This window comes from Pristiophorus japonicus, chromosome 24 (genome assembly GCF_044704955.1).
Source record: "Pristiophorus japonicus isolate sPriJap1 chromosome 24, sPriJap1.hap1, whole genome shotgun sequence".
In the NCBI taxonomy this organism is placed as follows: domain Eukaryota; kingdom Metazoa; phylum Chordata; class Chondrichthyes; family Pristiophoridae; genus Pristiophorus; species Pristiophorus japonicus.
Genome location: NC_092000.1, coordinates 1 through 259896, shown reverse-complemented (window position 1 = coordinate 259896; position 259896 = coordinate 1). Strand labels below are relative to the sequence as shown.

The following is a 259896-nucleotide window of genomic DNA, read 5'->3' as shown; positions in this document are numbered from 1 at the left end:
GGAGGGGGAGGGAAGTGGAGGGAGGGGGGGAAGTGGAGGGAGGAGGGGGGGAAGTGGAGGGGGGGGGGGAAGTGGAGGGAGGGGGGGGGAAGTGGAGGGAGGGGGGGGAAGTGGAGGGAGGGGGGGGAAGTGGAGGGAGGGGGGGGAAGTGGAGGGAGGGGGAAGTGGAGGGAGGGGGAAGTGGGGGAAGTGGAGGGGAGGGAGTGGAGTGGAGGGGAGGGGAAGTGGAGGGGAGGGGGAGTGGAGTGGAGGGGGAGTGGAGTGGAGTGGGAGTGGAGGGGGAGGGGGAGTGGAGGGGAGGGGGAGTGGAGGGGAGGGGGAGTGGAGGGGAGGGGGAGTGGAGGGAGGGGAAGTGGAGGGGAGGGGGAGTGGAGGGGAGGGGGAGTGGAGTGGAGGGGGAGTGGAGTGGAGTGGGAGTGGAGGGGGAGGGGGAGTGGAGGGGAGGGGGAGGGGGAGTGGAGGGGCGGGGAGTGGAGGGGCGGGGGAGTGGAGAGTGGAGGGGAGGGGGAGTGGAGGGGAGGGGGAGTGGAGGGAGGGGGTGGAGGGGGGGGGTGGAGGGGGGGGGAAGTGGAGGGAGGGAGGGGGGGAAGTGGAGGGAGGGGGGGGGAGTGGAGGGAGGGGGGGGAAATGGAGGGGGGGGGAAATGGAGGGGGATGGAGGGGAGTGGAGGGGGGGGAAGTGGAGGGGGGGGGAAGTGGAGGGGGGGGGAGTGGAGGGGGGGGAAGTGGAGGGAGGGGGAAGTGGAGGGAGGGGGGGAGGAAGTGGAGGGAGGGGGGAGTGGAGGGAGGGGGGAGTGGAGGGAGGGGGGAGTGGAGGGAGGGAGGGGGTGGGTGGAGGAGGGAGGGGGGGGTGGAGGGAGGGGGGGGGAAGTGGAGGGGGGGGGGGGAAGTGGAGGGAGGGGGGGGGAAGTGGAGGGAGGGGGGAAGTGGAGGGAGGGGGAGGGAAGTGGAGGGAGGGGGAGGGAAGTGGAGGGAGGGGGAGTGGAGGGGAGGGGAGGGGAAGTGGAGGGGAGGGGGAGTGGAGTGGAGGGGGAGTGGAGTGGAGGGGGAGGGGAGGGGGAGGGGGAGGGGAGGGGGAGGGGGAGTGGAGGGGAGGGGGAGTGGAGGGGCGGGGGAGTGGAGGGGCGGGGGAGTGGAGAGTGGAGGGGCGGTGGAGTGGAGGGGGAGTGGAGGGGAGGGGAGGGGGAGTGGAGGGGAGGGGGAGTGGAGGGGAGGGGGAGTGGAGTGGAGGGGAGGGGGAGTGGAGTGGAGGGGAGGGGGAGTGGAGTGGAGTGGAGGGGGAGTGGAGTGGAGGGGAAGGGGAGGGGAGGGGAAGAGGAGGGGAGGGGAAGGGGAGGGGAGGGGAAGGGGGAGGGGGGGGGGAAGGAGAGGGGAAGGGATGGGAGGGGGAGGGGAGGGGAGGGGCGGGAAGGGAGGGGAGGGGAGGGGGTAGGGGGGGAAGAGGGGGGTTGGGGGGGAAGGGAGGGGGTAGGGGGGGGAAAGAGGGGGGTTGGGGGGGGAAGGGAGAGGGTAGGGGGTTGGGGGGGGAGGGAGGGGGTAGGGGGGAAGGGAAGTAAGGGGGGAGGGAGGAAGGGAGGGGGAGGGCAGGGAGGAGGGAAGGAAGGGAGAGGGAGGGGAGGAAGGGAGGGAAGGAGGGAGAGGGAGGTGGGGTGGGGGGAGGAAGGGGGGAAGGGAGGGGGGAGGGAAAGGGAGGGGGGAGGGAGGGGAGGAAGGGAGAGGGGAGGGGAGGGAGGACAATATTGGACCGGTCTGCTCTGTTCCATTTGAGGAGATTTGTGAAATTGAATAATGGCGCTGTGAGCTCATTTGTTGGAATTTATTTGCTGGCAGAAGCTAAACTAAAGTTGAGGGGAACCCGAGTCTGAACTCTCTCTCCGGCTGAGGGTTTATTTCCCCACTCGGTCACACTAGCTCCCCAACGCTGGTGCTTGCTGAAGCAGTGAGGGGGGTTATATAGTGGGGGGGAAAGAATGGTAGGACAGAGCGAGGGAGGGGTCGAGGGATGGTGTGATGGGGTGGGAGACGGAGGGAGGGGGCGAGGGATGGGTCAGTGTTGTAAGGACGTCAGGTTCTTACCAGATACGGTCTCTGTTGACGGGGTCATCGAACCAGAGGATGTACAAAGCCAGTCCTCCCACCACAAGAGCATGGACCGTGGACACACATCTGAGGACACACAGTAAGGAATAAGTAAAAGGGAATGATCACAAGTGTACAGCAAGCCTGTATGTTATGTCAACGTAAAGCTTGTTTTGACTGATCCAAGGGGATGATGGTTAGATAGGCACACAGACAGAACTTGTGTGTGTGCTGAGGGTATCAGTTCTCCATAAGCCTTATTCCTGCCCGGTTTCTCAGTGACTGGGTGGCAATGCCTCTGTATCAAGCCTTTGGCATGAACTACTATTGACTTTTCCATATGGACATTGGAGCTGATCTGAAGCATCTGGCAGTGTTTGCTCTACACGGAGCTTCGACACGGCAAGCGAGCCCCAGGAGGGCAGAGGAAATGCTTCAAGGATACCCTCAAAGCCTCCTTGACATCCCCACTGACTCCTGGGAATCCCTGGTCCATGACCGCCCAAAGTGGAGGAAGAGCATCCAGGAGGCTGCTGAGCACCTCGAGTCTCATCGCCGAGAACCAGCATAGACAGCGGAAAGAGCGTGCGGCAAACGAGGCTTCTCGACCATCCCCTTCCCTCAACCACTGTCTGTCCCACCAGGGACAGAGACTGTAATTCTCACATTGGACCGTACAGTCACCTGAGAACTCGACTCCAAGGGACAGCCGATAATGATGATGATATAACCCGTGCTGTACCTGCCCTGGGAGTGTTTGATGGGACAGTGTAGAGGGAGCTTTACTCTGTATCTAACCCCGTGCTGTACCTGCCCTGGGAGTGTTTGATGGGACAGTGTAGAGAGAGCTTTATTCTGTATCTAACCCCCTGTACCTGCTTTGGGAGTGTTTGATGGGACAGTGTAGAGGGAGCTTTACTCTGTATCTAACCCCGTGCTGTACCTGCCCTGGGAGTGTTTGATGGGACAGTGTAGAGGGAGCTTTACTCTGTATCTAACCCCATGCTGTACCTGCCCCGGGAGTGTTTGATGGGACAGTGTAGAGGGAGCTTTACTCTGTATCTAACCCCGTGCTGTACCTGCCCTGGGAGTGTTTGATGGGACAGTGTAGAGGGAGCTTTACTCTGTATCTAACCCCCTGTACCTGCCCTGGGAGTGTTTGATGGGACAGTGTAGAGGGAGCTTTACTCTGTATCTAACCCGTGCTGTACCTGCCCTGGGAGTGTTTGATGGGACAGTGTAAAAGGCAGGGTGGGGCCAATTAGGGATCAAAAGGAGATCTTCTTGTCGAGGCAGAGGGTATGACTGAGCTACTAAGTGAGTACTTTGCATCTGTCTTAACTAAAGAAGAGGAAATTGCCAATGTTACAGTAAGGGAGGAGGCAGTAGAGAAATTGGAGAGGCTAAAAATATAGAAAGAGAAGGCACTTAACAGGTTGTCAGTCCTCAAAGTAGAAAAGTCGGATGGGACGCCGAGTTTTGGATCACCTCTAGTTTATGTCGGGTAGAACGTGGAAGGCCAGCCAGGAGTGCACTGGAATAGTCACGTCTTGAGGTAACAAAGGCATGGATAAGGGCTTCAGCAGCAGATGAGCTGAGACGGGTGATGTTATGGAGGTGGAAATAGGCGGTCTTAGCTATATTGCGGATATGTGGTCAAAAGCTCATTTCAGGGTCAAATATGACACCAAGGTTGCGAACAGTCTGGTTCAGCCTCAGACAGATGCTAGGGAGAGGGATGGAGTCAGTGGCTAGGGAACGGAGTTTGTGGCGGTTACTGAAAATGGCTTTGGTCCGCCCAATATTCAATTAGAAAAAATTTCTGCTCATCCAGAACTGGATGTCGGACAAGCAGTCTGACAATTTAGAGGCCGTGGAGGGGTCGAGAGAAGTGGTAGTGAGGTAGGGCTGGGTGTCATCAGTGTACATTCAGTGCAAGTACGCTGTGAACACGCCCCATTCACACCTAGACACATGTGGGGAACGCCGCCAGACACGCGTGGCGAACACACCATGTGCATTTATATTTGCGCAGCCAGCCCACAGTGAGAGGCAGCCCGGTAGCACCTGCTGCCTCAGACTGTGGTAAACAGCTCCTCTGTGGGTAGAGATCGACACGTACACAGGTCAGCACGATCAGCCAGGCAGCAGGTGCACCCTGAGAAACTCAGATAACATATTTGGACCTTGGCACTGCTGGTCAGAGTCCAGAGATCAAGTACCTCGAATCCCATTCCGTTTTCTGTGCCTGCGATAAGTTCCTGTATCCCCAGCTGAGCAGAGTGGAGAGACGGGGAGTGACTATATGAAACAGGACCTGGAAAACGAAGAAACTGCCAACAACGATCATGTAACACACGTCCATTCCAGCTGGGCCCCTGAGGAGAAAGCACAGCTCGGTCAGAGTGAGCAGTGAATCAGACAGCGGCATCGACACACACAGACACACTCACTCCCATACTCACACCGTAGATCACTCATGTCTGATACTGTGTGACCCTCAGGCAACACATTTATAGCGCTGTTAAGTCTGAGACTGGCTAACACTAACACCTGATCAGTGCAATAAACAGAATCTCCTTGTTCCCACAATTTTCAAATTAATCCGATCGGACTCATGATTTAACAGTGAACCAGAGCAGTTTCCAGTCTGACCTGTTTAACTCCTGGCCTCAGCAGTAAACAGAGCCACAAGTGTGTAATAAAGAGTCAGACAACTGCTAAAAAGACATTGTCCCTTAAATTCCGGTCGAAATCTTCCCGCGGGCAAACGACAGAAAAAGAGAAAAAAGATGCGCTCTTACCTGTTGCCGCTGCGCCCGTTGGAAGTTGTGAGCCGGAGGCCTCCCGTGACTGCGCGTTGCAGCGCGTGCACGTGGGGACGTGCGCAAGTGGGGACGTGCGCAGGCCGGGAGCTGGAGACAGCAGCCAATCGGGTGAAGTATAGATTCTCATTCACAGTAACAGGAGTTCCGTAAGTCCGTAACTCCTATTACTATGAATGAGAAACTCCCCCAAACACCCAAAACACAATAAAAAATAGAAAATAAACAACATATTTAACATTCATTTAAACTAAAGTTGTTATAAAAAAATATTATTTTCCCGACTTTTTAAAAGTTTTTTTTAATTAAGCTTTAAAATAAACTTACCATAGTGGGGAGGGTTTTAACAATAAAATGTGTTTTTATAACTTTATTTTAAAATGTCTTTGTGTATTTTTAAACACTTGTGCCTGTAAAAGTAGGCTATGTGCCGACTTGCAGGGCAAGATATTCATAAATATCGAAAATCTTGCCCTGTAAGTGTCCTCGCTCACGAGATACGGAGGATCTGTCAAGCCAGAAACTTGAAAGATCGGAAAAGCCGGTTTACAGTGCATGCGTATTGCACGCTGAAAACCAGCTTTTCCGATGCCTTCCGGGTCCGTAGAAACTTCGTACAGACCTGGGCGTTGGAATTTCAGGGCCAGTATTGTTTCTGGATCCTAGGGGAGTAGACCATCACTATATCAAGCCTGATATATCAACTCCATTAAATGCCAATTCCTCAAAGTAGATTTGTTAGGCTAAGGTGACCATAATTTCTAAACTGAATCCAGGGACAACCGGTGGGAGCACAGCCAGGACGTGTTTGGAGAAAACCGGCATCACGCCTTTGCTGCTTCAGTGGGTGGGATATACCAAATCTCAAATCTTGCGTCTTTCCTGGTTATCGCACTGTATCAACAATACTTATCCCCGAATACACTAACTTTTAGTTTCTCAATTTTAAATCTGTTCAAACAGACAGAGATATTCCATCTCAGGTGGTTTCAGAAACCTCTCCCAGACGGGAGAATTTAGAGCTTCCCTTATTTAGTAAAGTAAATACACTCGCCCTCGCCCACACCTTCTGCCCTCGCACCCTCAGCTAATCCAGCGTATTTTAAAGGTTTCTGCCGACCGACTTGCCCGGTTGGCCGAGACATGGGGTCAGCAGACTCGGTGCCTATTGGCTGAGACACGGGGTCAGCCGACTCGTCCCTGTTGGCCAAGACATGGGGTCAGCTGACTGCCTATTGGACAAGACACGGGGTCAGCTGACTCAGTGCCTATTGGCTGAGACACGGGGTCAGCACTCAGTGCTTATTGGTCGAGACATGGGGTCAGCAGACTCAGTGCCTATTGGCTGAGACATGGGGTCAGCTGACTGCCTATTGGCCGAGACACGGGGTCAGCTGACTCAGTGCCTATTGGCTGAGACACGGGGTCAGCCGACTCATCCCTGTTGGCAAAGGCATGAGGTCAGCTGACTGCCTATTGGCCGAGACACGGGGTCAGCTGCCTCAGTGCCTATTGGCCGAGACACGGGGTCAGCACTCATGCTTATTGGTCTAGACACGGGGTCAGCAGACTCAGTGCCTATTGGCTGAGACACGGGGTCAGCTGACTCAGTGACTATTGGCCGAGACACGGGGTCAGCCGACTCACCCGTTGGCCGAGACACGGGGTCAGCTGACTATGCCTGTTGACCGAGACACAGGGTCAGCTGACTCAGTGACTATTGGCCGAGACACGGGGTCAGCTGACTCAGTACCTATTAGCTGAGACACGGGGTCAGCCGACTCGCCCGTTGGCCGAGACACGGGGTCAGCTGACTATGCCTGTTGACCGAGACACAGGGTGAGCTGACTCAGTGCCTATTGGCTGAGACACGGGGTCAGCTGACTCAGTGCCTATTGGCTGAGACACGGGGTCAGCCGACTCGCCCGTTGGCCGAGACACGGGGTCAGCCGACTATGCCTATTGGTCGAGACACAGGGTCAGCTGACTCGGTGCCTTTGGCCGAGACACGGGGTCAGCTGACTCAGTGCCTATTGGCTGAGACACGGGGTCAGCCGACTCACCCGTTGGCCGAGACACGGGGTCAGCCGACTATGCCTATTGGTCGAGACACAGAGTCAGCTGACTCGGTGCCTATTGGCCGAGACACGGGGTCAGCTGACTCGGTGCCTATTGGCGGAGACACGGGGTCAGCTGACTCGGTGCTTATTGGCTGAGACACGGGGTCAGCTGACTCGGTGTCCATTGGCCGAGACACGGGGTCAGCTGACTCAGTGTCTATTGGCCGATAGGGTCTTTTCTCTACTGCACTGCAGCGTGGGATGGCAGGGCCGCCATCGCTGTTGAACCGGCTCCTGGGATCCGTTCCTGAGCTCAAACCGGGCGGGATGGCCGAGAATTTCCTCCAGGGTTTCTGTACAGTCGCGATTAATAAACAAAGACGCTGTACGGGACGAGGTTTCTGAACCGAGGACTTTTCTGGGGACATTGTTCGCCCGGGGTCACAGTCCCTAATCCGGGGGCACGGGGACGATCGGTCGGCCTGTGTCAGGCTTTCCTTCAAAGAACGAGGGAAACTTCCACTTCCTGCACCGGGCCCAGCCCAGCCCAATACTCCCTCTCTCAGTCTGGCACTCTCGCCTCAGAGCCAGTGTCTGTCCCCAAACTCCCCCTCCCCCAAACTCCCCCTCCCCCAAACTCCCTCTCTCAGTCTGGCACTCTCGCCTCAGAGCCAGTGTCTGTCCCCAAACTCCCCCTCCCCCAAACTCCCCCTCCCCCAAACTCCCCCTCTCCCAAACTCACCCTCCCCCAAACTCACCCTCCCCCAAACTCACCCTCCCCCTCCCCCAAACTCACCTTCCCCCTCCCCCAAACTCACCTTCCCCCTCTCCCAAACTCCCCCTCCCCCAAACTCACCTTCCCCCTCCCCCAAACTCCCCCTCTCCCAAACTCCCCCTCCCCCAAACTCCCCCTCCCCCTCCCCCAAACTCCCCCTCCCCCAAACTCACCTTCCCCCTCCCCCAAACTCCCCCTCCCCCAAACTCCCCCTCCCCCAAACTCACCTTCCCCCTCTCCCAAACTCCCCCTCCCCCAAACTCCCCCTCCCCCTCCCCCAAACTCACCTTCCCCCTCCCCCAAACTCCCCCTCTCCCAAACTCACCCTCCCCCAAACTCCCCCTCCCCCTCCCCCAAACTCCCCCTCCCCTCCCCCAAACTCACCCTCCCCTCCCCCAAACTCACCTTCCCCCTCCCCCAAACTCCCCCTCCCCCAAACTCACCCTCCCCCAAACTCACACTCACTATTATTTACACACTTATCTCTAACACTTACACTGATTTGCAGCAGGGACCCACGCATGCTCAATGCCGCCTCACCTCCGATGTCGACAGTTTACCCGGAAGTGCTCGACCACACGTACACTTCCGGTCCCTGAACCATACCGCGGGTCACCAGCAGGGGGAGTGCAATAACCCCAGGTCACCACCAGGATGTGTGCAATAACCCAAGGTCACCAGCAGGGGCAGTGCAATACCCCCAGGTCACCAGCAGGGGCAGTGTAATAACCCCAGGTCACCAGCAGAGGGATGTAATAACCCCAGGTCACCAGCAGAGGGATGTAATAACCCCAGGTCACCAGCGGGGGCAGTACAATAACCCCAGGTCACCAGCAGGGGCTGTGTAATAACCCCAGGTCACAAGCAGGGGCAGTGCAATAACCCCAGGTCACCAACAAGGGGATGTAATAACCCCAGGTCACCAGCAGGGGCAGTGTAATAACCCCAGGTCACAAGCAGGGGCAGTGTAATAACCCCAGGTCACCAGCAGGGGCAGTGTAATAACCCCAGGTCACCAGCAGGCGCAGTGCAATAACCCCAGGTCACCAACAAGGGGATGTAATAACCCCAGGTCACCAGCAGGGGCAGTGTAATAACCCCAGGTCACAAGCAGGGGCAGTGTAATAACCCCAGGTCACCAGCAGGGGCAGTGTAATAACCCCAGGTCACCAGCAGGCGCAGTGCAATAATCCCAGGTCACCAACAGGGGGATGTAATAACCCCAGGTCACCAGCAGGGGCAGTGTAATAACCCCAGGTCACCAACAGGGGGATGTAATAACCCCAGGTCACCAGCAGGGGCAGTGCAATAACCCCAGGTCACCAACAGGGGGATGTAATAACCCCAGGTCACCAGCAGGGGCAGTAGACTAACTTACCAGCAAGTCCCACGCCAGAGACTTGAATACATTATCTAGACTGTCACTCCAGTGCAGTACCAAGGGAGTGCTGCACTGGTAGAGGTGCCATCTTTCAGATGAGACGTTAAGTTGAGTAATTATCTGTCCCTCTCAGGTGGACGTAAAAGATCCCATAGCACTTTATCAAAGAAGAGCAGGGGAGCTATCACTGTGTCCTGGCCAATATTTTTCCCTCAATCACCTTCAGTAAAACAGGTTTCTGGTCATTATCACATTGCTGTTTGTGGGATCTTCCAGTGCTCTGTTTCCTACATTACAACAGTAACTACACTTCAAGAAAAGTACATAATTGGCTGTAAACCACTTTGGGATGTCTTTGGGTTGTGAAAAGAGTTATATAAATGCAAGTCTTTCTTTCATTTACCCAGTGAATAGGGAATTCTCACAGTTAAACTGTAACTCCCTAGTAACACTTATTTACATAATAACATAGTTAGACACACCCATCATACAAAGCAATGTCTATTTGTGAGCTTAACATTCTGATTCTAATCTGCTACTTGATCTCAGAGCCCTGCAGCTGTGATGCCACAAAATGACTCCTGTACAGGTACTGAAATTTGCAAAACAAATTGCAAGATAGAAAACAGAAATGAATGCAGTAATAGAACAGAAAACACCTTGGTATTTCCAGTCAATAACCCACACAAGTGAGCTGTGAAGGAAGTGACTATTGTATAAAACATAGTTTATAATGACTAGTTTGCATCAGGTTATAATGAGCTTCTTATTCCTTAAGCAAAATACTACGGATGCTGGAAATCTGAAATAAAACAGAAAGTGCTGGAAATACTCAGGAGCTCAGGCAGCATCTGTGCAGAGAGAGACTGGAGCAGTGCTGGAGGACTAAAGGATTGCTAATGTTATAGCATTATTCAAGAAAGGGGAGAGGGATAAACCAGCAAACTACAGGCCAGTCAGCCTAATGTCGGTGTTGGGGAAGTTATTGAAAACCATTATCAGGGACAAGATAAACTTTAATTTGGAAAGTCATGGGTTAATCAAAGAGAGCCCGCATGGACTTGTTAAAGACAAATGGTGTCTGACTAACTTGATTGAATTCTTTGATGAGGTAACAGAGAAAGTTGATCAAGGTAGTGCAGTAGTTGTATATATGGACTTTCGTAAGGCATTCAACAAAGTGCCCTCAGGAGGCTTGTTAAGAAGATGGAAGCCCATGAAATTAAGAGAAAGTGGCAGTATATGACTTGGCTGAGTGACAGGGAGCAGAGGGAGGTGGTGGATGGGTATTTATCAGACTGGGATGTGGTTGCAGTGGGGTTCCTCAAGGGTCAGTTTTGGATCCATTACTCTTTTCAATTTTTATAAATTACTTAGACTCAGGTGGTGGGATCATTCTAAAATTTGCAGATGATACAAAATTTGGCAAAGTAGTAGATAGTGATAACGATAGTTACAGACTTCAAGGTGACATAGACAGGATTGTGAAGTGGGCAGAAGCCAGGTAGATTGAGTTCAATGCGGTGAAATGTGAAGTAATGCACTTTGAGTGGACTAATATGGACCAGCAGCATACTACTAAGGCACGATTTTGAAAAGTGTAGATGAACAGAGAGATCTTGATGCCCATATACACAAATCCTTAAAGTGGCCAGGCAAGTTTATAAGGTGGTTAAAAAAGCACCTTAGTTTTATAAATAGGGGACTAGAATATAGAATATAAAAGCATGTTATAAAATATAAAAGAGCATGCTAGCACTTTATAAATCACTGGTTAGACCACAGCTGGTGCATTGTGGACAGCCTGGGGAACTACACTTCAGGAATGATGTAAACACCGTAGAAAGGGTACAGAGGAGGTTTACCAGGATGTAAGAGATGAGGAACTTCAGTTATAAGGCGTTGGAAAAGTTTGGACTATTCTCCTTGGAACGGAGAAGGTTAAGAGCTGACCTAGTAGAGGTTTTCAAGATGTTGAGAGGTTTTGAGAGTAAATGGAGAAAATCTATTCCCTGTGGCGAGTGGGTCAATAACCAGTTATCGATTTAAAATCATTGGCAAAAGATTTAGGGGAGAGATGAAGAGAACTTTTTACACTCGGAGAGTTGTCGGGATCTGGAATGCTCTACTTGAAAAGGTTTAGTATTAGGAGCATTGCTCTTTTTAATATATATTAATGACCAGGACATCATCCACATGGTTTTGGGAGAGAGTTCCAGATTTCCACTACCCTTTGTATGAAAAATTGTTTCCTGATTTCACTTCTAAACTGCCCAGCTCTAATTTGAAGATTGTGTGCCTTTGTTCTGGATTGCCCTACCAGAGGAAATAGTCTCTCTGTATCTACCCTAGCTCCTTTCACCATTTTAAATGCTTCGATCAGATCACCCCTCAATCTTCTATACTCAAGTTCATTTTATGCAACCTGTCCTTATAAGTTAACCCTTTAAGCCCCAGTATCATTCTGGTGAATTTGTATTCCCTCTGTGATGAGGAGAGCAAGTGTGCACCAGAGTGATGGCTGAGTTGGACAGGGCGAGGCAGGATACATCATAGACTAATGAATAAGTTTATTCATAGTTGGTAGCATGTGGAGAGGGAAGTAGCAGAATGGATCGCTAGCTGGATGCAAGGCAGAAAGCAGAGAGTAGAGGTACAGGTAGCTATTCACAGTGGCAAAAGGTATTAACTATTTAGACTTTGGAATAAAAAAATAATTTCTAAATTTTCAGACAACTACAACAACTTATATTTATATAGCGCCTTTAACATAGTAAAACATACCAAGGCACTTCACAAGAGCGTTATCAGGCAAAGGTTGACACCAAGCCACATGAGCAGCTATTAAGGCAGATAACCAAAAGCTTGCTCAAAGAGGTAGGTTTTAAGGAGCGTTTTAAAGGAGGTGAGAGAGAGGCAGAGAGAGTTAAGGAGGGAATTGCAGAACTTAGGGCCTTGGAAGCTGATGACATGGCTGCCAATCGTGGAGCCATTAAAATCAGGGATGCTCAAGAGGCCAGAATTAGAGGAGTGTCAATATCTTGGGGGTTGGGTGGGAGGAGATTACAGAGATAGAGAGGGGCAAAGCCATGGAGGGATTTGAAAACAAGGATGAGAATTTTAAAATTGAGATATTGCCTAACCAGGAGCCAATATAGATCAACGAGCGCAAGGTTGATGGGTGAGCGGGACTTGGTGCGAGTTAGGACATGGGCAGCGAGCGCAGGGTTGATGGGTGAGCGGGACTTGGTGCGAGCTAGAACACGGGCAGCCAAGTTTTGGATCACCTCTAGTTTACGTAGGGTACATAAGAACATAAGAATCAGGAACAGGAGTTGGCCATCTAGCCCCTCGAGCCTGCTCCGCCATTCAATAAGATCATGGCTGATCTGGCCGTGGACTCAGCTCCACTTCCCCGCCCTCTCCCCGTAACCCTTAATTCCCTTATTGGTTAAAAATCTCCCCTTCCCCCTCTCTCTCACTCCTTCCCCTCTCTTCCCTTCCCCTTCACTTCTCTCCCCTCCCCCTGTCTCACTCCCCTTCTGCTCTCTCCTCTTCTTCACTCTTTCTCACTCCTTCCCCCTCTCTTCTCTTAACCTCTCTTTCCCCTTCCCTCTCTCTCTCACTCCTTCACCACTCTCTCCTGTTCCTCCCCCTCTCTCTCCCCTTCCCCTCTCTCTCACTCCTTCCACTCTCGCTCTCCCCTTCCCCTCTTTCTTCTCCCTGTCTCACTTCCCCTCTCTTTCCTGCTCCTTCTTCTGTCTTCCTTATAGCAGGTGGCTCCATAGCTCAGGGGTTAGAGCACTGATCTTGTAAACCAGGGGTCGTGAGTTCAAATCTTACTGGGGCCTACTCAAAATTAGTTTAGTATTTAAATATGCATCTCTCATTTCTGGCACTCTCTTCTGCCTCTGCCTTTTCACTTTCCCTCTCCCCTCCTCACTCTCACTTTTCCCTTTCCTTTCAGACTTCCCCCTTATCCCTCTCTCTCCCCTCCCTTCTTTTTCCCTCTCCTTGCCCTCTCCCCGCCGCCCCCTCCACTCTCTCTCCCGCCATCATAAAAGGTAGAATGTGGAAGGCCAGCCAGGAGTGCGTTGGAACGCAGTTTGTGGTGGGGACGGAAGACAATGGCTTCGGTCTTCCCAATAATTAATTGGAGAAAATTTCTGCTTATCCAGTACTGGATGTCAGACGGTCTGAAATTTTAGAGAATGGAGGGGTTGAGAGAAGTGGTAGTGAGGTAGAGCTGGGTGTCATATGCGTACTTGTGGAAACTGACTCTGTGTTTTCAGATGTTGTCGCCAAGGGGCAACATGTAGATGAGAAATAGGAGGAGACCAAGGATAGGGGGAACACCAGAGGTAACGATGCAGGGGCGGGAAGAGAGGCCGTTGCAGGTGATTCTCTGGCTATGATTAGATCGATAAGAATGGAACCAGGTGAGTGCAGTCCCACCCAGCTGGACGGCAGTGGAGAGACATTGGAGAAGGATAGAGTGGTCAACCGTGTCAAAGGCTGCAGACATGTCAAGAAGGACGAGGGGAAATAGTTTACCTTTGTCACAGTCACAAAGATGTCATTTGTGATTTTGATGAGAGCCTGTGGCATTGGTGGAAACCTGAGGGATTCAAAATTGGAATTGCGGGAAGGATGGGCACGGATTTGTGAGGCGACAACACGTTCAAAGACTTTGGAGAGGAAAGGAAGATTGGAGATGGGGCTGTAATTGGCAAAGACGGAGGGGTCAAGGGTGGTTTTTTTGAGAGGGGTGTTGACGGCAGGTTTGAAGGAAAGGGGGACAGTACCTGAGGAGAGAGAACTGTTAATAATATCAGCTAACATGGGAGCCAGAAAAGGAAGTTTGGTGGCCAACAGTTTAGTGGGAATAGGGTCGAGTGAGCAGGGACAAGATGAGCGCGGAGAGGTCATGAGGGGAGATCAGAGAGAAAATGGAGAAAGATACGAGTTCAGGGCTAGGGCAGGGAGGAAACCTTAGCGGAAATTTGGCCCAGTGGAAAAGGGGAAGGAAGTGATCGAGGCACCAAACTGAGGGTGGGAGAGATAGTCAACACTGAGAAGGACTGCAACAAATTACAAGAGGACATTAATAAAATGCAGGATGGGTATATAATTTTGGTAAGATAAATAAGGAGGTCACATATTACTTGGAAAATAAGATTCTAAATGGGGTAGAGGAGCAAAGGGATCTTGGGGTACAAATACACAATTACCAAAAGTGGCGACGCAGGTTAAAAAAAGCCATAAAAAAGCAAACCAAGCACAAAGAAGATAGTCACCAAGAGATCCAATAGGGAATTCAGAATTTCGTTACCCAGAGAATGGTAAAAATGTGGAACTCACTCCCACAGGGAATGGTTGAGCCGAATATGGATGCATTTAAGGGGAAACTAGATAAGCGTATGAAGAAGAGAATAGTGGATTATGTGATGAGTGATGAGGAAAGACAGGAGGAGGCCCATGTGGAACATAAATACCAACATGGACTAGTTGGGCCGAATGGCCTGTTTCTGTGCTGGATATCCTGTGTAATCCTATGCAATACATGCAGCTGAACTTTGGATGATTTGGAGCTGTGGAGGGTGAGATATGAGTGTGTTGGAGTCGTCAACCCTACGTAACCTTGAAATCATCCAAAACTCCACTGCCCATGTCCTAACTTGCACCAAGTCCTGTTCACCCATCACCCTGTGCTCACTGCCCCGTGTCCTAACTCGCACCCAGTCCTCTTCACCCATCACCCCCTGTGCCCCATGTCCTAACTCGCACCGAGTTCCGCTCACCCATCACCCCCTGTGCTCACGGCCCCGTGTCCTAACTTGCACCCAGTCCTCTTCACCCATCACCCCCTGTGCCCCATGTCCTAACTCACACCCAGTCCCGCTCACCCATCACCCCCTGTGCCCCATGTCCTAACTCACACCCAGTCCCGCTCACCCATCACCCCCTGTGCTCATTGCCCCATGTCCTAACTCGCACCAAGTCCTCTTCACCCATCACCCCCGTGCCCCATATCCTAACTCGCACCGAGTCCCGCTCACCCATCACCCGCTGTGCTCACGGCCCCGTGTCCTAACTCGCACCGAGTCCTGCTCACCCATCACCCCTGTGTTCACTGCCCCGTGTCCTAACTTGCACCAAGTCCTGCTCACCCATCACCCCCTGTGCTCACTGACCTATATTGGCTCCCAGTTAAGCAATGCCTCGATTTCAAAGTTTTCATCCTGGTTTTCAAATCCCTCCATGGCCTCGCCCCTCCCTATCTCTTTGACCAAGCTTTTGGTCATCTGCCTTAATTTCTTATGTGGCTTGATGTCAATTTTTTGTCTTACAATAGTCCTGGGAAGCGTTGTGGGGCGTTTTACTACATTAAAGGCGCTATATAAAAACAAGTTGTTGTTGTTGTCAAATCTGATAACAAAGGCTGAAAGCCTTGAACTCGCACATACTCCAGGCACTCACTAAAAGGCATTGCCACATACTTTGTACACTCAGTCTTAATACTCCCATTCATATCTCACACTTCCATAATCATATTCACTTCTTACAGCCACTGTTACATACTAATTCATATGTGCCCACACTCGTCACTCGCTCTCTATTCACTCATGTGCTCAAATTCACATTCTTTCACACATTCCATGTCTGTCAGGCCTCTGAGTCAGAAGGTTATGGGTCAAGTCCCACTCCAAAGATTTGAGTGTAAAATCCAAACCTTGAGGTGAGACGTTAGATTGAGGTCCTGTCCGCTCTCTCAGGTCCCGCAGCACTATTCAAAAAAGAGCAGGGGAGTTCTCCCCAGTGTCCCGGTCAACATTTATCCCTCCACCAAAACCAAAAAGAGATCACCTGCTCATTATCACATTGCTGTTTGTGGGAGCTTGCTGTGCACAAATTAACTGCCACGTTTCCCACATTGCGACAATGACTGCACTCCAAGAGTATCCCATTGGCTGTAAAGCGCTTTCGATGTCCGGTGTTCGTGAAAGGCATTATTTAATTTTTTTTTAAATTCTCACAAACGATGTTGAAAATTTGCTCCTCACACTTACACATTTACTCAAACTTAGGATATACAGGATATATAGAGCCAGCACAGGCACGTTGGGCCGAATCACCTCCTTCTGTGCTGTACTTTCTATGATTCTAAACAGAGTTAACAGTTCAGGTCATTAACCTTTCGTCACTGGCAAAAGGAGATACAACAGGTTGTATGATTCTGTATATACACATATTCCCCATTTCACACCCACACTCACACATGCTTCCTTACACTCAATCACCAACTCACATATACTGTTGATCACACACATACTGCCACATACACACTCTATCTCACACACACATATTCTGTCTCTCACGCACACTCGGCTTAGCTCACATGCACTCATTTTGTGTACCTCTGGTTTGGGTGCAACTATTAAAACGATTGTGCTTGATGAAGATGAATTTCATTGTAATAATGTTATTAAATTTAATCCAATCATACACCAAGATGTGTTTCTTTTCACCTGCAAAGGTATTCTAACATTTAATGAAACATTATATTTTGAACAGGACAGACAACTGTCAGTCATTGACTGGATTAAATCATTCCTGAGAAATACTTCAGAATGATGCTTCCCTCAATATGTTTCCAGGATCACCACCCTGTTCAGTGTCTTGTGTGTTGGACAGTTCAGCTAATAATGGAATAAATAACCTAGAATGGCAGTAAGGACACTCATTATCACATCCTGTTATTCACAAACTCTGCCCAATCTGCTCATCGAACAGGGAAATTACGCTGTCCTTTTACAACTAAAAGATTTGAGCAAAATTCCTTTCTTTATTTTCGCAAATGTTTCTCCTAAAACAAAACAGGACATAAGTCATTCTGGTTATTGAGTGTATTCCTTCTGGTGAGGCTGTGAATATTCTGCACCACATCAGACTCTCCCCAAATTATTTAGACTTCTGAAAGAGGCAAAGTATGTGCAGTAACTGCCCGAGACCCTGATGGCAGCAGGCCAAGGTTCTGGGCTTTGGGGTTAATATCACAATCTCCATTTTGCACCCTCAATAATTGGCACTTGCGACATCACCCCCATGACCTCGTACTGCCTTGCAGATCTATCCTTGGCATCTATGTCAGGTTGGAACATGGTCCTCTTTCGCCTCAATCCTCCGGTTCCTGCTACATTGATGGCCAACCCTTTCCCACTGGTGCCCAGCTCTTCCCCACTGGTGCCTAGCCCTTCCCCACTGGTGCCCAGCCCGTCCCCACTGGTGCCCAGCTGTTCCCCACTGGTGCCCAACCCTTTCCCAATGGTGCCCAGCCCTTCCCCACTGGTGCCCAGATGTTCCCCACCGGTGCCCAGATGTTCCCCTCTGGTGCCCAGCCCTTCCCCACTGGTGCCCAGCCCTTCCCCACTGGTGCCCAGCTGTTCCCCACTGGTGCCCAGCCCTTCCCCACTGGTGCCCAGCTGTTCCCCACTGGTGCCCAGCTGTTCCCCACTGGTACCCAGCTGTTCCCTAGTGGTGCCCAGCCCTTCCCCACTGGTGCCCAGCTGTTCCCCAGTGGTTCTCAGCCCAGCCCAGCTGTTCCATAATTGATGCTTTGCTTTTTGCCTGCGTTTACTCACCTCAGTCAGAAGATGTAATGAATTGCAGAGTCCCCAATGATGCAGATTATGCAGTGTTTGATGGAAGGAGTGGAATGGGAAGGTGCAGAAAACTGCCCCTGAATCCAATAAAACAATCCTTGCAGCACAAACTGTTCCAGCTATTCGTTTCAAGTCTGTAATGAGCCTCAATAAGAAGCTTGAATTTTTCATTGAACCCAGTGTAGGTCTGGGGGCATCGACACTGAGCTACCAGCAGAATGATTGGGGTGTGGAGCTTCCTACACAGAGTATTGGTGATATACCCAAAGGGCTGAGGAGGGGACTCAAAACACAAGTGATGTTACAGGAAAATGTTCGACAATCACAAGACTCAGTTCTAAGGGAGTGAGACGGACCATGCAAAGTTCACACACACTCGGCTGCTCCATCTGCAACTCAGACTTCACTCATCACTGATCGGGTGGCGATCAGCACATCGGGCGTCGAAGGGAAGAAGCAGGGATGCCGTTCATGTACCTTCTGAGAATTCAGCTGGACGATTCTGAAAAGAGAAGAGTTCAGACTGAAACTGTGCCTGAGACAGTCGAGGTGTCACAGCCAAAGTATAACACAGCAAATACACACAGGGGCCATCAGGACTAAGTCCAGCTCACGTACTCCTGGACTGTGTACATATCTATTTTTGTATTTATTTATTGGTATCTTCATGTCTGACTGGATCCAGGAGTTAACCTCACCTGACGTTTGACCTGCAAGACATGAACAGCTGTTGCCATGAAGGACAAGTGCATTAGGCAGGGGCTGGGAAGTTCCTGGGCTCAGTAGGAAAGTTCATATATGGGATAAAAGTCTTTATAGTGATGGCCACACAAAGCAGGCCTGACCAGCTCAGCACCAAACACAGGTCTTGTCGCTGAGCTCACAGGCGTCTGTACTTCTTCAGAGCCTCAGTGTCGAGACTTCAGTGAGAAAAATATATTTTAATGGAAAAAGTAATTTTAAAAAACTTCCGCTTTTGAAGTTGCTAATGTTTCAGGAACTGGAGGATGAATGAGATCATTACTTCATTGGAGATAAATTATATTTAATTCTTTCAGCCTGGTTTGCTGCCATGTTTATTCTCACTTCCTGAGGAACTGAAGGATCATCGAGCTGAATTGTCTGCAATTCCACCACATGTTTCTTTCCACAGCCCAGTGCGTGGACGGAAGGCAGATAGCTGCTTTTGGCCATCACTCTGCAGTTTTTTGGGGGTCACGACCTCTTACCTGAACAACACTTAACTTTTCTAGTGGACTTTCCACACACGGGAGGGCAAGCATCACACAGACCGGCTTTGGCACGCTCCGCACTTTCTTACACACGGGATTCGGGCCTTTAAAATTATGAACAACACAGCACACCTGCAAAATGTTATTGGAGAGTCTTAGAACTTGTTTCTAGTGAAAAAATTGTTCTTCTCAAGTACGGTGTATGCAAAAGACGGCCGTTTTGAACTCTTCTGGTGAATTATCAGAGCAGTTCAACAGGGAATAATCCTTACTCTGCTGAGTAAAACTCTATTGTTACACTGGGAATAATCCTTACCCTGCTCAATGGACAGAAACTTATCACAATTGCACCACAAGTTACAAATCTCTGAGCTACATGGTAGACGTACTTTGGAGATGTCTGTGGAACTATGAATTGTCATTAATGTCTGCTGAGCCCTGTAGTCTCGACTGTGTCTCCATTTCACCAGAGCCTTTTCTCTTCCACGTCATTTACTGATTTGGGGGGATTTCCAGGTCTATTCATCACACCAGCAAAAAGAAGTCAGAATCTCCTCTGAGTGTGTCTGTAATCTCTGGACCCAGAGACTTCCGACTGAAGGCTGTGATTTTCACTGAATCCTCGGCAAAACCAGTTGAATGAAGTTATGTCCATTATGGGATTACTACTCTTCAGGCCCTAGTACCCAGTCAATGTGGGTTGCATCTCTACTTGTCAAGCCCTATTGCATTCTCTACAAGGTTCCTGCCTGCTGCCACTCACCAGAAACACGGCGACTGCTCCACCGGTGAGGAACCCCACCAGGACATCGGACCAATGGTTGCGATACTCAGAAACTCGCACCACTCCCGTTAGAAAGGTCAAGCACAGAAGCGTCAAGCACAGCACGGGCTTGGTGAGCCGTGTCCCCTTGGCTCGGAACATGATTGTAACATACATCTGGGAATAAAAACAAGCTGGACTCATCAGGGTTTACAAAACCAATCAGACAGAGAGAACAAGCAACAAAATCATTTCCTCTAAATTTTTAACAGTTTTCTGCAAGTTACTTCTGAGTTGTTCAAAACTACAAACAAACTGTGAGGCATTACATGCTGATCGAATCGAAATAAGTGATAATGTATTGATCGTATCAGTCCGACTGTATCTCACATACACTGAGTCCCACAGTCATAGACCGACTGTATCACACGCTCGCTACCACAGTGAATATTTTCAATCTCTGGTCCTGGGTCTCGTCTCCTTAGCTTGTGTCAATTTTTGATCAGTTATTAGCGTTTGACAGCTACTTACTGCCTCAGGGATCAGCTTGTGACTTTTATTTTCTAATTTTCTCCCTTTTTCATAGTCAGTTCAGCCAGCTGATTGGTAACCCTCAGTTGCCACTCTCTAGAAACATGTCTAATTGTCTCTTGAACCCATTCCCACCGCCATCTTCACTTTCCTTCCTCAGTAATTTATTTCCCACTTGATTGGTGGCAGCCCATTTCACTGTTCACTACAAGTCTGCTAGTGCACAAGCTGAACTCACTGGGGGAGGATGGCACTGCACCCTGTGCTGTTTTTCATCTATTGACCTAAACCATGAGTGTCAACAGGGTAATTAACACAGGGGCATCACAGTCGAGCTTCACCAGTCATTCACACACACCACCTCAAACCTTCACACGCTCATACACACACCATCTCACACCTTCACACACTCATACACACACACCTTCACACGCTCATACACACACACCGTCTCACACACACACCTTCACACGCTCATACACACACACTATCTCACACACACACTGCCTCACACACACTATCTCACACACACACTATCTCATACACACCATCTCACACACACACCATCTCACACACACACCATCTCACACACACACCTTCACATGCTCATACACACACACTATCTCACACACACACCGCCTCATACACACTATCTCACACACACACCATCTCACACTTTTGTACGCTCATACACACGCACCACCTCATACCGTGTTACATGCTCATACATACACACACCATCTCACACACACACAGTCACACTCCAGTGATCAGGAGTAGGAATTCTGGCTGACCTTTGCTCTCCCTATCCCAAGGACACTGAATGTAGTGCCACACTGGATGAGATGAGCACGGAGCACGGACCGCTAATCAAACTCGGCACATTTAGCTATCTGGAGCAACTGGTCCATTTTGGATCTGTGTCTCTGATATCTGCTGTCATGCTGTGTCTGCAGTGGTGTTCAGAGCCCTGTACACATATCAGTGGATGCCCCCTTCCAGCATTTCTCATTGCTCAAATATTCTTCAGCTTGTGCCTGTTCATTTCCTGTGCACACACATTCCTTGGGTGCTCTGAGGGATTGCTTCGACTCTTGCTGGGTGTCTTACCGCCATTTCCAGCACATCCCTGAACCTCGCTTCTCCGCCTCCTGGCTCTCCTCTTTCTCCCGACAGAACTTTGTCGTGTGGCGTGTTATCCACAATCAGGCCTTCAGCTCAGGCGCTGCTTGGCGTCTGGACCTGAATATCATTGTGCTGTGGGACTGGACCGATCAGATTCTGCTGCTCTTGCTAATGGACATAACATTGGATCACACTGAGCACAATGGAGTCTCTGACACCCATCAGTGACACACTCATACCCTTCATGTAGCAGGTGAGGTCAATGCTGCTGAATGAGACACGCAGTACACTCTTGACATTCATGGTTACTGCTGTTCCGAGAATGACTAAAATGCATCAAAGTTTATTACATTGCGAGGAGTGTATTTGCAACATATGCTGGACTTACCACAGTGTACATGGCAGCGTACATACTGAGCGCAGCATCCTTGGATGGAAAAGCTCGTCTTGCACTGGACACAAGGTTGGGGCTCCCCGTGCAGGCATCCTGTGAGCTGATGAACTGGGAGGACAGCCTGCAACCCAGAGCTGTATAGTTTGGTCGACAGACCGTTAGGAAATGTGGCGTCGGACTCCCCATCACCACTTGTCCCGCATTTACAAATATGTCAGTTGCAAAAAGACCAAATGTATAAACCCCTAGAAAAGAAAAGACAGCTTAGAATCGGAAGGAAAATGCAAATGGGATTAGCAGCTGGTCTCGCTCAATATCCAATCTCTGCTTTTACTCAAATCTTCTCTCAGTATCAAATCTGAGATCAGGGTTCCCCCAGGCTCAGGCCCCTCCCCCGAGCCCAGGCCCTTCCCCCGGGCCCAGGCCCCTCCTCTATGTAGAAAGTGTTTTCTGACAATGTCTTTAGCCTCCATTTTGTGTTTTTAATCAGAAGCAAAACACAGGAACAGGAGGAGGCCTTTCAGCCCCTCGAGCCTGTTACACAGGAACAGGAGGAGACCATTCAGCCCCTCGAGCCTGTTACACAGGAACAGGAGGAGGCCATTCAGCCCCTCGAGCCTGTTACACAGGAACAGGAGGAGGCCTTTCAGCCCCTCGAGCCTGTTACACAGGAACAGGAGGAGGCCTTTCAGCCCCTCGAGCCTGTTACACAGGAACAGGAGGAGGCCCATTCAGCCCCTCGAGCCTGTTACACAGGAACAGGAGGAGGCCATTCAGTCCCTCGAGCCTGTTACACAGGAACAGGAGGAGGCCATTCAGCCCCTCGAGCCTGTTACACAGGAACAGGAGGAGGCCATTCAGCCCCTCGAGCCTGTTACACAGGAACAGGAGGAGGCCATTCAGCCCCTCGAGCCTGTTACACAGGAACAGGAGGAGGCCCATTCAGCCCCTCGAGCCTGTTACACAGGAACAGGAGGCCATTCAGCCCCTCGAGCCTGTTACACAGGAACAGGAGGAGGCCATTCAGCCCCTCGAGCCTGTTACACAGGAACAAGAGGAGGCCGTTCAGCCTCTCGAGCCTGTTACACAGGAACAGGAGGAGGTCGTTCAGCCCCTTGAGCCTGTTACACAGGAACAGGAGGAGGTCGTTCAGCCCCTTGAGCCTGTTACACAGGAACAGGAGGAGGCCACCTAGACTGGGACTTATATTGGACGTTCCTTCATTGATGCCGGATCAGTATCATGGAATTGCCAACCTAAGACTATCGTGGTCTAATCACTGAGTCAGGGTACGGATTATCGTCAATAAATCGACCCCGAGCAGCAATTAAAAAATGCTGAAAACTAAACTGCCTAATAGTGAACGATAACGCTAAACTAAAACAACTAAAACCTGGTTATAAAGTGATTAACATGGTTTATAATACGGCTTGGCATCGCAGATTAATGCTCCCCCTCACTCCAAATGAGAACAAACTTAAAATAACATAAAAAAGCAAACAATTAAGGTCAATTTAAGTTGTAGTTTCTCTTTCCCTTCTTCAGCCCCGGGCTCATATTTCTGGGGCTTCACTTCGACCTGTACTCTCAGAAAACGTGAGTCTTGCTCACAACATTGATATTGAGACAGATGTCGATGTGTCTGTGTACAGAGGGGTCGCTGTCTGTGTGTACCGAGGGGTCACTGTCAGTGTGTACCGAGGGATCACTGTCTGTGTACCAAGAGGGGTCACTGTCTGTATACCGAGGGGTCGCTGTGTGTGTACAGAGGGGGGTCACTATCTGTGTGTACCGAGGGGTCACTGTCAGTGTGTACCGAGGGATCACTGTCTGTGTACCAAGGGGGGTCACTGTCTGTGTACCGAGGGGTCGCTGTGTATGTACAGAGGGGGGTCACTATCTGTGTGTACCAAGGGGTCACTGTCTGTGTACCGAGGGATCACTGTCTGTGTACCGAGGGGATCACTGTCTGTGTACCGAGGGATCACTGTCTGTGTACCGAGGGGATCACTGTCTGTGTACCGAGGGATCACTATCTGTGTGTACAGATGTTGAATGAGGGAAAAGCAACAAAATCAGGAGACGTGTCCAAGACTTCCCTCTAGTGTTGCTAATGGTCTATAACCATTGAGTTACACGCTCAATCAAAACGGGGCAGGAGCTGAAATCAGACAGACCCAAAAACCTGATGATTCTGCGAACCAGCGGATTCAGAGAGCAGCAATCTGCAGTCACAATCGTTCTCTCCTGACGCACAAACTCTGCTTGAAAGACAAATGCCGCCAGCTCACCCACAACAATCTGTAAAACAAAAGATGAAAGGCATTTGCTCCAAATCAGAAAATGTACTTTACTACACGAGATTTCCTAATCTCATCTTCTTTCTCCCAGCTCAGTTCTAAACCAGATATTGTTCAGGCAGGAGCTGGGCAGCCAGAGTGCAGTATCTGAAATCAGACACATCAAAACCTGCACACACCAAGGGCAGAAGGGACAGTCCACGTACACCTGGTGCTATACAGCTCAGGTAAGCCTCAGAATAGCTAGACACATCAGGCAACAGGGAACCATTCACTCCTGCTCTTCACTAGAAGCACACACCGTATCAGTGACGAGACAAAGTAATTTCCCACAGCAGCACTGGAGCAGTCTTTTGAGAAGAACAAGTTGTCAGTGTCAGTATAACTGTGGTCCCCACACTGTCAGTATAACTGTGGTCCTCACGCCGTCAGTATAACTGTGGTCCTACACACTGTCAGTGTAACTGTGGTCCCCACACTGTCAGTATAACTGTGGTCCTACACACTGTCAGTATAACTGTGGTCCCCACACTGTCAGTATAACTGTGTTTCTCAAACCGTCCGTATAACTGTGGTCCTCACACCGTCAGTATAACTGTGGTCCCCACACCGTCAGTGTAACTGTGGTCCCCACACTGTCAGTGTAACTGTGGTCCCCACACTGTCAGTATAACTGTGGTCCTCACACTGTCAGTATAACTGTGGTCCTCACACTGTCAGTATAACTGTGGTCCTCACACCGTCAGTGTAACTGTGGTCCCCACACCGTCAGTATAACTGTGGTCCCCACACTGTCAGTATAACTGTGTTTCTCAAACCGTCAGTATAACTGTGGTCCTACACACTGTCAGTATAACTGTGGTCCCCACACTGTCAGTATAACTGTGTTTCTCAAACCGTCCGTATAACTGTGGTCCTACACTGTCAGTATAACTGTGGTCCCCACACTGTCAGTATAACTGTGTTTCTCAAACCGTCCGTATAACTGTGGTCCTCACGCCGTCAGTATAACTGTGGTCCCCACACCGTCAGTATAACTGTGGTCCCCACACTGTCAGTGTAACTGTGTTTCTCAAACCGTCCGTATAACTGTGGTCCTCACGCCGTCAGTATAACTGTGGTCCCCACACCGTCAGTATAACTGTGGTCCCCACACTGTCAGTGTAACTGTGGTCCCCACACTGTCAGTATAACTGTGGTCCCCACACTGTCAGTATAACTGTGGTCCTCACACCGTCAGTATAACTGTGGTCCTCACACCGTCAGTATAACTGTGGTCCTACACACTGTCAGTATAACTGTGGTCCTACACACTGTCAGTATAACTGTGGTCCCCACACTGTCAGTATAACTGTGTTTCTCAAACCGTCAGTATAACTGTGGTCCTACACACTGTCAGTATAACTGTGGTCCCCACACTGTCAGTATAACTGTGTTTCTCAAACCGTCCGTATAACTGTGGTCCTAACGCCGTCAGTATAACTGTGGTCCTACACACTGTCAGTGTAACTGTGGTCCCCACACTGTCAGTATAACTGTGGTCCCCACACTGTCAGTATAACTGTGGTCCTCACGCCGTCAGTATAACTGTGGTCCTACACACTGTCAGTGTAACTGTGGTCCCCACACTGTCAGTATAACTGTGGTCCCCACACTGTCAGTATAACTGTGGTCCTACACACTGTCAGTATAACTGTGGTCCCCACACTGTCAGTATAACTGTGTTTCTCAAACCGTCCGTATAACTGTGGTCCTCACGCAGTCAGTATAACTGTGGTCCTCACACCGTCAGTATAACTGTGGTCCCCACACCGTCAGTATAACTGTGGTCCCCACACTGCCAGTGTAACTGTGGTCCCCACACTGTCAGTATAACTGTGGTCCCCACACTGTCAGTATAACTGTGGTCCTCACACTGTCAGTATAACTGTGGTCCTCACACTGTCAGTATAACTGTGGTCCTCACACCGTCAGTGTAACTGTGGTCCCCACACCGTCAGTATAACTGTGGTCCCCACACTGTCACTATAACTGTGGTCCTCACACTGTCAGTATAACTGTGGTCCCCACACTGTCAGTATAATTGTGGTCCTCACACCGTCAGTATAACTGTGGTCCTACACACTGTCAGTATAACTGTGGTCCCCACACTGTCAGTATAACTGTGTTTCTCAAACCGTCAGTATAACTGTGGTCCTACACACTGTCAGTATAACTGTGGTCCCCACACTGTCAGTATAACTGTGTTTCTCAAACCGTCCGTATAACTGTGGTCCTCACGCCGTCAGTATAACTGTGGTCCCCACACCGTCAGTATAACTGTGGTCCCCACACTGTCAGTGTAACTGTGTTTCTCAAACCGTCCGTATAACTGTGGTCCTCACGCCGTCAGTATAACTGTGGTCCCCACACCGTCAGTATAACTGTGGTCCCCACACTGTCAGTGTAACTGTGGTCCCCACACTGTCAGTATAACTGTGGTCCCCACACTGTCAGTATAACTGTGGTCCTCACACCGTCAGTATAACTGTGGTCCTCACACCGTCAGTATAACTGTGGTCCTACACACTGTCAGTATAACTGTGGTCCTACACACTGTCAGTATAACTGTGGTCCCCACACTGTCAGTATAACTGTGTTTCTCAAACCGTCCGTATAACTGTGGTCCTCACGCCGTCAGTAAAACTGTGGTCCTCACGCCGTCAGTATAACTGTGGTCCCACACCGTCAGTATAACTGTGGTCCCCACACTGTCAGTGTAACTGTGGTCCCCACACTGTCAGTATAACTGTGGTCCCCACACTGTCAGTATAACTGTGGTCCTCACACTGTCAGTGTAACTGTGGTCCTCACACTGTCAGTATAACTGTGGTCCTCACACTGTCAGTATAACTGTGGTCCCCACACTGTCAGTATAATTGTGGTCCTCACACCGTCAGTATAACTGTGGTCCTCACACCGTCAGTATAACTGTGTTTCTCAAACCGTCAGTATAACTGTGGTCCCCACACCGTCAGTATAACTGTGGTCCTCACACCGTCAGTATAACTGTGGTCCTCACACCGTCAGGATAACTGTGTTTCTCAAACCGTCAGTATAACTGCGGTCCTCACACCGTCAGTATAACTGTGGTCCTCACACCGTCAGTATAACTGTGTTTCTCAAACCGTCAGTATAACTGTGGTCCCCACACCGTCAGTATAACTGTGGTCCCCACACCGTCAGTATAACTGCGGTCCTCACACCGTCAGTATAACTGTGGTCCTCACACCGTCAGTATAACTGTGTTTCTCAAACCGTCAGTATAACTGTGGTCCCCACACCGTCAGTATAACTGTGATCCCCACACTGTCACTATAACTGTGGTCCTCACACTGTCAGTATAACTGTGGTCCCCACACTGTCAGTATAATTGTGGTCCTCACACCGTCAGTATAACTGTGGTCCTACACACTGTCAGTATAACTGTGGTCCTCACACTGTCAGTATAACTGTGGTCCTCACACCGTCAGTATAACTGTGGTCCCCACACCGTCAGTATAACTGTGGTCCCCACACCGTCAGTATAACTGTGGTCCCCACACTGTCAGTGTAACTGTGGTCCCCACACTGTCAGTATAACTGTGGTCCTCACGCCGTCAGTATAACTGTGTTTCTCAAACCGTCAGTATAACTGTGGTCCTCACACCGTCAGTATAACTGTGGTCCTCACGCCGTCAGTATAACTGTGTTTCTCAAACCGTCAGTATAACTGTGGTCCTCACACCGTCAGTATAACTGTGGTCCTCACACCGTCAGTATAACTGTGGTCCCCACACCGTCAGTATAACTGTGTTTCTCAAACCGTCAGTATAACTGTGGTCCCCACACTGTCAGTATAACTGTGGTCCTCACACCGTCAGTATAACTGTGGTCCCCACACCGTCAGTATAACTGTGTTTCTCAAACCGTCAGTATAACTGTGGTCCCCACACCGTCAGTATAACTGTGTTTCTCAAACCGTCAGTATAACTGTGGTCCCCACACCGTCAGTATAACTGTGATCCCCACACTGTCACTATAACTGTGGTCCTCACACTGTCAGTATAACTGTGGTCCCCACACTGTCAGTATAATTGTGGTCCTCACACCGTCAGTATAACTGTGGTCCTACACACTGTCAGTGTAACTGTGGTCCCCACACTGTCAGTATAACTGTGGTCCCCACACTGTCAGTATAACTGTGGTCCCCACACTGTCAGTATAACTGTGGTCCTCACACCGTCAGTATAACTGTGGTCCTCACACCGTCAGTATAACTGTGGTCCTACACACTGTCAGTATAACTGTGGTCCTACACACTGTCAGTATAACTGTGGTCCCCACACTGTCAGTATAACTGTGTTTCTCAAACCGTCCGTATAACTGTGGTCCTCACGCCGTCAGTAAAACTGTGGTCCTCACGCCGTCAGTATAACTGTGGTCCCACACCGTCAGTATAACTGTGGTCCCCACACTGTCAGTGTAACTGTGGTCCCCACACTGTCAGTATAACTGTGGTCCCCACACTGTCAGTATAACTGTGGTCCTCACACTGTCAGTGTAACTGTGGTCCTCACACTGTCAGTATAACTGTGGTCCTCACACTGTCAGTATAACTGTGGTCCCCACACTGTCAGTATAATTGTGGTCCTCACACCGTCAGTATAACTGTGGTCCTCACACCGTCAGTATAACTGTGTTTCTCAAACCGTCAGTATAACTGTGGTCCCCACACCGTCAGTATAACTGTGGTCCTCACACCGTCAGTATAACTGTGGTCCTCACACCGTCAGGATAACTGTGTTTCTCAAACCGTCAGTATAACTGCGGTCCTCACACCGTCAGTATAACTGTGGTCCTCACACCGTCAGTATAACTGTGTTTCTCAAACCGTCAGTATAACTGTGGTCCCCACACCGTCAGTATAACTGTGGTCCCCACACCGTCAGTATAACTGCGGTCCTCACACCGTCAGTATAACTGTGGTCCTCACACCGTCAGTATAACTGTGTTTCTCAAACCGTCAGTATAACTGTGGTCCCCACACCGTCAGTATAACTGTGATCCCCACACTGTCACTATAACTGTGGTCCTCACACTGTCAGTATAACTGTGGTCCCCACACTGTCAGTATAATTGTGGTCCTCACACCGTCAGTATAACTGTGGTCCTACACACTGTCAGTATAACTGTGGTCCTCACACTGTCAGTATAACTGTGGTCCTCACACCGTCAGTATAACTGTGGTCCCCACACCGTCAGTATAACTGTGGTCCCCACACCGTCAGTATAACTGTGGTCCCCACACTGTCAGTGTAACTGTGGTCCCCACACTGTCAGTATAACTGTGGTCCTCACGCCGTCAGTATAACTGTGTTTCTCAAACCGTCAGTATAACTGTGGTCCTCACACCGTCAGTATAACTGTGGTCCTCACGCCGTCAGTATAACTGTGTTTCTCAAACCGTCAGTATAACTGTGGTCCTCACACCGTCAGTATAACTGTGGTCCTCACACCGTCAGTATAACTGTGGTCCCCACACCGTCAGTATAACTGTGTTTCTCAAACCGTCAGTATAACTGTGGTCCCCACACTGTCAGTATAACTGTGGTCCTCACACCGTCAGTATAACTGTGGTCCCCACACCGTCAGTATAACTGTGTTTCTCAAACCGTCAGTATAACTGTGGTCCCCACACTGTCAGTATAACTGTGGTCCCCACACCGTCAGAATAACTGTGTTTCTCAAACCGTCAGTATAACTGTGGTCCCCACACCGTCAGTATAACTGTGTTTCTCAAACCGTCAGTATAACTGTGGTCCTCACACCGTCAGTATAACTGTGGTCCTCACGCCGTCAGTATAACTGTGGTCCCCACACCGTCAGTATAACTGTGTTTCTCAAACCGTCAGTATAACTGTGGTCCCCACACCGTCAGTATAACTGTGGTCCCCACACCGTCAGTATAACTGTGGTCCTACACACTGTCAGTATAACTGTGGTCCCCACACTGTCAGTATAACTGTGGTCCTCACACCGTCAGTATAACAGTGTTTCTCAAACCGTCAGTATAACTGTGGTCCCCACACTGTCACTATAACTGTGGTCCTCACACTGTCAGTATAACTGTGGTCCCCACACCGTCAGTATAACTGTGGTCCTACACACTGTCAGTATAACTGTGGTCCCCACACTGTCAGTATAACTGTGTTTCTCAAACCGTCAGTATAACTGTGGTCCTACACACTGTCAGTATAACTGTGGTCCCCACACTGTCAGTATAACTGTGTTTCTCAAACCGTCCGTATAACTGTGGTCCTCACGCCGTCAGTATAACTGTGGTCCCCACACCGTCAGTATAACTGTGGTCCCTACACTGTCAGTGTAACTGTGGTCCCCACACTGTCAGTATAACTGTGGTCCCCACACTGTCAGTATAACTGTGGTCCTCACACTGTCAATATAACTGTGGTCCTCACACTGTCAGTATAACTGTGGTCCTCACACCGTCAGTGTAACTGTGGTCCCCACACGGTCAGTATAACTGTGGTCCCCACACTGTCAGTGTAACTGTGGTCCCCACACCGTCAGTATAACTGTGGTCCCCACACTGTCAGTGTAACTGTGGTCCCCACACTGTCAGTATAACTGTGGTCCCCACACCGTCAGTATAACTGTGGTCCCCACACTGTCAGTGTAACTGTGGTCCCCACACTGTCAGTATAACTGTGGTCCCCACACTGTCAGTATAACTGTGGTCCTCACACTGTCAATATAACTGTGGTCCTCACACTGTCAGTATAACTGTGGTCCTCACACCGTCAGTGTAACTGTGGTCCCCACACCGTCAGTATAACTGTGGTCCCCACACTGTCACTATAACTGTGGTCCTCACACTGTCAGTATAACTGTGGTCCCCACACTGTCAGTATAATTGTGGTCCTCACACCGTCAGTATAACTGTGGTCCTACACACTGTCAGTATAAATGTGGTCCCCACACTGTCAGTATAACTGTGTTTCTCAAACCGTCCGTATAACTGTGGTCCTACACACTGTCAGTATAACTGTGGTCCCCACACCGTCAGTATAACTGTGGTCCCCACACTGTCAGTATAACTGTGTTTCTCAAACCGTCAGTATAACTGTGGTCCTACACACTGTCAGTATAACTGTGGTCCCCACACTGTCAGTATAACTGTGTTTCTCAAACCGTCAGTATAACTGTGGTCCTACACACTGTCAGTATAACTGTGGTCCCCACACTGTCAGTATAACTGTGTTTCTCAAACCGTCCGTATAACTGTGGTCCTCACGCCGTCAGTATAACTGTGGTCCCCACACCGTCAGTATAACTGTGGTCCCCACACTGTCAGTGTAACTGTGGTCCCCACACTGTCAGTATAACTGTGGTCTCCACACTGTCAGTATAATTGTGGTCCTCACACTGTCAGTATAACTGTGGTCCTCACACTGTCAGTATAACTGTGGTCCTCACACTGTCAGTATAACTGTGGTCCTTACACTGTGAGTATAACTGTGGTCCTCACACCGTCAGTGTAACTGTGGTCCCCACACCGTCAGTATAACTGTGGTCCCCACACTGTCAGTATAACTGTGGTCCTCACACTGTCAGTATAACTGTGGTCCCCACACTGTCAGTATAACTGTGGTCCCCACACTGTCAGTATAACTGTGGTCCTCACACCGTCAGTATAACTGTGGTCCTACACACTGTCAGTATAACTGTGGTCCCCACACTGTCAGTATAACTGTGTTTCTCAAACCGTCAGTATAACTGTGGTCCTCACGCCGTCAGTATAACTGTGGTCCTCACACCGTCAGTATAACTGTGTTTCTCAAACCGTCAGTATAACTGTGGTCCCCACACCGTCAGTATAACTGTGGTCCTCACACCGTCAGTATAACTGTGGTCCTCACACCGTCAGTATAACTGTGGTCCTCACACCGTCAGTATAACTGTGGTCCTCACACCGTCAGTATAACTGTGGTCCCCACACCGTCAGTATAACTGTGGTCCCCACACCGTCAGTATAACTGTGGTCCTCACGCCGTCAGTATAACTGTGGTCCTCACACCGTCAGTATAACTGTGGTCCTCACACCGTCAGTATAACTGTGTTTCTCAAACCGTCAGTATAACTGTGGTCCCCACACCGTCAGTATAACTGTGGTCCTCACACCGTCAGTATAACTGTGGTCCCCACACCGTCAGTATAACTGTGGTCCCCACACTGTCAGTATAATTGTGGTCCTCACACCGTCAGTATAACTGTGGTCCTACACACTGTCAGTATAACTGTGGTCCTCACACTGTCAGTATAACTGTGTTTCTCAAACCGTCAGTATAACTGTGGTCCTACACACTGTCAGTATAACTGTGGTCCCCACACTGTCAGTATAACTGTGGTCCCCACACTGTCAGTATAACTGTGGTCCCCACACTGTCAGTATAACTGTGGTCCTACACACTGTCAGTATAACTGTGGTCCCCACACTGTCAGTATAACTGTGTTTCTCAAACCGTCAGTATAACTGTGGTCCTACACACTGTCAGTGTAACTGTGGTCCCCACACCGTCAGTATAACTGTGGTCCCCACACTGTCAGTGTAACTGTGGTCCCCACACTGTCAGTATAACTGTGGTCCCCACACTGTCAGTATAACTGTGGTCCTCACACTGTCAGTATAACTGTGGTCCTCACACCGTCAGTGTAACTGTGTCCCCACACCGTCAGTATAACTGTGGTCCCCACACTGTCAGTGTAACTGTGGTCCCCACACTGTCAGTATAACTGTGGTCCCCACACTGTCAGTATAACTGTGGTCCTCACACTGTCAGTATAACTGTGGTCCTCACACCGTCAGTGTAACTGTGGTCCCCACACCGTCAGTATAACTGTGGTCCCCACACTGTCAGTATAACTGTGGTCCTCACACTGTCAGTATAACTGTGGTCCCCACACTGTCAGTATAACTGTGGTCCTCACACCGTCAGTATAACTGTGGTCCTACACACTGTCAGTATAACTGTGGTCCCCACACTGTCAGTATAACTGTGTTTCTCAAACCGTCAGTATAACTGTGGTCCTACACACTGTCAGTGTAACTGTGGTCCCCACACTGTCAGTATAACTGTGGTCCCCACACTGTCAGTATAACTGTGTTTCTCAAACCGTCCGTATAACTGTGGTCCTCACACCGTCAGTATAACTGTGGTCCCCACACCGTCAGTATAACTGTGGTCCCCACACTGTCAGTGTAACTGTGGTCCCCACACTGTCAGTATAACTGTGGTCCCCACACTGTCAGTATAACTGTGGTCCTCACACTGTCAGTATAACTGTGGTCCTCACACCGTCAGTGTAACTGTGGTCCCCACACCGTCAGTATAACTGTGGTCCCCACACTGTCACTATAACTGTGGTCCTCACACTGTCAGTATAACTGTGGTCCCCACACTGTCAGTATAATTGTGCTCCTCACACCGTCAATATAACTGTGGTCCTACACACTGTCAGTATAACTGTGGTCCCCACACTGTCAGTATAACTGTGTTTCTCAAACCGTCAGTATAACTGTGGTCCTACACACTGTCAGTATAACTGTGGTCCCCACACTGTCAGTATAACTGTGTTTCTCAAACCGTCCGTATAACTGTGGTCCTAACGCCGTCAGTATAACTGTGGTCCTACACACTGTCAGTGTAACTGTGGTCCCCACACTGTCAGTATAACTGTGGTCCCCACACTGTCAGTATAACTGTGGTCCTCACGCCGTCAGTATAACTGTGGTCCTACACACTGTCAGTGTAACTGTGGTCCCCACACTGTCAGTATAACTGTGGTCCCCACACTGTCAGTATAACTGTGGTCCTACACACTGTCAGTATAACTGTGGTCCCCACACTGTCAGTATAACTGTGTTTCTCAAACCGTCCGTATAACTGTGGTCCTCACGCCGTCAGTATAACTGTGGTCCTCACACCGTCAGTATAACTGTGGTCCCCACACCGTCAGTATAACTGTGGTCCCCACACTGCCAGTGTAACTGTGGTCCCCACACTGTCAGTATAACTGTGGTCCCCACACTGTCAGTATAACTGTGGTCCTCACACTGTCAGTATAACTGTGGTCCTCACACTGTCAGTATAACTGTGGTCCTCACACCGTCAGTGTAACTGTGGTCCCCACACCGTCAGTATAACTGTGGTCCCCACACTGTCACTATAACTGTGGTCCTCACACTGTCAGTATAACTGTGGTCCCCACACTGTCAGTATAATTGTGGTCCTCACACCGTCAGTATAACTGTGGTCCTACACACTGTCAGTATAACTGTGGTCCCCACACTGTCAGTATAACTGTGTTTCTCAAACCGTCAGTATAACTGTGGTCCTACACACTGTCAGTATAACTGTGGTCCCCACACTGTCAGTATAACTGTGTTTCTCAAACCGTCCGTATAACTGTGGTCCTCACGCCGTCAGTATAACTGTGGTCCCCACACCGTCAGTATAACTGTGGTCCCCACACTGTCAGTGTAACTGTGGTCCCCACACTGTCAGTATAACTGTGGTCCCCACACTGTCAGTATAACTGTGGTCCTCACACCGTCAGTATAACTGTGGTCCTCACACCGTCAGTATAACTGTGGTCCTACACACTGTCAGTATAACTGTGGTCCTACACACTGTCAGTATAACTGTGGTCCCCACACCGTCAGTATAACTGTGTTTCTCAAACCGTCCGTATAACTGTGGTCCTCACGCCGTCAGTATAACTGTGGTCCTCACGCCGTCAGTATAACTGTGGTCCCACACCGTCAGTATAACTGTGGTCCCCACACTGTCAGTGTAACTGTGGTCCTCACACTGTCAGTATAACTGTGGTCCCCACACTGTCAGTGTAACTGTGGTCCCCACACTGTCAGTATAACTGTGGTCCCCACACTGTCAGTATAACTGTGGTCCTCACGCCGTCAGTATAACTGTGGTCCCACACCGTCAGTATAACTGTGGTCCCCACACTGTCAGTGTAACTGTGGTCCCCACACTGTCAGTATAACTGTGGTCCCCACACTGTCAGTATAACTGTGGTCCTCACACTGTCAGTGTAACTGTGGTCCTCACACCGTCAGTATAACTGTGGTCCCCACACTGTCACTATAACTGTGGTCCTCACACTGTCAGTATAACTGTGGTCCTCACACCGTCAGTGTAACTGTGTTTCTCAAACCGTCAGTATAACTGTGTTTCTCAAACCGTCAGTATAACTGTGGTCCCCACACCGTCAGTATAACTGTGGTCCTCACACCGTCAGGATAACTGTGTTTCTCAAACCGTCAGTATAACTGTGGTCCCCACACCGTCAGTATAACTGCGGTCCTCACACCGTCAGTATAACTGTGGTCCTCACACCGTCAGTATAACTGTGGTCCCCACACTGTCAGTATAACTGTGGTCCTCACGCCGTCATTATAACTGTGGTCCTCACACTGTCAGTGTAACTGTGGTCCTCACACCGTCAGTATAACTGTGGTCCCCACACTGTCAGTATAACTGTGTTTCTCAAACCGTCAGTATAACTGTGGTCCTCACGCCGTCAGTATAACTGTGTTTCTCAAACCGTCAGTATAACTGTGGTCCTCACACTGTCAGTATAACTGTGGTCCTCACACCGTCAGTATAACTGTGGTCCTACACACTGTCAGTATAACTGTGATCCCCACACTGTCACTATAACTGTGGTCCTCACACTGTCAGTATAACTGTGGTCCCCACACTGTCAGTATAATTGTGGTCCTCACACCGTCAGTATAACTGTGGTCCTACACACTGTCAGTATAACTGTGGTCCCCACACTGTCAGTATAACTGTGTTTCTCAAACCGTCAGTATAACTGTGGTCCTCACGCCGTCAGTATAACTGTGTTTCTCAAACCGTCAGTATAACTGTGGTCCCCACACCGTCAGTATAACTGTGGTCCCCACACCGTCAGTATAACTGTGGTCCTCACACCGTCAGTATAACTGTGGTCCTCACACCGTCAGTATAACTGTGTTTCTCAAACCGTCAGTATAACTGTGGTCCCCACACTGTCAGTATAACTGTGGTCCTCACGCCGTCAGTATAACTGTGGTCCTCACACCGTCAGTATAACAGTGTTTCTCAAACCGTCAGTATAACTGTGGTCCCCACACTGTCAGTATAACTGTGGTCCTACACACTGTCAGTATGATTGTGGTCCTCACACCGTCAGTATAACTGTGGTCCTACACACTGTCAGTATAACTGTGGTCCCCACACTGTCAGTATAACTGTGTTTCTCAAACCGTCAGTATAACTGTGGTCCTACACACTGTCAGTATAACTGTGGTCCCCACACTGTCAGTATAACTGTGGTCCTCACGCCGTCAGTATAACTGTGGTCCTCACACCGTCAGTATAACTGTGGTCCCCACACCGTCAGTATAACTGTGGTCCCCACACTGTCAGTGTAACTGTGGTCCCCACACTGTCAGTATAACTGTGGTCCCCACACTGTCAGTATAACTGTGGTCCTCACACTGTCAATATAACTGTGGTCCTCACACTGTCAGTATAACTGTGGTCCTCACACCGTCAGTGTAACTGTGGTCCCCACACCGTCAGTATAACTGTGGTCCCCACACTGTCACTATAACTGTGGTCCTCACACTGTCAGTATAACTGTGGTCCCCACACTGTCAGTATAATTGTGGTCCTCACACCGTCAGTATAACTGTGGTCCTACACACTGTCAGTATAAATGTGGTCCCCACACTGTCAGTATAACTGTGTTTCTCAAACCGTCAGTATAACTGTGGTCCTACACACTGTCAGTATAACTGTGGTCCCCACACTGTCAGTATAACTGTGTTTCTCAAACCGTCAGTATAACTGTGGTCCTACACACTGTCAGTATAACTGTGGTCCCCACACTGTCAGTATAACTGTGTTTCTCAAACCGTCCGTATAACTGTGGTCCTCACGCCGTCAGTATAACTGTGGTCCCCACACCGTCAGTATAACTGTGGTCCCCACACTGTCAGTGTAACTGTGGTCCCCACACTGTCAGTATAACTGTGGTCTCCACACTGTCAGTATAATTGTGGTCCTCACACTGTCAGTATAACTGTGGTCCTCACACTGTCAGTATAACTGTGGTCCTCACACTGTCAGTATAACTGTGGTCCTTACACTGTGAGTATAACTGTGGTCCTCACACCGTCAGTGTAACTGTGGTCCCCACACCGTCAGTATAACTGTGGTCCCCACACTGTCAGTATAACTGTGGTCCTCACACTGTCAGTATAACTGTGGTCCCCACACTGTCAGTATAACTGTGGTCCTCACACCGTCAGTATAACTGTGGTCCTACACACTGTCAGTATAACTGTGGTCCCCACACTGTCAGTATAACTGTGTTTCTCAAACCGTCAGTATAACTGTGGTCCTCACGCCGTCAGTATAACTGTGGTCCTCACACCGTCAGTATAACTGTGTTTCTCAAACCGTCAGTATAACTGTGGTCCCCACACCGTCAGTATAACTGTGGTCCTCACACCGTCAGTATAACTGTGGTCCTCACACCGTCAGTATAACTGTGTTTCTCAAACCGTCAGTATAACTGTGGTCCTCACACCGTCAGTATAACTGTGGTCCTCACACCGTCAGTATAACTGTGGTCCTCACACCGTCAGTATAACTGTGGTCCCCACACTGTCAGTATAACTGTGGTCCTCACACCGTCAGTATAACTGTGGTCCCCACACTGTCAGTATAACTGTGGTCCCCACACCGTCAGTATAACTGTGGTCCTCACACCGTCAGCATAACTGTGGTCCTCACACCGTCAGTATAACTGTGTTTCTCAAACCGTCAGTATAACTGTGGTCCTCACACCGTCAGTATAACTGTGGTCCCCACACCGTCAGTATAACTGTGGTCCCCACACCGTCAGTATAACTGTGGTCCTCACGCCGTCAGTATAACTGTGGTCCTCACACCGTCAGTATAACTGTGGTCCTCACACCGTCAGTATAACTGTGGTCCTCACACCGTCAGTATAACTGTGGTCCTCACACCGTCAGTATAACTGTGTTTCTCAAACCGTCAGTATAACTGTGGTCCTCACACCGTCAGTATAACTGTGGTCCCCACACTGTCAGTATAACTGTGGTCCCCACACCGTCAGTATAACTGTGGTCCTCACACCGTCAGTATAACTGTGGTCCCCACACTGTCAGTATAACTGTGGTCCCCACACCGTCAGTATAACTGTGTTTCTCAAACCGTCAGTATAACTGTGGTCCTCACACCGTCAGTATAACTGTGGTCCCCACACCGTCAGTATAACTGTGGTCCCCACACCGTCAGTATAACTGTGGTCCTCACGCCGTCAGTATAACTGTGGTCCTCACACCGTCAGTATAACTGTGGTCCTCACACCGTCAGTATAACTGTGGTCCTCACACCGTCAGTATAACTGTGGTCCCCACACCGTCAGTATAACTGTGGTCCCCACACTGTCAGTATAACTGTGGTCCCCACACTGTCAGTATAACTGTGGTCCTCACGCCGTCAGTATAACTGTGGTCCTCACACCGTCAGTATAACTGTGGTCCCCACACCGTCAGTATAACTGTGGTCCCCACACTGTCAGTGTAACTGTGGTCCCCACACTGTCAGTATAACTGTGGTCCCCACACTGTCAGTATAACTGTGGTCCTCACACTGTCAATATAACTGTGGTCCTCACACTGTCAGTATAACTGTGGTCCTCACACCGTCAGTGTAACTGTGGTCCCCACACCGTCAGTATAACTGTGGTCCCCACACTGTCACTATAACTGTGGTCCTCACACTGTCAGTATAACTGTGGTCCCCACACTGTCAGTATAATTGTGGTCCTCACACCGTCAGTATAACTGTGGTCCTACACACTGTCAGTATAAATGTGGTCCCCACACTGTCAGTATAACTGTGTTTCTCAAACCGTCAGTATAACTGTGGTCCTACACACTGTCAGTATAACTGTGGTCCCCACACTGTCAGTATAACTGTGTTTCTCAAACCGTCAGTATAACTGTGGTCCTACACACTGTCAGTATAACTGTGGTCCCCACACTGTCAGTATAACTGTGTTTCTCAAACCGTCCGTATAACTGTGGTCCTCACGCCGTCAGTATAACTGTGGTCCCCACACCGTCAGTATAACTGTGGTCCCCACACTGTCAGTGTAACTGTGGTCCCCACACTGTCAGTATAACTGTGGTCTCCACACTGTCAGTATAATTGTGGTCCTCACACTGTCAGTATAACTGTGGTCCTCACACTGTCAGTATAACTGTGGTCCTCACACTGTCAGTATAACTGTGGTCCTTACACTGTGAGTATAACTGTGGTCCTCACACCGTCAGTGTAACTGTGGTCCCCACACCGTCAGTATAACTGTGGTCCCCACACTGTCAGTATAACTGTGGTCCTCACACTGTCAGTATAACTGTGGTCCCCACACTGTCAGTATAACTGTGGTCCTCACACCGTCAGTATAACTGTGGTCCTACACACTGTCAGTATAACTGTGGTCCCCACACTGTCAGTATAACTGTGTTTCTCAAACCGTCAGTATAACTGTGGTCCTCACGCCGTCAGTATAACTGTGGTCCTCACACCGTCAGTATAACTGTGTTTCTCAAACCGTCAGTATAACTGTGGTCCCCACACCGTCAGTATAACTGTGGTCCTCACACCGTCAGTATAACTGTGGTCCTCACACCGTCAGTATAACTGTGTTTCTCAAACCGTCAGTATAACTGTGGTCCTCACACCGTCAGTATAACTGTGGTCCTCACACCGTCAGTATAACTGTGGTCCTCACACCGTCAGTATAACTGTGGTCCCCACACTGTCAGTATAACTGTGGTCCTCACACCGTCAGTATAACTGTGGTCCCCACACTGTCAGTATAACTGTGGTCCCCACACCGTCAGTATAACTGTGGTCCTCACACCGTCAGTATAACTGTGGTCCTCACACCGTCAGTATAACTGTGTTTCTCAAACCGTCAGTATAACTGTGGTCCTCACACCGTCAGTATAACTGTGGTCCCCACACCGTCAGTATAACTGTGGTCCCCACACCGTCAGTATAACTGTGGTCCTCACGCCGTCAGTATAACTGTGGTCCTCACACCGTCAGTATAACTGTGGTCCTCACACCGTCAGTATAACTGTGGTCCTCACACCGTCAGTATAACTGTGGTCCTCACACCGTCAGTATAACTGTGTTTCTCAAACCGTCAGTATAACTGTGGTCCTCACACCGTCAGTATAACTGTGGTCCCCACACTGTCAGTATAACTGTGGTCCCCACACCGTCAGTATAACTGTGGTCCTCACACCGTCAGTATAACTGTGGTCCCCACACTGTCAGTATAACTGTGGTCCCCACACTGTCAGTATAACTGTGGTCCTCACACCGTCAGTATAACTGTGGTCCTACACACTGTCAGTATAACTGTGGTCCCCACACTGTCAGTATAACTGTGTTTCTCAAACCGTCAGTATAACTGTGGTCCTCACGCCGTCAGTATAACTGTGGTCCTCACACCGTCAGTATAACTGTGTTTCTCAAACCGTCAGTATAACTGTGGTCCCCACACCGTCAGTATAACTGTGGTCCTCACACCGTCAGTATAACTGTGGTCCTCACACCGTCAGTATAACTGTGGTCCTCACACCGTCAGTATAACTGTGGTCCTCACACCGTCAGTATAACTGTGGTCCCCACACCGTCAGTATAACTGTGGTCCCCACACCGTCAGTATAACTGTGGTCCTCACGCCGTCAGTATAACTGTGGTCCTCACACCGTCAGTATAACTGTGGTCCTCACACCGTCAGTATAACTGTGTTTCTCAAACCGTCAGTATAACTGTGGTCCCCACACCGTCAGTATAACTGTGGTCCTCACACCGTCAGTATAACTGTGGTCCCCACACCGTCAGTATAACTGTGGTCCCCACACTGTCAGTATAATTGTGGTCCTCACACCGTCAGTATAACTGTGGTCCTACACACTGTCAGTATAACTGTGGTCCTCACACTGTCAGTATAACTGTGTTTCTCAAACCGTCAGTATAACTGTGGTCCTACACACTGTCAGTATAACTGTGGTCCCCACACTGTCAGTATAACTGTGGTCCCCACACTGTCAGTATAACTGTGGTCCCCACACTGTCAGTATAACTGTGGTCCTACACACTGTCAGTATAACTGTGGTCCCCACACTGTCAGTATAACTGTGTTTCTCAAACCGTCAGTATAACTGTGGTCCTACACACTGTCAGTGTAACTGTGGTCCCCACACCGTCAGTATAACTGTGGTCCCCACACTGTCAGTGTAACTGTGGTCCCCACACTGTCAGTATAACTGTGGTCCCCACACTGTCAGTATAACTGTGGTCCTCACACTGTCAGTATAACTGTGGTCCTCACACCGTCAGTGTAACTGTGTCCCCACACCGTCAGTATAACTGTGGTCCCCACACTGTCAGTGTAACTGTGGTCCCCACACTGTCAGTATAACTGTGGTCCCCACACTGTCAGTATAACTGTGGTCCTCACACTGTCAGTATAACTGTGGTCCTCACACCGTCAGTGTAACTGTGGTCCCCACACCGTCAGTATAACTGTGGTCCCCACACTGTCAGTATAACTGTGGTCCTCACACTGTCAGTATAACTGTGGTCCCCACACTGTCAGTATAACTGTGGTCCTCACACCGTCAGTATAACTGTGGTCCTACACACTGTCAGTATAACTGTGGTCCCCACACTGTCAGTATAACTGTGTTTCTCAAACCGTCAGTATAACTGTGGTCCTACACACTGTCAGTGTAACTGTGGTCCCCACACTGTCAGTATAACTGTGGTCCCCACACTGTCAGTATAACTGTGTTTCTCAAACCGTCCGTATAACTGTGGTCCTCACACCGTCAGTATAACTGTGGTCCCCACACCGTCAGTATAACTGTGGTCCCCACACTGTCAGTGTAACTGTGGTCCCCACACTGTCAGTATAACTGTGGTCCCCACACTGTCAGTATAACTGTGGTCCTCACACTGTCAGTATAACTGTGGTCCTCACACCGTCAGTGTAACTGTGGTCCCCACACCGTCAGTATAACTGTGGTCCCCACACTGTCACTATAACTGTGGTCCTCACACTGTCAGTATAACTGTGGTCCCCACACTGTCAGTATAATTGTGCTCCTCACACCGTCAATATAACTGTGGTCCTACACACTGTCAGTATAACTGTGGTCCCCACACTGTCAGTATAACTGTGTTTCTCAAACCGTCAGTATAACTGTGGTCCTACACACTGTCAGTATAACTGTGGTCCCCACACTGTCAGTATAACTGTGTTTCTCAAACCGTCCGTATAACTGTGGTCCTAACGCCGTCAGTATAACTGTGGTCCTACACACTGTCAGTGTAACTGTGGTCCCCACACTGTCAGTATAACTGTGGTCCCCACACTGTCAGTATAACTGTGGTCCTCACGCCGTCAGTATAACTGTGGTCCTACACACTGTCAGTGTAACTGTGGTCCCCACACTGTCAGTATAACTGTGGTCCCCACACTGTCAGTATAACTGTGGTCCTACACACTGTCAGTATAACTGTGGTCCCCACACTGTCAGTATAACTGTGTTTCTCAAACCGTCCGTATAACTGTGGTCCTCACGCCGTCAGTATAACTGTGGTCCTCACACCGTCAGTATAACTGTGGTCCCCACACCGTCAGTATAACTGTGGTCCCCACACTGCCAGTGTAACTGTGGTCCCCACACTGTCAGTATAACTGTGGTCCCCACACTGTCAGTATAACTGTGGTCCTCACACTGTCAGTATAACTGTGGTCCTCACACTGTCAGTATAACTGTGGTCCTCACACCGTCAGTGTAACTGTGGTCCCCACACCGTCAGTATAACTGTGGTCCCCACACTGTCACTATAACTGTGGTCCTCACACTGTCAGTATAACTGTGGTCCCCACACTGTCAGTATAATTGTGGTCCTCACACCGTCAGTATAACTGTGGTCCTACACACTGTCAGTATAACTGTGGTCCCCACACTGTCAGTATAACTGTGTTTCTCAAACCGTCAGTATAACTGTGGTCCTACACACTGTCAGTATAACTGTGGTCCCCACACTGTCAGTATAACTGTGTTTCTCAAACCGTCCGTATAACTGTGGTCCTCACGCCGTCAGTATAACTGTGGTCCCCACACCGTCAGTATAACTGTGGTCCCCACACTGTCAGTGTAACTGTGGTCCCCACACTGTCAGTATAACTGTGGTCCCCACACTGTCAGTATAACTGTGGTCCTCACACCGTCAGTATAACTGTGGTCCTCACACCGTCAGTATAACTGTGGTCCTACACACTGTCAGTATAACTGTGGTCCTACACACTGTCAGTATAACTGTGGTCCCCACACCGTCAGTATAACTGTGTTTCTCAAACCGTCCGTATAACTGTGGTCCTCACGCCGTCAGTATAACTGTGGTCCTCACGCCGTCAGTATAACTGTGGTCCCACACCGTCAGTATAACTGTGGTCCCCACACTGTCAGTGTAACTGTGGTCCTCACACTGTCAGTATAACTGTGGTCCCCACACTGTCAGTGTAACTGTGGTCCCCACACTGTCAGTATAACTGTGGTCCCCACACTGTCAGTATAACTGTGGTCCTCACGCCGTCAGTATAACTGTGGTCCCACACCGTCAGTATAACTGTGGTCCCCACACTGTCAGTGTAACTGTGGTCCCCACACTGTCAGTATAACTGTGGTCCCCACACTGTCAGTATAACTGTGGTCCTCACACTGTCAGTGTAACTGTGGTCCTCACACCGTCAGTATAACTGTGGTCCCCACACTGTCACTATAACTGTGGTCCTCACACTGTCAGTATAACTGTGGTCCTCACACCGTCAGTGTAACTGTGTTTCTCAAACCGTCAGTATAACTGTGTTTCTCAAACCGTCAGTATAACTGTGGTCCCCACACCGTCAGTATAACTGTGGTCCTCACACCGTCAGGATAACTGTGTTTCTCAAACCGTCAGTATAACTGTGGTCCCCACACCGTCAGTATAACTGCGGTCCTCACACCGTCAGTATAACTGTGGTCCTCACACCGTCAGTATAACTGTGGTCCCCACACTGTCAGTATAACTGTGGTCCTCACGCCGTCAGTATAACTGTGGTCCTCACACTGTCAGTGTAACTGTGGTCCTCACACCGTCAGTATAACTGTGGTCCCCACACTGTCAGTATAACTGTGTTTCTCAAACCGTCAGTATAACTGTGGTCCTCACGCCGTCAGTATAACTGTGTTTCTCAAACCGTCAGTATAACTGTGGTCCTCACACTGTCAGTATAACTGTGGTCCTCACACCGTCAGTATAACTGTGGTCCTACACACTGTCAGTATAACTGTGATCCCCACACTGTCACTATAACTGTGGTCCTCACACTGTCAGTATAACTGTGGTCCCCACACTGTCAGTATAATTGTGGTCCTCACACCGTCAGTATAACTGTGGTCCTACACACTGTCAGTATAACTGTGGTCCCCACACTGTCAGTATAACTGTGTTTCTCAAACCGTCAGTATAACTGTGGTCCTCACGCCGTCAGTATAACTGTGTTTCTCAAACCGTCAGTATAACTGTGGTCCCCACACCGTCAGTATAACTGTGGTCCCCACACCGTCAGTATAACTGTGGTCCTCACACCGTCAGTATAACTGTGGTCCTCACACCGTCAGTATAACTGTGTTTCTCAAACCGTCAGTATAACTGTGGTCCCCACACTGTCAGTATAACTGTGGTCCTCACGCCGTCAGTATAACTGTGGTCCTCACACCGTCAGTATAACAGTGTTTCTCAAACCGTCAGTATAACTGTGGTCCCCACACTGTCAGTATAACTGTGGTCCTACACACTGTCAGTATAATTGTGGTCCTCACACCGTCAGTATAACTGTGGTCCTACACACTGTCAGTATAACTGTGGTCCCCACACTGTCAGTATAACTGTGTTTCTCAAACCGTCAGTATAACTGTGGTCCTACACACTGTCAGTATAACTGTGGTCCCCACACTGTCAGTATAACTGTGGTCCTCACGCCGTCAGTATAACTGTGGTCCTCACACCGTCAGTATAACTGTGGTCCCCACACCGTCAGTATAACTGTGGTCCCCACACTGTCAGTGTAACTGTGGTCCCCACACTGTCAGTATAACTGTGGTCCCCACACTGTCAGTATAACTGTGGTCCTCACACTGTCAATATAACTGTGGTCCTCACACTGTCAGTATAACTGTGGTCCTCACACCGTCAGTGTAACTGTGGTCCCCACACCGTCAGTATAACTGTGGTCCCCACACTGTCACTATAACTGTGGTCCTCACACTGTCAGTATAACTGTGGTCCCCACACTGTCAGTATAATTGTGGTCCTCACACCGTCAGTATAACTGTGGTCCTACACACTGTCAGTATAAATGTGGTCCCCACACTGTCAGTATAACTGTGTTTCTCAAACCGTCAGTATAACTGTGGTCCTACACACTGTCAGTATAACTGTGGTCCCCACACTGTCAGTATAACTGTGTTTCTCAAACCGTCAGTATAACTGTGGTCCTACACACTGTCAGTATAACTGTGGTCCCCACACTGTCAGTATAACTGTGTTTCTCAAACCGTCCGTATAACTGTGGTCCTCACGCCGTCAGTATAACTGTGGTCCCCACACCGTCAGTATAACTGTGGTCCCCACACTGTCAGTGTAACTGTGGTCCCCACACTGTCAGTATAACTGTGGTCTCCACACTGTCAGTATAATTGTGGTCCTCACACTGTCAGTATAACTGTGGTCCTCACACTGTCAGTATAACTGTGGTCCTCACACTGTCAGTATAACTGTGGTCCTTACACTGTGAGTATAACTGTGGTCCTCACACCGTCAGTGTAACTGTGGTCCCCACACCGTCAGTATAACTGTGGTCCCCACACTGTCAGTATAACTGTGGTCCTCACACTGTCAGTATAACTGTGGTCCCCACACTGTCAGTATAACTGTGGTCCTCACACCGTCAGTATAACTGTGGTCCTACACACTGTCAGTATAACTGTGGTCCCCACACTGTCAGTATAACTGTGTTTCTCAAACCGTCAGTATAACTGTGGTCCTCACGCCGTCAGTATAACTGTGGTCCTCACACCGTCAGTATAACTGTGTTTCTCAAACCGTCAGTATAACTGTGGTCCCCACACCGTCAGTATAACTGTGGTCCTCACACCGTCAGTATAACTGTGGTCCTCACACCGTCAGTATAACTGTGTTTCTCAAACCGTCAGTATAACTGTGGTCCTCACACCGTCAGTATAACTGTGGTCCTCACACCGTCAGTATAACTGTGGTCCTCACACCGTCAGTATAACTGTGGTCCCCACACTGTCAGTATAACTGTGGTCCTCACACCGTCAGTATAACTGTGGTCCCCACACTGTCAGTATAACTGTGGTCCCCACACCGTCAGTATAACTGTGGTCCTCACACCGTCAGCATAACTGTGGTCCTCACACCGTCAGTATAACTGTGTTTCTCAAACCGTCAGTATAACTGTGGTCCTCACACCGTCAGTATAACTGTGGTCCCCACACCGTCAGTATAACTGTGGTCCCCACACCGTCAGTATAACTGTGGTCCTCACGCCGTCAGTATAACTGTGGTCCTCACACCGTCAGTATAACTGTGGTCCTCACACCGTCAGTATAACTGTGGTCCTCACACCGTCAGTATAACTGTGGTCCTCACACCGTCAGTATAACTGTGTTTCTCAAACCGTCAGTATAACTGTGGTCCTCACACCGTCAGTATAACTGTGGTCCCCACACTGTCAGTATAACTGTGGTCCCCACACCGTCAGTATAACTGTGGTCCTCACACCGTCAGTATAACTGTGGTCCCCACACTGTCAGTATAACTGTGGTCCCCACACCGTCAGTATAACTGTGTTTCTCAAACCGTCAGTATAACTGTGGTCCTCACACCGTCAGTATAACTGTGGTCCCCACACCGTCAGTATAACTGTGGTCCCCACACCGTCAGTATAACTGTGGTCCTCACGCCGTCAGTATAACTGTGGTCCTCACACCGTCAGTATAACTGTGGTCCTCACACCGTCAGTATAACTGTGGTCCTCACACCGTCAGTATAACTGTGGTCCCCACACCGTCAGTATAACTGTGGTCCCCACACTGTCAGTATAACTGTGGTCCCCACACTGTCAGTATAACTGTGGTCCTCACGCCGTCAGTATAACTGTGGTCCTCACACCGTCAGTATAACTGTGGTCCCCACACCGTCAGTATAACTGTGGTCCCCACACTGTCAGTGTAACTGTGGTCCCCACACTGTCAGTATAACTGTGGTCCCCACACTGTCAGTATAACTGTGGTCCTCACACTGTCAATATAACTGTGGTCCTCACACTGTCAGTATAACTGTGGTCCTCACACCGTCAGTGTAACTGTGGTCCCCACACCGTCAGTATAACTGTGGTCCCCACACTGTCACTATAACTGTGGTCCTCACACTGTCAGTATAACTGTGGTCCCCACACTGTCAGTATAATTGTGGTCCTCACACCGTCAGTATAACTGTGGTCCTACACACTGTCAGTATAAATGTGGTCCCCACACTGTCAGTATAACTGTGTTTCTCAAACCGTCAGTATAACTGTGGTCCTACACACTGTCAGTATAACTGTGGTCCCCACACTGTCAGTATAACTGTGTTTCTCAAACCGTCAGTATAACTGTGGTCCTACACACTGTCAGTATAACTGTGGTCCCCACACTGTCAGTATAACTGTGTTTCTCAAACCGTCCGTATAACTGTGGTCCTCACGCCGTCAGTATAACTGTGGTCCCCACACCGTCAGTATAACTGTGGTCCCCACACTGTCAGTGTAACTGTGGTCCCCACACTGTCAGTATAACTGTGGTCTCCACACTGTCAGTATAATTGTGGTCCTCACACTGTCAGTATAACTGTGGTCCTCACACTGTCAGTATAACTGTGGTCCTCACACTGTCAGTATAACTGTGGTCCTTACACTGTGAGTATAACTGTGGTCCTCACACCGTCAGTGTAACTGTGGTCCCCACACCGTCAGTATAACTGTGGTCCCCACACTGTCAGTATAACTGTGGTCCTCACACTGTCAGTATAACTGTGGTCCCCACACTGTCAGTATAACTGTGGTCCTCACACCGTCAGTATAACTGTGGTCCTACACACTGTCAGTATAACTGTGGTCCCCACACTGTCAGTATAACTGTGTTTCTCAAACCGTCAGTATAACTGTGGTCCTCACGCCGTCAGTATAACTGTGGTCCTCACACCGTCAGTATAACTGTGTTTCTCAAACCGTCAGTATAACTGTGGTCCCCACACCGTCAGTATAACTGTGGTCCTCACACCGTCAGTATAACTGTGGTCCTCACACCGTCAGTATAACTGTGTTTCTCAAACCGTCAGTATAACTGTGGTCCTCACACCGTCAGTATAACTGTGGTCCTCACACCGTCAGTATAACTGTGGTCCTCACACCGTCAGTATAACTGTGGTCCCCACACTGTCAGTATAACTGTGGTCCTCACACCGTCAGTATAACTGTGGTCCCCACACTGTCAGTATAACTGTGGTCCCCACACCGTCAGTATAACTGTGGTCCTCACACCGTCAGTATAACTGTGGTCCTCACACCGTCAGTATAACTGTGTTTCTCAAACCGTCAGTATAACTGTGGTCCTCACACCGTCAGTATAACTGTGGTCCCCACACCGTCAGTATAACTGTGGTCCCCACACCGTCAGTATAACTGTGGTCCTCACGCCGTCAGTATAACTGTGGTCCTCACACCGTCAGTATAACTGTGGTCCTCACACCGTCAGTATAACTGTGGTCCTCACACCGTCAGTATAACTGTGGTCCTCACACCGTCAGTATAACTGTGTTTCTCAAACCGTCAGTATAACTGTGGTCCTCACACCGTCAGTATAACTGTGGTCCCCACACTGTCAGTATAACTGTGGTCCCCACACCGTCAGTATAACTGTGGTCCTCACACCGTCAGTATAACTGTGGTCCCCACACTGTCAGTATAACTGTGGTCCCCACACCGTCAGTATAACTGTGTTTCTCAAACCGTCAGTATAACTGTGGTCCTCACACCGTCAGTATAACTGTGGTCCCCACACCGTCAGTATAACTGTGGTCCCCACACCGTCAGTATAACTGTGGTCCTCACGCCGTCAGTATAACTGTGGTCCTCACACCGTCAGTATAACTGTGGTCCTCACACCGTCAGTATAACTGTGGTCCTCACACCGTCAGTATAACTGTGGTCCCCACACCGTCAGTATAACTGTGGTCCTCACGCCGTCAGTATAACTGTGGTCCTCACACCGTCAGTATAACTGTGGTCCTCACACTGTCAGTATAACTGTGGTCCCCACACTGTCAGTATAACTGTGTTTCTCAAACCGTCAGTATAACTGTGGTCCTACACACTGTCAGTATAACTGTGGTCCCCACACTGTCAGTATAACTGTGTTTCTCAAACCGTCCTTATAACTGTGGTCCCCACACCGTCAGTATAACTGTGATCCCCACACTGTCAGTATAACTGTGTTTCTCAAACCGTAGTATAACTGTGGTCCTACACACTGTCAGTATAACTGTGGTCCCCACACTGTCAGTATAACTGTGTTGCTCAAACCGTCAGTATAACTGTGGTCCTACACACTGTCAGTGTAACTGTGGTCCCCACACCGTCAGTATAACTGTGGTCCCCACACTGTCAGTGTAACTGTGGTCCCCACACTGTCAGTATAACTGTGGTCCCCACACTGTCAGTATAACTGTGGTCCTCACACTGTCAGTATAACTGTGGTCCTCACACTGTCAGTGTAACTGTGGTCCCCACACCGTCAGTATAACTGTGGTCCCCACACTGTCAGTATAACTGTGGTCCTCACACTGTCAGTATAACTGTGGTCCCCACACTGTCAGTATAACTGTGGTCCTCACACCGTCAGTATAACTGTGGTCCTACACACTGTCAGTATAACTGTGGTCCCCACACTGTCAGTATAACTGTGTTTCTCAAACCGTCAGTATAACTGTGGTCCTACACACTGTCAGTATAACTGTGGTCCCCACACTGTCAGTATAACTGTGTTTCTCAAACCGTCCGTATAACTGTTGTCCTCACACCGTCAGTATAACTGTGGTCCCCACACCGTCAGTATAACTGTGGTTCTCACACTGTCAGTATAACTGTGGTCCCCACACTGTCAGTATAACTGTGGTCCTCACACTGTCAGTATAACTGTGGTCCTCACACCGTCAGTGTAACTGTGGTCCCCACACTGTCAGTATAACTGTGGTCCTCACACTGTCAGTATAACTGTGGTCCCCACACTGTCAGTATAACTGTGGTCCTCACACTGTCAGTATAACTGTGGTCCTCACACTGTCAGTATAACTGTGGTCCCCACACTGTCAGTATAACTGTGGTCCTCACACCGTCAGTATAACTGTGGTCCTCACACTGTCAGTATAACTGTGGTCCTCACGCCGTCAGTATAACTGTGGTCCTCACACTGTCAGTATAACTGTGGTCCTCACACCGTCAGTATAACTGTGGTCCTCACACTGTCAGTATAACTGTGGTCCTCACGCTGTCAGTATAACTGTGGTCCTCACACCATCAGTATAACTGTGGTCCTCACACTGTCAGTATAACTGTGGTCCTCACACTGTCAGTATAACTGTGGTCCCCACACTGTCAGTATAACTGTGGTCCTCACACCGTCAGTATAACTGTGGTCCTCACACTGTCAGTATAACTGTGGTCCTCACGCTGTCAGTATAACTGTGGTCCTCACACCATCAGTATAACTGTGGTCCTCACACCGTCAGTATAACTGTGGTCCTCACGCCGTCAGTATAACTGTGGTCCTCACACCGTCCGTATAACTGTGGTCCCCACACCGTCAGTATAACTGTGGTCCCCACACCGTCAGTATAACTGTGGTCCTCACACCGTCAGTATAACTGTGGTCCCCACACCGTCAGTATAACTGTGGTCCCCACACCGTCAGTATAACTGTGGTCCCCACACCGTCAGTATAACTGTGGTCCCCACACCGTCAGTATAACTGTGGTCCTCACACCGTCAGTAAAACTGTGGTCCTCACACCGTCAGTATAACTGTGGTCCTCACACTGTCAGTATAACTGTGGTCCTCACGCCGTCAGTATAACTGTGGTCCTCACACTGTCAATATAACTGTGGTCCTCACACCATCAGTATAACTGTGGTCCTCACACCGTCAGTGTAACTGTGGTCCTCACACCGTCAGTATAACTGTGGTCCCCACACCGTCAGTATAACTGTGGTCTCCACACCGTCAGTATAACTGTGGTCCCCACACCGTCAGTATAACTGTGGTCCCCACACCGTCAGTATAACTGTGGTCTCCACACCGTCAGTATAACTGTGGTCGTCACGCCGTCAGTATAACTGTGGTCCTCACGCCGTCAGTATCAGTATAACTGTGGTCCTCACACCGTCAGTATAACTGTGGTCCCCACACCGTCAGTATAACTGTGGTCCTCACACTATCAGTATAACTGTGGTCCTCACACTGTTAGTGCCAATGTGTGCTCCGCTTTGAAACCGAGAGCGTTATTGCAATAAAACCCAGTCAGAGCTGATGTTCTGTCTCAGAAGCAGAATTCCCTGAATAATGCAAAAAATAATCTGGGTGTTGGCAGCAAATATGTTTAGCAAAATGATTCTTACTGTTGCCATGGGAACAGCAGATGCCAAGGACTGCAGCAGGACAGGGGGCAGCACACTGCTCTCCTCTGGGCCCGGGTACGGTTTCATGTAAGCACTGTCGAAGCAGAAAAAGCCTTGTGTGTGCACGGTGAAGGTATCCGTGTATTCGAAGTAATAGGCCAGCAGCACCGTCCCAACCATAATCATCAGCTGCAAATATAACACAGGCTGAGATTGCAAGGGGTGAGAGAGAGAAACAGAGCAGGTAGAACGAGACAGATCAAACATAGAGAGACTGAAGGAGAAATAAAGAGGAAACCAAAAATAGAAAACTGAGAGACAGAAGGAGAGAAAGAAACAGAGACAAGAGAAGCAGTAAGATAGAGACAGGGAGAGTAAAAGAGACAAAATCAATTAGAGAATGGGAGAGAAAAAAGAGGCTACGAGGAAGGAAGACCAATAAAGAAAGAAAACAGAGTGAGTGAAACATTGGGTATATATAGAGAGAAATAACCGGGGAGACAAATAGTCAAATAACACCAAAGGAGAACGAGAAGAAAGCAACAGAGAGGGATAGGGCAACTGAGAGGGGAGAGAGAGAGGGGGGGAAGGGAGAGAGGGAGAGAGGGGAAGAAAGAGAGAGATGAGAGGGAGAGAAAGGAAGGGGGAGAAGAGGGGAAGAGGGAAGAAGGGGAGAGGGAGCGAGGAGGAGAGAGAGTGAAGAAAGGGAGTGAGGGGAAGGGGGTGAGAGAGGGAGAGAGAGAGAGGGGAGGAGTGAGGGGAGAGAGGAAAGGGAGGGAGGGAGGAAGGAGAGGGGATACAGAGGGAAGGGAATGGGGAGGGAAGAAAGGGGGGAAGGGGAGAGGGTGAGAGAGGAGGGAAGAGGGAGAGAGAGAGAAAGAGGGGGAGAAGAGAAAAGAGGAATGGGAGAAGGGAATGGGGCGAGGGGGAATGAGAGGAGAGGAGAGAGAGGGAGGGAGATGGAGGAGGGAGAGGGGAGAGAGGTTAAAGGGGAGAGAGCGAGAAAGAGGGAGAGAGAGGGAGGGAAGAGAATAGGAGTGAGGGAGAGGGGTGAGGAGGAGAGGGACAGAGAGAGGATGGAGAGGGGAGAGAAAGGGAGAGTGAGGAGGGAGAGGATGAAAGGGTGAGATGGGGTAAGGGGGAGAGGGGTAGAGAGAGAGAGATGCTCTGAATTTGATGTGAAAAGCACTTCTGAGAATTTAAATGCTTTTATTATATGAAACACACCTCAATACACACAAAACAGGGGATGATGGAATCACTCCGACGCACTTCATTCTCCTCTCGGGTCATCTTCGACATCACAGGTTCCTCTTCACCTGAAAGAGATTGACCGCATATCCGTGAGCCACCGTAACAATGAAAACTGAAGAAGTCACTGACAGGTCCATCAGACAGGATAGACAAGAGAGCAGCCAGAGTGACTGAGGGGATGGAGGGATTGTGTAAATTGGGCAGGTTCTCACTGGAGAAGAGAAGGTTAAGAGGTGATCTGATTGCTGTGTTTAGGGTTCTAAAGGGACTGGATAATGTCGACCATGTTCACCGTGTCCAGAGCTGTAGAACCAGAGGGTACGGCCTACATCTGAATTCAAAATTAATCTGCGAAACAATGGCCCTGATTTTAACCCCCTGCATTGTGGAAGCTGGATGTGGGGGAACAGTTAAATGAGGGCAGCAACTTCCCCTCTGATCAGTCTCCCTTCCATCCTGCCCCTTCCCCCTCCCCTCTGCCTCCTACTCTCCCCCTCCGTCTCCCCTCTCTCTCGCCTCCCTCCCTCTTCCCATCCCTCCCCCTCCCTTCTCTGCCCTCCCTCTCCCATTCCCCTCCCCTCTTCCCTCTCCATCCCTTTCTCCCTCCCTTTCCCCTCTCCCCTACCTTTCCCTCTCCCCTCCCCATCCCTCTCCCCCTCCCCTTTCTGCCCTCCCTCTCCCCTCCCCCTTTCCCCGCTCCTCTTCCCTCTCTCCCTCTCCCCCTCCTCTCTCCCTTTAAAATCAGGGCCATTATCCCAGTGAGTGAGTGGTCAATCTATGGAACAGGCTCCATAGGGAGATGGTGGAAGCAGTTAGTGTTGATTCATTCCAATACATATTCGATAGATTTCTTTCAGAAAATACTATTTTGGGCACCAGAATCTGAGTAATTTAAGACATGACGTGTGGTGAGTGCAGCGTACTCGGGAGGAACGGGGACTTTGGCCCCTGGTTCCCAGAGCTCTCCACCACTGGGGGGGGGGGGGGGGGGGGGGGATTTCCTTGCCTCGTGTCTGGGTCTGTCGTACAATCATTGGTGGAGATCGAATGCTGGGATTGGTCAACATCGCCATTATCATTGGACCATGGGACTTCCAGGATGGTAGAAGGGGAACTCAATGGACCCAGCCTTTGTTTCTCCAGAGACAGAAAACATGGATTTGTCCATTTCTTAAATTTCTACAGTGGGTTCACTTAGAAAAACTTCAGAGAGACACGGGGCCTCAATATTAACCCTTGAGGGGTTAAAATTTGAAACTGAAGAATGCAACCCAAACCGCCTGTTCCATTTTAACAGTGGGTTCTGTGCCCTCGATATGTAGGTCATCATTAACATATTCAAACCCACAATGCAACAGCTGCTGGCCAGCTTTCCCGGGGCCCGGGAATTCCGGCAGTGAAAGGGAAGTGGGAGCTTCCAGAAAGCGCGTGTATTTCCAGCACACTCTGTGGGCCAGAAGGATCAGACGCCCAGCCCCGCCCCTCCACACCTCGAGAAAGTAATTGGTCTCACCATGTCCATAGTCAGCTTGGAACCCACAACTGCTGGCTCAGAGGACAAGGCAGCAGGACCAAGTCTCCAGCACATGGCCCTGGTTCCAGAGGTGGATGGATAGTGCGTTTGGAAGCCGGTGTGAAAGTGTCTCTGCCCATCTGCTGCTGAAACCCTCACCCATGCTTTTGTTACCACCAGATTCGACTATTCCAATGCTCTCCTGGCCTAAAGCTAAACTTGAGCTCATCCAAAACTCTGCTGCCCGTGTCCTCACTCGCACCCTGTCACCCATCACCCTGTGCTCACTGACCTACCTTGGCTCCTGGTCCAGCAATGCCTAGATTTTAAAATACTCATTCCTGTTTTGAAATCCCTCCATGGCCTCGCCCCTCTCTATCTCTGTAACCTCCTCCAGCTCTGCAACCCTCCGAGATATCGCCACTCCTCCAATTCTGGCCTCTTATCCATCCTTGATTTTCTTTGCTCCATCATTGGTGGCTGTGCCTTCAGCTGCCTGGGCCCTAAGCTCTGAAACTCCCTCCCTAAACCTCTCCGTCATTCTTTCTTCCTTTCAGACGCTTCTTAAAACCGACCTCTTCGACTGAGCTTTTGGTCATCTGCCCTAATATTTCCTTATGTGGCTCGGTGTTTGATAATCGCTCATGTGAAAATGCCATGGGATGTTTTACTGAGCTAAAGGCGCTATATAAATGCAGGTTGGTGATTTGTATCCAGTATCTGTTTGGCATGAATTGTCAGTACAAAATGTAAATAAAAATCTCTCCCCCACCCGCAGTTATAGCCATGATGAAGAATGCATCTTTCATTTTCAATGTTTGCTCATTTATTGAGCACAGACCCCAGACCCTCCCTGTTGGACCCATCAGCTGTCAGAGCAAGAATGCGTCTTCCACCCCTTCACATTTCACATCACCTGCTGGATAGAAGCTCTTTGTTAGAATATCTCTGCCATCCTGAACAATCAGCTTACCTTCAATCCTCAGCCATTTTCTGTCTTCTCCCAGTAGCCGCTCCCACTGTTTAAAAACCTCCTGAGTGGCCGGAACAACAGAGCATCTAAAGCCCGAGCACAGAATTCATCTCAACCGCAAACCCCCAAGCAGAGAGAGACAGCCGGAGCATCAACAACCCACTCACGTCTCAGACAAAGGACACCGTGGCATCGGCACCAAACAGCAATAATTCTAATACTACAAAGGAATACTCACACAGCAATAATATGACGTAAATAATACTAGCTAAAACAGCTGAGGAATAATACAAGAAAATACCAACACAGCAATAATAGCACTAAATATAAGATTAACACAAAACCAAAGAACAATTCTACACACCACAGGAAAATACTAAAACAGAATAATACTATCACTGCACATGGCTAATGTAACACAAGACAGGGATAATATAACAGGAGTAATATTAACAGCACAGGAACAATACACCACAAATCAATAATGCCAACAGAGCAATGGGCGGTCTTTAAAGAGAAGATGGTTTGAGTACAGTCTAGGGACATTCCTCCAAGGGGGAAAGGAACGCCAACTAAAGGCAGAGCTCCCTGGACAAGGAAGGAGTTAGAGAGTAGGCTGAAGCAGTGGGGGAGCACTTGGGTACCAGTGACCATAATTCAGTCAGATTCAACTTGGTTATGGATAAGGACAAGGATATGCCTGGAATAAAAGTCCAAAATTGGGGAAAAGCTAATTTTGCTAAGTTGGAGTGATTTGGTCATAGTGGACTGGAAACAGCTACTTGTGGGTAAATCAGTGTCGGAACAGTGGGAGGCATTCAAGGAGGAGATCCGGAAGGCTCAGGCCAAACATGTGCCCTTAAAGAAAAATAATTCTAGAGCCCCCTGGATGTCTAGGGACTTACATGGGAGAAATAAGGAAAAAAAGGGACGTTAATGTCATATACCAATGGCTAAATACTATAGAATCTCTGGAGGAATATAGAAAGTTTAGAGTTAAAATTAAAAAGGATATTAGGAATGCTAAGAGAGAGCATGAAAAATTCTTGGCCAGTAAAATCAAGGAAAACCCAAAGATGTTCTATAAATACATTAAGAGTAAGAAGGTAACTAAAGAAAGGGTAGGGCCTATTAGAGACCATGAGGGTAATCTTTGTGTGGAAGCAGAAGATGTTGGGAGGGTTTTTAATGAATACTTTGCATCTGTTTTCACAAAGGAAAGGGACAATGCAGATACTGCTATAAAGGAGGAGTGTGATATTCTGGATGAAATAAATATAGCGAGATGGGTAAGTATTAAGGGATTTAGCAGCTTTGAAAGTATATAAGTCCCCAGGCCTGGCTGAAATGCATCCCAGGCTGTTGAGCGAAGCAAAAGAGGAAATAGCAGAGGCCTTGACCATCATTTTACAGTCCTCTTTGGATCTGGGTATGGTGCTGGGGGATTGGAGGACTGCTAATGTAGTATCCTTGTTTAAGAAGGGAAAAAGGGATAGGCCGAGTAATTGCAGGCCTGTCAGCCTAATCTCAGTGGTGGGAAAATTATTGGAAAAAATCCTGAAGGACATTTGGAAAGGCATGGATTAATCAAGACAGTCAGCACGGATTTGTTAAGGGAAGATCCTGTTTGACTAACCTAATGGAATTTTTCGAGGAGGCAACCAGGAGGGTCGATGAGGATAGTGCATACGATGTAGTATATATGGACTTTAGCAAAGCTTTTGATAAGGTCCCACATGGCAGACTGGACACGAAGGTTAAAGCCCATAGGATTCAGGGCAAAGTGGCAAGTTGGATCCAAAATTGGCTCGGAGGTAGGAAGCAAAATGCAATGATTGATGGATGTTTTTGTTTCCAGGGGGGTTCCGCAGGGCTCAGTACTGGGTCCCTTGCTTTTTGTCATGTACATCAATAATCTAGACTTAAATATAGGTGGTATGATTAAGAAGTTTGCAGATTACACTAAAATTGACTGTGTGGTTGATAATGAAGAGGAAAGTCATGGGCTGCAGGAGGATATCAATCTATTAGAAACATAGAAACATAGAAAATAGGTGCAGGAGTAGGCCATTCGGCCCTTCTAGCCTGCACCGCCATTCAATGAGTTCATGGCTGAACATTCAACTTCAGTACCCCATTCCTGCTTTCTCGCCATACCCCTTGATCCCCCTAGCAGTAAGGACCTCATCTAACTCCTTTTTGAATATATTTAGTGAATTGGCCTCAACAACTTTCTGTGGTAGAGAATTCCACAGGTTCACCACTCTCTGGGTGAAGAAGTTCCTCCGCATCTCGGTCCTAAATGGCTTACCCCTTATCCTTAGACTGTGACCCCTGGTTCTGGACTTCCCCAACATTGGGAACATTCTTCCTGCATCTAACCTGTCTAACCCCGTCAGAATTTTATATGTTTCTATGAGGTCCCCTCTCATTCTTCTGAACTCCAGTGAATACAAGCCCAGTTGATCCAGTCTTTCTTGATAGGTCAGTCCCGCCATCCCGGGAATCAGTCTGGTGAACCTTCGCTGCACTCCCTCAATAGCAAGAATGTCCTTCCTCAGGTTAGGAGACCAAAACTGTACACAATACTCCAGGTGTGGCCTCACCAATGCCCTGTACAACTGTAGCAATACCTCCCTGCCCCTGTACTCAAATCCCCTTGCTATGAAGGCCAACATGCCATTTGCTTTCTTAACCGCCTGCTGCACCTGCATGCCAACCTTTAATGACTGATGTACCATGACACCCAGGTCTCTTTGCACCTCCCCTTTTCCTAATCTGTCACCATTCAGATAATAGTCTGTCTCTCTGTTTTTACCACCAAAGTGGATAACCTCACATTTATCCACATTATACTTCATCTGCCATGCATTTGCCCACTCACCTAACCTATCCAAGTCGCTCTGCAGCCTCACAGCATCCTCCTCGCAGCTCACACTGCCACCCAACTTAGTGTCATCCGCAAATTTGGAGATACTACATTTAATCCCCTCATCTAAATCATTAATGTACAGTGTAAACAGCTGGGGCCCCAGCACAGAACCTTGCGGTACCCCACTAGTCACTGCCTGCCATTCTGAAAAGTACCCATTTACTCCTACTCTTTGCTTCCTGTCTGACAACCAGTTCTCAATCCATGTCAGTACACTACCCCCAATCCCATGTGCTCTAACTTTGCACATCAATCTCTTGTGTGGGACCTTGTCGAACGCCTTCTGAAAGTCCAAATATACCACATCAACTGGTTCTCCCTTATCCACTCTACTGGAAACATCCTCAAAAAATTCCAGAAGATTTGTCAAGCATGATTTCCCTTTCACAAATCCATGCTGACTTGTACCTATCATGTCACCTCTTTCCAAATGCACTGCTATGACATCCTTAATAATTGATTCCATCATTTTACCCACTACTGATCAAGTGGGCAGAATAGTGGCAAATGGAATTTAATTTGGAGAAGTGTGAGATGATGCACTTGGGGAGAGCTAAAAAGGAAAGGGTATACACAGTAAATGGTAAGCTACTTAGAAGTGCAGATGAACAAAGGGACCTTGGAGTGCTTGTCCACAGATCCCTGAAAGTAGCAGGCCAGATGGATAAGGTGGTTAAGAAGGCATACGGAATGTTTGCCTTTATTGGCCGAGGGATAGAATACAAGAGAGGGAGGTTATGCTTAAATTGTATAATACACTGGTTCGGCCACAGTTGGAATACTGTGTGCAGTTCTGGTCGCCGTATTATAGGAAGGACGTGACTGCACTGGAGATGGTGCAGAGGAGATTTATGAGGATGCTGCCTGGAATGGAGAATCTTAGCTATGAGGACAGATTGGATAGGCTGGGTTTGTTCTCCTTGGAACAGAGGAGGCTGAGAGGAGACCTCATTGAGGTGTATAACATTTTGAGGGGCCTGGATATATTGGATAGCAAGGGCTTATTCCCTTGGTGGAGGAGTCAATTACGAGGGGGCATAGTTTTAAGGTGGTTGGTGGAAGGTTCAAAGGGGATTTGAGGGGGGGCTTCTTCACGCAGAGGGTGGGGAGGGGGGGGGGTCTGGAACTCACTGCCTGGAAGGGTGGTAGAGGCAGAAACCCTCACCACATTTAAAAGGTGGATGGGCACTTGAAGTGCTGTAACCTGTAGGGTTATGGACCTAGAGCTGGTAAGTGGGATTAGACTAGATAACCTCTTGTTGGCCGGCGCAGATACGATGGTAACTATTGCAGCGAATCGAATATGGCCAGGGTGATCTCCTGGACTAGTTTCGATCGCCTGGATGGGTCGGAGAGGAATTTTCCAGATTTTTTTCCCCCAGTTGGTCTGGGTTTTTATCTGTTTTTTTGTCTGTCCCAGGAGATCACATGGCTCCGGTTGGGGTGGAGTGTAAAATGTTGCGATGCAGGGAGTATCGCAGTTTTGTGGGGCGGGCTGGTTGGGTCGGATGCTCTTTGCCTTTACGCCATTGTTCATTGTTTATATGTAACCTTCAGGGCTGCTGACCGAGGGCCGTGTGGCTCGTTGTAGGCCGGCGCGGACACGATGGGCCGAAATGGCCTCCTTCTGCGCTGTAAATTTCTAAATTTCTAAAAAGGGAGCGTATGATAGATGATAATACAAGGGAGAATCAGACTGAATATAAAAGGCACAGAGGAATCGGTACAGTAGGAGGCCATCCAGCCGTCGAGCCCATGCCGGCTCTCTGGAAGAACACTTCAGCTAATCCCACTCCGGCCCTTTCCCTGTAGCCCTGCAATCTTTTTCCTTTAGCTACTTATCTAATTCCCTTTTGAAAGCCATGATTGAATCTGCCTCTACCACCTTGTCAGGCAGTGCATTCTAGATCCTAACCACTCGCTGCGGATAAAATGTTATTCCATGTCGCCTTTGGTTCTTTTGCCCATCACCTTAAATCTGTGCCCTCTGGTTCTTGACCCTTCCACCAATAGGAACAGTTTCTCTCTGTCCCGACCCCTCATGATTTTGAACACCTCGATCAAATCTTCTCTCAACCTTCTCTGCTCCAAGGAGAACAACCCCAGCTTCTCCAGTCTCTCCCCTTAACTGAAGTCCCTCATCCCTGGAACCATTCTCGTAAGTCTTTTCTGCTCCCTCTCAGAGTGTCAGCTGTGGCTCAGTGGGTAGCACACTCGTCAAAAGGTTGTGGATTCAAGTTCCACTCCAGGCACTCAAGCACAAAAAAATCTGGTTTGATACTCCAGTGCAGTACTGAGAGAGCGCCGCACTGTCGGAGGGACAGTACTGAGGGAGCGCCGCACTGTCAGAGGGGCAGTACTGAGGGAGCGCCGCACTGTCAGAGGGGCAGTACTGAGGGAGCGCCGCACTGTCAGAGGGGCAGTACTGAGGGAGCACCGCACTGTCAGAGGGGCAGTATTGAGGGAGCGCCGCACTTTTGGAGGGGCAGTACTGTGGGAGTGCCACACTGTTGGAGGGGCAGTACTGAGGGAGTGTCGTACTGTCTGAGGTGCCACCTTTTGGATGAGACATTAAACCGAGGCCCCGTCTGTTATGTATGGAGAAAGAGTCAGACTGAACACTGTGAGCTCAAAGTACAGTGTGACCTTAGTCTTTTATTGCAGGTCTCCAGAGTGCCTCTCCAGCCTGTGAGGCCTCCTTAAATACCTGTGCTCCCAAGGGATTATGGGATCTCTTAGGACTCCAGCGGATGAGCCCTCTGGTGGCTGTACAGAGTAAATACAAGTTTACATATATAACAACATTCCCCCCCCCAAAGTCAATAGTGTATTTACAATACGAGTCGATCTGGGACCCTTCTTGCCCTGGTTGATCGTCTCGGTGTGAAAGCTGGTGTTGTTGAATCATTTGCTGGGCCCTCGCTGGGCTGCTGTGCAGCTGGCCTTGCTGGGCTGCCTGGTGTGTTGGGCCCTGCAGGGCTGCTGTGGGTGATGGTTCTGCTTCCTGGTCAACCATGGTGCTGATTGCCACTGGTGTGTATGTTGGGGGAATCAAAAAAGGTAGGGTCCAAGGTGGGTTGCTCAGGATAGTTCGTGAATCTGAGTTTGATTTGGTCCAAGTGTTTCCGGTGAATGAGTCCATTTGAAAGTTTGACCCGAAACACCCTGCTCCCCTCTTTGGCCACGACAGTGCCGGGAAGTCACTTGGGACCTTGTCTATAGTTCAATACAAATACAGGATCATTGATTTCAATCTCGCGTGACACATTTGCGCTATCATGGTATGCACTTTGTTGAAGCCGCCTGCTGTCTACCTGTTCATGTAGATCAGGGTGAACTAACGAGAGCCTTGTCTTAAGTGCTCTTTTCATGAGCAGTTCAGCAGGTGGGATCCCAGTGAGCGAGTGTGATCTCGTGCGGTGGCTAAGCAGGACTTGGGATAGGGGAGTCTGCAGTGAGCCTTCAGTTACTCTCTTCAAGCCTTGCTTGATGGTTTGCACTGCTCTCTCTGCCTGAGCATTGGACACTGGTTTGAACGGGGCAGATGTGACATGTTTGATCCCGTTACGGGTCATGAATTCTTTGAACTCAGCACTGATAAAACATGGCCCGTTATTGCTCACCAGGACATCGGGTAGGCTGTGTGTGGCAAACATGGCCCGCAGGCTTTCAGTAGTGGCGGCGGACGTGCTAGCCGACATTATCTCACATTCAATCCACTTGGAGTACGCGTCTACAACCACAAGGAACATTTTACCCAAGAACGAGCCTGCATAGTCGACATCAGTAGTGGGGAAAATGTTGGAATCAATTATTAAAGATGAAATAGCAGCACATTTGGAAAACAGTGACTGAATCGGTCCAAGTCAGCATGGATTTATGAAAGGGAAATCCTGCTTGACAAATTTTCTCGAATTTTTTGAGGATGTAACTAGTAGAGTGGACAAGGGAGAACCAGTGGATGTGGTGTATTTGGACTTTCAAAAGGCCTTTGACAAGGTCCCACATAATAGATTGGTGTGCAAAATCAAAGCACATGGCATTGGGAGTAATGTACTGGCGTGGCTACGGAATTGGTTGGCAGACAGGAAGCAGAGAGTCGGGATAAACGGATCCTTTTCAGAATGGGAGGCAGTGACTAGTGGAGTGCCGCAGGGCTCAGTGCTGGGACCCCAGCTCTTTACAATATACATCAATGATTTGGTGAAGGAATTGAGTGTAATATCTTCAAGTTTGCAGATGACACTAAACTGGGTGGCAGTGTGAGCTGTGAGGAGGATGCTAAGAGGCTGCAGGGTGACTTGGACAGGTCAGTTGAGTGGGCAAATGCATGGCTGATGCAGTATAATGTGGATAAATGTCAGAACCAGGGGAAACAGTTTTAGGATAAGGGGTAGGCCATTTAGGACTGAGATGAGGAGAAACTTCTTCACTCAGAGAGTTGTTAACCGGTGGAATTCCCTGCCGCAGAGAGTTGTTGATGCCAGTTCATTGGATGTATTCAAGAGGGAGTTAGATATGGCCCTTACGGCTAAAGGGATCAAGGGGTATGGAGAGAAAGCGGGAAAGGGGTATTTGGACTTTCAAAAGGCTTTTGACAAGGTCCCACACAAGAGATTGGTGTGCAAAATTAAAGCACATGGTATTGGGGGTAGTGTACTGATGTGGATAGAGAACTGGTTGGCAGACAGGAAGCAGAGTCGAGATAAACGGGTCCTTTTTAGAATGGCAGGCAATGACTAGTGGGGTGCCGCAGGGCTCAGTGCTGGGACCCCAGCTATTTAAAATATACATTAATGATTTGGATGAGGTAATTGAGTGTAATATCTCCAAGTTTGCAGATGACACTAAGCTGGGTGGCGGTGTGAGCTATGAGGAGGATGCTAAAAGGCTGCAGGGTGACTTGGACAGATTAGGTGAGTGGGCAAACGCATGGCAGATGCAGTATAATGTGGATAAATGTGAGGTTATCCACTTTGGTGGCAAAAACACGAAGGCAGAATATTATCTGAATGATGGCAGATTAGGAAAAGGGGAGGTGCAACGAGACTTGGATGTCATGGTACATCAGTCATTGAAAGTTGGCATGCAGGTACAGCAGACGGTGAAGAAGGCAAATGTATGTTGCCTTCATAGCGAGGGGATTTGAGTATAGGAGCAGGGAGGTCTTACTGCAGTTGTACAGGGCCTTAGTGAGGCCTCACCTGGAATATTGTGTTCAGTTTTGGTCTCCTAATCTGAGGAAGGACGGACGTTCTTGCTATTGAGGGAGTGCAGCGAAGGTTCACCAGACTGATCCCTGGGATGGCAGGATTGACTGATATATGAGGAGAGACTGGATCGACTGGGCCTGTATTCACTGGAGTTTAGAAGGATGAGACGGGATCTCCTAGAAACATATAAAATTCTGACGGGACTGGACAGGTTAGATGCAGGAAGAATGTTCCCAATGTTGGGGAAGTCCAGAACCAGGGGACATAGTCTTAGGATAAGGGGTAGGCCATTTAGGACGGAGATGAGGAGAAACTTCTTCACTCAGAGAGTTGTTAACCTGTGGAATTCCCTGCCGCAGAGAGTTGTTGATGCCAGTTCATTGGATATATTCAAGAGGGAGTTAGATATGGCCCTTACGGCTAAAGGGATCAAGGGATATGGAGAGAAAGCAGGAAAGGGGTACTGAGGTGAATGATCAGCCATGATCTTATTGAATGGTGGTGCAGTCTCGTAGGGCCGAATGGCCTACTCCTGCACCTATTTTCTATGTTTCTATGTTTCTATATGTACCCTAGACCATGGTTTGGAGGGCCAAAACCATAAACTTAGCGGCACCGACCTGGGTACATTGCTTAACTGCGAGCATGTATTACATCTGTGAATGCAGGACTCTAAGTCCGCATCGATACCGGACCACCACACATGGGATCTGGCTATCACTTTCATCTTAAGATGCCTGGGTGGGTACTGTGAAATCATTAATGAAGGTGTCCGTGCCCTTCTTCGGAACCAGTACTCGATTGTCTCACAGAAGGCAGTCTGCCTGTATAGACATTTCATCTTTGTGCCGCTGGAACAGCTTTATCTCTTCCTGCATTTCCACTGGGACACTGGACCAGCTCCCGTGAAGGACACAGCTTTTGACTAGAGATAATAAGGGGTCCTGGCTTGTCCAGGTTTTGATCTGCCGGGCAGTGACGGGTGATTGCTCTCTCTCAAATGCTTCCATAACCATGGCTAAATCTGCGGGCTGCGCCATTTCCACCCCCGTGGTGGGCAATGGCAGCCTACTGAGAGCATCGGCGCAGTTTTCTGTGCCTGGCCTGTGGCGGATGGCGTAGTTGTATGCGGACAACGTGAGCGCTCATCTCTGGATGCGGGCCGATGCGTTGGTATTTATCCCTTTACTCTCGGAAAACAGGGATATAAGTGATTATGGTCAGTTTCCAATTCGAATTTTATCCCAAACAAGTATTGATGCACTTTCCTTACCCCATAGACACACGCTAACGCTTCTTTTTCAATTATGCTGTAGACCCTCTCAGCCTCAGACAGACTCCTGGATGCATAATCAACCGGTTGCAGTTTCACGAAATCATTAGCTTGTTGCAATACATTCCCGATGCCATATGCCAACGCATCACATGCTAGTACCAAACGCTTACATGGATCATACAACACAAGCAATTTATTTGAGCATAACAATTTTCTCGCTTTTACAAAGGCATTTTCTTGGCTTTTGCCCCAAACCCATTCGCCCCCTTTTCATAGTAAGACATGTAGTGGTTCTAGCAGTGTGCTGAGACCCGGTAAGAAGTTACCAAAGTAGTTCAAGAGTCCCAGAAACGACCGCAGCTCTGTCACGTTCTGTGGCCTTGGTGCATTCTCGATTGCCTCCGTCTTCACGTTGGTAGGTCTGATGCTGTCCGCCGCAGTCCTCCTTCCCAAGAACTCTACTTCAGGCACCAGGAAAATGCACTTCGAGAATTTTAACCTGAGCCCCACGTGGTTGAGTTGACTAAGAACCTCCTTCAGATTCTGCAGACTGTGTTCCGATCTGTGACCAAGATGTTGTCCTGGAAGACCACAGTGTGCATGTTGATGCAGGTGAGGCCCTTCGATGATTCCTCCAGTTCCTGTGTCATGTAGGCTGAAGTCAGGTCCAGCTTTGTGAACGTCTTTCCTCCCACCAGCATTGCAAAGAGGTCATCGGCCTTTGGTAGTGGGTATTGGTCCTGCAGCGAGAAACGATTGATAGTTACTTTGTAATCGCCACAGATTCTGACGGTGCTGCCTCCCTTGAGGATTGGGACAATAAGACTGGCCCACTCGTGGAACTCGATCGGTGAAATGATGCCCTCTCTTTGCAGCCGGTCTAGCTCGATCTCTACCCTTTCTCTCATCATGTACGGTACTGCTCTCGCCTTGTGATGGATGGGTCGTGCCCCCGGAATTCGGTGGATCTGCACTTTTTCTCCTTGGAATTTCCCGATGCCTGGTTCGAACAGCGAAGGAAATTTGTTCAAGACCTGGGCACAAAAGTGTCGTCAGCGGGCGATAGCGCTCGGACATCATCCCAGTTCCAGCGTATCTTTCCCAGCCTGCTCCTGCCGAGCAGCGTGGGACCATCGCCCGGAACCACCCAGAGTGGTAGCTTGTGCACCGCTCCATCGTAGGAGACCTTTACGGTAGCACTGCCGATTACAGGAATCAGTTCTTTAGTGTAAGTTCTTAGTTTCGTGCAAGCTGGAGTTAAGACTGGCCTTGAGGCCTTATTGCACCACAATGTTTCAAAAGTCTTTTTGCCCATAATGGACTGGTTCATGCCCGTGTCCAGCTCCATTGACACCGGGAGTCCATTTAGTTCAACATTCAGCATTATCGGAGGACAATTCGTGGTGAATGTGTGCACCCCATGAACCTCTGCCTCCTCTATCTGAGGCTCTGTTTCGTCGCGATCCTCTGTGGATCTGTCCTCCTCTGCAACATGGTGGTTTTCAGGTTTAACAGGATTTGTAGCTCGCCTGCACACTCGGAGGTGTCCCATTGTTCTGCAGCCCTTGCAAACGTACCCTTTGAATCGGCATGAATGGAAATGATGATCACCCGCGCAGCGCCAACAAGGTGTAAATGGCCTTGCATTCATCACCCTTGATGGTGGACTCTGAGACATCTGTGGACGTGTAGCTGCAGGTATGTGTGACCTGCCCTGTACGTTGCGATTTGAAAACAACATCACTTTGTTCACAGTACTTGTAGCAGCACTTGTGTGCTGAGAGATTTGCATCATATTGTCACTGGTGGCAATGAACGCCTGGGCTGTCGCTAGGGCCTTACTCAAGGTTGGGGTCTCTACAGTCAAAAGTTTGCGAAGTATGGTTTCGTGGCCAATGCCAAGTACGAAAAAGTCTCTGAGCATGTGCTCCAAATGTCCTTTAAATTCACAATGTCCTGCAAGGTGTCTCAGCTCGGCGACATAACTCGCCACTTCCTGGCCTTCAGACCTTTTGTAGGTGTAGAACTGGTACCTCACCATCAGAACGCTTTCCTTCAGGTTCAAATGCTCTCGGACCAGTGTGCACAAATCATTGTATGATTTTTCCGTGGGTTTCACTGGAGTGAGCAGATTCTTCATGAGGCCATACATTGGTGCCCCACAGACGGTGAGGAGGATCGCTCTACGTTTGGCAGTGCTCTCTTCCCCATCTAGCTCGTTGGCCACGAAGTATTGGTCGAGTCGCTCCACAAAAGTTTCCCAATCATCTCCCTCCGAGAATTTCTCCAGGATGCCCACTGTTCTCTGCATCTTTGGGTTCGCTATCTGTATCTCGTCGCCAGTTCTTATGTATGGAGAAAGAGTCAGACTGAACACTGTGAGCTCAAAGTAAAGTGTGACCTTAGTCTTTTATTGCAGGTCTCCAGAGTGCCTCGCCAGCCTGTGAGGCCTCCTTAAATACCTGTGCTCCTAAGGGATTATGAGATCCCTTGGGACTCCAGGGGATGAGCCCTTTGGTGGCTGTACAGAGTAAATACAAATTTACATATATAACGCCGTTTGCTCTCTCAGGTGGATCTAAAAGGTCCCATGGCACTATTTCGAAGAAAAGCAAGGAGTTATCCCCGGTGTCCTGGGCCAATACTTATCCCTCAATCAAAATAACAAAAACAGATTATCTGGTCATTATAACATTGCTGTGTGTGGGAGCTTGCTGTGCGCAAATTGTCTGTTGCGTTTCCCGCATTACAACAGTGACTACACTCCAAAATTACTTCATTGGCTGTCGTGAAAGCCGCTATATAAATCTTTCTAACACCTTCACATCCTTCCTAGGAGAAGTGGAAACAAAAACAAGAAGGGCAAAGAGACAGTACGAGAATAGATTGGCAGCTAACATAAAGGGGAAGTCAAAAGTCTTCTATAGGTATATTAACAATAAAAGGGTTGTCAGAAGAATTTTAATCTGAGATCGATAGATTTTTGTTAGCCGAGGGTATTAAGGTATACGGAGCCAAGGCAGGTAAAAGGGGTTAGGATACAGAGCAGCCATGATCTCATTGAATGGAGTAACCAGCTCGAGGGGCTGATTGGCCTCCTGCTCTCCCTGCTCTTTCCCCATAGCCCTGTAAATTTCTCCTTTTCAACTATTTATCCAGTTCCCTTTTGAAAGTTACTGAATCTGCTCCCACCGCCCTTTCAGGCATCGCGTTCCAGATCACAACTCACTGCGTAGCAAAATTCTACTCATCTCCCCCTGGTTCTTTTGACAATTATTTTAAATCTGTGTCCTCTGGTTACAGACCCTTCTTCTAGGAAACAGCTTAGTCTGCTCAATCTGTGTTTCCATGATACAGGGGATTGACCCAATTATTCCTAAAGTGTTTTCAGGCTCAAAGAGTCATCAGAAACAGCAGAGAGAGAAGGAGATGGAGAGAGGAGAGAAGCAGGGAGGAGAGAGGAGAGTGAAGGAATGAGAAGGAGAGAGGAAAGTGAGCAGTTGGTCAGACTGGCTTACTGTGTGTTTCTGCGAGGCTGAGTGTAAATTGAGGCCACAAGTGTTGGTAAATTATTTATCTGAAGCTGATCTTGTATCAGTCAGCAGGTCAGCATTCCATCAAACTGTTTTCCTGCTGAACCAGTTGGATCTGCGTAAGTCCATGCTTCAGGTATGTGTCGGGCTGCAGAAATTCACTGTTCAGAAACAATCAGGACTTTAACCTGGAATTGAAACAAGATACAAGTAATAATTCATCTGTCCAGACTTGTGAGGAGTGGCCTGTCTAATTCACCGTGAACTAACTGCTCACAGGAACTCTTTACCAGTGTCCTTCAGGCTGCTGATCACTCCCATCGCTGAAGGTATGTTTGGAATATTTGACAAGTCTGTACACGTTAGGGTTCAATTCTGCAACAGACAGGGAGAGAAGGAGGCCAAGGTAGAAATATAAAGGGTGTGTATGCGTGTCCTACACAGTGTAATTACTCCTCTGGCTGTGTATCTGTGTCCCATTCGCAGAGTTTGATTTGTCTGAAATACTGCTACAGATGCAATATTTTTCTGCTAGGAATGTCAACTGGGATTTTATTAATTATTACACAAGGTCACAGTGAGTTGTCTGCGTCTTCTTTCTCGCAGGTAACATTTAAATTGGAATGAATTGTTGCCCTATTATCTAAAGTTTATCTCGAGTATGTCACTCTCTGATCATGACTTAGCCACAAAATATTCATGAGGGCAAGTACAGAAAACTCAGTATTGCAACCGTGTAAGGAGGCTGCTGCCAAGAGACAGGATATCTGATATTTAACAGTTCTGTTGGTGTAAATATGAGAACACCATTTCTGTATGTCTGACAAACCTCTACAGGACCAATTTCTGCCACAATACACCAATCCCATCCCTAATATTACCTCTTACCTGTCGTTAAAGGATCTCACCATAACTATTGTGTATTATTCCACCCTCAAACTAACACTCAGAAGTACTCCAAGCTTACATTAATAATGTAGTATTTTTCAACCCTCTTACTCCAAACCTATAATAACACTGCAATATTATTGGAAATCCAGTTGACATCCAGCCCTATATACATACAAAGACCGTACTTCACATACTTCACATTTGTGTGATGAGAATCCACATAGTTTGCTCAGAAGAGGGAGGGTTGCTAATGCAACAACTCTGTTCAAAAAGGAAGAAAGATACAAACCGGTTAACTATAGTTTTGGGACATCTTGAGGTTGGAAAAGGCACTGTTAAATGCAAGTCTTTTATTCTCATTTAATAGCAGTGAGCCTCATGAGACCATATTACTATGGGATAAAATTAATACTCAAGTAGAAAGACATGGGGTAATTAAGGACAGCCAATATAGACTTATAAAAGGACACAACAAATTTTAGAGTTTTTTCTGGAAATAAAGGAGTGTACTGATAAAAGGCTCCGCTTGTTCTGTATATGACTTTTAAAAGGTGCCACAAAGGAAGGTTGTTGATAAAGTTAAGACACACTTAGAAACATAGAAACATAGAAATCTACAGCCCATTCCGGCCCATCGTGTCCCGCCGGCCGACAAAGAGCCGCACGGCCCTCGGTCAGCAGCCCTGAAGGTTACATATAAACCCATGAACAATGAACAATGGCGGAAAGGTAAAGAGCACCCAGCCCAACCAGTCCGCCTCACACAACTGCGACACCCCATGTATCGCAACATTTTACACTCCACCCCAACCGGAGCCATGTGATCTCCTGGGAGAGGCAAAAACACAGATAAAAACCCAGGCCAATTGGGGGAAAAAAATCTGGGAAAATTCCTCTCCGATCCATCCAGGCAATCGAAACTAGTCCAGGTGATCACCCTGGCCGTATCAGATTCCCTGAAGTACTTACCATCATATCTGGGCCAGCCAACAAGAGGTTATCCAGTCTAATCCCACTTACCAGCTCTAGGTCCATAACCCTGTAGGTTACGGCACTTCAAGTGCCCATCCAAGCACCTTTTAAATGTGGTGAGGGTTTCTGCCTCTACCACCCTTCCAGGCAGTGAGTTCCAGACCCCCCACCCCCCCACCCTCTGCGTGAAGGATATCTTCCTGCAGCCCATGTCTTTATTCTTCATTATCAACCACACAGCCAACTTTAATGTCATCTGCAAACTTCTTAATTATACCCATTATATTCAAATCTAGATGTGTACCACAAAAAGCAAGGGACCCAGTACTGAGCCCTGCGGAACCCCACTGGAAACATCCTTCCAGTACAAAAACATCCATCAATCATTACCCTTTGCTTCCTACCTCCGAGCCAATTTTGGATCCAACTTGCCACTTTGCCCTGGCTCCCATGGGCTTTAAACTTCGTGACTAGTCTACCATGTGGGACCTTATTAAAAGCTTTGCTAAAGTCCATATACACTACATCGTTCACACTACCCTCATCGACCCTCCTGGTTACCTCCTCAAAAAATTCAATCAGTTTCGTCAAACACGATCTTCCCTTAACAAATCCATGCTGACTGTCCCTAATTAATCCTTGACTATCTAAATGTAGATTTATCCTGTCCTTCAGGATTTTTTTCAATACTTTTCCCACCACTAAGGTTAGTCTGACAGGCCTGTAATTACTCGGCCTTGTGGTACAGTTTCAACGTGTGGACTGGGCATTAAACAGCCGATGTAGATTGCTGGCCTGTTCCACTGATCTTATAAAGAGTGATCACTCCACAACCCAGGTCCACACTGTTGTGTATGGAGAAAGAGTCAGACTGAACACTATGAGCTCAAAGTAAAGTGTGACCTTGGTCTTTTATTGCAGGTCTCCAGAGTGCCTCTCCAACCTGTGAGGCCTCCTTAAATACCTGTGCTCCCAAAGGATTATGGGATCCCTTGGGACTCCGGGGAATGAGCCCTCTGGTGACTGTACAGAGTAAATACAAGTTTACATATATAGCAACACTCCCCCGACCCCCAAGTCAATAGTGTAACTATTTACAATGTGAGTCGATCTGGGGCCCTTCTTGCCCTGGTTGATTGTCTCGGTGTGAAAGCTGATGTTGTTGAATCATTTGTTGGGCCCTCGCTGGGCTGCTGTGCAGCTGGCCTTGCTGGGCTGCCTGGTGTGTTGGGCCCCGCAGGGCTGCTGTGGATGATGGGTTCTGCTTCGTGGTGAACCGTGGTGCCGGTTGCCACTGGTGTGTATGTTGGTGGATCAAAAAAGGTAGGGTCCAAGGTGGGTTGCTCGGGATAGTCCGTGAATCTGAGTTTGAATTGGTCCAAGTGTTTCCGGTGAATGAGTCCATTTGAAAGTTTGACCCGAAATGCCCTGCTCCCCTCTTTGGCTACGACAGTGCCAGGAAGCCACTTGGGATCTTGTCCATAATTTAATACAAATACAGGATCATTGATTTCAATCTTGCGTTACACATTTGCACTATCATGAAATGAACTTTGTTGAAGCCTCCTGATCTCTACCTGTTCATGTAGATCAGGGTGAACTAACAAGAGCCTTGTCTTAAGTGCTCTTTTCATGAGCAGTTCAGCAGGTGGGATCCCAGTGAGTGAGTGTGGTCTCGTGCGGTGGCTAAGCAGGACTCAGGATAGGTGAGCCTTCAGTTACCCTCTTCAAGCCTTGCTTGATGGTTTGCACTGCTCTCTCTGCCTGACCATTGGGGCAGATGTGACATGTTTGATTCCGTTGTGGGTCATGAATTCTTTGAATTCAGCACTGGTAAAACATGGCCCGTTGTCGCTCACCAGGACATCGAGTAGGCTGTGTGTGGCAAACATGGCCCGCAGGCTTTCAGTAGTGGCAGCGGACGTGCTAGCCGACATTATCTCACATTCAATCTGTAGTGTATGTAGGCACCTTTAGTAATGACTCCACGAGGCAGGGTATGATAGTTAAACTGTGTAGACCTGTAGTCCTTTATTTGCAACTCCTGAGTGCAGACAACAAGCTGTGTGTTCCTTTTTATACTGGGTTACCTGCACTGTGCAGGTAACCCGTAGGTCTCCAGCAGCAGCACCCTCTGGTATACAGGCAAGGTGTGTACAGTGTAAGGGTACATTCAGTGTTGCATAACAGTGTTACAGACACCACACAGTAAACAGGCATGCATACACAGCACTTTCCCCCCTAAGCATTTTTCATATCCTTATTGTCCTGCCCAGGGGAGGTGATCGGTGGTGGGCTATGGGAGGTTGTGGTGAGGGTTGTGTGGTTGCCAGGTGTGACCCCTGTGCTTGACGTTTCCCCTCCCTCACACACAAACCATGTGGGTGTTATTGTTGTGGGACCCCTTGGGTGGGTAGCCACGGCAGCAGTGGGTGGTGTGTATACACTGTGATGTGGGTAGTTGTGGGCAGGGCCACAAGACTTGGTGGGCTCCTTGTCCACAAGACTGGGTGGGCTCCTTGTCCACAAGACTGGGTGGGCTCCTTGTCCACAAGACTGGGTGGGCTCCTTGTCCACCAATTGGGATGAGGGTCAGGTCATCCCAGGGTTTGCCAGGGAAGCTGGAAGGTATTGACCTCATGCTCCTTGTGGCCAGGGGCTGTAGGGCTGGTCTGGTGCAGGTTGCCATTGGTGGTGGCTGGGCTGCCCATTGACCACTGTCCCTGTAATGGGTCTGCTCCCACTGGCTGTGTGTGTCCTGCAAGGGGCATCAAATTCTCTATCATTATTGTCAAGCATAATAAACCTGTTCTTAATCTTACTGACACCTGCATTCATCTCATTAGTCACATCAGTTGAACCAGCATCACAATTCATGGTTACATTGCATATATTTGCATTATGGGATCCCTTGGGACTCTGGGGAATGAGCCCTCTGGTGGCTGCACAGAGTAAACACAAGTCCACATATATAACACACACTCGGACAGAAAGTTCAACATCTACTCCAGAGTGTTAAAGGGGAAAGCTGGTTAAAGAACACAAACAGAGACCGGGACTTTTACAGGTAGGGTGCACATCACAGGAGAATTATACACATCTCACATCATTGGATGAGTATACACGCTGCATTCTCTGACCTGGAATATCCTCCTGCTGGAGGTTAGTGTCGGGCAGAGTGGGAATAGTGTCACCAACACGAATCGACAGTAATGTTCTACACTTTCCTCCTGGGGTCCACTTTTGATTTGCAAGGTTTACTGCTACTTGGAGGAAGGGAAATTCAGTTTTGCTGCAGCCTGTTAAAGGGAAGCATCATTTTGTGAGTAGCAGGAAGGAAAACAGCATCATCCTGGTGAGAGGACCCTCAGAGTCTCTGATGCATGTTTAGAGGTGTTGCTGGCTGAAGTCATGGCCAGCAGAAGTAGGACTGCTGGGCACGGAAGGCAGGAAACCCATAAGGAGATGGTGCAGGCTTGCCGAGAGGGTGGTCGCTGAGGCAGTGCCACACAGGGCAGAACGATGTGCAATGATTTGGGGTTTTGCTGAGATGGTGGCGGATAGCATGCTACGGGATAGAATCCAGGACACTCTTTTCGAAGGCAGAGTCTCGGTCAAGGAGATCTTCGAAGTGCTCCTTCCAGCGGGCCCTGACTGCCTTGGTGTCCTTAAGGAGTGCTTCTCCATTCTTGGCCAGCTGTGGAGTAGGGCCTTGGGAGTTTGGGCCGTAGGTGGATTTAATTGCGGTGAAAAATCCTCGCATGTCATGGCCGTCGGCCAGCTGCTGGATCTCCTGTGCTTTCTCTACCCACTATTTATTGTTTAGGTCACGGGTTTTTTGTTGGACCTCGGCCTTCAGCTGCCTGTAGAGCTGCTTTGCTGCTCCCGAGTTGGGTTGCTGCTTTAAGTTCAGAAATGCAGCTTATTAACTCCGGGTGTTTTCGCTCAGGCCAACATCCCCAGCATCGAAGCACTGACCACACTCAACCAGCTCCGCTGGGCGGGCCACATTGTTCGCATGCCCGACATGAGACTCCCAAGCAAGCGCTCTACTCGGAACTCCTACACAGCAAGTGAGCCCCAGGTGGGCAGAGGAAACGTTTCAAGGTCACCCTCAAAGCCTCCTTGATTAAGTGCAACCTCCCCACTGACACCTGGGAGTCCCTGGCTCTAAGTGAAGGGAGAGCATCCGGGAGGGCGCTGAGCACCTCGAGTCTCGTCGCCGAGAGCATGCAGAAAACAAGCGCAGGCAGCAGAAGGAGCGTGCGGCAAACCAGACTCCCCACCCACCCTTTCCTTCAACCACTGTCTGTCCCACCTGTGACAGAGACTGTAATTCCCGTATTGGACCGTACAGACAACTGAGAACTCACTTTTAGAGTGGAAGCAAGTCTTCCTCGATTTCGAGGGACTGCCTCTGATGACGATGATGATGATGATCTGACAAGGGTGGCCAATTGTTGAGGTGCTGATGCCAATCCACATCTGCCATCGCTGCTAAAGCCATCACTCACTTCTTTGTCCACCGTACACTTTCTTTGTCGGCATCTAGATGTCAGCGAAACTGATTTCTGCAAGGGAAATCGTGTCAAAGACTCAAACACTTTCCTTATTGAAAACACACTGGGCTGGGGATTTGTTCGTGCCTCAATTGGGGCACTGTCCCGGGCGAAGCGGTAAATTTTACACCAGTAAATGGTTTGTGTCTGCCGCTTCAAAATTCAGCAGCTGGACCCGGAGTTTAGAGCGGGTCGCTAAGGGAGGCGTTGCTAAGGGAGGCGTTGCTAAGGGAGATGTTGCTAAGGGAGGCATTGCTAAGGGAGATGTTGCTAAGGGAGGTGTTGCTAAGGGAGATGTTTCTAAGGGAGGCGTTGCTTAGGGAGGCGTTGCTAAGGGAGGCGTTGCTAAGGAAGGCGTTGCATGCCTCTTTGAGGGCGCTAGGCCGGCTGAGCAAGGGAAAATCCCGAGCTAAACAGCCGACCTCGGAGCGCCATAACAGAGGCCTGGGGGGAAAAGATGCCTGAAAAACCCCCCCCGCACCAAAAACATACCCAATACATAGCTCACGCCACCACAACATAAATCACAAAACAATAAAATAAAAAAACAATCACACTTACTTGAGGTCGACATTACTTACCTCAGTGCTACAACTTGGAACAGCTCCTTTCCCACCACCGAGCGCCAAATGTCGGGCAGCAACTAAAAACCGAAGCAGTGTCACAACCAGGGGTGATGCACAACCAGCTCGTGTCTCCTGGGCACTGAATGCCCCGGCGTGGCACTGGAAGCTGGCTGTCTGGTGCAAGTGGTTTCCACTGCCATTACTACCAATCCAGGGCGCTAAGAGGGGCAGCAGAAGACCAAATTTCCACCCCAATTTCTGTCACAAAGGTTACTAATAATATTCAAGCACACTTCACTTAAAGAGCCAGTGGATAACCACAACTCACCATCATGGCAGAGGAACATAGGAACAGGAGTAGACCATTTAGTCGCTTGAGCCAGTTCGGTTAGTCAATTAGATCATGGCTGATCTGCGCCCTAACTCCACATTAACAAAAAGCTATCAATCTTAGATTTAAAATTAACAATTGATCGAGCATCAATTACCATTTGTGGAAGAGAGTTCCAAACTTCTACCGCCCTTTGTGTGTAAAGCTGTTTCCTCATTTCACTCCTGAAAGGTCTGGCGTTAATTTTTAAACAATGGCGCCTAGTCCTGGACTCCCCAACCAGCGGGAATAGTTTCTGTCATCTACTCTCTCTGTTCCCATTAATATCTGGAAAACTTTGATAAAATCACCCCTTAACCTTCTAAATTCTAGTGAATACAACCCTAGTATGTATAATCACTCCTCATAATTTAACTCTTGAAATCCGGGCATCATTCTAGTAAACCTACGCTGCACGCCCTCCAAGGCCAATATATCCTTCCTAAGGTGTGGGGCCCAGAACGGCTCACAGTACTCCAGGTGTGGGCCCAGAACTGCTCACAGTGTTCCAGGTGTGGGCCCAGAACTGCTCACAGTGCTCCAGGTGTAGGCCCAGAACTGCTCACAGTGCTCCAGGTGTGGACCCAGAACTGCTCACAGTGTTCCAGGTGTGGGCCCAGAACTGCTCATAGTGCTCCAGGTGTGGACCCAGAACTGTTCACAGTGCTCCAGGTGTGGGCCCAGAACTGCTCACAGTGCTCCAGGTGTGGACCCAGAACTGTTCACAGTGCTCCAGGTGTGGGCCCAGAACTGTTCACAGTGCTCCAGGTGTGGGCCCAGAACTGCTCACAGTGCTCCAGGTGTGGGCCCAGAACTGCTCACAGTGCTCCAGGTGTGGGGCCGGGAACTGCTCACAGTGTTCCAGGTGTGGGCCCAGAACTGTTCACAGTGCTCCAGGTGTGGGCCCAGAACTGCTCACAGTGCTCCAGGTGTGGGCCCAGAACTGTTCACAGTGCTCCAGGTGTGGGCACAGAACTGCTCACAGTGCTCCAGGTGTGGGCCAAGAACTGCTCACAGTGCTCCAGGTGTGGGCCCAGAACTGCTCACAGTACTCCAGGTGTGGGCCCAGAACTGTTCACAGTACTCCAGGTGTGGGCCCAGAACTGCTCACAGTGCTCCAGGTGTGGGCCCAGAACTGCTCACAATGCTCCAGGTGTGGGCCCAGAACTGTTCACAGTGCTCCAGGTGTGGGGCCGGGAACTGCTCACAGTGTTCCAGGTGTGGGCCCAGAACTGTTCACAGTACACCAGGTGTGGGCCCAGAACTGCTCACAGTGCTCCAGGTGTGGGCCCAGAACTGCTCACAGTACTCCAGGTGTGGGCCCAGAACTGCTCACAGTACTCCAGGTGTGGGCCCAGAACTGCTCACAGTGTTCCAGGTGTGGGCCCAGAACTGTTCACAGTGCTCCAGGTGTGGGGCCGGGAACTGCTCACAGTGCTCCAGGTGTGGGCCCAGAACTGTTCACAGTACTCCAGGTGTGGGCCCAGAACTGCTCACAGTGTTCCAGGTGTGGGGCCGGGAACTGCTCACAGTGCTCCAGTTGTGGGCCCAGAACTGCTCACAGTCCTCCAGGTGTGGGCCCAGAACTGCTCACAGTGTTCCAGGTGTGGGGCCGGGAACTGCTCACAGTGCTCCAGGTGTGGGGCTGGGAACTGCTCACAGTGCTCCAGGTGTGGGGCCGGGAACTGCTCACAGTGTTCCAGGTGTGGGGCCGGGAACTGCTCACAGTGCTCCTGGTGTGGGCTCAGAACTGCTCACAGTCCTCCAGGTGTGGGCCCAGAACTGCTCCCAGTGCTCCAGGTGTGGGGCCGGGAACTGCTCACAGTGTTCCAGGTGTGGGGCCGGGAACTGCTTACAGTGCTCCAGGTGTGGGGCCGGGAACTGCCCACAGTGCTCCAGGTGTGGGGCCGGGAACTGCTCACAGTGTTTCAGGTGTGGGGCCGGGAACTGCTCACAGTGCTCCAGGTGTGGGCCCAGAACTGCTCCTCGTGCTCCAGGTGTGGGGCCGGGAACTGCCCACAGTGCTCCAGGTGTGGGGCCGGGAACTGCTCACAGTGTTTCAGGTGTGGGGCCGGGAACTGCTCACAGTGCTCCAGGTGTGGGCCCAGAACTGCTCACAGTGTTCCAGGTGTGGGCCCAGAACTGCTCACAGTACTCCAGGTGCCTTCAGGTTCTCATGTCGAGTTATCCAGGAGTTAAAGTTCTCGTTTGGCTATTAAAATGCCATTGAGGTCCTCTGCATGTATTATGGCACCAATTTACATAAATGTATGAAGTTCCCACCCAATTCAGGGCTGTCCAAAAAACAACAACGCTGAAATCAGTGCTGGGCGGGGTGGATAGAAATCGCCCTGTCGTGTTTCCCAGATCTATGATCAATATGAAGTACCATTAAATAAAAGAGGAATTGATGGATCATTAGGTGACGGAACTTAGTAACTTTCCACAAACATTCACCTTCAACCTGTCCCTTCCAAATTTGTTTCAGGTTCAGAATGGCAGACACAGAACAACTGAAACAACGAATTCAAGCAATAACAGTGAGTAAGAAGAATGAATATATTGCCTTAAAATAAGACTTGAAAATAACTGCAAGAGGTGGGCAGTAAAGAATTTTAATCAGTAATTGAGAAAACAGTAGGCAAACAGTTGTTCTATTAGATCATTTATGAATCAGGCCATTGTGTCTACACTGAGGTCACGGTGTCCGCACAGAGATCACTGTGTCTGCACTGGGGTCACTGTGTCCGCACTGGGGGTCACTGTGTCTGCATTGGGGGTCACTGTGTCTGCACTGGGGTCATTGATTGTCTACGTTGTAGATGTTTTGCCATATATCCCTTATCCTTTTTGCTTTTCCAGTTTTAAGTTGAAATGCAGAAAATAACAAAATGTAAACGCTTGATATGATTGTAACGTGGCTGCAAGTGCAGTTTGATTAATGCACTGATTTTAATGAAAAAAGCAGCATAATTATTGTAATGATCTTTGTGAGTGGCCGGCCAGTACAACCATCCCTGGAATAAATACTGGCAGGAATCACCGCCCAGTGTCACTGTCTATTGTTGAGGTGTTATAGTGAGTACATTGTACACCGGCACCCGGGATGTTCTCCACGGCTGTTTCCCATTCCTGTCTTTCTTCAGTCAGTCCGAGAAAGTGGCTCTTGTTTAATTGTTTCAGTTCTAAAGAAGGGACTCCGTTAACCTCTATTGACTTGTCTTTTCTCCTTCAACTATTAATGAACTGCTATGTACGTCCAACATTTTCTCTTCATTTAGCGGTTTTATTTTTGCTGATTATATTTCTGCTTGACATAGAGAAATTAAAATAAACAATCACGGACTGATGAAAATTCTTAATTAAAAGTTTGCCTCACAAACCTAACTTATTTTCTTCAGCAACAGAGAAAAATTCAGGAAAAGATTGAAACAAAGAAGCGGGAATTGGAAGACGCAAAGCTTCAGCTCCAGCAGCTCAAGGTAGGACCAGACAATTCAGCAAATCGGTTCAGCTACAGGAAGGAATTTGTTCCGATTATGTAATCTATATTTCAGAGGCGATCGTTGCGGGAGAAATGGCTTTTGGAAGGATCCATCAGTTCTCCAACGGAGTTGGAGGTCCCTACAAGATTTCCCGATTGTGGCAACTTATCACAGGCTCAGAAACTGCAGGAAAACATCAACAGGTCAGAAGCAATTGTTAGGATGCAAATAAGTCGTTTCACAAAGAACAGATGCTGCACCCACCCCAACACCCAGTCACCCACCCCAGCACCCAGTCACCCAGCCCAGCACCCAGTCACCCACCCCAACACCCAGTCACCCACCCCAGCACCCAGTCACCCACCCCAGCACCCAGTCACCCACCCCAGCACCCAGTCACCCAGTCCAGCACCCAGTCACCCGCCCCAACACCCAGTCACCCACCCCAGCACCCAGTCACCCACCCCAGCACCCAGTCACCCAGCCCAACATCCAGTCACCCACCCCAGCAGCACCCAGTCACCCACCCCAACACCCAGTCACCCACCCCAACACCCAGTCACCCACTCCAGCACCCATTCACCCACCCCAGCACCCAGTCACCCACCCCAGCACCCAGCTCCTGAACCTGTTTGCACCAGACTTAAAATTTCCCAGTGTCATTGATGTGCAGTTGGTGGGCAATTAGCTCAACGTCTCACCATCAATGAGGATTTGAAAGTCACAGCGGATCATCTTTCTATTTGGAACTTGACAGATCGCAAGTTCGGAATTTAGCGCATGCACTTGAACCTACGATCAATTTCAAAGGTGGTATGACGTCGTATCCTGAGAGTACACTGTCATACCGACCGAAAATTCTAACCCATTTTTGTCATACTTCTCTATCAATTTGTGGAAAACAATGGTCTGAGAGGAGGGGCCAATAGGTGGGCCAATGGGAGGGGCTAATGGGAGGGGCCCATGGTTGGGGGCAATGGGAGGGCTCATGGGAGGGGCTAATGGGAGGGTCCATGGGAGGGGCCAATTCATTTCAGGCATTGTGTAGGATTTGTCCTGGATGACAGGACCTTTGGAATTCAACAAAGAATTATTTAGATTTATGAAGTGCTGGTCAGCATTCGGAAAATATTTTTCAGGCATTCTTTTTCAAATAAAATCTATCTGGAGATTTCAAAGAGAATATGCTAGAAGTTCAAAATAGAGCTTGATAAAGGACATAACTTGTGAAAAGAAAAAAATCAGCATGTGTAAGAATATTACTTAATCCATAATTTAGCAAACTGGTTACAAACTATTGTTTCTAATACTCAAGAGCTAACAAAACTTAGCAACGACTGTAAAAATATGTCGTGGTCCTGATACTATTTGCTCTATTCCCGTTGAATATGTTTGTTTGGCAGTTTAAGTGCGGTTATTTTGTGACGACAGGTGAAGGGAGACCTGTGAAGGTATGGGGGAGCATCAGCAACCTGTAAAAGGCATGTTCCCTGCATACTGTTTACCCAACAATCTGGCCAAAGGATGGCAATAGGCCCATTAAGAGATGGACACGATAACACCACAGGTAACAATAGAGAGATGGCAGAAATATTAAATAATTATTTTGCTTCAGTATTTACCAGGGAGACAGAACAAGCGGACATGACATCGGATGATAACATTAGTAATGAGATAAGTGCATTTAAACTTAAAAAGGATAAAACCCCTGATCCAGATTTGTAAAGAATCCAAGGAAGAGGTAGCAGAGGCATTACTACACATAGTTAATAATTTGTTAGAAAAGGGTGTGGTGCCAGTGGACCGGCGGGTAGCTAACGTAATACCTATATTCAAGAAGAGGGATAGAACATGTCCAGGGAATTATAGACCAGTCAGCTTAACATCGGTGGTAGGAAAAATAATGGAATCCCTACTAAAGGAAAGAATAGAAGAATATTTAGAAACCACAAATATAATAATGAATAGTCAGCATCGATTTCAAAAGGGAAAGTCTGGCTTGACCAATCTCATCAAATTTTTTGAAGAGGTAACAGAGAGTAGACAATGGTAATGCAGCAGATGTATTTATCTAGATTTTCAAAAGGCCTTCGATAATACACTTAAAATGCACATAAAATGCACTTAATACAATGCAAGCCATGATCCTGACCAATGGATCCACCACAGACCCAATCCACATCCGGACCGGGGACAAGCAGGGCTGCGTCATCGCGCCAACCCTCTTCTCGATCTTCCTCTCTGCAATGCTCCACCTCACGCTCAACAAGCTCCCCGCTGGAGTGGAATTAAACTATAGAACCAATGGGAACCTGTTCAACCTTCATCGCCTCCAGGCTAGATCCAAGACCACCCCATCTCTGTCGTCAAGCTACAGTACGCATATGACGCTTGCGTCTGCGCACATTCAAAGGCCGAACTCCAAGCCATTGTCAACATCTTCACCGAGGCTTACGAAAGCATGGGCCTTACACTAAACATCCGTCAGACAAAGGTCCTCCACCAATCTGACTCTGCCACACAGCACTGTCACCAAGATCCACGGCTTGGCCTTGGACAACGTGGACCATTTTCCATATCTCGGGAGCCTACTATCAGCAAGGGCAGACATGGACGACCAAGTTCAATACCGCCTTCAGTGTGCCAGCGCAGCCTTCGGTCGCCTAAGGAAGAGAATGTTCGAAGATCAGGCCCTCAAATCTGGTACCAAGGTCATGGTCTACAGGGCTGGAGTGATACCCGGCCTCCTGTCTGTCTCAAAGACATGGACCATGTACAGTAGACACCTCAAATCACTGGAGAAATACCACCAATTATGTCTCTGCAAGATCCTGCAAATCCTCTGGGAGGACAGACACACCAACGTTAGCGTCCTCGATCAGGCCAACATCCCCAGCATCGAAGCACTGACCACACTTGACCAGCTCCGTTGGGCGGTCCACATTGTTCACATGCCTGACACAAGACTCCCAAAGCAAGCGCTCTACTCGGAACTCCTTCACGGCAAGTGAGCCCCAGGTGGGCAGAGGAAACGTTACAAGGACACCCTCAAAGCCTCTTTGATAAAATGCAACATCCCCACCGACACCAGGGAGTCCCTGGCCAAAGACCGCCCTAAGTGGAGGAAGAGCCATCCGGGAGGGTGCTGAGCTCCTCGAATCTTGTCGCTGAGGGCATGCAGAGGCAGCAGAAACAGCGTGCGGCAAACCAGACTCCCCACCCACCTTTTCTTCCAACCACTGTCTGTCCCACCTGGGACAGAGACTGTAATTCCCGTATTGGACTGTTCAGTCACCTGAGAACTCACTGTTGGAGTGGAAGCAAGTCTTCCTTGATTTCAGGGACTGCCGATGATGATGATGACATAATAAACTGATGAACAAGGTCAGAGAATGCAGAGTCAGGGGACAAGTAGCAGAATGGATCGCTAGCTGGCCTCAGACAGAAAGCAGAGAGTAGGGGTAAAGGGTAACTATTCACAGTGGCAGAAGGTGGGTAGTGATGTTCCACAAGGATCAGAGCTGGGACCACTGCTGTTCACAATTTATATTAACGATTTAGACTTTGGTATCAAAAACACAAATTCTAAATTTGCGGATGACACCAAATTGCGGGGAGATAGTCAATACTGAGGAGTGTAACATATTACAGGAGGACATGAATAAACTTGCAGAATGGGCATTTAATTGGCAAGTTAAGTTTAACACAGATAAATGAGGTATTACATTTTGGGAGGAAGAATAGGGAGGTCACTTATTACTGGGAGGGTGCGAGTCTGGGTGGGGTAGAGGAACAAAGGGATCTCGGATACAAATACACAAATTACTAAACATTGTGACACAGGTTAACAAGGCCATAAAAAAGCAAACCCAGCACTAGGGTTTATTTCTCGAGGGATAAATAAACATAAGAATTAGGAACAGGAGTAAGCCATCTAGCCCCTCGAGCCTGCTCCGCCATTCAATAAGATTATGGCTGATCTGGCCGTGGACTCAGCTCCACTTACCCGCCCGCTCCCCGTAACCCTTAATTCCCTTATTGGTTAAAAATCTATCTATCTGTGACTTGAATACATTCAATGAGCTAGCCTCAACTGCTTCCTTGGGCAGAGAATTCCACAGATTCACAACCCTCTGGGAGAAGAAATTCCTCTCAACTCGGTTTTAAATTGGCTCCCCTGTATTTTGAGGCTGTGCCCCCTAGTTCTAGTCTCCCCTACCAGTGGAAACAACCTCTCTGCCTCTACCTTGTCTATCCCTTTCATTATTTTAAATGTTTCTATAAGATCACCCCTCATCCTTCTGAACTCCAACGAGTAAAGACCCAGTCTACTCAATCTATCATCATAAGGTAACCCCCTCATCTCCAGAATCAGCCTAGTGAATCGTCTCTGTACCCCCTCCAAAGCCAGTATATCCTTCCTTAAGTAAGGTGACCAAAACTGCACGCAGTACTCCAGGTGCGGCCTTACCAATACCCTATACAGTTGCAGCAGGACCTCCCTGCTTTTGTACTCCATCCCTCTCGCAATGAAGGCCAACATTCCATTCGCCTTCCTGATTACCTGCTGCACCTGCAAACTAACCTTTTGGGATTCATGCACAAGGACCCCCAGGTCCCTCTGCACCTCAGCATGTTGTAATTTCTCCCCATTCAAATAATATTCCCTTTTACTGTTTTTTTCCCCAAGGTGGATGACCTCACACTTTCCGACATTGTATTCCATCTGCCAAACCTTAGCCCATTCGCTTAACCTATCTAAATCTCTTTGCAGCCTCTCTGTGTCCTCTACACAACCCGCTTTCCCACAAATCTTTGTGTCATCTGCAAATTTTGTTACACTACACTCTGTCCCCTCTTCCAGGTCATTTATGTATATTGTAAACAGTTGTAGTCCCAGCACCGATCCCTGTGGCACACCACTAACCACTGATTTCCAACCCGAAAAGGACCCATTTATCCCAACTCTCTGCTTTCTGTTCGCCAGACAATTCTCTATCCATGCTAATACATTTCCTCTGACTCCGCCTACCTTTATCTTCTGCAGTAACCTTTTGTGTGGCACCTTATCGAATGCCTTTTGGAAATCTAAATACACCACATCCATCGGTACACCTCTATCCACCATGCTCGTTATATCCTCAAAGAATTCTAGTAAATTAATTAAACATGATTTCCCCTTCATGAATCCATGCTGCGTCTGCTTGATTGCACTATTCCTATCTAGATGTCCCGCTATTTCTTCCTTAATGATAGTTTCAAGCATTTTCCCCACTACAGATGTTAAACTAACCGACCTATAGTTATCTGCCTTTTGTCTGCCCCCTTTTTTAAACAGAGGCGTTACATTAGCTGCTTTCCAATCCGCTGGTACCTCCCCAGAGTCCAGAGAATTTTGGTAGATTATAACGAATGCATCTGCTATAACTTCCGCCATCTCCGCCAATACCCTGGGATGCATTTCATCAGGACCAGGGGACTTGTCTACCTTGAGTCCCATTAGCCTGTCCAGCACTACCCCCGTAGTGATAGTGATTGTCTCAAGGTCCTCCCTTCCCACATTCCTGTGACCAGCAATTTTTGGCATGGTTTTTGTGTCTTCCACTGTGAAGACCGAAGCAAAATAATTGTTTAAGGTCTCAGCCATTTCCACATTTCCCATTATTAAATCCCCCTTCTCATCTTCTAAGGGACCAACATTTACTTTAGTCACTCTTTTCCGTTTTATATATCTGTAAAAGCTTTTACTATCTGTTTTTATGTTTTGCGCAAGTTTACCTTCGAAATCTATCTTTCCTTTCTTTATTGCTTTCTTAGTCATTCTTTGCTGTGACCCACACACAATGTTTGTACCTTTATTGCATGCATAACATTTGGCGACAGGAATACAAGAACCTTTGTTTGCAAAATGAGCACGATTGGATTTTTAGAGTGATTTGTGGAGGGAGAAGATTGGGCAGGCTTTCTGAGCCGTTTGAACCAGTACTTCATGGCCAACAAAATGAAGGGGGTCGACGATGCAGATTTGTGCTGGGCCATGTTCCTCACTATGTGCGGTTCAAAGATCTACGGTCTGATAAAGAATCTACTCATGCCTAGTGATCCAACAGAGAAAACATATGAGGAGTTGTGTACATTGGTACAGGTTTTCTACACACGTTCGATCGGAGGGCCAGAGTGCGGCGGAATTCATTGCCGACCTGAGACATCTAACGGGACCGTGCAAGTTCGGAATGGTGTTGGCAGACATGCTGCGGGACGTCTTTGTTATCGGTATCAACCACGAGGTGATCCTGTGCAAACTTCTGGTGGTGGAGGAGTTGGAGTTGGATTTAAAAAGGCCCATCCTGATCGCTCAATCATGTATGACGATGGGCAGGAGTTTAAAGCAAATATCAGTGAAGAACCGAACCTTGGCAAGTACTGTAAATGTGATTGATTCGGCGTTCGGCAGAGCACAACATGACAGGGCCTATCCGGCTGCGTTTGCGAAACCTGTGGCTGCCCAAAGTCTGCCAGCGAGAATGTATCCGACTTCTCCATGTTGGCGTTGTGGGGAAAATCACCGGCACCAGCAGTGCCGATTTAAGCAATATAGTTGCAAAGGCTGTCTGAGAGTGAGGCATCTCCAGCACGAGTGTCCGCAGATGAGCAAGCGTGCTGCGACACACCACGTGGAGGATGAGAGTCAGACTAGCACGGATCAGGATACGCAATCCGAGATGCCAGAGGAGGAAGTGTATGGACTGTACTCTTTCATAACCAAGAGTAAACCAATTTTGATTAATGTGAAGTTTAACGGAATACCGGTATCGATGGAACTAGACACAGGGGCGAATCAATCGATCATGAACGCGAGGGCATTTAATAAGCTGTGGGATATTAAGACTGTGAGGCCCAGGCTGAGCCCTGTAAATGCCAAGCTGCGCACGTACACCAAAGAACTGATAAAGGTGATTGGCAGTGCACAAATTAATGTGTCGTATAATGGTGCGGTTCACAAGTTACCGCTGTGGATTGTTCCAGGCAACGGCCCAATGCTGCTCGGCAGGAGCTGGTTGGAAAAAATCAGATGTGACTGCAATGACATAAAGGCATTGTCGTCGGAAGAGGATACATGTGCCCAAGTATTGAGCAAGTTCCCCTCGCTGTTCGAACCGGGTATCGGCAACTTCATGGGAGCCAAGGTGCAGATCCACGTGGACTCCGATGCAAGACCCGTCCATCATAAAGCTCGGGCAGTGCCGTATATGATGAGGGAGAAGGTCGAAATTGAACTGGACAGACTCCAGCGTGAAGGGATCATATCACCGGTTGAATTTAATGAATGGGCCAGCCCCATTGTTCCTGTGCTGAAAAGTGATGGCACAGTCAGAATCTGTGGAGACTACAAGGCTACAATCAACAGGGTTTCAAAACAAGATCAGTACCTGTTACCGAAGGCTGATGACTTGTTTGCGACGCTAGCCGGAGGGAAATCGTTCACAAAACTGGACTTGACGTCGGTCTATATGACGCAGGAGTTGGTTGAGATGTCAAAGAGACATACATGCATTAACACGCACAAAGGACTGCTTAATTACCATAGGTGCCCGTTTGGAATTGGCTCGGCTGCAGCAATATTCCAGAGGAATATGGAAAGTCTACTGAAGTCCGTTCCCAGAACCGTCGTGTTCCAAGATGACATCCTGATCACCGGTCGTGACTCCAAGGAACATCTGAACAACCTGGAAGAGGTTCTACAGCATTTGGACAGAGTGGGACTCAGACTTAAATGCTTAAAGTGCGTCGTCATGGCACCGGAGGTCGAATTCCTCGGGAGGAAAATCACCGCTGATGGCATCAGATCTACTGACATGAAAACCAAAACCATCAAGAATGCACTCAAGCTGTAGAACGTGATGGAGCTGTGTTCGTTCCTGGGTCCACTCAACTACTTCGGTAACTTCCTACCTAAATTGAGCACCTTACTAGAACCACTGCACATGATATTGAGAAAAGGCAACAACTGGGTGTGGGGCACATTGCAAGATAGAGCTTTCGAGAAAGCCACCAATCTGCTTTGCTCGAACAAGCTGCTGGTACATTATGACCCATATAAATGTTTAGTTTTGGTCTGTGACGCATCGTCATATGGAATTGGTTCCGTGTTACAACAAGCCATTGAGTCGGGGAAACTTCAACCTGTTGCGTATGCATCCAAAAGTTTGTCTAAAGCAGAAAGAGCCTATAGTATGGTAGAAAAAGCAGCTTTAGCATGTGTGTACAGTGTTAAAAAGATGCATCAATACCTGTTCGGTCTGAGGTTCGAATTGAAGATCGATCACAAGCCGCTCATTTTGTTGTTTTCCGAGAGCAAAAGGTTTCAATACCAACACTTCATCCCGCATCCAAAGGTGGGCACTGACATTATCTGCCTATGATTATGTCATTCGCCACAGACCTGGCACAGAGAATTGTGCCGATGTTTGAGCCAGTTGTCGTTGCCCACACCGGAGGTGGAAATGCCACAACCAGATTTAATGTTAATCACAGATGCTTTTGAGAGTGAAGGTACCCCTGTCACGGCTCAACAAGTTAAGACCTGGACCAGCCAAAACCCGATATTATCGGTGGTAAAGGGTTGCATCCTCAAAGGGGAATGGTCTGCCATACCTAAGCAAATGTGTGAGGAGGCCAAACCGTACATTTGTCGCAAGGACGAACTGTCTATTCCAGCAGATTGCATATTGTGGGGCAATCGTGTTGTAATGCCTAAGAAAGGGAGAGAGAAGTCTGTGCATGAGTTACACAGCACACACCCTGGTAGAGTGATGTTGAAGGCCATCGCCAGGTCCCACGTATGGTGGCCAGGAATTGATTCTGAGCTGGAAGCATGCGTGCATCAGTGCAACACCTGCATGCAGCTCAGCAAAGCACCAACGGAATCACCGCTGAGTCTGTGGTCATGGTCATCCAAACCTTGGTCCAGGATCCATGTAGATTTTGCAGGTCCCTTCCTGGGTAAGATGTTTTTAGTGGTGGTGGATGCTTATTCGAAGTGAATAGAATGCATAATCATGTCATCCAGTACGTCCATGGCAACCATAGAGAATCTCAATGTTATGTTCACGACACATAGTCTGCCTGACATAGTGGTGAGCGACAATGGGTCGTGCTTCACCAGTCAGGAGTTTCAGGAGTTTGTAAAACTTAATGGCATAAAACATGTAAGGTCAGCACTGTTCAAGCCTGTGTCCAATGGGCGTCTCAAAGGGCTTCACAGCCAATGAAGTACTTTTGGAGTGTAGTCACTGTTGTAATGTGGGAAGCACGGCAGCCAGTTTGTGCACAGCAAGCTCCCACACACAGCAATGTGATAATGACCCAGATAAACTGTTTTTGTTATGTTGATCGGCCCCAGGACACCAGGGATAACTCCCCTGCTTGTCAAAATAGTGCATTGGGATCTTTTATGACCATGTGAGAGGGCAGACAGGGCCCCAGTTTAATGTCTCATCCAAACGACAGCACATCTGACAGTGCAGCACTCCCTCAACACTGCAATGTCATCCTAGATTTATATGCCTAAGTCTCGGGAGTGGGGTTTGAACCCAGAACCTTTGACTGAGAGGCTGGTGTGCTACCCACTGCCGCCACAGCTGATACAATGTAAGTTTAAGGGGAGGTTAGATAAGCATATGAGGGAGAAGGGGTTAGAGGGTTACGCTGATAGATTTAGATGAGGAAAGCTGGGAAGAGGCTGGAGTGGAGCATGGACTGGTTGGGCCGAATGGACTGTTTCTGGGGAGTATAACCGATGTAAAGGTGCATACTCGAGGACACAAGGATCAAGATCTCATCTGTAAGAATAACCTGTATCATGGAAGACACAAATATCTCAGAGTAAAACTGTGAGAGCAGGTACTGAGGATCTCGTTCTGCTGATCCTATGTACTCGCTGGGAATTACAGCAGGATTCAGAAAGATGCGTAAAAGGGGTTTCCATCGATCTTCTATCAAATTTACGGCAGTCAATCGGGGACCCGTGAAGGCATTCTTGGTGATAATAATCCTATAATAAGATGAAGTTTGTATATTTGTCGTCCTGACTCTCTGTAATTTCACAGGCTACAGTCAAAACTTGGGCAGTTGGAGACTGACAAACAATTAACAACACTAACAACGAAAGCGCCTCCTCCAAAAGATGCTATTCAGGTAAAGCATTCAGCTTTTTTAGAGCTTTAGGAAAATAAAGTTAGGTATTCACATTAAATAAATAGCTGTCTCAGCTCTTGCTATAAAATAACATTTCTCCAAGTCAGTAATGTAGCCAGTGTATCTGTGAACTGGCAGAGTATATCAGAGAATGTTAAGGTGCAGTGTGGCCTTCAACTAAAATACCAGGGCCGAGAACTTTGACTGCAATGAACCTGAATATCAGAAGCTGTGTATAATGGGTGGACGATCTGATAACACCGGTTTGTGCCACCGACTGTGACGAATTTCTAGGCCCAAGTATTATGGTGAGGTGCAGAGTGTTAGTGATTATCCGTCTTAGCAATTCACGTTACTGAAGAGTGCAGGGCATATCAGAGAGTTGCAGCACAGGCTGTGGGGTATATCAGTGTTACAGTGACGGGTATGGGGTATATCAGTGTTACAGTGAGGGGTGTGGGGCATATCAGAGTGTTACAGTGAGAGGTGTGGGGTATATCAGTGTTACAGTGAGGTGTGTGGAGTATATCAGTGTTACAGTGAGGTGTGTGGGGTATATCAGTGTTACAGTGAAGGGTGTGGGGTGTATCAGTGTTACAGTGAGGGGTGTGGGGTATATCAGTGTTACAGTGAGGTGTGTGGGGTATATCAGTGTTACAGTGAGGGGTGTGGGGTATATCAGTGTTACAGTGAGCTGTGTGGGGTACATCAGTGTTACAGTGAGGGGTGTGGGGTATATCAGTGTTACAGTGAGGGGTCTGGGGTATATCAGTGTTACAGTGCGGGGTGTGGGGTATATCAGTGTTACAGTGATGGGTATGGGGTTATCAGTGTTACAGTGAGGGGTGTGGGGTATATCAGTGTTACAGTGAGGGGTGTGGGGTATATCAGTGTTACAGTGAGGGTTGTGGGGTATATCAGTGTTACAGTGAGGCGTGTGGGGTATATCAGTGTTACAGTGAGGTGTGTGGGGTATATCAGTGTTACAGTGAGGGGTGTGGGGTATATCAGTGTTACAGTGAGCTGTGTGGGGTACATCAGTGTTACAGTGAGGGGTGTGGGGTATATCAGTGTTACAGTGAGGGGTCTGGGGTATATCAGTGTTACAGTGAGGGGTGTGGGGTATATCAGTGTTACAGTGAGGGGTGTGGGGTATATTAGTGTTACAGTGAGGGGAGTGGAGTATTTCAGTGTTACAGTGAGGGGTGTGGGGTATATCAGTGTTACAGTGAGGGGTGTGGGTATATCAGTGTTACAGTGAGGGGTGTGGGGTATATCAGTGTTACAGTGAGGGGTGTGGGGTATATCAGTGTTACATTGAGGGGTGTGGGGTATATCAGTGTTACAGTGAGGGGTGTGGGGTATATCAGTGTTACAGTGAGACGTGTGGGGTATATCAGTGTTACAGTGAGAGGTGTGGGGTATATCAGTGTTACAGTGAGGGATGTGGGGTATATCAGTGTTACAGTGAGAGGCATGGGGTATATCAGTGTTACAGTGAGAGGCATGGGGCATATCAGAGTGTTACAGTGAGGGGTGTGGTGTATATCTGTGTGTTACAGTGAGGGTGTGGGGTATATCTGTGTGTTACAGTGAGGGTGTGGCGTATATCAGTGTTACAGTGAGGGGCGTGGGATACATCAGTGTTACAGTGAGGGGTGCGGAGTATATCAGTGTTACAGTGAGAGGTGTGGGGTATATCCTTGTGTTACAGTGAGGGGTGTGGGGTATATCAGTGTTACAGTGAGGGATGTGGAGTATATCAGCATGTTACAATGAGGGGTGTGGAGTATATCAGTGTTACAGTGAGGGGTGTGGGGTATATCAGTGTTACAGTGAGGGGTGTGGGGTATATCAGTGTTACAGTGAGGGGTGTGGGGTATATCAGTGATACAGTAAGGGGTGTGGGGTATATCAGTGTTACAGTGAGGGGTACGGGGTATATCAGTGTTACAGTGAGAGGTGTGGGCTATATCAGTGTTACAGTGAGGTGTGCAGGGTATATCAGTGTTACAGTGAGGGGTGTGGGGTATATCAGTGTTACAGTGAGACGTGTGGAGTATATCAGTATTACAGTGAGGGGGTGGGGTATATCAGTGTTACAGTGAGGGGTGTGGGGTATATCAGTGTTACAGTGAGGGGTGTGGTGTATATCAGAGTGTTACAGTGAGGTGTGTGGGGTATATCCGTGTTACAGTGAGGGGTGTGGGGTATATCAGTATTACAGTGATGGTTGTGGGGTATATCAGTGTTACAGTGAGGGGTACGGGGTATATCAGTGTTACAGTGAGAGGTGTGGGCTATATCAGTGTTACAGTGAGGTGTGCAGGGTATATCAGTGTTACAGTGAGGGGTGTGGGGTATATCAGTGTTACAGTGAGACGTGTGGAGTATATCAGTATTACAGTGAGGGGGTGGGGTATATCAGTGTTACAGTGAGGGGTGTGGGGTATATCCGTGTTACAGTGAGGGGTGTGGGGTATATCAGTGTTACAGTGAGGGTGTGGGGTATATCAGTGTTATAGTGAGCGGTGTGGGGTATATCAGTGTTGCAGTGAGGGGTGCGGGGTATATCAGTGTTCCAGTGAGAGGTGTGGAGTCTTTCAGTGTTACAGTGTGAGGCGTGGGGTATATCAGTGTTAAAGTGAGGGGTGTGGGGTATATCAGTGTTACAGTGAGTGGTGTGGGGTATATCAGTTTTACAGTGAGGGGTGTGGGGTATATCAGTGTTACAGTGAGGGGTGTGGGATATATTAGTATTACAGTGATGGTTGTGGGGTATATCAGTGTTACAGTGAGGGGTGTGGGGTATATCAGTGTTACAGTGAGGGGTGTGGAGTATATCAGTGTTCCAGTGAGGGGTATGGGGTATATCAGTGTTACAGTGAGGTGTGTGGGGTATATCCGTGTTACAGTGAGGGGTGTGGGGTATATCAGTGTTACCGTGAGGTGTGTGGAGTATATCAGTGTTATATTGAGAGGCATGGTGTATATCAGTGTTACAGTGAGGGGTGTGGGGTATATCAGTGTTACAGTAAGGGGTCTGGGGCATATCAGTGTTACAGTGAGGCGTGTGGGGTATATCATGTTACAGTAAGAGGTGTGGAGTATATCAGTGTTACAGTGAGAGGCGTGGGGTATATCAGTGTTACAGTGAGGGGTGCGGGGTATATCAGTGTTACAGTGAGGGGTATGGGTTATATCAGTGTTACAGTGAGGTGTGTGGGGTATATCAGTGTTACAGTGAGGGTGTGGGGTATATCAGTGTTACAGTGAGGTGTGTGGAGTATATCAGTGTTACAGTGAGGGGTGTGGGGTATATCAGTTTTACAGTGAGTGTTATGTGGCATATCAGAGTTTTACAGTGAGAGGTGTGGGGCATATCAGTGTTACAGTGAGAGGTGTAAGGGGTATATAATGTTACAGTGAGGGGTGTGGAGTATATCAGTGTTACAGTGAGGGGTGTGGGGTAGATCTGTGTGTTACAGTTAGGGTGTGGGGTATATTAGTGTTACAGTGAGGGGTGCGGAATATATCAGTGTTACAGTGAGAGGTGTGAGGTATATCATTGTGTTACAGTGAGGGGTGAGGGGTATATCATTGTGTTACAGTGAGGGGTGTGGGGTATATCAGTGTGTAACAGTGAGGGTTGTGAAATTTATCAGTGCTACAGTGAGGGGTGTGGGGTATATCAGTATTACAGTGAGGGGTGTGGGATATATCAGAGGGTTACAGTGAGAGGTGTGGAGTATATCAGTGTTACAGTGAGCGGTATGGGGTATATCAGTGTTACAGCGAGAGGTGTGGGCTATATCAGAGTGTTACCATGAGGGGTGAGGAGTATATCAGTGTTACAGTGAGAGGTGTGGGCTATATCAGAGTGTTACCATGAGGGGTGAGGAGTATATCAGTGTTACAGTGAGGTGTGTGGGGTATATCAGTGTTACAGTGAGGTGTGTGGGGTATATCAGTGTTACAGTGAGGGGTGTGGGATATATCAGTGTTACAGTGAGGGGTGTGGGGTATATCAGTGTTACAGTGAGGGGTGTGGGTATATCAGTGTTACAGTGAGGGGTGTGGGGTATATCAGTGTTACAGTGAGGGGTGTGGGGTATATCAGTGTTACATTGAGGGGTGTGGGGTATATCAGTGTTACAGTGAGGGGTGTGGGGTATATCAGTGTTGCAGTGAGATGTGTGGGGTATATCAGTGTTACAGTGAGAGGTGTGGGGTATATCAGTGTTACAGTGAGGGATGTGGGGTATATCAGTGTTACAGTGAGAGGCATGGGGTATATCAGTGTTACAGTGAGAGGCGTGGGGCATATCAGAGTGTTACAGTGAGGGGTGTGGTGTATATCTGTGTGTTACAGTGAGGGTGTGGGGTATATCTGTGTTACATTGAGGGTGTGGCGTATATCAGTGTTACAGTGAGGGGCGTGGGATACATCAGTGTTACAGTGAGGGATGTGGAGTATATCAGCATGTTACAATGAGGGGTGTGGAGTATATCAGTGCTACAGTGAGGGGTGTGGGGTATATCAGTGTTACAGTGAGGGGTGTGGGGTATATCAGTGTTACAGTGAGGGGTGTGGGGTATATCAGTGTTACAGTGAGGGGTGTGGGGTAAATCAGTGATACAGTAAGGGGTGTGGGGTATATCAGTGTTACAGTGAGGGGTACGGGGTATATCAGTGTTACAGTGAGAGGTGTGGGCTATATCAGTGTTACAGTGAGGTGTGCAGGGTATATCAGTGTTACAGTGAGGGGTGTGGGGTATATCAGTGTTACAGTGAGACGTGTGGAGTATATCAGTGTTACAGTGAGGGGGTGGGGTATATCAGTGTTACAGTGAGGGGTGTGGGGTATATCAGTGTTACAGTGAGGGGTGTGGTGTATATCAGAGTGTTACAGTGAGGTGTGTGGGGTATATCCGTGTTACAGTGAGGGGTGTGGGGTATATCAGTATTACAGTGATGGTTGTGGGGTATATCAGTGTTACAGTGAGGGGTGTGGGGTATATCAGTGTTACAGTGAGGGGCATGGGGTATATCAGTGTTACAGTGAGGGGTGTGGTGTATATCAGAGTGTTACAGTGAGGTGTGTGGGGTATATCCGTGTTACAGTGAGGGGTGTGGGGTATATCAGTGTTACAGTGAGGGTGTGGGGTATATCAGTGTTATAGTGAGCGGTGTGGGGTATATCAGTGTTGCAGTGAGGGGTGCGGGGTATATCAGTGTTCCAGTGAGAGGTGTGGAGTATTTCAGTGTTACAGTGTGAGGCGTGGGGTATATCAGTGTTAAAGTGAGGGGTGTGGGGTATATCAGTGTTACAGTGAGGGGTGTGGGGTATATCAGTTTTACAGTGAGGGGTGTGGGGTATATCAGTGTTACAGTGAGGGGTGTGGGATATATTAGTATTACAGTGATGGTTGTGGGGTATATCAGTGTTACAGTGAGGGGTGTGGGGTATATCAGTGTTACAGTGAGGGGTGTGGAGTATATCAGTGTTCCAGTGAGGGGTATGGGGTATATCAGTGTTACAGTGAGGTGTGTGGGGTATATCCGTGTTACAGTGAGGGGTGTGGGGTATATCAGTGTTACCGTGAGGTGTGTGGAGTATATCAGTGTTATATTGAGAGGCATGGGGTATATCAGTGTTACAGTGAGGGGTGTGGGGTATATCAGTGTTACAGTAAGGGGTGTGGGGCATATCAGTGTTACAGTGAGGCGTGTGGGGTATATCATATTACAGTAAGAGGTGTGGAGTATATCAGTGTTACAGTGAGAGGCGTGGGGTATATCAGTGTTACAGTGAGGGGTGCGGGGTATATCAGTGCTACAGTGAGGGGTATGGGTTATATCAGTGTTACAGTGAGGGTGTGGGGTATATCAGTGTTACAGTGAGGTGTGTGGAGTATATCAGTGTTACAGTGAGGGGTGTGGGGTATATCAGTTTTACAGTGAGGGTTATGTGGCATATCAGAGTTTTACAGTGAGAGGTGTGGGGCATATCAGTGTTACAGTGAGCGGTGTAAGGGGTATATAATGTTACAGTGAGGGGTGTGGAGTATATCAGTGTTACAGTGAGGGGTGTGGGGTAGATCAGTGATACAGTAAGGGGTGTGGGGTATATCAGTGTTACAGTGAGGGGTACGGGGTATATCAGTGTTACAGTGAGAGGTGTGGGCTATATCAGTGTTACAGTGAGGTGTGCAGGGTATATCAGTGTTACAGTGAGGGGTGTGGGGTATATCAGTGTTACAGTGAGACGTGTGGAGTATATCAGTGTTACAGTGAGGGGGTGGGGTATATCAGTGTTACAGTGAGGGGTGTGGGGTATATCAGTGTTACAGTGAGGGGTGTGGTGTATATCAGAGTGTTACAGTGAGGTGTGTGGGGTATATCCGTGTTACAGTGAGGGGTGTGGGGTATATCAGTATTACAGTGATGGTTGTGGGGTATATCAGTGTTACAGTGAGGGGTGTGGGGTATATCAGTGTTACAGTGAGGGGCATGGGGTATATCAGTGTTACAGTGAGGGGTGTGGTGTATATCAGAGTGTTACAGTGAGGTGTGTGGGGTATATCCGTGTTACAGTGAGCGGTGTGGGGTATATCAGTGTTGCAGTGAGGGGTGCGGGGTATATCAGTGTTCCAGTGAGAGGTGTGGAGTCTTTCAGTGTTACAGTGTGAGGCGTGGGGTATATCAGTGTTAAAGTGAGGGGTGTGGGGTATATCAGTGTTACAGTGAGGGGTGTGGGGTATATCAGTTTTACAGTGAGGGGTGTGGGGTATATCAGTGTTACAGTGAGGGGTGTGGGATATATTAGTATTACAGTGATGGTTGTGGGGTATATCAGTGTTACAGTGAGGGGTGTGGGGTATATCAGTGTTACAGTGAGGGGTGTGGAGTATATCAGTGTTCCAGTGAGGGGTATGGGGTATATCAGTGTTACAGTGAGGTGTGTGGGGTATATCCGTGTTACAGTGAGGGGTGTGGGGTATATCAGTGTTACCGTGAGGTGTGTGTAGTATATCAGTGTTATATTGAGAGGCATGGGGTATATCAGTGTTACAGTGAGGGGTGTGGGGTATATCAGTGTTACAGTAAGGGGTGTGGGGCATATCAGTGTTACAGTGAGGCGTGTGGGGTATATCATATTACAGTAAGAGGTGTGGAGTATATCAGTGTTACAGTGAGAGGCGTGGGGTATATCAGTGTTACAGTGAGGGGTGCGGGGTATATCAGTGTTACAGTGAGGGGTATGGGTTATATCAGTGTTACAGTGAGGTGTGTGGGGTATATCAGTGTTACAGTGAGGGTGTGGGGTATATCAGTGTTACAGTGAGGTGTGTGGAGTATATCAGTGTTACAGTGAGGGGTGTGGGGTATATCAGTTTTACAGTGAGGGTTATGTGGCATATCAGAGTTTTACAGTGAGAGGTGTGGGGCATATCAGTGTTACAGTGAGCGGTGTAAGGGGTATATAATGTTACAGTGAGGGGTGTGGAGTATATCAGTGTTACAGTGAGGGGTGTGGGGTAGATCTGTGTGTTACAGTTAGGGTGTGGGGTATATTAGTGTTACAGTGAGGGGTGCGGAATATATCAGTGTTACCGTGAGAGGTGTGAGGTATATCATTGTGTTACAGTGAGGGGTGTGGGGTATATCAGTGTGTAACAGTGAGGGTTGTGAAATTTATCAGTGCTACAGTGAGGGGTGTGGGGTATATCAGTATTACAGTGAGGGGTGTGGGATATATCAGAGGGTTACAGTGAGAGGTGTGGAGTATATCAGTGTTACAGTGAGAGGTGTGGGCTATATCAGAGTGTTACCATGAGGGGTGAGGAGTATATCAGTGTTACAGTGAGGTGTGTGGGGTATATCAGTGTTACAGTGAGGTGTGTGGGGTATATCAGTGTTACAGTGAGGGGTGTGGGATATATCAGTGTTACAGTGAGGGGTGTGGAGTATATCAGTGTTACAGTGAGGGGTATGGGGTATATCAGTGTTAAATGAGGGGTGTGGGGTATATCAGTGTTATAGTGAGGGGTGTGGGGTATATCAGTGTTTAAGTATGGGATGTGGGGTATATCAGTGTTACAGTGAGGGGTGTGGGGGTATATCAGTGTTACAGTGAGAGGTGTGGTGTATATCAGTGTTACAGTGAGGGATGTGGGGTATATCAGTGTTACACTGAGAGGTGTGGGATATATCAGTGTTATAGTGAGGGGTGTGGAGTATATCAGAGTGTTACCATGAGGGGTGTGGAGTATATCAGTGTTACAGTGAGGTGTGTGTGGTAAATCCGTGTTACAGTGACGGGTGTGGGGTATATCAGTGTTACAGTGAGGTGTGTGGAATATATCAGTGTTATAGTGAGGGGTGTGGGGCATATCAGTGTTACTGTGAGGGGTGTGGGATATATCAGAGTGTTACAGTGAGAGGCGTGGGGTATATCAGTGTTACAGTGAGGGGTGCGGGGTATATCAGTGTTACAGTGAGGGGTATGGGTATATCAGTGTTACAGTGAGGGGTGTTGGGGATATCATGTTACAGTGAAGGGTGTAGGGTATATCATGTTACAGTGAGGGGTGTGGAGTATATCAGTGTTACAGTGAGGGGTGTGGGGTATATCTGTGTGTTACAGTTAGGGTGTGGGGTATATCAGTGTTAGAGTGAGAGGTGCGGAGTATATCAGTGTTACAGTGAGAGGTGTGGGGTGTATCATTGTGTTACAGTGAGGGGTGTGGGGTATATCAGTGTGTAAATGTGAGGGTTGTGAAATTTATCAGTGTTACAGTGAGGGGTGTGGGCTATATCAGTGTTACAGTGAGGGGTGTGGGATATATCAGAGGGTTACAGTGAGGGGTGTGGAGTATATCAGTGTTACAGTGAGGGGTATGGGGTATATCAGTGTTACAGTGAGGTGTGGGGTATATCAGTGTTACAGTGAGGGGTGTGTAGTATATCAGAGTGTTACCATGAGGGGTGTGGAGTATATCAGTGCTATAGTGAGGTGTGTGGGGTATATCCGTGTTACAGTGACGGGTGTGGGGTATATCAGTGTTATAGTGAGGGTGTGGAGTATATCAGTTTTACAGTGAGGGTTATGTGGCATATCAGAGTTTTACAGTGAGAGGTGTGGGGCATATCAGTGTTACAGTGAGGGGTGTGGGGTATATAATGTTACAGTGAGGGTTGTGGAGTATATCAGTGTTACAGTGAGGGGTGTGGGGTAGATCTGTGTGTTACAGTTAGGGTGTGGGGTATATTAGTGTTACAGTGAGGGGTGCGGAATATATCAGTGTTACAGTGAGAGGTGTGAGGTATATCATTGTGTTACAGTGAGGGGTGAGGGGTATATCATTGTGTTACAGTGAGGGGTGTGGGGTACATCAGTGTGTAACAGTGAGGGTTGTGAAATTTATCAGTGCTACAGTGAGGGGTGTGGGGTATATCAGAGGGTTACAGTGAGAGGTGTGGAGTATATCAGTGTTACAGTGAGCGGTATGGGGTATATCAGTGTTACAGTGAGAGGTGTGGGCTATATCAGAGTGTTACCATGAGGGGTGAGGAGTATATCAGTGTTACAGTGAGAGGTGTGGGCTATATCAGAGTGTTACCATGAGGGGTGAGGAGTATATCAGTGTTACAGTGAGGTGTGTGGGGTATATCAGTGTTACAGTGAGGGGTGTGGAGTATATCAGTGTTATAGTGAGGGGTGTGGGGTATATCAGTGTTTAAGTGAGGGGTGTGGGGTATATCAGTGTTACAGTGAGGGGCATGGGGTATATCAGTGTTACAGTGAGGGGTGTGGTGTATATCAGAGTGTTACAGTGAGGTGTGTGGGGTATATCCGTGTTACAGTGAGCGGTGTGGGGTATATCAGTGTTGCAGTGAGGGGTGCGGGGTATATCAGTGTTCCAGTGAGAGGTGTGGAGTCTTTCAGTGTTACAGTGTGAGGCGTGGGGTATATCAGTGTTAAAGTGAGGGGTGTGGGGTATATCAGTGTTACAGTGAGGGGTGTGGGGTATATCAGTTTTACAGTGAGGGGTGTGGGGTATATCAGTGTTACAGTGAGGGGTGTGGGATATATTAGTATTACAGTGATGGTTGTGGGGTATATCAGTGTTACAGTGAGGGGTGTGGGGTATATCAGTGTTACAGTGAGGGGTGTGGAGTATATCAGTGTTCCAGTGAGGGGTATGGGGTATATCAGTGTTACAGTGAGGTGTGTGGGGTATATCCGTGTTACAGTGAGGGGTGTGGGGTATATCAGTGTTACCGTGAGGTGTGTGTAGTATATCAGTGTTATATTGAGAGGCATGGGGTATATCAGTGTTACAGTGAGGGGTGTGGGGTATATCAGTGTTACAGTAAGGGGTGTGGGGCATATCAGTGTTACAGTGAGGCGTGTGGGGTATATCATATTACAGTAAGAGGTGTGGAGTATATCAGTGTTACAGTGAGAGGCGTGGGGTATATCAGTGTTACAGTGAGGGGTGCGGGGTATATCAGTGTTACAGTGAGGGGTATGGGTTATATCAGTGTTACAGTGAGGTGTGTGGGGTATATCAGTGTTACAGTGAGGGTGTGGGGTATATCAGTGTTACAGTGAGGTGTGTGGAGTATATCAGTGTTACAGTGAGGGGTGTGGGGTATATCAGTTTTACAGTGAGGGTTATGTGGCATATCAGAGTTTTACAGTGAGAGGTGTGGGGCATATCAGTGTTACAGTGAGCGGTGTAAGGGGTATATAATGTTACAGTGAGGGGTGTGGAGTATATCAGTGTTACAGTGAGGGGTGTGGGGTAGATCTGTGTGTTACAGTTAGGGTGTGGGGTATATTAGTGTTACAGTGAGGGGTGCGGAATATATCAGTGTTACCGTGAGAGGTGTGAGGTATATCATTGTGTTACAGTGAGGGGTGTGGGGTATATCAGTGTGTAACAGTGAGGGTTGTGAAATTTATCAGTGCTACAGTGAGGGGTGTGGGGTATATCAGTATTACAGTGAGGGGTGTGGGATATATCAGAGGGTTACAGTGAGAGGTGTGGAGTATATCAGTGTTACAGTGAGAGGTGTGGGCTATATCAGAGTGTTACCATGAGGGGTGAGGAGTATATCAGTGTTACAGTGAGGGGTGTGGGATATATCAGTGTTACAGTGAGGGGTGTGGAGTATATCAGTGTTACAGTGAGGGGTATGGGGTATATCAGTGTTAAATGAGGGGTGTGGGGTATATCAGTGTTATAGTGAGGGGTGTGGGGTATATCAGTGTTTAAGTATGGGATGTGGGGTATATCAGTGTTACAGTGAGGGGTGTGGGGGTATATCAGTGTTACAGTGAGAGGTGTGGTGTATATCAGTGTTACAGTGAGGGATGTGGGGTATATCAGTGTTACACTGAGAGGTGTGGGATATATCAGTGTTATAGTGAGGGGTGTGGAGTATATCAGAGTGTTACCATGAGGGGTGTGGAGTATATCAGTGTTACAGTGAGGTGTGTGTGGTAAATCCGTGTTACAGTGACGGGTGTGGGGTATATCAGTGTTACAGTGAGGTGTGTGGAATATATCAGTGTTATAGTGAGGGGTGTGGGGCATATCAGTGTTACTGTGAGGGGTGTGGGATATATCAGAGTGTTACAGTGAGAGGCGTGGGGTATATCAGTGTTACAGTGAGGGGTGCGGGGTATATCAGTGTTACAGTGAGGGGTATGGGTATATCAGTGTTACAGTGAGGGGTGTTGGGGATATCATGTTACAGTGAAGGGTGTAGGGTATATCATGTTACAGTGAGGGGTGTGGAGTATATCAGTGTTACAGTGAGGGGTGTGGGGTATATCTGTGTGTTACAGTTAGGGTGTGGGGTATATCAGTGTTAGAGTGAGAGGTGCGGAGTATATCAGTGTTACAGTGAGAGGTGTGGGGTGTATCATTGTGTTACAGTGAGGGGTGTGGGGTATATCAGTGTGTAAATGTGAGGGTTGTGAAATTTATCAGTGTTACAGTGAGGGGTGTGGGCTATATCAGTGTTACAGTGAGGGGTGTGGGATATATCAGAGGGTTACAGTGAGGGGTGTGGAGTATATCAGTGTTACAGTGAGGGGTATGGGGTATATCAGTGTTACAGTGAGGTGTGGGGTATATCAGTGTTACAGTGAGGGGTGTGGAGTATATCAGAGTGTTACCATGAGGGGTGTGGAGTATATCAGTGCTATAGTGAGGTGTGTGGGGTATATCCGTGTTACAGTGACGGGTGTGGGGTATATCAGTGTTATAGTGAGGGTGTGGAGTATATCAGTTTTACAGTGAGGGTTATGTGGCATATCAGAGTTTTACAGTGAGAGGTGTGGGGCATATCAGTGTTACAGTGAGGGGTGTGGGGTATATAATGTTACAGTGAGGGTTGTGGAGTATATCAGTGTTACAGTGAGGGGTGTGGGGTAGATCTGTGTGTTACAGTTAGGGTGTGGGGTATATTAGTGTTACAGTGAGGGGTGCGGAATATATCAGTGTTACAGTGAGAGGTGTGAGGTATATCATTGTGTTACAGTGAGGGGTGAGGGGTATATCATTGTGTTACAGTGAGGGGTGTGGGGTACATCAGTGTGTAACAGTGAGGGTTGTGAAATTTATCAGTGCTACAGTGAGGGGTGTGGGGTATATCAGAGGGTTACAGTGAGAGGTGTGGAGTATATCAGTGTTACAGTGAGCGGTATGGGGTATATCAGTGTTACAGTGAGAGGTGTGGGCTATATCAGAGTGTTACCATGAGGGGTGAGGAGTATATCAGTGTTACAGTGAGAGGTGTGGGCTATATCAGAGTGTTACCATGAGGGGTGAGGAGTATATCAGTGTTACAGTGAGGTGTGTGGGGTATATCAGTGTTACAGTGAGGGGTGTGGAGTATATCAGTGTTATAGTGAGGGGTGTGGGGTATATCAGTGTTTAAGTGTGGGATGTGGGGTATATCAGTGTTACAGTGAGGGGTGTGGGGTATATCAGTGTTACAGTGAGAGGTGTGGTGTATATCAGTGTTACAGTGAGGGGTGTGGAGTATATCAGTGTTACAGTGAGGTGTGTGGGGTAAATCCGTGTTACAGTGACGGGTGTGGGGTATATCAGTGTTACAGTGAGGTGTGTGGAATATATCAGTGTTACAGTGAGGGGTGTGGGGCATATCAGTGTTACTGTGAGGGGTGTGGGATATATCAGAGTGTTACAGTGAGAGGCGTGGGGTATATCAGTGTTACAGTGAGGGGTGCGGGGTATATCAGTGTTACAGTGAGGGGTATGGGTTATATCAGTATTACCGTGAGGTGTGTGGGGTATATCAGTGTTATAGTGAGAGGCATGGGGCATATCAGTGTTACAGTGAGGGGTATGGGGCATATCAGAGTTTTACAGTGAGAGGTGTGGTGTATATCAGTGTTACAGTGAGGGGTATGGGTATATCAGTGTTACAGTGAGGGGTGTTGGGGATATCATGTTACAGTGAGGGGTGTAGGGTATATCATGTTACAGTGAGGGGTGAGGAGTATATCAGTGTTACAGTGAGAGGTGTGGAGTATATCAGAGTGTTACCAGGAGGTGTGTGGGGTATATCCGTGTTGCAGTGATGGGTGTGGGGTATATCATTGTGTTACAGTGAGGGGTGTGGGGTATATCAGTGTGTAAATGTGAGGGTTGTGAAATTTATCAGTGTTACAGTGAGGGGTGTGGGCTATATCAGTGTTACAGTGAGGGGTGTGGGGTATATCAGAGGGTTACAGTGAGGGGTGTGGAGTATATCAGTGTTACAGTGAGGGGTGTGGAGTATATCAGTGCTATAGTGAGGTGTGTGGGGTATATCCGTGTTACAGTGACGGGTGTGGGGTATATCAGAGTGTTACAGTGAGGGGTATGGGGTATATCAGTGTTAAAGTGAGGGGTGTGGGGTATATCAGTGTTACAGTGAGGGGTGTGGGGTATATCAGAGGGTTACAGTGAGGGGTGTGGAGTATATCAGTGTTACAGTGAGGGGTATGGGGTATATCAGTGTTACAGTGAGGTGTGGGGTATATCAGTGTTACAGTGAGGGGTGTGGAGTATATCAGAGTGTAACAGTGAGGGGTATGGGGTATATCAGTGTTAAAGTGAGGGGTGTGGGGTATATCAGTGTTATAGTGAGGGGTGTGGGGTATATCAGTGTTTAAGTGTGGATGTGGGGTATATCAGTGTTACAGTGAGGGGTGTGGGGTATATCAGTGTTACAGTGAGAGGTGTGGAGTATATCAGTGTTACAGTGAGGGGTGTGGGATATATCAATGTTACACTGAGAGGTGTGGGGTATATCAGTGTTATAGTGAGGGGTGTGGCTTATATCAGTGTTATAGTGAGGGGTGTGGAGTATATCAGAGTGTTACCATGAGGGGTGTGGAGTATATCAGTGTTACAGTGAGGTGTGTGGGATAAATCCGTGTTACAGTGACGGGTGTGGGGCATATCAGTGTTACTGTGAGGGGTGTGGGATATATCAGAGTGTTACAGTGAGAGGTGTGGTGTATATCAGTGTTACAGTGAGGGATGTGGGGCATATCAGTGTTACAGTGAGGGATGTGGGGTATATCATGTTGCAGTGAGAGGTGTGGAGTATATCAGTGTTACAGTGAGAGGCGTGGGGTATATCAGTGTTACAGTGAGGGGTGCGGGGTATATCAGTGTTACAGTGAGGGGTATGGGTTATATCAGTGTTACCGTGAGGTGTATGGGGTATATCAGTGTTACAGTGAGAGGCATGGGGCATATCAGTGTTACAGTGAGGGGTATGGGTATATCAGTGTTACAATGTGGGGTGTTGGGGATATCATGTTACAGTGAGGGGTGTGGACTATATCAGTGTTACAGTGAGGGGTGTGGGGTATATCTGTGTGTTACAGTTAGGGTGTGGGGTATATCAGTGTTAGAGTGAGAGGTGCGGAGTATATCAGTGTTACAGTGAGAGGTGTGGGGTATATCATTGTGTTACAGTGAGGGGTGTGGGGTATATCAGTGTGTAAATGTGAGGGTTGTGAAATTTATCAGTGTTACAGTAAGGGGTGTGGGCTATATCAGTGTTACAGTGAGGGGTGTGGGGTATGTCAGAGGGTTACAGTGAGGGGTGTGGAGTATATCAGTGTTACAGTGAGAGGTGTGGGGTATATCAGTGTTACAGTGAGGGTTATGGGGTATATCAGTGTTACAGTGAGCGGTGTGGAGTATATCAGAGTGTTACCAGGAGGGGTGTGGAGTATATCAGTGTTACAGTGAGGTGTGTGGGGTATATCCGTGTTGCAGTGATGGGTGTGGGGTATATCAGTGTTACAGTGAGGGTGTGGGGTTTATCAGTGTTACAGTGAGGTGTGTGGAGTATATCAGTGTTACAGTGAGAGGCATGGGGTATATCACTGTTACAGTGAGGGGTGTGGGGCATATCAGTGTTACAGTGAGGGGTGTGGGGTATATCAGTGTTACAGTGAGGAGTGTGGGGCATATCAGAGTGTTACAGTGAGGTGTGTGGGGTATATCAGTGTTACAGTGAGGGGTGTGGGGTATATCAGTGTTACAGTGAGGAGTGTGGGGCATATCAGTGTTACAGTGAGGGGTGTGGGGTATATCAGAGTGTTACAGTGAAGGGTGTGGTGTATATCAGTGTTATAGTGAGGGGTGTGGCTTATATCAGAGTTAAAGTGAGGGGTGTGCGGTATATCAGTGTTACAATGAGGGTTGTGGGGTGCATCAGTGTTACAGTGAGGGGTGGGGGATATCAGTGTTACAGTGAGGGGTGTGGGGTATATCAGTGTTATAGTGAGGGGTGTGGTTTATATCAGTTAAAGTGAGGAGTGTGGGGTATATCAGTGTTACAGTGAGGGGTGTGGAGTATATCAGAGTGTTACCAGGAGGGGTGTGGAGTATATCAGTGTTACAGTGAGGTGTGTGGGGTATATCCGTGTTACAGTGATGGGTGTGGGGTATATCAGTGTTACAGTGAGGGGTGTGGAGTATATCAGTGTTACAGTGAGGGGTGCGGGGTATATCAGTGTTACAGTGAGGGGTGTGGGGTATATCAGTGTTACAGTGAGGAGTGTAGGGTATATCAGTGTTACAGTGAGGAGTGTGGGGTATATCAGTGTTACAGTGAGGGGTGTGGGGAATATCATGTTACAGTGAGAGGTGTGTAGTATATCAGTGTTACAGTGAGGTGTGGGGTATATCAGAGTGTTACAGTGAGGGATGTGGAGTATATCAGTGTTACAGTGAGGTGTGTGAGGTATATCCGTGTTACAGTGAGGGGTGTGGGTTATATCCGTGTTATAGTGAGGGGTGTGGCTTAAATCAGTGTTAAAGTGAGGGGTGTGCGATATATCAGTGTTACAATGAGGGTTGTGGGGTGTATCAGTGTGACAGTGAGGGGTGGGGTATATCAGTGTTACAGTGAGGGGTGTGGGGTATATCAGTGTTATTGTGAGGGGTGTGGGTTATATCAGTGTTAAAGTGAGGGGTGTGGGGTATATCAGTGTTACAGTGAGGGGAGTGGGGTATATCCGTGTTACAGTGAGAGGTGTGGGGTATATCAGTGTTACAGTGAGAGGTGTGGAGTATATCAGAGTGTTACCAGGAGGTGTGTGGGGTATATCCGTGTTGCAGTGATGGGTGTGGGGTATATCATTGTGTTACAGTGAGGGGTGTGGGGTATATCAGTGTGTAAATGTGAGGGTTGTGAAATTTATCAGTGTTACAGTGAGGGGTGTGGGCTATATCAGTGTTACAGTGAGGGGTGTGGGGTATGTCAGAGGGTTACAGTGAGGGGTGTGGAGTATATCAGTGTTACAGTGAGATGTGTGGGGTATATCAGTGTTGCAGTGAGGGGTATGTGGTGTATCAGTGTTACAGTGAGGGGTGTGGAGTATATCAGAGTGTTACCATGAGGGGTGTGGAGTATATCAGTGTTATAGTGAGGTGTGTGGGGTATATCCGTGTTACAGTGTCGGGTGTGGGGTATATCAGTGTTAACGTGAGGGTGTGGGGTATATCAGTGTTACAGTGAGGGGTGTGGGGCATATCAGTGTTACAGTGAGGGGTGTGGGATATATCAGTGTTACAGTGAGGGGTGTGGAGTATATCAGAGTGTTACAGTGAGGGGTGTGGGGTATATCAGTGTTATAGTGAGGGGTGTGGCTTATATCAGTGTTAAAGTGAGGGGTGTGCGATATATCAGTGTTACAATGAGGGTTGTGGGGTGTATCAGTGTGACAGTGAGGGGAGTGGGGTATATCCGTGTTACAGTGAGAGGTGTGGGGTATATCAGTGTTGCAGTGAGAGGTGTGGAGTATATCAGTGTTACAATGAGTGTTGTGGGGTATATCAGTGTTACAGTGAGAGGTGTGGGGTATATCAGTGTTACAGTGAGCGGTGTGGAGTATATCAGAGTGTTACCAGGAGGGGTGTGGAGTATATCAGTGTTACAGTGAGGTGTGTGGGGTATATCCGTGTTGCAGTGATGGGTGTGGGGTATATCAGTGTTACAGTGAGGGTGTGGGGTTTATCAGTGTTACAGTGAGGTGTGTGGAGTATATCAGTGTTACAGTGAGAGGCATGGGGTATATCACTGTTACAGTGAGGGGTGTGGGGCATATCAGTGTTACAGTGAGGGGTGTGGGGTATATCAGTGTTACAGTGAGGAGTGTGGGGCATATCAGTGTTACAGTGAGGGGTGTGGGGTATATCAGAGTGTTACAGTTAGAGGTGTGTGGTATATCTGTGTTACAGTGAGGGGTGTGGGGTATATCAGTGTTACAGTGAGGTGTGTGGGTATATCAGTGTTACAGTGAGAGGTGTGGAGTATATCAGTGTTACAATGAGTGTTGTGGGGTATATCAGTGTTACAGTGAGAGGTGTGGGGTATATCTGTGTTACAGTGAGGGGTGTGGGGTATATCAGTGTTACAGTGAGGAGTGTGGGGCATATCAGTGTTACAGTGATGGGTGTGGGGTATATCAGAGTGTTACAGTGAAGGGTGTGGGGTATATCAGTGTTATAGTGAGGGGTGTGGCTTATATCAGAGTTAAAGTGAGGGGTGTGCGGTATATCAGTGTTACAATGAGGGTTGTGGGGTGCATCAGTGTTACAGTGAGGGGTGGGGCATATCAGTGTTAAAGTGAGGAGTGTGGGGTATATCAGTGTTACAGTGAGGGGAGTGGGGTATATCCGTGTTACAGTGAGAGGTGTGGGGTATATCAGTGTTACAGTGAGAGGTGTGGAGTATATCAGTGTTACAATGAGTGTTGTGGGGTATATCAGTGTTACAGTGAGAGGTGTGGGGTATATCAGTGTTACAGTGAGGGGTGTGGAGTATATCAGAGTGTTACCAGGAGGGGTGTGGAGTATATCAGTGTTACAGTGAGGTGTGTGGGGTATATCCGTGTTACAGTGATGGGTGTGGGGTATATCAGTGTTACAGTGAGGTGTGTGGGGTATATCAGTGTTACAGTGAGGAGTGTGGGGTATATCAGTGTTACAGTGAGGGGTGTGGGGAATATCATATTACAGTGAGAGGTGTGTAGTATATCAGTGTTACAGTGAGGTGTGGGGTATATCAGAGTGTTACAGTGAGGGATGTGGAGTATATCAGTGTTACAGTGAGGTGTGTGAGGTATATCCGTGTTACAGTGAGGGGTGTGGGTTATATCCATGTTACAGTGAGGGGTGTGGTGTATGTCAGTGTTACAGTGAGGGGTGTGGGGTATATCAGTGTTATAGTGACGGTTGTGGGGTGTATCAGAGTGTTACAGTGGGAGTTGTGGGGTATATCAGTGTTACAGTGAGGGTTGTGGGGCATATCAGTGTTACAGTGAGGGGTGTGGGGTATATCATGTTACAGTGAGAGGTGTGGAGTATATCCGTGTTACAGTGAGGGGTGTGGGGCATATCAGTGTTACAGTGAGGGGTGTGGGGTATATCAGTGTTACAGTGAGGAGTGTAGGGTATATCATGTTACAGTGAGGGGTGTGGAGTATATCAGTGTTACAGTGAGGGGTGTGGGGTATAACTGTGTGTTACAGTTAGTGTGTGGGGTATATCAGTGTTCGAGTGAGAGGTGCGGAGTATATCAGTGTTACAGTGAGAGGTGTGGGGTATATCATTGTGTTACAGTGAGGGGTGTGGGGTATATCAGTGTGTAACAGTGAGGGTTGTGAAATTTATCAGTGTTACAGTGAGGGGTGTGGGGTATATCAGTGTTACAGTGAGGGGTGTGGGGTATATCAGAGGGTTACAGTGAGGGGTGTGGAGTATATCAGTGTTACAGTGAGAGGCATGAGGTATATCCGTGTTACAGTGAGAGGTGTGGAGTATATCAGAGTGTTACCAGGAGGTGTGTGGGGTATATCCGTGTTGCAGTGATGGGTGTGGGGTATATCATTGTGTTACAGTGAGGGGTGTGGGGTATATCAGTGTGTAAATGTGAGGGTTGTGAAATTTATCAGTGTTACAGTGAGGGGTGTGGGCTATATCAGTGTTACAGTGAGGGGTGTGGGGTATGTCAGAGGGTTACAGTGAGGGGTGTGGAGTATATCAGTGTTACAGTGAGATGTGTGGGGTATATCAGTGTTGCAGTGAGGGGTATGTGGTGTATCAGTGTTACAGTGAGGGGTGTGGAGTATATCAGAGTGTTACCATGAGGGGTGTGGAGTATATCAGTGTTATAGTGAGGTGTGTGGGGTATATCCGTGTTACAGTGTCGGGTGTGGGGTATATCAGTGTTAACGTGAGGGTGTGGGGTATATCAGTGTTACAGTGAGGGGTGTGGGGCATATCAGTGTTACAGTGAGGGGTGTGGGATATATCAGTGTTACAGTGAGGGGTGTGGAGTATATCAGAGTGTTACAGTGAGGGGTGTGGGGTATATCAGTGTTATAGTGAGGGGTGTGGCTTATATCAGTGTTAAAGTGAGGGGTGTGCGATATATCAGTGTTACAATGAGGGTTGTGGGGTGTATCAGTGTGACAGTGAGGGGAGTGGGGTATATCCGTGTTACAGTGAGAGGTGTGGGGTATATCAGTGTTGCAGTGAGAGGTGTGGAGTATATCAGTGTTACAATGAGTGTTGTGGGGTATATCAGTGTTACAGTGAGAGGTGTGGGGTATATCAGTGTTACAGTGAGCGGTGTGGAGTATATCAGAGTGTTACCAGGAGGGGTGTGGAGTATATCAGTGTTACAGTGAGGTGTGTGGGGTATATCCGTGTTGCAGTGATGGGTGTGGGGTATATCAGTGTTACAGTGAGGGTGTGGGGTTTATCAGTGTTACAGTGAGGTGTGTGGAGTATATCAGTGTTACAGTGAGAGGCATGGGGTATATCACTGTTACAGTGAGGGGTGTGGGGCATATCAGTGTTACAGTGAGGGGTGTGGGGTATATCAGTGTTACAGTGAGGAGTGTGGGGCATATCAGTGTTACAGTGAGGGGTGTGGGGTATATCAGAGTGTTACAGTTAGAGGTGTGTGGTATATCTGTGTTACAGTGAGGGGTGTGGGGTATATCAGTGTTACAGTGAGGTGTGTGGGTATATCAGTGTTACAGTGAGAGGTGTGGAGTATATCAGTGTTACAATGAGTGTTGTGGGGTATATCAGTGTTACAGTGAGAGGTGTGGGGTATATCTGTGTTACAGTGAGGGGTGTGGGGTATATCAGTGTTACAGTGAGGAGTGTGGGGCATATCAGTGTTACAGTGATGGGTGTGGGGTATATCAGAGTGTTACAGTGAAGGGTGTGGGGTATATCAGTGTTATAGTGAGGGGTGTGGCTTATATCAGAGTTAAAGTGAGGGGTGTGCGGTATATCAGTGTTACAATGAGGGTTGTGGGGTGCATCAGTGTTACAGTGAGGGGTGGGGCATATCAGTGTTAAAGTGAGGAGTGTGGGGTATATCAGTGTTACAGTGAGGGGAGTGGGGTATATCCGTGTTACAGTGAGAGGTGTGGGGTATATCAGTGTTACAGTGAGAGGTGTGGAGTATATCAGTGTTACAATGAGTGTTGTGGGGTATATCAGTGTTACAGTGAGAGGTGTGGGGTATATCAGTGTTACAGTGAGGGGTGTGGAGTATATCAGAGTGTTACCAGGAGGGGTGTGGAGTATATCAGTGTTACAGTGAGGTGTGTGGGGTATATCCGTGTTACAGTGATGGGTGTGGGGTATATCAGTGTTACAGTGAGGTGTGTGGGGTATATCAGTGTTACAGTGAGGAGTGTGGGGTATATCAGTGTTACAGTGAGGGGTGTGGGGAATATCATATTACAGTGAGAGGTGTGTAGTATATCAGTGTTACAGTGAGGTGTGGGGTATATCAGAGTGTTACAGTGAGGGATGTGGAGTATATCAGTGTTACAGTGAGGTGTGTGAGGTATATCCGTGTTACAGTGAGGGGTGTGGGTTATATCCATGTTACAGTGAGGGGTGTGGTGTATGTCAGTGTTACAGTGAGGGGTGTGGGGTATATCAGTGTTATAGTGACGGTTGTGGGGTATATCAGAGTGTTACAGTGGGAGTTGTGGGGTATATCAGTGTTACAGTGAGGGTTGTGGGGCATATCAGTGTTACAGTGAGGGGTGTGGGGTATATCATGTTACAGTGAGAGGTGTGGAGTATATCCGTGTTACAGTGAGGGGTGTGGGGCATATCAGTGTTACAGTGAGGGGTGTGGGGTATATCAGTGTTACAGTGAGGAGTGTAGGGTATATCATGTTACAGTGAGGGGTGTGGAGTATATCAGTGTTACAGTGAGGGGTGTGGGGTATAACTGTGTGTTACAGTTAGTGTGTGGGGTATATCAGTGTTCGAGTGAGAGGTGCGGAGTATATCAGTGTTACAGTGAGAGGTGTGGGGTATATCATTGTGTTACAGTGAGGGGTGTGGGGTATATCAGTGTGTAACAGTGAGGGTTGTGAAATTTATCAGTGTTACAGTGAGGGGTGTGGGGTATATCAGTGTTACAGTGAGGGGTGTGGGGTATATCAGAGGGTTACAGTGAGGGGTGTGGAGTATATCAGTGTTACAGTGAGAGGCATGAGGTATATCCGTGTTACAGTGAGGGGTGTGGGTTATATCCATGTTACAGTGAGGGGTGTGGTGTATGTCAGTGTTACAGTGAGGGGTGTGGGATATATCCGTGTTACAGTGACGGGTGTGGGTTATATCAGTGTTACAGTGAGGTGTGGAGTATATCAGTGTTACAATGAGGGTTGTGGGGTATATCAGTGTTACAGTGAGAGGTGTGGAGTATATCAGTGTTACAGTGAGTGGTGCGGGGTATATCAGTGTTACAGTGAGGGATGTGGAGTATATCAGTGTTACAGTGAGGGGTGCGGTGTATATCAGTGTTACAGTGAGGGGTGTGGGGCATATCAGTGTTACAGTGAGGGTTGTGGGGTATATCAGTGTTACAGTGAGGGGTGTGGACTATATCTCAGTGTTACCATGAGGGGTGTGGAGTATATCAGTGTTACAGTGAGGTGTGTCGGGTATATCCGTGTTACAGTGACGGGTGTGGGGTATATCCGTGTTACAGTGAGGGGTGTAGGGTATATCTGTGTGTTACAGTGAGGGTGTGGTGTATATCAGTGTTACAGTGAGGTGTGTGGGGTATATCAGTGTTACAGTGAGAGGTGTGGGGTATATCAGTGTTACAGTGAGTGGTGTGGGGTATATCACTGTTACAGTGAGGGGTGTGGGATATATCAGTGTTATTCTGAGGTGTGGGGTATATCAGTGTTACAGTGAAGTGTGGGGTATATCAGTGTTACAGTGCGGGTTGTGGGGTATATCAGAGTGTTACAGTGAGGCATGTGCGGTATATCAGTGTTACAGTGAGGTGTGGGGTATATCAGTGTTACAGTGAGGGGTGTAGGGCATATCAGTGTTACAGTGAGGGGTGTGGGGTATATCATGTTACAGTGAGAGGTATGGAGTATATCCGTGTTACAGTGAGGGGTGTTGGGCATATCAGTGTTACAGTGAGGGGTGTGGGGTATATCATGTTACATTGAGAGGTGTGGAGTATATCAGTGTTACAGTGAGGTGTGTGGGGTATATCAGTGTTACAGTGAGGGGTGTGGGGTATATCCGTGTTACAGTGAGGGGTGTGGGTTATATCCGTGTTACAGTGAGGGGTGTGGTGTATATCAGTATTACAGTGAGAGGCATGGGTTATATCAGTATTACAGTGTGGGGTGTGGGGCATATCAGAGTGTTACAGTGGGAGTTGTGGCGTATATCAGTGTTACAGTAGGGGTGTGGGGCATATCAGTGTTACAGTGAGGGGTGTGGGGTATATCATGTTACAGTGAGAGGTGTGGAGTATATCCGTGTTACAGTGAGGGGTGTGGGGCATATCAGTGTTACAGTGAGGGGTGTGGGGTATATCATGTTACAGTGAGAGGTGTGGAGTATATCAGTGTTACAGTGAGGGGTGTGGGGCATATCAGTGTTACAGTGAGAGGTGTGGGGTATATCATGTTGCAGTGAGAGGTGTGGAGTATATCAGTGTTACAGTGAGGTGTGTGGGATATATCAGTGTTACAGTGAGGCGTGTGGAGTATATCTGTGTTACAGTGAGGGGTGTGGGGTATATCACTGTTACAGTGAGGGGTATGTGGTATATCAGTGTTACAGTGAGGTGTGTGGAGTATATCAGTGTTACAGTGAGGGGTGTGGGGTATATCCGTGTTACAGTGAGAGGCATGGGGTATACCAGTTTTACAGTGAGGGGTATGTGGCATATCAGAGTTTTACAGTGAGGGGTGTGGGGCATATCAGTGTTACAGTGAGGGGTGTGGGGCATATCATGTTACAGTGAGGGGTGTGGTGTATATCAGTGTTACAGTGAGGGGTGTGGGGTATATCCGTGTTACAGTGAGGGGTGTGGGGTAGATCCGTGTTACAGTGAGGGTGTGGGGTATATCAATGTTACAGTGAGGTGTGTGGAGTATATCAGTGTTACAGTGAGAACCATGGGGTATATCAGTGTTACTGTGAGGGAAGTCGGGTATATCAGTGTTACAGTGAGGGGTGTGGAGTATATCAGTGTTACAGTGAGGGGTGCGGGGTATATCAGTGTTACAGTGAGGGGTGTGGGGTATATCAGTGTTACAGTGAGGGGTGCGGAGTATATCAATGTTACAGTGAGAGGTGTGGGCTATATCATTGTGTTACAGTGAGGGGTATGGTGTATATCCGTGTTACATTGACGGGTGTGGGGTATATCAGTGTTACAGTGAGGTGTGTGGGGCATATCAGTGTTACAATGAGGGGTGTGGGGTATATCAGAGGGTTACAGTGAGGGGTGTGGAGTATATCAGTGTTACAGTGAGGGATATGGGGTATATCAGTGTAACAGTGAGGTGTATGGGGTATATCCGTGTTAAAGTGAGGGGTGTGGGGCATATCAGAGTGTTGCACTGAGAGGTGTGGGGTATAGCAGTGTTACAGTGAGGGGTTTGGAGTATATCAGAGTGTTTTCATGAGGGGTGTGGAGTATATCAGTGTAACAGTGAGGTGTGTGGGGTATATCCGTGTTACAGTGACGGGTGTGGGGTATATCAGTGTTACAGTGAGGGGTGTGGGGTATATCAGTGTTACAGTGAGGGTGTGTGGTATATCAGTGTTACAGTGAGGGGTGTTGGATGTATCAGTGTTACAGTGAGGGGTGTGGAGTATATCAGAGTGTTACAGTGAGGGGTGTGGGGTATATCAGTGTTACAGTGAGGGGTGTGGGTTATATCAGTGTTAAAGTGTGGGGTGTGGGGTATATCAGTGTTACAGTGAGTGGAGTGGAGTATATCAGTGTGACAATGAGGGTTGTGGGGTATATCAGTGTTACAGTGAGAGGTGTGGACTATATCAGTGTTACAGTGAGGGTGTGGGGTATATCAGTGTTACATAGAGAGGTGTGGAGTATATCAGTGTTACAGTGAGGGTGTGGGGTATATCAGTGTTACAGTGAGGGGTGTGGGTTATATCAGTGTTACAGTGAGGGTGTGGGGTATATCAGTGTTACAGTGAGGGGTGTGGGGTATATCAGTGTTACAGTGAGGTGTGTGAGATACATCAGTGTTATAGTGAGGGGTGCGGGGTATATCAGTGTTACAGTGAGGGGTGTGGGGTATATCAGTGTTACAGTGAGGTGTGTGAGATACTTCAGTGTTATAGTGAGGGGTGCGGGGTATATCAATGTTACAGTGAGGGGTGTGGGGTATATCCGTGTTATAGTGAGGGGTGTGGCTTAAATCAGTGTTAAAGTGAGGGGTGTGCGATATATCAGTGTTACAATGAGGGTTGTGGGGTGTGTCAGTGTTATTGTGAGGGGTGTGGGTTATATCAGTGTTATAGTGAGGGGTGTGGGGTATATCAGTGTTACAGTGAGGGGAGTGGGGTATATCCGTGTTACAGTGAGAGGTGTGGGGTATATCAGTGTTACAGTGAGAGGTGTGGAGTATATCAGAGTGTTACCAGGAGGTGTGTGGGGTATATCCGTGTTGCAGTGATGGGTGTGGGGTATATCATTGTGTTACAGTGAGGGGTGTGGGGTATATCAGTGTGTAAATGTGAGGGTTGTGAAATTTATCAGTGTTACAGTGAGGGGTGTGGGCTATATCAGTGTTACAGTGAGGGGTGTGGGGTATGTCAGAGGGTTACAGTGAGGGGTGTGGAGTATATCAGTGTTACAGTGAGATGTGTGGGGTATATCAGTGTTGCAGTGAGGGGTATGTGGTGTATCAGTGTTACAGTGAGGGGTGTGGAGTATATCAGAGTGTTACCATGAGGGGTGTGGAGTATATCAGTGTTATAGTGAGGTGTGTGGGGTATATCCGTGTTACAGTGTCGGGTGTGGGGTATATCAGTGTTAACGTGAGGGTGTGGGGTATATCAGTGTTACAGTGAGGGGTGTGGGGCATATCTGTGTTACAGTGAGGGGTGTGGGATATATCAGTGTTACAGTGAGGGGTGTGGAGTATATCAGAGTGTTACAGTGAGGGGTGTGGGGTATATCAGTGTTATAGTGAGGGGTGTGGCTTATATCAGTGTTAAAGTGAGGGGTGTGCGATATATCAGTGTTACAATGAGGGTTGTGGGGTGTATCAGTGTGACAGTGAGGGGAGTGGGGTATATCCGTGTTACAGTGAGAGGTGTGGGGTATATCAGTGTTGCAGTGAGAGGTGTGGAGTATATCAGTGTTACAATGAGTGTTGTGGGGTATATCAGTGTTACAGTGAGAGGTGTGGGGTATATCAGTGTTACAGTGAGCGGTGTGGAGTATATCAGAGTGTTACCAGGAGGGGTGTGGAGTATATCAGTGTTACAGTGAGGTGTGTGGGGTATATCCGTGTTGCAGTGATGGGTGTGGGGTATATCAGTGTTACAGTGAGGGTGTGGGGTTTATCAGTGTTACAGTGAGGTGTGTGGAGTATATCAGTGTTACAGTGAGAGGCATGGGGTATATCACTGTTACAGTGAGGGGTGTGGGGCATATCAGTGTTACAGTGAGGGGTGTGGGGTATATCAGTGTTACAGTGAGGAGTGTGGGGCATATCAGAGTGTTACAGTGAGAGGTGTGTGGTATATCTGTGTTACAGTGAGGGGTGTGGGGTATATCAGTGTTACAGTGAGGTGTGTGGGGTATATCAGTGTTACAGTGAGAGGTGTGGAGTATATCAGTGTTACAATGAGTGTTGTGGGGTATATCAGTGTTACAGTGAGAGGTGTGGGGTATATCTGTGTTACAGTGAGGGGTGTGGGGTATATCAGTGTTACAGTGAGGAGTGTGGGGCATATCAGTGTTACAGTGAGGGGTGTGGGGTATATCAGAGTGTTACAGTGAAGGGTGTGGGGTATATCAGTGTTATAGTGAGGGGTGTGGCTTATATCAGAGTTAAAGTGAGGGGTGTGCGGTATATCAGTGTTACAATGAGGGTTGTGGGGTGCATCAGTGTTACAGTGAGGGGTGGGGCATATCAGTGTTAAAGTGAGGAGTGTGGGGTATATCAGTGTTACAGTGAGGGGAGTGGGGTATATCCGTGTTACAGTGAGAGGTGTGGGGTATATCAGTGTTACAGTGAGAGGTGTGGAGTATATCAGTGTTACAATGAGTGTTGTGGGGTATATCAGTGTTACAGTGAGAGGTGTGGGGTATATCAGTGTTACAGTGAGGGGTGTGGAGTATATCAGAGTGTTACCAGGAGGGGTGTGGAGTATATCAGTGTTACAGTGAGGTGTGTGGGGTATATCCGTGTTACAGTGATGGGTGTGGGGTATATCAGTGTTACAGTGAGGTGTGTGGGGTATATCAGTGTTACAGTGAGGAGTGTGGGGTATATCAGTGTTACAGTGAGGGGTGTGGGGAATATCATATTACAGTGAGAGGTGTGTAGTATATCAGTGTTACAGTGAGGTGTGGGGTATATCAGAGTGTTACAGTGAGGGATGTGGAGTATATCAGTGTTACAGTGAGGTGTGTGAGGTATATCCGTGTTACAGTGAGGGGTGTGGGTTATATCCATGTTACAGTGAGGGGTGTGGTGTATGTCAGTGTTACAGTGAGGGGTGTGGGGTATATCAGTGTTATAGTGACGGTTGTGGGGTATATCAGAGTGTTACAGTGGGAGTTGTGGGGTATATCAGTGTTACAGTGAGGGTTGTGGGGCATATCAGTGTTACAGTGAGGGGTGTGGGGTATATCATGTTACAGTGAGAGGTGTGGAGTATATCCGTGTTACAGTGAGGGGTGTGGGGCATATCAGTGTTACAGTGAGGGGTGTGGGGTATATCAGTGTTACAGTGAGGAGTGTAGGGTATATCATGTTACAGTGAGGGGTGTGGGGTATATCAGTGTTACAGTGAGGGGTGCGGAGTATATCAATGTTACAGTGAGAGGTGTGGGCTATATCATTGTGTTACAGTGAGGGGTATGGTGTATATCCGTGTTACATTGACGGGTGTGGGGTATATCAGTGTTACAGTGAGGTGTGTGGGGCATATCAGTGTTACAATGAGGGGTGTGGGGTATATCAGAGGGTTACAGTGAGGGGTGTGGAGTATATCAGTGTTACAGTGAGGGATATGGGGTATATCAGTGTAACAGTGAGGTGTATGGGGTATATCCGTGTTAAAGTGAGGGGTGTGGGGCATATCAGAGTGTTGCACTGAGAGGTGTGGGGTATAGCAGTGTTACAGTGAGGGGTTTGGAGTATATCAGAGTGTTTTCATGAGGGGTGTGGAGTATATCAGTGTAACAGTGAGGTGTGTGGGGTATATCCGTGTTACAGTGACGGGTGTGGGGTATATCAGTGTTACAGTGAGGGGTGTGGGGTATATCAGTGTTACAGTGAGGGTGTGTGGTATATCAGTGTTACAGTGAGGGGTGTTGGATGTATCAGTGTTACAGTGAGGGGTGTGGAGTATATCAGAGTGTTACAGTGAGGGGTGTGGGGTATATCAGTGTTACAGTGAGGGGTGTGGGTTATATCAGTGTTAAAGTGTGGGGTGTGGGGTATATCAGTGTTACAGTGAGTGGAGTGGAGTATATCAGTGTGACAATGAGGGTTGTGGGGTATATCAGTGTTACAGTGAGAGGTGTGGACTATATCAGTGTTACAGTGAGGGTGTGGGGTATATCAGTGTTACATAGAGAGGTGTGGAGTATATCAGTGTTACAGTGAGGGTGTGGGGTATATCAGTGTTACAGTGAGGGGTGTGGGTTATATCAGTGTTACAGTGAGGGTGTGGGGTATATCAGTGTTACAGTGAGGGGTGTGGGGTATATCAGTGTTACAGTGAGGTGTGTGAGATACATCAGTGTTATAGTGAGGGGTGCGGGGTATATCAGTGTTACAGTGAGGGGTGTGGGGTATATCAGTGTTACAGTGAGGTGTGTGAGATACTTCAGTGTTATAGTGAGGGGTGCGGGGTATATCAATGTTACAGTGAGGGGTGTGGGGTATATCCGTGTTATAGTGAGGGGTGTGGCTTAAATCAGTGTTAAAGTGAGGGGTGTGCGATATATCAGTGTTACAATGAGGGTTGTGGGGTGTGTCAGTGTTATTGTGAGGGGTGTGGGTTATATCAGTGTTATAGTGAGGGGTGTGGGGTATATCAGTGTTACAGTGAGGGGAGTGGGGTATATCCGTGTTACAGTGAGAGGTGTGGGGTATATCAGTGTTACAGTGAGAGGTGTGGAGTATATCAGAGTGTTACCAGGAGGTGTGTGGGGTATATCCGTGTTGCAGTGATGGGTGTGGGGTATATCATTGTGTTACAGTGAGGGGTGTGGGGTATATCAGTGTGTAAATGTGAGGGTTGTGAAATTTATCAGTGTTACAGTGAGGGGTGTGGGCTATATCAGTGTTACAGTGAGGGGTGTGGGGTATGTCAGAGGGTTACAGTGAGGGGTGTGGAGTATATCAGTGTTACAGTGAGATGTGTGGGGTATATCAGTGTTGCAGTGAGGGGTATGTGGTGTATCAGTGTTACAGTGAGGGGTGTGGAGTATATCAGAGTGTTACCATGAGGGGTGTGGAGTATATCAGTGTTATAGTGAGGTGTGTGGGGTATATCCGTGTTACAGTGTCGGGTGTGGGGTATATCAGTGTTAACGTGAGGGTGTGGGGTATATCAGTGTTACAGTGAGGGGTGTGGGGCATATCTGTGTTACAGTGAGGGGTGTGGGATATATCAGTGTTACAGTGAGGGGTGTGGAGTATATCAGAGTGTTACAGTGAGGGGTGTGGGGTATATCAGTGTTATAGTGAGGGGTGTGGCTTATATCAGTGTTAAAGTGAGGGGTGTGCGATATATCAGTGTTACAATGAGGGTTGTGGGGTGTATCAGTGTGACAGTGAGGGGAGTGGGGTATATCCGTGTTACAGTGAGAGGTGTGGGGTATATCAGTGTTGCAGTGAGAGGTGTGGAGTATATCAGTGTTACAATGAGTGTTGTGGGGTATATCAGTGTTACAGTGAGAGGTGTGGGGTATATCAGTGTTACAGTGAGCGGTGTGGAGTATATCAGAGTGTTACCAGGAGGGGTGTGGAGTATATCAGTGTTACAGTGAGGTGTGTGGGGTATATCCGTGTTGCAGTGATGGGTGTGGGGTATATCAGTGTTACAGTGAGGGTGTGGGGTTTATCAGTGTTACAGTGAGGTGTGTGGAGTATATCAGTGTTACAGTGAGAGGCATGGGGTATATCACTGTTACAGTGAGGGGTGTGGGGCATATCAGTGTTACAGTGAGGGGTGTGGGGTATATCAGTGTTACAGTGAGGAGTGTGGGGCATATCAGAGTGTTACAGTGAGAGGTGTGTGGTATATCTGTGTTACAGTGAGGGGTGTGGGGTATATCAGTGTTACAGTGAGGTGTGTGGGGTATATCAGTGTTACAGTGAGAGGTGTGGAGTATATCAGTGTTACAATGAGTGTTGTGGGGTATATCAGTGTTACAGTGAGAGGTGTGGGGTATATCTGTGTTACAGTGAGGGGTGTGGGGTATATCAGTGTTACAGTGAGGAGTGTGGGGCATATCAGTGTTACAGTGAGGGGTGTGGGGTATATCAGAGTGTTACAGTGAAGGGTGTGGGGTATATCAGTGTTATAGTGAGGGGTGTGGCTTATATCAGAGTTAAAGTGAGGGGTGTGCGGTATATCAGTGTTACAATGAGGGTTGTGGGGTGCATCAGTGTTACAGTGAGGGGTGGGGCATATCAGTGTTAAAGTGAGGAGTGTGGGGTATATCAGTGTTACAGTGAGGGGAGTGGGGTATATCCGTGTTACAGTGAGAGGTGTGGGGTATATCAGTGTTACAGTGAGAGGTGTGGAGTATATCAGTGTTACAATGAGTGTTGTGGGGTATATCAGTGTTACAGTGAGAGGTGTGGGGTATATCAGTGTTACAGTGAGGGGTGTGGAGTATATCAGAGTGTTACCAGGAGGGGTGTGGAGTATATCAGTGTTACAGTGAGGTGTGTGGGGTATATCCGTGTTACAGTGATGGGTGTGGGGTATATCAGTGTTACAGTGAGGTGTGTGGGGTATATCAGTGTTACAGTGAGGAGTGTGGGGTATATCAGTGTTACAGTGAGGGGTGTGGGGAATATCATATTACAGTGAGAGGTGTGTAGTATATCAGTGTTACAGTGAGGTGTGGGGTATATCAGAGTGTTACAGTGAGGGATGTGGAGTATATCAGTGTTACAGTGAGGTGTGTGAGGTATATCCGTGTTACAGTGAGGGGTGTGGGTTATATCCATGTTACAGTGAGGGGTGTGGTGTATGTCAGTGTTACAGTGAGGGGTGTGGGGTATATCAGTGTTATAGTGACGGTTGTGGGGTATATCAGAGTGTTACAGTGGGAGTTGTGGGGTATATCAGTGTTACAGTGAGGGTTGTGGGGCATATCAGTGTTACAGTGAGGGGTGTGGGGTATATCATGTTACAGTGAGAGGTGTGGAGTATATCCGTGTTACAGTGAGGGGTGTGGGGCATATCAGTGTTACAGTGAGGGGTGTGGGGTATATCAGTGTTACAGTGAGGAGTGTAGGGTATATCATGTTACAGTGAGGGGTGTGGAGTATATCAGTGTTACAGTGAGGGGTGTGGGGTATAACTGTGTGTTACAGTTAGTGTGTGGGGTATATCAGTGTTCGAGTGAGAGGTGCGGAGTATATCAGTGTTACAGTGAGAGGTGTGGGGTATATCATTGTGTTACAGTGAGGGGTGTGGGGTATATCAGTGTGTAACAGTGAGGGTTGTGAAATTTGTCAGTGTTACAGTGAGGGGTGTGGGGTATATCCGTGTTATAGTGAGGGGTGTGGCTTAAATCAGTGTTAAAGTGAGGGGTGTGCGATATATCAGTGTTACAATGAGGGTTGTGGGGTGTGTCAGTGTTATTGTGAGGGGTGTGGGTTATATCAGTGTTATAGTGAGGGGTGTGGGGTATATCAGTGTTACAGTGAGGGGAGTGGGGTATATCCGTGTTACAGTGAGAGGTGTGGGGTATATCAGTGTTACAGTGAGAGGTGTGGAGTATATCAGAGTGTTACCAGGAGGTGTGTGGGGTATATCCGTGTTGCAGTGATGGGTGTGGGGTATATCATTGTGTTACAGTGAGGGGTGTGGGGTATATCAGTGTGTAAATGTGAGGGTTGTGAAATTTATCAGTGTTACAGTGAGGGGTGTGGGCTATATCAGTGTTACAGTGAGGGGTGTGGGGTATGTCAGAGGGTTACAGTGAGGGGTGTGGAGTATATCAGTGTTACAGTGAGATGTGTGGGGTATATCAGTGTTGCAGTGAGGGGTATGTGGTGTATCAGTGTTACAGTGAGGGGTGTGGAGTATATCAGAGTGTTACCATGAGGGGTGTGGAGTATATCAGTGTTATAGTGAGGTGTGTGGGGTATATCCGTGTTACAGTGTCGGGTGTGGGGTATATCAGTGTTAACGTGAGGGTGTGGGGTATATCAGTGTTACAGTGAGGGGTGTGGGGCATATCTGTGTTACAGTGAGGGGTGTGGGATATATCAGTGTTACAGTGAGGGGTGTGGAGTATATCAGAGTGTTACAGTGAGGGGTGTGGGGTATATCAGTGTTATAGTGAGGGGTGTGGCTTATATCAGTGTTAAAGTGAGGGGTGTGCGATATATCAGTGTTACAATGAGGGTTGTGGGGTGTATCAGTGTGACAGTGAGGGGAGTGGGGTATATCCGTGTTACAGTGAGAGGTGTGGGGTATATCAGTGTTGCAGTGAGAGGTGTGGAGTATATCAGTGTTACAATGAGTGTTGTGGGGTATATCAGTGTTACAGTGAGAGGTGTGGGGTATATCAGTGTTACAGTGAGCGGTGTGGAGTATATCAGAGTGTTACCAGGAGGGGTGTGGAGTATATCAGTGTTACAGTGAGGTGTGTGGGGTATATCTGTGTTGCAGTGATGGGTGTGGGGTATATCAGTGTTACAGTGAGGGTGTGGGGTTTATCAGTGTTACAGTGAGGTGTGTGGAGTATATCAGTGTTACAGTGAGAGGCATGGGGTATATCACTGTTACAGTGAGGGGTGTGGGGCATATCAGTGTTACAGTGAGGGGTGTGGGGTATATCAGTGTTACAGTGAGGAGTGTGGGGCATATCAGAGTGTTACAGTGAGAGGTGTGTGGTATATCTGTGTTACAGTGAGGGGTGTGGGGTATATCAGTGTTACAGTGAGGTGTGTGGGGTATATCAGTGTTACAGTGAGAGGTGTGGAGTATATCAGTGTTACAATGAGTGTTGTGGGGTATATCAGTGTTACAGTGAGAGGTGTGGGGTATATCTGTGTTACAGTGAGGGGTGTGGGGTATATCAGTGTTACAGTGAGGAGTGTGGGGCATATCAGTGTTACAGTGAGGGGTGTGGGGTATATCAGAGTGTTACAGTGAAGGGTGTGGGGTATATCAGTGTTATAGTGAGGGGTGTGGCTTATATCAGAGTTAAAGTGAGGGGTGTGCGGTATATCAGTGTTACAATGAGGGTTGTGGGGTGCATCAGTGTTACAGTGAGGGGTGGGGCATATCAGTGTTAAAGTGAGGAGTGTGGGGTATATCAGTGTTACAGTGAGGGGAGTGGGGTATATCCGTGTTACAGTGAGAGGTGTGGGGTATATCAGTGTTACAGTGAGAGGTGTGGAGTATATCAGTGTTACAATGAGTGTTGTGGGGTATATCAGTGTTACAGTGAGAGGTGTGGGGTATATCAGTGTTACAGTGAGGGGTGTGGAGTATATCAGAGTGTTACCAGGAGGGGTGTGGAGTATATCAGTGTTACAGTGAGGTGTGTGGGGTATATCCGTGTTACAGTGATGGGTGTGGGGTATGTCAGTGTTACAGTGAGGTGTGTGGGGTATATCAGTGTTACAGTGAGGAGTGTGGGGTATATCAGTGTTACAGTGAGGGGTGTGGGGAATATCATGTTACAGTGAGAGGTGTGTAGTATATCAGTGTTACAGTGAGGTGTGGGGTATATCAGAGTGTTACAGTGAGGGATGTGGAGTGTATCAGTGTTACAGTGAGGTGTGTGAGGTATATCCGTGTTACAGTGAGGGGTGTGGGTTATATCCATGTTACAGTGAGGGGTGTGGTGTATGTCAGTGTTACAGTGAGGGGTGTGGGGTATATCAGTGTTATAGTGAGGGTTGTGGGGTATATCAGAGTGTTACAGTGGGAGTTGTGGGGTATATCAGTGTTACAGTGAGGGTTGTGGGGCATATCAGTGTTACAGTGAGGGGTGTGGGGTATATCATGTTACAGTGAGAGGTGTGGAGTATATCCGTGTTACAGTGAGGGGTGTGGGGCATATCAGTGTTACAGTGAGGGGTGTGGGGTATATCAGTGTTACAGTGAGGAGTGTAGGGTATATCATGTTACAGTGAGGGGTGTGGAGTATATCAGTGTTACAGTGAGGGGTGTGGGGTATAACTGTGTGTTACAGTTAGTGTGTGGGGTATATCAGTGTTCGAGTGAGAGGTGCGGAGTATATCAGTGTTACAGTGAGAGGTGTGGGGTATATCATTGTGTTACAGTGAGGGGTGTGGGGTATATCAGTGTGTAACAGTGAGGGTTGTGAAATTTATCAGTGTTACAGTGAGGGGTGTGGGGTATATCAGTGTTACAGTGAGGGGTGTGGGGTATATCAGAGGGTTACAGTGAGGGGTGTGGAGTATATCAGTGTTACAGTGAGAGGCATGAGGTACATCAGTGTTACAGTGAGGGGTGTGGGGTATATCCGTGTTACAGTGACGGGTGTGGGTTATATCAGTGTTACAGTGAGGTGTGGAGTATATCAGTGTTACAATGAGGGTTGTGGGGTATATCAGTGTTACAGTGAGAGGTGTGGAGTATATCAGTGTTACAGTGAGTGGTGCGGGGTATATCAGTGTTACAGTGAGGGATGTGGAGTATATCAGTGTTACAGTGAGGGGTGCGGTGTATATCAGTGTTACAGTGAGGGGTGTGGGGCATATCAGTGTTACAGTGAGGGTTGTGGGGTATATCAGTGTTACAGTGAGGGGTGTGGACTATATCTCAGTGTTACCATGAGGGGTGTGGAGTATATCAGTGTTACAGTGAGGTGTGTCGGGTATATCCGTGTTACAGTGACGGGTGTGGGGTATATCCGTGTTACAGTGAGGGGTGTAGGGTATATCTGTGTGTTACAGTGAGGGTGTGGTGTATATCAGTGTTACAGTGAGGTGTGTGGGGTATATCAGTGTTACAGTGAGAGGTGTGGGGTATATCAGTGTTACAGTGAGTGGTGTGGGGTATATCACTGTTACAGTGAGGGGTGTGGGATATATCAGTGTTATTCTGAGGTGTGGGGTATATCAGTGTTACAGTGAAGTGTGGGGTATATCAGTGTTACAGTGCGGGTTGTGGGGTATATCAGAGTGTTACAGTGAGGCATGTGCGGTATATCAGTGTTACAGTGAGGTGTGGGGTATATCAGTGTTACAGTGAGGGGTGTAGGGCATATCAGTGTTACAGTGAGGGGTGTGGGGTATATCATGTTACAGTGAGAGGTATGGAGTATATCCGTGTTACAGTGAGGGGTGTTGGGCATATCAGTGTTACAGTGAGGGGTGTGGGGTATATCATGTTACATTGAGAGGTGTGGAGTATATCAGTGTTACAGTGAGGTGTGTGGGGTATATCAGTGTTACAGTGAGTGGTGTGGGGTATATCCGTGTTACAGTGAGGGGTGTGGGTTATATCCGTGTTACAGTGAGGGGTGTGGTGTATATCAGTATTACAGTGAGAGGCATGGGTTATATCAGTATTACAGTGTGGGGTGTGGGGCATATCAGAGTGTTACAGTGGGAGTTGTGGCGTATATCAGTGTTACAGTAGGGGTGTGGGGCATATCAGTGTTACAGTGAGGGGTGTGGGGTATATCATGTTACAGTGAGAGGTGTGGAGTATATCCGTGTTACAGTGAGGGGTGTGGGGCATATCAGTGTTACAGTGAGGGGTGTGGGGTATATCATGTTGCAGTGAGAGGTGTGGAGTATATCAGTGTTACAGTGAGGTGTGTGGGATATATCAGTGTTACAGTGAGGCGTGTGGAGTATATCTGTGTTACAGTGAGGGGTGTGGGGTATATCACTGTTACAGTGAGGGGTATGTGGTATATCAGTGTTACAGTGAGGTGTGTGGAGTATATCAGTGTTACAGTGAGGGGTGTGGGGTATATCCGTGTTACAGTGAGAGGCATGGGGTATACCAGTTTTACAGTGAGGGGTATGTGGCATATCAGAGTTTTACAGTGAGGGGTGTGGGGCATATCAGTGTTACAGTGAGGGGTGTGGGGCATATCATGTTACAGTGAGGGGTGTGGTGTATATCAGTGTTACAGTGAGGGGTGTGGGGTATATCCGTGTTACAGTGAGGGGTGTGGGGTAGATCCGTGTTACAGTGAGGGTGTGGGGTATATCAATGTTACAGTGAGGTGTGTGGAGTATATCAGTGTTACAGTGAGAACCATGGGGTATATCAGTGTTACTGTGAGGGAAGTCGGGTATATCAGTGTTACAGTGAGGGGTGTGGAGTATATCAGTGTTACAGTGAGGGGTGCGGGGTATATCAGTGTTACAGTGAGGGGTGTGGGGTATATCAGTGTTACAGTGAGGGGTGCGGAGTATATCAATGTTACAGTGAGAGGTGTGGGGTATATCATTGTGTTACAGTGAGGGGTATGGTGTATATCCGTGTTACATTGACGGGTGTGGGGTATATCAGTGTTACAGTGAGGTGTGTGGGGCATATCAGTGTTACAATGAGGGGTGTGGGGTATATCAGAGGGTTACAGTGAGGGGTGTGGAGTATATCAGTGTTACAGTGAGGGATATGGGGTATATCAGTGTAACAGTGAGGTGTATGGGGTATATCCGTGTTAAAGTGAGGGGTGTGGGGCATATCAGAGTGTTACACTGAGAGGTGTGGGGTATAGCAGTGTTACAGTGAGGGGTTTGGAGTATATCAGAGTGTTTTCATGAGGGGTGTGGAGTATATCAGTGTAACAGTGAGGTGTGTGGGGTATATCCGTGTTACAGTGACGGGTGTGGGGTATATCAGTGTTACAGTGAGGGGTGTGGGGTATATCAGTGTTACAGTGAGGGTGTGTGGTATATCAGTGTTACAGTGAGGGGTGTTGGATGTATCAGTGTTACAGTGAGGGGTGTGGAGTATATCAGAGTGTTACAGTGAGGGGTGTGGGGTATATCAGTGTTACAGTGAGGGGTGTGGGTTATATCAGTGTTAAAGTGTGGGGTGTGGGGTATATCAGTGTTACAGTGAGTGGAGTGGAGTATATCAGTGTGACAATGAGGGTTGTGGGGTATATCAGTGTTACAGTGAGAGGTGTGGACTATATCAGTGTTACAGTGAGGGTGAGGGGTATATCAGTGTTACAGTGAGAGGTGTGGAGTATATCAGTGTTACAGTGACGGTGTGGGGTATATCAGTGTTACATAGAGAGGTGTGGAGTATATCAGTGTTACAGTGAGGGTGTGGGGTATATCAGTGTTACAGTGAGGGGTGTGGGGTATATCAGTGTTACAGTGAGGGTGTGGGGTATATCAGTGTTACAGTGAGGGGTGTGGGGTATATCAGTGTTACAGTGAGGTGTGTGAGATACATCAGTGTTATAGTGAGGGGTGCGGGGTATATCAGTGTTACAGTGAGGGGTGTGGGGTATATCAGTGTTACAGTGAGGTGTGTGAGATACTTCAGTGTTATAGTGAGGGGTGCGGGGTATATCAATGTTACAGTGAGGGGTGTGGGGTATATCAGTGTTATAGTGAGGGGTGTGGGGTTTATCAGTGTTGCAGCGAGGGGTGTGGGGTATATCAGTGTTACAGTGAGGGGTGTGGGGTATATCAGAGTGTTACAGTGAGGAGTGTGGAGTATATCCGTGTTACAGTGAGGGGTGTGGGGTATATCAGAGTGTTACAGTGAGGAGTGTGGAGTATATCAGTGTTACAGTGAGGGGTGTAGGGTATATCAGTGTTACAGTGAGGGGTGTGGGCTATATTAGTGTTACAGTGAGGGGTGTGGGGTATATCAGAGTGTTACTGTGAGGGGTGTGGAGTATATCCGTGTTACAGTGAGGGGTGTGGGGTATATCAGAGTGTTACAGTGAGGAGTGTGGAGTATATCAGTGTTACAGTGAGGGGTGTAGGGTATATCAGTGTTACAGTGAGGGGTGTGGGCTATATTAGTGTTACAGTGAGGGGTGTGGGGTATATCAGAGTGTTACTGTGAGGGGTGTGGAGTATATCCGTGTTACAGTGAGGGGTATGGGGTATATCAGTGTTACAGTGAGAGGTGTGGAGTATATCAGTGTTACAGTGAGGGGTGTGGGGTATATCAGAGTTTTTTTAGTGAGGGGTGTGGGGTATATCAGTGTTACAGTGAGGGATATGGGGTATATCAGTGTTACAGTGAGGGGTGTGGGGTATATCAGTGTTACAGTGAGGGGTGTGGAGTATATCAGTGTTACAGTGAGAGGCATGTGGCATATCAGTGTTACATTGAGGTGTGTTGGATATATCCGTGTTACAGTGAGGGGTGTGGGGTATATCAGTGTTACAGTGAGGGTGCGGGATATATCAGTGTTGCATTGAGGGGTGTGGGGTATATCAGTGTTACAGTGAGAGTGTGGGGTATATCAGTGTTACAGTGAGTGGTGTGGGGTATATCACTGTTGCAGTGAGAGGTGTGGAGTCTATCAGTGTTACATTGAGGGGTGTGGGGTATATCAGAGTGTTACAGTGAGGGGTGTGGAGGACATCAGTGTTACAGTGAGGTGTGCGGAGTATATCAGTGTTACAGTGAAGTATGGGGTATATCAGTGTTACAGTGCGGGGTGTGGGGTATATCAGAGTGTTACAGTGAGGGGTGTGCAGTATATCAGTGTTACAGTGAGGTGTGGAGTGTATCAGTGTTACAGTGATGGATGTGGGGTATATCAGTGTTACAGTGAGGTGTGGGGTATATCAGTGTTACAGTGAGGAGTGTGGGGCATTTCAGTGTTACAGTGAGGGATGTGGAGTATATCAGTGTTACAGTGAGGTGTGGGGTATATCAGTGTTACAGTGAGGGGTGTGGGGTGTATCAGAGTGTTACAGTGAGGGGTGTGGTGTATATCAGTGTCACAGTGAGGGGTGTGGAGTATATCAGTGTTACAGGGAGGAGTGTGGGGCATTTCAGTGTTAAGGTGAGGGGTGTGGAGTATATCAGTGTTACAGTGAGGTGTGGGGTATATCAGTGTTACAGTGAGGTGTGGGGTATATCCGTGTTACAGTGAGAGGTGTGGGGTATATCAGTGTTACAGTGAGGTGTGCGGAGTATATCAGTGTTACAGTGAGGTGTGTGGTATATCAGTGTTACAGTGAGGGGTGTGGGGTATATCAGAGTGTTACAGTGAGGGATGTGGAGTATATCAGTGTTACAGTGAGGTGTGTGAGGTATATCCGTGTTACAGTGAGGGGTGTGGGGTATATCCGTGTTACAGTGAGGGGTGTGGGGTATATCAGAGTGTTACAGTGAGGGGTGTGGAGTATATCCGTGTTACAGTGAGGGGTGTGGGGCATATCAGTGTTACAGTGAGGGGTGTGGGGTATATTATGTTACAGTGAGAGGTGTGGAGTATATCAGTGTTACAGTGAGGTGTGTGGGGTATATCAGTGTTACAGTGAGGGGTGTGGGGTATATCCGTGTTACAGTGAGGGGTGTAGGGTATATCATGTTACAGTGAGGGGTGTGGAGTATATCAGTGTTACAGTGAGGTGTGTGGGGTATATCAGACTGTTACAGTGAGGCGTGTGCGGTATATCAGTGTTACAGTGAGGTGTGGGGTATATCAGTGTTACAGTGAGGGGAGTGGGGTATATCCGTGTTACAGTGAGAGGTGTGGGGTATATCAGTGTTACAGTGAGAGGTGTGGAGTACATCAGAGTGTTACCAGGAGGTGTGTGGGTTATATCCGTGTTGCAGTGATGGGTGTGGGGTATATCATTGTGTTACAGTGAGGGGTGTGGGGTATATCAGTGTGTAAATGTAAGGGTTGTGAAATTTATCAGTGTTACAGTGAGGGGTGTGAGCTATATCAGTGTTACAGTGAGGGGTGTGGGGTATGTCAGAGGGTTACAGTGAGGGGTGTGGAGTATATCAGTGTTACAGTGAGATGTGTGGGGTATATCAGTGTTGCAGTGAGGGGTATGTGGTGTATCAGTGTTACAGTGAGGGGTGTGGAGTATATCAGAGTGTTACCATGAGGGGTGTGGAGTATATCAGTGTTATAGTGAGGTGTGTGGGGTATATCCGTGTTACAGTGTCGGGTGTGGGGTATATCAGTGTTAACGTGAGGGTGTGGGGTATATCAGTGTTACAGTGAGGGTTGTGGGGCATATCAGTGTTACAGTGAGGGGTGTGGGAGATATCAGTGTTACAGTGAGGGGTGTGGAGTATATCAGAATGTTACAGTGAGGGGTGTGGGGTATATCAGTGTTATAGTGAGGGGTGTGGCTTATATCAGTGTTAAAGTGAGGGGTGTGCGATATATCAGTGTTACAATGAGGGTTGTGGGGTGTATCAGTGTTACAGTGAGAGGTGTGGAGTATATCAGTGTTACAATGAGTGTTGTGGGGTATATCAGTGTTACAGTGAGAGGTGTGGGGTATATCAGTGTTACAATGAGTGTTGTGGGGTATATCAGTGTTACAGTGAGAGGTGTGGGGTATATCAGTGTTGCAGTGAGAGGTGTGGGGTATATCAGTGTTGCAGTGAGAGGTGTGGAGTATATCAGTGTTACAATGAGTGTTGTGGGGTATATCAGTGTTACAGTGAGAGGTGTGGGGTATATCAGTGTTACATTGAGCGGTGTGGAGTATATCAGAGTGTTACCAGGAGGGGTGTGGAGTATATCAGTGTTACAGTGAGGTGTGTGGGGTATATCCGTGTTGCAGTGATGGGTGTGGGGTATATCAGTGTTACAGTGAGGGTGTGGGGTTTATCAGTGTTACAGTGAGGTGTGTGGAGTGTATCAGTGTTACAGTGAGAGGCATGGGGTATATCAGTGTTACAGTGAGGAGTGTGGGGCATATCAGAGTGTTACAGTGAGAGGTGTGGGGTATATCAGTGTGACAGTGAGAGGTGTGGAGTATATCAGTGTTACAATGAGTGTTGTGGGGTATATCAGTGTTACAGTGAGAGGTGTGGGGCATATCTGTGTTACAGTGAGGGGTGTGGGGTATATCAGTGTTACAGTGAGGTGTGTGGGGTATATCAGTGTTACAGTGAGGGGTGTGGGGTATATCAGTGTTACAGTGAGGAGTGTGGGGCATATCAGTGTTGCAGTGAGGGGTGTGGGGTATATCAGAGTGTTACAGTGAAGGGTGTGGGGTATATCAGTGTTACAGTGAGGGGTGTGGGGTATATCAGTGTTACAGTGAGGTGTGTGAGATACTTCAGTGTTATAGTGAGGGGTGCGGGGTATATCGGAGTGTTACAGTGAAGGGTGTGGGGTATATCAGTGTTATAGTGAGGGGTGTGGCTTATATCAGAGTTAAAGTGAGGGGTGTGCGGTATATCAGTGTTACAATGAGGGTTGTGGGGTGCATCAGTGTTACAGTGAGGGGTGGGGCATATCAGTGTTAAAGTGAGGAGTGTGGGGTATATCAGTGTTACAGTGAGGGGAGTGGGGTATATCCGTGTTACAGTGAGAGGTGTGGGGTATATCAGTGTTACAGTGAGAGGTGTGGGGTATATCAGTGTTACAGTGAGAGGTGTGGAGTATATCAGTGTTACAATGAGTGTTGTGGGGTATATCAGTGTTACAGTGAGAGGTGTGGGGTATATCAGTGTTACAGTGAGGGGTGTGGAGTATATCAGAGTGTTACCAGGAGGGGTGTGGAGTATATCAGTGTTACAGTGAGGTGTGTGGGGTATATCCGTGTTACAGTGATGGGTGTGGGGTATATCAGTGTTACAGTGAGGTGTGGAGTATATCAGTGTTACAGTGAGGGGTGAGGGGTATATCAGTGTTACAGTGAGGGGTGTGGGGTATATCAGTGTTACAGTGAGGAGTGTGGGGTATATCAGTGTTACAGTGAGGAGTGTGGGGTATATCAGTGTTACAGTGAGGGGTGTGGGGAATATCATGTTACAGTGAGAGGTGTGTAGTATATCAGTGTTACAGTGAGGTGTGGGGTATATCAGAGTGTTACAGTGAGGGATGTGGAGTATATCAGTGTTACAGTGAGGTGTGTGAGGTATATCCGTGTTACAGTGAGGGGTTTGGGTTATATCCATGTTACAGTGAGGGGTGTGGTGTATGTCAGTGTTACAGTGAGGGGTGTGGGGTATATCAGTGTTATAGTGAGGGGTGTGTGGTATATCAGAGTGTTACAGTGGGAGTTGTGGGGTATATCCGTGTTACAGTGAGGGGTTTGGGTTATATCCATGTTACAGTGAGGGGTGTGGTGTATGTCAGTGTTACAGTGAGGGGTGTCGGGTATATCAGTGTTATAGTGAGGGGTGTGTGGTATATCAGAGTGTTACAGTGGGAGTTGTGGGGTATATCAGTGTTACAGTGAGGGGTGTGGGGTATATCATGTTGCAGTGAGAGGTGTGGAGTATATTCGTGTTACAGTGAGGGGTGTGGGGCATATCAGTGTTACAGTGAGGGGTGTGGGGTATATCAGTGTTACAGTGAGGAGTGTAGGGTATATCATGTTACAGTGAGGGGTGTGGAGTATATCAGTGTTACAGTGAGGGGTGTGGGGTATAACTGTGTGTTACAGTTAGTGTGTGGGGTATATCAGTGTTCGAGTGAGAGGTGCGGAGTATATCAGTGTTACAGTGAGAGGTGTGGGGTATATCATTGTGTTACAGTGAGGGGTGTGGGGTATATCAGTGTGTAACAGTGAGGGTTGTGAAATTTGTCAGTGTTACAGTGAGGGGTGTGGGGTATATCAGTGTTACAGTGAGGGGTGTGGGGTATATCAGAGGGTTACAGTGAGGGGTGTGGAGTATATCAGTGTTACAGTGAGAGGCATGAGGTACATCAGTGTTACAGTGAGGGGTGTGGGGTATATCCGTGTTACAGTGACGGGTGTGGGGTATATCAGTGTTACAGTGAGGTGTGGAGTATATCAGTGTTACAATGAGGGTTGTGGGGTATATCAGTGTTACAGTGAGAGGTGCGGAGTATATCAGTGTTACAGTGAGAGGTGTGGGGTATATCATTGTGTTACAGTGAGGGGTGTGGGGTATATCAGTGTGTAACAGTGAGGGGTGCGGTGTATATCAGTGTTACAGTGAGGGGTGTGGGGCATATCAGTGTTACAGTGAGGGTTGTGGGGTATATCAGTGTTACAGTGAGGGGTGTGGACTATATCTCAGTGTTACCATGAGGGGTGTGGAGTATATCAGTGTTACAGTGAGGGGTGTGGGGTATATCAGTGTTACAGTGAGGTGTGTGAGATACATCAGTGTTATAGTGAGGGGTGTGAGATACTTCAGTGTTATAGTGAGGGGTGCGGGGTATATCAATGTTACAGTGAGGGGTGTGGGGTATATCAGTGTTATAGTGAGGGGTGTGGGGTTTATCAGTGTTGCAGCGAGGGGTGTGGGGTATATCAGTGTTACAGTGAGGGGTGTGGGGTATATCAGAGTGTTACAGTGAGGAGTGTGGAGTATATCCGTGTTACAGTGAGGGGTGTGGGGTATATCAGAGTGTTACAGTGAGGAGTGTGGAGTATATCAGTGTTACAGTGAGGGGTGTAGGGTATATCAGTGTTACAGTGAGGGGTGTGGGCTATATTAGTGTTACAGTGAGGGGTGTGGTGTATGTCAGTGTTACAGTGAGGGGTGTGGGGTATATCAGTGTTATAGTGAGGGGTGTGTGGTATATCAGAGTGTTACAGTGGGAGTTGTGGGGTATATCCGTGTTACAGTGAGGGGTTTGGGTTATATCCATGTTACAGTGAGGGGTGTGGTGTATGTCAGTGTTACAGTGAGGGGTGTCGGGTATATCAGTGTTATAGTGAGGGGTGTGTGGTATATCAGAGTGTTACAGTGGGAGTTGTGGGGTATATCAGTGTTACAGTGAGGGGTGTGGGGTATATCATGTTGCAGTGAGAGGTGTGGAGTATATTCGTGTTACAGTGAGGGGTGTGGGGCATATCAGTGTTACAGTGAGGGGTGTGGGGTATATCAGTGTTACAGTGAGGAGTGTAGGGTATATCATGTTACAGTGAGGGGTGTGGAGTATATCAGTGTTACAGTGAGGGGTGTGGGGTATAACTGTGTGTTACAGTTAGTGTGTGGGGTATATCAGTGTTCGAGTGAGAGGTGCGGAGTATATCAGTGTTACAGTGAGAGGTGTGGGGTATATCATTGTGTTACAGTGAGGGGTGTGGGGTATATCAGTGTGTAACAGTGAGGGTTGTGAAATTTGTCAGTGTTACAGTGAGGGGTGTGGGGTATATCAGTGTTACAGTGAGGGGTGTGGGGTATATCAGAGGGTTACAGTGAGGGGTGTGGAGTATATCAGTGTTACAGTGAGAGGCATGAGGTACATCAGTGTTACAGTGAGGGGTGTGGGGTATATCCGTGTTACAGTGACGGGTGTGGGGTATATCAGTGTTACAGTGAGGTGTGGAGTATATCAGTGTTACAATGAGGGTTGTGGGGTATATCAGTGTTACAGTGAGAGGTGCGGAGTATATCAGTGTTACAGTGAGAGGTGTGGGGTATATCATTGTGTTACAGTGAGGGGTGTGGGGTATATCAGTGTGTAACAGTGAGGGGTGCGGTGTATATCAGTGTTACAGTGAGGGGTGTGGGGCATATCAGTGTTACAGTGAGGGTTGTGGGGTATATCAGTGTTACAGTGAGGGGTGTGGACTATATCTCAGTGTTACCATGAGGGGTGTGGAGTATATCAGTGTTACAGTGAGGGGTGTGGGGTATATCAGTGTTACAGTGAGGTGTGTGAGATACATCAGTGTTATAGTGAGGGGTGTGAGATACTTCAGTGTTATAGTGAGGGGTGCGGGGTATATCAATGTTACAGTGAGGGGTGTGGGGTATATCAGTGTTATAGTGAGGGGTGTGGGGTTTATCAGTGTTGCAGCGAGGGGTGTGGGGTATATCAGTGTTACAGTGAGGGGTGTGGGGTATATCAGAGTGTTACAGTGAGGAGTGTGGAGTATATCCGTGTTACAGTGAGGGGTGTGGGGTATATCAGAGTGTTACAGTGAGGAGTGTGGAGTATATCAGTGTTACAGTGAGGGGTGTAGGGTATATCAGTGTTACAGTGAGGGGTGTGGGCTATATTAGTGTTACAGTGAGGGGTGTGGGGTATATCAGAGTGTTACTGTGAGGGGTGTGGAGTATATCCGTGTTACAGTGAGGGGTGTGGGGTATATCAGAGTTTTTTTAGTGAGGGGTGTGGGGTATATCAGTGTTACAGTGAGGGATATGGGGTATATCAGTGTTACAGTGAGGGGTGTGGGGTATATCAGTGTTACAGTGAGGGGTGTGGAGTATATCAGTGTTACAGTGAGAGGCATGTGGTATATCAGTGTTACATTGAGGTGTGTTGGATATATCCGTGTTACAGTGAGGGGTGTGGGGTATATCAGTGTTACAGTGAGGGTGCGGGATATATCAGTGTTGCAGTGAGGGGTGTGGGGTATATCAGTGTTACAGTGAGAGGTGTGGGGTATATCAGTGTTACAGTGAGTGGTGTGGGGTATATCACTGTTGCAGTGAGAGGTGTGGAGTCTATCAGTGTTACATTGAGGGGTGTGGGGTATATCAGAGTGTTACAGTGAGGGGTGTGGAGGACATCAGTGTTACAGTGAGGTGTGCGGAGTATATCAGTGTTACAGTGAAGTATGGGGTATATCAGTGTTACAGTGCGGGGTGTGGGGTATATCAGAGTGTTACAGTGAGGGGTGTGCAGTATATCAGTGTTACAGTGAGGTGTGGGGTGTATCAGTGTTACAGTGATGGATGTGGGGTATATCAGTGTTACATTGAGAGGTGTGGGGTATATCAGTGTTACAGTGAGGAGTGTGGGGCATTTCAGTGTTACAGTGAGGGGTGTGGAGTATATCAGTGTTACAGTGAGGTGTGTGGTGTATATCAGTGTCACAGTGAGGGGTGTGGAGTATATCAGTGTTACAGGGAGGAGTGTGGGGCATTTCAGTGTTACAGTGAGGGGTGTGGAGTATATCAGTGTTACAGTGAGGTGTGGGGTATATCAGTGTTACAGTGAGGTGTGGGGTATATCAGTGTTACAGTGAGGTGTGCGGAGTATATCAGTGTTACAGTGAGGTGTGTGGTATATCAGTGTTACAGTGAGGGGTGTGGGGTATATCAGAGTGTTACAGTGAGGGATGTGGAGTATATCAGTGTTACAGTGAGGTGTGTGAGGTATATCCGTGTTACAGTGAGGGGTGTGGGGTATATCCGTGTTACAGTGAGGGGTGTGGGGTATATCAGAGTGTTACAGTGAGGGTGTGGAGTATATCCGTGTTACAGTGAGGGGTGTGGGGCATATCAGTGTTACAGTAAGGGGTGTGGGGTATATTATGTTACAGTGAGAGGTGTGGAGTATATCAGTGTTACAGTGAGGCGTGTGCGGTATATCAGTGTTACAGTGAGATGTGGGGTATATCAGTGTTACAGTGAGGGGAGTGGGGTATATCCGTGTTGCAGTGAGAGGTGTGGGGTATATCAGTGTTACAGTGAGAGGTGTGGAGTATATCAGAGTGTTACCAGGAGGTGTGTGGGGTATATCCGTGTTGCAGTGATGGGTGTGGGGTATATCATTGTGTTACAGTGAGGGGTGTGGGGTATATCAGTGTGTAAATGTGAGGGTTGTGAAATTTATCAGTGTTACAGTGAGGGGTGTGGGGTATGTCAGAGGGTTACAGTGAGGGGTGTGGAGTATATCAGTGTTACAGTGAGATGTGTGGGGTATATCAGTGTTGCAGTGAGGGGTATGTGGTGTATCAGTGTTACAGTGAGGGGTGTGGAGTATATCAGAGTGTTACCATGAGGGGTGTGGAGTATATCAGTGTTATAGTGAGGTGTGTGGGGTATATCCGTGTTACAGTGTCGGGTGTGGGGTATATCAGTGTTAACGTGAGGGTGTGGGGTATATCAGTGTTACAGTGAGGGGTGTGGGGCATATCAGTGTTACAGTGAGGGGTGTGGGATATATCAGTGTTACAGTGAGGGGTGTGGAGTATATCAGAGTGTTACAGTGAGGGGGGTGGGGTATATCAGTGTTATAGTGAGGGGTGTGGCTTATATCAGTGTTAAAGTGAGGGGTGTGCGATATATCAGTGTTACAATGAGGGTTGTGGGGTGTATCAGTGTGACAGTGAGGGGAGTGGGGTATATCCGTGTTACAGTGAGAGGTGTGGGGTATATCAGTGTTACAGTGAGAGGTGTGGAATATATCAGTGTTACAATGAGTGTTGTGGGGTATATCAGTGTTACAGTGAGAGGTGTGGGGTATATCAGTGTTACAGTGAGCGGTGTGGAGTATATCAGAGTGTTACCAGGAGGGGTGTGGAGTATATCAGTGTTACAGTGAGGTGTGTGGGGTATATCCGTGTTGCAGTGATGGGTGTGGGGTATATCAGTGTTACAGTGAGGGTGTGGGGTTTATCAGTGTTACAGTGAGGTGTGTGGAGTATATCAGTGTTACAGTGAGAGGCATGGGGTATATCACTGTTACAGTGAGGGGTGTGGGGCATATCAGTGTTACAGTGAGGGGTGCGGGGTATATCAGTGTTACAGTGAGGAGTGTGGGGCATATCAGAGTGTTACAGTGAGAGGTGTGGGGTATATCAGTGTGACAGTGAGAGGTGTGGAGTATATCAGTGTTACAGTGAGAGGTGTGGGGTATATCTGTGTTACAGTGAGTGGTGTGGGGTATATCAGTGTTACAGTGAGGTGTGTGGGGTATATCAGTGTTACAGTGAGGGGTGTGGGGTATATCAGTGTTACAGTGAGGAGTGTGGGGCATATCAGTGTTACAGTGAGGGGTGTGGGGTATATCAGAGTGTTACAGTGAAGGGTGTGGGGTATATCAGTGTTATAGTAAGGGGTGTGGCTTATATCAGAGTTAAAGTGAGGGGTGTGCGGTATATCAGTGTTACAATGAGGGTTGTGGGGTGCATCAGTGTTACAGTGAGGGGTGGGGCATATCAGTGTTAAAGTGAGGAGTGTGGGGTATATCAGTGTTACAGTGAGGGGAGTGGGGTATATCCGTGTTACAGTGAGAGGTGTGGGGTATATCAGTGTTACAGTGAGAGGTGTGGGGTATATCAGTGTTACAGTGAGAGGTGTGGAGTATATCAGTGTTACAATGAGTGTTGTGGGGTATATCAGTGTTACAGTGAGAGGTGTGGGGTATATCAGTGTTACAGTGAGGGGTGTGGAGTATATCAGAGTGTTACCAGGAGGGGTGTGGAGTATATCAGTGTTACAGTGAGGTGTGTGGGGTATATCCGTGTTACAGTGATGGGTGTGGTGTATATCAGTGTTACAGTGAGGTGTGGAGTATATCAGTGTTACAGTGAGGGGTGAGGGGTATATCAGTGTTACAGTGAGGGGTGTGGGGTATATCAGTGTTACAGTGAGAGGTGTGTAGTATATCAGTGTTACAGTGAGGGGTGTGGGGTATATCAGTGTTATAGTGAGGGGTGTGGGGTATATCAGTGTTACAGTGAGGGGTGTGGGGAATATCATGTTACAGTGAGAGGTGTGTAGTATATCAGTGTTACAGTGAGGTGTGGGGTATATCAGAGTGTTACAGTGAGGGATGTGGAGTATATCAGTGTTACAGTGAGGTGTGTGAGGTATATCCGTGTTACAGTGAGGGGTGTGGGTTATATCCATGTTACAGTGAGGGGTGTGGTGTATGTCAGTGTTACAGTGAGGGGTGTGGGGTATATCAGTGTTATAGTGAGGGGTGTGGGGTATATCAGAGTGTTACAGTGGGAGTTGTGGGGTATATCAGTGTTGCAGTGAGGGGTATGTGGTGTATCAGTGTTACAGTGAGGGGTGTGGAGTATATCAGAGTGTTACCATGAGGGGTGTGGAGTATATCAGTGTTATAGTGAGGTGTGTGGGGTATATCCGTGTTACAGTGTCGGGTGTGGGGTATATCAGTGTTAACGTGAGGGTGTGGGGTATATCAGTGTTACAGTGAGGGGTGTGGGGCATATCAGTGTTACAGTGAGGGGTGTGGGATATATCAGTGTTACAGTGAGGGGTGTGGAGTATATCAGAGTGTTACAGTGAGGGGGGTGGGGTATATCAGTGTTATAGTGAGGGGTGTGGCTTATATCAGTGTTAAAGTGAGGGGTGTGCGATATATCAGTGTTACAATGAGGGTTGTGGGGTGTATCAGTGTGACAGTGAGGGGAGTGGGGTATATCCGTGTTACAGTGAGAGGTGTGGGGTATATCAGTGTTACAGTGAGAGGTGTGGAATATATCAGTGTTACAATGAGTGTTGTGGGGTATATCAGTGTTACAGTGAGAGGTGTGGGGTATATCAGTGTTACAGTGAGCGGTGTGGAGTATATCAGAGTGTTACCAGGAGGGGTGTGGAGTATATCAGTGTTACAGTGAGGTGTGTGGGGTATATCCGTGTTGCAGTGATGGGTGTGGGGTATATCAGTGTTACAGTGAGGGTGTGGGGTTTATCAGTGTTACAGTGAGGTGTGTGGAGTATATCAGTGTTACAGTGAGAGGCATGGGGTATATCACTGTTACAGTGAGGGGTGTGGGGCATATCAGTGTTACAGTGAGGGGTGCGGGGTATATCAGTGTTACAGTGAGGAGTGTGGGGCATATCAGAGTGTTACAGTGAGAGGTGTGGGGTATATCAGTGTGACAGTGAGAGGTGTGGAGTATATCAGTGTTACAGTGAGAGGTGTGGGGTATATCTGTGTTACAGTGAGGGGTGTGGGGTATATCAGTGTTACAGTGAGGTGTGTGGGGTATATCAGTGTTACAGTGAGGGGTGTGGGGTATATCAGTGTTACAGTGAGGAGTGTGGGGCATATCAGTGTTACAGTGAGGGGTGTGGGGTATATCAGAGTGTTACAGTGAAGGGTGTGGGGTATATCAGTGTTATAGTAAGGGGTGTGGCTTATATCAGAGTTAAAGTGAGGGGTGTGCGGTATATCAGTGTTACAATGAGGGTTGTGGGGTGCATCAGTGTTACAGTGAGGGGTGGGGCATATCAGTGTTAAAGTGAGGAGTGTGGGGTATATCAGTGTTACAGTGAGGGGAGTGGGGTATATCCGTGTTACAGTGAGAGGTGTGGGGTATATCAGTGTTACAGTGAGAGGTGTGGGGTATATCAGTGTTACAGTGAGAGGTGTGGAGTATATCAGTGTTACAATGAGTGTTGTGGGGTATATCAGTGTTACAGTGAGAGGTGTGGGGTATATCAGTGTTACAGTGAGAGGTGTGTAGTATATCAGTGTTACAGTGAGGGGTGTGGGGTATATCAGTGTTATAGTGAGGGGTGTGGGGTATATCAGTGTTACAGTGAGGGGTGTGGGGAATATCATGTTACAGTGAGAGGTGTGTAGTATATCAGTGTTACAGTGAGGTGTGGGGTATATCAGAGTGTTACAGTGAGGGATGTGGAGTATATCAGTGTTACAGTGAGGTGTGTGAGGTATATCCGTGTTACAGTGAGGGGTGTGGGTTATATCCATGTTACAGTGAGGGGTGTGGTGTATGTCAGTGTTACAGTGAGGGGTGTGGGGTATATCAGTGTTATAGTGAGGGGTGTGGGGTATATCAGAGTGTTACAGTGGGAGTTGTGGGGTATATCAGTGTTGCAGTGAGGGGTATGTGGTGTATCAGTGTTACAGTGAGGGGTGTGGAGTATATCAGAGTGTTACCATGAGGGGTGTGGAGTATATCAGTGTTATAGTGAGGTGTGTGGGGTATATCCGTGTTACAGTGTCGGGTGTGGGGTATATCAGTGTTAACGTGAGGGTGTGGGGTATATCAGTGTTACAGTGAGGGGTGTGGGGCATATCAGTGTTACAGTGAGGGGTGTGGGATATATCAGTGTTACAGTGAGGGGTGTGGAGTATATCAGAGTGTTACAGTGAGGGGGGTGGGGTATATCAGTGTTATAGTGAGGGGTGTGGCTTATATCAGTGTTAAAGTGAGGGGTGTGCGATATATCAGTGTTACAATGAGGGTTGTGGGGTGTATCAGTGTGACAGTGAGGGGAGTGGGGTATATCCGTGTTACAGTGAGAGGTGTGGGGTATATCAGTGTTACAGTGAGAGGTGTGGAATATATCAGTGTTACAATGAGTGTTGTGGGGTATATCAGTGTTACAGTGAGAGGTGTGGGGTATATCAGTGTTACAGTGAGCGGTGTGGAGTATATCAGAGTGTTACCAGGAGGGGTGTGGAGTATATCAGTGTTACAGTGAGGTGTGTGGGGTATATCCGTGTTGCAGTGATGGGTGTGGGGTATATCAGTGTTACAGTGAGGGTGTGGGGTTTATCAGTGTTACAGTGAGGTGTGTGGAGTATATCAGTGTTACAGTGAGAGGCATGGGGTATATCACTGTTACAGTGAGGGGTGTGGGGCATATCAGTGTTACAGTGAGGGGTGCGGGGTATATCAGTGTTACAGTGAGGAGTGTGGGGCATATCAGAGTGTTACAGTGAGAGGTGTGGGGTATATCAGTGTGACAGTGAGAGGTGTGGAGTATATCAGTGTTACAGTGAGAGGTGTGGGGTATATCTGTGTTACAGTGAGGGGTGTGGGGTATATCAGTGTTACAGTGAGGTGTGTGGGGTATATCAGTGTTACAGTGAGGGGTGTGGGGTATATCAGTGTTACAGTGAGGAGTGTGGGGCATATCAGTGTTACAGTGAGGGGTGGGGCATATCAGTGTTAAAGTGAGGAGTGTGGGGTATATCAGTGTTATAGTAAGGGGTGTGGCTTATATCAGAGTTAAAGTGAGGGGTGTGCGGTATATCAGTGTTACAATGAGGGTTGTGGGGTGCATCAGTGTTACAGTGAGGGGTGGGGCATATCAGTGTTAAAGTGAGGAGTGTGGGGTATATCAGTGTTACAGTGAGGGGAGTGGGGTATATCCGTGTTACAGTGAGAGGTGTGGGGTATATCAGTGTTACAGTGAGAGGTGTGGGGTATATCAGTGTTACAGTGAGAGGTGTGGAGTATATCAGTGTTACAATGAGTGTTGTGGGGTATATCAGTGTTACAGTGAGAGGTGTGGGGTATATCAGTGTTACAGTGAGGGGTGTGGAGTATATCAGAGTGTTACCAGGAGGGGTGTGGAGTATATCAGTGTTACAGTGAGGTGTGTGGGGTATATCCGTGTTACAGTGATGGGTGTGGTGTATATCAGTGTTACAGTGAGGTGTGGAGTATATCAGTGTTACAGTGAGGGGTGTGGGGTATATCAGTGTTATAGTGAGGGGTGTGGGGTATATCAGTGTTACAGTGAGGGGTGTGGGGAATATCATGTTACAGTGAGAGGTGTGTAGTATATCAGTGTTACAGTGAGGTGTGGGGTATATCAGAGTGTTACAGTGAGGGATGTGGAGTATATCAGTGTTACAGTGAGGTGTGTGAGGTATATCCGTGTTACAGTGAGGGGTGTGGGTTATATCCATGTTACAGTGAGGGGTGTGGTGTATGTCAGTGTTACAGTGAGGGGTGTGGGGTATATCAGTGTTATAGTGAGGGGTGTGGGGTATATCAGAGTGTTACAGTGGGAGTTGTGGGGTATATCAGTGTTACAGTGAGGGTTGTGGGGCATATCAGTGTTACAGTGAGGGGTGTGGGGTATATCATGTTACAGTGAGAGGTGTGGAGTATATCCGTGTTACAGTGAGGGGTGTGGGGCATATCAGTGTTACAGTGAGGGGTGTGGGGTATATCAGTGTTACAGTGAGGAGTGTAGGGTATATCATGTTACAGTGAGTGGTGTGGAGTATATCAGTGTTACAGTGAGGGGTGTGGGGTATAACTGTGTGTTACAGTTAGTGTGTGGGGTATATCAGTGTTCGAGTGAGAGGTGCGGAGTATATCAGTGTTACAGTGAGAGGTGTGGGGTATATCATTGTGTTACAGTGAGGGGTGTGGGGTATATCAGTGTGTAACAGTGAGGGTTGTGAAATTTATCAGTGTTACAGTGAGGGGTGTGGGGTATATCAGTGTTACAGTGAGGGGTGTGGGGTATATCAGAGGGTTACAGTGAGGGGTGTGGAGTATATCAGTGTTACAGTGAGAGGCATGAGGTACATCAGTGTTACAGTGAGGGGTGTGGGGTATATCCGTGTTACAGTGACGGGTGTGGGGTATATCAGTGTTACAGTGAGGTGTGGAGTATATCAGTGTTACAATGAGGGTTGTGGGGTATATCAGTGTTACAGTGAGAGGTGTGGAGTATATCAGTGTTACAGTGAGTGGTGCGGGGTATATCAGTGTTACAGTGAGGGGTGTGGAGTATATCAGTGTTACAGTGAGGGGTGCGGTGTATATCAGTGTTACAGTGAGGGGTGTGGGGCATATCAGTGTTACAGTGAGGGTTGTGGGGTATATCAGAGTGTTACCATGAGGGGTGTGGAGTATATCAGTGTTATAGTGAGGTGTGTGGGGTATATCCGTGTTACAGTGTCGGGTGTGGGGTATATCAGTGTTAACGTGAGGGTGTGGGGTATATCAGTGTTACAGTGAGGGGTGTGGGGCATATCAGTGTTACAGTGAGGGGTGTGGGATATATCAGTGTTACAGTGAGGGGTGTGGAGTATATCAGAGTGTTACAGTGAGGGGGGTGGGGTATATCAGTGTTATAGTGAGGGGTGTGGCTTATATCAGTGTTAAAGTGAGGGGTGTGCGATATATCAGTGTTACAATGAGGGTTGTGGGGTGTATCAGTGTGACAGTGAGGGGAGTGGGGTATATCCGTGTTACAGTGAGAGGTGTGGGGTATATCAGTGTTACAGTGAGAGGTGTGGAATATATCAGTGTTACAATGAGTGTTGTGGGGTATATCAGTGTTACAGTGAGAGGTGTGGGGTATATCAGTGTTACAGTGAGCGGTGTGGAGTATATCAGAGTGTTACCAGGAGGGGTGTGGAGTATATCAGTGTTACAGTGAGGTGTGTGGGGTATATCCGTGTTGCAGTGATGGGTGTGGGGTATATCAGTGTTACAGTGAGGGTGTGGGGTTTATCAGTGTTACAGTGAGGTGTGTGGAGTATATCAGTGTTACAGTGAGAGGCATGGGGTATATCACTGTTACAGTGAGGGGTGTGGGGCATATCAGTGTTACAGTGAGGGGTGCGGGGTATATCAGTGTTACAGTGAGGAGTGTGGGGCATATCAGAGTGTTACAGTGAGAGGTGTGGGGTATATCAGTGTGACAGTGAGAGGTGTGGAGTATATCAGTGTTACAGTGAGAGGTGTGGGGTATATCTGTGTTACAGTGAGGGGTGTGGGGTATATCAGTGTTACAGTGAGGTGTGTGGGGTATATCAGTGTTACAGTGAGGGGTGTGGGGTATATCAGTGTTACAGTGAGGAGTGTGGGGCATATCAGTGTTACAGTGAGGGGTGTGGGGTATATCAGAGTGTTACAGTGAAGGGTGTGGGGTATATCAGTGTTATAGTAAGGGGTGTGGCTTATATCAGAGTTAAAGTGAGGGGTGTGCGGTATATCAGTGTTACAATGAGGGTTGTGGGGTGCATCAGTGTTACAGTGAGGGGTGGGGCATATCAGTGTTAAAGTGAGGAGTGTGGGGTATATCAGTGTTACAGTGAGGAGAGTGGGGTATATCCGTGTTACAGTGAGAGGTGTGGGGTATATCAGTGTTACAGTGAGAGGTGTGGGGTATATCAGTGTTACAGTGAGAGGTGTGGAGTATATCAGTGTTACAATGAGTGTTGTGGGGTATATCAGTGTTACAGTGAGAGGTGTGGGGTATATCAGTGTTACAGTGAGGGGTGTGGAGTATATCAGAGTGTTACCAGGAGGGGTGTGGAGTATATCAGTGTTACAGTGAGGTGTGTGGGGTATATCCGTGTTACAGTGATGGGTGTGGTGTATATCAGTGTTACAGTGAGGTGTGGAGTATATCAGTGTTACAGTGAGGGGTGAGGGGTATATCAGTGTTACAGTGAGGGGTGTGGGGTATATCAGTGTTACAGTGAGAGGTGTGTAGTATATCAGTGTTACAGTGAGGGGTGTGGGGTATATCAGTGTTATAGTGAGGGGTGTGGGGTATATCAGTGTTACAGTGAGGGGTGTGGGGAATATCATGTTACAGTGAGAGGTGTGTAGTATATCAGTGTTACAGTGAGGTGTGGGGTATATCAGAGTGTTACAGTGAGGGATGTGGAGTATATCAGTGTTACAGTGAGGTGTGTGAGGTATATCCGTGTTACAGTGAGGGGTGTGGGTTATATCCATGTTACAGTGAGGGGTGTGGTGTATGTCAGTGTTACAGTGAGGGGTGTGGGGTATATCAGTGTTATAGTGAGGGGTGTGGGGTATATCAGAGTGTTACAGTGGGAGTTGTGGGGTATATCAGTGTTACAGTGAGGGTTGTGGGGCATATCAGTGTTACAGTGAGGGGTGTGGGGTATATCATGTTACAGTGAGAGGTGTGGAGTATATCCGTGTTACAGTGAGGGGTGTGGGGCATATCAGTGTTACAGTGAGGGGTGTGGGGTATATCAGTGTTACAGTGAGGAGTGTAGGGTATATCATGTTACAGTGAGTGGTGTGGAGTATATCAGTGTTACAGTGAGGGGTGTGGGGTATAACTGTGTGTTACAGTTAGTGTGTGGGGTATATCAGTGTTCGAGTGAGAGGTGCGGAGTATATCAGTGTTACAGTGAGAGGTGTGGGGTATATCATTGTGTTACAGTGAGGGGTGTGGGGTATATCAGTGTGTAACAGTGAGGGTTGTGAAATTTATCAGTGTTACAGTGAGGGGTGTGGGGTATATCAGTGTTACAGTGAGGGGTGTGGGGTATATCAGAGGGTTACAGTGAGGGGTGTGGAGTATATCAGTGTTACAGTGAGAGGCATGAGGTACATCAGTGTTACAGTGAGGGGTGTGGGGTATATCCGTGTTACAGTGACGGGTGTGGGGTATATCAGTGTTACAGTGAGGTGTGGAGTATATCAGTGTTACAATGAGGGTTGTGGGGTATATCAGTGTTACAGTGAGAGGTGTGGAGTATATCAGTGTTACAGTGAGTGGTGCGGGGTATATCAGTGTTACAGTGAGGGGTGTGGAGTATATCAGTGTTACAGTGAGGGGTGCGGTGTATATCAGTGTTACAGTGAGGGGTGTGGGGCATATCAGTGTTACAGTGAGGGTTGTGGGGTATATCAGTGTTACAGTGAGGGGTGTGGACTATATCTCAGTGTTACCATGAGGGGTGTGGAGTATATCAGTGTTACAGTGAGGTGTGTCGGGTATATCCGTGTTACAGTGACGGGTGTGGGGTATATCCGTGTTACAGTGAGGGGTGTAGGGTATATCTGTGTGTTACACTGAGGGTGTGGTGTATATCAGTGTTACAGTGAGGTGTGTGGGGTATATCAGTGTTACAGTGAGAGGTGTGGGGTATATCAGTGTTACAGTGAGTGGTGTGGGGTATATCACTGTTACAGTGAGGGGTGCGGGATATATCACTGTTATTCTGAGGTGTGGGGTATATCAGTGTTACAGTGAAGTGTGGGGTATATCAGTGTTACAGTGCGGGTTGTGGGGTATATCAGAGTGTTACAGTGAGGCATGTGCGGTATATCAGTGTTACAGTGAGGTGTGGGGTATATCAGTGTTACAGTGAGGGGTGTAGGGCATATCAGTGTTACAGTGAGGGGTGTGGGGTATATCATGTTACAGTGAGAGGTGTGGAGTATATCCGTGTTACAGTGAGGGGTGTGGGGCATATCAGTGTTACAGTGAGGGGTGTGGGGTATATCATGTTACATTGAGAGGTGTGGAGTATATCAGTGTTACAGTGAGGTGTGTGGGGTATATCAGTGTTACAGTGAGGGGTGTGGGGTATATCCGTGTTACAGTGAGGGGTGTGGGTTATATCCGTGTTACAGTGAGGGGTGTGGTGTATATCAGTATTACAGTGAGAGGCATGGGTTATATCAGTATTACAGTGTGGGGTGTGGGGCATATCAGAGTGTTACAGTGGGAGTTGTGGCGTATATCAGTGTTACAGTAGGGGTGTGGGGCATATCAGTGTTACAGTGAGGGGTGTGGAGTATATCATGTTACAGTGAGAGGTGTGGAGTATATCCGTGTTACAGTGAGGGGTGTGGGGCATATCAGTGTTACAGTGAGGGGTGTGGGGTATATCATGTTACAGTGAGAGGTGTGGAGTATATCAGTGTTACAGTGAGGGGTGTGGGGCATATCAGTGTTACAGTGAGGGGTGTGGGGTATATCATGTTGCAGTGAGAGGTGTGGAGTATATCAGTGTTACAGTGAGGTGTGTGGGATATATCAGTGTTACAGTGAGGCGTGTGGAGTATATCTGTGTTACAGTGAGGGGTGTGGGGTATATCACTGTTACAGTGAGGGGTATGTGGTATATCAGTGTTACAGTGAGGTGTGTGGAATATATCAGTGTTACAGTGAGGGGTGTGGGGTATATCCGTGTTACAGTGAGAGGCATGGGGTATATCAGTTTTACAGTGAGGGGTATGTGGCATATCAGAGTTTTACAGTGAGGGGTGTGGGGCATATCAGTGTTACAGTGAGGGGTGTGGGGCATATCATGTTACAGTGAGGGGTGTGGTGTATATCAGTGTTACAGTGAGGGGTGTGGGGTATATCCGTGTTACAGTGAGGGGTGTGGGGTAGATCCGTGTTACAGTGAGGGTGTGGGGTATATCAATGTTACAGTGAGGTGTGTGGAGTATATCAGTGTTACAGTGAGAACCATGGGGTATATCAGTGTTACTGTGAGGGAAGTCGGGTATATCAGTGTTACAGTGAGGGGTGTGGAGTATATCAGTGTTACAGTGAGGGGTGCGGGGTATATCAGTGTTACAGTGAGGGGTGTGGGGTATATCAGTGTTACAGTGAGGGGTGCGGAGTATATCAATGTTACAGTGAGAGGTGTGGGGTATATCATTGTGTTACAGTGAGGGGTATGGTGTATATCCGTGTTACATTGACGGGTGTGGGGTATATCAGTGTTACAGTGAGGTGTGTGGGGCATATCAGTGTTACAATGAGGGGTGTGGGGTATATCAGAGGGTTACAGTGAGGGGTGTGGAGTATATCAGTGTTACAGTGAGGGATATGGGGTATATCAGTGTAACAGTGAGGTGTATGGGGTATATCCGTGTTACATTGACGGGTGTGGGGTATATCAGTGTTACAGTGAGAGGCATGGGGTATATCAGTGTTACAGTGAGGGGTGTGGGGCATATCAGAGTGTTACACTGAGAGGTGTGGGGTATAGCAGTGTTACAGTGAGGGGTTTGGAGTATATCAGAGTGTTTTCATGAGGGGTGTGGAGTATATCAGTGTTACAGTGAGGTGTGTGGGGTCTCTCCGTGTTACAGTGACGGGTGTGGGGTATATCAGTGTTACAGTGAGGGTGTGGGGTACATCAGTGTTACAGTGAGGGTGTGTGGTATATCAGTGTTACAGTGAGGGGTGTTGGATGTATCAGTGTTACAGTGAGGGGTGTGGAGTATATCAGAGTGTTACAGTGAGGGGTGTGGGGTATATCAGAGTGTTACAGTGAGGGGTGTGGGGTATATCAGTGTTACAGTGAGGGGTGTGGGTTATATCAGTGTTAAAGTGTGGGGTGTGGGGTATATCAGTGTTACAGTGAGTGGAGTGGAGTATATCAGTGTGACAATGAGGGTTGTGGGGTATATCAGTGTTACAGTGAGAGGTGTGGACTATATCAGTGTTACATTGAGGGTGTGGGGTATATCAGTGTTACAGTGAGAGGTGTGGAGTATATCAGTGTTACAGTGACGGTGTGGGGTATATCAGTGTTACATAGAGAGGTGTGGAGTATATCAGTGTTACAGTGAGGGTGTGGGGTATATCAGTGTTACAGTGAGGGGTGTGGGGTATATCAGTGTTACAGTGAGGGTGTGGGGTATATCAGTGTTACAGTGAGGGGTGTGGGGTATATCAGTGTTACAGTGAGGTGTGTGAGATACATCAGTGTTATAGTGAGGGGTGCGGGGTATATCAGTGTTACAGTGAGGGGTGTGGGGTATATCAGTGTTGCAGTGAGGTGTGTGAGATACTTCAGTGTTACAGTGAGGGGTGTGGGGTATATCAGTGTTACAGTGAGGGGTGTGGGCTATATTAGTGTTACAGTGAGGGGTGTGGGGTATATCAGAGTGTTACTGTGAGGGGTGTGGAGTATATCCGTGTTACAGTGAGGGGTGTGGGGTATATCAGAGTGTTACAGTGAGGAGTGTGGAGTATATCAGTGTTACAGTGAGGGGTGTAGGGTATATCAGTGTTACAGTGAGGGGTGTGGGCTATATTAGTGTTACAGTGAGGGGTGTGGGGTATATCAGAGTGTTACTGTGAGGGGTGTGGAGTATATCCGTGTTACAGTGAGGGGTGTGGGGTATATCAGAGTGTTACAGTGAGGAGTGTGGAGTATATCAGTGTTACAGTGAGGGGTGTAGGGTATATCAGTGTTACAGTGAGGTGTGTGGGCTATATTAGTGTTACAGTGAGGGGTGTGGGGTATATCAGAGTGTTACTGTGAGGGGTGTGGAGTATATCCGTGTTACAGTGAGGGGTATGGGGTATATCAGTGTTACAGTGAGAGGTGTGGAGTATATCAGTGTTACAGTGAGGGGTGTGGGGTATATCAGAGTTTTTTTAGTGAGGTGTGTGGGGTATATCAGTGTTACAGTGAGGGATATGGGGTATATCAGTGTTACAGTGAGGGGTGTGGGGTATATCAGTGTTACAGTGAGGGGTGTGGAGTATATCAGTGTTACAGTGAGAGGCATGTGGTATATCAGTGTTACATTGAGGTGTGTTGGATATATCCGTGTTACAGTGAGGGGTGTGGGGTATATCAGTGTTACAGTGAGGGTGCGGGATATATCAGTGTTGCAGTGAGGGGTGTGGGGTATATCAGTGTTACAGTGAGAGGTGTGGGGTATATCAGTGTTACAGTGAGTGGTGTGGGGTATATCACTGTTGCAGTGAGAGGTGTGGAGTCTATCAGTGTTACATTGAGGGGTGTGGGGTATATCAGAGTGTTACAGTGAGGGGTGTGGAGGACATCAGTGTTACAGTGAGGTGTGCGGAGTATATCAGTGTTACAGTGAAGTATGGGGTATATCAGTGTTACAGTGCGGGGTGTGGGGTATATCAGAGTGTTACAGTGAGGGGTGTGCAGTACATCAGTGTTACAGTGAGGTGTGGGATATATCAGTGTTACAGTGAGGTGTGCGGAGTATATCAGTGTTACAGTGAGGTGTGTGGTATATCAGTGTTACAGTGAGGGGTGTGGGGTATATCAGTGTTACAGTGAGGGGTGTGGGGTATATCCGTGTTACAGTGACGGGTGTGGGGTATATCAGTGTTACAGTGAGGTGTGGAGTATATCAGTGTTACAATGAGGGTTGTGGGGTATATCAGTGTTACAGTGAGAGGTGTGGAGTATATCAGTGTTACAGTGAGTGGTGCGGGGTATATCAGTGTTACAGTGAGGGGTGTGGAGTATATCAGTGTTACAGTGAGGGGTGCGGTGTATATCAGTGTTACAGTGAGGGGTGTGGGGCATATCAGTGTTACAGTGAGGGTTGTGGGGTATATCAGTGTTACAGTGAGGGGTGTGGACTATATCTCAGTGTTACCATGAGGGGTGTGGAGTATATCAGTGTTACAGTGAGGTGTGTCGGGTATATCCGTGTTACAGTGACGGGTGTGGGGTATATCCGTGTTACAGTGAGGGGTGTAGGGTATATCTGTGTGTTACACTGAGGGTGTGGTGTATATCAGTGTTACAGTGAGGTGTGTGGGGTATATCAGTGTTACAGTGAGAGGTGTGGGGTATATCAGTGTTACAGTGAGTGGTGTGGGGTATATCACTGTTACAGTGAGGGGTGCGGGATATATCACTGTTATTCTGAGGTGTGGGGTATATCAGTGTTACAGTGAAGTGTGGGGTATATCAGTGTTACAGTGCGGGTTGTGGGGTATATCAGAGTGTTACAGTGAGGCATGTGCGGTATATCAGTGTTACAGTGAGGTGTGGGGTATATCAGTGTTACAGTGAGGGGTGTAGGGCATATCAGTGTTACAGTGAGGGGTGTGGGGTATATCATGTTACAGTGAGAGGTGTGGAGTATATCCGTGTTACAGTGAGGGGTGTGGGGCATATCAGTGTTACAGTGAGGGGTGTGGGGTATATCATGTTACATTGAGAGGTGTGGAGTATATCAGTGTTACAGTGAGGTGTGTGGGGTATATCAGTGTTACAGTGAGGGGTGTGGGGTATATCCGTGTTACAGTGAGGGGTGTGGGTTATATCCGTGTTACAGTGAGGGGTGTGGTGTATATCAGTATTACAGTGAGAGGCATGGGTTATATCAGTATTACAGTGTGGGGTGTGGGGCATATCAGAGTGTTACAGTGGGAGTTGTGGCGTATATCAGTGTTACAGTAGGGGTGTGGGGCATATCAGTGTTACAGTGAGGGGTGTGGAGTATATCATGTTACAGTGAGAGGTGTGGAGTATATCCGTGTTACAGTGAGGGGTGTGGGGCATATCAGTGTTACAGTGAGGGGTGTGGGGTATATCATGTTACAGTGAGAGGTGTGGAGTATATCAGTGTTACAGTGAGGGGTGTGGGGCATATCAGTGTTACAGTGAGGGGTGTGGGGTATATCATGTTGCAGTGAGAGGTGTGGAGTATATCAGTGTTACAGTGAGGTGTGTGGGATATATCAGTGTTACAGTGAGGCGTGTGGAGTATATCTGTGTTACAGTGAGGGGTGTGGGGTATATCACTGTTACAGTGAGGGGTATGTGGTATATCAGTGTTACAGTGAGGTGTGTGGAATATATCAGTGTTACAGTGAGGGGTGTGGGGTATATCCGTGTTACAGTGAGAGGCATGGGGTATATCAGTTTTACAGTGAGGGGTATGTGGCATATCAGAGTTTTACAGTGAGGGGTGTGGGGCATATCAGTGTTACAGTGAGGGGTGTGGGGCATATCATGTTACAGTGAGGGGTGTGGTGTATATCAGTGTTACAGTGAGGGGTGTGGGGTATATCCGTGTTACAGTGAGGGGTGTGGGGTAGATCCGTGTTACAGTGAGGGTGTGGGGTATATCAATGTTACAGTGAGGTGTGTGGAGTATATCAGTGTTACAGTGAGAACCATGGGGTATATCAGTGTTACTGTGAGGGAAGTCGGGTATATCAGTGTTACAGTGAGGGGTGTGGAGTATATCAGTGTTACAGTGAGGGGTGCGGGGTATATCAGTGTTACAGTGAGGGGTGTGGGGTATATCAGTGTTACAGTGAGGGGTGCGGAGTATATCAATGTTACAGTGAGAGGTGTGGGGTATATCATTGTGTTACAGTGAGGGGTATGGTGTATATCCGTGTTACATTGACGGGTGTGGGGTATATCAGTGTTACAGTGAGGTGTGTGGGGCATATCAGTGTTACAATGAGGGGTGTGGGGTATATCAGAGGGTTACAGTGAGGGGTGTGGAGTATATCAGTGTTACAGTGAGGGATATGGGGTATATCAGTGTAACAGTGAGGTGTATGGGGTATATCCGTGTTACATTGACGGGTGTGGGGTATATCAGTGTTACAGTGAGAGGCATGGGGTATATCAGTGTTACAGTGAGGGGTGTGGGGCATATCAGAGTGTTACACTGAGAGGTGTGGGGTATAGCAGTGTTACAGTGAGGGGTTTGGAGTATATCAGAGTGTTTTCATGAGGGGTGTGGAGTATATCAGTGTTACAGTGAGGTGTGTGGGGTCTCTCCGTGTTACAGTGACGGGTGTGGGGTATATCAGTGTTACAGTGAGGGTGTGGGGTACATCAGTGTTACAGTGAGGGTGTGTGGTATATCAGTGTTACAGTGAGGGGTGTTGGATGTATCAGTGTTACAGTGAGGGGTGTGGAGTATATCAGAGTGTTACAGTGAGGGGTGTGGGGTATATCAGAGTGTTACAGTGAGGGGTGTGGGGTATATCAGTGTTACAGTGAGGGGTGTGGGTTATATCAGTGTTAAAGTGTGGGGTGTGGGGTATATCAGTGTTACAGTGAGTGGAGTGGAGTATATCAGTGTGACAATGAGGGTTGTGGGGTATATCAGTGTTACAGTGAGAGGTGTGGACTATATCAGTGTTACATTGAGGGTGTGGGGTATATCAGTGTTACAGTGAGAGGTGTGGAGTATATCAGTGTTACAGTGACGGTGTGGGGTATATCAGTGTTACATAGAGAGGTGTGGAGTATATCAGTGTTACAGTGAGGGTGTGGGGTATATCAGTGTTACAGTGAGGGGTGTGGGGTATATCAGTGTTACAGTGAGGGTGTGGGGTATATCAGTGTTACAGTGAGGGGTGTGGGGTATATCAGTGTTACAGTGAGGTGTGTGAGATACATCAGTGTTATAGTGAGGGGTGCGGGGTATATCAGTGTTACAGTGAGGGGTGTGGGGTATATCAGTGTTGCAGTGAGGTGTGTGAGATACTTCAGTGTTACAGTGAGGGGTGTGGGGTATATCAGAGTGTTACAGTGAGGAGTGTGTAGTATATCCGTGTTACAGTGAGGGGTGTGGGGTATATCAGAGTGTTACAGTGAGGAGTGTGGAGTATATCAGTGTTACAGTGAGGGGTGTAGGGTATATCAGTGTTACAGTGAGGGGTGTGGGCTATATTAGTGTTACAGTGAGGGGTGTGGGGTATATCAGAGTGTTACTGTGAGGGGTGTGGAGTATATCCGTGTTACAGTGAGGGGTGTGGGGTATATCAGAGTGTTACAGTGAGGAGTGTGGAGTATATCAGTGTTACAGTGAGGGGTGTAGGGTATATCAGTGTTACAGTGAGGTGTGTGGGCTATATTAGTGTTACAGTGAGGGGTGTGGGGTATATCAGAGTGTTACTGTGAGGGGTGTGGAGTATATCCGTGTTACAGTGAGGGGTATGGGGTATATCAGTGTTACAGTGAGAGGTGTGGAGTATATCAGTGTTACAGTGAGGGGTGTGGGGTATATCAGAGTTTTTTTAGTGAGGTGTGTGGGGTATATCAGTGTTACAGTGAGGGATATGGGGTATATCAGTGTTACAGTGAGGGGTGTGGGGTATATCAGTGTTACAGTGAGGGGTGTGGAGTATATCAGTGTTACAGTGAGAGGCATGTGGTATATCAGTGTTACATTGAGGTGTGTTGGATATATCCGTGTTACAGTGAGGGGTGTGGGGTATATCAGTGTTACAGTGAGGGTGCGGGATATATCAGTGTTGCAGTGAGGGGTGTGGGGTATATCAGTGTTACAGTGAGAGGTGTGGGGTATATCAGTGTTACAGTGAGTGGTGTGGGGTATATCACTGTTGCAGTGAGAGGTGTGGAGTCTATCAGTGTTACATTGAGGGGTGTGGGGTATATCAGAGTGTTACAGTGAGGGGTGTGGAGGACATCAGTGTTACAGTGAGGTGTGCGGAGTATATCAGTGTTACAGTGAAGTATGGGGTATATCAGTGTTACAGTGCGGGGTGTGGGGTATATCAGAGTGTTACAGTGAGGGGTGTGCAGTACATCAGTGTTACAGTGAGGTGTGGGATATATCAGTGTTACAGTGAGGTGTGCGGAGTATATCAGTGTTACAGTGAGGTGTGTGGTATATCAGTGTTACAGTGAGGGGTGTGGGGTATATCAGAGTGTTACAGTGAGGGGTGTGGGGTATATCAGAGTGTTACAGTGAGGGGTGTGGAGTATATCCGTGTTACAGTGAGGGGTGTGGGGCATATCAGTGTTACAGTGAGGGGTGTGGGGTATATTATGTTACAGTGAGAGGTGTGGAGTATATCAGTGTTACAGTGAGGTGTGTGGGGTATATCAGTGTTACAGTGAGGGGTGTGGGGTATATCCGTGTTACAGTGAGGGGTGTAGGGTATATCATGTTACAGTGAGGGGTGTGGAGTATATCAGTGTTACAGTGAGGTGTGTGGGGTATATCAGAGTGTTACAGTGAGGCGTGTGCGGTATATCAGTGTTACAGTGAGGTGTGGGGTATATCAGTGTTACAGTGAGGGGTGTGGGGTATATCCGTGTTACAGTGAGGGGTGTGGGTTATATCCGTGTTACAGTGAGGGATGTAGGGTATATCATGTTACAGTGAGGGGTGTGGAGTATATCAGTGTTACAGTGAGGTGTGTGGGGTATATCAGAGTGTTACAGTGAGGCGTGTGCGGTATATCAGTGTTACAGTGAGGTGTGGGGTATATCAGTGTTACAGTGAGGGGTGTGGGGTATATCCGTGTTACAGTGAGGGGTGTGGGTTATATCAGTGTTACAGTGAGGGGTGTGGGTTATATCAGAGTGTTACAGTGAGGCGTGTGCGGTATATCAGTGTTACAGTGAGGTGTGGGGTATATCAGTGTTACAGTGAGGGGTGTGGGTTATATCCGTGTTACAGTGAGGGGTGTGGTGTATATCAGTGTTACAGTGAGAGGCATGGGTTATATCAGTGTTACAGTGAGGGGTGTGGGGCATATCAGAGTGTTACAGTGGGAGTTGTGGGGTATATCAGTGTTACAGTGAGGGGTGTAGGGCATATCAGTGTTACAGTGAGGGTTGTGGAGTATATCAGAGTGTTTTCATGAGGGGTGTGGAGTATATCAGTGTAACAGTGAGGTGTGTGGGGTATATCCGTGTTACAGTGACGGGTGTGGGGTATATATGTGTTACAGTGAGGGGTGTGGGGTATATCAGTGTTACAGTGAGGGTGTGTGGTATATCAGTGTTACAGTGAGGGGTGTTGGATGTATCAGTGTTACAGTGAGGGGTGTGGAGTATATCAGAGTGTTACAGTGAGGGGTGCGGTGTATATCAGTGTTACAGTGAGGGGTGTGGGGCATATCAGTGTTACAGTGAGGGTTGTGGGGTATATCAGTGTTACAGTGAGGGGTGTCGACTATATCTCAGTGTTACCATGAGGGGTGTGGAGTATATCAGTGTTAAAGTGCGGTGTGTCGGGTATATCCGTGTTACAGTGACGGGTGTGGGGTATATCAGTGTTACAGTGAGGGGTGTAGGGTATATCTGTGTGTTACACTGAGGGTGTGGTGTATATCAGTGTTACAGTGAGAGGTGTGGGGTATATCAGTGTTACAGTGAGAGGTGTGGTGTATATCAGTGTTACAGTGAGTGGTGTGGGATATATCACTGTTACAATGAGGGGTGTGGGATATATCAGTGTTATACTGAGGTGTGGGGTATATCAGTGTTACAGTGAAGTGTGGGGTATATCAGTGTTACAGTGCGGGGTGTGGGGTATATCAGAGTGTTACAGTGAGGCGTGTGCGGTATATCAGTGTTACAGTGAGGTGTGGGGTATATCAGTGTTACAGTGAGGGGTGTGGGTTATATCCGTGTTACAGTGAGGGGTGTGGTGTATATCAGTGTTACAGTGAGAGGCATGGGTTATATCAGTGTTACAGTGAGGGGTGTGGGGCATATTAGAGTGTTACAGTGGGAGTTGTGGGGTATATCAGTGTTACAGTGAGGGGTTTAGGGCATATCAGTGTTACAGTGAGGGGTGTGGGGTATATCATGTTACAGTGAGAGGTGTGGAGTATATCCGTGTTACAGTGAGGGGTGTGGGGCATATCAGTGTTACAGTGAGGGGTGTGGGGTATATCATGTTACAGTGAGAGGTGTGGAGTATATCAGTGTTACAGTGAGGTGTGTGGGGTATATCAGTGTTACAGTGAGGGGTGTGGGGTATATCCGTGTTACAGTGAGGGGTGTGGGTTATATCAGTGTTACAGTGAGGGGTGTGGGGCATATCAGAGTGTTACAGTGGGAGTTGTGGGGTATATCAGTGTTACAGTGAGGGGTGTGGGGCATATCAGTGTTACAGTGAGGGGTGTGGGGTATATCATGTTACAGTGAGAGGTGTGGAGTATATCAGTGTTACAGTGAGGTGTGTGGGGCATTTCAGTGTTACAGTGAGGGGTGTGGGGTATATCAGAGGGTTACAGTGAGGGGTGTGGAGTATATCAGTGTTACAGTGAGGGATATGGGGTATATCAGTGTAACAGTGAGGTGTATGGGGTATATCCGTGTTACATTGACGGGTGTGGGGTATATCAGTGTTACAGTAAGAGGCATGGGGTATATCAGTGTTACAGTGAGGGGTGTGGGGCATATCAGAGTGTTACACTGAGAGGTGTGGGGTATATCAGTGTTACAGTGAGGGGTTTGGAGTATATCAGAGTGTTTTCATGAGGGATGTGGAGTATATCAGTGTAACAGTGAGGTGTGTGGGGTATATCCGTGTTACAGTGACGGGTGTGGGGTATATCAGTGTTACAGTGAGGGGTGTGGGGTATATCAGTGTTACAGTGAGGGTGTGTGGTATATCAGTGTTACAGTGAGGGGTGTTGGATGTATCAGTGTTACAGTGAGGGGTGTGGAGTATATCAGAGTGTTACAGTGAGGGGTGTGGGGTATATCAGTGTTACAGTGAGGGGTGTGGGTTATATCAGTGTTAAAGTGTGGGTTGTGGGGTATATCAGTGTTACAGTGAGTGGAGTGGAGTATATCAGTGTGACAATGAGGGTTGTGGGGTATATCAGTGTTACAGTGAGAGGTGTGGAGTATATCAGTGTTACAGTGAGGGTGTGGGGTATATCAGTGTTACAGTGAGGGGTGTGGTGTATATCGGTGTTACAGTGAGGGGTGTGTGGTATATCAGTGTTACAGTGAGGGGTGTGTGGTATATCAGTGTTACAGTGAGGGGTGTGGTGTATAACAGTGTTGCAGTGAGGAGTGTGGGGTACATCAGGGTTACAGTGAGGGGTGTGGTGTATATCAGTGTTACAGTGAGGGGTGTGGGGTATATCAGTGTTACAGTGAGGGATGTGTGGTATATCAGCATGGATTCATGAAGGGAAACTCATGTTTAACTAATTTACTGGAATTCTTTGAGGATATAACGAGCGTGGTGGATAGAGGTGTCCATATGGATGTGTTGTATTTAGATTTTCACGAGGCATTCGATATGGTGCCACACAAAAGGTTACTGCAGAATATAAAGGTATGCGGAGTCAGAGGAAATGTATTAGCATGGATAGATAATCGGCTGGCTAACAGAAAGCAGAGAGTTGGGATAAATGCGTCCTTTTCGGGTTGGAAATCGGTGATTAGTGGTGTGCCACAGGGATCAGTGCTGGGACCATAACTGTTTACAATATATATCGATGACCTGGAAGAGGGGACAGAGTGTAGTGTAATTAAGTTTGCAGATGACACAAAGATTAGTGGGAAAGCAGGTTGTGTAGAGGTACACAGAGAGGCTGCAAAGAGATTTAGATAGGTTAGGCGAATGGGCTAAGGTTAGGCAGATGGAATACAATGTCGGAAAGTTTGAGGTCATCCATCTTGGGGAAAAAAAGCAGTAAAAGGGAATATTATATGAGTGGGGTGAAATTACAACATGCTGCGGTGCAGAGGGACCTGGGGGTCCTTGTGCATGAATCCCAAAATGTTAGTTTGCAGGTGCAGCAGGTAATCAGGAAGGCGAAAGGAATGTTGGCCTTCATTGCGAGAGGGATGGAGTACAAAAGCAGGGAGGTCCTTCTGCAACTGTATAGGGTATTGGTGAGGCCGCACCTGGAGTACTGCGTGCAGTTTTAGTCACCTTACTTAAGGAAGGATATACCAGCTTTGGAGGGGGTACAGAGATGATTCACGAGGCTGATTCCGGAGATAGAAACATAGAAAAATGTGCAGGAGTAGGCCATTCGGCCCTTCTAGCCTGCACCGCCATTCAATGAGTTCATGGCTGAACATGCAACTTCAGTATCCCATTCCTGCTTTCTCGCCATACCCCTTGATCCCCCTAGTAGTAAGGACTACATCTAACTCCTTTTTGAATATATTTAGTGAATTGGCCTCAACAACTTTCTGTGGTAGAGAATTCCACAGGTTCACCACTCTCTGGGTGAAGAAGTTTCTCCTCATCTCGGTCCTAAATGGCTTACCCCTTATCCTTAGACTGTGACCCTTGGTTCTGGACTTCCCCAACATTGGGAACATTCTTCCTGCATCGAACCTGTCCAAACCCATCAGAATTTTAAACGTTTCTATGAGGTCCCCCTCTCATTCTTCTGAACTCCAGTGAATACAAGCCCAGTTGATCCAGTCTTTCTTGATAGGTCAGTCCCGCCATCCCGGGAATCAGTCTGGTGAACCTTCGCTGCATTCCCTCAATAGCAAGAATGTCCTTCCTCAGGTTAGGAGACCAAAACTGTCCACAATACTCCAGGTGTGGCCTCACCAAGGCCCTGTACAACTGTAGCAACACTCCCTGCCCCTGTACTCAAATCCCCTCGCTATGAAGGCCAACATGCCATTTGCTTTCTTAACCGCCTGCTGTACCTGCATGCCAACCTTCAATGACTGATGCACCATGACACCCAGGTCTCGTTGCACCTCCCCTTTTCCTAATCTGTCACCATTCAGATAATAGTCTGTCTCTCTGTTTTTACTACCAAAGTGAATAACCTCACATTTATCCACATTATACTTCATCTGCCATGCATTTGCCCACTCACCTAACCTATCCAAGTCACTCTGCAGCCTCATAGCATCCTCCTCGCAGCTCACACTGCCACCCAACTTAGTGTCATCCGCAAATTTGGAGATACTACATTTAATCCCCTCGTCTAAATCATTAATGTACAGTGTAAACAGCTGGGGCCCCAGCACAGAACCTTGCGGTACCCCACTAGTCACCGCCTGCCATTCTGAAAAGTACCCATTTACTCCTACTCTTTGCTTCCTGTCTGCCAACCAGTTCTCAATCCACGTCAGCACACTACCCCCAATCCCATATGCTTTAACTTTGCACATTAATCTCTTGTGTGGGACCTTGTCGAAAGCCTTCTGAAAGTCCAAATATACCACATCAACTGGTTCTCCCTTGTCCACTCTACTGGAAACATCCTCAAAAAATTCCAGAAGATTTGTCAAGCATGATTTCCCTTTCACAAATCCATGCTGACTTGGACCTATCATGTCACCTCTTTGCAAATGCGCTGCTATGACATCCTTATAATTGATTCCATCATTTTACCCACTCCTGATGTCAGGCTGACCGGTCTATAATTCCCTGTTTTCTCTCTCCCTCCTTTTTTAAAAAGTGGGGTTACATTGGCTACCTTCCACTCGATAGGAACTGATTCAGAGTCAATGGAATGTTGGAAAATGATTGTGAATGCATCCGCTATTTCCAAGGCCACCTCCTTAAGTACTCTGGGATGCAGTCCATCAGGCCCTGGGGATTTATCGGCCTTCAATCCCATCAATTTCCCCAACACAATTTCCCGACGAATAAGGATTTCCCTCAGTTCCTCCCCCTTACTAGACCCTCTGACCCCTTTTATATCAGGAAGGTTGTTTGTGTCCTCCTTAGTGAATACCGAACCAAAGTACTTGTTCAATTGGTTCGCCATTTCTTTGTTCCCCGTTATGACTTCCCCTGATTCTGACTGCAGGGGACCTACGTTTGTCTTTACTTGTCTTTTTCTCTTTACATATCCATAGAAACTTTTGCAATCTGTCTTAATGTTCCCTGCAAGCTTCTTCTCGTACTCCATTTTCCCTGCCCTAATCAAACCCTTTGTCCTCCTCTGCTGAGTTCTAAATTTCTCCCAGTCTCCGGGTTCGCTGCTATTTCTGGCCAATTTGTCTGCCACTTCCTTGGCTTTAATGCTATCCCTGATTTCCCTTGATAGCCACGGTTGAGCCACCTTCCCTTTTTTCTTTTTACGCCAGACAGGAATGTACAATTGTTGTAGTTCATCCATGCGGTCTCTAAATGTCTGCCATTGCCCATCCACAGTCAACCCCTTAAGTATCATTCGCCAATCGATCCTAGCCAATTCACACCTCATACCTTCAAAGTTACCCTTCTTTACGTTCTGGACCATCGTCTCTGAATTAACTGTTTCATTCTCCATCCTAATGCAGAATTCCACCATATTATGGTCACTCTTCCCCAAGGGGCCTTGCACAACGAGATTGCTAATTAATCCTCTCTCATTACACAACACCCAGTCTAAGATGGCCTCCCCCCAGTTGGTTCCTCGACATATTGGTCTAGAAAACCATCCCTTATGCACTCCAGGAAATCCTCCTCCACCGTATTGCTTCCAGTTTGGTTAGCCCAATCTATGTGCATATTAAAGTCACCCATTATAACTGCTGCACCCTTATTGCATGCACCCCTAATTTCCTGTTTGATGCCCTCCCCAACATCACTACTACTGTTTGGAGGTCTGTACACAACTCCCACTGACGTTTTTTGCCCTTTGGTGTTCTGCAGCTCTACCCATATAGATTCCACATCATGCAAGCTAATGTCCTTCCTAACTATTGCATTAATCTCCTCTTTAACCAGCAATGCTACCCCACCTCTTTTTCCTTTTATTCTATCCTTCCTGAATGTTGAATACCCCTGGATGTTGAGTTCCCAGCCCTGATCATCCTGGAGCCACGACTCCGTAATCCCAATCACATCATATTTGTTAACATCTATTTGCACAGTTAATTCATCCACCTTATTACGGATACTCCTTGCATTAAGACACAAAGCCTTCAGGCTTGTTTTTTTAAAACCCTTTGTCCTGTTAGAATTTTGCTGTACAGTGGCCCTTTTTGTTCTTTGCCTTGGGTTTCTCTGCCCTCCACTTTTCCTCATCTCCTTTCTGTCTTTTGCTTTTGTCTCCTTTTTGTTTCCCTCTGTCTCCCTGCATTGGTTCCCATCCCCCTGCCATATTCGTTTAACTCCTCCCCAACAGCACTAGCAAACACTCGCCCTAGGACATTGGTTCCGGTCCTGCCCAGGTGCAGACCGTCCGGTTTGTATTGGTCCCACCTCCCCCAGAACCGGTTCCAATGCCCCAGGAATTTGAATCCCTCCCTGCTGCACCACTGCTCAAGCCACGTATTCATCTGCGCTATCCTGCGATTCCTACTCTGACTATCACGTGGCACTGGTAGCAATCCCGAGATTACTACTTTTGAGTCCTACTTTTTAATTTAGCTCCTAGCTCCTTAAATTCGTTTCGTAGGGCCTCATCCCTTTTTTTACCGATGTCGTTGGTACCAATGTGCACCACGACAACTGGCTGTTCTCTCTCCCTTTTTAGAATGCCCGCTCCGAGACATCCTTGACCCTTGCACCAGGGAGGCAACATACCATCCTGGAGTCTCAGTTGCGGCCGCAGAAATGTCTATCAATTCCCCTTACAATTGAATCCCCTATCACTATCGCTCTCCCACTTTTTTTCCTGCCCTCCTGTGCAACAGAGCCAGCCACGGTGCCATGAACTTGGCTGCTGCTGCCCTCCCCTGATGAGTCATCCCCCCCAACAGTTCTCAAAGCAGTGTATCTGTTTTGCAGGGGGATGACCACAGGGGACCCCTGCACTACCTTCCTTGCACTGCTCTTCCTGCTGGTCTTCCATTCCCTATCTGGCTGTGGACCCTTCTCCTGCGGTAAGACCAACTTGCTACACGTGCTACTCACGTCATTCTCAGCATCGTGGATGCTCCAGAGTGAATCCACCCTCAGCTCCAACTCCACAACGCGGTCCGTCAGGAGCTGGAGGAGGATACACTTCCCGCACACGTAGTCGTCAGGAACACTGGTGTCGTCCGAGTTCCCACATGGTACAGGAGGAGCATAACACGTGACCGAGCTCTCCTGCCATGACTTAACCCTTAGATAGGCAACAACAATGCTAAAGTTTACTCGCTGTTATAGAAGAGAAAAAAGAAAAACTACTCACCAATCATCAGCCAATCACTTACCCCCTTGGCTGTGACATCACCTTTCTGTTTCTTTCTACTTTTTTGCCTTCTCCCTGTAGCTGCACAAGTCACGCCTTTTATAGGCCTCTCCACACACCTCCTCGACGCTGCTTCCGACTGCCGCTGCGCTTGGCCCCGGACTCCCTGCTGTGCCTTTTATAGGCCTCACCAACGGACACCCGACGCCTCTCCACGCACCTCTCGCCGACTCTCATGAGGGGGTTACCTTATGATGATAGATTGAGCAGACTGGGTCTTTACTCGTTGGAGTTCAGAAGGATGAGGGGTGATCTTATAGAAACATTTAAAATAATGAAAGGGATAGATAAGATAGAGGCAGAGAGGTTGTTTCCACTGGTCGGGGAGACTAGAACTAGGGGCACAGCCTCAAAATACGGGGGAGCCAATTTAAAACCGAGTTGAGAAGGAATTTCTTCTCCCAGAGGGTTATGAATCTGTGGAATTCTCTGCCCAAGGAAGCAGTTGAGGCTAGCTCATTGAATGTATTCAAGTCACAGATAGATAGATTTTTAACCAATAAGGGAATTAAGGGTTATGGGGAGCGGGCAGGTAAATGGAGCTGAGTCCACGGCCAGATCAGCCATGATCTTGTTGAATGGCGGAGCAGGCTCGAGGGGCTAGATGGCCTACTCCTGTTCCTAATTCTTAATTCTTATGTTACCATGAGGGGTGTGGGGTATATCAGTGTTATAGTGAAGGTTGTGGAGTATATCAGTGTTACAGTGAGAGGTGTGGGTTATATCAGTGTTACAGTGAGGGGTATATCAGTGTTACAGTGAGGGGTGTGGGGTATATCAGTGTTACAGTGAGGGGTGTGGGGTATATCAGTGTTACAGTGAGGGATATATCAGTGTTACAGTGAGGGGTGTGGGATATATCAGTGTTACAGTGAGGGGTGTGGGGTATATCAGTGTTACAGTGAGGGGTATATCAGTGTTACAGTGAGGGATGTGGGGTATATCAGTGTTACAGTGAGGGGTATATCAGTGTTACAGTGAGGGGTGTGGGGCATATCAGTGTTACAGTGAGGGGTGTGGGGTATATCAGTGTTACAGTGAGGGGTATATCAGTGTTACAGTGAGGTGTGTGGGATATATCAGTGTTACAGTGAGGGGTGTGGAGTATATCAGTGTTACAGTGAGGGGTGTGGGGTATATCAGTGTTACAGTGAGGGGTGTGGGATATATCAGTGTTACAGTGAGGGGTGTGGAGTATATCAGTGTTACAGTGAGGGGTGTGGGGTATATCAGTGTTACAGTGAGGGGTGTGGGATATATCAGTGTTACAGTGAGGGGTGTGGAGTATATCAGTGTTACAGTGAGGGGTGTGGGGTATATCAGTGTTACAGTGAGGGGTGTGGGGTATATCAGTGTTACAGTGAGTGGTGTGGGGTATATCAGTGTTACAGTGAGAGGTGTGGGGTATATTCACAAATCTTTGAAGGTGGCAGGGCAGATTGATAAGGCGGTTAAGAAAGCATATGGGATGTTTGGCTTTGTAAATACAGGCACTGAATACAAAAACAAGGAAGTCATGCTCAAAATACGACCTCCCAAAGTGCATCACTTCACACGTATCTGCATTAAATTGCACCTGCCATGTGTCTGCCCGTTTCACCCTCTGTCTGTCTTCCTCAAGTTTGCAGCTCATTATTTACTACGTTGCCAAGTCTTGTTGCATCTGCAAACTTTGAATTGTACTCCCTATACCCAAGGCCAAGGGCTAGAACCTCCACTTTTGTGCTTATCACCGAAAAACGGGCGTTATTTCCGGCATGGGCGGTAAAAAAGGGTTTTCAGATCGCTGGCTTCTCGCCCATTCTCAAAAAACCTAATTTACATTTTTGAAAATGGGCGTTACCGCGAGCGATATCAAATAGCTGGTAGAGTTAAATTTTTTTGACCTTGTATCGTAAAGTGTGGCCGTCCTTAGCAACGGCATGGCAACGCTCAATTTCTGCGATTCTGGAGGTCAAGGGTCACCATGACAAGCGCAGAAGAGGAGACAGAGAGAGAGGGAGCTCAGAGGGACTGAAGGCGTGTGTGGGTGTGGTGTGGCTGCTTTGGGAGGAAGCAAATAGGCAAACAAAAAGTAGGTGTTAACAGCCACATATTTGCCCGAATTTGACCTATAATGGAGAGAGAGGAGGAGGCATCACAGTACGCTGTGGAGACTGACGCTGGAGAGAGCAGTGAGGTGGGAGAGGAGCACATTGGAGGCCGTAAAAGAGCCAGGAGGTTCTTGGACGAGGCAAATGCCTCCCTCCTGCAGGAGGTCGAGTCACGCTGGGGTGATTTGCCACAGGGAGGGCGTGGGAAGCCCACCCCAAAGGCCTACCAGACGATATGGACCGAGATAGCAGAGATGGTCTCGTCGGCGACCAACGAGGTGCGTGAGGGTAACCAATGCCGCAAACGATGGAACGACCTTGTGCGATCTGCAAGAGTAAGTATTACATTGATTTACATGTACTTATGTATTTATATAATGTGATTTGTAACAGTCATGAGTGACTATCATCAGATGTGAGGTCTTGCACTTTTACCGGGAATGTTTTATTCAAAGTCTGCGGTAACGGTGTACATCTTTACGAAAAGAATGATAATCATAATAATCATGATTACATCTGTTGGTTATGTGTTGTATCAGTGTCTGTGACAGTACCTAGCAATGATATCACGCAATGATCTCATGCCATGTCGTCCTGTCACCTTTTACAGAAGAAGCTCTCGACGATGAGGTCCATGCAGAGGCGAATGGGTGGGGGGCCACTGGTCCCCAGTGACATCACTGAGATGGAGGAGCGAGTGCTCACACTCATGGGGAAGCACCCCCGGACAGCCATGGACGCATCTGCAGACCCTGAAGTGATGCCACGTGAGTAAAGCTTACACCATTGCGTGATGTAAAGTCAATAGATGCCACACCAACTCATATCAGACCAATCATATATGATAGATGATTTCTAAAAGTGTCATAGAAATAATGCTGGCCTAATGAAAATCATTGCAATGCACAATATGTTGATGGTGATGAAATGTGATGTCTGCGATGATTTTGAGAGCGGTGGTGCTTTTGTTGTGCATATGCTGTGTGTAGCGCTGGACTCACCTTGTCACCGTAGCGCCCCCTTCTCCTCTAACAACCTCATTTGTGTCTTGCAGCTCAGCCAGCAGCGCGGCCCCAGGCAAGGCCACAGAGGCCAGAAGGTGGGGAGGCAGGGCAGGTGTCGGTGGACGATCCTACTACATTAATGCTGAGGAGCTCCGATTGTCACCCGTCAATCTGCTGGATCTGTTCTCAACGGATGAGAGCGCGGACTTCGAAGAACCTGCATCACCACGCTCCAGAACCCATTCCACCCCAAGGCCATCTATTGGTCCTCCGGTCATTCCCGCCTCCACTCTGGAGGTACCGGCCCCAAGCACCTCTCCACAGGGAACCCAATTTGTCCCCAGGATGGCGCTGACCCCGCGGAGGCCTCGTGGACGCGGCAGGTCTGTTCCACGAGCGCGACATGACAGCGGAGAGATGGTTCAGTTGTCCAGGAGGACTGTAGTCATTGGTGACCAGCTCATCGAGGCTTTGGGGGGCATATCCTTACACCTGGCCACCATGACCGAGTACATTCCGTGGATGGCAGAGGCCCTGGATGCGATAGCCAGGAACACTGCTGCCATAGGCCTCCCAGTGGTCCCTGAGTGCGGCACTCCACCCCTAGGTTCCGCACCACCACTGCCAACGAGAGATGAGAGCAAGGACCAAGATCCTGCTTCTGCATCAGAGAATGTTACCCCCTCGACACCCCCTGCTCCCGTTCCCGTCCAACCAACACATCTGCCTCCATCCAACCCAATGAGGCACCGCCTGAGGAGCTCCTCGGCCAGGCACCATGGAGCAAGGAGGGGAAGGGGTAGAGGTGGGGAGAAGAAGGAGAGGGGGGAAGGAAAGTGAGGTGCATATACGCAGGTGATGGCTGTGTTATATCTCCATCTGGGTGTATGCAATTTGTTGCAATGTATGGGGGCTGGGGACCATGCTCTTGCTTTACCTTTGTAGTCTGCGTTGCTGGACATGTTGAACTTGTGTTTGATGTCAATGGTGGAAAAGGTGGGATTTCGGCAGGGGTTGGGTGTTACTGGTTGCGTTACTTATGATTTCAGACCAATGTTGGTATTAAACTTTTGTTATTGAACATAACCTTGTTGCGCATTGTCTCAGATAGCTGGACCGTTACACACTGGTGATTTCTTACCGAGAAAGGCTTAAATACAACTTAACATCAATCAATGTAAACTTTAACTGGCACCAAGGTGATGGGCACCATTGATTTCTGAGCTGCACACACACAGCAGTGTGTCAGCGTTGTCACTCACATCAGCGCTCTTTCAGGAAAATCTTTCCGATATCAACTCCTCACGTAAGAGTGGGATTTAACAAATACCAGCCATACCGCTGCCATTTATTCTGGTTAATTCCACTTTTTGTGGGCGGTTTTTTGAGCGGGCGATATTCTGGGCGATACGTGTGGGAGGTGGTGAAATTGTCGGTGGTTGAACTCCATGGCTGCTAGTTTAGGTAAATATGCTCTTTACGACAAAAAACAATGGGCGGGCGTTAATATTGAATCTCAGCGTTAAGTCCGTGAGGAAAGTAACGCTGGCCGATATTATGGCCGTTGAAATCGCCCATTCTGCTGATTCCGCCCCCAAAAAGTGGGCAGCTGGTAATATTTTTTCTTGGCATTAAGCACATGGAGAAAATAACGCTCATCGATAAGTCTCCTAAAAAAGCCCGTCAGTTTCCATTTTGTGCCAAAATGGGTGCTATCTGGGCGATATACGTCATTTCAGTGGCTAAATGGGCATTAAGTGGGCGTTAAGTGGGCATTAAGTGGGCGTTAAGTGGGCGTTAAGTGGGCAAAAACAGTAGAGGCTCAGCCCCAAGTCATTTATATAAAACAATGGTCCTGCCACCGATCCCTGGGGGACGGGATTGCATACTTCTCTCCAGTCAGGACAACATTCCTCAGCCACTACTCTTTGCCTCCTATCCCTTACCCAATTTTGTACACAGGTCACTACGCCCCGTTTAATACCATGTGCTTCTATTCTCCAAATAAGTCTGCTGTGTGGTACTTTATTAAATGCCTTTTGAAAGTCCATTTATTGCACTACCCTCATTAACCCTCTCTGTTACTCCAACAAAGAACTCAAATCAGTTTAGTCACGCAGGATTTGCCTTTAATAAATCTGTGCTGGCTGTCCCTTATTAACCAATGCTTCTCCAAGTGAGAATTAATTTTGTCCTTGACAATAGTCTCTAGTAGTGTTCCCATCACTGATATTAGACTGATTGGCCTGTAGTTACCAGGTTTATCTCCCTCCCAATTTTTAAAGAGGGGTGTAACATTTGCAATCCCCCAGCCCTCTGGCACCACTCCTGTAACCAAGTAGGATTGAAAGCTTGTGGTCAGAACGTCTGCTATCTCCACGTTAGCATCCCTCAGCAACCTCGGGTGCATCCCAACTGGACCAGGTGACTTGCTACCTTTGAGTGATGCCAACCTATTGAGCACCTCCTTTACATCTATTTTTATTCTCTCCAATATCTCTACTCCCTCCTCCTCTACTGCAACATTAACTTTACCCTCTTCGTTTGTGAAGACAGATGCAAAGTCCTCCCTCAGTTTCTCAATAATCGGCCCCACCATTCCTTTAAGTCTCCTTTTATTTTTTATATGCTCTGTTAGTTTATAGGTTGAGCCTTGATGGGGAGAATTAATTGTGAATGTGGAAGATTCCAGTAAGGGTCCTTGATTGATCTCAGGGTCTTGCCATTGTTTACCTAGATACTTGACTCGGGAAGGCACACGCTGGATCATAGGAACCAGAGCTGCACTTATGCTGAATTCAAGTACAGTGCCTGCTGTAAAATTCAGTAAAACTTGAGATTTGACATCCACGATACCATGAAATCAAAGGAGAATTCTCAGTTTTGGAGTGACAATGCTGGATATTAATAACTGTGCTGACTGCTGAGTATAATTTGAGCTAGTGCAGATGGACTATAATGTTGGAAAGTGTGAGGTCATCCACTTTGGCAGAAAAAAAATCAAAGAGCAAGTTATTATTTAAATGGAGAAAGATTGCAAAGTGCTGCAGTTCAGCGGGACCTGGGGGTACTTGTACATGAAAAACAAAAGGATAGTATGCAGGTACAGCAAGTGATCAGGAAGGCCAATGGTAGCTTGGCCTTTATTGCAAAGGGGATGGAGTATAAAAGCAGGGAAGTCTTGCTACAGCTGTACAAGGTATTGGTGAGACCACACCTGGAATACTGCGTGCAGTTTTGGTCTCCGTATTTTAAAAAGGATATACTTGCTTTGGAGGCAGTTCAGAGAAGGTACACTAGGTTGATTTCGGGGATGAGGGGGTTGACTTATGAGGAAAGGTTGAGTAGGTTGGGCATCTACTCATTGGAATTCAGAAGAATGAGAGGTGATCTTATCGCAACGTATAAGATTATGAGGGGGCTTGACAAGGTGGATGCAGAGAGGATGTTTCCACTGATGCGAGAGACTAGAACTAGGGGGCATGATCTTAGAATAAGGGGCCGCCCATTTAAAATAGAGATGAGGAGGAATTTCTTTTCACAGAGGGTTGTAAATCTGTGGAATTTGCTGCCTCAGAGAGCTGTGGAAGCTGGGACATTGAATAAATTTAAGACAGAAATAGACAGTTTCTTAATTGATAAGGGAATAAGGTGTTCTGGGGAGCGGCAGGGAAGTGGAGCTGAGTCAATGATCAGATCAGCCATGATCGTATTAAATGACGGAACAGGCTCGAGGGGCCATATGGCCTAATCCTGTTCCTTTTTCTTATGTTCTTATGTAATTCCTTGTCTTCAGACTGAAGTCCAGCTGTTTTATTATTAGTGAAGCTAATTTTCTCATTCTCTGAAGATAAAATAATCTGTTTCTTGTTTTATAGGTGCTTGAAACCACCCTAAGAGAAGGTAAGAGTTGGACCTGATTCATGGAGGAACATTGCCCATGCATGTGTCTTACCTTCCACCTTTGTAGGAAGCATGGTACTGGGTCAATCCATGTACTCTCCGTGTATCTACACAATGCTGTACCTGTCCCTCTATATATACAGTACTGTACCTGTCCCTGTATATATACAGTACTGTACCTGTCCTGTATATATAAAGTACTGTACCAGCCCTGTCTATATAAAATTCTGTACCTGTCCCTGTACATATACAGTACTGTACCTGACATGTATATATACTGTACTGTACCTGCCCCTGTATATATACAGTACTGTACCTGCCCTGTATATACACTACTGTAGCTGTCCCTGTATATATACAGTACTGTATCTGACCTGTATATATACTGTACTGTACCTGCCCCTGTATATATACAGTACTGTACCTGCCCTGTATATACACTACAGTAGCTGTCCCTGTATATATACAGTACTGTACCTGCCCCTGTAGACATACAGAACTGTACCTGTCCCTGTATATATACAGTACTGTACCTGTCCTTGTGTATATATACAGCACTGAAGCTGTCCCTGTATATATACATTACTGTACCTGACCTGTATATATAAAGTACTGTACCTGCCCCTGTATCATACAGAACTGTACCTGTCCCTGTATATATACACTACAGTACCTGTCCTTGTGTATATATACAGTACTGTACCTGTCCCTGTATATATACAGTACTGTACCTGTCCCAGTATATATACATTACTGTACCTGCCTTGTATATATACACTACTGTACCTGTCCCTGTATATATATATTACTGTACCAGCCTGTATATATACAGTACTGTACCTGTCCCTGTATATATATAGTACTGTACCTGCCCTGTATATATACACTACTGTACCTGTCCCTGTAGAGACAATACTGTACCTGTCCCTGTATATATACAGTACCGTACCTGCCCCTGCATATATACACTACTGTACTTCCCCTATATATATACAGTACTATAGCTGTCCCTTGATATTTAGAAAACTGTACCTGTCCCTGTATATATACATTACTGTTCCTGTCCCTGTATATATTCATTACTGTACCTGTCCCTGTATATATACAATACTGTATTTGCCCTGTATATATACAGTACTGTACCTGTCCCAGTATATACACAGACTGTACCTGTCCCTGTATATATACAGTGCTGTACCTGCCTGTATATATACACTACTGTACCTGCCCCTGTATATATACACTATTGTACCTGTCCATGTATATATACAGTACTGTACCTGTCCCAATATATACACAGTACTGTACCTGTCCCTGTGTATATACACTGCTGTACCTGCCCTGTATATATACAGTACTGTACCTGCCCTGTATATATCAAGTACTGTACCTGCCCCTGTATATATACACTACTGTACCTGTCCCTGTATATACAAACTACTGTACCTGTCCCAGTATATACACAGCACTGTACCTGTCCCTGTATATATACAGTACTGTACCTGTCCTGTATATATACAGTACTGTACCTGTCCCTGTATATATACACTATTGTACTTCCTCTGTATATATGCAGTACTGTTCATGTCCCAGTATATATACATTACTGTACAAGCCCTTTATATATATACACTACTCTACCTGTCCCTGTATATTTACAGTACTGTTCCTGTCCCTGTATATATACACTACTGTACCTGTCCCTGTAGAGACAATACTGTACCTGTACCTGTATATATACAGTACCGTACCTGCCCCTGCATATATACACTACTGTACTTCCTCTGTATATATGCAGTACTGTAGCTGTCCCTCAATATATAGAAAACTGTACCTGTCCCTCTATATATACAGTACTGTACCTGTCCCTGTGTATATACACTGCTGTACCTGCCCTGTATATATACAGTACTGTACCTGCCCTGTATATATCAAGTACTGTACCTGCCCCTGTATATATACAGTACTGTACCTGCCCTGTATATATCAAGTACTGTACCTGCCTGTATATATACACTAGTTGGTACCTGCCCCTGTATATATACACTATTGTACATGTCCATGTATATATACAGTACCGTACCTGCCCTGTATATATACAGTACTGTACCTGTCCCTGTATATATACTGTACTGTACCTGCCCTGTATATATACAGTACTGTACCTGTCCCAGTATATACACAGCACTGTACCTGTCCCTGTATATATACAGTGCTGTACCTGCCTGTATATATACACTACTGTACCTGCCCCTGTATATATACACTATTGTACCTGTCCATGTATATATACAGTACTGTACCTGTCCTGTATATATACAGTACTGTACCTGTCCCTGTATATATACTGTACTGTACCTGGCCTGTATATATACAGTACTGTTCATGTCCCAGTATATATACATTACTGTACCAGCCCTTTATATATATACACTACTCTACCTGTCCCTGTATATTTACAGTACTGTTCCTGTCCCTGTATATACACACTACTGTACCTGTCCCTGTAGAGACAATACTGTACCTGTACCTGTATATATACAGTACCGTACCTGCCCCTGCATATATACACTACTGTACTTCCTCTGTATATATGCAGTACTGTAGCTGTCCCTCGATATATAGAAAACTGTACCTGTCCCTCTATATATACATTACTGTTCCTGTCCCTGTATATATACAGTACTGTACCCGTCCCTGTATATACACACTACTGTACCTGTCCCAATATATACACAGTACTGTACCTGTCCCTGTGTATATACACTGCTGTACCTGCCCTGTATATATACAGTACTGTACCTGCCCTGTATATATCAAGTACTGTACCTGCCCCTGTATATATACACTACTGTACCTGTCCCTGTATATACAAACTACTGTACCTGTCCCAGTATATACACAGCACTGTACCTGTCCCTGTATATATACAGTACTGTACCTGTCCTGTATATATACAGTACTGTACCTGTCCCTGTATATATACACTATTGTACTTCCTCTGTATATATGCAGTACTGTTCATGTCCCAGTATATATACATTACTGTACAAGCCCTTTATATATATACACTACTCTACCTGTCCCTGTATATTTACAGTACTGTTCCTGTCCCTGTATATATACACTACTGTACCTGTCCCTGTAGAGACAATACTGTACCTGTACCTGTATATATACAGTACCGTACCTGCCCCTGCATATATACACTACTGTACTTCCTCTGTATATATGCAGTACTGTAGCTGTCCCTCGATATATAGAAAACTGTACCTGTCCCTCTATATATACAGTACTGTACCTGTCCCTGTGTATATACACTGCTGTACCTGCCCTGTATATATACAGTACTGTACCTGCCCTGTATATATCAAGTACTGTACCTGCCCCTGTATATATACAGTACTGTACCTGCCCTGTATATATCAAGTACTGTACCTGCCTGTATATATACACTAGTGTACCTGCCCCTGTATATATACACTATTGTACATGTCCATGTATATATACAGTACTGTACCTGCCCTGTATATATACAGTTCTGTACCTGTCCCTGTATATATACTGTACTGTACCTGCCCTGTATATATACAGTACTGTACCTGTCCCTGTATATATACAGTACTGTACCTGCCCTGTATATATATACAGTACTATACCTGTCCCTGTATATATACTGTACTGTACCTGCCCTGTATATATACTGTACTGTACCTGTCCCTGTATATATACAGTACTGTACCTGTCTCTGTAGAGACAATACTGTACCTGTCCCTGTATATATACAGAACGTACCTGCCCCTGCATATATACACTACTGTACCCATCCCTGTATATACACACTGCTTTACCTGTCCCAGTATATATACAGTACTGTACCTGTTCCTGTGTATCTACACTGCTGTACCTGCCCTGTATATATACAGTACTGTACCGGCCCCGTATATACAGTACTGTACCTGTCCCTGTATATATACAGTAATGTACCTTCCCTGTATATATACAGTACTGTACCTGGCCCTGTATATATACAGTACTGTAGCCTGCCTTGTATATATACAGTACTGTACCTGTCCCTGTATATATACAGTACTATACATGCCCTGTATATATACAGTACTGTACCTGTCCCTGTATATCTACACTACTGTACCTGTCCCTATATATATACACTGCTGTACCTGTCCTGTATATATACAGTACTGTACCTGTCCCTGTATATATACAGTCCTGTACCAACCCTGTATATATACAGTACTGTACCTGTCCCTGTATATATATACAGTACTGTACCTGTCCTGTATATATAGAGTACTGTACCTGCCCCTGTATATATACAGTACTGTACCTGCCCTGTATATATATACAGTACTATACCTGTCCCTGTATATATACTGTACTGTACCTGCCCTGTATATATACTGTACTGTACCTGTCCCTGTATATATACAGTACTGTACCTGTCTCGGTAGAGACAATACTGTACCTGTCCCTGTATATATACAGAACGTACCTGCCCCTGCATATATACACTACTGTACCCATCCCTGTATATACACACTGCTTTACCTGTCCCAGTATATATACAGTACTGTACCTGTTCCTGTGTATCTACACTGCTGTACCTGCCCTGTATATATACAGTACTGTACCGGCCCCGTATATACAGTACTGTACCTGTCCCTGTATATATACAGTAATGTACCTTCCCTGTATATATACAGTACTGTACCTGGCCCTGTATATATACAGTACTGTAGCCTGCCTTGTATATATACAGTACTGTACCTGTCCCTGTATATATACAGTACTATACATGCCCTGTATATATACAGTACTGTACCTGTCCCTGTATATCTACACTACTGTACCTGTCCCTATATATATACACTGCTGTACCTGTCCTGTATATATACAGTACTGTACCTGTCCCTGTATATATACAGTCCTGTACCAACCCTGTATATATACAGTACTGTACCTGTCCCTGTATATATATACAGTACTGTACCTGTCCTGTATATATAGAGTACTGTACCTGCCCCTGTATATATACAGTACTGTACCTGCCCTGTATATATATACAGTACTATACCTGTCCCTGTATATATACTGTACTGTACCTGCCCTGTATATATACTGTACTGTACCTGTCCCTGTATATATACAGTACTGTACCTGTCTCGGTAGAGACAATACTGTACCTGTCCCTATATATATACACTGCTGTACCTGTCCTGTATATATACAGTACTGTACCTGTCCCTGTATATATACAGTCCTGTACCAACCCTGTATATATACAGTACTGTACCTGTCCCTGTATATATATACAGTACTGTACCTGCCCTGTATATATAGAGTACTGTACCTGCCCTGTATATATACAGTACTGTACCTGTCCCTGTATATATACTGTACTGTACCTGCCCTGTATATATACAGTACTGTACCTGTCCCTGTATATATACAGTACTGTACCTGCCCTGTATATATATACAGTACTATACCTGTCCCTGTATATATACTGTACTGTACCTGCCCTGTATATATACTGTACTGTACCTGTCCCTGTATATATACAGTACTGTACCTGTCTCTGTAGAGACAATACTGTACCTGTCCCTGTATATATACAGAACGTACCTGCCCCTGCATATATACACTACTGTACCCATCCCTGTATATACACACTGCTTTACCTGTCCCAGTATATATACAGTACTGTACCTGTTCCTGTGTATCTACACTGCTGTACCTGCCCTGTATATATACAGTACTGTACCGGCCCCGTATATACAGTACTGTACCTGTCCCTGTATATATACAGTAATGTACCTTCCCTGTATATATACAGTACTGTACCTGGCCCTGTATTTATACAGTACTGTAGCCTGCTTGTATATATACAGTACTGTACCTGTCCCTGTATATATACAGTACTATACATGCCCTGTATATATACAGTACTGTACCTGTCCCTGTATATCTACACTACTGTACTTGTCCCTATATATATACACTGCTGTACCTGTCCTGTATATATACAGTACTGTACCTGTCGCTGTATATATACAGTCCTGTACCAACCCTGTATATATACAGTACTGTACCTGTCCCTGTATATATATACAGTACTGTACCTGCCCTGTATATATAGAGTACTGTACCTGCCCCTGTATATATACAGTACTGTGCCTGTCCTTGTATATATACACTATCGTACCTGTCCCTGTATATATTCACTATTGTACCTGTCCCTGTATACATACAGTACTGTACCGGCCCCATATATATACAGTACTGGAGCTGTCCCTGTATATATACAGTAATGTACCTTCCCTATATATACACAGTACTGTACCTGGCCCTGTATATATACAGTACTGTACCCTGCCTTGTATATGTGCAGTACTGTACCTGTCCCTGTATATATACAATACTGTACATGCCCTGTATAGATAAACCCTACTGTACCTGTCCCTGTATACCTACACTACTGTACCTGTCCCTGTATATATACAGTACTGGAGCTGTCCCTGTATACATACAGTACTGTACCTGCCCTGTATATATACAATTCTGTACCTGTCCCTGTATATATACACTACTGTACCTGTCCCTGTATATATTCACTATTGTACTTGTCCCTGTATATATACAGTACTGTACCTGCCCTGTAACTATACAGTACTATACCTGCTACTGTATATATACAGTACTGAACCTGTCCCTGTATATATACACTACTGTACCTGTCCCTGTATATATACAGTACTGTACCTGCCCCTGTAAATATACAGTACTGTTCCTGTCCCTGTATGTATACATGACTGTACCTGTCGCTGTATATATATACAGTACTTTACCGGCACTCTGTATATACACTACTGTACCTGTCCCTGTATATTTACAGTACTGTACCTGTCCCTCTATATATACACTACTGTACCTGCCCTGTATATCTACAGTGCTGTACTTGTCCCTGTATACATACAGTACTGTACCTGTCTCTGTATATTTAAAGTACTGTACCTGCCCTGTATATATACAATTCTGTACCTGTCCCTGTATATATACAGTACTGTATCTGCCCCTGTATATATACAGTACTGTACCTGCCCTGTTTATATACAGCACTGTACCTGTCCCTGTAGATATACAGTACTGTACCTGTCTCTGTATATTTAAAGTACTGTACCTGCCCTGTATATATACAATTCTGTACCTGCACCTGTATATATACACTACTGTATCTGCCCCTGTATATAAACAGTACTGTACCTGCCCTGTTTATATACAGCACTGTACCTGTCCCTGTATATATACAGTACTGTACCTGTCCCTGTATATATACACTACTGTACCTGCCCCTGTACATATACACTACTGTCCCTGCCCCGGTACATATACAATTCTGTGCCTGCCCTGTATATATACAGTACTGTACCTGCCCCTGTATATATACAGTACTGTACCTGTCCCTGTATACATACAGTACTGTACCTGCCCCGTAGATATACAGTACTGTACCTGTCTCTGTATATTTAAAGTACTGTACCTGCCCCTGTATATAAACAATTCAGTACCTGCCCCTGTATATATACACTACTGTATCTGCCCCTGTATATAAACAGTACTGTACCTGCCCTGTTTATATACAGCACTGTGCCTGCCCTGTATATATACAATTCTGTGCCTGCTCTGTATATATACAGTACTGTACCTGCCCCTGTATATATACAATTCTGCACCTGTCCCTGCATATATACACTACTGTACCTTTCCTTGCATATATACAGTACTGTTCCTGTATTTATACAATTCTGTACTTATCCCTGTATACATATAGTACTGTACCTGTCTCTGTATATTTAAAGTACTGTATATATACAGTACAGTACCTGTCCCTGTATACATAAAGTACTGTACCTGCCCTGTATATATACACTACTGCACCTGTCGCTGTATATATACAGTGCTGTAGATGTCCCTGTATATTTACACTAATGTACCCGTCGTTGTACATATATACTTCTGTAGCTGTCCCTCTATATATACAGTACTCTACCTGTCCCATGTATATACACAGTACTGTACCTGTCCCTGTATGTATACAGTACTGTACCTGTACCTGTATATGTACACTACAGTACCTGTCCCTCTATATATAGAGGACTGTACCTGTCCCTGTATATATACAGTACTGTACCTGTCCGATTATATATACACTACTTACCTGTTGCTGTATATATACACTTCTGTACCTGTCCCTCTATATATACACTGCTGTACCTGCCCTTATATATACACTGCTATACCTTCCCCTGAATATATACAGTACTGTACCTGTCCCTGTATAAATACAGTACTGTACCTGCTCTGTATATATAGAGTTCTGTACCTATCCCTGTATATCTACAGGACTGTACCTGCCCTGTATATATACAGTGCTGTACCTGTCCCTGTATATATACACTACTGTACCTGTCCCTGTATATTACAGTACTGTAGCTGTCCCTGTATATATACAGTACTGTACCTGTCGCTGTATATATACACTACTGTACCTGTTCCTGTATATATACATTACTGAACCTGTCCCTGTATATATACAGTACTGTACCGGCTCTGTATATATACACTACTGCACCTGTCGCTGTATATATACACTACTGTACCTGTTCCTGTATATATACATTACTGTACCTGTCCCTGTATATATACAGTCCTGTACCGACCCTATATATAAAGTACAGTACCTGCCCCTGTATATATACAGTACTGTACCGGCCCTCTATATGTACACTACTGCACCTGTCGCTGTATATATACACTTCTGTACCTGTCCCTCCATATATACAGTACTCTACCTGTCCCATGTATATATACAGTACTGTAACTGTCCTGTATATATACAGTACTGTGCCTGCCCCTGTATATAAACAGTAGTGTACCTGTCTCTGTATATATACAGTACTGTACCTGTCCCTGTTTATGTACAGTACGGTCCCTGTCCGTGTATATATAAAGTACTGTACCTGCCCCTGTATATATACAGTACTGTACCTGCCCCTGTATATATACACTACTGTACCTGACCCTGTATATATATACAGTAGTGTACCTGTCCCTGTATTTATACAGTACTGTACCTGTCCCCATATATATACAGTACTGTACCTGCCCTGTATATATACACTACTGTACCTGTCCCTGTATATATACAGTACTGTACCTGCCCTGTATATATACACTACTGTACCTGTCCCTGTATATACACACTACTGTACCTGTCCCTGAATATACACAGCACTGTACCTGTCCCTGTATATATACACTACTGTACCTGTCCCTGTATATATACAGTACTGTACCTGCCCTGTATATATACAGTACTGTACCTGACCCTGTATATATACAGTACTCTTCCTGTCCCTGTATATATACAGTACTGTACATGCCCTGTGTATATACACTACTGTACCTGCCCTGTCTATTTACAGTACTGTACCTGGCCCTGTATATATACAGTACTCTACCTGTCCCTGTATATATACACTACTGTACCTGCGCTGTATATATACAGTACTGTACCTGTCCCTGTATATATACAGTAATGTACCTGTCCCTGCATATATACACTACTGTACCTGTCCTGTATATATACAGTACCGTACCCACCCTGTATATATACAGTACCGTACCTGTCCATGTATATATACAGTAGTGTACCTGTCCCTGTATATATACACAGCACTGCACCTGTCCCTGCATATATACACTACTGTACCTTTACCTGTATATATACAGTACTGTACCTGTCCCTGTATATTTAAAGTACTGTACCTGCCCTGTAAGTATACAATTCTGTACCTGTCCCTGTATATATACACTACTGTAACTGTCCCTGTATATATACATTACTGTATCTGCCCCTGTATATATATAGTACTGTACCTGCTCTGTCTATATACAGCACTGTACCTGTCCCTGTATATATACAGTACTGTACATGCCCTGTGTATATACACTACTGTACCTGCCCTGTCTATTTACAGTACTGTACCTGGCCCTGTATATATACAGTACTGTACCTGTCCCTGTATATATACAGTGCTGTACATGCCCTGTATATATACAATACTGCACCTGTCCCTGTAGATATACAGTACTGTACCTGTCCCTGTATATATACAGTGCTGTACATGCCCTGTATATATACAATACTGCACCTGTCCCTGTAGATATACAGCACTGTACCTGCCCTGTATATATACACTACTGTACCTGCACTGTATATATACACTATTGTACCTGCACTGTATATATACACTAACATACCTGTTGCTGTATATATACACTTCTGTACCTGTCCCTATATATATACAATACTCTACCTGTCCCATGTATATATACAGTACTGTAACTGTCCTGTATATAAACAGTACTGTACCTTTCCCTGTGTATATACAGTACTGTACCTGTACCTGTATATGAACACTACAGTACCTGTCCCTGTATATAAACACTACTGTACCGGTCCATGTATATATGCAATGCTGTACCTACCCCTGTATATATACAGTACTCTTCCTGTCCCTGTATATATACACTACTGTAACTGTCCCTGTATATATGCATTACTGTATCTGCCCCTGTATATATATATATAGTACTGTACCTGCTCAGTTTATATACAACACTGTACCTGTCCCTGTATATATACAGTACTGTACCTACCCTATATATATACAATACCTACCCTATATATATATATGTCCCTGTATATATACAGTACTGTACCTGCCCTGTATATATATACTACTGTACCTGCACTGTATATATACACTACTGTACCTGTCCCTGTATATATACACTACTGTACCTGTCCATGTATATATACAATGCTGTACCTGTCCCTGTATATATACAGTACTCTTCCTGTCCCTGTATATATACACTACTGTACCTGTCCCTGTATATATACAGTACTGTACCTGCCCTGTATATATACACTACTGTACCTGCACTGTATATATACACTATTGTACCTGCACTGTATATATACACTAACGTACCTGTTGCTGTATATATACACTTCTGTACCTGTCCCTATATATATACAATACTCTACCTGTCCCATGTATATATACAGTACTGTAACTGTCCTGTATATATACAGTACTGTACCTTTCCCTGTGTATATTCAGTACTGTACCTGTACCTGTATATGTACACTACAGTACCTGTCCCTGTATATATACAGTACTGTACCTACCCTATATATATATATACAGTACTGTTCCTGTCCCTGTATATAAACAGTAGTGTACCTGTCCCTGTATATATACAGTACTGTACCTGTCCCTGTTTATGTACAGTACGGTCCCTGTCCATGTATTTATACACTTCTGTCCCTGCCCTGTATATATATAATGCTGTACCTGTCCCTGTATATATAAAGTACAGTACCTGTCCCTGTATATATACAGTACTGAACCTGCCCTTTATATATACAGTACTGTTCCTGTCCCTGTCACTGTATATGTATTCTACTGTACCTGTCCCTGTATATAAACAGTAGTGTACATGTCCCTGTATATATACTGTACTGTACCTGCCCTGTATATATACACTGCTGTACCTGTCCCTGTATATATACAGTACCGTACCTGTCCCTGTATATTTGCAGTAGTGTACCTGTCCCTGTATATATACAGTACTGCACCTGTCCCTGCATATATACACTACTGCACCTGTCCCTGCATATATACACTACTGTACCTTTCCCTGTATATACAGTACTGTACCTGCCCTGTATATATACAGTACTGTACCTGCCCTGTAAATATACACTACTGCACCTGTCACTGTATATATACAGTGCTGTAGATGTCCCTGTATATTTAAACTAATGTACCTGTCGCTGTATATATACACTTCTGCAGCTGTCCCTCTATATATACAGTACTCTACCTGTCTCATGTATATATAGAGTACTGTAACTGTCCTTTATATATACAGTACTGTACCTGTCCCTGTATGTATACAGCACTGTGCCTGTACCTGTATATGTACAGTACAGTACCTGTCCCTGTATATATAGAGGACTGTACCTGTCCCTGTATATATTCACTATTGTACCTGTCCCTGTATACATACAGTGCTGTACTTGCCCCTGTATATATACAGTACTGTACCTGTCCTGTATACATACAGTACTGTACCTGTCCCTGTATATATACAGAACTGTACCTGCCCTGTATATATACAGTACTGTACCTGCCCTATATATATATACAGTACTGTGCCTGCCCTGTATATATACAGTACCATACCTGCCCCTGTATATATGCAGTAGTGTACCTGTCCCTGTAGATATATAGTACTGCACCTGTCCCTGCATATATACACTACTGTACCTTTCCTTGCATATATACAGTACTGTACCTGTTTCTGTATTTATACCATTCTGTACTTATCCCTGTATACATATAGTACTGTACCTGTCCCTGTATATATACAGTACTGTATCTGCCCCTGTATATATACAGTACTGTACCTGCCCTGTTTATATACAGTACTGTACCTGTCCTGTATATATACAATACTGTACCTGTCACTGTATATATACACTACTGTACCTGCCCCGGTACATATACAATTCTGTGCCTGCCCTGTATATATACAGTACAGTACCTGTCCCTGTATACATAAAGTACTGTACCTGCCCTGTATATATACACTACTGCACCTGTCGCTGTATATATACAGTGCTGTAGATGTTCCTGTATATTTACACTAATGTACCCGTCGTTGTACATATATACTTCTGTAGCTGTCCCTCTATATATACAGTATTCTACCTGTCCCATGTATATACACAGTACTGTACCTGTCCCTGTATGTATACAGTACTGTACCTGTACCTGTATATGTACACTACAGTACCTGTCCCTCTATATAGAGAGGACTGTACCTGTCCCTGTATATATACAGTACTGTACCTGTCCGATTATATATACACTACTGTACCTGTTGCTGTATATATACACTTCTGTACCTGTCCCTCTATATATACACTGCTGTACCTGCCCTTATATATACACTGCTATACCTTCCCCTGAATATATAGAGTTCTGTACCTATCCCTGTATATCTACAGAACTGTACCTGCCCTGTATATATACAGTGCTGTACCTGTCCCTGTATATATACACTAATTTACCTGTCCCTGTATATTACAGTACTGTAGATGTCCCTGTATATATACAGTACTGTACCTGTCGCTGTATATATACACTACTGTCCCTGTTCCTATATATATACATTACTGAACCTGTCCCTGTATATATACAGTACTGTACCGGCCCTGTATATATACACTACTGCACCTGTCGCTGTATATATACACTACTGTACCTGTTCCTGTATATATACATTATTGTACCTGTCCCTGTATATATACAGTCCTGTACCGACCCTATATATACAGTACAGTACCTGCCCCTGTATATATACAGTACTGTACCGGCCCTCTATATGTACACTACTGCACCTGTCGCTGTATATATACACTTCTGTACCTGTCCCTCCATATATACAGTACTCTACCTGTCCCATGTATATATACAGTACTGTAACTGTCCTGTATATAGACAGTACTGTGCCTGTCCCTGTATATAAACAGTAGTGTACCTGTCCCTGTATATATACAGTACTGTACCTGTCCCTGTTTATGTACAGTACGGTCCCTGTATGTGTATATATACAGTACTGTACCTGCCCCTGTATATATACAGTACTGTACCTGCCCCTGTATATATACACTACTGTACCTGACCCTATATATAAACAGTAGTGTACCTGTCCCTGTATTTATACAGTACTGTACCTGTCCCCATATATATACAGTACTGTACCTGCCCTGTATATATACACTACTGTACCTGTCCCCGTATATATACAGTACTGTACCTGCCCTGTATATATACACTACTGTACCTGTCCCTGTATATACACACTACTGTACCTGTCCCTGAATATACACAGCACTGTACCTGTCCCTGTATATATACACTACTGTACCTGTCCCTGTATATATACAGTACTGTACCTGCCCTGTATATATACAGTACTGTACCTGTCCCTGTATATATACAGTACTCTTCCTGTCCCTGTATATTTAAAGTACTGTACCTGCGCTGTATGTATACAATTCTGTACCTGTCCCTGTATATATACACTACTGTAACTGTCCCCATATATATACAGTACTGTGCCTGCCCCTGTATATAAACAGTAGTGTACCTGTCTCTGTATATATACAGTACTGTACCTGTCCCTGTTTATGTACAGTACGGTCCCTGTCCGTGTATATATAAAGTACTGTACCTGCCCCTGTATATATACAGTACTGTACCTGCCCCTGTATATATACACTACTGTACCTGACCCTGTATATATATACAGTAGTGTACCTGTCCCTGTATTTATACAGTACTGTACCTGTCCCCATATATATACAGTACTGTACCTGCCCTGTATATATACACTACTGTACCTGTCCCCGTATATATACAGTACTGTACCTGCCCTGTATATATACACTACTGTACCTGTCCCTGTATATACACACTACTGTACCTGTCCCTGAATATACACAGCACTGTACCTGTCCCTGTATATATACACTACTGTACCTGTCCCTGTATATATACAGTACTGTACCTGCCCTGTATATATACAGTACTGTACCTGACCCTGTATATATACAGTACTCTTCCTGTCCCTGTATATATACAGTACTGTACATGCCCTGTGTATATACACTACTGTACCTGCCCTGTCTATTTACAGTACTGTACCTGGCCCTGTATATATACAGTACTCTACCTGGCCCTGTATATATACACTACTGTACCTGTCCCTGTATATATACAGTACTGTATCTGCCCTGTATATATACAGTACTGTACCTGTCCCTGTATATATACAGTACTCTTCCTGTCCCTGTATATATACAGTACTGTACATGACCTGTGTATATACACTACTGTACCTGCCCTGTCTATTTACAGTACTGTACCTGGCCCTGTATGTATACAGTACTCTACCTGTCCCTGTATATATACACTACTGTACCTGCGCTGTATATATACAGTACTGTACCTGTCCCTGTATATATACAGTAATGTACCTGTCCCTGCATATATACACTACTGTACCTGTCCTGTATATATACAGTACTGTACCCACCCTGTATATATACAGTACCGTACCTGTCCATGTATATATGCAGTAGTGTACCTGTCCCTGTATATATACACAGTACTGCACCTGTCCCTGCATATATACACTACTGTACCTTTCCCTGTATATATACAGTACTGTACCTGTCCCTGTATATTTAAAGTACTGTACCTGCCCTGTATGTATACAATTCTGTACCTGTCCCTGTATATATACACTACTGTAACTGTCCCTGTATATATACATTACTGTATCTGCCCCTGTATATATATAGTACTGTACCTGCTCTGTTTATATACAACACTGTACCTGTCCCTGTATATATACAGTACTGTACCTCCCCTATATATATACAGCACTCTTCCTGTCCCTATATATACACACTACTGTACCTGTCCCTGTATATATACAGTACTGTACCTGTCCCTGTATATATACAGTGCTGTACCTGTCCCTGTTTACGTACAGTACGGTCCCTGTCTGTGTATTTATACACTTCTGTACCTGCTCTGTATATATACACTACTGTACCTGTCCCTGTATATATACACTACGGTAGCTGTCCCTGTATATATACAGTACTGTACCTGCCCTTTATATAGACAGTACTGTTCCTGTCCCTGTCACTGTATATGTACACTACAGTACCTGTCCCTGTATATAAACAGTAGTGTACATGTCCCTGTATATATACTGTACTGTACCTGCCCTGTATATATACACTGCTGTACCTGTCCCTGTATATATACAGTACCGTACCTGTCCCTGTATATTTGCAGTAGTGTACCTGTCCCTGTATATATACAGTACTGCACCTGTCCCTGCATATATACACTACTGCACCTGTCCCTGCATATATACACTACTGTACCTTTCCCTGTATATACAGTACTGTACCTGCCCTGTATATATACAGTACTGTACCTGCCCTGTAAATATACACTACTGCACCTGTCACTGTATATATACAGTGCTGTAGATGTCCCTGTATATTTAAACTAATGTACCTGTCGCTGTATATATACACTTCTGCAGCTGTCCCTCTATATATACAGTACTCTACCTGGCTCATGTATATATAGAGTACTGTAACTGTCCTTTATATATACAGTACTGTACCTGTCCCTGTATGTATACAGCACTGTGCCTGTACCTGTATATGTACAGTACAGTACCTGTCCCTGTATATATAGAGGACTGTACCTGTCCCTGTATATATTCACTATTGTACCTGTCCCTGTATACATACAGTGCTGTACTTGCCCCTGTATATATACAGTACTGTACCTGTCCTGTATACATACAGTACTGTACCTGTCCCTGTATATATACAGAACTGTACCTGCCCTGTATATATACAGTACTGTACCTGCCCTATATATATATACAGTACTGTGCCCGCCCTGTATATATACAGTACCATACCTGCCCCTGTATATATGCAGTAGTGTACCTGTCCCTGTAGATATATAGTACTGCACCTGTCCCTGCATATATACACTACTGTACCTTTCCTTGCATATATACAGTACTGTACCTGTTTCTGTATTTATACCATTCTGTACTTATCCCTGTATACATATAGTACTGTACCTGTCTCTGTATATTTAAAGTACTGTACCTGCCTTGTATATATACAATTCTGTACCTGTCCCTGTATATATACAGTACTGTATCTGCCCCTGTATATATACAGTACTGTACCTGCCCTGTTTATATACACTACTGTACCTGTATATATACAGTACTGTACCTGTCCCGGTACATATACAATTCTGTGCCTGCCCCTGTATATATACAGTACTGTACCTGTCCCTGTATATATACAGTACTGTACCTGCTCCTGTATATATACAGTGCTGTACTTGTCCCTGTATATATACAGTACTGTACCTGCCCTGTATATATACAATACTGTACCTGCCCCTGTATATATACAGTGCTGTAGCTGCCCTGTTTATATACACTACTGTATCTGTCCCTGTATATATACACTACTGTACCTGTCCCTGTATATATAAAATACTGTACCTGTCCTGTATATATACACACCTGTACTTGTCCCTGTATATATACACTATTGTACCTGTCCTGTATATATACAATTCTGTACCTGTCGCTGTATATATACAATACTGTACCTGTTGCTGTATATATACAATACTGTACTTGTTCCTGTACATATACAGTACTGTACCTGTCCATGGAAACATAGAAACATAGAAACACAGAAAATAGGTGCAGGAGGCCATTCGGCACTTCGAGCCTGCACCACCATTCAATAAGATCACGGCTGATCATTCCCTCAGTAACCCTTTCCTGCTTTCTCTCCATACCCCTTGATCCCTTTAGCCATCTGGGCCACATCTAACTCTCTCTTGAATATATCTAATGAACTGGCATCAACAACTCTCTGCGGTAGAGAATTCCACAGGTTCACAATTCCCTGAGTGAAGAAGTTTCTCCTCATCTCGGTCTTAAATGGCTTACCCCTTATCCTTAGACTGTGTCCCCTGCTTCTGGACTTTCCCAACATCGGGAACATTCTTCCTGCATCTAACCTGGTGAATCCTGTCAGAATTTTATGTTTCTATGAGCTCCCCTCTCATCCTTCTAAATTCCAGTGAATACAGGCCCAGACGATCCAGTCTTTTTTCATATGTCAGTCCTGCCATCCCGGGAATCAGTCTGGTGAACCTTCGCTGCACTCCCTCAATAGCAAGAGCGTCCTTCCTCAGATTAGGGGACCAAAACTGTACACAATACTGTACCTGTCCCTGTATATATAGAGTACTGTACCAGTTGCTGTATATATACAATACTATACCTGTTCCTGTATATATACAAAGTTGTAGCTGTCCCTGTGTATATACAATGCTGTACCTGTTTCTGTGCATATACAGTACTGTACCTTTCCCTGTGTATACACAGTACTGTATAGAAAGGAGAACAGTAGGAGTATGTGTGTTTGTATGTTCTAGGCCCATACAGTGGAGCCTGGTCTCCAGTGGTCTTGGACCCCCTTGCCACTGGACCATGACCTTGCTCATCTAAGCCCGTGTGGTAGCCAGTATGCAAAAGCCACCCCACGTTAAAAGAACTCACGCACAGGCATATTCCACCCTTCAAAATGAAGTTCAGGATCTGGAACGTCAGGACCCGCATGGACAACCACAACAGCGACAGACCGGAACGCCACACTGCCATCGTTGCCCGGGAGCTCAGACATTTCGATGTTGACATCGCCGCCCTAAGTGAGACACGGCGGGCAGGGGAAGGCCAACTCAAAGAACAAAGTGGTGGCTACACCTTTTTCTGGAAAGGCAAACCAGAAGCAGAACGCCGCCTCCATAGGGTTGGCTTCGCCGTAAAAAACGAACCAGTGGGCCATCTCAGAGACTCCCCCTGCAGGATAAATGAATGCCTCATGCATCTTCAGCTCACCCTAGCCCGGAACCAGCACGCGATGGTCTTCAGCGCATACGCCCCAACACTGGATGCTACAGACGATACCAAAGAGAAATTCTACTCCAGCCTCGAACAATCCCTGTCCCGAGTCCCAACGAGCGACAAGCTGATCCTCCCTGGCAACTTCAACACCAGGGTCGGTAAGGACACAGACCTCTGGGGAGGTGTGATCGGCAGAGAGGGGGTAGGGAAAGCCAACTCCAATGGCACCCTCCTCCTGACAAAATGCTCAGAACACGGCCTCGTCATAACTAATACCCTATTCCATCAGAAGGACAAAATATAAAGCTTCATGGCAACACCCTCGTTCCAAGCACTGGCATCTGCTAGGCTAAGTCATTGTCCGAGCCAGGGACCGCAAAGACATGCACATCACCCGCGCCATGACAAGGGCTAACGACTGCTGGACAGACCACCACCTAATTCGCTTGATCACCACCATTGCCCCAAAACAGTAACGACAACAGAAACAATGCTGCAGGAAAATCAAAGTCAGTGCATTCAAAGATCCTGCTAAGAAAGCCCTATTCAGCCAACGCCTCACTACCAACCTGACGACTCCCAGAGACCCAGAGTGTCCACAGTGCCTGGTCTGCCCTCAAGGCCTCCATAATCAGCACCTGCGAAGAGACGCTCGGTCACTTGACCAAGAAACACCAAGACTGGTTCGACGAGAACAACCAGGAGCTAATATGCCGCAAGCGCAAGGCATTCTTGGACTGGAGGCAGCAACACGAGGGCAAGAAAGCAGCTCTACAGACATCTGAAGTCTGAGGTCCAACAAAAAAACCTGCGACCTAAAGAGCAAATGGCGAGTGGAGAAAGCTCAAGAAATCCAGCAGCTGGCTGACAACCACGACATGCAAGGATGCTTTAGCACAATCAAGACCACCTACGGCCCAAGCACCCAAGGCCCTACCCCACTACTGGCTAAGAACGGAGAGGTGCTCATCAAGGACAGAGAGGCAGTCAGTGCCCACTGGAAGGAGCACTTCGAGGATCTCCTCAACCAAGACTGTCTTCGACGTGAGTGTCATCGACTCTATCCCACAGCATGCCACCCGGCACCATCTCAGCATAACCCCAGCCCGGCACGAGGTTGAAAAGGCCATCTGACAACTGAAGAACAATTCATCAGGAGCAGATGGAATCCCTGCTGAAGCACTAAAACATGGCGGAGAAACACTTTAGGCGCGATTATATAATCTAATTTCTCTTATCTGGAAGGAGGAGGGCATGCCAGGACATCTCAGATGCTGGAACCGTGACCATCTTCAGGAAAGGTGACAAGTCCGACTGCGGTAACTACAGAAGAATTTCCCTGCTGTCTGCCACCGGGAAAGTCATTGCGAGACTCCTCCTGAATCGCCATCTTCCTGTGGCTGAAGAACTCCTCCCAGAGTCGCAATACGAATTCCGCCCACAAAGGAGTACAACGGACATGATCTTCACCGTGCAACAACTACAAAAGAAAAGCAGGGAACAGCACAAAGCCCTGTACATGGCCTTCTTTGACCTTACAGAGGCCTTCGACACTGTCAACCGTGAGGGACTATGGAGCGTACTCCTCCGTTTCGGCTGCCCTCAAAAGTTTGTCACCATCCTTCGCCTGCTTCACGATGCCATGCAAGCCATGATCCTGACCAATGGATCCACCACAGACCCAATTCATGTTCGGAGCGGGGTCAAGCAAGGCTGTGTCATTGCACCAACGCTCTTCTCGATTTTCCTTGCTGCAATGCTCCATCTCACCCTCGATAAGCTCCTCGCTGGAGTGGAGCTAAATTACAGGACAAACGGGAATCTGTCCAACCTCCGCCGTCTCCAGGCCAGATCCAGTCTCCAGGTCGTCCCGTCCTCCATCATCGAACTACAGTACGCGGACGAAGCCTGTGTCTGCGCACACTCGGGAAGCCAAACTCCAAGCCATCGTCAATGCCTTCACCGAGGCGAATGAGAGCATGGGCCTTACACTAAACATCCGTAAGACAAAGGTCCTCCACCAACCTGACCCCGCCACACAGCATTGCCCCCCCGCCCGGTTATCAAAATCCATGACGAGGCCTTGGACAACGTGGACCATTCTCCATACCTCGGGAGCCTACTGTCAACAAGGGCAGACACCAACGACGAGGTTCAACACCGTCTTCAGTGTGCCAGCGCAGCCTTCGGGTGCCTGAGGAAGAGAGTGTTTGATGACCAGGATCTCAAACCCGGCACCAAGCTCATGGTCTACAGAGCAGTGGTGACACCCGCCCTCCTATATGCCTCAGAGACATGGACTATGTACAGCAAGCACCTCAAAACACTGGAGAAATACCACCAACGCTGCCTCCGCAAGATCCTGCAAATCCCCTGGGAGGACAGATGCCCCAAAGTCAGTGTTCACGCTCAGGCCAACATCCTCAGCATCGAAGCACTGACCACGCTTGACCAGCTTCGTTGGGTGGGCTGCATTGTCCACATGCCCGCTACGTGATTCCCAAAACAAGCGCTCTACTCGGAGCTCCAACACGGCAAGCGAGCCCCAAGTGGGCAGAGGCAGTACTTCAAGGACACCCTCAAAGCCGCCTTGATAAAATGCAAAATCCCCACCGTTGGCCCAAGACCGCCCTAAGTGGAGGAAAAACATCTGGGAAGGCGCCGAACACCTCGGGTTTCTTCGTCGGAAGCAAGCTGAAACCAAACGTAAACAGCGGAAGGAGGGCACGGAATCCCAGCCACCCGTTCCTGCATCGGACTCATTAGTCACCTGAGAACTCATTTTTAGCATGGAAGCAGGTCATCCTCGACTCCGAGGGACTGCCGAAGAAGAAAGACAATACTGTACTTGTTCCTGTGTTTATACACAGTACCATACCTGTTCCTGTATATAAACAATACTGTACCATCCCCACGCACAATGTGCATATTCAGTTCTGTACCTGTCCCTGCACCAATTGGCTTATCCAATGAAATTTCTTGATTCACACTTCTTGGACTATTCAGTTCCCCTGACTTGAATTAACGTGTCCCAGGATTCATGGTCAGCTTGCATGTAGTTTTATCATTTGACCAAAATCAAAGCTGCTTCTGTGTAGCTTCACAGTGAATCAGACAAGATGCCTAGTCACTTGTCACTTCTGTACCTTATTTGCTTCTATTCTTCCACTGAGCCAAGCTTTAACAAACTGCCCTGAAAGCCAAGCTCCTTCAACCATTATCTGCTTTGGGTCATTGATGAGTACTTTCACTGACTGACGATGTTTCCCTTTAATTCAGAGCAAAAGAAACCAGAAATTCCGAAGAAGCTGGGAGTGTTCAGAGCAAAATTACCGCCCAGAAACAACGACTGTGCATTGATGTCAGAAATTGAAGAGAAGCTCAGACCCGGTGAGTGAATCCGAGCCACAGCCACTTCCTGTGGCCGCTGGTTAACAGGTTTTCTCTGTTGATTATTTCTACCAAATTATCACATCAGTAAAATTTCATAATATCCTGTGTGAAAAGTGAGGAAAAATCATCTCATTGATCGATTGATTGGTTTTTAATTTTTAAGTTACTTTTGATTGATTATGCTTTTCAGCGTTATTTACAACAGATCTCAATGTTGTGAAGGACACAGAGACTGGAATTGTACCCATGGTGCCTGAAACAGAAGGTAATATTTTGAAGGCTATCGACACCGGAAATGACGTGACACAAACAAAGCTCACTCAAGAGAACATTGAAGTCCTTTTAATCCAAACAAAAATGACAAGCAATCATTCACCTCAGAAACATACTGCCAACCAAAGCAGGGATCAGACTACTGACGGGACTGGACTGGGGCATGGAAAGTGTGTCAGTATAGTCAATGACACAGGTAATAATAAAAATCTGAACTATGACAGAAGTTCACAGACAGATACAAAGATACGTAACTCTAACCCTTACTCCAAAACTGGAAAGACACTCGACATCACCACAAGTGATGTTCTGGATATTGACAACAGCTACACAGATACTAATGGTCCCTTGGACTGTAAACGAGAATCTGTTACTCAAGACCATAGCGAAGTGGACAAAATGGATCTTCCTCAAATCAGCAACCTGTCCAGTACATCACAAGTAAAAACTGGAATCACTTCAATTGACAAATCTAATATTTGTTCAGAGGAAGAGGTGAAGGAACAAGGTGTTCAACTCGACCTGGAGGCTATAGTACGTGATGAAGGGGAGGGAGGCATTAACAGTTTAAATCTTGCTCATGAGGATGCAGTTAAACTTCCGTATTCAGAACAAAACACAGAAGAGATTGAAACAGGCTCCATTCTGTGTGAGACTGTGGAGAGTTTACAAAGTGGAAATGCTATCACCTTTGAATTGATTAATTTGGTGACAAAAACACAGACTCATGAAGACAGTGCTGCAGGAAACAATAAATTGGGTTCATGTCCCACAGACAAAGAAACTGTCACAAATATACAGTCCCTTATGGAAGCTGAACATGGTTCTGTCAGTTCTCTAACAGCGACTGTCATGGGTTATTCAGTGCTAACTGAAAATGATTCAAAAGAGGTTTTTGATGGAATAATTAAAGTTGAGCTGGTGGTAATAACTGATGATGGTGAAGACATTCCTGTGACACCTGTTGTGGGGCAGAAGGGAGAAAAGTTAGACTTGAGAACAAATCAGGAAGACAAAGAAAATGGCAACAAGGAAAAGCAAGAATTGGTACAAGAAACAATTTTCTTACTCTCTTCAAATGAAGGTGGTAAACGTTATCTTTCAATGAAAGATGGTGACACTGCATTAATGACTGTTATTGAAGATCAGCAAAGTCTTCTGAAAGGATCCAGTAACCAGAGGGATGCAGAAAAACAGACTGTTGCGGTTGTTGAAAAGACACAACAGCAGCATTTACTTTCTGAAGAAATCTGTTGGATTTTGGCCAGTACGGATGATACTGAGCTAGAGGGGGGTGTCGGCACTGAGCTGGAAGGGGGGGTCAATACTGTGCTAGACGGGGGGGTCACTGAGCTGGAGGGGGGGGTCAACACTGAGCTAGAGGAGGGGGTCACTGAGCTAGAGGGGGGGGTCACTGAGCTAGAGGGGGCAGTCACTGAGCTGGAGGGGGGGGTCAACACTGAGATAGAGGAGGGGGTCACTGAGCAAGAGGGGGCAGTCACTGAGCAAGAGGGGGCGGTCAACACTGAGCTAGAGGGGGCAGTCACTGAGCTGGAGGGGGGGGTCAACACTGAGCTAGAGAGGGCGGCCACTCAGCAAGAGGGGGCGGTCACTGAGCTGGAGGGGGGGGTCAGCACTGAGCTAGAGGGGGCGGTCACTGAGCAAGAGGGGGCGGTCACTGAGCTGGAGGGGGCGGTCACTGAGCAAGAGGGGGCGGTCACTGAGCTGGAGGGGGCGGTCAACACTGAGCTCGAGGGGGCGGTCACTGAGCAAGAGGGGGCGGTCACTGAGCTAGAGGGGGCGGTCACTGAACTAGAGGGGGCGGTCAGCACTGAACAACACCCACTGTTGCCCAAAGGCAGCAGTGCAGAGAATGCAGCTTGGGGCACACAACAAAAGACAATGCTTCCTAAGACAGTCCTGATTCCTTCTGCAAGGCAAGACAGGGCAGCACACTCTGGCACTAACAGAGATCAGCCTCAAAGACAGACAAAAGAATTAGCAAAAAAAACAGAAGATAGTACACAGGAACTAGTCGTATCCAAAGAGAAGAGATGCCAGTGCTGCGTTGTTATGTGATTCTCAAACCAAAGTCCTGCTGAAAGAATTTAACATCAGTAAAATGTGGCACTGCCATAAAACTATAACAGCTGGAAAGAATAATGGTTCTGGTTGACAGACTACAACATAGAAGATAGAAATGTTCTGGCATTGTGTACCATCACACAATCTCTGATTGCTCCAACTGTCCTTTAATCAATGGTACACCTTCTGATTCCTTTCCATTAACTTAGCAGTTCCAAGGTCTTTGCTTTCTCAACTATGCTCCTTGTTCATATCAATGACCTCCTTCACTCATCATCCAACCTTATTCACTCATTTGCTGATGATTTATTCACACCTTCTTTGAGATTGTCCAACCGCAGTGCTCACAAGCTCCAGGTCTATTGCTGTGTAACGGATGCATTACAAGATCTTGGAACTCCTGCAATGATCTTTGTCACATGATCACAGTATAGATTTGGATGAAGAAGACCCATTTGATCTCATCCTTCCAGAATGCTTAATATTTAATATTAATATTTAATGCGAATAGCTTACTACTGGTTTCCATAAAGCAACCATGCCCCTTATGAACAGAAATATACATATTTTAATATCTATCACATTGAATTAACCAGAAGAATAAAAGGTGATCTCATTGAAACATGTAAGATTCTGAGATGGCTTGACAGGGTAGATACAGAGAGGTTGTTTCCCCGGGTTGGAGAGTCCAGAACTAGGTGCCAATCTCAAGATAAGGGATCGGCCATTTAGGACTGAAATGAGGAGAGATTCCTTCACTGCTTCTTTTGAAAATGTTCATTGCTTCTTTTGAAAAATGTTTTTATACTAAACAAGTGAGATATTTTGATGCACATTTGGATGTTAAGACCAAATGTCAGGGTTGAAATTCGGTACTGCCGAGACGGTGATTTTACCGAATGTCAGGTCCAGCCTCAAAGTCCAAATTCAGTTTGTACACCTAAAGATGAGAGAGCAGCGCTAAAAAGTGGCATTGCATGCTCATCCTTGGGATGGAGCTCAGGAGACCCACTGAATTTCCCGACAGGAGCCTGCCTTCCTTTCTAGGCCATTCCACCTGTTACGACCACTTTTTCCTGTTTGTACCGCAGCCGGACAAAGCAAATGTCGCGACAGAGGTGTGAAAGAGGCGTTGTACCCTGGACGAGGTCATGACATCTGTGGCGTTAGCCAGCCGTACGATAAGTGTTTACGCCCCTAAAAAATTTCACGCGATTTTCGCGTCAGGCGTGAACAGCACCAAGCACCACTCCCAGACGCCTAACTCCCAGTTAACACCCAACAGTTAACACCCATCTTCTAACCCTGCTTCACCTGAAGACTACGGGGTTGAAAAGGCGTTAGCAACGGAATTTCAACCCCGTAGTCTTCAGGTGAAGCAGGGTTAGAAGATGGAGATAAGTGAACCAGTGTGCCAACAAAATTCAGTCCTCATTTTAAAGTCGTACATTCTGTATTTATCTTAATACTTTAATTACACATTCCTATGTCCAGGTTTATCATGGACACTGCCTGTTGCATGGGTAACACTGCCACCTCAGGCATGCGGGTGTAATTACAGTGACAAGTTTACAATCGTTTCCATTATAAATGTGGACATAAGAATTTATAATGGAAAAAATTGACAGAAGATGCATGCGAACATAAGATTTTGTAATGTTATAGAGATAGATAGATTTTTAAGTAGTAATAAAATGGAAATGACTGCCAAGACTCATCCAACCATTGAACAATTTTAAAGAGAGTGAAGGAACAGAGAGACCGGGGGCTCACATACACAAATCTTTGAAGGTGACAGGACATTGAGAAGGCTGTTAAAAAGGTATACAAAATCCTTGGTTTCCTAAGCAGAGGCATAAGTACTAAAGCAAGGATGTTTAGCTAAACCTTTATAAAACACTGGTTAGTGTTGGAGTATTGTGTCCGATTCTGGGCACCACACTTTAGGAAGGATAACAATGCCCTGGAGAGGGGGCAGAGGAGATTGACCAGAATGGTTCCAGGGATGAGGGAATTCAGCTTTGTGGAGAAGCTGGGGTTGTTTTCCTTGGAGCAGGGAAGGTTAAGAGGAGATTTGATCGAGGTGTTCAAAGTCATGAGGGGTTTTGATAAAGTAAATAAGGAGAGACAGTTTTCAGTGGCAGGAGGGTCGGTAAGCAGAGGACACAGACTTAAGGGGATTGGCAAAAGAATCAGAGGTGAGATGAGGGGATAAAATTACAGGGCGAGTTGTTATGATCTGGAATGCATTGCCTGAAAGGTGGTGGAAGCAGATTCAATTATAACTTTTAAAACAGATTTGGATAAATATGTGAAGGGAGAAAATGGACAGGGCTATGGGGAAAGAGCGGGGGGAGTGGGACTAACATAGAAACGTAGAAACATAGAAAATAGGTGCAGGAGTAGGCCATTCGGCCCTTCGAGCCTACACCGCTATTCAACGAGTTCATGGCTGAACATGCAACTTCAGTACCCCCTTCCTGCTTTCTTGCCATACCCCTTGATCCCCCTAGTAGTAAGGACTACATCTAACTCCTTTTTGAATATATTTAGTGAATTGGCCTCAACAACTTTCTGTGGTAGAGAATTCCACAGGTTCACCACTCTCTGGTTTCATCTCATCTCAGTCCTAAATGGCTTACCCCTTATCCTTAGACTGCGACCCCTGGTTCTGGACTTCCCCAACATTGGGAACATTCTTCCTGCATCTAACCTGTCTAAATCCATCAGAATTTTAAACGTTTCTATGAGATCCCCTCTCATTCTTCTGAACTCCAGTGAATACAAGTCCAGTTGATCCAGTCTTTCTTGATATGTCAGTCCTGCCATCCCGGGAATCAGTCTGATGAACCTTCGCTGCACTCCCTCAATAGCAAGAACGTCCTTCCTCAAGTTAGATCAAAACTGTCCACAATACTCCAGGTGTGGCCTCACCAAGGCCCTGTACAACTGTAGTAACACTTCCCTGCCCCTGTACTCAAATCCCCTCGCTATGAAGGCCAACATGCCATTTGCTTTCTTAACCGCCTGCTGTACCTGCGTGCCAACCTTCAATGACTGATGTACCATGACACCCAGGTCTCGTTGCACCTCCCCTTTTCCTAATCTGTCACCATTCAGATAATAGTCTGTCACTCTGTTTTTACCACCAAAGTGGATAACCTCAGATTTCTACACATTATACTTCATCTGCCATGCATTGCCCACTCACCTAACCTATCCAAGTCACTCTGCAGCCTCATAGCATCCTCCTCGCAGCTCACACTGCCACCCAACTTAGTGTCATCTGCAAATTTGGAGATACTACATTTAATCCCCTCTTCTAAATCATTAATGTACAATGTAAACAGCTGAGGCCCCAGCACAGAACCTTGCAGTACCCCACTAGTCACTGCCTGCCATTCTTAAAAGTACCCATTTACTCCTACTCTGTGCTTCCTGTCTGCCAACCAGTTCTCAATCCACGTCAGCACACTGCCCCCAATCCCATGTGCTTTAACTTTGCACATTAATCTCTTGTGTGGGACCTTGTCGAAAGCCTTCTGAAAGTCCAAATACACCACATCAACTGGTTCTCCCCTGTCCACTCTACTGGAAACATCCTCAAAAAATTCCAGAAGATTTGTCAAGCATGATTTCCCTTTCACAAATCCATGCTGACTTGGACCTATCATGTCACCTCTTTCCAAATGCTCTGCTATGACATCCTTAATAATTGATTCCATCATTTTACCCACGACTGATGTCAGGCTGACCGGTCTATAATTCCCTGTTTTCTCTCTCCCTCCTTTTTTTAAAAGTGAGGTTACATTGGCTACCCTCCACTCCATAGGAACTGATCCAGAGTCTATGGAATGTTGGAAAATGACTGTCAACGCATCCGCTATTTCCAAGGCCACCTCCTTAAGTACTCTGGGATGCAGTCTGTCAGGCCCTGGGGATTTATCGGCCTTCAATCCCATCAATTTCCCCAACACAATTTCCCGACGAATAAGGATTTCCCTCAGTTCCTCCTTTTTACTAGACCCTCTGACCCCTTTTATATCCGGAAGGTTGTTTGTGTCCTCCTTAGTGAATACCGAAATAAAGTACTTGTTCAATTGGTCTGCCATTTCTTTGTTCCCCGTTATGACTTCCCCTGATTCTGACTGCAGGGGACCTACGTTTGTCTTTACTAACCTTTTTCTCTTTACATATCTATAGAAGCTTTTGCAGTCCGTCTTCATGTTCCCTGCAAGCTTTCTCTCGTACTCTATTTTCCCTGCCCTAATCAAACCCTTTGTCCTCCTCTGCTGAGTTCTAAATTTCTCCCAGTCCCCGGGTTCGCTGCTATTTCTGGCCAATTTGTATGCCACTTCCTTGGCTTTAATACTAGCCCTGATTTCCCTTGATAGCCACAGTTGAGCCACCTTCCCTTTTTTCTTTTTACGCCAGACAGGAATGTACAATTGCTGTAATTCATCCATGCGGTCTCTAAATGTCTACTATTGCCCATCCACTATCAACCCCTTAAGTATTATTTGCTAATCTATCCTAGCCAATTTACGCCTCATACCTTCAAAGTTACCCTTCTTTAAGTTCTGGACCATGGTCTCTGAATTAATTGTTTCATTCTCCATCCTAATGCAGAATTCCACCATATTATGGTCACTCGTCCCCTAGGGGCCTCGCACAACGAGATTGCTAATTAATCCTCTCTCATTACACAACACCCAGTTTAAGATGGCCTACCCCCCTAATTGGTTCCTCGACATATTGGTCTAGAAAACCATCTCTTATGCACTCCAGGAAATCCTCCTCTACCGTATTGCTTCCAGTTTGATTAGCCCAATCTATATGCATATTAATGTCACCCATGATAACTGCTGCACCTTTATTGCATGCACCCCTAATTTCCTGTTTGCCCTCCCCAACATCACTACTACTGTTTGGAGGTCTGTACACAACTCCCACTAACGTTTTTTGCCCTTTGGTGTTCTGCAGTTCTACCCATATAGATTCCACATCATCCAAGCTAATGTCCTTCCTAACTATTGCATTAATCTCCTCTTTAACCAGCAATACTACCCCACCTCCTTTTCCTTTTATTCTATCCTTCCTGAATGTTGAATACCCTTGAATGTTGAGTTCCTAGCCATGATCATCCTGGAGCCACGTCTCTGTAATCCCAATCACATCATACCTGTTAACATCTCTTTGCACAGTTAATTCATCCACCTTATTACTAGTTGTATAGTTCTTTCAAAGAGCTGGCACAGGCACGATGGGCCGAATGGCCTCCTTCTGTGCTGTATCATTCTATGCTTTCCTACCCTAACTCATCTTTTCCTTGAACTTCAGAACTTTGGAACACCATATCCTCCTGAGCCCTTTTCTCCTATAATGTACAGATTTTTATAATGTAAGCTTCATGTCTCCTAATAGCCACTTCCTCGTTTAGATCCATTTTAAAATTATTTTCAATTTGTGGTGTCCTGAATTATGGGCTTTGATCATTTCCTTTGGATTCTCAATAAATATACTTGCACGCATAAATAAATAAATAATGTGCCTTACGCACATTTTAAAACTCAGTGGACAGAGTCATGTTCTTTAATCTTTAAACTAATTTGCACACAGTACCTAAAAACTGTGATCTGAGTTTTACAGAATTTTGACTCTGTTGGAACTAAACCGAGAAGAAAAAAATCCAACAAAAAAGCTGAAAGATGAATAGTGAAAGTGAAAATATGAAGGTTGAGCCATCATCACTTGTGTGGATGTGACTGCATCAACATTAACATGTGACAATGGATGGTGAAGGGGTGAAAATGATAATGTATAATGTAGTGTGTGAGTGTGATAGTGAATAACACTGGGAGTGAGTATGGAAATAAATTACTTTGGAAAACTTTCTCAGCTTGAGCCTGATGGCATCGTGTGCAGACTCTGCTGTAAGTGTGCGGAGCTTAAAATTTCCATGCATTTGATTTTTTTGGGTATGATTAGGGTGAATAGTGAAATCTGGAGTTTCACTGCACAAACTTGTGACCCAATTAACGTGATGTGATCTTTGACATCGTACATTTACATGACTAGTTGCAGCTCAATTAGCTAATTCTAGGTTCACTACTGGGTGGTTTTCGCTTTTTGCCATCTTTGAACTTTGAACTGTCTAGCCTCTGTCTCTCCATTCACCACGATACTTCTGCAATTACTGATCTGCTCAATCACACCCTCATACTAACTTTTTTGATGCCCTTGTCCGAAGGTGCGTAGGTTTAAGAAGACTGCGCAAGCAGTAACGGATTGTTACCAGGGTGTGCAATGGTATATGGGCATCTATGGAAGGTTCCTAAGGGTGTAGTGAAGTCTAAGGGGCATGCACGAGTGTATACGGGGTCTAAGGAGCATGCACGAGTGTGTGCAGAGTCTAAGGAGCATACACGAGTGTGCGCAGGGTCTAAGGATTATGCACGAGTGTGTGCAGGGTCTAAGGAGGGTGTGTGATTGTGTGCAGGGTCTAAGGGGCATGCACGAGTGTGTGCAGGATCTAAGGAGTATGCACGAGTGTGTGCAGGGTCTAAGGGGCATGCACGAGTGTGTACGGGTTTAAGGGGCATGCACGAGTGTGTGCGGGGTCTAAGGAGTATGCACGAGTGTGTACGGGTCTAAGGGGCATGCACGAGTGTATACGGGGTCTAAGGAGCATGCACGAGTGTGTGCGGGGTCTAAGGAGCATGCACGAGTGTGTGCAGGGTCTAAGGAGTGTGCACGAGTGTGTGCGGGGTCTAAGGAGCATGCACGAGTGTGTGCAGGGTCTAAGGGGCATGCACGAGTGTGTGCAGGATCTAAGGAGTATGCACGAGTGTGTGCAGGGTCTAAGGGGCATGCACGAGTGTGTACGGGTTTAAGGGGCATGCACGAGTGTGTGCGGGGTCTAAGGAGTATGCACGAGTGTGTACGGGTCTAAGGGGCATGCACGAGTGTGTGCAGGGTCTAAGGAGGGTGTGTGATTGTGTGCAAGGTCTAAGGAGCATGCACGAGTGTGTGCGGGGTCTAAGGAGCATGCACGAGTGTGTGCAGGGTCTAAGGAGTATGCACGAGTGTGTGCAGGGTCTAAGGAGGGTGTGTGATTGTGTGCAAGGTCTAAGGGGCATGCACGAGTGTGTGCAGGGTCTAAGGAGTATGCACGAGTGTGTGCAGTGTCTAGGAAGGGTGTGTGATTGTGTGTGGACTCTAAAAATCGTGCATGATCATGTGTGAAGTCTGTGGAGGGTTTCTGGGAGTGTAGGGATCTAATGAAGGTGTGTGAACGTATATGGAATCGTAAAATCACAGAACGAGGCTATTTGGCCCATCGTGCCTGTGCTGGCTCTTTGGTAGAGCTATCCAATTAGTCCCACTCCCCGCCCTTTCCCCGCAGCCCTGCAATGTTTTCTCCTTAAAGTATTTCTACAATTCCTTTTTGAAAGTTATTATTGAATCTATTTCCATCGCTCTTTCAGGCAGCACGTTCCAGATCACACACTGTGTAAAACAATTCTCCTCATCTCCTCCCTTCTTTTGCCAATTACTTTATATCTGTGTTCTCTGGTTACCGACCTCCCTGCCAGTGTTCTATCAAAACACATCATCATGTTAAACACATCTATTAAATCTCCCGTTAAACTTCTCTCCTCGAAGCGGAACAATCGCTGCTTCTATTGTCTCTCTATATAATGAAGTCGCTCATCCCTGTGACCATTCTAGTACCGCTCCTTTGCTAAGGCCTTGATATCCTTCCTAAAGTATGGTGAACTGAACACAATACTCTCGCTGAGGTCAAACCAGTGCTTTATAAAGGTTCATTTCCTTTCGTTAGTACTATGTGCCTAGATTAATAAAGCCAAGGGGCTGCATTTTCGGCTTTTGAGATTTCGGGGCCGTAATGGCGGCGGGGCGGGGACGGTAATGGCGGTAATGGCGGTAATGGTGGCGGCGCGGTAATGGCGATGGGGAGGTCCTGGTGCCGCCTGGAAAAGGTTTGCGCCCTCGTCGCAAAATTCAGCAAAATACGAGGTTCCATGATCGGGGGCGCTAAATCAGGCATTACACAAGGACGTTTGTGCGCTCCCGCCGAAAATCGGCGCGTTACATAAGTCAGAATAAAGTGCAGGACAAGTTTGCACAGATATCCTGATTTTTGTTGATTACACTTGCACATAGTTTGATTTAATGCACTTCACTGTTGCTCAGTGCCCTGCAACATAACGTCTTCTATTGTACGGTTTCTTTTTGGTGGGGCAGTTTGTGTTACTTGCTTGCAGTAAAATGTCTGTTTGATCTTTTGCCATTGGTGTCTTGTGTATTGTTCCAACGTTCACCGGCTATGTGCCTTTATGGGAGCACATAGCATGTCCAGTATTAGCTCCATCCCTCAGTTTCTCCATTTAGGAGAACCCGTCCATTTTGAGCTGGCGACGTGCGACTCTTGGTCCGGCAGCATCTCCACGCTGCCTCCCCCGTAGATGGTGTGGCTCTACAATGGGGGCCGCTCCAGGCTCCTCTTCATCATCCTCCTCCTCCTGAGGTGGGCCTGCAATCCCCAGGGGCAATGCTTGGCCCCTCATGGTGGCCAAGCTGTGCAACATGCAGCACACCACAATGAATTTGGATACCTGTTGAGGAGAGTAATGAAGGCTGTCTCCAGAGCAGTCCAAGCATCGGTCTGACTGTAGGAGCTGGCATATCTCTGTCAGCACTTCCTTTCGGACACATTTCTCCTCAGACGTCTTCGGCCTCTCCTCAAACATGGCCAAGAGCCCTTGTTGTATCCTGATGCCGCCTAGCAATAGCATGCAGCATGATACACTGGTGAACTAGTTATGCCCCCATTAAATTCTTTCACTGAAGATGTAAAGACACTGTAATGGCAGATAAAAATACCGCTTTCAAGTCAGAGCTTCATGCAGCGCGCTGTGCGCTACCGTTGCAATCAATGTGATGTAGGCTCATCTTCCCTCCATTTAAGTACATACGGCCTGCTGCATTCTGGGAATGCCTGTTTTTTCAGGTGTTTCCTGGGGCGGAAGTATAATGCGGGGTTAGGGCCGTAGCGGGGCGCTAGCGGAGCATTGCACGATGATTGTCGTCACGATCTCAGTGAAACTAGAAGGCGGGGGTGGAAAGTTTTTACATCACTACAAACATGACCCGAATTTGCCGACCAGGCGGTAAAAGCTAGACGCCAGCCGTAACGCCTGGAACCACCCTTTACTGTCCCTCTGTGACCCTACCAGAGGCGTAAGGGAGCAGAAAATCCAGCCCAAGGGTTTTTAACAGCCTTCTCAACTGTTGGCGTCTAAGCAGGATGCTGAAGGTGGGTGCCCGAAGGAGTATGGGGTGTAAGGAGAAGGTCTGATGCTATTGGGGATCTAAGAAGGCTGCCCGAGGGTCTATGTGCTCGAAGGCTACAAAGTACTCAGGAAAGATAGGAAAGGAAGAAAAGGAGAGGGGGTGGCAGTATTGATCAAATAAACTATTATAGTACTGGGGTTAAGGGGTCAAAGATAGAATCTGTTTGGTTAGAATTAAGGAACAATATTACAGTACTGGGTTATATTACAGTACTGGGTGTATACGTTAGGCCACCAAATAGTGTGAATCAGACATCGACGAAAATTGGCAGGCAAAATACAGAAAGATGCAACAACTATAGAGTGGTGATAATGGGGGACTTCAATTTTCCTAATATAGACCAGGATAGTAACAGTGTAAAGGGCAAAGATGGGGAGGAATTCCTGAAATGTGTTCAAGAAAACATTTTTGATCAGTGTGTTTCCAGCCCAACGAGGAAGAAACCCTTGCTGGATCTAGTTCTGGGGAATGAAGGGGGCAAGTGGAGTATGTTTAAGTGAGGGGACATTTGTGCAACAGTGATCATAATAAAATTAGTTTTCGAATAGTTATGGAAAAGGACAAGGTACAATCAAGAGTAAAAATACTTAACTGGAGGAGGGCTAATTTCAGTGGGTTGAAAGGGATCTGGCCCAGGTGGATTGGAATCAAACATCGGTAGGCAAAGCAGTAATTGAACAATGGCAAGCCTTCAAAGAGGACATGGTTCGGAAGCAGAGTGGACACATTCCTAAGAGAGGGCATCGGAAGCTATAGCTCCCTGGATGGCTGAAGATATAGGGGAGGAAATTCGGTTGGAGGCTAATTAGGCGTTAATGGCGGCGGACGGTAAATAGTTTGAGTCGGCAGCCACAAATTTCAGCAGCTGGGCCCCGAGTGTGGAGCAGAGCGCGAAGGGAGGCGTTCCACACCTGTCTTAGGGCACTAGGCCGGCTGAGCAACTGAAAATCCGTTGCTAAAGAGCTGACCTCGGAGCGCCCGAAGAGAGGCTTCTCTGGGAGAAAAGAAATGGCCAAAAAAACACAAAAAATATTCCCAATACTCTGCTCACCCCACATAAGCATAAATCGTAAAAAGAAAGCAATCACACTCAGCTGATGCAGTCGTTCCTTCCCTCACTGCCGCCGGAACAGCTCGGACCGCCCGCTTTCCCAGACGGTCCCACTAGGGCGCACTACGGGGCGCTACAAGGTCAAAGTCATTGTGGTGTCAAACCCGGGGGCATTGCACCGGCTCGACGCTCCCAGGCGGTACTGGTCAGCACCACCGGCATTGGCAAACAGAATGTGCCAAGCGGCACGAATGTCGACATTGAGGATCCAAACCCCTTTCAGCGCCCCTAGTCCGACCCTTTCAGGGGCGCTAAATGAACGAATTTCTACCTCATAGAGGTTAAAATTAAACAGAGGAAAGAGGTTTATGACAAATGTAAAGTTCATTAATACAGTAGAGAACCCAGCTGAACACAGAAAGTTCAAAGGCAATCTAAAAAACGGAAATAAGAGAGTATGAGAATAGATTAATGGCTAATATAACAAGGCACCCAAAAGTCTATTATAAAGATATAAATAGTGGGAAAGTAGTTAAAGCAACGGCTGATTAGGGACCAAAAAGGAGATCTACTTGTGGAGGCAGAGGGAATGGCTGAGGTAGTAAATGAGGACTTTGCATCTGTCGTCACTAGAGAAGAGGATGCTGCCAATACAACAGTAAAAGAGGTAGTAGCAATATTGGATACGATAAATATAGATAAAGGTTGGCAGTACTCAAAGTACAAACTCACCCAGTGAGGATGGGAGGCATCCTAGATTACTGAAAGAATTAAGGGCGCAAATTGCGGAGGCTCTGGCCATAATCTTCCGACCCTCCTTAGATATGGGGGTGCGGCCAGAAGACTAGGGAATTATAAATGTTAGTGCCCTGTTCAAAAAAGGGGAGAGGAATAAGCCCGTCAATTACAGGCCAGTCAGCCTAACGGCGGTGGTGGAGAAACTTATAGGGACAATAATCTGGGACAAAATTAATTGGCATTTGGAAAAGTATGGGCAAATAAATGAAAGTCAGTATGGATTTGTTAAAAGCAAATGGTGTTTGACTAACTTGATTGAGTTATTTGATGAAGCAATGGAGTGGGATAATGAGGGCAGTGCGGTTGATGTATATATGGACTTTCAAAAGGCATTTGATAACATACCACATAATAGATATTAGCAAAATTAAAGCTCATGGGGAAAGATTTTCCACGTTTTGTGCCTGCTTAACGCCCACTTACCGTCCATTGTACCGCTAAAATGACGTATAACACCCAGATATCGGCCATTTAACTACAAAGTGGAAACCGACGGGCATTTTTTGGAAACTTATCGGCGAGCATTACTTTCCCCATGTGTTTAACGGCGAGAAAAAATAATACCGCCCACGCACTTTTTTTGGGCGGAATCATCAGACTGGGCGAAATCAACACCCACAATATTGGCCAGCGTTACTTTCCGCATGGAATTAACACCAAGAGTCAATAAAACCGCCTGCCCTTTTTTTTTGTCGTAAAGACGACATTTGGTGAAACTAACGCCCAGGAGATCGCTCACTGTCACTTTCACCACCGCGCACACATATCGCCCACAATATCACTCGCCCAAATAACCGCCCAGAAAAAGTGGAACTGTTCTGAACTAAAGCCAGCAGTGTGGCTCTCATTTTTAAAATCGCAGGTCGCTTCATTTAAAGGGATGCTTCAACTTCGGGGGAGTTTGCATTGACTCTGGAGTTCTTCTCAGGTGAAGTGACCATTTTAGTGCAGAAATTATTGACTCTGATCAATCGCTATTATACTTTCATTGCAATGGGGCCAGCCATTTCTCAGCCTGCATCAATTAATACGCAGATGCTGCAGAGTGCAGATGGCTCAATGTGTGATGCACATCATTATGTCCCCAATTTAAGATATGCAAGAATGAGAAGGAGGGCCAGACCATACACGCCCCGCACGTACAGGTAAAAGAGGTCTTACCTCGACATCTCCGACCACACCTGCCTTCGGAGACTGCGTTTCCACAAAGTGGTGACCAATGAAATATGTGAGCTCATCAGGCCACATATGCAGCCTGCCATCAGGACATCAGTGTCCGCGGCACTGTCTTTCTACGCGTCTGGTTCCTTTTGGGCCTCTGCAGTCGAGATTTGTCCTCTTTCTCACCATGCAACCCATTGCTGCATTAGACAGGTCACGGAAGCCCTGTACGCGAAGAGGATGGACTTTATCAGCTTCCCCATGACCACGGAGGGTCAGACTGACAGGGCTGGAGCATTCTACTGCATTGCTAAGCTCCCCAGGGTGCAGAGAGCAATACAGTGCACCCACATCGCCATGCAGGCACCTTCTCAGGACCCGGAGCATTTTCGTAACAGAAAAAGATTTCACTCCCTGAAGGTCCAACTCGCTGTCGACCACAACCAGATCGTAATGGTAGTGTATGCCAAATGTCCGGGCAGCTTCGATGAGGCTCACATCCTGCGTGAGAGCGCTGTCTCTGCCATCTTTAAGAGTCAGCCACAAGGACAATGCTGGATGCTTGGTGATAACTGATATGGCCAAGCCACCTGGCTGATGACCCCACACCGAGGCCAAGAAGCGATACAACTGAAGCCACAGAGACACACGCAATGTGGTCCAGAAAACAATAACTGTGTTTAAGCAGCGCCTCAGATGTTTGGACCACTCAAGGGGGGAGCTACAATACAACCCTGAGCAAGTAGCTAAATTCGTGGTCGCATGCTCGATGCTGCACAACCTGGCTATCAGGAGGGGCCAAGAATTGACAGAAGGGACTGATGCTCCACCTCAGGAGAGAGAGGAAGAGGACGACAAGGGGCTGGACACTGACCTAGAGCCAGACAATCAGGCTGACTATGCAACCATGCCCACGCCCCCCTCCAGACCACAGGAAAGGGCCCGTAATGGCTATGTAGTTGCAAAACTCTTACGTGAGGAGCTGATTGCTGAATGATTTGCCTGAAAGAGTGCTGATGTGAGTGACAACGCTGACACACTGCTGTGTGTGTGCAGCTCAGACATCAATGGTGCCCATCACCTCGGTGCAGGTTAAAGTTTACGTTGATTGAAGTTAAGTTTTATTTAACCCTTTCATGTTGAGGAATCACCAGTGTGTAACGGTCCAGCTATCTGAGACAATGCGCAACAAGGTTATGTTCAATAAAAATTTTTTATACCAACATTGGTCTGAAATCATAAGTATGCCATAACCAATAACACCCAACCCACTCCCACACCCCACTTTTTCCACCATTGACATAAATTACATGGCCAACACATCCAGCAACACAGAATACAAAGGGAAAGCAGGAGCATGGTCCCCTCCCCCCATACATTGCAACAAATTGCATACACCTAGATGGAGATATAACACAGCCATCACCTGCGGACATGCACCCCACTTTCCTTCCCCCTCCCCTTTTTCTCCCCACCTCTACCCCTTCCCCTCCTCACTCCACACCGCCTGGCCGAGGAGCTCCTCAGGCAGTGCCTCATTGGGTGGGATGAAGGCAGATGTTTTGGTTGGATGGGAACGGGAGCGGGGGGTGTCGAGGGGGTAACATTCTCTGATGCAGAAGCAGGATCTTGGTCCTTGCCGCGTCCACGAGGCCTCCGTGGGATCATCGCCATCCTGGGGGCAAATGGGGTGCCCTGTGGCGAGGTGCTTGGGGCCAGCACCTCCAGAGTGGATGCGGGAATGACCGGAGGGCCACTAGATAGCCTTGGGGTGGAATGGCTTCTGGAACATGGCGATGCAGGTTCTTTGAAATCGGCGCTCTCATCCATCGAGAACAGATCCAGCGGATTGACCGGCGAGAATCGGAGCTCCTCAGCACCAGATGTAGGATCGTCCGGAGAGTCGGGCCCCGCACCCCCACCTTCTGGCCTCTGTGGCCTTGCCTGGGGCCGCGCTGCTGGCTGAGCTGCAAGACACAAATGAGGTTGTTAGCGGAGAAGGGGGCGCTACGGTGGCAAGGTGAGTCCAGCGCTACACACAGCATATGCACAACAAAAGCACCACCGCTCTCAAAATCATCACAGACATCACATTTCATGACCATCAACACATTGTGCATTGCAATGATTTTCATTAGGCCAGCATTATTTCTATGACAATTTTAGAAATCATTTTATAGTTGGTGTGGCATCTATTGACTTTACATCACACAATGGTGTAAGCTTTATTCATGTGGCATCACTTCAGGGTCTGCAGATGTATCTGTGGCTGTCCGGGGGTGCTTCCCCATGAGTGTGAGCACTCGCTCCTCCATCTCAGTGATGTCGCTGGGGACCAGTGGCCCCCCACCCGTTCGCCTCTGCATGGACCTCATCGTCGATAGCTTCTTCTGTAAAAGGTGACAGGACGACATGGCATGAGATCATTGCATGATATCATTGCTAGGTACTGTCACAGACACTGATACAACACACGTACTTATTATGATAATTATCATTCTTTACATAAAGACGTACACCGTGAGCGCAGACTTTGAGTAAAACATTCCCGGTAAAAGTGGACGACCTCACATCTGCTGATAGTCACTCATTGTTGTGTATGGAGAAAGAGTCAAACTGAACACTGAGCTCAAAGTAAAGTGTGACCTTAGTCTTTTATTGCAGGTCTCCAGAGTGCCTCTCCAACCTGTGAGGCCTCCTTAAATACCTGTGCTCCCAAGGGTTCATGGGATCCCTTGGGACTCCGGGGAATGAGCCCTCTGGTGGCTTTACAGAGTAAATACAAGTTTACATATATAACAACACTCCCCCCCCCCCCATCCCCAAAAGTCAATAGTGTAACTGTTAACAATGTGAGTCGATCTGGGGCCCTTCTTGCCCTGGTTGATCATCTCGGTGTGAATGCTGGTGTTGTTGAATCATTTGTTGGGCCCTCGCTGGGCTGCTGTGAAGCTGGCCTTGCTGGGCTGCCTGGTGTGTTGGGCCCTGCAGGGCTGCTGTGGATGATGGGTTCTGCTTCGTGATCAACCGTGGTGTTGTTTGCCACTGGTGTGTGTGTTGGGGATCAAAAAAGATAAGGTCCAAGGTGGGTCGCTCAGGATAGTCCGTGAATCTGAGTTTAATTTGGTCCAAGTGTTTCCGGTGAATGAATTCATTTGAAAGTTTGACCCGAAACACCCTACTCCCCTCTTTGGCCACGACAGTGCCGGGAAGCCACTTGGGACCTTGTCCATAATTTAATACAAATACAGGATCATTGATTTCAATCTCGTGTGGCACATTTGCGCTATCATGGTATGCACTTTGTTGAAGCCGTCTGCTCTCTACCTGTTCATGTAGATCAGGGTGAACCAACGACAGCCTTGTCTTAAGTGCTCTTGTCATGAGCAGTTCAGCAGGAGGGATCCCAGTGAGTGAGTGGGGTCTCGTGCGGTAGCTAAGCAGGACTCAGGATAGGCGAGTCTGCAGTGAGCCTTCAGTTACCCTCTTCAAGCCTTGCTTGATGGTTTGCACTGTTCTCTCTGCCTGACCATTGGATGCTGGTTTAAACGGGGCAGATGTGACATGTTTGATCCCGTTACGGGTCATGAATTCTTTGAACTCAGCACTGGTAAAACATGGCCCGTTGTCGCTCACCAGGACATCGGATAAGTCGTGTGTGGCAAACATGGCCCGCAGGCTTTCAGTAGTGACAGCGGACGTGCTAGCCGACATTATCTCACATTCAATCCACTTGGAGTACGCGTCTACAACCACAAGGAATATTTTACCCAAGAATGGGCCTGCATAGTCGACGTGTACCCTAGACCACGGTTTGGAGGGCCAAGACCATAAACTTAGTGGCGCCTCCCTGGGTACATTGCTTAACTGCGAGCATGTATTACATCTGTGAACGCAGGACTCTAAGTCCGCATCGATACCGGGCCACCACACGTGGGATCTGGCTATCGCTTTCATCATTACGATGCCTGGGTGGGTACTATGGAGGTCATTGATGAAGGTGTCTCTGCCCTTCTTGGGGACCACTACTCGGTGGTCCCCAAGAAGGCCTGTATAGACATTTCATCTTTGCGCCGCTGGAACGGCTTTATCTCTTCCTGCATTTCCACTGGGACACTGGACCAGCTGCCATGAAGCACTCAGCTTTTGACTAGAGATAATAAGGGATCCTGGCTTGTCCAGGTTTAGATCTGCCGGGCAGTGACGGGTGATTGCTCACTCTCAAATGCTTCCCTAACCATGGCTAGATCTGCGGGCTGCGCCATTTCCACCCCCATGGTGGACAATGGCAGCCTATTGAGAGCATCGGTGCAGTTTTCTGTGTCTGGCCTGTGGCGGATGGCATAGTTGTATGCAGACAACGTAAGCGCCCATCTCTGGATGCGGGCCGATGCGTTGGTATTCATCCCTTTACTCTCGGAAAACAGGTATATAAGTGGTTTATGGTCAGTTTCCAATTTGAATTTTAGCTCAAACAGGTATTGATGCATTTTCCTTACCCCATAGACACACGGTAATGCTTCTTTTTCAATCATGCTGTACGCTCTCTGAGCCTTAGACAGACTCCTGAATGCATAAGCAACCGGTTGCAGTTTCCCAAAATCATTAGCTTGTTGCAATACACTCCCGGTGCCATATGCCAACGCATCACATGCTAGTACCATACGCTTCCATGGATCATACAACATGGATCATGCAATTTATTTGAGCATAACAATTTTCTCGCTTTTACGAAGGCATTTTCTTGGCTTTTGCCCCAAACCCATTCGCCCCCTTTTCGTATTAAGACATGTAGTGGTTCTAGCAGTGTGCTGAGACCCGGTAAGAAGTTACCAAAGTAGTTCAAGAGTCCCAGAAACGACCGCAGCTCCATCACGTTCTGTGGCCTCGGTGCGTTCTCGATTGCCTCTGTCTTCACGTTGGTGGGCCTGATGCTATCTGCCGCAATCCTCCTTCCCAGGAACTCCACTTCAGGCACCAGAAAAATGCATTTTGAGCATTTTAACCTGAGCCCCACACGGTTGAGTCGACTAAGAGCCTCCTCCAGGTTCTGCAGATGCTCGACTGTGTTCCATCCTGGAAGACCACAGTGTGTGGGACCGACTTCAGTAAACTTTCCATGTTTCTCTGGATTCCAAATGGGCATCTGCTATAAACAAAAAGACCTTTGTGCGTGTTGATGCAGATGAGGGCCTTTGATGAATCCTCCAGTTCCTGCGTCATGCAGGCTGAAGTCAGATCCAGCTTCATGAACGTCTTTCCTCCCACCAGTGTTGCAAAGAGGTCGTCAGCTTTTGGTAGTGGGTATTGGTCCTGCAGGGAGAAACGATTGATAGTTACTTTGTAATCGCCATAGATTCTGACGGTGTCGTCTCCCTTGAGGACTGGGACAATAGGAGTGGCCCACTCGCTGAACTCGATCGGTGAAATGATGTCCTTTCGTTGCAGCCGGTCTAGCTCGATCTCTACCCTTTCTCTCATCATGTACGGTTCTGCTCGCGCCTCGTGATGGATGGGTCGCGCCCCTGGAATTAGGTGGATCTGCACTTTTGCTCTTTGGAATTTCCCGAAGCCTGGTTCGAACAACGAAGGAAATTTGTTTAAGACCTGGGCACACAAAGTGTCGTCAGCGGGCGATAGCGCTCGGATGTCGTCCCTGTTCCAGCGTATCTTTCCCAGCCAGCTCCTGCCGAGCAGCGTGGGACCATCGCCCGGTACCACCCAGAGTGGTAGCTTGTGCACCGCTCCATCATAGGAGACCTTTACGGTAGCACTGCCGATTACAGGAATCAGTTCTTTAGTGTAAGTTCTTAGTCTCATGCGAATTGGAGGCCTTGTTGCACCACAACCTTTCGAAAGTCTTTTTGCCCATGATGGACTGTGTCCAGCTCCATTGACACCAGGAGTCCATTTAGTTCAACATTCAGTATTATCGGGGGACAATTTGTGGTGAATGTGTGCACCCCATGTACCTCTGCCTCCTCTATCTGAGGCTCTGGTTCATAGTGATCCTCTGTGGATCAGTACTCCCCTGCAACATGGTGGTTTTCAGGTTTAACAGGTTGAGCAGCTCGCCTGCACACTCGTTGGAGGTGTCCCATTGTTCCACAGCCCTTGAAAACGTATCCTTTGAATCGGCATGAATGGAAACGATAATCACCCCCGCAGCTCCAACAAGGTGTTAATGGCCTTGCATTCATCACCCTTGATGGTGGACTCTGAGACATCTGTGGACGTGTAGCTGCAGGTATGTGTGACCTGCCCTGTACGTTGCGATTCGTAAACAACATCACTTTGTTCACAGTACTTGTAGCAGCACTTGTATGCTGAGAAATTTGCTTCATATTGTCACTGATGGCAATGAACGCCTGAGCTATCGCTATGGCCTTACTCAAGGTTGGGGTCTCTACAGTCAAAAGTTTGCGAAGTATGGTTTTGTGGCCAATGCCAAGTATGAAAAAGTCTCTGAGCATGTGCTCCAAATATCCTTCAAATTCGCAATGTCCTGCAAGGTGTCTTAGCTCGGCGACATAACTCGCCACTTCCTGGCCTTCAGACCTTTTGTAGGTGTAGAACCGGTATCTCGCCATCAGAACGCTTTCCTTCGGGTTCAAATGCTCTCGGACCAGTGTGCACAAATCGTCGTATGATTTTTCCGTGGGTTTCACTGGAGTGAGCAGATTCTTCTTGAGGCCATACGTTGGTGCCCCACAGACGGCGAGGAGGATCGCTCTACGTTTGGCAGTGCTCTCTTCCCCATCTAGCTCGTTGGCCACGAAGTATTGGTCGAGTCGCTCCACAAAGGTTTCCCAATCATCTCCCTCCGAAAATTTCTCCAGGATGCCCACTGTTGTCTGCATCTTTGGGTTTGCTATCTGTATCTCGTCGCCAGTTGTTGTGTATGGAGAAAGAGTCAGACTGAACACTGTGAGCTCAAATTACGGTGTGACCTTAGTCTTTTATTGCAGGTCTCCAGAGTGCCTCTCCAACCTGTGAATCCTTCTTTAATACCTGTGCTCCCAAGGGATTATGGGATCCCTTGGGACTCCAGGGAATGAGCCCTCTGGTGGCTTACAGAGTAAATACAAGTCCACATATAAAGCACTCATGAATGTTACAAATCAAATTATTTAAATACATAAATACATGTAAATCAATGTAATACTTTTGTGGATCCCACAAAGTTGTTCCATCGTTTGAGGCATTGGTTGCTCTCACGCACCTCGTTGGCCGCCGACGAGACCACCTCTGTTATCTCGGTCCATATCCTCTGGTAGCCCTTTGGGGTGGGCTTCCCACGCCCTTCCTGTGTCAAATCACCCCAGCGTGACTCGACCTCCTGCAGGATGGAGGCATTTGCCTCGTCCAAGAACCTCCTGTTTTTTTGCGGCCTCCAATGTGCTCCTCTCCCACCTCACTGCTCTCTCCAGCGTCAGTCTCCAGAGCGTACTGTGATGCCTCCTCCTCTCTCTTCATGATAGACCAAATTTGGGCAAATATATGTGGCTGGTAACAGCTAATTTTTGTTTCCCTATTTGCTGTGAAGCTCTCTTCCTCCCGAAGCAGCCACACCACACCAGCTACATCTTCAGTACCCCTGAGCTCCCTCTCTGTCTTCTATTCTGCGCATGTCATGATGTCCTTTGACCTCCTGAATCACGGGAATCGAGTGTTGCCATGCCGTTGCTAAGGATGACGACACTTTACGGCAGAAGGTCAGCGAGATTTAACGCTGATGCCCATTTCATATCGCTCGTGGTAACGCCCAATTTCAAAAATGGAGACAAGGTGCTTTGAGAATGGGCGAGAAGCCGGCGATCTGAAAACCCATTTTTACCGCCCACGCCGGAAATAACACCCGTTTTTGGACGATAAGCACAAAAGTGTAAAATCTAGCCCATGGGATTTAATGGAGAGTGGCAGTGTGGATTTGAAATTGGCTAAGGTAGAGAAAACAGAGAGAAATGGTTGTTTTTCAGACTGGAGGGTAGTATACAGTGCTGTATCCCAGGGGTCAGTATTAGGACCACTGCTTTTTTTGATATATATTAATGACCTGGACCTGGGTATACAGGGCATCATTTCAAAATTTTCAAATTACACAAAATGTAGTAAACAATGAGGAGGGTAGTAACAGACTTCAGGAGGATATAGACAGGCAGGTGACATGATCAGACACATGGGAGATGATATTTTACTCAGAGAATTGTGAAGTGATGCAATTTGATAGAAAGAATGAGGAGGGGCAATATAAACAAAATTATACAATTTTAAAGGGTGTGCAGGAACAGAGAGACTTGTGGTGTATGTACACAATTCTTTGAAGGTGTCAGGATAAGCTGAGAAGGCTATTATAAAAACATAGGGGTCCTTGGCTTTATTAATAGAGGAATAGAGTACAAGAGCAAGGAAGTTATGCTAACCCTTTATAAAACACTGGTTAGACCTCAGCTGGCGAATTGTGTTCAATTCTGGGCACCACGCTTTAGGAAGGATGTCCAGGCAGAGGAGATTTACTAGAATGGTACCAGGGATGAGGGACTTCAGTTACGTGGATTGACTGGAGAAGCTGGGATTGTTCTCCTTAGCGCAGAGAAGGTTAAGAGGAGATTTGATAGAGGTGTTTAAAATCATGAGGGTTTTGATAGAGTAAATAAGGAGTAACAGTTTCCAGTGGCAGAAGGGTCGGTAACCAGAGGACACAGATTGAAGGTGATTGGCAAAAGAACCAGAGGCGACGTGAGGAAAGATTTTTTTATACAGTGAGTTGTTGTGATCTGGAGTGTACTGCCTGAAAGGCAGATTCAATAGTAACATTCAAAAGGCAATTGGATAAATACTTGAAGGGAAAATTTTTTAGGGCTATGGGGAAAGTGCGGGGGAGTGGGATTAATTAGATTGCTCGACCAAAAAGTTGGCACAGGCACGATGGGCCAACTGTGCTGTATCATTCTGTGATTCTGTGAAGTAAGGTGCACGAGGGTGAACAAGGTGTAAGCAGAGTGGCCGAAGCTGTACGTGGTCTAAAGGTGCGTAAGGCAATCCCGAGGTCTAAGGTGGATGCGTGAGGGATAACTAGGTTTAAAGAGACTGTGCAAGGGTGCATGGGGTCTATTCAGGGTTCTTGAAGGTGGAAGCAAGGTGCCTGAGCACATACAGGATTTCAGGAGTGTGCTCAAGGGAGTAAGGGTGTAAGGAGAGAGTTGAGTCTGTAGGAGGTCTCAGGAGTGTAGGGGATCTAAGAAAAATTCATGGGGTCAAAATAGGGTGCCCAAGGGTGCATGGGGTCTGAGGAGGAATGCGAGGGATAACGGAGTGTAAGCAGAATGCACGAGGGTGTATAAGGTCTAAAGAGGATGCACAAGGGTGAGCCAGGTCTCGGTTATCGCCACAACATCATATTTCCCATGTGGCTAGTTGCACATTCACTGTAAACCTATCCTCGACCGTCCTGTGTTCTCTCCTAGTCTGACCCCACCTGATACCTCACTATTTCTTGTTTTAGTGCTTTCTGCCTCTCCCAATCCTTTGTGCCCTTTGTTTCTCCTTTCTAATGCTACATCCCGCTCCCCATCCCCCTGCCAATTAGTTTAAAACCTCCCAGCAGGCCTAGCAAACCTCCCCACGTGGATATTGGTCCCAGCTCTGTTGAGCTGTAACCCATACGGCTTGTACTGGTCCCACTGGCCCCAGGGCTGGTCCCAATGCCCGAGAAATCTGAAGCCATCCCTCCTGCACCATCTCTCCAGCCATGCATTCATCTGCTCTATCCTCCTATTTCTCTACTCACTCGCGTGGGGCACCGGGAGTAATCCAGAGCAATCTCTTTCCTAGATCCCTAACTTCTGCCTGCAGGATCTCATCCCTCTTTCTACCTATATGGACCACGACCACTGGCTGTTTACTCTCTCCCCTCAGAATATTCTGCAGTCGCTCAGTGACATCCTTAATCCTGGCACCTGGGAGACAACATACCATCCTGGAGCCATGTCTGTGGCTGAAGAAATGCCTGTCTGCTCCCCTAACTATCAAATCCCCTACCACTATTGCTTTCCCTGTCTTCCTCCTCCCCTCTGTACAGCTGAGACACCCGTAGTACCCTGGACTTGGCTCTGACTTTACTTCCCAGAGGAACCATCGCCCTCACCAGTACTCAGAACAGAATATTGGTTGGAGAGCGAGATGCACTCAGGGGACTCCTGCACGATCTATCAGGTCCTCCTCTTCTGTCTGGGGGTCACCCATTCCCTCTCTGCCTGGGCACTCTTTATCTACAGGATGCCCACCTCCTGAAACGTGCTGCCAACAAAGTTCTCAGCCTCACGGATGCACCGCTGTGACGCCAGCCGGTGTTCAGCAGGTAGCACTTCCTGTACATGTGGTTGTCCAGGACATGGGGAGTGTCCTGGAGTTTCCACATGGCACAGGATGTGCATTCCGCAGGACCAAGCTGCTCTGCCATGCCTTTATTTATTTGACTATTAACTAACTTTTTTTCTTTTTTTAAGTAACTTAATAGAAATAAACCTAAGACTTAAAAAAACCCAATCACCAACTACTCACCAATCAGCTTGCTCTGACATCACTGACCTCGCTCCCTGATATTCGTGCTACCTCCGGGCTCTTGGGCCTATCTTTATCGGCAGCCGCTCCTCTCGCTGTCCCACAGTTCTGCTCTTGAGGCAATTAACTTAGAGACCTTGGCTTCTGCATCTCCACTCCTCCTTTTCAGTCAGACATCTCCACTGCCTCCTCAACCGTCTTCTCTCCGTGGCCGAGGAGCTCCTCCCAGAGTCGCAGTGCGGATTCCGTCCCCTTCGGGGCACAACGAACATGGCTTTTGCAGCGCGACAGCTACAGGAAAATTGCAGGGAGCAGCGCTAGCCCATATACATGACCTTCTTCGACCTTACAAAGGCCTTTGACACTGTCAACCGCGAGGGTCTATGGAGCGTCCTCCTCCGTTTCGGATGCCCCCAAAAGTTCGTCAACATCCTCCACCTGCTCCACGATGACATGCAGGCCGTGATCCTGACCAACAGATCCATCACAGACCCAATCCACGTCCGGACTGAGGTCAAACAGGGCTGTATCATCGCCCCAACCCTCTTCTCCATCTTCCTCGCTGCCATGCTCCACCTACAGTCAACAAGCTCCCCGCTGTCATCGTCCGCTCTACTCGAAGCTCCTTCACGGCAAACGAGCCAAAGATGGGCAGTGGAAACTCTGCAAGGACACCCTCAAAACCTCCCTGATAAAGTGCGACATCCCCACTGACACCTGGGAGTCCCTGGCTCAAGACCGCCCTAAGTGGAGGAAGTGCAGCCGGGAGGGTGATGAGCACCTTGAGTCTTGTCGCCGAGAGTATGCAGAAATCAAGCGCAGGCAACGGAAACAGCGTGCAGCAAACCAGTCCCACCTACCCTTTCCCTCAATGACTATCTGTCCCACCTGTGACAGAGTCTGTGGCTCTCGTATTGGACTGTTCAGCCACCAAAGAACTCAATTCAAGAGTGGAAGCAAGTCTTCCTCAATCCTGAGGGACTGCCTATGATGATGATGATCTCTCCACCAATTCCTGCACTCACAAAATTCCTCACTCAGTTTGCGAAGCTCCAAGCTCTGTGCTCAAACTCTATAATTTCCACACACATATTAGCGTCATCAGCAAATTTAAGGGCTGTGCTCCTAATGCCTTAATCCAAATATTTTAATGAATATGGTGAAGAGCAAAGGTCCTAACACAGATCACTGGGGATCTGCATTGGTGACGAGATCCCATGCAGAGCTGCTACCATTAATGACCACCCTTTTCTTATGTAAATTAACCAATTCACAATCCAATGTAAATTTTGACCACCAATCTCACAGCCTTACGTAACAACCCTGTGCGGCACGTTTTGAAATCTAGATGTACAATATCTACTGGGCTATCATAATCAACCAGGATTTGGATCAAATAAAGATATAGGTCTAAAAGGAGAAAGCTGGATAAATTGTGGATTGCTCCAGCAAAGAGCTGTCACAGGCACAATGGGCCAAATGGCCTCCTTATAAACTATTAGTTTGTATGGATTGGTCCAGATTGTGATCATAGCAAAACGCTGAAATATTCATATTTGGAATATGTCAGCCTTAGGCTGAAGAGATCAAGGGGTATGGAGAGAAAGCAGGAATGGGGTACCGAGGTTGAATGATCAGCCATGATCTTATTGAATGGTGGTGCAGGCTCGAAGGGCTGAATGGCCTAACCCTGCACCTATTTTCAATGTTTCAATTCAGTTCAATGTTTGTCCCTAGTAGGAATTCCCTCCCTAAACCTCTCTGCTTCACTCGTCCTTTAAAACTAACCTCTGTGACCAAGCTGTTGGTCAACTGTCCTAATATCTCCTTAGGTGGCTTGGTGTCAAATTTTGTTTGAAAAGTAGGAGATATTTGGAAGGAATCTAAAGGCTTGATCAGAGTTAGGTTTTAAAGAGGGTCTGAAAGGAAGAGAGAGAAGTGGACACCGAGAAAGTACTGCCAATTAAACAAAAAAATAACCTTTCTCAAGAGTATTCTGAAGGTCTTTTCTCTATAAATGTCTACAGGGATGCAATTTATTTTTTATCAGTACTAATAGATCTCCTGCACAGAAAATCAGGACAAAGGGAGTTTCCCTCCAAGTGCCCATGTAACTTTGGTGCTCCATCTAGTGGTAGATGTATGCAACTGTAGGAATGACGAACCGGGGAAATCCGATTAAGACCATTTACAGGTGATGCCAAATCGAATATGTAACATATGACTTATTCACTACTAACAAGGATATTGACCCATTGAAGGAATGTTAAAAGGCTTAAATAAACAATTTGGACTCGGGAATCAGAAGCACAATTAAAAAATTATCAGATGGCACCAAATCTCTGCAAGATCGAAGCAACTGCCATTAGTGGTAATTTATCGCATTGAATTGGGAACTGGGATGAAGGATGTCGGCAGAAAGTAGTTAAAGATGGATTCGGATCTGTGTGTAGACCGGTTACCGGTGTCGCGCAGGGATCGGTGTTGGGACCGTTGCTCTTTACTATTTTTATGAATGGTTTAGATATAAGTGTTGGAAGCGCACATTTTGCAGATGATACTAAGATCTGTACAAGGGTTAGGACTGTAGACGATGCTTGATGGCTTCAGGCGGATCTTAATGTGTTGGGAAATTGGACTCATGCCTAGCAAATAATGTTTAATTTGGATTAGTGCCGTGTTGAGTATGTGAGCTGGGTGAATGCTCAACATTCATACACCCTTTATGGAAAAGCATTAAAGAAGGTGGAGAAAATAATTGATCTGTACATTCTAGTGCATATATCTCTACAAGTACATGAGCAATGCCATGAAGTGATAGCTGGAGTGAATAGGGTGTTGGGGTGTGTTCAAGGGACATTGAGTATTTTAGCCTTGTACAGGATCTTGGTCAGACCTCACTTGGAATACTGGACTTCTCACATGGTGGGTGATATTGAAGCCTTGGAAAGGGTGCAGAGGAGGGCCAATAGACTAATTTCCAGTGTAAAGCATCTTAGCTATGAAGAGAGGCCAAAACACTTTAGAGAAGCGCAGACTTTGGGGAGATCTGATCGAGGTTTATAAGAGGATGGGAATAGATTGTGTTCCAATCGACAGTTTGTTCCAATTAATTGTATTAGGGAGGACCAAGGGTCACAATTTTAAGTTGTATAAGGCCAGATTGAGGTTAGTTGTTAGGAGGTGGTTCTTTTCCCAGTGAATGGTGGCCCCCTGGAACAGGCTGCCGTCTTGTGCAGTGGATGCTGATTCGCTGAATTCCTTCCCTGTCTGGAGTAAAAATAAAACGGGGAAAGTGGCTCAGCCGTGGCTAACAAGGGAAATTAGAGATAGTGTTAAATCCAAGGAAGAGGCATATAAATTGGCCAGATAATGCAGCAAACCTGAGGACTGGGAGAAATTTATAATACAGCAGGGGAAGAAAAAGGGTTTAATTAGGAGGGTGAAAATAGAGTATGAGAGGAAGCTTGCTGGGAACATAAAAACTGACTGCAAAAGCTTCTATAGATATGTGAAGAGAAAAAGATTAGTGAAGACAAACATAGGTCCCTTGCAGTCAGATTCAGGTGAATTTATAATGGGGAACAAAGAAATAGCAGACTAGTTGAACAAATACTTTGGTTCTGTCTTCACTAAGGAAGACACATATAACCTTCCGGAAGTACTAGGGGACCGAGGGTCTAGTGAAAAGGAGGAACTGAAGGAAATCCTTATTAGTCAGGAAATTGTGTTAGGGAAATTGATGGGATTGAAGGCCAATAAATCCCCAGGGCCTGATAGTCTGCATCCCAGAGTACTTAAGGAAGTGGCCAGAGAAATAGTGGATGCATTGGTGATCATTTTCCAACAGTCTATCGATTTTGGATCCGTTCCTATGGAATGGAGGGTAGCTAATGTAACACCACTTTTTAAAAAAGGAGGGAGAGAGAAAACTGGGACACTGGGACATTGAGACACTGGGACACTGAGACACTGGGACACTGAGACACCGGACCATTGGAAGTTTGCGATACTGGGACACTGGGACACTGGGACACTGAGAGATTGAGACACTGTGACAAGGTGACTCTGTGACACTGGGATACTTTGACACTGGGACACAGGGACACAGGGACACTGGGAAACGGAGGCACTGGGACACTGGCACACAGGGACACTGGGACAATGGGACACTGAGACACTGTGACACTGGAACACTGAGACACTGAGGCACTGGGACACTGGGACAGTGTAACACTGGAATACTGGGACACTGGGACACTGAGATACTGTGGCATTAGGACATTGGGACACTGAGACACTGGGACACTGGGACACAGGACGTTAGAAACAGGGACACTGAGACACTGGGCTACTGGGACACTGAGAGACTGTGACATTAGGACATTGGGACACTGAGACACTGGGACACAGGACGTTAGAAACAGGGAGACTGAGACAATGGGCTACTGAGACACTGAGAGACTGGGACACCGTGACCCTGTGATACCGGGGCACTGTGACACTGGGGCACTGGGGCACTGAGACACTAGGACACTGGGTCACTGGGACATTGGGACACTGGGGCACTGGGACATTGGGACACTGGGGCACAGGGACACTGAGACACTGGGACACTCAGACACTGGGACACTGAGACACTGGGAAACTGAAACACTGAGACATTGTGAAACTGGGACACTAATTAACTAGGACACTGGGGCTCTGGGTCACTGTGACACTAGGACACTGTGACACTGGGACACTGTAACATTGGGACACTGGGACACCGAGACACTCAGTTACTGGGAAACTGGGACACTGGGACACAGAGAGATTGAGAAACTGACACCGTGACACTTTGACCCTGGGACACTGGGTCACTGTGACGCTGAGGCACTATGACACTGGGACATTGGGATATTGGGACACTTGGACACTGAGAGACTGAGCCACTGTGACAGTGTGATACTGGGGCACTGAGACACTGGGACCTGAGGCACTGGGACACTGAGATACTGAGACACTGAGACACTGGGACACTGGGGCACTGAGAGACTGAGACACTGGGACACTGGTATACTGAGATACTGGGACACTGGTATACTGAGAGACTGAGACACTGGGATACTGAGAGACTGAAACACTGTGACAAGGTGACACTGCCACACTGGGACACTTTGACACTGGGGCACTGTGACACAGGGACACTGGGACACTGGGACACTGGGAAACTGAGGTACTGGGACATTGGCACACTGGGATATTGGGACACTGGGACACTGAGACACTGGGACCCTGAGACACTGAGACACTGATGCACTGGGACACTGGGACACTGGGACTATGCAACACTGGAACACGGGGACACTGGAACACTGAGACACTGAGGCACTGGGACACTAGGACATTGGGACACTAACTGGGACACTGAGACACTGGGACATTGGGGCACTGGGACACTGGGACACTGGGACACTGAGAAACTGGGATACTGTGACACTAGGACACTGGGATACTGGGACACTGAGAGACTGAGACACCGTGACAAGGTGACACTGTGACACTGAGACACTGGGCCACTGGGCCACTGGGACACTGGGCCACTGAGGCACTGGGACACTGGCACACTGGGACATTGGGCACTGCGGCACTAAGACACTGGGATACTGGGAAACTGAGGCACTGGGACACTGGCACACTGGGACATTGCGCCACTGGGACACTGAGAGAGAGTGATACCATGACGCTGTGACACTGGGGCACTGTGACACTGGGACATTGGGACACAGAGACACTGAGGCACTGGGACACTGGGACACTAGGACACAGATACACTGATTTACTGAGACACAGGGACATTGGGACACTGGGGCACTGGGACTTTGTGACACTGGTACATTTTGACACTGGGACACTGTGACACGAGACACTGGAACATTGAGATACTGAGACACTGGGACACTGGGACACTGGGACACTGAGACACTGGGCCGCTGGGGCACTGAGAGAGAGTGATACCATGACGCTGTGACACTGGGGCACCGTGACACTGGGACACTGGGACACAGAGACACTGAGGCACTGGGACACTAGGACACAGATACACTGAGACACTGAGACACAGGGACATTGGGACACTGGGGCACTGGGACTTTGTGACACTGGGACATTTTGACACTGGGACACTGCGACACGAGGCACTGGAACATTGAGATACTGAGGCACTGGGACACTGGGACACTGGGACACAGAGACACTGGGCCGCTGGGGCACTGAGATACTGGGACACTGGGACACTGGAACACTGGGATACTGAGAGACTGAGGCACTGGGACACTGGGACTTTGGGACATTGGGACATTGTGACACTAGGACACTGGGGTACTGAGACACTGGGACACTGTGACACTGCAACACTGGGACAATGAGACACTCAGACACTGGGAAACTGGGACACTGAGAGAATGAGAAACTGTGACACTGTAATAAATGTGACACTGGGTCACTGTGGCCCTGGGGCACTATGACAATGGGACATTGGGATATGGGGACACTGGGACACTGAGAGACTGAGACACTGTGACAGTGTGACACTGGGACACTGGGTCATTGGGACACTTGGACATGAGACACTGGGACACGGAGACACTGGGATACTGTGACACTAGGACACTGGAACACTGGGACACTGAGAGACTGAGACACTGTGACAAGGTGACACTGTGACACTGAGACACTGGGACACTGGGCCACTGGGACACTGGGCCACTGAGGCACTGGGACACTGGCACACCGGGACATTGGGCACTGCGGCACTAAGACACTGGGATACTGGGACACTGAGACACTGTGACACTGTGGCACGGGGGGCACTGGCACACTGGGACATTGGGACACTGCGACACTATGACACTGGGACATTGGGCCACTGGGCCACTGGGACACTGGGCCACTGATGCACTGGGACACTGGCACACTGGGACATTGTGCACTAAGACACTGGGATACTGGGACACTGGGACACTGTGGCATGGGGACACTGGCACACTGGGACATTGGGACACTGCGACACTATGACACTGGGACATTGGGACACTGGGACATTGGGGCACTGTGGCACTGTGGCACGGGGCCACTGGCACACCGGGACATTGGGCCACTGGGACACTGAGAGAGAGTGATACCGTGACGCTGTGACACTGGGCACTGGGACACTGGGACTTTTAGACATTGGGACACAGAGACACTGAGGCACTGGGACACTGGGACACTAGGACACAGATACACTGAGACACAGGGACATTGGGACACTGGGGCACTGGGACTTTGTGACACTGGGACATTTTGACACTGGGACACTGTGACACGAGACACTGGAACATTGAGATACTGAGACACTGGTACACTGGGACACTGGGACACTGAGACACTGGGCCGTTGGGGCACTGAGATACTGGGACACTGGGACACTGGAACACTGGGACACTGAGAGACTGAGGCACTGGGACACTGGGACTTTGGGACATTGGGACATTGTGACACTAGGACACTAGGGCACTGAGACACTGGGACACTATGACACTGCGACACTGGGACACTGAGACACTCAGACACTGGGACATTGGGACTCTGGGACACTGAGAGACTGAGAAACTGTGACACTGTAATAAATGTGACACTGGGTCACTGTGGCCCTGGGGCACTATGACAATGGGACATTGGGATATGGGGACACTGGGACACTGAGAGACTGAGACACTGTGACAGTGTGACACTGGGACACTGGGTCATTGGGACACTTGGACATGAGACACTGGGACACTGAGACACTGGGACACTCGGACACTGGGACACTGAGACACTGGGAAACTGAAACACTGAGACATTGTGAAACTGGGACACTAAAAAACTAGGACACTGGGGCTCTGGGACATTGAGATACTGGGAGACTGGGACACTGGAACACTTGGACACTAGGACACTGAGAGAATGAGACACCATGACACTGTGACACTAGGACACTGTGACACTGGGACACTGGAACATTGGGACACTGGGACACCAAGACACTCAGTTACTGGGAAACTGGGACACTGGGACACAGAGAGACTGAGAAACTGACACCGTGACACTTTGACCCTGGGATACTGGGTCACTGTGACACTGAGGCACTATGATACTGGGACATTGGGATATTGGGACACTTGGACACTGAGAGACTGAGCCACTGTGACAGTGTGACACTGGGGCACTGAGACACTGGGACACTGCGAGACTGAGACATTGGGCACTGTGGCACTAAGACACTGGGATACTGGGACACTGGGACACTGTGACACTGTGGCATGGGGACACTGGCACACTGGGACATTGGGACACTGCGACACTATGACACTGGGACATTGGGACACTGGGACACTGGGACACTAAGACACTGGGACAAAGGGACACTGATACACTGTGGCACTGGGACACTGTGACACTGGGACACTGTGACACTGGGATACTGGGATACTGGGACATTGGGACACGGGGAAACATAGAAACATAGAAACATAGAAAATAGGTGCAGGAGCAGGCCATTCAGCCCTTCTAGCCTGCACCGCCATTCAATGAGTTCATGGCTGAACATGAAACTTCAGTACCCCCTTCCTGCTTTCTCGCCATAACCCTTGATCCCCCGAGTAGTAAGGACTTCATCTAACTCCCTTTTGAATATATTTAGTGAATTGGCCTCAACTACTTTCTGTGGTAGAGAATTCCACAGGTTCACCACTCTCTGGGTGAAGAAGTTTCTCCTCATCTCGGTCCTAAATGGCTTACCCCTTATCCTCAGACTGTGACCCCTGGTTCTGGACTTCCCCAACATTGGGAACATTCTTTCTGCATCTAACCTGTCTAAACCCGTCAGAATTTTAAACGTCTCTATGAGGTCCCCTCTCATTCTTCTGAACTCCAGTGAATACAAGCCCAATTGATCCAATCTTTCTTGATAGGTCAGTCCCGCCATCCCGGGAATCAGTCTGGTGAACCTTCGCTGCACTCCCTCAATAGCAAGAATGTCCTTCCTCAAGTTAGGAGACCAAAACTGTACACAATACTCCAGGTGTGGCCTCACCAAGGCCCTGTACAACTGTAGCAACACCTCCCTGCCCCTGTATTCAAATCCCCTCGCTATGAAGGCCAACATGCCATTTGCTTTCTTAACCGCCTGCTGTACCTGCATGCCAACCTTCAATGACTGATGTACCATGACACCCAGGTCTCGTTGCACCTTCCCTTTTCCTAATCTGTCACCATTCAGATAATAGTCTGTCTCTCTGTTTTTACCACCAAAGTGGATAACCTCACATTTATCCACATTATACTTCATCTGCCATGCATTTGCCCACTCACCTAACCTATCCAAGTCACTCTGCAGCCTAATAGCATCCTCCTCGCAGCTCACACTGCCACCCAACTTAGTATCATCCGCAAATTTGGAGATACTGCATTTAATCCCCTCGTCTAAATCATTAATGTACAATGTAAACAGCTGGGGCCCCAGCACAGAACCTTGCGGCACTCCACTAGTCACTGCCTGCCATTCTGAAAAGTACCCGTTTACTCCTACTCTTTGCTTCCTGTCTGACAACCAGTTCTCAATCCACGTCAGCACACTACCCCCAATCCCATGTGCTTTAACTTTGCACATTAATCTCTTGTGTGGGACCTTGTCGAAAGCCTTCTGAAAGTCCAAATATACCACATCAACTGGTTCTCCTTTGTCCACTTTACTGGAAACATCCTCAAAAAATTCCAGAAGATTTGTCAAGCATGATTTCCCTTTCACAAATCCATGCTGACTTGGACCTATCATGTCACCATTTTCCAGATGCACTGCTATGACATCCTTAATAATTGATTCCATCATTTTACCCACTACTGAGGTCAGGCTGACCGGTCTATAATTCCCTGTTTTCTCTCTCCCTCCTTTTTTAAAAAGTGGACACTAAGACACTGGGACAAAGGGACACTGATACACTGTGGCACTGGGACACTGTGACACTGGGACACTGTGACACTGGGATACTGGGAAACTGAGGCACTGGGACACTAGCACACTGGGACATTGGGCCACTGGGACACTGAGAGAGAGTGATACCATGACGCTGTGACACTGGGGCACTGTGACACTGGGACACTGGGACTTTTAGACACTGGGACACAGAGGCACTGAGGCACTGGAACACTGGGACACTAGGCCACAGATACACTGAGACACTGAGACACAGGGACATTGGGACACTGGGGCACTGGGACTTTGTGACACTGGGACATTTTGACACTGGGACACTGTGACACGAGATACTGGAACATTGAGATACTGAGGCACTGGGACACTGGGGCACTGAGAAACGGGGCTGCTGGGGCACTGAGACACTGGGACACTGGGGCACTGGAACACTGGGACACTGAGAGACTGAGGCACTGGGACACTGGGACTTTGGGACATTGGGACATTGTGACACTAGGACACTAGGGCACTGAGGCACTGGGACACTGTGACACTGCGACACTGGGACACTGAGACACTCAGACACTGGGACACTGGGACTCTGGGACACTGAGAGACTGAGAAACTGTGACACTGTAATAAATGTGACACTGGGTCACTGTGGCCCTGGGGCACTATGACAATGGGACATTGGGGCATGGGGACATGGGGACACTGGGACACTGAGAGACTGAGACACTGTGACAGTGTGACACTGGGACACTGGGTCATTGGGACACTTGTACATGAGACACTGGGACACTGAGTCAATGGGACACTCGGACACTGAGACATTGTGAAACTGGGACACTAAAAAACTAGGACACTGGGGCTCTGGGACATTGAGATACTGGGAGACTGGGACACTGGAACACTTGGACACTAGGACACTGAGAGAATGAGACACCATGACACTGTGACACTAGGACACTGTGACACTGGGACAGTGGAACATTGGGACACTGGGACACCGAGACACTCAGTTACTGGGAAACTGGGACACTGGGACACAGAGAGACTGAGAAACTGACACCGTGACACTTTGACCCTGGGATACTGGGTCACTGTGACACTGAGGCACTATGACACTGGGACATTGGGATATTGGGACACTTGGACACTGAGAGACTGAGCCACTGTGACAGTGTGACACTGGGGCACTGAGACACTGGGACCTGAGGCACTGGGACACTAAGATACTGGGACACTGGGACACTGGGGCACTGAGAGACGGAGGCACTGGGACACTGGGATACTGAGAGACTGAAACACTGTGACAAGATGACACTGCCACACTGGGACACTTTGACACTGGGGCAATGTGACACTGGGACACTGGGAAACTGAGGTACTGGGACATTGGCACACTGGGATATTGGGACACTGGGACACTGAGACACTGGGACCCTGAGACACTGAGACACTGACGCACTGGGACACTGGGACACTGGGACTATGCGACACTGGAACACGGGGACACTGGAACACTGAGACACTGAGGCACTGGGACACTGGGACATTGGGACACTAACTGGGACACTGAGACACTGGGACATTGGGGCACTGGGACACTGAGACACTGGGATACTGTGACACTAGAACACTGGGATACTGGGACACTGCGAGACTGAGACATTGGGCACTGTGGCACTAAGACACTGGGATACTGGGACACTGGGACACTGTGACACTGTGGCATGGGGACACTGGCACACTGGGACATTGGGACACTGCGACACTATGACACTGGGACATTGGGACACTGGGACACTGGGACATTGGGACACGGGGACACTAAGACACTGGGACAAAGGGACACTGATACACTGTGGCACTGGGACACTGTGACACTGGGACACTGTGACACTGGGATACTGGGAAACTGAGGCACTGGGACACAAGCACACTGGGACAATGGGCCACTGGGACACTGAGAGAGAGTGATACCATGATGCTGTGACACTGGGGCACTGTGACACTGGGACACTGGGACTTTTAGACACTGGGACACAGAGGCACTGAGGCACTGGAACACTGGGACACTAGGCCACAGATACACTGAGACACTGAGACACAGGGACATTGGGACACTGGGGCACTGGGACTTTGTGACACTGGGACATTTTGACACTGGGACACTGTGACACGAGATACTGGAACATTGAGATACTGAGGCACTGGGACACTGGGGCACTGAGAAACGGGGCTGCTGGGGCACTGAGATACTGGGACACTGGGGCACTGGAACACTGGGACACTGAGACACTGAGGCACTGGGACACTGGGACTTTGGGACATTGGGACATTGTGACACTAGGACACTAGGGCACTGAGACACTGGGACACTGTGACACTACGACACTGGGACACTGAGACACTCAGACACTGGGACACTGGGACTCTGGGACACTGAGAGACTGAGAAACTGTGACACTGTAATAAATGTGACACTGGTTCACTGTGGCCCTGGGGCACTATGACAATGGGACATTGGGGCATGGGGACATGGGGACACTGGGACACTGAGAGACTGAAACACTGTGACAGTGTGACACTGGGACACTGGGTCATTGGGACACTTGGACATGAGACACTGGGACACTGAGACACTGGGACACTCGGACACTGGGACACTGAGACACTGGGAAACTGAAACACTGAAACATTGTGAAACTGGGACACTAAAAAACTAGGACACTGGGGCTCTGGGACATTGAGATACTGGGAGACTGGGACACTGGAACACTTGGACACTAGGACACTGAGAGAATGAGACACCATGACACTGTGACACTAGGACACTGTGACACTGGGACACTGGAACATTGGGGCACTGGGACACCGAGACACTCAGTTACTGGGAAACTGGGACACTGGGACACAGAGAGACTGAGAAACTGACACCGTGACACTTTGACCCTGGGATACTGGGTCACTGTGACACTGAGGCACTATGACACTGGGACATTGGGATATTGGGACACTTGGACACTGAGAGACTGAGCCACTGGGACACTGGGACACTGGGACACTCGGACACTGCGAGACTGAGACATTGGGCACTGTGGCACGAAGACACTGGGATACTGGGACACTGGGACACTGTGACAATGTGGCATGGGGACACTGGCACACTGGGACATTGGGACACTGCGACACTATGACACTGGGACACTGGGACACTGGGACATTGGGACACGGGGACACTAAGACACTGGGACAAAGGGACACTGATACACTGTGGCACTGGGACACTGTGACACTGGGACACTGTGACACTGGGATACTGGGAAACTGAGGCACTGGGACACTAGCACACTGGGACATTGGGCCACTGGGACACTGAGAGAGAGTGATACCATGACGCTGTGACACTGCGGCACTGTGACACTGGGACACTGGGACTTTTAGACACTGGGACACAGAGGCACTGAGGCACTGGAACACTGGGACACTAGGCCACAGATACACTGAGACACTAAGACACAGGGACATTGGGACACTGGGGCACTGGGACTTTGTGACACTGGGGCATTTTGACACTGGGACACTGTGACACGAGATACTGGAACATTGAGATACTGAGGCACTGGGACACTGGGGCACTGAGAAACGGGGCTGCTGGGGCACTGAGATACTGGGACACTGGGGCACTGGAACACTGGGACACTGAGAGACTGAGGCACTGGGACACTGGGACTTTGGGACATTGGGACATTGTGACACTAGGAAACTAGGGCACTGAGACACTGGGACACTGTGACACTGCGACACTGGGACACTGAGATACTCAGACACTGGGACACTGGGACTCTGGGACACTGAGAGACTGAGAAACTGTGACACTGTAATAAATGTGACACTGGGTCACTGTGGCCCTGGGGCACTATGACAATGGGACATTGGGGCATGGGGACATGGGGACACTGGGACACTGAGAGACTGAGACACTGTGACAGTGTGACACTGGGACACTGGGTCATTGGGACACTTGGACATGAGACACTGGGACACTGAGTCACTGGGACACTCGGACACTGGGACTCTGAGACACTGGGAAACTGAAACACTGAGACATTGTGAAACTGGGACACTAAAAAACTAGGACACTGGGGCTCTGGGACATTGAGATACTGGGAGACTGGGACACTGGAACACTTGGACACTAGGACACTGAGAGAATGAGACACCATGACACTGTGACACTAGGACACTGTGACACTGGGACAGTGGAACATTGGGACACTGGGACACCGAGACACTCAGTTACTGGGAAACTGGGACACTGGGACACAGAGAGACTGAGAAACTGACACCGTGACACTTTGACCCTGGGATACTGGGTCACTGTGACACTGAGGCACTATGACACTGGGACATTGGGATATTGGGACACTTGGACACTGAGAGACTGAGCCACTCTGACAGTGTGACACTGGGGCACTGAGACACTGGGACCTGAGGCACTGGGGCACTAAGATACTGGGACACTGGTACACTGGGACACTGGGACACTGGGGCACTGAGAGACTGAGACACTGGGACAATGGTATACTGAGAGACTGAAACACTGTGACAAGATGACACTGCCACACTGGGACACTTTGACACTGGGGCACTGTGACACAGGGACACTGGGACACTGGGAAACTGAGGTACTGGGACATTGGCACACTGGGATATTGGGACACTGGGACACTGAGACACTGGGACCCTGAGACACTGAGACACTAACGCACTGGGACACTGGGACACTGGGACTATGCGACACTGGAACACGGGGACACTGGAACACTGAGGCACTGAGGCACTGGGACACTGGGACATTGGGACACTAACTGGGGCACTGAGACACTGGAACATTGGGGCACTGGGACACTGAGACACTGGGATACTGTGACACTAGGACACTGGGATACTGGGACACTGCGAGACTGAGACATTGGGCACTGTGGCACTAAGACACTGGGATACTGGGACACTGGGACACTGTGACACTGTGGCATGGGGACACTGGCACACTGGGACATTGGGACACTGCAACACTATGACACTGGGACATTGGGACACGGGGACACTGGGACATTGGGACACGGGGACACTAAGACACTGGGACAAAGGGACACTGATACACTGTGGCACTGGGACACTGTGACACTGGGACACTGTGACACTGGGATACTGGGAAACTGAGGCACTGGGACACTAGCACACTGGGACATTGGGCCACTGGGACACTGAGAGAGAGTGATACCATGACGCTGTGACACTGGGGCACTGTGACACTGGGACACTGGGACTTTTAGACACTGGGACACAGAGGCACTGAGGCACTGGAACACTGGGACACTAGGCCACAGATACACTGAGACACAGGGACATTGGGACACTGGGGCACTGGGACTTTGTGACACTGGGACATTTTGACACTGGCACACTGTGACACGAGATACTGGAACATTGAGATACTGAGGCACTGGGACACTGGGGCACTGAGAAACGGGGCTGCTGGGGCACTGAGATACTGGGACACTGGGGCACTGGAACACTGGGACACTGAGAGACTGAGGCACTGGGACACTGGGACTTTGGGACATTGGGACATTGTGACACTGGGACACTGTGACACTGCGACACTGGGACACTGAGACACTCAGACACTGGGACACTGGGACTCTGGGACACTGAGAGACTGAGAAACTGTGACACTGTAATAAATGTGACACTGGGTCACTGTGGCCCTGGGGCACTATGACAATGGGACATTGGGGCATGGGGACATGGGGACACTGGGACACTGAGAGACTGAGACACTGTGACAGTGTGACACTGGGGCACTGGGTCATTGGGACACTTGGACATGAGACACTGGGACACTGAGACACTCGGACACTGGGACACTGAGACACTGGGAAACTGAAACACTGAGACATTGTGAAACTGGGACACTAAAAAACTAGGACACTGGGGCTCTGGGACATTGAGATACTGGGAGACTGGGACACTGGAGCACTTGGACACTAGGACACTGAGAGAATGAGACACCATGACACTGTGACACTAGGACACTGTGACACTGGGACACTGGAACATTGGGGCACTGGGACACCGAGACACTCAGTTACTGGGAAACTGGGACACTGGGACACAGAGAGACTGAGAAACTGACACCGTGACACTTTGACCCTGGGATACTGGGTCACTGTGACACTGAGGCACTATGACACTGGGACATTGGGATATTGGGACACTTGGACACTGAGAGACTGAGCCACTGTGACAGTGTGACACTGGGGCACTGAGACACTGGGACCTGAGGCACTGGGACACTAAGATACTGGGAAACTGGGACACTGGGACACTGGGGCACTGAGAGACTGAGACACTGGGACACTGGGATACTGAGAGACTGAAACACTGTGACAAGATGACACTGCCACACTGGGACACTTTGACACTGGGGCACTGTGACACAGGGACACTGGGACACTGGGCCACTGGGACACTGGGCCACTGAGGCACTGGGACACTGGCACACTGGGACATTGGGCACTGCGGCACTAAGACACTGGGATACTGGGACACTGGGACACTGTGACACTGTGGCACGGGGGCACTGGCACACTGGGACATTGGGACACTGCGACACTATGACACTGGTACATTGGGTCACTGGGCCACTGGTACACTGGGCCACTGAGGCACTGGGACACTGGCACACTGGGACATTGGGCACTAAGACACTGGGACACTGGGACTTTTAGACACTGGGACACAGAGGCACTGAGGCACTGGAACACTGGGACACTAGGCCACAGATACACTGAGACACAGGGACATTGGGACACTGGGGCACTGGGACTTTGTGACACTGGGACATTTTGACACTGGCACACTGTGACACGAGATACTGGAACATTGAGATACTGAGGCACTGGGACACTGGGGCACTGAGAAACGGGGCTGCTGGGGCACTAAGACACTGGGACACTGGGGCACTGGAACACTGGGACACTGAGAGACTGAGGCACTGGGACACTGGGACATTGGGACATTGGGCCACTGGGACACTGAGAGAGAGTGATACCATGACGCTGTGACACTGGGCACTGGGACACTGGGACTTTTAGACATTGGGACACAGAGACACTGAGGCACTGGGACACTGGGACACTAGGACACAGATACACTGAGACACTGAGACACAGGGACATTGGGACACTGGGGCACTGGGACTTTGTGACACTGGGACATTTTGACATTGGGACACTGTGACACGAGACACTGGAACATTGAGATACTGAGACACTGGGACACTGGGACACTGAGACACTGGGCCGTTGGGGCACTGAGATACTGGGACACTGGGACACTGAAACACTGGGATACTGAGAGACTGAGGCACTGGGGCACTGGGACTTTGGGACATTGGGACATTGTGACACTAGGACACTGGGGTACTGAGACACTGGGACACTGTGACACTGCAACACTGGGACAATGAGACACTCAGACACTGGGAAACTTGGACACTGAGAGAATGAGAAAATATGACACTGTAATAAATGTGACATTGGGTCACTGTGGCCCTGGGGCACTATGACAATGGGACATTGGGATATGGGGACACTGGGACACTGAGAGACTGAGACACTGTGACAGTGTGACACTGGGACACTGGGTCATTGGGACACTTGGACATGAGACACTGGGACACTGAGACACTGGGACACTCGGACACTGAGACATTGTGAAACTGGGACACTAAAAAACTAGGACACTGGGGCTCTGGGACATTGAGATACTGGGAGACTGGGACACTGGAACACTTGGACACTAGGACACTGAGAGAATGAGACACCATGACACTGTGACACTAGGACACTGTGACACTGGGACAGTGGAACATTGGGGCACTGGGACACCGAGACACTCAGTTACTGGGAAACTGGGACACTGAGACACAGAGAGACTGAGAAACTGACACCGTGACACTTTGACCCTGGGATACTGGGTCACTGTGACACTGAGGCACTATGACACTGGGACATTGGGATATTGGGACACTTGGACACTGAGAGACTGAGCCACTCTGACAGTGTGACACTGGGGCACTGAGACACTGGGACCTGAGGCACTGGGACACTAAGATACTGGGACACTGGGACACTGGGACACTGGGACACTGAGACACTGGGATACTGTGACACTAGGACACTGGGATACTGGGACACTGCGAGACTGAGACATTGGGCACTGTGGCACTAAGACACTGGGATACTGGGACACTGGGACACTGTGACACTGTGCCATGGGGACACTGGCACACTGGGACATTGGGACACTGCGACACTATGACACTGGGACATTGGGACACTGGGACACTGGAACATTGGGACACGGGGACACTAAGACACTGGGACAAAGGGACACTGATACACTGTGGCACTGGGACACTGTGACACTGGGACACTGTGACACTGGGATACTGGGAAACTGAGGCACTGGGACACTAGCACACTGGGACATTGGGCCACTGGGACACTGAGAGAGAGTGATACCATGACGCTGTGACACGGGGACACTGGGACACTGGGCCACTGGGACACTGGGCCACTGAGGCACTGGGACACTGGCACACTGGGACATTGGGCACTGCGGCACTAAGACACTGGGATACTGGGACACTGGGACACTGTGACACTGTGGCACGGGGGCACTGGCACACTGGGACATTGGGACACTGCGACACTATGACACTGGTACATTGGGCCACTGGGCCACTGGGACACTGGGCCACTGAGGCACTGGGACACTGGCACACTGGGACATTGGGCACTAAGACACTGGGATACTGGGGCACTGTGACACTGTGGCACGGGGACACTGGCACACTGTGACATTGGGCCACTGGGACACTGAGAGAGAGTGATACCATGACGATGTGACACTGGGCACTGGGACACTGGGACTTTTAGACATTGGGACACAGAGACACTGAGGCACTGGGACACTGGGACACTAGGACACAGATACACTGAGACACTGAGACACAGGGACATATGGGACACTGGGGCACTGGGACTTTGTGACACTGGGACATTTTGACATTGGGACACTGTGACACGAGACACTGGAACATTGAGATACTGAGACACTGGGACACTGGGACACTGGGACACTGAGACACTGGGCCGTTGGGGCACTGAGATACTGGGACACTGGGACACTGAAACACTGGGATACTGAGAGACTGAGGCACTGGGGCACTGGGACTTTGGGACATTGGGACATTGTGACACTAGGACACTGGGGTACTGAGACACTGGGACACTGTGACACTGCAACACTGGGACAATGAGACACTCAGACACTGGGAAACTTGGACACTGAGAGAATGAGAAAATATGACACTGTAATAAATGTGACATTGGGTCACTGTGGCCCTGGGGCACTATGACAATGGGACATTGGGATATGGGGACACTGGGACACTGAGAGACTGAGACACTGTGACAGTGTGACACTGGGACACTGGGTCATTGGGACACTTGGACATGAGACACTGGGACACTGAGACACTGGGACACTCGCTCACTGAGACATTGTGAAACTGGGACACTAAAAAACTAGGACACTGGGGCTCTGGGACATTGAGATACTGGGAGACTGGGACACTGGAACACTTGGACACTAGGACACTGAGAGAATGAGACACCATGACACTGTGACACTAGGACACTGTGACACTGGGACACTGGAACATTGGGGCACTGGGACACCGAGACACTCAGTTACTGGGAAACTGGGACACTGGGACACAGAGAGACTGAGAAACTGACACCGTGACACTTTGACCCTGGGATACTGGGTCACTGTGACACTGAGGCACTATGACACTGGGACATTGGGATATTGGGACACTTGGACACTGAGAGACTGAGCCACTGTGACAGTGTGACACTGGGGCACTGAGACACTGGGACCTGAGGCACTGGGACACTAAGATACTGGGACACTGGGACACTGGGACACTGGGACACTGAGACACTGGGATACTGTGACACTAGGACACTGGGATACTGGGACACTGCGAGACTGAGACATTGGGCACTGTGGCACTAAGACACTGGGATACTGGGACACTGGGACACTGTGACACTGTGACATGGGGACACTGGCACACTGGGACATTGGGACACTGCGACACTATGACACTGGGACATTGGGACACTGGGACACTGGGACATTGGGACACGGGGACACTAAGACACTGCGACACTGGGACACTGAGACACTCAGACACTGGGACATTGGGACTCTGGGACACTGAGAGACTGAGAAACTGTGACACTGTAATAAATGTGACACTGGGTCACTGTGGCCCTGGGGCACTATGACAATGGGACATTGGGATATGGGGACACTGGGACACTGAGAGACTGAGACACTGTGACAGTGTGACACTGGGACACTGGGTCATTGGGACACTTGGACATGAGACACTGGGACACTGAGACACTGGGACACTCGGACACTGGGACACTGAGACACTGGGAAACTGAAACACTGAGACATTGTGAAACTGGGACACTAAAAAACTAGGACACTGGGGCTCTGGGACATTGAGATACTGGGAGACTGGGACACTGGAACACTTGGACACTAGGACACTGAGAGAATGAGACACCATGGCACTGTGACACTAGGACACTGTGACACTGGGACACTGGAACATTGGGACACTGGGACACCGAGACACTCAGTTACTGGGAAACTGGGACACTGGGACACAGAGAGACTGAGAAACTGACACCGTGACACTTTGACCCTGGGATACTGGGTCACTGTGACACTGAGGCACTATGACACTGGGACATTGGGATATTGGGACACTTGGACACTGAGAAACTGAGCCATTGTGACAGTGTGACACTGGGGCACTGAGACACTGGGACCTGAGGCACTGGGACACTAAGATACTGGGACACTGGGACACTGGGACACTGGGGCACTGGGACACTGAGAGACTGAAACACTGTGACAAGATGACACTGCCACACTGGGACACTTTGACACTGGGGCACTGTGACACTGGGACACTGGGACACTGGGGAACTGAGGCACTGGGACATTGGCACACTGGGATATTGGGACACTGGGACACTGAGACACTGGGACCCTGAGACACTGAGACACTGACGCACTGGGGCACTGGGACACTGGGACTATGCGGCACTGGAACACGGGGACACTGGAACACTGAGACACTGAGGCACTGGGACACTGGGACATTGGGACACTAACTGGGACACTGAGACACTGGGACATAGGGGCACTGGGACACTGAGACACTGGGATACTGTGACACTAGGACACTGGGATACTGGGACACTGCGAGACTGAGACATTGGGCACTGTGGCACTAAGACACTGGGATACTGGGACACTGGGACACTGTGACACTGTGGCATGGGGACACTGGCACACTGGGACATTGGGACACTGCGACACTATGACACTGGGACATTGGGACACTGGGACACTGGGACACGGGGACACTAAGACACTGGGACAAAGGGACACTGATACACTGTGGCACTGGGACACTGTGACACTGGGACACTGTGACACTGGGATACTGGGAAACTGAGGCACTGGGACACTAGCACACTGGGACATTGGGCCACTGGGACACTGAGAGAGAGTGATACCATGACGCTGTGACACTGGGGCTCTGTGACACTGGGACACTGGGACTTTTAGACACTGGGACACAGAGGCACTGAGGCACTGGAACACTGGGACACTAGGCCACAGATACACTGAGACACTGAGACACAGGGACATTGGGACAAATGGGGCACTGGGACTTTGTGACACTGGGACATTTTGACACTGGGACACTGTGACACGAGATACTGGAACATTGAGATACTGAGGCACTGGGACACTGGGGCACTGAGAAACGGGGCTGCTGGGGCACTGAGATACTGGGACACTGGGGCACTGGAACACTGGGACACTGAGAGACTGAGGCACTGGGACACTGGGACTTTGGGACATTGGGGCATTGTGACACTAGGACACTGAGACACTGGGACACTGTGACACTGCGACACTGGGACACTGAGACACTCAGACACTGGGACACTGGGACTCTGGGACACAGAGGTACTGGGACACTGGGATACTGGCACACTGAGATATTGGGTCATTGGGACACTGAGACACTGGGACACTGGAAGACTGAGAAACAGAAGCACCAGTATGCTCGGATACTGAGACTCTGGAACATGAGACATTGAGACACTGGGACACTGGGACATTGAGACACTGGGACATTCGGACATGAGACAGCGGGACACTGGGACACAGTGTTGCTGGGACAATGGGGCACTGGGACAGTGCAACACTGACAGACTGTGACACTGTGAAACTTGGACACTGGGGCACTGGCACACTGGGACACTGGGTCACTGGGACACTGGGATGTTGGGACACTTGAATACTGAACCACTAGGACACTGGGGCACTGGGTCATTGGAAACTGGGACAATGTGGCAATGGAATATGGAGACACTGGGACTCTGCAATACTGGGTCACTGGGACACGGGGACAATGTTTCACTGGGACACTGGGTCACTATGAGACTGGGACATGGTCACACTGCGGCACAGGGACACTGGGACACTGGGCCAATGGGACTCTGAGTCACTGGGACAAAGGAACACCAGGATACTGCGACACTGGGACACTGACACACTGTGACACTGTGAAACTGGGACACTGGGGCACTCATACACTGGGACACTGGGTCACTGGGACACTGGGCCGTTGGGACCCTTGAATACTGAAACACTGGGACAGTGGAGAACTGGGTCATTGGACACTGTGGCACTGGGACACTGACACACTGTGACACTGGGGCAATGGGGCACTGAATCACTGGGAAACTGGGACATTGGGACTCCGAGACACAGGGTCACTGGGGCACTGGTACAGTGGGACACTGGGTCATTCAGTCACTGACCTACTGGAACCTTTGGACACAGATATAGTGGGTCACTGGTAAATTTGTGACAGTGGAAAACTGGGACACCGGAACACTGGGACACTGAGGCACAGGGACATTATCACACTGGGGCACTGTTGTACTGGGACACTGGGACAATGAGACACTGGGACACTAAGACACTGGGGCACTGAGACACTGAGGCACTGGGACACTGATACACAGGGGCATTTGGTCACTGGGACACTGGGACACTGAGGCACTGAGACACAGAGACACTGGGACACTGGGACACTGGGTCACTGGCACCATGAGACACTGTGACTCCTGCACACGGACACACTGGGACATTGGGACACTGGTTCACTGTGGCACTTAGACACAGAGACACTGGGACACTTGCACACGGAGATATCGGGACACTGGGTCACTGGGACACTGGGATCACGAGACACTGCGAATCTGGCACACTGAGACACTTGGACACTGGGGCACTGGGTCACTGGGACACTGGGACACTGGGACACGGGGACTCTGGGACATTGAGACTCTGGGACACTGGGGCACTGGACCATTGAGACACTAGGATAAAGGGACAATGGGACACTGGGAGACGGGAGACGTGAACAGTGGGACAAAGAAACACTAGGACACTGTGACACGGACTCTGGTACTCTGGGACACTGAGCCTCTTTGAAACGGGGACACTGAGGCAGAGGGACATTGGGACACTGGGACATGGTGACACTCTGACACTGGGACACTGGAACACTGGGACACTGAGACACTGGGACACTGAGACACTGGGAACTGGGACACTTTGACACCAGGACACGGGCACACTGGGTCACTGGGGCAATTGGACACTGGGACACTGGGACACAGGTACCCGGACATTCGGACACTGGGGCACTGGCACTCTGAGATCTTGGGACACTGGGACACTAGGACATTGTGTCACTGGGACACGGGGTCACTATCTCTTCCCCCTCGCTCTCTCGCTGTCACTTTCTTCGCCCTCCTCCCTCTCTCTCTGTCTCCCCTCTCTCATTCTTTCTCTCTCTCTCTTCCCTCTCTCTCTCTTCCCCCCTCTCTCTCTCTGTCTGTTCCACCTCTCTGTCTCTCTTCTCTCTTTCTCTCTCTCTCCCCCCCTCTTTCTTTCTCTCTCGTTCCCCCCTCTCTCTCTCTCTTCCCACTCTCTCTCTCTCTCTCTCTATCTCACTCTCTTCCCGATTCTCTCTCTGTCTTTCTCTCTTAACTCTCTCTCTCTCTCTCTCTCTATCTCGCTTCCCCCTCTCTTTCTGTCTTTTCCTCCAGTATCTCGCTCTCTTCCCCCCTCTCTCCCCTGTCCCCTCTATCGCTCTCTCTCTCTCTTCACCCCTCTCTCTTTCTCTCGCTCTCTCTCTCTCTCTATCCCCCTCTCTCTCCCCCTCTCTCTCTCGCTCTTCCTGATGGGCTGGAATGGCCTCCTGCTGCGCTGTAAATTTCTATGTTTATATGTTTCTATACTCCATTTGGCAAATTTTTGCCCAATCACTTAGCCTGTCTCTGTCCTTTTGCAGGTTTTTGTTACCTCCTCACACATTGCTTTTCCTCCCATCTTTGTACTGCCAGCAAACTTGGCAATGTTACACTCTGTCTCTTCTTCCAAATCATTAATACAGATTGTAAATAGTTGGTATGAATTTAAGTAGAAAAGTAGAATCATAACAAAGTACTGTCTTTCAATCTGGTTGTAGAAAGGGAATGTTTCTGTCTTTGCGCAGTGTCCGTTGAAAATTAGTTTTTCCATGGGTGAATAAACCAATAAAGGTTATTCAAAGTTAGCTTTTTTAGGTATTAAGTGTAGTGTAGTGCAAGGGTTAATTTTATAATGGTTGGTCAGGTCACCTGATCATATGGGAGGAGCTTATTGACTTTAAATATGGAACTCTGGGACTTGTTTTCTCAGGTGGCAAATGTTCGGTGGCCTTGGCTTGCAGCCCTCCTTTCGACTTTGGTGTTGTCTGTTTGGTGCTTGGCTGTGGCAGTGAGTGAGTGAGTGAGTGAGTGAGTGAGTGAGTGAGTGAGTGAGTGAAGTTGAAATAGAAATAGAAATAGAAATAGTTAGTTATGATTCATACAAATAAGTTTGGTTAAGGCAGTTGCAAGTCTGAGTAGAAAGCTTCGGGCAGTGTGAGCTGAACTGTCAGTGATGTGTGAAAATCTTGTAGGGGTGCTACCCCACTGTCCATCGCATTGCTACAATTGTCGGGTTCCAAATGGCCTGGATAACAGTTTGTCCGTGCAGGATATGGGCAGTTTTTACTGCCTTCATCTGATCTGGTGTCATGCAATTCTGGATTAATTTCGGGTTCTGAATGGCCTGGACGGTGGTTTATCCGTCCAGGGTGATGGTGATTTGCAGTCTTTATCCTGTCTAGTGTCGTGGGATTCCGGTGAGTGATGTGGCATGTCGGTACAAGTATCATGATCCAAATGGCCTGAAGAATGGTTTGTACATGCTAGGGATAGTGATCTTTATTGCGTCTGTGGTCGTGGGTCTGGTGAGCAATGATCAGCAAATACCTAACTGCAAGTTAACATGCACACCAGGCCGAAGTCTAGATTAAGCCACCTGAACAAAGGATTGTATAGGGGAGTATAGATCAACCTCGGAAAGCAAGAGCAGTTCAAAGGAGCTGAGTTTAAACTTTATGATCTTCAGATGGTGGGTGATGCAGGCATAGCTTTGTCGTCACTCTAACACTGAATACTGGTTAGTCAAGTTATGGGTATAATTTGAAATAGCTGAATTATGTTCAGTGGATAATTGGATTCTGGTCTTCCTACCGTGTGTTATAGGCAGGTGCTGCTGTCATCTAGGAGTGGTGGACATTTGTTGCCATTCTCATGCAGTTGAACACTGGGCACAATATGTAAAAATATATTAAAATGGTCCCTTGGTCACTACAGTTTAAAGTTCTGCTTCCATGGGTAAACCAACCAATAAAGGTTAATAAATGTCAGCATCCTTTTTTAGGTATTGGCTGTAGTATAGGATTAATTTTATAATCGGTGGCTAGGTCACCTGATGGGGAGGAGCTTATTGAGCTTAAATACGGAGCTCTGGGACTGTGCTCAAATTACTTCCGGAGGCAGAAGGGGAGGCACTGTTCAAACAGTCTGTTGGGTAGGAGTGCTGTTTTTTTTTGCTTAAGGTTTTTACTATCCTCCCTGGAACCCTTCCCTTTTTTTTTGGACCCTGATGAGCCCTAGCAGGGCGAATTACGTCGGGCCTATTCCTTTCCTAAATCAATACCTTATGCTTTTGTTATCCCTTCCAGATTTTAGGCCTGGGAAATAGTTTATGGGTCATTTAATATAGTTGTATTATACTTAAAAAAAAAACTAATCTAAAGTTTGCTAGGTGGTAACAAAGGATGTTTCGGTCGGCTTGATAGGCATAGCCCTGGGGCGCTTGTTTTTTTCGTTCAAATGGCCATGCATAGCCTTGCCTTGCAGCACTCCTTTTGACTTCGGTCTCGTCTGTTTGGTGCCTGCCTGTGGCGAGGGGTGAGTGACTTAAGTTGAAATGGTAGATAAGTTAAGGCTCATAGAAATAAAAGGTTGGTTAAGTTGATTGCAAGTCTGAGGTAAGCTTTGGGCAGTGAGTCGATCAAAATTGGCAGTTAGATTCTTGACATCCCGCTCTCCATCGCAATGCTGCAAGTGTTGGGTCCCAAATGGCCTGGATAACGGTTTGTCCGTGTAGATTATTGGCAGTTTTTTGCTTTCTTCGGTCTGGTGTCAAGAAATTTCAGAATGTCAGGTTGCGATTGGCCTGGATGGCAGTTTATCGGTCTATGTTGATGGCAGTAATCTGCAGTCTTTATCCTGCCTAGTGTCATGGAATTCCGGCGTGTGATGTGTATGTTGCTGCAGGTATCATCCAAATAACCCGGAGAACGGTTTGTCCATGCTAGGGATAGAGTTGTCTTTATCGCATCTGTGTTCGTGGACCTGATGTGTAGTGATCACAAAACCCAAATGATAACCCGCTTCCCTCCTCCCCTTCCCCTGGTGACAGTTGATACAACCTTAGCCCATTTGAATCCATCCCATTTGGGGGTAGTCGAATCCTAAAGACTTTAAGTCTAAAGGTCCGGACTTCCCCTCCCAAAAGGAACAACCCGAGAATGTGACGATCCTCCAGATATTTTTTTAGTAAGCTTTAGCCTGATTGCAATTATCTTGGATATTGTAAAGAACCGTGGTCGTCTAAGTAATGTACCTCTACCAAGAGTATATTTGTGATGTGGTTCGTGAGTTATTGATACAGAAGACTGACTATTCAAAAGTAGAGATTTATTTAAAGAACTCTATGCAATCTCCAGTTGGCGAGTCAGTCAATCTCAACAATGAAAAATACAATATTTCTAGTGGGGAATCTTACACTTAACGCTAAACATTTACAATATTAATCTTTCAAATTGATTAAGCAGGATAGGCATCAATTATCAAGGTAGCCCTGCCCTCCAATCCCCGTGAAGTAGGAGACCACAGAACAAAAGCACGATACCTTTTTGCCTTGCTCTGTAATTGAGAAACTTTGTGCGAGTGAAATGCACGCCTGTGCGACCCCTCCCCTGGATTATTTTAACTGGCCAGCGAGGGCACCTTCACAACTTTAAGCCTGAGGGAAGACTGAGGTTCCAGTACCAAAAGGATGTCACCTTAGCGACCCTGCTTGCAAGGAGTTGCTTTGATATGTGGCCACGTGAATGAGGCATCTCGATGAAAGGTTCATACGTTGTATGCAGAGAATTACAAGGAAACTCAGGCATGAAGCGACTGTGCCCAGCCAAAATACCTGTAACCTTAATGGATGTTTAAAACTTTTCTAATTGTCAATGTTTGGGGAGTTGAAGAATCTTTTTTGAAATCCTGTATTAAAACTAAGAGTTTGTTTGAGCTGTGCCCACCTTTTTGGACTATGCTTTTTAACCCTTTGTGGTTTGTACTAGATGTGTGAAGTTTCATGATTGTGGAGCTATAATTGAATGACAATTTTGAGTTAAGCTTGGGTGCAGTTTTATTTTGATTACGAATTATGGAGTAACATGCACAAGACCAATTACGCAGAAGATAAGCTTTACCCTTAAAGTTAGATGCTATGTATTAGAAAATTCAAACTGTAACAAAGTACTGTCAATTTGTTTGCAGAAAGGAGAAAGTCTGTCTTTGTGGTATCATGTCAAAATTAAAATAGTTATTGAGGTTAATTAACCTGAGAACCCGACTTTCATTGTAGGCAGTGAAATTCTGGTTATTTCAGTTTGAATTTCTCTGGTTCTGGATATTAGACTTTCGCATTGAGAAAAGGAAAACGTGCTGTTTTTTACTAGGACAATTGTCATTTGGATGTTTGGAAAAGTCTTTACATTCATGTGTTGACCTAATGACAATGTTTGTTCTGCCTTTTAAACATAGTTAATCCTTTCCATCAACAGGTAATTTTTCATTCTGCAATTAATATCTTTCACTTGAATTGCAGAATTACATTTGAAAGATATTGGACATTAAATGAATGTTCCTTAAGTTTATGAATATTTGCCCCATGGGGCAGAAGGAATGTTAAGATTTGACAAAATAACCCCTTGGGCTCCTAAGCAGAGTCACAATAGATTTTTATTTTAAGTTGGCGACCATCTGGAAGAGTGTGGAATTGGCAATGGGCAGGACCTCCCAGACCAGAAACCACTTGGAAGGAAGTAGAGATGAGATGGTGGGCTCATTTGAGGGCAGATGTAGGGGATAACTGGTGTGCTGTGAACAATCCTGACCCACACAAGGCTTCCCTGGGACATACCTGTTGATCGTGGCATTGTGTGCAGGTGGATTTTGTCAGACCTCTGCCCACCAAGTGATATTTAGTTTCAGTGGAAATTTCACAATTGGTTCCCACTTTAACTGACCAACAAACTAAGGAAGTGACTGGGCAGGTTCCTGAATTATCATTTTGGAAATGTTATAGGAACTGAATTTCAGGGTGGCACATAACTACACCTGATCTCGAGTAATGCTGAGTGAGGGGATGTGAAACCAGGTTATTGTATGAAACAATGCAAGGGTGGGAGTGTTTAATAGTTTTGAGAATTAACTAGCAGGTAGATGAAGGGGAACCTGTGGATTTCCAAAGTTTTCAATAAAGTGCTTAAAATGTTACGCAAGAAAGTTAGTCATCAAACGAGTCCACATGGCTTGAATGGATAAATTAAAAAGGGGTGGTCACAACTGGTATTATACTAGACCCCCAAACACATCGGGTGGGAAACAAGCATGTGGTGATGCCCTGCATGTCTAACAGCAGCACTGACACTAACTCTCAATTCTAACTTAAACCTAAATAGACAAACTGTTGCCCTAAACCCTAACCCTAACTCTAACCCTAACTTATCATAGAACAGACCCTAGACCCAGAACCAAACTAACTTAAATGTATGTAGTCAGACCCTAGAACTCAAACCTAACCCTACCTTGAACCTAAAAAGACAGAACCTAGAACAGACCCTGGTCCTAAAACCTAACAAACTTAAATGAACATACACTATCCCTAAAATATAACTCCTTTTGTTCAATGTCCAATATCCTCAGTTTTGCTGATGCTGTTGGGAGAGTTAAACTAGCTTTGCAGGGGATGGGAAACTGAGAATGAATTCAAAAGGGAAGGAAGTAAAGCAAGAGTTGGATAGCAAGCGTCTAGAAATCGAAACTGCACTTAATATGTAGTAAGCAAGGAGGTCCTCCTGTGCTGAATAGTATATACTTTAATGCAATGAGTATAGTGAATATGGTGGATGAGTTAAGAGCACAGGTAGACATTTGGAACTGTGACATTATAGCCATTACAGAAACATGGCTGAAAGAGGGATGGGTTTAGCAGACCAATATTCCTGGCTACAGGATTTTTATACAAGATAGAAGGGGTAAAATGGGGGTGGGGGGCAGTAGCAGAGGGTTGCAGTACTAATTAAACAATTCCAGTGGTGAGAAGGGATATTTTAGAGGGCTCATTAACTGAGGCCATATGGGTCGAATTGAAAGTGATTACACTGCTGGGAGTGATTAGAGCCCCCTGCCCCCCCCCCCCCACTGGAAGGGAGATAGAGGACCAAATATGTAGGCAAATTGCTTTGAAGTCTAAAACCATAGAGTAGTAGTAATGGAGTTTTAACTATCCAAATGTTTGGGACAAATTTAGTGTGAAGGATGGAGGGTGTGGAATTATTGAAATGCATTCAAGAGAAATTTTTTAGTGGGTATGAAGCAAGCCAAACATGAGGGGGCAGTTTTGGATTTAGTTTTGGGGAATGAAGATGGGCAAGTTGTGGGGGTATTGGTGGGGAGCATTTGGGTGCCAGTGACCATAATTCAGTTAGATTCAAGTTGGTTATGGATAAGGACAAGGATAGACCTGGAATAAAAGGTCTGAATTGGGGAAAAGCTAATTTTGCTATGTTAAGGAGAGATTTGGCCATAGTGGACTGGAAACAGTTAATTGTGGGTAAATCGGTATCTGAGCAGTGGGAAGCATTCAAGGAGATCCAAAAAGCCAAACATGTCCCTTTATTTAAAAAAAAAAGCTGGGAAAAATAATTCTCGAGACCTCTGGATTCCTAGGGACTTGCAGGGGAAGAATAAGGAAAAAAAATGCTTGTCATATCAACAGCTAAATACTTTAGAATCTTTAGGGGAATATAGCAAGATGAGGTAAAATTGAAAAGGATATTGGGAATGTTGACCACGAGAAATTCTTAACAAGGAAAGCTCTAATGTTCAATAAATAAGTGAACTGGTAGGGCCTATTAGAGACCACGAGGGAAATCTTGGAGGTGGAAGATGTTAAGATTCTTAACTAATACTTTGCATCTGTTTTCACGAGAGAATGTCGATACTGCGAGTGATATTCTGGATGAAAGTGAGGAAGTATTAAGGGGTTTACCAGCTTTGAAAATGGATAATTCCCCAGGCCCAGATGAAATGCATCCCAGGTTGTTGAGCAAAGTAAAAGAAATAGCAGAGGCATTGATTGGAGGACTGCTAAAGTAATACCTCATTTAAGGGAAAAAGGATAGGCTGAGTAATTACAGCCCAGTGGTGGGAAAATTATTGGAAAATCCTGAGACAGGATAACTCTGCATTTGGATAGGCAAGGATTAATTGGACAGTCAGCACGGATTTAAGGGAACTGACTTGGTATTTTTTTGAGGTAACCATGAGGGTCGATGCGGATAGTGCATATGATGTAGTATATAGAGTTTAGCAAGGCCTTTGCTAAGGTCCTGCATGGTCGACTGGTCATGATGGCCAAAGCCCATGGGATCCAGGAGCAAAGTGGCAAGTTGGATCCAAAATTGGCTTGAAGGTAGGAAGCAAAGAGTAATTGATGGATGTTTTTGTGACTGGAAGGATGTATCCAGTGGGGTTCTGCAGGGCTCAGTACTTGGTCCCTTGCTTTTTGTGAAAGATATCAAAGATCTAGATTTGAATATAGGGAGTATGATTGCAGACGATGCAAATTGGCTGTGGTTGAAGAGGAAAGTCATGGGCTACAGGAGGATGCTGGCACAGCAGGTGGTTAAGAAGGCAAATGGCATGTTGACCTTCATAGTGAGGGTATTTGAGTGCAGGGATGTGTTACTACAGTTGTACAGGGCCTTGGTGAGGCCATGCCTGGAGTATTGTGTACATTTTTGGTCTAACTTGAGGAAGGACATTCTTACTATTGAGGGAGTGCAGCGAAAGTTCACCAGACTGATTCCCAGGATGGTGGGACTGGCTTATCAAAGACTGGATCAACTGGGCTTTTATTCACCTGGAGTTCAGAAGACTGAAGGGATCTCATAGAAACATTTAAAATTCTGACTGGTTTAGACAGGTTAGATGCAGGAATAATGTTCCCAATGTTGGAAGTCCAGAACCAGGGGTCAGTCTAAGGATAAGGGGTGAACCATTTAGGTACGAGATGAGAAACTTCACCAGTGGTGAACCTGTGGAATTCTCTACCAGAGTTGTTGAGGCCAATTCACTAAATATATTCCGAGTTGGATGTAGTCCTTGCTACTAGGGGGATCAAGGGGTATGGTGAGAAAGCAGGAATGGGGTACAGCAGTTGCATGTTCAGCCATGAACTCGTCGAATGGCAGTGCAGGCTTGAAGGGCTGAATGGCTGACTCTTGCACCTATTTTCTATGTTTCCATGTAATCTACTGGTCAGGATGGCAGAGCAGTTGCAAATGGAATTTAATTTAGAAGTGAGGTGATACATTTTGGGAGGGCGAATGGAAACATAGAAACAGAAAATGGGTGCAGGAGTAGGCCATTCGGCCCTTTGAGCCTGCACTGTCATTCAATGCAATCATGGCTGAACATGCAACTGCTGTACCTCATTCCTGCTTTCTCACCATACCCTTGATCCCCTAGTAAGGACTACATCTAACTCCTTTTTGAATATATTTAGTGAACTGGCCTCAACTTTTTGTCGTAGAGAATTCCACAGGTTCACCACTCTGTGGTTTCTCCATCTCGGTCCTAAATGGCTTACCCCTTATCCTTAGACTGTGACCCCTGGTTCTGGACTTCCTCAACATTGGGAACATTCTTCCTGCATCTAACCTGTCTAACCCCGTCAGAATTTTAAATGTTTGAGATCCCCTCATTTGTCTGAACTCCAGTGAATACAAGCTCAGTTGATCCAACCTTTTTATGTCTGTCCTGCCATCCCGGGAATCAGTCTGGTGAACCTTCGCTGCACTCCCTCAATAGCAAGAATGCCCTTCTGTTAGGAGACAAAAGCTGTATGCAATACTCCAGGTGTGGCCTCACCAAGGCCCTGTACAACTGTATGAACACCTCCCTGCCCCTGTACTCAAATCCCCTTGCTATGAAGGCCAACATGCCATTTACTTTCTTAACTGCCTGCTGTACCTGCATGCCAACCTTCAATGACTGATGTACCATGACACTTGGGTCTTGTTGCACCTCCCCTTAATCTTTCACCATTTGTTTTGACCACAGTGGATAACCTCATTTATCCACATACTTCATCTGCCATGCATTTGACCACTCTCCTAATCTATCCAAGTCACTCTGCAGCCTCATAGCATCCTCCTTGCAGCTCACACTGCCACCCTACTTAGTGTCGTCTGAAAATTTGGAGATACTACATTTAATCTCCTTGTCTAAATCATCAATGTACAATGTAAACAGCTGGGACCCCAGCACAGAACCTTATGGTACCCCACTAGTCACTGCCTGCCATTCTGAAAAGTACCCATTTAATCCTACATTTTGCTTCCTGTCTGACAACCAGTTCTCAATCCATGTCAGCACACTACCCCCAATCCCATGTGCTTTAACTTTGCACATTAATCTCTTGTGTGGGACCTTGTTGAAAGCCTTCTGAAAGTCCAAATATACCACATCAACTGGTTCTTCCTTGTCCACTCTACTGGAAACATCCTCACAAAATTCCAGAAGATTTGTCAAGCATGATTTCCCTTTCACAAATCCATGGTGAGTTGGACCTATCATGTCACCACTTTCCAAATGTGCTGCTATGACATCCTTAATAATTGATTCCATTATTTTACCCACTACTGTCAGGCTGACCAGTTGAAAATTCCCTGTTTTTCTCCCTCCTTTAAAAAGTGGGGTTACATTGGCTACCCTCCACTTGATAGGAACTGATCCAGAATCTGGAATGTTGGAAAATGACTGTCAATGCATCTGCTATTTCCAAGGCCACCTCCTGTACTCTGGGATGCAGTCCATCAGGCCCTGGGGATTTATCAGCCTTCAATCCCATCAATTTCCCGACTAAAGGATTTCCCTCAGTTCCTCCTTCTTCTAGACCCTCTGACCCCTTTTATATCCAGAAGGTTGTTTGTATCCTTGGTGAATACTGAACCAAAGTACTTGTTCAATTGGTCTGCCATTTCTTTGTTCCCTGTTATGACTTCCCCTGATTCTGACTGCAGGGGACCTACATTTGTCTTTACTAACCTTTTTCTCTTTACATAGCTCTAGAAGCTTTTGCAGTCTGTCTTAATGTTCCCTGCAAGCTTCCCCTCGTACTCTATTTTCCCTGCCCTAATCAAACCCTTTGTCCTAGAGTTCTAAATTTCTCCAGTCCCTGGGTTCACTGCTATTTCTGGCCAATTTGTATGCCACTTCCTTGGCTTTAATACTATCCCTGATTTCCCTAGATAGCCACGGTTGAGCCACCTTCCCTTTTTTATTTTTACGCCAGACAGGGATGTACAATTGTTGTAGTTCATCCATGCGGTCTCAATGTCTGCCATTGCCCATCCAGTCAAGCCCTTAAGTATCATTTGCCAATCTCTCCTCGCCAATTCATGCCTCATACCTTCAAAGTTACCCTTCTATAAGTTCTGGACCATGGTCTCTGAATTAACTGTTTCATTCTCCATCCTAATGTAGAATTCCACCATATATTATGGTCACTTTCCCAAGGGGCCTTGTACAACGAGATTGCTAATTAATCCCCTCATTACACTCTGTCTAAGATGGCCTCCCCTAGTTGGTTCCTCAACATATTGGTCTAGAAAACAATCCCTTATGCACTCCAGGAAATCCTCCTCCACTGTATTGCTTTGTTTGGTTAGCCCAATCTATATGCATATTAAAGTCACCCATGATAACTGCTGCACCTTTATTGGATGCACCCCTAATTTCCCATTTGCCCTTCCCAACATCACTACTACTGTTTGGAGGTCCGTACACAACTCCCACTAATGTTTTTTGCCCTTTGGTGTTCTGCAGTTCTACCCATAGATTCCACATCATCCAAGCTAATCTCCTCTTTAACCAGCAATACTACCCCACCTCCTTTTCCCTTATTCTATCCTTCCTGAATGTTAAATACCCATGGATGTTGAGTTCCCAGCCCTGATCATCCTGGAGCCACATCTCTGATCCCAATCACATCATATCTGTTAACATCTATTTGCACAGTTAATTCATTCATCCTTTATTATGGATACTCCTTGCATTAAGACACACAGCCTTCAGGCTTGTTTTTAACACCCTTTGTCCTTTTAGAATTATGTAGTGTGGCCCTTTTTTGTTTCTTGCCTTTGTTTACTCCCTTCCGCTATTGCTTTTTACCTTTCTACCATCTGTTTCTGACTATTACTTCGCCCTATCTCGCTGCATAGGTTACCATCCCCCTGCCATATTAGTTTAAACACTCCCAAACTGCATTAGCAAATGTTACCCCTAGGACATCAGTTTCAGTCCTGCCCAAGTGCAAACTGTCCCTTTTTTGTACAGGTCCCATTTCCCCCTGAACTGGTTCCAATGTCCCAGGAATTTGAATCCCTCCCTCTTTCACCACTGCTCAAGCCATGTATTTATTCTAACTATCCTGCTCCCTCTACTCTGACTAGCACGTGGCACTGGTAGCAATCCAGAGATTACTACCTTTGAGGTCCTACTTTTTAATTTAACTCCCAGCTCCCTAAATTCAGCCTGTAGGACCTCTTCCCACTTACCTATATCGTTGGTACCTACATGTACCACAACAACTGGCTGTTCACTCTCCCTCCAGAATGCTCTGAAGCTGCTCCAAGACATCCTTGACCCTTGCACCAGGGAGGCAACATACAATCCTGGAGTCTCAGTTGCAGCCACAGAAACTCCTATCTATTCCCCTATCACTATAGCTCTCCCACCCTTCTGTGCAGCAGAGCCAGCCACGGTGCCATGAATTTGGCTGCTGCTGCCCTCCCCTGATGAGTCATCCTCAACAGTACCCAAAGCGGTGTATCTGTTTTGCAGGGGATGACCACAGGGGACCCCTGCACTAACTACCTTGCACTGCTGGTCTTCCATTCCCTATCTGGCTGTGGACCCTTCACCTGCGGTAAGACCAACTCTCTACACGTGCTACTCGCAGCATTCTCAGCATCGTGGATGCTCCAGAGTAAATCCACCCTCCGCTCCAATTCCACAACGTGGACCATCAGGAGCTGGAGGTGGATTCACTGAGGACAGATTGGATTGGCTGGGTTTGTTCTCATTGGAACAGGAGGTTGAGACCTTATTGAGGGACCTGTACATAGTAAGGGTCTATTTCCATTGGTGGAGGGGTCTATCGGGGCATAGTTTGAAGGTGGTTGGTAGGTTTGGTGGGGCTTTAAAGGGTTGCAGGATCTGGAACTTGCTGCCTGAAAGTGTGCTGGATGCAGAAACCCTCACTATTAAGAAATGGTTAGGTGGGCACTTGAAGCGCTGTAACTTGCAGAGTTATGGACTGACAGCTGGTAATTGGAATTAGACTGGATGACCTTTTGTTGAACAGTGCAGATATGAGTACTGCAGGGAATCTAATGGTGATCTCATGGACTAGAATCGATTGCCTAGATGGTTGAGGAACTTTGCCAGATTTTTTGATAAATTGGTGAGATTTTGCCCCTCAGATGACATGGCTCCAGTTGGGGTGGAGTATTGATGGTTTTTAGCTCCAGGAATGGTGCAGTAGTGTGGTGTGGGCTAGGTGTTCATTGATATTGTTCATGGGTTTGCAGGTAAGATTAAGGGATGTAAAGCTCTGTTGGAGGGCATAGAAATGATGGGCCGAAATGGCTTCCTTCTGTGCTGTAAAATCTTTGTGTTAAAATCTAAATAGTGTTAGGGTTCCAGGTGTTAGGGTTCCTGGTGTGTACAAAACCGGCATTTAGGGTTAGTACAAAACTGGCATTTAGGGTTGGTGTAAAACCAGGGTGTGGGGGTGAGTCAGGGTCAGGCATTTAGGGTTAGGCGTCAAGGGGTGAAGGTCAAGGGTGTTAGGGTTAGGGTATTAGGGTAAGGGTTGGGGTCAGGGTTAGGGTTACTCGTCCTTGGCATTTAGGGTTAGGGGATTAGGGTAAGGGTTAGGGTCAGGGCTAGGGATTTAGGGTTAGGATATTAGGGTTAGTTTGCAGGGCCCTCGGCGGTTAGGATTAGTTTGCAGGGCCCTCGGCGGTTGGGGTTAGGCATTTAGTGGGTCAGGGCTAGGGTTAGGCATTTAGGGTTAGGGTTAATTCATCATTTTCGGGTTAGGGCTAGGGTCCATCATCATCATCAGTTAGGGTGATCATTTTTAGCGTTAGGGATCATCAGTTAGGGTTAAGGTTTGTTCATTTCGGGTGAGGGTTATCGTCATTATCATCATCATTTAGGTGTTAGGGTTATCATCATCGGTTAGGGTTAGGTCATCATCATTTAGGGTTAGGGTTATCGTCATCATGATTAGTTAGGGTTATAAGTGTAGGGTTATAAGTGTAGGGTTATAAGTGTAGGGTTATAAGTGTAGGGTTATAAGTGTAGGGTTATAAGTGTAGGGTTATAAGTGTAGGGTTATAAGTGTAGGGTTATAAGTGTAGGGTTATAAGTGTAGGGTTATAAGTGTAGGGTTATAAGTGTAGGGTTATAAGTGTAGGGTTATAAGTGTAGGGTTATAAGTGTAGGGTTATAAGTGTAGGGTTATAAGTGTAGGGTTATAAGTGTAGGGTTATAAGTGTAGGGTTATAAGTGTAGGGTTATAAGTGTAGGGTTATAAGTGTAGGGTTATAAGTGTAGGGTTATAAGTGTAGGGTTATAAGTGTAGGGTTATAAGTGTAGGGTTATAAGTGTAGGGTTATAAGTGTAGGGTTATAAGTGTAGGGTTATAAGTGTAGGGTTATAAGTGTAGGGTTATAAGTGTAGGGTTATAAGTGTAGGGTTATAAGTGTAGGGTTATAAGTGTAGGGTTATAAGTGTAGGGTTATAAGTGTAGGGTTATAAGTGTAGGGTTATAAGTGTAGGGTTATAAGTGTAGGGTTATAAGTGTAGGGTTATAAGTGTAGGGTTATAAGTGTAGGGTTATAAGTGTAGGGTTATAAGTGTAGGGTTATAAGTGTAGGGTTATAAGTGTAGGGTTATAAGTGTAGGGTTATAAGTGTAGGGTTATAAGTGTAGGGTTATAAGTGTAGGGTTATAAGTGTAGGGTTATAAGTGTAGGGTTATAAGTGTAGGGTTATAAGTGTAGGGTTATAAGTGTAGGGTTATAAGTGTAGGGTTATAAGTGTAGGGTTATAAGTGTAGGGTTATAAGTGTAGGGTTATAAGTGTAGGGTTATAAGTGTAGGGTTATAAGTGTAGGGTTATAAGTGTAGGGTTATAAGTGTAGGGTTATAAGTGTAGGGTTATAAGTGTAGGGTTATAAGTGTAGGGTTATAAGTGTAGGGTTATAAGTGTAGGGTTATAAGTGTAGGGTTATAAGTGTAGGGTTATAAGTGTAGGGTTATAAGTGTAGGGTTATAAGTGTAGGGTTATAAGTGTAGGGTTATAAGTGTAGGGTTATAAGTGTAGGGTTATAAGTGTAGGGTTATAAGTGTAGGGTTATAAGTGTAGGGTTATAAGTGTAGGGTTATAAGTGTAGGGTTATAAGTGTAGGGTTATAAGTGTAGGGTTATAAGTGTAGGGTTATAAGTGTAGGGTTATAAGTGTAGGGTTATAAGTGTAGGGTTATAAGTGTAGGGTTATAAGTGTAGGGTTATAAGTGTAGGGTTATAAGTGTAGGGTTATAAGTGTAGGGTTATAAGTGTAGGGTTATAAGTGTAGGGTTATAAGTGTAGGGTTATAAGTGTAGGGTTATAAGTGTAGGGTTATAAGTGTAGGGTTATAAGTGTAGGGTTATAAGTGTAGGGTTATAAGTGTAGGGTTATAAGTGTAGGGTTATAAGTGTAGGGTTATAAGTGTAGGGTTATAAGTGTAGGGTTATAAGTGTAGGGTTATAAGTGTAGGGTTATAAGTGTAGGGTTATAAGTGTAGGGTTATAAGTGTAGGGTTATAAGTGTAGGGTTATAAGTGTAGGGTTATAAGTGTAGGGTTATAAGTGTAGGGTTATAAGTGTAGGGTTATAAGTGTAGGGTTATAAGTGTAGGGTTATAAGTGTAGGGTTATAAGTGTAGGGTTATAAGTGTAGGGTTATAAGTGTAGGGTTATAAGTGTAGGGTTATAAGTGTAGGGTTATAAGTGTAGGGTTATAAGTGTAGGGTTATAAGTGTAGGGTTATAAGTGTAGGGTTATAAGTGTAGGGTTATAAGTGTAGGGTTATAAGTGTAGGGTTATAAGTGTAGGGTTATAAGTGTAGGGTTATAAGTGTAGGGTTATAAGTGTAGGGTTATAAGTGTAGGGTTATAAGTGTAGGGTTATAAGTGTAGGGTTATAAGTGTAGGGTTATAAGTGTAGGGTTATAAGTGTAGGGTTATAAGTGTAGGGTTATAAGTGTAGGGTTATAAGTGTAGGGTTATAAGTGTAGGGTTATAAGTGTAGGGTTATAAGTGTAGGGTTATAAGTGTAGGGTTATAAGTGTAGGGTTATAAGTGTAGGGTTATAAGTGTAGGGTTATAAGTGTAGGGTTATAAGTGTAGGGTTATAAGTGTAGGGTTATAAGTGTAGGGTTATAAGTGTAGGGTTATAAGTGTAGGGTTATAAGTGTAGGGTTATAAGTGTAGGGTTATAAGTGTAGGGTTATAAGTGTAGGGTTATAAGTGTAGGGTTATAAGTGTAGGGTTATAAGTGTAGGGTTATAAGTGTAGGGTTATAAGTGTAGGGTTATAAGTGTAGGGTTATAAGTGTAGGGTTATAAGTGTAGGGTTATAAGTGTAGGGTTATAAGTGTAGGGTTATAAGTGTAGGGTTATAAGTGTAGGGTTATAAGTGTAGGGTTATAAGTGTAGGGTTATAAGTGTAGGGTTATAAGTGTAGGGTTATAAGTGTAGGGTTATAAGTGTAGGGTTATAAGTGTAGGGTTATAAGTGTAGGGTTATAAGTGTAGGGTTATAAGTGTAGGGTTATAAGTGTAGGGTTATAAGTGTAGGGTTATAAGTGTAGGGTTATAAGTGTAGGGTTATAAGTGTAGGGTTATAAGTGTAGGGTTATAAGTGTAGGGTTATAAGTGTAGGGTTATAAGTGTAGGGTTATAAGTGTAGGGTTATAAGTGTAGGGTTATAAGTGTAGGGTTATAAGTGTAGGGTTATAAGTGTAGGGTTATAAGTGTAGGGTTATAAGTGTAGGGTTATAAGTGTAGGGTTATAAGTGTAGGGTTATAAGTGTAGGGTTATAAGTGTAGGGTTATAAGTGTAGGGTTATAAGTGTAGGGTTATAAGTGTAGGGTTATAAGTGTAGGGTTATAAGTGTAGGGTTATAAGTGTAGGGTTATAAGTGTAGGGTTATAAGTGTAGGGTTATAAGTGTAGGGTTATAAGTGTAGGGTTATAAGTGTAGGGTTATAAGTGTAGGGTTATAAGTGTAGGGTTATAAGTGTAGGGTTATAAGTGTAGGGTTATAAGTGTAGGGTTATAAGTGTAGGGTTATAAGTGTAGGGTTATAAGTGTAGGGTTATAAGTGTAGGGTTATAAGTGTAGGGTTATAAGTGTTGGGTTATAAGTGTAGGGTTATAAGTGTAGGGTTATAAGTGTAGGGTTATAAGTGTAGGGTTATAAGTGTAGGGTTATAAGTGTAGGGTTATAAGTGTAGGGTTATAAGTGTAGGGTTATAAGTGTAGGGTTATAAGTGTAGGGTTATAAGTGTAGGGTTATAAGTGTAGGGTTATAAGTGTAGGGTTAAGTGTAGGGTTATAAGTGTAGGGTTATAAGTGTAGGGTTATAAGTGTAGGGTTATAAGTGTAGGGTTATAAGTGTAGGGTTATAAGTGTAGGGTTATAAGTGTAGGGTTATAAGTGTAGGGTTATAAGTGTAGGGTTATAAGTGTAGGGTTATAAGTGTAGGGTTATAAGTGTAGGGTTATAAGTGTAGGGTTATAAGTGTAGGGTTATAAGTGTAGGGTTATAAGTGTAGGGTTATAAGTGTAGGGTTATAAGTGTAGGGTTATAAGTGTAGGGTTATAAGTGTAGGGTTATAAGTGTAGGGTTATAAGTGTAGGGTTATAAGTGTAGGGTTATAAGTGTAGGGTTATAAGTGTAGGGTTATAAGTGTAGGGTTATAAGTGTAGGGTTATAAGTGTAGGGTTATAAGTGTAGGGTTATAAGTGTAGGGTTATAAGTGTAGGGTTATAAGTGTAGGGTTATAAGTGTAGGGTTATAAGTGTAGGGTTATAAGTGTAGGGTTATAAGTGTAGGGTTATAAGTGTAGGGTTATAAGTGTAGGGTTATAAGTGTAGGGTTATAAGTGTAGGGTTATAAGTGTAGGGTTATAAGTGTAGGGTTATAAGTGTAGGGTTATAAGTGTAGGGTTATAAGTGTAGGGTTATAAGTGTAGGGTTATAAGTGTAGGGTTATAAGTGTAGGGTTATAAGTGTAGGGTTATAAGTGTAGGGTTATAAGTGTAGGGTTATAAGTGTAGGGTTATAAGTGTAGGGTTATAAGTGTAGGGTTATAAGTGTAGGGTTATAAGTGTAGGGTTATAAGTGTAGGGTTATAAGTGTAGGGTTATAAGTGTAGGGTTATAAGTGTAGGGTTATAAGTGTAGGGTTATAAGTGTAGGGTTATAAGTGTAGGGTTATAAGTGTAGGGTTATAAGTGTAGGGTTATAAGTGTAGGGTTATAAGTGTAGGGTTATAAGTGTAGGGTTATAAGTGTAGGGTTATAAGTGTAGGGTTATAAGTGTAGGGTTATAAGTGTAGGGTTATAAGTGTAGGGTTATAAGTGTAGGGTTATAAGTGTAGGGTTATAAGTGTAGGGTTATAAGTGTAGGGTTATAAGTGTAGGGTTATAAGTGTAGGGTTATAAGTGTAGGGTTATAAGTGTAGGGTTATAAGTGTAGGGTTATAAGTGTAGGGTTATAAGTGTAGGGTTATAAGTGTAGGGTTATAAGTGTAGGGTTATAAGTGTAGGGTTATAAGTGTAGGGTTATAAGTGTAGGGTTATAAGTGTAGGGTTATAAGTGTAGGGTTATAAGTGTAGGGTTATAAGTGTAGGGTTATAAGTGTAGGGTTATAAGTGTAGGGTTATAAGTGTAGGGTTATAAGTGTAGGGTTATAAGTGTAGGGTTATAAGTGTAGGGTTATAAGTGTAGGGTTATAAGTGTAGGGTTATAAGTGTAGGGTTATAAGTGTAGGGTTATAAGTGTAGGGTTATAAGTGTAGGGTTATAAGTGTAGGGTTATAAGTGTAGGGTTATAAGTGTAGGGTTATAAGTGTAGGGTTATAAGTGTAGGGTTATAAGTGTAGGGTTATAAGTGTAGGGTTATAAGTGTAGGGTTATAAGTGTAGGGTTATAAGTGTAGGGTTATAAGTGTAG

General features: G+C 47.4%; 1 protein-coding gene, 2 long non-coding RNA genes and 1 other non-coding gene across 4 annotated transcripts; 2 read left to right on the top strand and 2 right to left on the bottom strand.

Moving 5' to 3' along the window:
* Nucleotides 1-2080: 2080 nt before the first annotated feature.
* LOC139237778 (uncharacterized) lies at nt 2081-8292 on the bottom strand. The gene is made up of 3 exons (XR_011588515.1): nt 8235-8292; nt 4301-4456; nt 2081-2165 (listed from the first exon to the last, which is right to left on the bottom strand). It is a non-coding gene; the product is annotated as an uncharacterized lncRNA (long non-coding RNA).
* A 4605-nt stretch (nt 8293-12897) lies between these two features.
* On the top strand, nt 12898-12970 carry trnat-ugu (transfer RNA threonine (anticodon UGU)). The gene has a single exon. It is a non-coding gene; the product is annotated as a tRNA-Thr (tRNA).
* Nucleotides 12971-18178: 5208 nt separating this feature from the next.
* On the bottom strand, nt 18179-52344 carry LOC139237777 (phospholipid phosphatase-related protein type 5-like). Its single transcript, XM_070866961.1, has 6 exons — nt 52147-52344; nt 24005-24128; nt 21822-22072; nt 19778-19954; nt 19021-19146; nt 18179-18274 (listed from the first exon to the last, which is right to left on the bottom strand). The coding sequence occupies exons 1-6, from the start codon at nt 52330-52332 to the stop codon at nt 18179-18181; spliced, it is 960 nt and encodes a 319-aa protein (XP_070723062.1). The 5' UTR covers nt 52333-52344.
* A 37451-nt stretch (nt 52345-89795) lies between these two features.
* On the top strand, nt 89796-192223 carry LOC139237845 (uncharacterized). The gene is made up of 3 exons (XR_011588534.1): nt 89796-89880; nt 170146-170170; nt 192155-192223. It is a non-coding gene; the product is annotated as an uncharacterized lncRNA (long non-coding RNA).
* Nucleotides 192224-259896: the final 67673 nt, after the last annotated feature.

Excerpts from the sequence above, each read along its gene's own strand:
- LOC139237777 (XM_070866961.1), bottom strand. The coding sequence starts at position 52,332 with ATGATTATGGTTGGGACGGTGCTGCTGGCCTATTACTTCGAATACACG. Across the intron at positions 19,147-19,777 it reads GAGCAGTCGCCGTGTTTCTG|GTGTGCTGTGTTGTTCATAA; the intron begins GTGAGTGGCAGC and ends AACATTTTGCAG. Across the intron at positions 18,275-19,020 it reads GTCCACTAGAAAAGTTAAGT|CTGAATTCTCAGAAGGTACA; the intron begins GTTGTTCAGGTA and ends AGAATCGTCCAG.